This window comes from Eulemur rufifrons, chromosome 7 (genome assembly GCF_041146395.1).
Source record: "Eulemur rufifrons isolate Redbay chromosome 7, OSU_ERuf_1, whole genome shotgun sequence".
Classification (NCBI taxonomy): Eukaryota; Metazoa; Chordata; class Mammalia; order Primates; family Lemuridae; genus Eulemur; species Eulemur rufifrons.
Genome location: NC_090989.1, coordinates 174,116,306 through 174,404,663, shown reverse-complemented (window position 1 = coordinate 174,404,663; position 288,358 = coordinate 174,116,306). Strand labels below are relative to the sequence as shown.

General features: G+C 39.0%; 1 protein-coding gene across 11 annotated transcripts; it reads right to left on the bottom strand.

Moving 5' to 3' along the window:
* Positions 1–46,743: 46,743 nt before the first annotated feature.
* Positions 46,744–256,593, bottom strand: MITF (melanocyte inducing transcription factor). 11 transcript variants are annotated; one of them, XM_069473794.1, is made up of 10 exons: positions 256,490–256,593; positions 128,785–129,034; positions 73,619–73,846; positions 72,456–72,539; positions 70,264–70,359; positions 62,645–62,762; positions 60,547–60,621; positions 55,226–55,301; positions 51,756–51,903; positions 46,744–47,300 (listed from the first exon to the last, which is right to left on the bottom strand). In XM_069473794.1, exons 1-10 carry the CDS (start codon positions 256,591–256,593, stop codon positions 46,899–46,901), a joined length of 1,581 nt encoding a protein of 526 aa, XP_069329895.1. In that variant the 3' UTR covers positions 46,744–46,898. The 11 variants fall into 11 exon arrangements, with proteins under 11 accessions (XP_069329895.1, XP_069329897.1, XP_069329896.1 ...); XM_069473796.1 differs by having other exon boundaries at positions 60,547–60,603; XM_069473795.1 differs by having other exon boundaries at positions 128,785–129,031.
* Positions 256,594–288,358: the final 31,765 nt, after the last annotated feature.

The following is a 288,358-nucleotide window of genomic DNA, read 5'->3' as shown; positions in this document are numbered from 1 at the left end:
TCTCTCAACAGAGTGTAGAGAACTTTGAAGGGACATTAGACCAAGAAGATTACACATTGGTCTCATCCATTGTTCAAAGACTAAAAGTAATAGCATTAAAAAAAATTCTCAAATTATTATTATTATCTGAGAAAAGGTTCTCTCTGTCACCCAGTCTGGAGTGCAGTGGTATGATCATAGCTCACTGCAGCCTCGAACTCCTGGGCTCCGGTGGTCCTCATGTGGCAGCCTCCTGAGTAGTTAGGACTGCAGGCACCCACCACCATGCCCAGTTAATTTTTCTTATTTTTTGTAGATATGGGGTCTCACTATGTCAGCCAGTCTGGTCTCAAACTCCTGGCCTCAAGCAATCCTCCTGCCTCAGGCTCCCAAAATGCTGGGATTATAATCGTGAGCCACCATGCCTAGAGAAATTCTCAAAATTTGATATGGCATCTAACTAAAGAGGAAAGAATTTACTCTTACTGTGTTATGCATTTGGCTGGAAAGAATAGACTAAAGGTAATATCACCTGGTAAAAGCCAATGCATTGGGCAATGAAATTATTCATTTTCAAATCCAGTCTGTGACTTGATTCTCACTATCTCATGTTGTGTTGCAGAAGGAGACAGGATTCATTTTAAAATTGTAAAGGAGCTTGCAATATAGTATAATGGTTTGGCTCATGACCATAGAAGTCAGGTGGTCCAGATACCAGATCTACTAGTCACCTGGAGCAAGTGGCTTATCCTTTCTAAGAGCAAATCTCTCACCTGTCACATTGGCTTAAAAATGGTACCTGTTTCATTGCAGTGGTCAACTCGTGGAAGCACTCAGAAGCATGGCTGGCAATGCCCTATATATTTTAGGTCTTACTACCAGCATTATTGCCAATGAGGAAACTCCATTATGTGGATGATATTTGAACTTACATTTTTTACTTCTGGAAAAACATTAGACACATCTTATTTTGAATATGCCTAAAGAATGGGAATGAAACTATCTGGAGAGGCTTCATCCTCCAGTATTAAAAAATAACTCTGTCACAGTTTTGCTGTCTTTAGCACAAAGAGTATATACCACACAACCCAAATGAATGACTCCCACCAAAATATCCCATTAAATGTTTCATCTTGCCTCTCAATTTCTCAAATTTAGGGTTGTTTCTTTTTCAGCTAACGTGTAACCAGGCATTTCCTGGGCATGGATGTGACGTAACTCTGTGGCACAGACAGGAATTTGCCATCTACCCACAAACGTTTTGCCAGGACAAGAGTCTCTCAGCCACAAATCCTCCCAGTTAGTTCATCACTCTGGCTGCACATGTGTGAACAAAGGTCTTGGGAACGTATCTCCGGCTCAAAGTAAAGAACTTAAAGCAAACATTGCATTTTCAAAGATGCCCAAGGCACATTATTCCCACAGAAAGAGCAAAGCCTCAACTGCTGATTCCTCTTTCTGTCAAACAATAACTTTGGGTGTTTTTTAGATGTTTTAAACTAAAACTAAAAAAAAAAAAAATCAAACTCCAATGAGTAAACCATTAAATGGTTTGTAACTGAAAATGCAAAGCCATTCACATTTGCCCTCATACTTACTGCCTATGTAGATGTTGCAAAGGCCTTTTAAATCCTGTCTCTTTCAACACTACCCCTAAATGAAAATGGCTCTGAGATGTCTTCTGTATCCTTTGCTGGGGCCTGAAAAGAAATCACTGCATTACCTTGCATTTGCTCTTGGAGTCATTAGCCTTAGACAGCACCATCATTTAAGAAATTTATCATCAGTGCTGTCCTTTGCACAATGTATTAGTGCAATACATTATAGGAGCACCTCACTCTGATGATGTATGGCTCCAAAGATGGCAACATCTGGGGATGAATGGGTCTAAGAATAGATTTGGTGCAAGAGAATAAATGTATAGATCCACCTTGGTAGCAGTATTCTGAAATAAACCAATATTTGTTGCTCTCAACCTACTCCTCCAACACTCATAACAATCTTTACAACTTCTCTGATTTAAGAAAACAATTCTTCCTGACATTAAATTGATTTTTGATGACAAAGAGGGAAGGTTTCTAAAATTAGTGGGTTGGTACATTGAGAGATAACCTTGCACAAGCTTGATGATAAATTTCAGTCACGGCTTTCAAGAAAACTCTAATTTAGTCCACCTCTGGCTCACTTAAATTTTTCAGTACATTCTCCAAAGGAGAGAAAAGAGATTAACGTCCGATGTCTCCAAGGGTATTAGAACAAAAATTGAGTCACAATTAATTAGTCCATACCAAATTTTAGCTTTCTACATGGCTGATGATACATTTTTTCTGAAGCTCGATTCTCCCATTTCCATTTTTCAAAGTCCAGAATCCTGCCCTCTCCATTACTTTGTCTAAATAGGACGCAAATATTTTAGCTAACTACTGAGATAAATCATTACCAACATTCAACCTCAAAGAAAATTATAGCAAATGAAAATGCCTCAATGGCCTGATTCATGGGTAGCAGAGTCATCCGCAGGGTCACAGACGATTTTGTTAAAATCGGTTTAGAGCACCCGTTTTACAAACTTCCAGGACAGTTTGCGAACTTGCCCTACTCTTTCGTTTTAAACACTGTGCCTCCAGGAGTCAATGTTAAAGTGATGCCTCAATCCAGCCTGCTGCCCTGGCCCACCATCCAAGGATGCTTCTTTAACTGGAGTTTACCAATATTGTTTCAGAGAAAAAGAAAAGACTGACAGGATAAAATGCCATTCATGCACAACCCCACGACTATGTCCAATTAGTACATTTCCTCTAAGTGTGACATTGTCAATCTGTTGGGAATCTCAGGGTGGCGAACTCAGAGGGTATCAGTTCCTTTAACTTCCTGCTCACCAACATGAATCTCTAAAGAGATTTGGAGCTTCCCTCAGCGACTCTCAGGCCACCATAAAATCATCATATTATATGATTTTAACAAATAAACTATTATCCTCCCACAGGATGTTGTGGACAGAGAAAAAATTCTAGTCTAGACCACTTGTCTCTGTGGTGATGAGGGACTTGATATGTCTTCAATATTCCTGCAATATGTCATCTTTTAGACCCTGGCAAAGCCATACTCTCTGTTATTTGTGAGAGCTTTACTAACCGCCAGGAAATCTCGATTTCAGTGGGAAAGAAACATATAGACAGAAAGAAAGACACACAGACAAGTCAGAAAGATTGGTGAAAGATATAAATTGCTGAGCTTCAGATTGTTTTGTGTTCAATTAGCTAACAACTACCTTAAATCAGAAACGCTGGTCCTTGAAATCAGAAATCCTATTCTCAGAAGTTAAAACAACATATTCAGTGCTTGGAGAGCAGCAGTAAATACCATCTTCCAATGACATTATTTCCTTTCGTGAAATAAAACATAGCACCTTAGCAAAATAAAATACTTAAGTAAGGAATATTGTGTCACGGAAAAAAATTTTAAATTACTTCCTCCTTTTATACTTTTATAATTACTGAACTTTCACTGATGGTCCTTTCCACTACAGTCGGTCCTTGAACAACATGTATGGGTTGACCCATGCAGGTCCACTGACATGTGGATTTCCTTCCGTCTCTGACACCCGTGAGACAGCAAGACTGGTCCTTCCTCTTCCTCCTTCTACTCAGCCTACCCAATGTGAAGATGAAGACTTTTACGATGATCTACTTCCATGTAATGAATGGTAAATATATTTTCTCTTCCTTTTGATTTTCTTAGTAACATTTTCTATTCTCTGGCTTACTTTACTGTAAGAATATAGTATATAATACATATACAAAATATGTGTTAATGAATTGTTTATGTTATCAGTAAGGCTTCCAGTTAACAACAGGCTATTAGTAGTTAAGTTTGGGGAGAGTCAAAGGTTATATGTGAATTTTCAACTGCCTGGGGCTCGGCGCCCTAACCCCCATGTTGTTTGAGAGTTAACTGCGTATTAGTGTCTTCTCTTTTCTGTTTCCTATTTCCTCTTCTAACTTCTTTCTGGGAATAGGATCTCTGATTTAAGGTGGTTGTTAGCTAATTAAATATAAAACAACTAGAGGCTCAGTGTTAACATAAAACTACTGTATTTATTCCAAGATAGCTTTTCCTCTAGATTTTTTTAAAGCAAAAATATGCCCCAAAACTTTACTCTGTCCACCAACCTTCAAATATTCTGGAGTTTAGCTGAGTTCATTGTAAAATAACACATCTTTTGTGCCTAAATAGATCTTAGCCCATGGAGGTGTCTATGGGAAGCTCGAGGCCTCTTCCAGTTCCGTCTTCCCCACTTTTCACCAAGAATGGGACAAGCTCATGACCTCAACAGTCTTCAGGTCATCTTTCTCTCACCTATTCCCACAGTTGACTAAATAGACACAGGAGTCAAATATTCTTGAATGTTCTACCTCTCTCCCTTCTTTTCCTCTGTATCTTTCCTTGTCATTAATGTTAAGATCTAAGATATGCATGAAGTGGGGGAAACAGATTTTTGGTGCAGGCTGTCATCACTGGAAAACAAAACAAAAGCCTTCCCCTGGAACCAGCCTACATGACAGAGTTCTACATCGAGTAGTCAAAGCCCCAGTGAACAAAAGAAAAGTCTGATGCTTTCCTTTGCTTCCTCCATGTATGTATCTTTCAGAGACCTTGTGAAGAAGAACTGAGATTAGGGTAAAGCAAAATCAACTGGGAGGGCAGCCCAGCCCCAGCGTGGTGGCTAGGAGGGGTCTCCTGGCATCAGAGGCTTTGCTGCTCACTAGTTCTGTGCCTTTGGGCAAACAGCTTACTCCCCACAATTCTCCATTTCTTTTGGTAGTATATTATATTAATGACTTGATAAGTATGAGCTAATTTTACTATTATTCTTGAGATGCTAGCCTAATACCATGTACTAGCTTCTATTCCAATCAGAAAGTATATGTCTGTCTAATTTTTAATTTAAGGCAACTGGAAGATATCAATTTTTGAAAAAACAAACAAACAAAACTCCTCCAAAACCCAAAGAGGATAAATCACAAAAAATAACAACAAACTGCAGTGCTTTTAGCATGGTGTGTCAGTAAAAACCAGGAAAACCATGCATTGTTTCCATTAATCAGATACTCGTTTAATAGTAAGCACCTTACTATGTCTAGACTTGTGCCAGTCACTGTAGGAATACAAAAGAGATGTGAGACACTGTTCTTTGGGTCAAAGGACTGCTAATCTGGCTGAGGAGATGAAACAGACATAGAATCATCAGAGCACAATCCCAGATAGAATTGTGTAGCCCTGTTAGTGGTTGAGGCTGATCTGAACCTAGCGACAGACCAGCGTGGGTGATAAGGTTGGAAGAACATAGGAAGGAGTTGCTGTACCAAGCCTGGATGGGAAGGTCAGATGGAGACAGGCAGAAGGAAAAAGCGTGGACAATCTGGGAGAAAGGCTCAACATGAACAGAGGGACAGAGGCAAAAATGGGCATGTGAAGAGCTGAAAATAGAGATAAGACCTTTTTTCCAAAAACAAGCAGATGCAACTAAATTTGTGATAGTGGACAAATGGTAGCCACTGGTAGTTACTGAGTCAAGGAGAAGCATGAGGGGAAGGTACAACAGAGTTGGGATTCAAATTTTTATGCACTATGAACACTACCTGCCAGATGTTAATTTTTAACAGTGGCTATGAGTAATAGCTACACAATAAAAAATTTGTGGCTACAGGAATTAAAGAACTAAATAGAGAAAATTATTATAAGATGCCTAGCCTTAGAGACTGAAAATGATAGTTTTCACTAAAATGAAAGTTTAAGGAGTCAACTACAAGGCAGAGATGATGAGTTGAGATTTAGCAATTCTGAAGTCATAGCAAGATGTTTTAAAATCTACTGGAAGGCCAACTTAAGAGGGAGTTTGGATCCAATTCTTCTAACGGTGTTCTTAATTTAAGGCAATCCCATTAAATACCAACACAACCTTTTCTTCGCAAGAAATTCATTCAATCTTTCCTTTATCCCCACAATAAAAAATAATGATTATTTCTATGTTTAAATGACAGAAGCTATTCCATTTGAAAATGGTGACAGCTATCATTTTGTTTCAAGATGAGAAAGTCAACCAAATCAAACTTGAGTTTTATAAGCCCTTTAGTTGTGTATCAAACTTGGTGAGAATCAGTGAATTCTTTAAGGACATTCTTCAGAAACAACCCAAGAAGACAAAGTGAAATGATATGATGCTAAGTTCAAAGGGACCTTACTTCATCTAGTCAATTAGAATTGCCTTTGGAATTTACAATGCAAGTCAGAGTGCTGCATAGATTTTGCAATAAGAAATGAAATTAGTCCCATAAATGTTCCCAACTGAAACCATGAGGACTATTATAAATAGTTGGTTGTCTCTCATCTGTACTGGCAGTATCACAACACAATTTCTTAATGAAATCAAATTATGCACATGTGGGGGTCCGGATGGGGGACATGATGTTGTCATTTGAATCCTCCGAGTTACTGTGGAGAGTTAATTTGTAGAAATTTCTGTATACTCGAGCCCCAATTCAAGGACAACAGATTATTGGGGGAACAAAATCTTTGCGTTGGTAAAAGCAAAAGGCCCTTCTTGTTAATACGTAGCCTTCCAGCAAGCACTACCACCTCTCAGCAGGTGACGTAAGACTCCATCACCTATCCGCCTCTGCTTCTGGTGCCTAAACAGGTTTAGCTCTCAAAGTCTCTCTTCCCCTTGATAGGGACTACTTCTTTGCAAATGTTGATGAAGATTTCATAGGTTTCTTTGAAAATAATTATTAAAAAAGAAATGGCTGCGGGCTTTCTTCATGCATAGCAATAAGTCTCAGCTGCAAGCAAGTTTTTTTAAGTCAAGATTTTTGCTCCCAAAAAACAGATTAGTAAAAATGTATTTAAAAACCTTATTAACTGGAGAAGGCTACAGTCCAATTCCTCCAGTGGCTTGAAAACAATCCCAAAATAATCAAATACATAATAACAGTGGTTGGTTTTCCCCTGTTAATATCACCACAATCTGAGAAATCTTTTGAGCCTCGCACCAAAAACTATCTGGATCCTTAATGACAATTAATTACAGAAGACCAAAGAGACGTTTTGAAAGCCAAAAAAAAAAAAAAAATAATAATAATAATACATAATCAGGCCTAGTAGACATACATTTGGCATTGTTTAAACAAGTTATGTTTCTTTTGACTGCTCTTTTAGCATTTTGCCACTCCTTTATTTTGCCACAGATGTTTTATTTTATAAGTGGATGAACTTCATTATTTTCATTGACTAAAATTTTTAAAAACAGAGTAAACAGTTATAAAAACAGCTAAAGGTTAACAAGGCTGAAAGACAGGCCATATGCTGGCTTCTTTCTAGCAAAGTAAACATATCAAACAGAAATAAAAGAAAATCTAATATGAAAAAAATGTAGATTTTTAACTGAAAATGAAAACTCACTATACTAATTATAACAGGAAATGTGTTCTGGTAGCTTCTTAAGGAATATGTTTTTCTCATGTCTCATGTCCTACCTTCCCTTCCCTCCTCCTGAACCCCAAACACACAGACACACACACACACACACACACACACACACACGGAATTCTTTCCATGATCAGCCCATGTGGTAGAAGAGGAAGACTTCTAAAGTCATTTCCCATGGAGAATAAAATTCCAACTTATAGCTCCCTCCTTGAAGATATGGCATTACCATCTCCAGGGTGCCCATGCTAAATACTGATAACTAGGCAAGTAAAACACTTCATGCACATTACCAACACTTTCAAAACTCACTTGCATCATTTTCTCACTCTCCGGCACTGAGAAACTTGCTTAAACGTTCTGAATCTCAGTTCCTTCACTGGTAGGAAATCACAACGTATGTTCGTATAAGGATGCATATTGCCTATGGTTGTCGGGAAGAAGAGATGAAATGATGTTCGTAAAGAGCTTACTCTGCATCATGCCTGGCGAAGTGCAGAAGGTGCTCGATCCACAGGAGCTGCTCCTGCTATCATCATTGTTATTATTATTACTATTCTTATTAGCTAGTGGGCAAGGAATGAGATCCAAGTCGGCTCACTCAGATGATTAGAAGGTGAAGCGACACGTGCAGATGGAAGCAGTGGAGGATGGGCAGTTTGAAGGCTCCGGGTCCCACGCTGCACAGAGAGGCGGAGAGTCTACAATAAACACCACCCTCCTTGACAAGTTTGCCTGCGGCCAGGCCTGGCGGTGTTGACTCATCTGCCACTACCACAGACGCCACAATCTCCAGACTGGCGGGCAGGCTAGTAGAAAATCTGTGCAAATACAGGACATTTGGATAATTTCAGCTCCTTTGGCCATTTCCCGTGAGATGTTAAAATTGTATTCTTTCATCTAGGGTGCCCGAACACTGACCGCTGTTTCCGTTGAATTTTTGCTTTCATTTTTAATCCTTTAGCTCTTGATTATGAAAAAAGAAAGAGTTAAGCAGAAAGAGAGGACTAAAGGAAAAGATAAAAAGGAATAAAGATGACTTTTAGACCCAAATTTGTTGTGCTTACTGTTCACTTCTGAAAGATTCACCTGGGGATTTGGCTAATCGATTGTGATTTGCTCACAATCGATGCTTAGCCCAGTTCCCTCTTATGCTGCAGAAATGCCAGCATTTATCTGGCTATGATGCACATGATGCATTTTTGAACTCTGTTCTTAAGGTCTTTGGATACTCTCTGGCTATAACAAGAGTAGCCAAGCAAGAATTGCCTGAGCTTCTGGTTTCTGGACTCGAGGAAACATTTCTTTACAGAGAGTCTTCATAGAGCCTTTGGATCTAGCTATGCCTCTGAAATGTATCCCTCCAAAAGTTTCAGCTTACAGGAGCTGGAGTGTCTTCTCTGCTTCGGCTAGTTTGAGTTGTGCTTCTAAAGCTGCCATAAGAAAGTGGCTGAATAATCCACTCCTATTCTTAAAAATTCATGTAAAATTTGCATTCTCCTTCATAATACATCTGTGTTTGTTTTAAAAGAAAAATATGTTAAATTATTTACCTTTGAGTAAAGTTGACTTTCCAGGAAGATGTGCCACGCTTATACAGTGTCTTCTCATGCCCCCAGCTCATTGATGGGGACCCCAGTTTCGAATTGCATGGCTGTGGAATAAGAATGCAATAGCGCCTTTCTGAGTCCTTTCAATCTTACTATCCTCAAAGGAAGAGAAGGAAAAGCTAAGCAAAAGAAGATGAATAGAAACTTCTCGAAAGAAGATATAAGAATGGCTAACAAACATATGAAAAAATGCTCAATATCCCTAATCATCAGAGAAATGCAAATCAAAACCACAATGAGATATCACTTAACCCCAGTGAGAATGGCCTTTATCATAAAAACCCAAAACAACACATGTTGGCGTGGATGTGGAGAGACAGGAACACTCATACACTGCTGGTGGGACTGCAAACTAGTGCAACCCCTGTGGAAAGCATTATGGAGGTATCTTAAACAGATTCAAGTAGACCTGTCATTCGATCCAGCAATCCCATTATTGGGCATATACCCAAAGGAAAAAAGGTCATTCTGTAACAAAGACACATGTACCCGAATGTTTATAGCAGCACAATTCACAATAGCAAAGATGTGGAAACAACCCAAATGCCCATCAATACATGATTGGATTAGTAAGCTGTGGTATATGTATACCATGGAATATTACTCAGCTATAAGAAATAATGAAGATACGACATCTCTGTGGTTCTCCTGGATAGAGCTGGAACCCATTATATTAAGTGAAGTATCCCAAGAATGGAAAAACAAGCATCACATGTACTCACCAGAAAATTGGTTTCCCTGATCATCACCTAAATACACATCTGGGAAAGACACCAATCGGGTATCAGACTGGGGTGGGGGTGGGGGAGGGGATGGGTGTATGCCTACCAGTGAGTGCATTGCGCACCCTTTGGGGAATGGTAACGCTTGAAGGTGCTGACTCGGGAAGGGGGGGTGGGGAAGGGAGGGATATATACCTACATGATGGGTGCAACGCACACTACCTGGGGAACAGACACGCCTGGAGCTCTGACTTGGGGAGAAAGGCGGTACATGGGCAACGTATGTAACCTGCAATTCTGTATCCCCCATAACAATAAGATGAAATAAAAAAAAATAAAAAATAAAAAAAAAAAGATGAATTTCCCCCCCCCCCAAAAAAAAAAAAAAAAAAAAAAGAAGATGAAGAACTAAGTAGAAGAAGCCTCTACATCCTAGAGAGGCTCAAGCATCAACTACTGGCCTCCTCTGCCTGGAGCCCCAGTGACTACAATTCATAATAGCAACATGGCTGCATTTTACTGAGCACCAACTATGTGCCCTGTGTTTTATATGTATGATTTTAGTTCTCATAACAACCTTTGAGGCGGCTATTATTATCTCTAGTTTATAAAGTTTTTTAAGAAAAGAAACTCAACTCAGTCTTTTAAAAATGGTGCAAGATTACAGACCCAAACACAAGAGAGCCAGGGTCAAAACCTAGACAACTTAGGAACTTATCATCATCATCATCATCATCATCGCATTTACTATATGCCAAGCCTGTTCAAGTGTTTTACATAAATAACTTATCAGGTAGGTATTATTATCTTTTTCTCATAAATGGGAAAACCAAAGTTAACTGATTTGCCTAAAATCACACAGCAAGTATGTTTCAAAACCAGATGGTCTTGCTCCAGAGTCTTCATGCTTGACCACCACTTGGTCTTTTACGGTAGATGAAAAGGAACAACAGTGCTTCCTCCCAAGGTAGAAGAAGCCCCAGGATCCTTATACCATCCCATCCATGTAAGAAACCAGAACTTCTGAGAAACCATAACTTCCCGTTGAAAACCAAAGGTAACAAGCAGAAGAGTCAGCCACACAAAAGCCCCACCACTCCCTAGATCACATTCAAAGTCACAGCTTCTACATTTTGGCCCAGTTCCTGTCCGCTGATTTCACTGGGGCATGTCAAGACCCTTCTTGGTAGTAGAGTAAAAGGGGACAAGTGGGTGTATTAGTTTCCTGTGGTTGCTGTAACAAATTACCACCAATGCAGAGGCTTAAAACAACACAATTTATTATCTTATCCATCTAGAGGTCAGACTTCCACAGTGGGTCTGCAGGGCTGTGTTCCTTCTGGAAGTTCTAGGGGAGAATCTCTTCCCTTGCCTTCTCCAGCTTCTAGACACTGCCTGCATTCTTTGTCTTTGGCCCCTTTCTCCATCTTCAAAGTCAGCAATGTAGTATCTTCAAATTTCTCTTTGACTCTGACCCTCTTGCCTTATAAAAACCCTTGTGGTTAAGTTGGGCCCATCTGGATAATCCAGAAAACTCTTCCCATCTCAAGATCCTTAACTTAATCACATCTGCAAAATCCCTTTTGCCATGCAAAGGTAACGTATTCAGAGGTTCCAAGGATTAGGACATGGACATCTTTGAGGAGCCATTATTCTGCCTACCATAGTAGGCCAAGGAGGTTTTAGCTTCCCCAGAGCCAACAGATGCTGCTTCTTGAAAATAATTTCAAACACCATAGTTTCAGTTTTGAGTCGTATCTCTCTCCTGCAGTTGAGGCTCATGGGCTGGAACCAGCAGGCTCTCGGTCTCTGTCTGGTAGGGAGCGCAGACGAAGGGTGGAGACAGTTCACACGATCATCCCTGTCTCTTCAGGACCAAAGGTCATATTGCCTTTAACCCAGAGCACTGTCATTTCTGGTTGCCAAGATGCACTCATCGGTGGGAATTGATTTCATCTGATACTTTCAGGGTAAGTTTCCACAGGTCACTCTTTACTATTTGTGTTTTTAAAACACAATATGAATAGTGATTATTTCCCTCTTTAGTTCTGAGATCACTGTGCTTTCCATGCTTCATGATAGCACGTGATTTATTTGTTTTATAGCCTGTGTTCTTGGATTCCCTCCCAGGCTATTTTCGAATGGACATTATCAGATTTTCCCCATGTTTGTTTTCTTTGCTACAGTATTAGAGAAATGGAACTGAAATACCCATAGTTTTCTTTGTAGACACTTCTTAACCAATTGACTTCACTTCCATAATAAAAAGTTTTTTAAATCTGTATTCGTTTCAGTCTCACATGCAATTCTGGGATCTCGTCACTACCTTAAATTTTGGATTAAACAAAAGCAGTCACGGGTCAAAGTTAGCGTTGTTAAGGTTAGAAATTATGCACATTCTGAAGGGCTAGTACAAAAACTAAACTCTCCCCACCCACATATTAGGGCTGGGCAGAGGAGCCCTAAATTTAAGAATGTCATTGGTCAAACCCTAACAATAGGTATTTTCAAAGCTTTAACCAAATCTTTGGAGTTCAAAGGACACCTGAAATGGAATTTTGAGGAACAGCTGAGGAGGACTGCATTTCTCTGCATGAAAAAAATGGGAGACTTTTTGTTTTTGTTTTTTATTTCCTGAAAAAACAGCCATAGACACTATATAAATAAATGAAAGTAATGGTTTTCCAATAAACTTTACAAAAATAGGTGATGGGCCAGATTTGTCCTGTGGGCCATAGTTTTCTGACCCCTGGTCTAGTTCTTTAAGCCAATAAACTCACCCTACCCCCCATTCTCTTGTCTTTTTTTGCTTGAACTAATTTAAGTTGGAGTCCATAAAATTAAATAGTATTTCAGTAAATTTGGTTTCTTTTGTATTTTATTTTATGCATTTACAAGCATTAATCTGAGGAGTCTATAGTCTTCACCATAATGCCAAAAGGATCCGAAACATACAAAAGGTAAAGAACCCCTGAATAACACCCCAAAGTGTAAAAACCGGTGCTCCACATGGTCTATCCACCTCTCAGGAGCCCATTATTTCTGAGAGATTGCACCTGAGGAAATTAAGAGTAGGTTATTAAGAGGAACTTGGGGAGGTTTCACAGAAACCCTAAGACACGAGAAGGACATCGATGAGAATAGCGTCCACCCTCTCCTTGGAGCAATTGCAAGACTTTGACAATAAAACAGGACAGGCCCCAGGGCTGACCTGAGCGTGTTTCTCCTGATAAGTGTGATTTTATTCCCTTTGAGAGGCAGCATGGGAGTGGTGGAAATCCCATGGACCTGGGTAAGCACGGGGTTCTGGGTTTGAATCCCACTTCTGCCTCTCATTAGCTGCGGGTCCTTGGGAGACTGGCTTCATCTCTGTGAATGTCAGTGTCCGTATCTGTCAAACTTCGCAGGCTCGTGAGAATCGCAGTGAAGGAAGGACAGGCCCTCAATCCATGTTTACATGCTCCTCTGTATGCTGTGGTTATTGGCTTGCCTCGGATGGCTGTTTAAAACAAGAGGCTGAAGCACGCCGCAAATGCGAGAGAGCGCAGCTGCTCATTTAGCAGTTCAGGTTTTTATTAAGCAACCTGATAAGACGTATATTCTGTAATTGGTGCATGTTCTTTTTTTGCCTAATGACACTAATCTGTTTTTATCTTAGTCATTTAACTGAGTTTCGTGATTAGCACAGGCAAGGTTTTAGGGATTTAAATCATCTGTTTGATGTTTTTGCTCTTAGGCATGTTTGATTATTTATTAAAATCGATAAAATCAGCTGTGTCAACTAGCTATTAAAACTATAATTCTTTTGTTGGCTAATACCAGGAGAGCTGAAGCAAATGAAAAACTAAAACATTACATGAATTCTTGATTATGAAGCAAGTTTCTATAGGGGTGGCCTACATACTTTGCATTAACTGAAGCCTGTTTAGAACAAGTCTGTTCTATCTTTAGTCAATAAGGAAAGGACCAAGTGGGTAAGCATATGTGCAACTCATGTTCTAATTTATGCTTTAAAATAAAAACAAGTTTGAAAGAAGCAATGTGTTCTGGTCTTCAGAAAAGAAATACCAAATACTTGCTAAGGGAAAGTAGTGAACAGTATCCAAAGATGGTTTTCCTCAATTCCTTCCCACCCTGTATAAGAATGTCACTCCAGCCATCAAAAGGTAAATTCTCTTTCCCTTCCCCTGAATCCAGGCCAGCCTGTGGCCTGCTTTGACCAGTGGAAAATGGTGAAGGTGACACTCCGCCAGCTCTGGTCAAGGTCTTCAAGAGCCCTTTTAGGGCCTCCACTTTCAATGTGGCCAGCCAGATGCCAAGCTGGAAGAAGCTTAGGCCAGAATACTAAATGATGAGACACTACGTGAAGACAGAGGGACACATGGAGAAGTGCAGAGGAGTGATGCCAGACAGGTAAGTAGTGCCTTCCTGTAGCTTCCAGCCCAGCCCACCCCATACGGAACAGAAGAATTGCCCAGATAAGCTCTACCAGTATTCCTGCTGCAAGTACTGTGGATAATGATAAATATTAAGCTATTAAGTTGTGGGGTGCTCTGTTACTCGACAATAGATAAGAATAGATAACAGAAGGGCGAGGGATAAGAGAATGAACAGGTTTTGAGATAAGTCCTCAAACTAAAATATTTGGTTGAAGGAATGAGCTTCTATTGGCCTAGGATCATCTCTTCCCTTCAATGAAATTTCAAAACAAAAAGCTCCTCTTCTGAAACATTGCAGGGAAGACAGAGTATACACAGCGTCACACAGTTGAAAAGACACTGATCTAAGGGTCAGAGTTCTGGCTCCAGCCCTGGCTCTGCCACTCAATGAAAAAAATGTTGGGTAAATCAGTTCGTTTTCTGGGCTTTTCCATTTTGTCATCAGTAAAATAAGAAAGGACGTTCACAGAGCCAACGCACTTTGAAACGGCAGCTGATGGGTCACTTGGCCTGGGGTTTACAGCCACAAACAGCATGAGACATAGATGCTTAAACATGAGCTCTATAATATTATATATAATCAGAGAAAGATACTCAAGGATGGAAAATAGACAATGTTCTCCGTACAACTTTAAATTTGTGTCTTATTATCTGGACTCACTGCCTGTAATGTGGTGTTAGTATTTGTTTTTAAAAACTATAACTTGCGACCAATACAGTAATGTTGCATGGTGTTTTGTATGCTCACTAAGAATTTTAATTTGAAAAATTCAAACTTTAAAAAAATTGTAGTTTTTGTAAGCCAGTTTGGGTATTTCTTTATTGTTAATATATTGAGAATCTTAGAAGATGGCACTTACCCATACCTTTTTCCAAGCTCTAAGAAATCCTGTGTGTTTAGCTATATTGTCTCCAGCATCCCTTTTAGTGCTAAAAGTTAAATGTCACCCACGTTTTCTTTCATTACTGCATCTGCAGAATAATAAAGTAGGTATTAAATATAATTTGTAATTTTTCTGACATCTTTTGATACCAAGACATCTTTTTGAGAGGCCAAGACACCTTTCTGAACTAATCAGCCTCATCAAGGAATAAAAGTTTGTCCTGTGAAATCAAAGTAACTGTCCAGAATGGTTTAGAACCCTTGGTGGCATTAACAACACGCTTCTCCACATGAAGAACTAATTTATTAGCCATAGGCAGCTCTTAGACAGGTGTTTTGTGTCTTTGTGTGTGCATGGATATATAAGCACAATAAACAAATGTTACCAAAAACATATTTAGTACTTTACCTCAGTTATATGAATAATTTAGCCTCTCCTCCTCTCTTGCAAAAAAAAAAAAGAGAAAAAGAAAAGAAAAAGATGCTTTTAACATTTTGGAAATTAAGTACCCAAGAGAAGAAAGAAAAAAAGGTAGTAAATATATGAAATATATGCAAATTAAAGCAGTATAATACCATTATCGCCTGTCAAACTGGCAAATTAAAAAAATTAATTCCCAATGAAGGCAAAATAAAGACATTTCATTCTAAAAGACTAAAAGAATTTGTCACCAACAGATACTCACTAAAGAATATATTAAAGAGTGCTCTTTAAGCAGAAGGAAGATTATCCCAGATGAAAGAACAGAGATGCAAAAAAAGAGTAAAGAGCAACAAAAATGGTAAATATGTGCATGTGTCAAATGGATATTAAATGTACAAAACAATAATATCTTTCTGGCTTTTGAAATATGCAAAATTAAAATACACAGCACATTAATCAGTAGGAAATAAATAGCATTAAAATGACTAGCATTAAAGTTCACAGAGAGGTTAAAAGTACTAATATTAGACTTTGTAAGTCAAAGACAGATGTAATAACCATGTTAAATACCAAAAGAATATAAGTAAAACTTCAAACTACATTTCTAGAGAAAAATATGAGATAATAAATCTAAAATAATACAAAAAACATAAAAAAGAAAAGAAAAAGAAAAAAGAACAGGCTAGACAGATAAGATAGAAGACACTCTCTAATATATCAATAATTACATTAACTATAAATGTACTAAATGCTCCACTTAAATGACAAAGACTGGATTTAAAAGCAAAGCCAAAAAAAAAAAAATTCCACTATACACTGTTTTAAAGGGATAAATATAATGATTGAAGGAAAAAGGTTTTAAAAAGAGGAAAAATGTATGTCATATAAACTAACAAAATGGAAACTAAAATAACACAAAATATATTTTAAGTCAAAATATATTTTAAGTGTTTTTGACACTACTAGAGTTGAAGAGAGGCAATGAAATAATAAATATTTCACTCACCAGTAAAATATAACAATTCTAAATTTTATGTACCTAACAACCTAGGCTCAAAATATAGGAAGTAAAAATTGACAGAATTATAACAAGAAATAGATAAATCTGTAATCATAGTAGAAAATTTTAACTTATCTTTCTGTTATTAACAGATCAAGGAACAAAGTCAGTAAGTAAGGATATAAAAGATTTGAACAACACAACCAGCAAACCCAATTTAAAGCAAGTGCATAGAATACTGCCCAAACTAGAGAAAACACACTCTTCACAGGCATGCTTAAAACATAACCACAACTGACTCTGTTCCATGAAGAACATCCCAGTAAATTTCAAAAGGTGGGAACCATAGAGAGTTCTCTGACCACTAGCAAATAAATTAGAAATCAAAAACAGAAAATGACGTAGAAAATCCATATGCAGTATTTTAAGAAATATATTTAGTGGCCTCTAATTCCAGCTGATGGAGTTGCTAGTTGATAACAATTCTCTTCAAAAACAACTACAAAAGCTGAATTTAAAGAAATGATGATGAGTAAATGTACTTCTACCACTGTAGGTGAGAATTATGAGTGATCTAGTGGTTGGCTTTTCTTTGTGTTTTTATGCATTTTCCCCATTTAAAATGTAGTATCAGTTACTTTTTCTAAATTCAATAACAATTACCTTTTCACTCAGTGACCATAAAGAGTTATTACAAATAAACTGTCACTAAATTTTTTTTCATTATTTATGCTCTCCATCAGTAATTACTATTCTCACATGAAGGCCTTTGACATTGTTTGATGTTATAAAAAATGTACAAATTCTTTGACCCAGTGGTTTCATTTCTAGAAATTTATCCCCACAAAATACATTCACACATCTGTCCAAAAGTACATATGCAAGAATATATATTTGTATAGATGCATATTATGAAATATTTGTTGACAGAACCCTGGACTTAAATGTCCACTTAGACTGATTAAATAAACTGTGATACATCCATGTGAAGGAAGTCATCCAGGCATTAATGAAAAATGAAGTAGGTCTATATATGCTGATGTCCTATATGTCTTTGGTTAAATGTCTTGGGTTACAAGCAACAAAAATTATTTCTGGCTCATGCAACCAAAACCAAAATGAACTGAAACAATATGAGTTGGTCCACAGAATGGACAGGAGCCTAGCGAGCAGGACAGAAACTGGCAACTCCTGACCACTCAGCATCAGGTGCCACTCCATTATCCTGTGCAGATAGTGGTAATGCCTTTCAAATGTTGTTTCTGTCCTTGAGTCACTCTGGTTGAGATTGACACTAAGGAATTGCATATCTAACCCTCCACTACCAGAGGACAGGGGACTTGATTTACAATCCCACAAGGAATATGCAACAATGGGAAAGAGGTGATTCCCCAAAATAAAACCAAAGTGTTATTTGGAAGGGACTAAGAATGCTATACAGTAAAAAGTACACCCTCTACATACTGTCAACAAGAATAACACAAAAGCATATGTACAGTAAATCACTATTTGTGTTTTTTTTTAAAATGAGAAGGGGAATACATATTATACGTGTACCTAATAGAACACATTCTTTACAAAAGAACAACACTAGAAACAACCTAACATCTGTATCTCCCACTGGGCCCTCAGTTGCACAAGCGCAAGACGTGTGCCTGTCCCATTTATTTCTGAATTTCCAGTGGCTAATGTCTTACCCACAGGAAACACAGAGTAAATAGTGGCAGCGTGAATGAAAGAATGTAATTCTATAAGCAAGAGCAAGGGAACTACAGAGAGAAAGAGAGAGACTTACTTTTCATACTTCAATTTTTTTTAAGTGCCTGTAGTTTTTTGCAATTAGAAAAAAGGTAATGAAAAGTAACAATAAAAACAAAATTTATTTCTGGCTCAAAAATTACTCTCTCTAAGAATTTGGGGGGATCATCTGCCTCATCGCCCCCTTTCCTAAGCCATCTCATTGTGTAGGTGCCTGTGGAAAGAGCCAAGCAGAAAATGCCTCATTGTCCCACGAAACAAACCAGCTTGGGCTGGAGAAGTTCCCTTCCCGGCAGTGCACACACTGTAGCTCAGCTTCTCCAGGGCCTCGGGAAACAATGACTTGTGGGAAGATAAACAGTCCAGGGTTATTTGGACATCACACTGGAGAGCCAGCTTTTTAGAAGTGTGCTCTGATAGCAAAAACACTGAGTGTCTAAATAATTTGAATGATATTAGTAGAGAGGCTCTGGAAAGAGGAAAACAACAATGACTTGATGACAGCAAGCTGACAATGGAACAGAATTTTGTGGGCTGAGATGATTGTAAAAGCAAACAATGGGGATATTGTCCTTCTGGTGTTATTGTGCAATGCTGTAATTTATGGATGAAGTCGAATTTCAGACAAAATAAACAGGCTTGAATTTGTTAACTAATACAGTAAGCATAGAACATTCTGTTATGTGAGAAGAGAAATGGGAATGTTTTATACACTCCTGCTATTTGCTAAACAGAAATATGTTTATATTTGGCATAAAGCCGTGCTTTTGTTTTTGCTAGCTTCTTGAGAATATCCTTTTTCATTTAATCTTGAACACAGATGTAAAATGTTGTTGAAAGAGGAATATTGTCAATATATATAACCATACAATTATGTTATAGTTCTGTAAGTTAAAAAAAAAAAAAAAAAAGTATATTTCACCAGGCAGAGAAAACTCTTCTGTAAAGGTATCAATTAATGTACTTTTCTCTTTGAAAACCTGATGCTTCTCTGATTACAAATCCTACAGTGATGCGATTACAACCACCACAACAATAATAACTGCATTTCTGTCACAAGCAGTCTATGACATCATGTCCAACTATCTGGTTTCAGTTACACTTAGAAAAGAGGAGCCACTTCTCTCTAAGCTGTAAAAAGGAGGCTTATATCTCAGTACGTATCGTTAATGATCAATTACCCCTATTTATGGAAATCTTGGATTCACCGAGAGGTGAATCACAGCGGGCAAATTAGGTATCTTACATCTCGATGTTGGGAATTGTGCCTGGCCCATAGCAGGTAATCCGCAAATAGTTGTTGCATGAATGAATACTCAATTCTTCTACAGGCAAGGTATTGTTCGAAGTTGTGGCTACATCTGTCAAAGGGAAAACTAAGTCTGAGACAAAATGAACAAACGCTGTTTGTTCATAAATTTGTGGCAAGGGAACCCATCTGCTATCACTGTCGTTTGGGCAGGGTTCACGGGTGCTAGAAAGGAGAGTGCATTTTATAAAATATAAAAGGCATGCCTGAGTCAGCCTCTGACTGGCAACGGTTTTGTGAAGGTGGGATTTCTGGAAGGCAGGATGCATTTCCAATTGGTCTTCGGGTACATTTGACTGTCCTTGGTGGGCTGCATGGGGGCAAGCAGTTTGCGACGTTCTTGAAAGGAATGCTGGCGCGGAAGGTTTTCCGTGGCCAGCCATTTCCTGGAACGCATAGTGTTCGATGGGGTGCACTTTTTATAATCAAATTGTCATGATGGTCCTTATGAGAAGCTGACTGTCATGATAACCAGTTTCTAACATCGAAGTTTTCTCCCACATCTGTATTCTCTCTTTCTCTCCCCCATCTCTCCCTCCTTCTCTCTCTTTCTTCCCCCCAACCCCTTTCTCTCTCTCTTTCTCAAATATATCTCCCTCTTAGTTGGCAAAAAACCTCCTAGAAAACTTAAAATAAATAAAATAAAATTTATAATTAATATTTCACTACCACCCAAAAATCCTAAATGCAATACCAATAGGAGTGATACAGCCCCACGTATTCATGAGAATTCATCTGATGCAAGAAAACCTGCAATTTCATATTCAAGCCTTATTTAATCATAGCTGTGGTTTCAGGACAAAGGTAAGTTCAATATTTTACTGGAGTTTGGGTGATATTAGTGAAACATTGTCCTGAAGATTCAGGAACACACTTCTTTACAGGAGTGATCATATTTACCGTGCAAAATAGCCAACTAAAAAAAAAAAAAAAGCCTTCTAAGGATTCACAGGCTTTCTACTGGTTTTGTCTTTATTTATTAATTCATGAAACCACCATCTGGGGGGACAGTATCAGTGACCATGGGAAATTTTAAGTAGAAATTAAATAGACCTTTGGCTTCATGCCCAGAAAAAAAATGTCAGTCCTGTGCAGAAAACCAGGCAAAAGATAAAAAAGATTCCATTATATCTATAATACAATCTTCTTATGGCTTTAGTACAAGTTTCTTTTCTGCTAACAGAAGTCCCTGCAGAAGGTTTAAACAATCTCAACAATTTCATTATGTGAGCGTAGCTAAATCCAATAATGTAAAAGGGCCTAGAGAGCCTTCCCATCTGCTCACTTCCATACCCTTTCCTTCTCGGGGAAGTCAAAGAACTTGGCTCTCTGGAAACGGATTCTACTCCAATTTGCCCGGAGCACAGATCTTGCTTTGTTGACATCAACGCAAGCTCTCCTGAGGACACACAAAGAAGAGAAGGAGCCATTAGAATTTCTCGTGACCCTATTCTGAGCCAAATCCAGCTTCCCTTAAATGAATGAAAATGCTTGTTACATGGCCCAAGAAGCTACTTTGTCCATTTGAAAATTAATTAGACCGTAGCTAGATGAACAACCCTAAGATGCTTTCACAATGTTCTTAGATGGATGACCCTGGCTGAGTTCCCGATTTTAACAAGTTTACCCTAAAGCAAAAACATGGCCTTTTGGCTAAGCTACTGCTACAATTATAATGCTTTCCTGAGTGGTAGCAGCTAAGGCACAACCTCGCCAGAAAAGAAAGTTACAAAGAGAGTAGTTAAAACTTTTACGTGCAATGGTAACAGAAGATGTTTTTAAAGGAAATGTTTTTTTGTCTCCAGGAGCCAATTTAGTTATTCATTTCACAGCTGGACTTGGAGAAAATGTTGAAATCTTGTGTATGTCATGATCCACTCTAGATTAAAACTCCTCGAGGGCACGGATTATGTTTTTCCTTGCCGTACTTTACATATATATAGTGGGGCCAAAGGGTTGGGAGGTTGACTAGAGGCATAAAACACAGATCCAGATGTAAATCTGTTTTTCAAAGTGTCAGCCTGAGGGTGTGCTCAGGGCTCGCTACTGGTAAGAAAGAACCTTTGGGTGGGTGAGAGTCCCAGCCACTCCACTCACAAAGAGACTCACAGCTACTTTAAAAACTCATCTGTACATTGCTACATTTAGGGAGGTCCTTCATAAATATTAGAGATGACAATATAACCGATGCTTGCCTGTCGGTAATGTGGAGGCGAGGGCAGAGGAAATAGGAGTGGGATACACTATGTGAAAAATAAAACTCCAGAAACTACTCAAATATAGAGAAAGTTTAGAAAGGATGCCCAAATTACAATTTGTTTATTGATTAAAAAAGAAAAAGTCTCGCAAGGTAACCCTATCCCCATCAGAGCTGATGGGGTGAGAATAGACATCTGATTCCCAAGGAGCTGATTCAGTGCCTCATGGCCGACCAGTTGCATACCTTCTCTGTCTCTCTGGGCTCTGTCTCAATCTCTCCGGGCATGCTCTTTCTGGGCAGCCGATTGAGGGTCTTTATGCATATAGACGAATAAACACGGATGCCAGGCAGCCTTTGTAGAGAAGCAGAATAATAATGCAGGGGTTAAGTGAAGGACAGAGACAAGAGGCCATGTCAGCTTGTGTTTCTTAATACAGAGGAAGATTGTAAAATTCTGAGGAAGCACAGTGGAGCAACCCGTCTTGTACTCGTAAGAATTCTCTCCTCTTGTCTTCCTCCCTCCTCACAAGGAACTTATATGGTTTAAACACAGAGATATCTGCATATAAATGTACTTTGGGGGTTTTCCTAATGAAGCTAATTGTTTTAGGACAGCTTTGCCTGCCCTCCCTAATTCCAGATCATACAAGATCTATATACCTGTATGATCTTAATAGGGATCAATCATCGTCCCTCCATACATCCCCCTAAAGAAAGTTACCTGGGTCTGGGCTTTCAAAAATCTCACATGGTCAGAAATCTTCGGGTGGTGCCGTACCATGGATGCCAGAGAGTGGGTAACTCTGAAAAAAGGGGACATTAGATACGTCCCCTTATGCTGTACATTGATGAGGACTTGCGTTGATCTGTATAAATCTGGGTCAAAACAGAATCCCTTGAATCAAGCTAGAGAAGTCACATTGTTTCCTTTTGTGGGGTCACAGGACTTCTCCAGGGTGAAGTCTTTCCCCAGGTCACATGACACGATTGGCCACTTCTAGGTGGTCTGAAACCCACAGGACGTCACCCCTGCTGGCCAGGAGAGAGGGTTGTGGGCCCATAACTTGGTTTCCTAAAGGCACGCTTGCGCTTGGCTGTTCCAGATTGGCTGAGATGCCCCTCCGTCATTTCAGTGAACTCCCATTTACTTAGGCTCACTGATTCCCAATTCTATCCCCGGACTTTTTGAGTGATTATGGCCCCTGCCCAAACAACAAAAACTTTCACAGAACATCCAACAAGTTTCCAAAACTGTAGATGGCTTCAAGTTCCTATCTTCTGTACTTCCTCTTCCCCTGACAGAGGGATCATCTTCAAAGAGTGCACTGAGCAGCACATGAGCAGCAAAGGAACAAGGAAGCACCGTAGAGGACCCCAGGCAGGCCAGCAGGTCCTGCCATAGCATGACAGAGCAAACAGAAGCCCGAATATGACAAATAAGCAAACATGACTCATCACAGGCAAATGAAAGTGGTAAATATAAAAACACAAGTCAATAACAATGATAGCAACTTATGATTTCCATACGTTTGCAGTTTTCAAAGCACTTTTAAATACCTTATCCGGTTGAATCTCACAACAGACTGGGTGGGATGCAGCCTGGTGTTATCGTGCCCAGACTGCAGATGAAGAAACTGATTCTCCGACAGGCGAGAGACTTCGCCAGCAGAGAGCCAAGCAGGATGGTGGTTCAGGGAGCACACTGCAGAGCCAGGCCTGGGGTGGAATTTTGGTTCCCACTTATTTTTTAGCTGAAAGGACTACAACAAGTTGTTTCATTTGTCTATGCTTCAGTTTATGTACCTGTAAAACTGGACCAGGTGCCAACCACTCCTGTAAAAGCTACAAATACATTCAATTATTATACTCCGAACCACCCTATGAGGTAGGACCCCCATTTTGCAGATAAAGAAACTGAGGCAAGTAAAGATTAAGGAACTTGCTTAAGACTCCTCATCTAGTAAGTGGCAGAGGTGGATTGAAGGCCAGGCAATGTGTCTCATGTCTACGCTGTACGTCCTCTGTACCGCTTTCGTCGGTTGATGTGAAGAGTAAATAGCATCGGGAGACGATGCTAAGTCCAGCCTGGTGAGAGTTCAGTACATAGTTACCATTCATTCGTATTTTTTAAGAGCCCCTCTTATTTATTGGCTGTCTTTCACGGTAGAATGGAAGCGCCACAAGGGCAGAGATGCTAGACTGGTTCACCATTATAGCTCTAGAACCTTGAACAGTGCCTGGTACAGAAGAGGGGCTCTATTCATAGAGGGAATGAATGAATGAATGAATGAGCTTCATGCTGAGAAGTCTTTTTAAGAGTTCTAGGAGGAGGGGGCCAGAACAGAAGCATGAGTTATCCCCCTTGAGTCTATTCTCCAAAACTGGTGCATTTTCAACAATTTTAAAGAAATATGATGAATGTGAAATTTAAGGCTCTGATGCAAAGGCATCTTTGGAAGCAGAGCGAAATATAAAATTGAAAGCTCAGAGGTCAGACCTTGAGACAGGAGAAAGGTGGTAGGGGTCTGTTTTATGCGCGAGTGTACTTGCTCACCCACCAGTGGTGCAAACCCTGCCTCCCTCTTCCTCCACCCGCCTCCAGCTTCACTCACAGCCCACCACAGACTCTGTTCCCCAGAGTTTAGAATCTGGCTGAATCCCTGGACGCACCCGACCAGTTCCAGGGCTGAATGGAGCCTAAACCTCCTGACCCCTATCTGAGTTTTCTATCACCCCCCTATGACCTTAAATGCCCCCCGAAGAATTCCATAAATAGACTAAGATCCACATGAAAGAACCAGATTGAACTTAGGCAGAAAAGTGAGAGTGTCCTTTAAATGCCAATAGGCACTGCCTTTGGCATAACAAAGGAGTTAAAACATAATTAAGATCTGAAGGCTGATTACAGGAATGTGTATGATTATTTTTATTATTTTTCCTCTTTCTATCTTTGTGATACGATGTGATCAACCTCTGCCATGCTCCGTTGCTTAGTAGCAGACAGTCAGAGTTTTAATTATATACTAAAATAAGCTAAAGAACAGAAAACTGCTTTATGTCTAATACGTATATATCAAGAAAGGCATGTGACAGCGTCTAAATTGCTTTAGTGCCTGATAAAGAGCGCCTCCGGTAGGCTTGTCATCAAAAGATCACGAATGGAGTAGGAAAGGATTATTAATAAGCTGCTGCTCTATTTATATGTCCTCCATTGTTTGTGATTCCTTGTTAGAAGCTAGAAATGAATTTTTATCTACCACTAATTTCATCAGGGTTTTTTTTTTTTTTTTTTGAGTCTGGGGAAAAAAAAAAAAAAAAACTTTTGTCAATTCCACTGCCAACCCTAGTTCTCCAAATAGAATTCTTTTCACTCCTCCAGATCTGCAATTCCCAAAATATTATATCTAGCAATAAAAAATTAAAGAAATAGTTCATTCATTCTTTTTAACATTCAACAGAGCAGTGTTCCAGCAGCAAACCCCAGTGGAGTTCTCTGCCCTCATACAGATTAGATTTTAAGAGGAAGGAAAGATAATAAACAAGTAAAACGATGAAAAGATAATCACAGACTACAACAAGAGTTATAAAAGAAATAGTGTGTACTACGTAGGATTAGGTTTAGCTGCAAGTGACAGAAAATTCAAAATCATTTGGCTTTAACCAAGCCTGAGATTTAGCCAATATGTATCGAGGTAGCTAAACAGTTTCTTGGTTTTTTTTTTGTTTTTTTTTTTTTTTTTTAACACTGGCATCTATTCTGATTGATCAGCACCCTATTTTGTTTGGTTAGATCAGGTTCATGTGCTGGACTAGTTGCTATATATGTTGAATATTCATTGTGGCTTAAAAAGTTTATTTCTCTCTTTCTCTCACATTAAAGAAGGTCAGAGATATACTAAAATAAGCTAAAGAATCAGTAAGGCAGCTTCACAAATTTATCAAGGGTCTAGATCATCATTCTCAACATATGGCTTCCACCTCATGGACCAATATGACTGCTTGGGCTCCAGCCATTACATCTGCATGAAGGACAAAGGTGGAAAGAGGGCCATCCTTCCTTCCCTTAAGGATAATTTCATGTTTGTCCCAGTAGTCAGAATGTAGTCCCTGACTGCAAGGAAACTTGGAACAGGGAGCCTTCATTCTGGGTGGTCACATACCCAGCTAGAAATTAGGCAGTAAAACTAAGGAAAAAGGTAGAGCAGGTAGGTAGTTAACATCGCCACACAGGGTGACGTGATAGGCAATAACTGGTACAGAGGGGGCTGTTTTAAATAGGGTGGTCAGAGGGCTTCTCAGGAGGTGACAACTGAGCTGAGTCCTAAAGAACACTAGTGAGCTTGTGATATGAACTGGGAGACGAGGGCTCTAGGCAGAAAGAATGTCTCATTTCAGAATAGATTGGACTGCTGCTCACAGAATAATTTTGGCCTCACTTTATAATAACATTATGCACCTATTAACTTTTCCTTGGCTAGGGTGATAACCTGTTTTCTTCCTAATTTTCAGTTCTCCAAACAGAACTGAACAGAGCGTGTTACACTGTGGGCATTTTTGAGTTATGGAAAAAAATCAACTACTGTCAGCCTCTAATTTTGAACCCGGTAGGAAGATGGTTGAGAACATATTTAGTAGTAAAATACTATTTGATGTATTACTGAGGGGTGTTTCTATGGGGGTGTTGGGGGAGATAGAGGGAGCCAAGCCAAATAAAGTGTGCATGTAGTATGTCTTTGAAACCACCATGAGTGGTGTAAATAACATGCCAGCTTCAGACACAACTACTTACAAATTAGGATATGAAATCACAACGCACATTACAATAACGTGATTTGGTTTGGTGTTCACTGGAATAGAGCCGATCGTATGGAACTAATGTGATGTTTTGTGTGAATGTCACATTAGTTATGCATTTGTTACGTGATTTTCATGGGTGCCAGAACGTAATTCATTGGAATAAACAGAAGAGCCTAGTGGCATTAAAGTCGAAAGCTCTAAAGGGGAATTTGCCTTCATTAAAACTTCCCATACTGTAATTAAGGTGACATTATATCCAGTGCATTTTCTAAATGAATACCTTGCACTGACACCAAACAAAAGAAGAAATGGGTAATACTATTTATTTCTGAAGATTTTGTGTGAACAAAGATCAGTATAAAGTAAGTACTTTTTGTCTAAACATATCATACAATGGCAACACGCCCTACTAACAGAATACAGAGACTGTGCATGGATACATACGCATGTGTTTCAAAGCTTTCTCTTTAGTTTGACCAACCCATAGGAGGAAGTAATTGCCACAGAAATTATTGTGTGTTTGGAGGAAGAAGCTCCAAGAGTATACTTTTTCTAAACTGCCCAGATTTCTCACACATTGGCATATGTCTACTTATGAAACTAGGACCTAGTTACGGGACAAAGAAATTATGTCTGTTCTAAAGCTGTTTGAACGTGAACTTCATTTTCAAGGGCAAAGACTGTGTCCTTTTCACTTCTGTAACTCCAATACCTAACACAGTGTTTGAAATATAGTAGGTGCTCAGTGAGGTTTGAATGCATGAATGGCAACTCCCACTTTGAATGATTTCCATTTCCCTAACAGCTCTCTAAGACCCTTTCAATGTGTTTGACAAAAATCCAATATACGATAACATTTCAAGACAACAGAAATCAGAATCGGTTATAAAGAAACCAATGCTGTATTGTATTCTATTGTATGCACACACTTCTCTCTGGAAACCTCTATTGATATGAAACAATAAATATACGCAGTGAACGAATTGCAGTACGTGCATTTAGGTGTGCAAAACAATTTTACTTGCCTAATTTTTCTAAAACGAGATGATTTCTAATTTAAGGCTACTACCTCTTATTGAGGAGGTTGAAGGTGAATCTTTGTAACTTCCCTTTCCTGTTGCTTTCTATGTTTCAAGGGAGTCTGGAAAAGAGCCATTGCAGACGGCCAGGTGCCTGGTCCACAAAGACATTTTCTCTGGTCCTGGTGATGGACCCATGTGGGTTACTGATGAGTCTTCCTAACCCCCTCTGCAAGGTTCTTCCATGATTGGCTGTTTCCTTCTTTAATTCCAGGTCTTTCTAAGTGGGTGGTTAGGCTGTTTAACGATTCATGATACCTAAATACAATTTTTTTTTTAAAGGTATTCTTGTCTCTCCAGGGACTTTCCTAGAAACAGCCTTAGGTCCTCTCTGCTCTCCGATCCCATCAAATGATGTGGGATTTTGCCATCTCTCTAAGCTTTGACTGAAGTAATGGTGCACAAAGCCCATCTCTCTGGTACCTACCAATATCTCTCTTCTCATTACTCTCTTTCTCTCTCTCTCTCTGGCCTTCTCTTCTCCCTTAACTGGGGATTCTTCGTGGAGTTTGCTAAGGGAATCTTTGTGCCCAAATATCTGTGCTATGCTGTGAGGTTTTTTCTATTTTCCTAGGAAGAGCTGCCTCTGTTTTCCACTTTCTGAAGACACATCCCTGCTCTGAGTCCATATGCATAGAAGAATTGAGCTTCATGCAGTTGTGGATAGACCCAGGAGGAAGTTATAACACTGAGGGAAGGTTGGGTTAGCATTACGACAGATGTCATTCTACCCAGTGGCTTTTCTGTACTCAGCTGGAGCTCGTGCAAACAAAGCGGGTGTGAGGCAGGGTTTGTGGAGTGGCTGGCAACAGGGAATGGTTGTGTGGGCCGTGGGAAGAGCAGCAGAGGTTAACAGAAGGTTGCTTAGAGTTCAGACCTTAGGGATTAGGGTATGTCAAAGTGACAGAGCAATTGAGGAACAAAAGGAACCAGTACCCAGAAGAACTTGGGTAAGAAGTGCTATAGATAAAACAGAGACGGCTATATTGGAGGAAAGTTTTTGGTTTTGGGGTGTTTTGTTTTGTTTCTTTGAGACAGAGTCTCATTCTTTTGCCCTGGCTAGAGTGCCGTGCCATCAGCCTAGCTCACAGCAATCTCAAACTCCTGGGCTTAAGCGATCCTACTGCCTCAGCCTCCCGAGTAGCTGGGACTACAGGCATGCGCCACCATGGCCGGCTAATTTTATTTTTATATATATATATATATATATATATATTTATATTTAGCTGTCCAAATCATTTCTTTCTATTTTTAGTAGAGACGGGGGTCTCGCTCTTGCTCAGGCTGGTCTCGAACTCCTAACCTTGAGCGATCTCCCGCCTCGGCCTCCCAGAGTGCTAGGATTACAGGCGTGAGCCACCGCACCCAGCCAAGGAAAGTTTTTAAAAAGAAAGAAAAAAGACCTGAAATCTTTGACACTTCTCCCAGCTAGAGTAGAGTTTACCACCCCTCACCTTGAATCAGAAGAGGGCTTGTGACTGCCTGGGTCAGTAGAATATGGTGGAACGCTCCCCGATGTCACAAAAGACCGTGCAGCTTCAGTCTGGGTTTTGGAACACTCGCTCTGGGCTTGCTCCCCTTAGAAACCAGCCACCATGCTGAGAGAAACCCAAGCCACATGGAAAGGACACGTGTAGGCACTTGGCTCACCAGTCCCGGCACAGCCAAGTCCTTGAGTCATGCCAGCCCAGGCGCCAGACTGGTGAGTGAAGGAGCCTCCAGATGATTCCAGCCCTCAGCTATGGAGTCACCACCCCCTGTTGGAGTCTTCCCAGCTGAGGCCCCAGACATCATGGAATCACAGAATAGGGACAAGATAAGCCACACCCCCACCCCTGTGCCCTGTTCGCCTCTTGACTCACAGAAGCTGTGGGCGTAATAAAATGTCTTTTGTCTTATGCCACAGTTTTGGGTTGCTTTGTTATACAGCAATAGATAAGTGGAACAGTTGGGAAACAGAAAGAAAAACACTGGAAAACTAGTGGGCTGGAGCTACCCATTGCTAGATTAGAAGGCCAGTCCAAGAAAAAAAAAAAAAATCAGCTTCTGCGGCACAGTAAGAGCTAATATTAGTGGAATGTTATTCTGTGACAGGCAGAGGTCCTTTGACACGTATTAATTCATTTATCTCGCAACTGTCTGAGGTAAGGGGTATTATGTAGCTCCATTTTACAGATGAGGAAAAGAGAGGTTAGATACCTGCTCAGGGTTATAAGGTAGTGAGTGGAGGGCATAAGTCTACCTCCAGCATCTTCACCACAACATTATAGAGCCTGGTGTGGTCCAGAACTTGTGTGGGTCCTGCAGAAAAATCTGCAGGCTTAGAGAATGTTCTATTAGCATATTTGATGGGAAAAAAAACAACTATTGGTATTTTCCTTGACGAAATTCTATTTGAAAGCTTTATCTTTTTATCATAGAAAAACAAAACAAAGTTTGACATCTTATACTTTTATCTATTTTTTTTTTTTTTTTTTGAGACAGAGTCTCACTCTGTTGCCCGGGCTAGAGTGAGTGCCGTGGCGTCAGTCTAGCTCACAGCAACCTCAAACTCCTGGGCTTGAGAGATCCTACTGCCTCAGCCTCCCGAGTAGCTGGGACTACAGGCATGCGCCACCATGCCCGGCTAATTTTTTTTGTATATATATATTTTAGTTGTCCATATAATTTCTTTCTATTTTTAGTAGAGACGGGGTCTCACTCTTGCTCAGGCTGGTCTTGAACTCCTGACCTCGAGCGATCCACCCGCCTCGGCCTCCCAGAGTGCTAGGATTACAGGCGTGAGCCACCGCGCCCGGCCACATCTTATACTTTTTAAACGCTACAACCAAATGCTGTTTGGGCTTTACAGCCTCTAACCAAGATATGCTGGCCAATAAGACAGTTACTTTTCACAAAGAAAAGACAACTATTGTTTGAAAGAAAACATCATGGCACAAACACAGCTGAAGAGAAAATAACAACAGTCATCAAGTGTTGCCAAGTGTGGAAATAAATGTTTTCTATATTTTCTCTCATTAATCTTCACATAAAGCCTCTGAGACAGGTATTTTTCTTCCATTTTCTAGATGAGGAAACTAAAACTCAGAAAGCTTAAATTATTTGTCTAAAGTTACGTGGTAAGGGACAGATCCTTCTAACTCAAAACCCTGTGTTCTACCTATACTGGGTGTTTTAAACAATAAAGGCAAGCAAACAATGAATATTTAAGATCCAAAGTTCTTCTCACAAGGGTTTTCTTCCCTGTCAGAAAACCCCTGGGCCCTATCTAGAATTGCAAAGGAATTACATTTACCAGGTTGAGGATTCCATAAGCCAATAAGCTTTCAACAAAATCTGGAGAAACAACATTGGGATCCCATTTTTTAAATTTATAAAATAAAGGTTAATTTTAACAACAAAAATGGTAAAGTATATTATTTCAGAATAAAGCCTAGACCCTTAAACTAAATAGTTTTAGATTTATGGAAAGCTCAAACAATTGTCCTGATTTTTCTCACTTTGCCATAAACACCTGTATGTGAATGTCCTGTTTTAGACAAGCCTTATTTTGTGGAATGATATTGAGAACCAATTGTTTAGTCGACTTCAATAAATTCTTTTTGTGTTGTTTTGGCACGTGCGTCCATGAGTGCTCGTGCAAGGGCGGGGCACGCACATGTGTTGCCAGAATAGGGAAAAAAAATCCATATTTCAGGCTCATTTATATTTCAACTGGTGGCTCATGACACACCATTACTGACCACAACCCAACTAAATAACTAAACTAGTTTAGCCTAGCATTTTCAGTTAAATGCAAAGGCCTAAATATTAAATGAAGCCAACATCATTATTGATGAAATTTTTGTATGATCTCATGGCAGAAAACAAACCAACGAACACAAACACAACCAGTGTTTATGAAATAGAATATCACCATGGTATCATGACAATATTTCATCTTCAAAGTTTACTTGGTTTTTGACAAGTGAAGAAATAGTCTGTATTAGCCAAGAGTTTGTTCATGAGGAAGCATGAACGAAAACACTATTTATCCCTGATTCGGATGACATTACAATTATGACAGAGATGAAAGTTTTCCTTCCCTTCAGCTTCCTAACATAAACTTTGCTTCATCCCCAGTGTCCGAACAAACTTAACCCCTTAGCCCCGACCCAAATCCCACTTTCCCACCCACCCTCTTCCTCTCCTGCACTTGATTTCCACCCAGCTTCCTGCTTTGCCTGCGCTTGGTAGGATCCTTTTCCCACTAGAAGGTGTGAAGCAATATTCTCTCTACCTTAAAAAATCTGTTCCCCAGCCTAAAACAACTCTCGTTTCCCTCTCTTTTATCCCCCAACTTTAAAAATTAAGATAAAACTCACAAAACATAAAATTCACCATCTTGAAGTGTACCATTCAACAGATTTGGATATGTTTGCAATGTTGCGTGACCATCGCCACTCTCTCATTCCAGAACATTCTCATCATCCCCAAAGAACCCTGTACCCATTAAGCAGTGACTCCCTATCCATCCTCCCCCCACCCTTCTGCCTGCCTTCTTGTCTTGACTGATAGCTTGTCTTCTCTAACCCATGAATCCCAGTGTATTCACCGTATTTCCAGCTTCTGTAAACATGCGCTTTAACACCTGTCCTACAGGTAAAAGCTGGACGTGCCTTGTCCTGGACAACTTGATAATATGCCTGAGCCACCTTGCCTTGGCCCCCTGCCTCCCTCCTTTTTGGGAAGAGTCCTCCTCCCAGGAGTGCACTTTTCAAACACAAACCAGCCAAGCCAGACTCCACATCTCCAACTACCGCTCTTAGTGAGCTCTCACGCCCCTGGCTACTATCCCCCTGCCCCAACCACCCCAAGACCAGCACTAGACAACTAGGGACAGCTCCTCTACCCAGACCCACTGAAAGTATTCAGACCGGCTGATTCTAAATCTGCATTCCCTGCCTTGCCCGACCCTTCCCATGGAAAGCACAATAAAGGCTCTTGCCCATCATTCCTCGCTCTCATTCTGTCTTGTTACTGACCGCAGGGCTTCCTTGTGCAGCCCCCCATGGCATGGAATTCCCCCCACCTTGACACTGTACCAAACTATCTTTTCAGTTGCCATCATCTTCTGAACTGTTGGTCTTACCATACCTCAAGGTCTCTAATACACTCTATTTTATTTTTTTATTTTATTTTTTTTTTTTTGAGACAGAGTCTCACTCTGTTGCCCGGGCTAGAGTGAGTGCCGTGGCATGAGCCTAGCTCACAGCAACCTCAAACTCCTGAGCTCAAGCGATCCTCCTGTCTCAGCCTCCCAAGTAGCTGGGACTACAGGCATGCACCACCATGCCCGGCTAATTTTTTCGATATATATTTTTAGCTGTCCATATAATTTCTTTCTATTTTTAGTAGAGATGGGGTCTCGCTCTTGCTCAGGCTGGTCTCGAACTCCTGAGCTCAAACGATCCGCCCACCTCGGCCTCCCAGAGTGCTAGGATTACAGGCGTGAGCCACCGCGCCCGGCCTACACTCTATTTTAAAATCTTCTGTTGCCATCTTTCATGCTGACCTCACTAACGCAAAGCCAAGAGACAAGGTACTAGTCCAAGAAGAAGCTGTGTGACCTCAGGGATGCCAATTAACCTCTCTGGATCCATTTCTTTATCTGTAAAGCAATGAGCATTTCTTTATAACACATATCCCCTTTTGGGAACAGAAGACTTATACCTTGCTTCTTTTCTTATGCATATGTCTTCACACTCAAGATTTGGCCCCTATACATTTTCCCAAGAATAAGATCTTTCCTTTCTACATTATTAAACACTTATTTTTGTTTCAGTAATAAAAATTTCTGTACTACTTACTACAGTTTAAAATAACTATGCTTCATAAATCACTGGACTAGGTGCTTCTCATCTCTTTCCAAATTTTGAAATTCTACTAAGAACATAACAGATATTCAACAAATTTTACCAAAATAATCATACATCATCATTCATTTACTCATTCATTCAAATATTTATTGAGAACCTATTATGTGTCAGGTTCTTGGTTAAATACTAGGGACACAAACATGAAAGGCATATGAACAACTGGTATTGAAATGTCTCAGATCTAGAGTGAGACGTAACTATGTTCTCCTATATTTGTAGGTTTAATGTAGGAATGCTACCTATGACAAGCGAAGGTGTAAAAAAATGTGGAACACATTTTTTTTTTTTTTTTGGGCGGCAGGAGGGTGTTGGGAGAAGAAGTTGTTCACCTGTGATCCTGACACTGGGCCAGGTGACAAAGCTTAGTAGCATCTTATTTGGTAAGACAATTTGTGAACCAGATACATTTTCCTAAATACATACCTTTTTCACCAAGTAGATTAGAGCTGGAAAATAGGTTTCGCTTTCAGAAACAACTGTGATCAATCAGCTATGGCTGCCAAGAACATTGTTTTTGTGAATTGTGAAGCCACTTCCAGACTGAGTAATACCAGCCATGGAAGTGGCTTCAGGAAGTAGTGATGTGGGAACCATGTTTTTGCCACCCTTGAGCTAGATTTTCCATAGCAGAGAAAGATTGCTCATGCTACTTCATACTCAGAAACACTTAGAAAGTGGGGATAAGAGAGAAAAAAGTGGAAAGCCACGGTGATGTTAGACATTACAAGAGTGTGATCCTTCTTACATATGAAATTTCTGGGGAGACATCAAACTTGAGGGGAGAGGGGGGATCTGATCTTAGTAAGTTATCACATATCCCATAGCCAAAAAAAAAAAATGTTAAAAATACCATTATGGCCATCTTTTCCTGCAGTGAACCATAGACAACAGCATTTGTGCTACTTTCATTGCTTCTGATATATTTTTCAATTTTGTACAATGTGCATGTAAAACTCTACCGTCAGCAGTTCCTCATCTCAAACTAGATACGATTAAAGAGAAAGTTCACGTGACAACAAAAGAAATAAATATTAAATACTATTATCCAGTCTTTTACAATAATCTCAATAAACAGATAAAAATCTGCCTGCAGGTTTCACAAGCCAAAGTAAGATACACTTCCCATGTTTTTTGCTTCCCACTATTACAAAAGAACAACTACAGCTCATTAGCTTTGTTTAGGAAACATACAAAATCCTTAGATAGCTTTTAAATTCAAACTCGACTATTCTTATCCAGGCTACAAAGGGGACTTTAATTTGTTTTTGCTTAAGCAGAGAAAACCTCATTAATTTAAATTATCTGAGTTGTAAGGCCAGTAGGAAATAGTGAAAATTTGGAATTAATACCGTTGAAGAAAAGGCCAAAAAGAGGACCAGGAAAAGGAGGAAACCGAAGGAAAGGGGAAAAAATTCTTACTTGTAAGTGTAAAGGATATAATGTATTTGTCATCGCAGCTAAGCTGGTATAACAAAAGATCCAAAACACAGGCCTTAAGTAAGATGACTGTTCCTCTGTTTTTCACGCAGTCCAGAGACGCAAGGTGGAACATTCAACACAGGGCAGGTGTCTCTGCATCCAAGGAGGTTGTTTCAGCTCCCACACCTTCTTGGATAGTAAGAAGTCAGAAATGGAGGGTGCTCACAACCCATTATGTGGAATTTAATGGTATGGTCACACCTAGTTGCAAGGGAGGCTGGGAAATATGAAACCCAGCAGCCTGGCTACGTGCTGAGCTTAGAGGGCATTGTGTAGCTAAAGGGAAGAAGAGAAAACATATCCGGGGACAATCACTGGTCTCTGCAACAGTGTAGGGTTAGGAAACCACGGCTTACAGGCCAAATCTAGCCTGCCAATTGCGCTTGAACAGCCTGTGAGTTAAGAGTGGCTTTTACACATTAACATTTACAATCAATTTGAGGCTTGGGAATGCTCACTTTGAACCCCAAGTAAGTAAAATGCTATTGCCCCTGCCAAAGAATTCCATTCTTCTCTTTAGTAGATCTGTGCTACAAAAATTATATTAATGATACTTTGAATTTGTTATTATACTTTGAATTTCATTATTAAAAATATTTGAAAATTTATTTTCTTTTATTATATAAGTACCAACATGATAATATCCTTGATTTTTGCCTTTCGGCTTGCAAAGCCTAAGTAATTACTTTCTGGCTTTTTATAGAAAAGTTTGGCAACACATGTCCTAGTCTGAGTTGGACTAAGCTAGTAGAATTCCCGCAAAGTATAGAAAGCATGGCTTCCAAGTGGCTTCACAAAACAGAATTCCATGACCCTTTAGGAGTCTGACCTGTGTTTCTAATTATAGCAAAACTTCTTGAACTAGGTCACACATTCAGCAACTGCTATTAGCCAAAGTCCAGAGGAAAACAGGAAATGAAGGGAGAGAGAAGTTTCTGTGTAGCCCAGATCAAAGCACTGAAAGCTTATGCACTGCACGTCCAAGAAATGCCCGGACATTTACACCAACACGGTTTCCTCATCCAAGACACAATTCTGTTGACTGCCAATGACTGAACTGGATTAGCAGTTCTCCCAAGCCCACAGCAGAGCTGCCGCAGTCAATCTGAAGGGGTTGGGAGGATGGGAGACAGAGGGAAGACAGAGGGAAAGTGCTGCTCTCTGGGGCCTCTTAATACAGGGACCAGAACCTTCACTACACCTCTGAAGCCACGCAGGTCACAATGATTTTAAAGATGACCCTATGCCACCAAGCACAGGAAGAATTATGTTCATTATTTTCTGTTTCGAGTGGCAGAGTATTTGAAAGAGCCCATTATCAAAAATAGTGAAGATTGGCCGGGCGCGGTGGCTCACGCCTGTAATCCTAGCACTCTGGGAGGCCAAGCCGGGTGGATCGCTCGAGGTCAGGAGTTCGAGACCAGCTTGAGCAAGAGCGAGACCCCGTCTCTACTAAAAATAGAAAGAAATTATATGGACAACTAAAAATCTATATAGAAAAAATTAGCCGGGCATGGTGGCGCATGCCTGTAGTCCCAGCTACTCGGGAGGCTGAAGCGGTAGGATCGCTTAAGCCAAGGAGTCTGAGGTTGCTGTGAGCTAAGCTGACGCCACGGCACTCACTCTAGCCTGGGCAACAAAGTGAGACTCTGTCTCCACAAAAAAAAAAAAAAAAAAAATAGTGAAGATAAAATTTTGGCCATTTAAAGAGATAAGTTCAGCTACCTGTAACTTAATTCGTATGGAAGTCTATTCTCATGTAAATGAGATGTGATGACATGCTGCTTGTATACAAATATTTCCACAGTCCTAGCAAACAGATTCTCTGTCTTGTATTTTTTTTTTTTAGACAGAGTCTCTCTCTGTTGCCCCAGTGCAGTGGCATCATAGCTCACAGCAACCTCAAACTCCTGGGCTCAAGCGATCCTCCTGCCTCGGACTCCGGAGTAGCTGGGACTACAGGTGCATGGCACTACTCCTGGCTAATTATTCTATTTTTAGTAGAGACGGGGTCTCGCTCTTGCTCAGGCTGGTGTCAAACTCCTGGCCTCAAGCAATCCTCCCACCTTGGCCTCCCAAAGTATTAGGACTACAGGTGTGAGCCACCGTGTCTGGCTGCAAACCTAGGACTTTCATCTATGGTTTTTTAAATAAAATTACATTTTATTGACAATATTGTGGCAAAACTCGCCAGCCCTTGTCTACTGATCATGAATATGAATATTTTATAAGCAAGGGACAGGGAACCAGCTCAAATTGGTTTAAGGAAAAAAAGGTCAGGCACAATGCCTCACGCTTATCCCAGCACTTTGGGAGGCCAAGGTGGGAGGATTGCTTCAGGCTAGGATCCTGTTCGAGTCCGGCCTGGGTAAAAGAGCAACATTTCATCTCTACAAAATATAGGAAGAATAACAAAAAAAAAAAAAAAAAAAAAAGAATTACCTGAGCATGGTGGTATGTGCCTATTGTCCTAGCTACTCAAGAGCATTTCTTGAGGCCAGGAGTTTGAGGCTTCAAGAGCTATGATTGCATCACTGTACTCCAGCCTGGGCAAGAGAGTGAGACCCCACTGGCCAGTTTGGGCCAATGAGACTCTGGGAGGAGAGAAACACTCTCTTTCCAAGCTGGTTGATAAACTGCAAGGGTGTGTTTAGGGCCATCAGCCATTGTGCCACCTCATAGGAGAGTCTGCCTAAGAATGAGGCCAACACGGAGGAGAGGAGGTGTAAGTAGGAGAGAGAGCAGCCAATTCATGTCATTGTCATTTGACTACCTGAAGTCACCATTCTGAGTTTTAGCCCTGGAGTTTTTGTTATATAAACCAACACATTCCCCCTTTTTGATGTAAGCCAAATGGAGTTTGGTTTCTGCCATGGGCAGCTGAAAACATCCTGACAACCCCGTGGGCTTTGGAAATGACAGAAGGAAGAGTCCATTTGTATTTAGAGGAACACGTGCTCGGTGAACCTTCTGAATACAGTCATGCATCCCTTAACGACGACGGGAATACATTGAGAAATGTGTCACTGGGCAATTTTGTTGCCGTGTGAACATCACAGAGCATATTTACACAAACCCAGAGGGTACGGCCTAGGACACACCTAGGTTATAGGGTAGAGCTTATTGCTTCCAAGCTATGAGCCTGTACAGCGTGTGACTGTACTGAATATTGTAGGCCACGGTAACCCAATGGCAAGTATTTGTGTATCTAAACATCTGAACATAGAAAAGGTACGGTAATCAGAAGGTATAAAAAAACTAAAAAAATGGCACAGGTGCATAGGGCCCTTCCCATGAACGGAGTCTGCAGCACGGGAAGCTGCTCTGGGTGAGGCAGCGAGTGAGTGGCGAGTGAATGTGGAGGCCCAGGACATCGCTGTGTGCAGACTTTATAAACATTGGACACTTAGGCTACACTAAATTTATAAAAAATATTTTCTTTCTTTGGTAATAAGCTTGACTTATTATAACTTTTTTACTTTATAAACTTTTTGATATTTTTATACTTTTTGACTTTTGTAATAACAATTAGCGTAAAACAAACACATCATACTACTGTACAAAATATTTTCTTTCTTTATATCCTTATTCTGTAAGTTTTTTTCTATTTGTAAAATTTTTTATTTTTTACTATGTAAACTTTTTTTTTTACAAACTAGGACACCAACACACACATTAGCCTAGGCCCACACGGGGTCAGGATCATCAACATCACTGTCTGCCACCTCCACATCTTGTCCCACTGGAAGGTCTTCAGGGGGCAATAACATGCATGGAGCTGTCATCTCCTGTGATAACAACACCTTCTTCTGCAACACCTCCTGAGGGACCTGCCTGAGGCTGTTTTGCAGTTAACTTTTTTCTACGAGTAGAAGTACATGCTAAAATAATGATAAATAGAATAGTAAATGCATAAATCTATAATATTGCTGTTTACTACCATTATCAAGTATTATGTACTGTAGATAATTGTATGTGCTAGACTTTTATAGAACTGGCAGCACGGCAGGTTTGTTTGCACCAGCCTCACGAAAAACAAGTGAGTAATACATTGCCCTATGACATTACAATCACTGCAATGTCACTGGGTGATGATAGGAATTTTTCAGCTCCATTATAATCTTATGGGATCACCATCATATATGTGCCTGTTGTTATGTGGCTCATGATTGTATTTTACTGCAAAGCTTGGGTCTTTGGATCTCCATCTGATAGAGGATTGAGTAGGAGTAAAAGGTGGAGAGTTGTTTATGAAAAACTAGCTGGGATTTAATGCCTCCCTTCCCTGCCTTTCCATCACCCCGGGCCTAAGGGTAGAGGAGAGGAAGGACAAATCGCAAACTGATGTATCTGGGAGGGACAAAAGACCGGCAAAGTAGAGTTTGTCCAGTGCTTTTGCCATTTAAACAATGCATGTCTGTTGTCCTGCCTGCCCAGAATCTTCTTCACCCCTTTTTGGGAGAAGTGCTCCCCTTTGGAGTCTGGGTGCTCCTTTTCTCTTGGTCCACAAGATGCAGGTGCTGCTGAGTGAATCTAGCAGAGTAGACATGTGACCCAGCCCTGGCCAGTTGCCGTGTTCCATCTCTGGGCCATGGTGACCACACCCAAATAGGCCTGATCAGAACTAACACAGGGACTTTGCCATCGCAACTGGAAAAGAGGTGCTGGCTTTCCACTGGACTTGGAAATTGCCAGAGGAAACCTGTGGGGAAGACCTGCCTGCCAAGAGGAGGCCAGAGCCAAGGAAATTAAGAGACAAGCAGATCAAATGCCTTGTTTGAGCCCTTGAACCCAGGCATGCATGGAGTTACGTTTACCACTCGGACCTTATGTTACTATGAGCCAGTGAATTCCTCCATTCCACTGGAGTGAAATTCCTCTGTTCACCATTTATTCTCGGGCAACGAGCAGAGGCTGAAAAAATATATTTTGAAAAAGACATTGAATGAAAAATATCTCCGATCTCATCTGTAAGAAGTGGAAAAGATGGCTAATGTGTTTTCCCTAGCACTTCATAATACAGGGTGTTTAAATTCTAGAATGGTCTTAGTAAGTACTATAATATACTGCAGGCATATAATGATTAATGTAGCTTTTGTGGGCTGCCTACAACCAATTAACCACCGAACTTTTGAGATATAACCTGGTCCATCTGTTAGGACTTGCCTGTGTTAAAAAAGAAGTCCTTGACAACACTATGTCAATTGTGAATACTATACAATTCTTTCTAACGTCCTTCCACCAAAAACCAATAAGTAGGACCTAAAATTATAAACCAATTATGCTGTAGCTGAGATCTCCACTCTACTTCCTAAACACTAGGTTGTCCATGTTGAAAGGGGTAGGAGACATTCAATATAAAAGACATTTTATTTTACCATTCATAGAAAAGGTACACTGAATGTGTGTATAACTAGAATTTATATTTTCATTGAAAATAAAAACATGTTATTTTTTTAAATTCAGGGATAATAATTCTTTAATGGCAAAGGTTTCCTTCATCAGAATTTTACATTGTCATTGAAGATGAAAACCTAAGCTAATTTGTTTTATCAGGAATAATAATTTTTTCATGACAATGACTTTTTTACCTGCAGAGTCATAAACAAATGTAAGCATACTTACCTTAGAAAAACAAAAGAAATTATCTTCATCAACTTTACATAATTTCTGTAAAATCTCCAGAATTTCCTAAACTATGTTCTTTGGAACCATTAACAGGTGTCTTACACACATACACACATACACACACACACACACACACACACACAATCCTGTAGCCAAATAAGACTGGGAAACATTACATATTTAATACCATTCCCCTGAAAACTCTCAAGGCACATTAGCATACTTCAGAATGTGAGAAGTCTTGCAGTAGAGATAACTGTTCAAATTTCTTTAGCCCAGCATTTCCCAAAGTTAACTTTCTCAAAATTAATGACAGTAAACCTTTTCCCATTCCAGCCCCACCTCCAAACCCTCATTCCTCAAAGCAACTTTTGGAACAATTTGCGGAGCTAGTTCCATAAAGCGAAAGTTTGGGAAACACTAGATTCGTGGTTTCTATCTACACAGATTTTGCTGTCTGAATAATATGTAAGGAATTTTGAGTGACAATTGCACCCATTTGGATATATCTTCAACTGACTCCATAATTAGAAATTTAAAATGCAAATTTTTCAAAAGCAAACTGTCTTTACCATTTTGACGTGTTGCTAAGATTTATTTGGTTTTGTCTATAGTATACTCATGTTACTTTCTAGTATATCTGGTATAGGTAATAGGCTCAAAAGACCTACGAATATGGAACACAAATGCAATTAACTATGTCTAAATTTTATGTATATACAGGGCCTTGACAATTTTAATATGACAGATATACTCTTTCCTTTTTTGGGGGTGTGGGTGGGGGTAACACCTCTTGGGAAAACTAGGATAATGGAAGCTTCTTCATTTACACTCTGTCCAAGATGTACATTATGGATTCATGTTATTATGGGTGAAGACATAAAGCCATTGCTATTGAGCCTCAGATGTGGCAGCAAAGAATTAAGAGATCATCATCACTTCTCTCGAAATATAATGAAAATCTAACTTTACAGCACTCTTCTTAAACGACTTTCCTCATTGCTACTTGGCTATGCATTAAATCTTGGCATACACAAAAAAATAAAAACAGGGTAATTCTAACAGTTCATTTATGTTGGCTGGATTATGAAGATTAACTTCTCAGATGGTGTTCCAAAGAAGTCATCAAATGTAAGTACAATTGAAACTAAAACCCTGAAAAACATTTCAATATTGATAGGAAACTGAAGACAGGATATAGTTAAGACACCACTGTTAGCTGCATAACATCAGTGTATATCACAAAGGATTAAAAAGTTTAATTCTCTGGGGAACATAATAGAGATGTCAGGTTCAGCAAGGCATATTTTCTGGAAATAGTATAATTATTCTCATGGCAGAAGCACAGATGCAGAATATACAGGTTTAATACAATTTCAATTTTAGGTCATTTGTGCTGAAGATATTTTTAAATGTGATAGATTGGGTTTATTATTAATTCTCTAAAGCATTCTAACCCCAGGTCTTATATAGAGCAAGTTTCCTTTCTCCAAAGTAGCCTGTGTGGTTCCTGTCCCCTTATTAGTTCATACAAATCTTAGACCTATGTTATAATGCAGCATTTTGCCAAATGTGGTGTGCATGTCACTGCTGATACATATGATGATTTTAGATGGTCCAGGAAGTATCTTCTGTTTTAAAAATGAAGATGATTATGACAATAATATAAAAACAGCTACCATTTACTGAGCACTTACTATGTGCCACCAAGTAAAAACTCTAGTGTATTAACTTGAATGGTCTTCACGAGACCACTGTGTGGTAGCTGCTCCTGAAGCACATGGAGGCTAAGTAACTTGTTCAAAATCACCCACCTGGAAACGGGCAGAGATAAGATGCTAACCCAGGAAGTTTGGCAGACAGGCCATACTTTGTCATACATTGTGGATATAATTTTGTTAAAAGTGAATTGGCTTAAAAAATTGTTTGAAATGTAAGTCTGTGGCTATAAAGTCATACAAGTTAGGTGAATGTCTGATCTTCAGGTAACACTGCTGTAACGCGTAATTGTGTGTGGGGGAGGGGGGAGAATCTAGACATTCAGCATCCTCAAGGGCTGAGAAATGAGTGTCACCAGGCAAACAACAGGACAGAAACTTGGGTGATGGAGGTGCTGCAGATCTGCAGACCCCCGGAGATGAAGAGTTCCAGTTTCCAACTTACCTGGTTTTGATTTCACCCAGAAAATTCTCTTGTTTCAGTTAGAAAATCTTCCTACTTTTACATGTTTCTAAGACATCACACAGTCATATTTCTAGGGGAAATATAAATAATTCAAATAACTCTGAAAAAGAAAGGCCTAGATTATTGTATATTACAATTCGAGAAAAAAATTAAACTTAAGAAAAAGCTGACAGCCAGATCAGAGGCATTACAGGAAGTTTCTTGCTCATTTTCTCCAGAGGTTAAACTAGAATATTTTTTTTGTAAAAGGGCAGAAGTTTAAGGTCTAGCTAGGGAATAAAGACATGTTTTGTCTGACACTTTCCAATTCAAATCCAACATTTATCAAATGATTCTTAAGTACTGTATTAAAAAAAAAAAAAAAAAAAAAAAAAACAGCCAGGAGCTGGCAGCCTGGGTATATTAAGCTTTCATTATTGTAAATTTGTATTTTAAAAACCCAATATCTTTTCTGTAAATATGCAAGGGTTTCTCTGACAATTTCTCTTTTTGTAAAGCCACCTCTCACTGAAACATTTTAAATAAAACTCCTATATCTAAAATGAAGTCTTGGCATTTGGGAGTTTAAAATCTCCCCAAATTCGGGGGGGGGGGGGTGAAGCTGCATAATTATAGTTCATCTGAGTGCAAGTCATAAAGTAATAAAAAATGTTTAAAACTAAAAAGTAACATTTTAGAGTGGCATTTAAAACAAAAAAAAAGTACTTACTGGCATTTTAAAAATTTTCATGCAATTTGTTATTCATTAAATCAGAAGAAAATGTGCACTACCATTTTTTTTGATAAGGCAAATAACATTCAAAATTGGCATTAACTAAACACAATTGGCCACCACTATGTGAAAAACCAAATGCTTTAATGAGGCTATCAAGAACAACAGTTCAATTACTCCATTGGATACATTAATATCGATCCATAATATACAGTGCTATGGACCACACAGAAATTATTGCTGCATCCAACAGCAGGTGACTATTATTAACATTACAGTACCAAGCGTCCACAAGAGACAGTCATTTGTCATTTTTATCAAGAAGTAGGGTTTTTTATACTGTTATTGACATCAACTTTTTCCCAGTGCATTTTTAAAAAATATTAATAAGTGCATTCCTTTGTGCTTTATTTTATATCTTTTAACTTCCTATGTATTTTATTTGTTCTTATTGCTTTATTGTTTAAAAACAACCAGAAAGAACTTTGTCATCCTATGCATGACCAGGTTGGTTGTATGGTTTTTGGCAAAGTCAGAAGGTTTGGTATTTCCATTGCCCTACCCAGAGGCAGGTGGACAATTCTGGCATTTTGGTCACTCCAGACGGAGGCCCAACCCCGAGTCACAGTTCTGCACCCAGGGATGGGGGGAGTGGTGCGGATCACTCTCTTGTTACAAACGACAAGCCCAAACCACTGCCTCTTGGCTTAACTAGTCCCTAAAATGATTCCACACTCTATTTGGCAACAAAGAAATAAATAAAACCACCCCCAAGGTTGCAGCATTCTCCTGGGCTTGCTTACCTGCCACTTTCAGAAATTGTCTCTTAAGAAGAAGGGGACGGGGAGGCAGGCATTGGCAAAGTCAGGGGTTGCAAGAGTCAGGGCAGCAGTACAAGATGCCATACTTTCTCTCAACAAAGCTTTCCATGAGGTTGCTTAACTGTGGCCATATTCCCTTGGCCATGGGTCAGTCAACCTTGCTTTATTATTAAAACCCCTCAAAATCAGCTAAGGAAAACTAGCATCATAGCATCACGATCTTTGACTTCCGTATCCAGCTCCCTCCCCCCCATATAAATATGAAGAGAAAAATAGACAATGCTATGATTGTATCGATGAACACTATGGTACAATTAGCTGTTCATGCAGATTTGCATCACTATTCTAGGAAAAGAGCTGTACAATTAAGGGGGTTGAAAGAATGGGAATTAATTTTCCCTACCCCCTTAAGGAATAAAGCTATAAAACTGATAGCATCATCAGTGTTTCCAAGGATTCTCATTGCCCACTGTGCATGGGAACTATGCAGTTGATTATTTTCACCTAAACCATCCATTCACACATCTGATAAGCACTCCTTCTCTCTGAACCCTCCATCACCCATCACCAATTCATGTTTGACATTTAAACACTTTAAAAAAAAAAAACCCTCCTGAATAAGGTTTCCTGATGAAAGAAGTTGGCACTCTGTCACTAAAATATATTTAATATTAAAAAATATCTGAAGGAAAATTGGAAGCTCTTATATTGTCTACATAGGCACCATGCTACATGTTCCTCTTTGACTACAGATACCATCTTGAAACTTTCTCCTACATTACAGTTCAGTCAGTGCTAGTCCGAAAAAGACTACTGCTATATGTAAGGCACTTCATTCTGAATGGATATGCTTTATGCCACTTGCTATTTAACTGTAGGCTGCTACTGAGAAATTCCATTCAACAGCCTGGCTCCTAACACTATACGGCATCTGTATAAAACATCTAGGCTTGATACATGTAACACTACTGTTATTGCATAGGACTACACAAGTAGATAATGCACTGAAACTAACTTTACAACGTTGCTGATCAGTTAAAACATTGTTATCAAGTAACAGTAATTTGCCAATACAGTATTTCTCTCTTAAAAAAAAAAAATTCAGCAAGTTTGCTGAAATAAACCCCAATTGAAATGACCATAATGGACACATTAATGCTATGGTTATCAGTCTCCAAGAATATTGCTATTGGTATATCCTAAAAATAAATATGTAAGTTTATTCTTTCTAGAAAGCCTGGTTTTAACCTATTAATACTATACCTTAAATGTGTCAAAAAACAGTTCTGGAGTGAGACTGCAATATATAAAATATTCGCAAAGCTCTCTTTAAACACAAGACCTTGCATAAAAGTTTTCTTTCGTGGGTGTACAAAGAATGCGGAAAACCACCAGTGAGCTGTAAAAATATCGAAAACTTGCCATTTTAAGATGCATCTTCTTACAAATTAATATAAACATACTGAAAAGAACGATGATATTAAAGAATCTGTACAAATCAAATGAACAGTAAAACATAATTTAAAAATAAAAATAGTAAAGCCAATTAGAAATATGCCCAGTTCAGCTTTCTTATCAAAAGCAAAAATGAAAAATGAAAAAAAAAAAAAAAAAGTAAAACAAACTTTTCAGTGCTCCTCAATATTTTACTCTGAGAGGACATTCATTTCCATTTCAAAATAAAATATATCTTATGAAAAACTGAATCACACTCATGGATGAAGAAAACTGGAACAGCACAGAGTGAAGATTAGACTCTGTATTTCAGAGCCTTGGTCTAACTAACTCCCTTTAATTTCAGTTGGTATCAGTTACATTTTCTAACCAGACAATCCTCAGGAAAAGGCTGCAGTTTTGTTTTCTTTCTCTCTCTCTCTCTTTTTTTTTTTTTTTGGTCTTTTACAGAATATAGTATTTCTTTAAATAGTTTGCAGTATAAAGACTAAACAATGCTAGAAAGGTACTGTATCTTTAAGGCAGTACCAATGAATTAATTCATTTATAAAATGGAAAAGGGTTAGTATGGATTTCTTTTCCTCCTTCTTTTTTTTTTTTTTTCTTTTTTTTTTTTTGGTTGCTTTACATTCTTTCAATTAAATGTTACATTTAATTCCCAAGGAAGTCACAGGCATAAAAATCTCAAATCACGTTTCCCCTGAATAGAAATGGACAGACATTTCTCTGATGCAAAATCCTCTTGCTCAGAAAGCTAAAGTCTGTGGCGAATTCAGTTCACAGATCCTGCACACTTGCTGTACAATACTTTGGAGGCATTTGTAGTTGTAAAATAGAATATACAAGTCTGTTTCACAAAATTCTAAAAATAAAATATATCCTGGGCTATTGATAAAGCATGAAAAAAAAATTTCATATTAAAGGAAAATTATCAAGAAAACCCCTTCAGGTGAATTATTAAATCTACTAATCAAGAAAGGAAGCAGTCTGGGAGAGTGCAGAGCAGGGCGGATCCGCTAACAAGCATGCTCCGTCTCTTCCATGCTCATACTGCTCCTCCGGCTGCTGGTTTTGGAAGCTCCCGGGGACACTGACGAAAGGAGTGGGTCAGTTACGCCAACAGGAGAAAGAGTATCGTCCATCAGGATGTCTTCCAGTTTGGATCCCATTTTGGTGGGGACGCCGTAGGCTTGGCTGCCGTCGGTCCCAGTTCCGAGGCTGTTGTTGAAGGTGATGGTGCCATCCGTGAGATCAAGAGTTGTTGTACAAGTCAGGTCTGCGTGATGCTGGAGGAGGTCTTGGTTGCAGTTCTCAAGAACCGGTTCTTGCTTGATGATCCGGTTCACCAAATCTGGGGAGCAGAGACCCGTGGATGGAATAAGGGAAAGTCCATGAGCTCGAGCCTGCATTTCGAGTTCCTATAATAAAAGTAAAAATCAAACACTGAAATAGGCAGAACACAGAGGATTTTTAGGTCCAACTACTCAGTATGATACTATGAGGGTGGGTGGGTGTCATTTTACTTTTGTCCAGACCCATAAAATGTATAACACCAAGAGTGAATGTAAACTATGGGTTTTGGAGGATAACAAAATGTCAATGTAAGTTCATCGATTCTAATCAATGCACCACTCTGGAGGGGGATGTTGATAATGGGAGCGGCTGTGCATGTGTAGGGGCAGGAGGTATATGGGAGATATCTGTAGCTTCCTCTCAATTTTACCATGAACATAACACTGCTCTAAAAAATAGTGTCTTTAAAAAATCGGGCACTAAGAGGCAAAACAATAAATTCTCAAAATGAAAGTGTTTTGCTCTTTTAAATGAATAAACTATATTTCCTTAAGGCCAGGAGAGGTGCCACTGGTAGGGAAATGAATTTCTAGGTGTTTTATGGATTATATTATGTATTGAAAATAGAGACAGTCTCTCAGATATTAATGTCCACAATGAGGATAAGTTTGAAAATATAAAAATCAAATTTTTAAGTGTGAGCTTATAAAAGGAAAATATTAAGTAAATAGTAATATAGTGTCATGGTCCCTAAACTGTGAACTGAAGTACCCAGGGGTGCTGCAATGAACTCACAGGGCACTAGGAATATTTTAAAATTTCAAGGGAAGTAGTGATACTACCTCAAGAACTACTAAAGTCAGTTGCAGCATTAGATTGTGCTACATACTTTTCAATCACATCATCACATCCTATCGTTGCAAAGCTGGGCTTTTGTCAGTTGCTGTGATATAAAAAAAAAAACAAGTACTGCATGAACATCAGTGAGGAATGGGAAGTAAGTGTGGTGGTATCTAATCTGATTTCAAGGCTTTAGAAGTTGTGCAGTGCCCAACAGGCACACATGTCCTATTAGTAAGTAATACAGTTATTTAAAAATAAAATTAAAATGCTATTTTTCTGTCAACTTACATATTTTATTTTTTCAAATGGCTACTAAGTCATTAGAACCCAAATACTTAATAAGCTGTTTGAACCTAACAAAAATGGTAGGTATTTCTTTTGGTCTGGGGGGCAGTGAAAAGGTTGCTAAGACACTAAGGGCAGCATGAATTTAAAAGGTTTGTATAGTGATGGCAAAAGTTGTGAAGGTCCTATGCAAGTGGCTAAAGTTTTAGAAGCACCATTTAGCCATCTCACCAGAGCAAAGGGAAATTATTATTTTTTTAATTCAACAAGTTCTCATTTATAAGATAAATAATTTCTTCCTTTACTTTTTTCACACACCTTCTTATTATGGGCTGAATTGTGTTCCTGCAAAAGTTTACACACTGAAGTCTTAACCCCCAGTACCTTAGAATGTGACTGTATTTGGAGATAGGGCCTTTAAAGAGGTAATTAAGGTAAAATAAGGTCATACGGTGGGCCCTAACTCGATAGGACTGGTGTCCTTATAAGAGGAGGAGACTGGGACACAGACACACAGAAAGGGAAGGCCATGGAAGACATAGGGAGAAGATGGCCATCTACAAGCCAAGGAGAGAGGCCTCAGTAGGTACCTGCTGACATCTTGATCTGGGTCTACTGGGTTCCAGAATGGTGAGGAAATATAATAACATTCTGTTGTTTAAACCACCCAGTTGGTGGTACTTTGCTTTAGCAGCACTAGCTAATATATTTCCTAAATGTCAGTGACTTCCCCAGTACCTCATTGCAAAATGCCTTCCAAGCAAGCTCTTTCCCTTTTTCCTTTCTGAGTGTCCCTGGACATGCCTAAAATGAACCATGGAGACCCCAGCTTGTCTCGGACAAACATTCTGCTTCTACATTCCAATGCCATCCTTCCTATGTTTATGATACGATAATACATAAATAGGGAATAAATTTGAAACAAGTCACTTTGGCTCATCAGAGAGGGAAAGTACTCTCCACATGACATGGCCTCTCAACCTTTGCCCAAAAGCCTAGAAAGTCTGTGCCTGAAAAGTCATTTCAGTCTACACTCAAGGCTGTTGGATCTGCAAGAGCCTTCTCTGCATGCAATTCAAGTAAGAGCTGGGAGCTTCAGATGCCACACAAGTATCTGCAAGTTCCTTTACGCAATCTCCAGATACACAAGTCTCTTCAGGCATCATTTTAAAGCCCTGGGCTGTTTAATAAAATGGCAGTTCCACTGATATTACGGCTTCATGCTCTTTCTTCTGTGAACGTTTTTGCATGCATCACTTAGAGTGAAAATGAAAGGAAGCCCTTAGGCCCAAGCTGAAAACATGGACTCTTGTAAATCTACACCAACATGCTAATAAGAACAGTACCTCCACACATGCAGTTTGTCTTTAAAAGATAATAATAATAATAAATTTGGATGAAGAGAGGCAAACATCTTACTCTAATCCTTTGTTGTTTAATCAAAAATGTTTATCAGCTGATTAGAGCGTTACTTAGATTTCTAAATAAGGTGATAAATCTCATCTGGAGAACTCCGGCTTCACTGCATCACAGAGCTTTCCTAATTAATAATGTTTTCTATGATATGCAAAAGTTCTAAAGGCTGCCTCACACCATCACTGGAAGAAAACCAAGATATTGTCACCATGGAATTTCCAATGCATATATTTCACAATATTCGGATTTCACATGAATATACATGTTTGGAACCTTAAAATAAAACAAAACCTAGCTTCTTTTTCAAAATAGTTATTACATTTTAATACTTGTATGAGTAAATGACACATTAGTACAAGCTGCTTTTATAAATGGGCATACTAAGTTCAAGAGATTAAATACCTATGGCTACTTATTGAAGAGACAGAATGTAAAACAAACAACAAAAGCCAAAGAAGGTGAGGGGAAGAGGAAAGGAGGATTTTCAAATTACATATAACCTCTACTTCACCACCCAGATTCTAAAATGCAGCCCTGGAGAAGAGCTGCCTTCTGCCTCCCCGCCCCACGGCTGAAGATCGCCGCAGTGAACGAGCGAGGTAACATCTCGAAATCTGTAAGTGCTGCGGAGCATTCAGAAGAATGGAGACCATTATCGTAAATGAATTGCTCTGCTCAGTAAGTTCAACGTCCAGGATGGACACCACTAGGTGAAACACGATGGTCTCTAAGGTGTCATCCTTTGCATTATCCTTCCATAAAACTTAACTCCATAAATATTAATGGTTGCGCCGGAAATCTGAAAAACCACCCTTGCTCTAAGGCAAAACCTAGTAAAAGGTGGGTCCCTCTACTCAAGAAGAAGATAACAGTGTCACTGACTCTTACAGATAGGTTGCATTCAAAGTCAGCAAGTAAGTTAAAATTACCCTTGCAAACCTCTTCTGTCAATAACAGAGTCAGTTTTGGAGGACAGGTTCAGAGGAAGTTAGTGTCCTTGCACTCAGCATGAGAGGCTGAGTTCCTGAGAGAGGTACCAGGAGCTGATGCTGAAAAGGGACCCCCATTTCCTGCTCACGCTGGTGCATATACTCACTGAATGAGATGACAGACAATTGCACATATTGATAAAATTAATATGTCTCCTTATGAAGGTGTATAGTTTAAGTTAGAGATACATATAGTATAATTCCACTATCTATAACTATTTCTGAGAATTATATCCTTATATAACATCCTCCAGGTATCCCCAAGTTCCCCATCAACATGGGTTTTGATCATCGACTGCTTCCCCACCGTGCAAATACTAAGGCATTTTTTAAATTTAACGTGTACAGTCAATGCTCATGATGTTATGTTCTATAAAGTCACCGTGAACAGTGAATTAGTGAGTACTGAAGCACTGTTCCTAGGGGAAATACAAGGTTAGGTTCCTGAGAGCCTCTGGTCATGACACTTAACCTTGTTTCTGCTTAAAGTCATCTTATTTAATATATATTATTGATTAACATTGAACTCACAGCCAGGAGCACTGTAACTCATACCTGAGTGAAGCTTATCTAACACCTGTGTTTTCTCCATAAGGCACTTCACAGTCTTCTCGCCCTTAGGAACACTAGCCAGCACTTCAGCCCTAGGCTTGGGGCTCATTTTAAATAGAGAAATCAGCAACAGACGACACAACATTGTAGAAAACATGAGACTTAACAGACCATGAAAGAAACACTTGTTTATAGTACAAAAGCTGAGACAAGAAAGTAGAGCATTCACATCAGGCAGAGCTGTTTGACCTCACCTGGAAACCAGCTCAATGGGCAGCTCGAATTTGTGCACATCCAAGAACAACCGTGAACAGGGCACAGACATTGATTCTGAGGTTACAAGCAGGCAAATTCACACATACAGAATTCATGAATAATAAGGATCCACTATATTAGGATCATGTAAGTCAACTCCCTTATGGCTCATTATGTGTCTCCTTCTCCATCTTGAAGTTAGTAGCAGGTCGGGAACTTTACACGACACAGGCCACGTACCTGTATTCTGAGCAGCAAATGTCGGTTGGCATGCTCCAGTTTTTTCTGCCGGTTTTCAAGTTCTTTCGCGCGTTGCTGTTCTCTTTGCAACTTTCGGATGTAGTCCACGGATGCTTTTAAAATGGTTCCCTTGTTCCAGCGCATGTCTCTGTGATTAAAAAAAGGAGGAAAATAGACTGTTTTAAGGATTTAAGGCTGAATAAAAATTTAGTCTTCAAAGCATTCAATTTCTAAAGACGTGGTAAGAATTGTACATTAATAATGGCTATCGTTCATTGAGTGCTTGTCACGCATAGAACACTGTCCACCCATTCTGTATACACTACCTTACTTAACCCAGACAAGCAGTTTGTAAGGTAGGAACATTGTGTCTGTGTTGAAACAGAGACAATTCAACTTCTAGGTCACAGAGCTACTATATAGTGGAGTCAGGACTTTGATTACTACATTAAATATTTATAGGTTTCTAGAACTATAAAAGTTTACTCACTCACACAGAATAAGCTATGGTAAAAAAAAATTCTGTGAGATCTCACTACTTGATGGTTCGTGACATAAAAGTGGCATCCTTAGATTTTTTTTTTTTGCCATGAATTATCTATCACGGGCAGATTATCTCTCTGTATCAATTTCCTGAACTCAAAATGATGCTATTACACTTGTATAAGCAGCCTCATAGGTATGATACTGGAATCAAAGGAGGCACTTTATACAAATGTGCTGTGAAAAGTTTAAAACACAATTCAAATAATGGAGCAGGCACTGTGTTAATAATAATCATAACAGCGATCTTTCAATAGCATTTGCTATGTTCCAGGTACTTTTTAAAGTGTTTTACAATTCATTTAATCATAACAATCTCAATGGTTAGGTACTAATATGACCCCCATTTTGCTGATCGGAAACTAAGGCACAGAGAGGTTAATCAATTTGCCCAAGGTCACAGAGTTAGGAAATGGCAGAGTCAAGAAGCCTAGAGAACCTGGCTCTAGACCCCCTGTTCTAAACCTTTACATTATACTTCCTCTTGTGTAATTGAATCCTCAAAACAATTAGACTAGGTAGGATAATTCTGACGTCTTCTTTTTTAACAGATGTGAAAAATGAAGCACGAGAATGCAAACATCTTCCCCAAGGTCAGACATCTAGCAAGGAACTGTTTTGGAATTCCAACCCAGGCAGCCTGAGCTTGGTGCCTCTCGGCTCTTAATCAGTTTAGCTCTCATGTACTCATATATGAGAAATTAAGAACACCATTAAAATGTGGGTGAAAGCACTTTAAAAAATTTAGAGCACTCCAGAAAAACAATAAAGAATGAACTATCATTACAACATTAAGAGGAATGTAAATTTTGTATGGCTTTGAATTAATCTGAACCTTTTTATAGACAATATTCATCATAGTGATGGCAACTATGTTGATGAAAACGAAAACAATTTGCTGTACAGAGAACCATCTACCCCATAATCTACAGCTGCTAAAAGCAGATCGGAAGTATCAGGTGGAACCTGTGAATGGAGGGCCATTAAAACAAGCCACCAAGTAATTGATCCTCACATGGGTTAGGTGAAGAACAAAACAGAAGTTCTCCCATGGGAGGGACAGTTCCAGCCCCTAGAGAATTCCCTGTGGTTGATCCCTGGGGTCTGAGCACCAAAGATGGCAACCCAGGGAAGTGTCCTGAGATATCCAGAGTGAGCACAGAGACTTAAGGTTCAGAGCTAAAACCACACTAACAGTAACTTTAGCAGCCAGAGAGAAATGTAATTATAATGAATGATGCCTTACCTAGGCCAGCAAGGTGAGAAACCAGTAATGGAACATACAAGCAGTCACTCTGTTTTTAAGAAGTGATTATTTCAAGCATTTATCCTGGGTTTTGCTTCCTTGTGAGACCCAATCAATCAATTATATTTGTGGGCTTAAAGGAAGGGATTTCAAATTTTTTTTTTACAATGAGAGGGGCTCTTTTTACATACAGAAATGTATATAGATCTCCAATATATAAAATCAACAAAAGCAGACTTGCTCTGGGGGAAGAAAGGGTATGGGGCTGAGACCCTGATCAGTAAGAATGTCTCTACAGCAGGAACATTCTAGAAACCTGGTATGGGAAAACCACCATATAGATTATAGTCTGTTTTATCTTAAAACAATGCCTACAATTAAAGATCATTATCTGTTCAGATTATAAACACGTAAGTATTCTAATACAATGGAGAAAGGAGATATGCAAATAGAGGCTTTCACTGCAGTCCCATAATTTCATAATATGTTACTAAAGAGATTCACATGCTACAGTTTAAAAGAATATGCTAAAAAGTGAAAGCTGATAAAGAACAGGAAAATGGGAATTCAATTTCAACTATCATGCAAGACTGACTATAGGAAATGAAGGTCACAGCCCTTTAGTAGGATAAATTTGTGCTGCAGAACTGAGAATTTGAATGTTTCGAGTTTGAAAATGCCTTTCCTTGAAACCAGGGAAAGCAAAATGTTGCAGATGAAATTGTGCTTGCACATTCCTCAAAATCACCTCACAATAGGTAATGGTTGTACTTTATTTTGTTACAGATTCTCTAACAATAATGTGAATAGCAAATTTAATAAGCTTTGCATGAATAATGCTTGATTTCATCTTTACATTTTATTAGGTAGTAGCTAAAAGGTCATGTTCAAAGGCTAATTTTATAGAATGCCTGCAGGGCCATTAAAATGTATACATTCTCTAGCCCTTTACTTTTAATGGGCCGATTTCTAATAGATAACGATTTTGTATTTGTTGTCCTATTTGCTGATGTTGTAGGCAACTGTAAGACTCCTAGGAAAGACTTGAGAAAATTATCTTTACAGCTGTTACCTCTGAAAGGGAAGGTAGAGGGAGACCAAAAGCTGAAATCCAAATTAGCTGACCTGTGCTTAATAAGAGGATTAAACATTATTGTTTTCCCCTTAGATTGGTAAAACACACAAAGAGTACGCAAGTTTTCATAAAAACAATTGACCTTTTTTGTCTGTTGAATATCATTAAACTTGAAGTCTCCCGTATCTGTTCATCAGTGCCTATTTAGAGATATTATACAAGTCGAAGAGCAAATAGTCAACAGATTTTGCTTTAACAGCTATTGAAATCTCCGTACTGCACGAACTGCTAAAAGAAATTGTTTTTAGTAGCTCAGTATTTGCCAAGAATTCTCAGATTTCAGAAAGCCACCTCCTCAAACCCAAAGCTAACCATCTCATATCCAACAATCCTTTTATGCAATTCAGTGTATTTCTCTTGAAATTTTAGTTTGATGAGACTAACCAAAAGAAAGGTTTAAGAACCATTTAGGAATGGAACCAAAGGGAGAGGGAGACGTGTTTACTCTAGTTTTTATAACTGCATTTTTTTTTTTTTTTGCAACATATGAAAAAACATTAAGGTATGAAAAATATATGATGCAGATTAACATGCAATTGTACTCACGGATCATTTGACTTGGGAATCAAAGTACCTAGTTCTTTAATGCGGTCATTTATGTTAAATCTTCTTCTTCGTTCAACTTCAAGAAAAGAGCACAGGAAAGGGCTATTAGTAACAGTGACACAATGCATTTAGCATATCTCATTAAAGGCATGTGCATATTAACTTCACCAGGTCAGGAAAATGGAAACCTGAACCTATTTTTTTCCCTGTTTTTACCATCTTTTTTGGTATTGAGGTTAAAGCACTAAAATAATGAGCTACCTTTGTACAGAACTTTATCATTTACAAAACCCTTAAACCTACAATTTCTCATTTGGTGTTATAACAACACTGAAATCAGAGTCACTATCCTCAGTTAAGAATGACAAAACTGCCTTGGAGATACAGGTATCAGGGACTTGGCAAGGACACCCAGCAAAAAGTGGTAAATAGCACAAACTTAAAGCTAACCCTGTAGAGCAGGAGTCAACAAACTTTCCAAAGAGCCAGACAGTGAGTACTTCTGTACTCGCAGGCCAAGTAGCAAAACTGAAGATATCATGTAGGTACTTAACATAAGCAGAGAGACATCAAATTTACACAAATTTTTTATTGACAAAATTAAAAAAATAACAACTGAATACAATTTTTTTCCAAGAAAAGTCTGCAAATGAAAGCATTAGAATTTACTCGTGATATTGAAATTTGCATTTTATATAATTTTCACTTGTCACAAAATATTAATCTTCTAATTTTTCTTAACCATTTAAAAATATAAAAAACATTCTTCACTCATGGGCCACACAAAAATCCTTGCTCTAGCTCAGTGCTGCCCAGTGAAAACATAATACAAGTTACATAATAAGTTTAAATTTTCTAGTGGCCATTTTAAAAAGTAAAAAGGGGTGAAATTAACTTTAACATTTTGTTAAACTCATTCTATCCAAAATATTATAATTTCAACAGGAAATCAATATAAAAATTTGTAAGATTAGATATTTAACATTTTTTCCTTCATAGTAAGTTTTTGGAGCCCAGGGTGTATTTTATACTTACAGCACATCACAATTTGGACCAACCATAGTTCAAGGGCTCAGTAGGCACAGGTGGTGAGTGGCTACCGTACTGGATAGACAGCCCTGGAACTTAAGTCTAGCCTTTTTAACTATACTATGCATCTTCACAGCACTTCCCATTTTATAAATCCAGTTGTAAGTTCAACTAAATTATCATCTTTTTAGGGAAGGATGACATAGTAAGGCATATGAGATAATAAATGTTTCTATAATAATTTATGTAGTCTAGCAAATAAATTCCAAACAACTTAAGATCTAAAAAATTGCATTAAAGTTGTTAATATTTCCCTTTTTTTGTTTTTTTCCCCCAGAGACAAGAGTCTCTCTCTGTTGCCCTGGCTAGAGTGCAGCAGTATGATCATGGCTCACTGTAGCCTTGAATTCCTGGGCTCAAGCAATCCTCCATTCTCAGCCTCTTGAGTAGTTAGGACTGCAGGTGTGTGCCACCATGCCCAGCTAAGTTTTTTATTTTTTATAGAGATAGGGGTCTTGCTATGTTGCCCAGGCTGGTCTCAAACTCCTGGCTTCAAGTGATCCTCCCTCCTCAGCCTCCCAAAGTGCTGGGATTACAGGCATGAGCCATCATGCCTGGCCAATATTTTACTTTAAATACCCTAATATATATTTATATTTGACCCATAATATTCTGTACACTTAGACAAATAATGTTGTTCACTGCTTTGCCAATATATATTGCAGTTTGTCTTGGCTGTGTAATTATTCCAATGATTAAATCAATTATATACAGTATTAAGTCTTATCATTAAACTTTTATAAAATGGAAACCCTATGTGATGGCTGACAGTTTTGCAGAAGAAATTTTGGGATCCCTGATCCACTAACTAACCTCTTCCAAAACTCTGAAGCAGGGCATTTTCTTGCTATTTTTTCCAAGCATAGAATAATCATAAAAATTCAAATAATATTGAAATATATGAAGTGAAATAAAATTACCCTATGATCCATTGCTAAGTTTCTTATATATCCCTTATGATGATTTTTATGCTTTGAAAATAACCACACACGCGATGACATAGCTGTACAGCCACATACTGACGAATCCCATACTTCTATTTCCAGCCCAGACATCTCCCTGCAACTCCAGACTCACGTCTGACTGATGACTAGCTGTCTTCCTATACAGGTCTAATGGACAGACCAAATTGTCCCAATGTAAGCTCCTGATCTTTTCCACTCAAATCTACTCTACCTACAGGCTTAAGGGTAACTTGCTTTACTTAAAGGTAACTATTAATACATCCTTCCAGTTGTTGAGGCCAGAACTGTGGAATCAGTACTGAGCCTCTCTCCCTCACAACCCACATCAGATCCATTATCAAATCTGTTGGCTCTACCTTCAAAATATTTCCAGAATGTGTCCACTTCCAACTTCCATGGCTACCCAAGATGCCACCGTCATCTCTTCCTTGGATTATTTAATCCTTCTAACTGGTATCTCCACCTCACTCATGTCCCCGGCTTCCTGCTCCCTTTGGTCTATCTAGAACACAGCATCTAGAGAGATCCTCTTAAAACATAAGTCAGAGCACGTCAACCCTTTGCTCAAAACCCTCCAAACACTTTGCACCCGAGGCATCCTCCAAGGGTCTGGGGGGCTCCTACCCTGACCTGGTTTTCTACTCTCCCACTCTGACCACAGCTCCTATACTGATACACTGTGTTCTTCTCCTTTAGCCCCACCGGCTCCTTGCTATTCCTCAGCCATGCCAGATGCACCCCCATCTGTGGACACATGGCTGCTCTGGGACTCTCTTCCTCCAGATGCCTGAATGGCCCTGCCCTCACCTCCCTCAGGTAGTGACTCAAATTTACCTAAGAGACTTCCCTGGTCACTCTCTTTGAAAAGGATCCATCATCTCCCGTGCCCACACTGACACTATAGCCCCTTGGCTACCCTTTTTCTCATCATAGAACTTTCTACCATCTAATACTTCACATACTTCATTCATTCATTCATTCATTGTGTTTATTCACTGTTGCGCTCCAAACAACTGTGTGCCTAGCACATAGTAGGCCCTCAACAAATGTGTTGCATGAAGAATGATACATTTAAAGTGGAGTTACTCTAAAAATATTCTGCCTCTCTCTCTTTTCACTCAGCAGCATATTGTTGACATCTCTCACCGTCAATATTTAGATGTACCACATTTTATTTTTGGTTCAGTGACTTCCCTCCCCAATTATCTATTACAAAGGTGATATAAGCTGGTAAAATTTCTCAAAAAATACAAAAGCGTATAATGGAAAAAGGAAAAGCCAACTCTTTACAACACCCAACATCTCTATGCCTGGGGAAACTGTCACTGATGAGGGGTGACGTCCAGACCTTTTCCCGTGCACATACACATCCATATAAACACACACACACACACACACACACACACGAGCATAGCCCTGTATAGGATGTTCTTTTCACGCAATGGGATATTATACATATTATTCTGCCACTTGCTTTTCTCACTCAGTAATATACAGTAGGCGACCCACGATTCACAGGTAAGCTCCTAAGGGTGGGAAACCCATTTGTCTGACTCCCATTTCGAAAAAAAGTGCCTCATTCAAAATGGGGGCTCAACAAATAGAAATGGCCAAATGAATGAGTGGATAAACGAACAACGTATTCATTTGCACATTTTGGCAAATGTTCTTACAAAATAAATTCGTAGAAAAGGAAGAGCCAGGTCAAGGGGCAATCTAACGTTGGATATTATTTTCTAATGGTTAGATAAGACTTTCAGATTGCTTTATAGCCCTCAGAGTTTGAACTAATCATGTTTGCACTTTACTGACAACCCTGAACTTGAGAGTTCAGGTGCCTCATTAAAGGTGTCTATTGTTTTTGACAAGATCCAACTTAGTTTTCCACATCTCAGTTAAGTTTTAGATAATACCTAATTATCTTATTTCTAAGGTGTTTTACAAGAAGAAATACCTTAGAGTAAAATTACTTGGAAGCTGGAGGAGGCCTTAGAGATACTTAGTCCATATTTTTTGGTTAGAAGATGGGGAAAAGATGTCAGCTGTCATACCTGACATGAAACTGGTTTTAAAAATAAAAACCAACACCCTCCAAGCCTCAGCAATTCCATTTCTCAGTAACACTAACCTAGAGAAACACACTCTCCTATACACAAACAGGCAGGTATAAAAATGTTCACTGTGGCACTGTTTACAATAGAAAAAAACCAGAAACAGTGTGAACACAGAGCAGTAGGGGAATTACTATATATCATACAATCACACTGTGGAATACTATGCAGTCATTTTTTAAAAGTGGATAGATCTAGATTTCTAACAGTAGAAGATCTTCAGGACATAATGTTCAGTAAAAAAGCGAGGAACAACGGAATATGGACAATATGATACTGTTCGTGTTAAAATATACACAAAACCATGTTATTTATTTTCTGTGTGTATATTCTTAAATACATAGAAAAAGGTGAGGAAGAGCAACACCAAATTAAAACAAATCTGCATATTGCTGGGAATTAAGAGAGAACTTTGGCCTTATTCTATCACTTTCATAAGGAGAAAGTGTTTATATATGACTCATATTCTTAAAAATCAATTTAGGAAAAAGAGGATGAGGTTATAAGAAATTCACACACAATTTCCAAACTTAATTCTTTTATTATTATTATTATTGCTGTGTAGTTTCTCTGTCTTGTTTATATTACAAAAAAATTAAGTTTCCATAGGAAAAAGTTTAAAGGTTTGATCAAGAGTAAATTAAACACATGAAAAATATTTTAAATGTTACAGGATTTTTTCTTAACTCTCCAGTAAAGGCAGAAATTTAGGAGGCTACCTCATCCATTTACTCCCCTTCAGATGTGTTTCATTTTTGTTTTCTTTCAAATCTCACTGGAGAAGGTGATCCCATAATCCTCTTTTGTTAATAAGTTCCAGTGTGAGTGATATTTATAATTGGGTAATTGGGGAGTCTCCCTCTCACTTAAAAAAAAAAAAAAAGCAAAACACCCCAACTCACTACTGTAAACAAGAAAAATAAAAATTCTTCAGAAACTGAACACAAGTATATACATAAAATTCAATTTGATTTGAGATAAAAGTGGGGAAAAATATATACCGTGGTGTCTCTGAAATACAATTTCTCCCATAAAAAGTCCCTTTAATAACTAGAGGAATCAATTTTCCTCCAAAATTTCTGGAATCCTTTTTTGATGTAAGGGAGAATATTAAATCCAATATCAAATGTCATGAACATGAATAAAATCAACTTACTCAAGTTGTGATTGTCCTTTTTTTGCCTCTCTTTAGCCAATGCTCTTGCTTCAGACTCTGTGGGAAAAATACACGCTGTGCACATGAATGAAGCCATTAGAAACTGGAAATGTTCGGGGTACAACCACGTCAACTGCAAAACATCTCATTTCCGAAACACAGGGAAGCCGATCTGACTTGACTCAAAGTAAAAATATCGTTTTTTAAATGACGCCTTGTTAAAAGCTTGCACTTTTCAAAAGTAATATATGTCAAATACACAGTCTGCAAAAACTCGGCTTCCACGAAATGGTAAAAGACCAGTAACAATGATCCACAGCACACCATAAACATATACAGCTACTAACAAGAATAAAATAAATAACTAGAAAACTATGGAAATTTGCTGTTGATAGCTTATTATCAGGAGTCAATTTTTCTTTTTAGGCCATAGAACTGTTCAGTCTTTTCTTGATGCCTTTGTAACATGCTGACATGAAAACCTCCCAAGTCGAAAAGCTCCCAAACTGATCTCTGTATCCTCTCACTGGTTCATAGGAATGAATTCATTTTTTCAGAAACTGGTACCAGATTCTGTCAGAACCTGCCACGATTTAATGACTCTTAGGAGCAACTATTCCCTAGTTTGAGTTCTATAAAAACAAAAAGAGGAATAGCGCACAGAGGCATTTGGTGACAACTCCATCTGGAAAATTCTGTTAATATTTGCATAGCAATTCCTGTGGGCTCTTTGTGATAAGAGATTACTTTTTGCCTTACAGAGAGCAAAACAAAACAAAATTAAAAAAATAAACATGTTCTTCGATCAATCCTGGGATTCAGAAAGCTCTGTTATTTTCTTTTCCGAAGTGATATCCTTAAGCATTACACTATCATAACTTAGAGTTTTACCTCAAAATAGAAATCTCTTTAGCATAACTTATAGCCACTGAAGCATATATCTACACATATATATTTATTATATGAGTGTTATATATGCATATATATGCATATATGTATGTATATATGCATATATATGCATATATGTGTATAATATATATATAATTCACAAGCTGAATTCTCTCAATTGTGATGGTCAATCCAAATCCTTTTCTATTTTCTTTCTAACACAGAAGCATGACAGGCAGCTTTGACTTAACACATCTTCCACTTCAATGATTCTTAAGTTTTTTGTTGTTATAGTATTTTTCCTTTCTCGTAGGGTAAACTACTAGTTTTTTTGGTTGTGAATGGTTTTTACTTATTAATTAATTACCTTTTTTAACCTAAATCAATGACTTTTTTTTAAATGTCTTTTTCCTGGTACAACTTCTGAAATAATTTTTTTAAAAGGCTTCCTTGAATAGGACAGGAATTTCCTATCCCAAATCCATACTCCATATTCTCAGTCTGTTCACCCAACCCTGCGGGATGTGAGGACCAAATAATAAAATGGGGGTGAGGTGAGGGCCATAAACTTCACCATGGTAGATTGCCAATTCTAATACCGTTTCTGTCATGTTTTAATGACCACATGCCTTCCCTAAAGCATTAAACAAAGTGGCGAAATAGGTAATTTCACACTTGTCTCAAGAACAAACAAAATCCATGCCTCCATTTTATAATTTATTTTTTTCTTTTGTGTAATAAATCTTTTACACAAGATATAGCAGAAATAACAGGAGGCATCTGAAGATGTAAGAAATAATATTCTTACATCCCAACTGTGGGCTTGAATGTGTGTCAAAGGAAAATTCAGACCAGGTTTCTCAAACCCAAATGCCTCTTAGGGCTTGGCAAGAAACATAAACACCAGGTTGGGTGGAGACATTTACAGCCGAAAGTGTTGCCTGCTGCCCCCAACCCAAAGGGACCAGCAGCCATAGACACAATGATTGGTGACATGCAGTAATGGTGGCTCCAATTCCTGGTATCTCAGGAGATACTGGAAACCAGGAGTTGCATCTTAAAATACTGCACAATGTTTTCACCACTGCAGAGACCTAAAAAAGTATGTCCATGAGTTCAATACACTCTGGACATCCCTATATTAACGACTACGTCTAATCTGGAAGTGGACATAAATCTACAGTAGGAGGCACATTTGCTAGGTATTTACCTGTGAGCTCCCTTTTTATGTTGGGAAGGTTGGCTGGACAGGAGTTGCTAATGGCGAGGCCCGGGGGTGGCAGGCCTTGGTTTCCATAAAGATCAATCAAGTTTCCCGAGACAGGTAACTAGAGAGAGAGAAACAATAACAGAAATGAATTGATGAACAATTCCTAAGTTTTTCAGGTAAAACCCACACCCCATTCTAGGCTTTATTTAAGAAAAATGATTTGATACAAAAAGTTTTTTAAAAAAAATAGGAAAACACGAGATATTTACTTTTTCATTCACTCACAGATATTAGAGTTACATGGTCTCCTTAGTTAGTTCCCTTTGAGAGAGAAAAGGACAGAGTCTCACACCCATAATGTGGTTACACTACCTAGCTGATGGGTTTATTTTGAGCACGGAAACAACAGATAATATGGCAAATGCATTGTCTAGTACAACTAGTAGAATACAGTGGATGTTCAGTAAATGTTGGCTATTATCATAAAGTAGGATTCTATGTGAGATGATCTTTTTCACTAAATTGTTTTTTTTCATCAAAGTCAATGTTCTTCCTTCCCTTTCTTCCTCACTCCCTGCTTCTCTCTCTTTCTTTTGTAAGGAAAAGCAATAAAAAATGTTTTCTTATTGGAAAAGAAATTATTTCTTTCCAAAAGAGAAAAGGCAAGTTTCCTTGTAATTGAAATTTTTCACAAAGCCACAAGAGGGAGCCCAAAGACTTTAAAAAAAAAACAACAAAAATTTACACTTCAAAAAATAAAAATAAAAAAGAAGAAGAAAAATATTTAGGTTTCTCAAGCTAGCTTAAGACTTTTTTCTCTAGTTCTGAATTGGATGTTTTAAGGTAGTGAACTCATTTTTTTTCCCCAACATTTGGGGACTTCCTTTTGTTGTATATGTATTTTCTTGTAACTAACTGGTTGCAGTAGTTTTATATGCCCGTTTTTGTAGAAGAGGTCCAAGCTGATTTCTCTTCCCATGTCATGAAATGAAGTTCAAAATATTAACTATGGAGAAAATAGTTAAGTGACCTTTACTTCTGCTTACAAACACTTAACCATTTCCAGATTCAAACAATTCCTATAACCATGATTACAGGCAAGACTTTATGTCATTTAGCCCTTCTCTTTCTTGATTTCACACTCTGAATTTTACTCTACATCTGAGAAAAGTAAATTCAGAAAGCATTTGAGTAAAGTTTTCAGTGACCAAGAGGTATGTATCCAGTACAGACTGTACTCAATAGAGTACCTTTCATTCTCTCAAATGACCATTAACATATAGATGAAAATACACCATGAAATAAAAATAGAATCAAATGTGCTTCCCCTCATTGGTAGCCATTTTCAGCTATTCCTATGACGGCTACTAAATGTATACTCTATGAACTTAAGCCCTAGCTAAAGAGATGGGTGGGGGGTGTATGTGGAATAAGGTATTTCCCCAAAGGTGAACCCGACACTGGCTCTAATGGGACTGGGAGTGAGGCAAGGAGGACAGACGCACTAGCACTGCTCAGCTCTCTCTTTTGCTCATTTTTGAAGGCAGCATTTACAGGATGTGCATAAAATGTAACACACACAGCCCCTACATACATGCAAAAAAAAAAAAATTGACATTACAGTCATTTAAAATGTCCTTGAACCACATTTCAAGGCTTTCTAAGGAACTGATAAAAAGGGTCTTTGATTATTAGCTGTCATTTCACTAAGTGGTTTTATTTGAAATAGGTTACCTTCTCAGGGTCAGCCTTACTCTGTGTGTATTGTTTTATTCTTGTCCAATTTAACACAGAACAAAAGGAGTTCACATGTTTCAACACAGCACTCACTATAAAGGGCCAGAGAGACAAAACTTATAAAGCTGTTACGACATCTGGTAACTCTTCTGGATTCTAAGGCTTTATTCCTGTATCTTCCTTGAGTTTCAGATTTGGGGAGAACTTCTGGGTTTGAATAAACCAAGAACGTGACTTGAAAACTCAAAGCAATAAGCTAAAAAAAAAAAAAAAATTATTCCCATAGTTCTAGAAATGCAAATAATGTTTTCATATGCAAAATATGCAATTGTGTTATAATTATTTGTTAGGGATAAATAATAGCAAGTGATACATATCTGTAAGTCATCAATGGATCTACATTGAACAGACATCTACTTCTAAGCTGCTCTAGAACAAGAACATAGAATGTTCTAATGATTCTAAAAAATAGTGCACAGACCGGGTGGGAAAGAGAGCAGACTGGGGTTGGAGGGACACAGAAACAGACATGGACTGGGAGGGGAGAAAACCCACAGAGAGGACTGCTGTGATTAGCATGGACTGACAGCAGTGCCACCAATAAGGGAGATGAATTAAAATCTCTATAACAAGATGCTTCATCAGGCACTCCATGGAGGTCAGACACAGTTACTTCCAGTCAAAAAAGCAGCTTTTATCTCTCTCTCTACTTCTCTAAAAATTTCCTGCATTGGCTGCTTTTCCAATACTTGCTGATTAGGAGTGGGCTGCTTAGAGCATTCCAGAATATTTTGCTGGGGATCATCTAATTTTGTGGGTGCCTGCTTTGGGCCAGGCGCAGAACTAGAATGGTATTTTGTACATGTTATCTTACTGATTTCTACAGAAGGAAAAGCCAAGGTTGCATGGAGGACTTTGGTAGGAGGCCCATGTTCCATGTCCCATGTTAATAGCAATAATGAGGGGCAATGCCAACATGCTGATATCAACCAGTTAGACACTACAATTTTCAATTTATCTCCAACTGGGCCTGAGGCAATAAATACCCAGTTGCTCACTGGCCAAATATGGATACTCCAATCTACAAATTAATAGTGCAGAGATGAACAGCCTGTGCTTAGAAGTCAAAGACCCAGGCAAAAATCCTGCTTCTGTTACTGACTTGCTATGTGATCGTAGGTAAGTTTTCTAACCTCTCTGAGGCTTAGTGTCCCCATTAGAAAAGTGACAATCATTCATGTCACAGGGGGTTGTAAGATTTAATAGCGATAAAGCAGGTAAAACAGTGTCACTATGTGATCAATACAGTAGCTGCCATAATAATACAGTATTATAATTTTCTAGAAAGTACTGGATTCACGCTTTACACAGTTTGGACAGTTGAGCTATTTTCACTTTGATCAACAAAACCATCTGCCATGTTAATTACTAAGTATACAGTCAATCATTGGACCAATTTTACCACACTGCAATGCAAATCAAAGTACAGGAATCAGGGAATCTGCAGGGCGAAGGTGACCACTCATTATCCCAAATCAGGGCGTCTCCACTGGGTGTGATTTTTGTCCTCCAGGGTCAATGTCTGGAGACGTTTTTTGTCACACCTGGGGGCGAGTGCTGCTGGCATCTAGTGAATAGAAGCCAGGGATGCTGCTAAATGTCCCAAAATGCACAGGCAGTCCCCCTACAACAAACACTTATCCATCCCAAATGTCAACGGTGCCACAGTTCAGAAACTTATGTCCTGATGGTGGCACATGTCCTTTGTATTAATGGCTATTATTTGTTGAAGCTACTAAAAGGAAGGTTGATTAAAATAGTATAGTTCTCTTATTAAAAACCAGTCTCCTAGTTATGCATTACAATGAAAGGATTCTGTGGTTCTTCTTCTGGGTTGGAGAAATTCACCCATAAATACGGTTAGCATCATAATTAGGTCAAAATAACACCTTTGGAGCTAAGAAAGGGGAAAAGATATCTTCTGTTAACATGGATGTCTTGCATCTTTGCTGGGTTTTTATCCAGCACATTAACCTGATGGACAAGATTTTACTTCCAGAGCACGAGCTGCACAGTGGACAGATGAAAGCCACACAGTCTAATCGGGACAAAGAGAAGGTAAGCGTGCCTGGGTCTGTGCCCCAGTCGTGGTCTGAACTGACTTCTTCAATGTGGTGCTCCACCAAAATGAATATTTTTCCAAGTAAACGATAATTGTAAAATGTTATTGTTTTTTTCTCTCTGGATGGTCCCCTTCTCTGAATATCAATTGAGCACTGTTAACACGAGCAAACTGGGACTTTTATCCTTTGTTTGTGATGGTACAAGAGGGCCCTTGTGCTCTCAGAATAGTTATTTCTAGACTTCAATTCCCTTAGGATAGTTTCCTCTCTAAGTGTTCCTTCCACTTTATTTTTTTAAGTAGTGAACTTGAAATAAAGCATTTCAAAGAATCAAATAAAAGAAAAAAAATGCCTAACATGAAGAACATTAAACTTAAACTTTACTGTGGGAAAACAGTTAAAATAGGTTGTAGTAGCTTTTTATTTAATTTTGACAACTGAAGCCCAAGTTTAGCAAGAGCCAGCAACCAACCTTTAGTGAGAGTTCATCAGGGCTACACTGTTTTAAATGGTTTTTGTGGATTATCTCTTATAATTTTCACATTAATTCTGTTGCAGTAGATGCTGTGGTCATCCCCATGTTGCAGACAAGGAAACTGAGGCAGCGAGGTGAAATAACTCACTCAGGAGAATGCGTTCAGATATCTGGCTCAGAGTGTGGGCTCCTAACCTTGAACTTATATTGTCTTTCCCCAAATAAGAAAATATTCCCATAATTTTGCTGTAAGAGGACTCCAATGGGGCCATATTTAGCCTTTTACAGCATGGCAACATAGAACAGAAATGGATGCTGGCATAAAGTCAGTGACTTCTTAGGGTGGCTTCTGGGTACTCCTCTCCTGTCTGGGAATGTTTTTTGTTTTTTGTTTTTTTTCCTTAAAGCAGGCTCTGTCTCTGTCATCTCTGCCTGGAGTGCAGTGGCCTCATCATAGCTCACTGCAAACTTGGAACTCCTGGGCTCAAGCAATCCTCCCACCTCAGACTTCCGAGTAGCTGAGACTACAGGTATGTACCACCATACCCGGGTAATTTTTCTATTTTTTGTAGAGATGGGGTCTTGCTCTTGCTCTGGCTGGTCTCGAACTCCTGGCCTTAAGCGATCCTCCTGCCTCAGCCTCCCAAAGTGCTAGGATTACAGGTGTGAGCCACGGTGGTGCCTGGCCTTGGCTGGGAATTAATTCAACTCTGCCCAGAGGATCTTTCCTATTTGGAAATTCCCTAGAGATGACCTCTCTGTTCCTGAATTATCCTTCTCCACTGGAGGGCGAAAGGAGTCTCCACCTTCTAGACTGGTAAGCCCCAGGAGAACAGGGAGCATACCTTACTCACCTTCGCATCCACAGCATCTACCCAGCGCTTGCCATTTATAGTAATAAATGCTAAATCAATCTTTAAAGTAGTTCAGGAGTAGCTAGATAATGAAGGAACAAGACCTCAATGCTAATACGGACTGACTGAAGAGACGTGGGTGCTCATTCTGAAGGAGAGAAACACACAGGGTCATGACGACTATGTTCATAAGATTTGTCATGTGGAAAAGTTCTCCAAGAAGCAAACTAGGATGCATGCTGGAATTTACAGGGAGACTCATTGTGAGGGATATCTTGATTATTAAGAATGATGTTATTCTAACATAAAGCTTGACACGTTATAGTGCATGATGAATATCAACTGCATAAACAAATGCTATTAAATTATTTGAAATGATAATTAATAAATTACATTTAATAATCTAGATGTCATTGAGTACCACTTATGTTTCCAATGCTAAATGCTACACATACTTTATCAAGTGAAATAACCATGTGACATTATTTAACAGCCCCATTTTACAGATGGGGAAATAAGGAACTTCAAGAAGCTAAGCTAACATGCAAGGTCACAGAGCAAATGACAGACTTAGGATTTGAACCCAGGTCTGGTTACAAATTTCTAAATCCTAACCATTGTGTTTCACTGCTTCTCTAGGGAGGCAGGGCAGATCCTTCATTGGAGGTTTCCAAGAAACTGGATGCCTGATTTTTTGGTGGTGAGTATGATGGATATGCAAGAGGAGGTTAATGCATTGGGTACTAGACTGGACCAGATGACTTCAAAGGTCCTCATAAATGCACATACACACACAAAGCCAATCAATGATTTTACAAAACCATGTCAATTTTACAGTCTGATCACCCTCACAGAAAAGTTCTTTTGAGATGACTGGGCCATTGCTAATTAATGCTGCTAGAATAGGGAAAACATTGTAAATATACCCATGTCTTTGGTTGTATTTATAGATTCCCTGGTGTAAGCTCCCCCAAGTGTTTTGCTCATGTTCACCCTAGGCTTCTGACTGCTGACAAGTGTAGTCTGTCTCCTGGGATGCACCAAGTTGGAAGCAGAAGGGGTCTGTGGAAGTCAACCAGGGATCCAAGAAGGTGAAAAGAGTCTTGCATAGAAACATTTATCAGAATGGCAGAACATTTGGATCTTCAAAAATCAGCAGATGAGTTTAAATGGGTAGGAAGTAGGCAAACTCTAAATATTGTAGAAGAAGCTTAGAGGTTTCAAGGGGAGTCCTCACCCTGCAAAAGTTCAAGTAAGTGAACTTAAGGAACTAAATCAAGATGGAAAAGAAAAGAAAATGCCAACTATAAGACTCGATTTGCTAAAGATTTTGGTGTAAATAAGTAAGGGCTATCTCGTTCCTTGGCCAAGGGAATTTACTATTGGAAGTTAGTCTTCCTTTTAAAAAAATGTTTTATTACAGTAAAAAATAACCACATAACATAAAATTTGGCATCTTAATTATTTTTAAGTGTACAGTTCAGTTATGTTACATATATTCACATTGCTATGAAACAGATCTTCAGAATTTTTCATCTTGCAAATGTGAAACTCCATACCCATCAAACAACAATTCCTCTTCTCCCCGTTCCCCTCAATAGATGTTAGTCTTTAAAACACTATTTATTAAGTATTGGTAGTATTACTGCTCTCAGAGAAAACAGAAAATGATTGGCGTGAGCATTCAAAGACCTAGCAAGCAGGCCTGGCTTTGACACATTCAAGCTATGTAATCTTGTGTAAGACTGTCTAACCTAGTTACAAACTAAAACTGAGGGCAATGATGCCACCCCAACTTGACTCACTGAATTATTGCAAGGACTAAATAAGATCTACAGTAGGACTTTGGTAAAATAACATAAGAAAAAAATGTAACGAGTGAAGGAAAATAGATAATATAGGCAAGACTCCAAATTATAGAAAAAAGTAACATACAAGAGTACATACGACCACTGACTTATGAACTATAATTAGAATAAATTTTGCTGTTGAAGAAAAGTAACCCCAATGGGCCTCTATCACCTATGAATAGGAAAAAAAAAAAAAACACCTTATCTAAAAACTGCATTAACTTTTTTCAGGCTAACTAGAATACCACTGTGAATAGTACAATCCACAGTGGTTCCCTTGGCTGCAGTGTACTAGGTCGGGTGTGAGATGGAAGGGGGAACTGGAAGCCTAACGTCCTATTAAAAGTGTTCTTGGACTCCCGGGAATGTTAGGGCTTTATCACGGGGTTACTGATAAACTCATCAAAAATTCTTAATTTCCAATGTTAAAGTCACTTATGTGTGATTCTGAGATAACTCTCCATTCTATCATTAGTAAATTTCTTAATGAATATGTTGCAAAGGTAAAGTAAAAGTCTAGGAAAAGAGGACAGAATACTAGAAATATCTCAAGATTTTCTTTAAGAAAAAAGATCAATACCGTATTTGCCATTTGCAAGGCAGGATCCATCAAGCCCAGGATTTCTTCATTATAACTTGATTCTAGGCTAATGATGTCATCAATTACATCATCCATCTGTAGGAAAAAGGGCAATGGAAGAGAGACAGAGATAAACAAAAACCATGCAATGCAACCCAAAAAGAGATCCATGGTCCTTGCTTACCCAAAACAATAATACTCTTTATTTAGATTCTAAGAACTAACTGTCCTCTTCCCACTAAAGCAAAAATATTACTTAAGACCATTAACACTACTGGGTGATAAGAATGATACTTGCAGCCAGCATTAAATGAATGATTACTAGGTACCAAGCACTGGGCTCAGGGATTTTCACAGGCTAAGTTATTTCCCCGGACAACAAACCTAGCAGGGCTGGTACTATTGTTATAGTGATTTTCCAGCTGAAATAAATGAGTAGGAGCTTGACCAAAGTCACACACATCAAAGGATGGTTGGAGCAAGGATTTAACCCACGCTCTCAACGACTATGCTAAACTACCCGCCCTAAACAGGAAACATGAACCGGGAAACTTCATCTTGAATGACAGTTGCCACTTCCTTTTTTCCCCAAAGACTATGCCTCGTACCCTTCCCTCACCCTTCTTGGAGAAGGAAAACACAGATGGTAATTCAGTCCTTTGGTTTCATAGGCACATGTGGAGAATGTGGCTCCCAGGCCACTGGCTAGCCCTGCACTGATCTTACAGTGACTTGTAAAGTAAGTTTCTCTTTGTACAGCTGCCAGTATGCTTGCTACTCCCCAAGGAGTACACGAGGATGAGGTTATCATTACAGTCGTGGAGCTGACATTCCCACTAGATCAATTTTATTCCTGAAGTACCAAAACATCAGTTATGATAATAAACAACAGTGATTACATGTGCATTGCAGCAGTTGCAAAGACAAGTCTGTGAAAACATTTCTTCGTAAACACCTTACGTATTTGAGCTAGTTGGTGTGTCTGTGCTTGGGTCTGAATAGTGCTTCTTAGGTATATGGTGAAATCTCAGGACTCACAGGGATGCTCCTCTGTGTCTTTTTGCCACTTCCATTAAAGAGGAGGAGCTCCAACAGCACAGGGCTGGGGTTGGAATCCCGGTTCTCCCACTTTCTAGCTTAAGGGCAAAGCCTCTAATGGTTAAGAGCCTCAGTTTGTCAATCTATAAAATGGGGCTTAATAATATTTATTGCCTTATTGGATTCTTGTGAGATTTCAGCACAAACCATATAAAGTGTTCACAGTGCCAGGAGTATAGTAAACACATAAAAAATGAGTCTAATTAAGTGACCCCTGAGAAGAATAATTGGCGACCAGTTAGAAATAACTGCTAGCACACTGTTTGTTAGGTTCCATTTCCAAGTACACTTTGATTTGTTTTGTCTGTCTTTAAGAGATGAGTTTCTAATTGAGTTGGTCAAGAAGCAAATAGACCAAGGGACTTAAGAACAAAACCTTTCTTTGTGATTTTTAATTTTATTTTGAGGGAAATAAAATTAGTGGGCTTGATGTGTTAGCATTTTTAGAATAATTTTTTTCTCCTATGAAAAAGTAATGCAATAGGAAATACAGAAAAGGAAAAAAATGTTTTCTGTTGCTTATTATTCTCTCATATGTCTATACACACAAATATATAAATGGATACAGCATAATTTTATGTATCCACTAAATAGGATGTTATAGAAGAAACTTTACTTGGGAAAATATCCATTAAATATTATTAAATTAATGAACAAAGTTTCAAAATATATGTTCCATGATATTCCATTTATAAAGCAACATATAGATCACACCCATACTTCTTAGTTTTACTAATATTCTACAAAAATTGTTAGCCTACAAATTTGCATAACATACATCGATGATGGTATATAAACGAAACATGGTATTTTATGTCTTATTTATTAAAATTTATGTATTTGAAGCACTTTTTGGTGATTTAAAGCAACTTAGGGGAAAAACAAATTTTAAGTTTAATTTCCTTAGTCACTATTTAATCATGAGATACTATAAAGAAAATGGCCCTGTCCTTAGTTTTCCCTATTTCAAAAAATTAAAAAATCAAGGGGGGCTGGGGAAAAAACCCTTAAGTCATCAGGAAGGTGTGATTAGCCACAAATAGAGATTCTCATCACCAAGTGTTACATCCCTGGGCTGCAGAGTCATTCAGTACCTGCATACACGACGCTCGTGAATGCGTGTTCATGCCTGGGCACTCGCTCTCCGCCCTGTTTTGCTCTTCAAACTTATAAAATCCCTGCAGAAACACAAGCAGAAACAGCCCATGACTTGGATTTGCAAATGGCTTTTCAATGACATGTTCTCACGAGCCTGATGACACAGCAACAAGATGAACTAAGCTTTCAAACAAAGTGGAATCGGACCAAGAGATGAAAGAATGAAGCAAGAACTTGTGTCAAATCATCTTGCTAGATGACAAACACGGACAGAGGAAACTAAGGCGGCTGGTTTGGGAATAGGGGAAAAGACTTAGTCCCTCTAGAAATTAAAATCAATCCAGTGTTAGAAAAGTCACCTCTGAACTTGCATGAACAGTTCAGAGTACAGTAAAATTCCACTAAAATGAAGCTCATCATCTCATAATTTGGAAATAACAGGCATTAAATCACAACTCTCCTCTCAAGTATTTTAATGCTCCAAATTTTGATGCAACAATTAGCTTGAAGGTATGTTTGAGTCTTGTCTCCAATCCAGCCTTTCCAAAAGCAGATTTAATGGGCAGTGGCAATTTTATCATGAAACGGAATGTATCCAGCAATTAAACTTTGGCTTTTCTGCTATGTCCTCATGTGCTATGTTATTCAAATCCATCCACGTACATTCTACGCTTTTTTTTTTTTTTCCAACTCAGGGAGAAATAAAAATAATATTCCAGACATTCACAACAAGCGGAACTTCTAAACCGCCTGTCCCACACCTTTTCTATTTTTGCCTTTCCTTTTTCACCTCCCCTTCTCCTCTCTGCATTTTCACTGCTCCGTAAGCTGAAAGGCATGGAATAGAAGACAGCACTCAGCTAACGAAGAAGGAAGCAAGCGGCAGGAGAAAGTGTCCTTGCCTTCACGTGCCACTTAGAGCAAGCCAGGTCTCCCGTCATACGCCCTAAACCCAATAACCCAGAGACGGGGACAAGAGGCTGGAATGCCGCAACCAGTTGGCGCATCGGGGACAAAGGCTGTTGAATGAGGCCACGTGGACAGACTCCAGTCCATAATTAAGTGCGGGAATAATATCCAACAGACAAGTTATTCAGTGTAAGAAAACAGGAGAGGAGAGGAGAGGAGAGGAGAGGAGAGGAGAGGAGACATGAATTACCTCTTTTTCACAGTTGGAGTTAAGCGTAAGCATAGCCATGGGGCTGTTGGGTGCGCTGCTCCCCGGCACCGGTGGCATGACATGATCGCCAGGCTGGTTTGGACATGGTAAGCTCAGGACTTGGTTGGCATGTTTATTTGCTAAAGTGGTAGAAAGGTACTGCTTTACCTGCTGCCTTTGGGCTTGCTGTATGTGGTACTTGGTGGGGTTTTCGAGGTGGGTCTGCACCTGAACATAGCCAATGGGGGGAAAAGAAGACAGTGTTGTTATTTTTGAGATTCAGACAGTTCCTCTTTCAGGCACAAATATGAAACTGACCAGTCTACCAACAGAATAAATTATTAAGCCCCTGTGATGTACCAGGCACTGTGCTAACGGATTTTGATATTATTGCAGTTGAAAGTCTAACTCCTAGGATTTGGGGTAATACTTTGCCCTATTTTATTTCTCTGCTAATTAATTATACATCTCTTTCAAACCTTGTGCCCTTCTTTTCCTATCTAATAATTAAAAGTTTGAAACTATCTGCAGGGCAAAAATTTCCCCAACACACTTGAAAGGGTTTATTAAGATCAAAACAACAATCTAGAAGAAGGCGTTATAACTCAGTTTATTTCACTTTCCTTGGCAAACAGAACAGCTTTCTGTTAAAAAAAAAAAAAAAAACACAACTCCTTAAGAACCAACTGTAAAATGGTTGTAGAAAATAAATAGAAACATTCTGATGATTAAATCAACTAGCTGTGGGTTAATTCCTCCCACTTTCATTTGGACATGATTATTCAACATTTTAATTAAGAAAGAATTCAAGGTAAAAAGCAATTCCACATTAAGCAGTTTCTTTCAAATGCATAACACTTATATGTATGTGTTTTTAAAGGCATAATTATCAGTAAGCCACCAGGATACTTTGTCTCCTTTCCTATAAACATTAATACAGAATTAGAAATGCTTTTATTTCCAAAACCATGATACTCAATTTAAAGTCACTTTTTCCTTGATAAACACAAATTAATTTTATGAGCTATGAATAGGAGCCGATGAAGAGAGTATAGCCACACACTGGGGAAAAAACATATTCTTCTAATATTAACATTGTTCAAAACTACATTGAATTACTTCTTATGTCATCCAACAATAAACAGCATTAGAAGAGTAGATTTGTGCTTATCGAAAACAGTGTGCCTATTACAATGACATAAAAAAGGTGGATTAGTCAGTTTATTACATTATATTTCAGAGACTGAATATGAATAAGAATAAAGCTCACCTGATAGTGATTATATTCTAGCATTTCCAGCATAACAATGTTGTAGGTGGCCCCAATCCAATGAGAAACGGGCAGAATATTCTTCCCTCTACTTTCTGTAATTCCAATTCGAAGACTAACTGGCATAGAGAAGGCACTATAAACAAGGTATCCCGAGACACCACCGGAAACTTTATCACAGCAGCCCTTCTTATAATAACCTAAGCTAATTAGTTATGCATGTAAAAAAAAAAAAAGAAAAGAAAAAAACCTCGTTCACACAAGGGGCTTTTTTTTTTGGAAGTCCTACGAGTTTGGTCTTAAATATTGATATCAATTCTTCCCCCTGGCTTGACGTCACGCTTTTTTTCATAAATACAAAAGAACCTTTTTAAGTGATGAGCTATCAAAGTCAAACTCACTGTCAGATCAAGGCCAATTCACTATTCATCTTTAGTTCCAGTAGTATTAATAGACAATTGGTATTTCTCTTTCTGTAATAGGTTCCAATAGCTGGATGCCCCCTTTGCAGGAGACATAGCCTAAAAGCTACCATTACCCTAGATTTTTCTAACGGCCGAATAACTCTGCCACTTCCAACTGCAGGATGGCCAGCTTTTAGTATGGGAGAGAATCTGTGCTGAACTTTTAAGTCAAAGGCTTCTTCTTGCATCCTGGTCTCAACGTGCACCTTACTCTTAGCTGGGTGGATGTGTAACTTGCCTACTGACCTCACATCATGAAGAAGGGGAACTATCCTAAATAGAATGCAACACACACACGCAAACACACACACACACAAACTGGATGCATATTTATTTGGAAAAAAGAAATAAATGTCTCTCCAACTTAACTCTTAAACAAGGAAGCATGAAAATTTTTACTGAAAATTTTATAATTCTCAGGTCTAGAGAAGAATGAGTTATCATATAGGACAACTGATGCATTTATGTTTATTCATTTCATTTATTTACTGTTATTGTGTGCTAAACACAATACAAAGCATAGACTATATATTGTGAACACACAGAAAGCAGATATAATTTCCAGCTTTAGGTAACTTAGAGTCTGGAGTGAGGCAAAAGCAGAAAAGAGCCAAACTGTTAATAATATACATCTAAAAATTATAATAAATGCTTAATACTCACTGCTCAAATGGAGAGATGATATTTTAAGCACAAAAGTCTGAAATTCGATAATTTTTGTCTACATGCCCAGGATAATGAAGTCCTTTAGGTTCACAATCTCAAATTATTTCAAATGACTGATTTAACATGTACACAGACGTTCACAGAGACATTTTAAGTTTCATAAAAGGGTCCAGACACGATAATGATGAGGACAATAGACATTACTAAAATAAACATAAAATGAGGGCAATGAGTGTAATGTGCTTATTTCACTATTACACTTAAAAAAGAAAGAGCTGCACATTTAAAAATAAATGCTAATTCACTGGCAGATCCTTATTTTTTAATGAATCAGAACAAAATGCTTCAGTAAGAAAAAAAGCAACTTGCTCCCTATTTGGCGCTGTCAGTGAGGTCTTTACTACAACCAGGACTGGGTAAGCAGAGTGGGATGTATTTTGTTCTCTTATTGCCAGTGTCTTTTTAGTTTTCAGGGAAGTTAGAAGCAGATGGCCTGTTAACACTATGCAGCAGACAGAACATCTCCAGCTGTTTCTAACCCAAACTCCTCAAACAAGTAACATAAATGAGGGATATGAGCTGTGAGGTAATAAGGAGTAGTGAGGTCTGTGGCAAACCAGAGGACACATGTCTCATCTAAGAGGAACAGTGGATCTAAGCTGCAGACACTTATGGCCATGTGGGAATACTGGTTTAGTCTAGCTAGATCTCCCAATTTTTCAAGGGTAGCTGGCAATCTGAACTTCTTTTGTAAGTGAAATCCCCTTAAGTTGAGAAAATGGACACCCCATTGTTACGTTTTTCATACAGTACAAGACTCAGCCCACAAACCACTAGTACATGGTCTCTGTTTTACATCATCTATGAGGATATTCTTCACATTAACATTCCCAGGGCGATGGCCCAGATTTTGAGAAGTTCCTCTTCTGAGAAGTTAATGTCCAAATCCAGGCGTTTCTTGGCACTTCTTTGAGAAACAACATGCCTGACAACAGTCAGCAGAGTAGTTAAGAACTGGAAACCTGAGTTCGAATTTTGGCTGTGCAACTTACTATTCATGTGACCTTCTGCAAGTCATTAACTTCTCTAGGCCTTCCTCTCCTCATGCGTTCAATGGGAACAATAATTGCACCTTTTTCATCGGGGTGTTTTCAGCATTAAATGAGATCACGTCTCTAACAGGCTTAGCAAATATCTAAACAGCTGTTCTCAAACTTTTCTGTCTTAGGACCCTTTTATACTCCTCAAATTTATTGTGTTCCTATGGATTACATCTATCAATAGTTATCATATTAGGAATTAAAAGTGAGAAATTTTGAAAACACAAGACTACATACACTAGCACATAACTCACTGGATGTCAGAATGATGACATCTTAGCACATCATATACCCTTTGAAAAACTCACTGTATATTTGTGAGATGAGAGTGAAAAAGAAAAATAACATCTTGGTATTATTGTGAAATAGTTTTCACCTGGCAGAACCTCTGCAAGGGTCTTGGAGACCAGCAGGGCTCTCTGATCACACTTTGAGAACCACTGACCTAGAATACAGTTAGCACCATCACTGCCCCAGTGGACAGGTGGCATGTGACATAGCTTCTGCTGGTCCCACCTCCCTCACCCAGAAGATGCTATAGAAAGATATTAAGCCTGTCCAAACTCCCTCAAAGCATTATTATGAGGCTGTACAGCCCTTTGACCATTTTAAAAGCCATATAAATATGACTTTCTATCTTCTACCATCCTAATTCATAGCTTTTTAGTCAATAACTTTGCTCTCATTAATTTTAAAACAGCCAATCAAACAAGCATGCAAATGAGAATATATATGTAGCATTAAAGAGGACGGAAACATCTTCATGATTTCCTGATAATTTCTGCATGTTTTTGACCTTCAAATCAACTACCCACATTCAGGAATTCAGGTAGCAAAGGTTGGGTGTTGCTGACCAGTTGAAGCACAGAACACAAAATAAAGCTAGGCTACTTCATACTCTAATCATAATACAGCATTGATGGATGTAATTTTTATTTCATATAAATTATGTTAGCTATCTGAATCAAAGTGCAAAAATACAAAGGCTCTGAAACTTTTCTTCTTTGTTACTGCTTCTATCTTTTTTGCCTCTTTTCCCTTTTTTCACTCAGATGTTGCAGGAGAATTGGAACGGATCGCCTCCTAACTGTCACACGTTAGCTTCGCCACTTCCTGAACAGCACTGACAGGTTATTTTCCGTCCGCCTCATTCTACAGAGATCCTGGTGCACATCAGATGCCAGTGGAAGATGGTGGCTGTAGATATCACCGTCTTGACTGACAAAAGAATTCACTGGGGGGAAAAAAAAAAATCCCCATCTGAAAGTCCACTGGTCTTCCATGTCCTCTCCTATTTGTAAACAAGAATCTGAATAAAATTGAGCGAAGATTTCCACAATCCTTTTAGTTTATAATTAGTTTTTTTTAACAAGCCAATGAAGTATTCAGATTTCTTACTTATGTTTAAAGGAGAGAATTTGTTCTTTTGTTCAGTACGTTTAAAGAAAATGAAAGGGATTATCATTTAGTCAACTGCTATCCACCAGCACCACCACACCAGTACTCTTTTCATACTGTTTCTTAAATGGCAATTTACAGAGAAGGTCAATTATACAATCATAATCTCTGAACAAATGGTAAAATAGAAAACGCCAGGCCAGGTGCAGTGGCTCATGCCTGTAATCCTAGCACTTTGTGAGGCCTACGTGGGAGGATTGCTTGAGGTCAGGAGTTTGAGACCAGCCTAAGCAAGAGTGAGACCCCATCTCTACTAAAAATAGAAAAATTAGCTGGACATGGTGGCGTGTACCTGTAGTCCCAGCTACTCAGGAGGCTGAGGCAGGAGGATCACTTGAGCCCAGGAGTTTGAGGTTGCTGTGAGCTATGATGACACCACTGCACTCTGGCCCAGGTGATAAGAGCAAGACTCTGTCTCTAAATAAATCAATAAATAAATAAGGGAGGGAGGGAGGGAGAAAGGAAGGAAGGAAGGAAAAAAAAAAAAAAGCCAGCTTTCTTAAATGACTCAAGCAAAGCTTTGTATAGGGTCCTATCTGATAAATGTCAAGGTTCTTTTCAGTCCCACAATCATAACGTAATGCAATGTGTGTATACATATGTTCTCAAGAGACATAATCTTGTTTTCTATACAATCTGTACAAAGGTATCCTTAACAAAAAAAAGGGGGGGGGGGGGAGAACAACAACGATATGAATCCTGACCTAAGAGAGAAGAATCAAAATCAGATGCAAAGAAAAAGCAAAACCTGAAGAGTACCTGAATAAAGGAAGGTTGGAAACGACTAGGATGGATGAGCCCAAGGCCTTTTCTCTGTAACAGTGGTCTGTTCATTAGCCCAGCCCGGTATGCTGCCTGTTTTTGCATGGCCCATAAACTAAGAATGGATTTTACATTTTTAAATGGTTGGAAAAAAATCAAAAGAAGAATGGTATTTCATGACACATGAAAATTATATGATACTCAAATTTCAATGTCGATAAGTAAAGTTTGATCAGAACATGGCCACACCACTAGTTTACACATCATCCACAGCTGCTCTCTTGCCACCAACTGCTGCATTGAGTAGTGGTGACAGAGTCCACGTGGTCCCCAAAGCCTAAAACATCTACTCATAGGCTTTCTATAGAAAACCCCTCCACTCTAGGAAAGCTTTACTGAACTAGAATGGAACTTTCCTATGAAATAAAAGTTTCAGCAAGGTTTGGAGGAAAGAATGAGGTGGTTTTCATACCAAAAATTTGTAGATGTATATATAATTTTATAGTTGTTTTTCCAAATATTGTCTTAACTGGACAAGCATACATGTAAGAACACAGGAAGTGCTTAATTATCCCTATTTTAAAGATAAAGAAACAGAAACTCTGAGAAGAAAGTTAAGAGACTTGCCAGGATTGGAAACCACAGCCAGGCCTCAGTTAATCTGCCCATCATGATGAATGACAGAAAACTTTAAAATATTCTTTCATCTTTCCCTTGCGGTACTTTTTCTATGGCGCCTTCACTGTTGATCAAGTCTCATCTACGGCTTTAACTGAGTAAAGAGGGAAAGATTAAACTATAAAGCCAGAGGTGTACTTACGTACCCCATAGGTGCACAAATAAACAGCTATGAATTTACATTGCATATTTATGGGTCTGTATACTTGTACACCACTCCCTGTCTTGTTATTTTGTAGGCTTCTGAATTCAGAGAAATTCAGAGAAATGAGTTGTAAATAGGTACAAAAGAAAACAATAAATGTACTTTTCGGAAATTTTGATGTTCTAATAGAATAAACTAGACCAGCCCCACCAAAAATTCCTAGCATGGCTTTTATCCTTAGCTAATGGCCTATGAAACAGTGTGCATACAAACTGCAAGATGGGTCTGCTTTGGTTTTAGGACAAATGACATTTAGTACTCTCAGAAAAAAAGGCATCATCATAAAAAAAATCCCAATATATACATTATTTTTTTCCTCTCTCAGACACAAATAAGCCAAAGATCATGGGAATAAAAAGAACAGTAAGTTTTTATCTCAGCCAAATAGAAGTAGGAGGGATTTAGGAGTTGTAGCTGTCTGCCTATAGAGTATTTATAATCTGAAAATGAAAACACTACTTTCAGAATCAAATTTTTATGGGAAAAAAAGCAGTAAGACCCAAACAACTTAACCCATCACTCACTCTAAGAGAAAACCATTTCTCTAAAGATCTTGTAAGTCATTAATGCATGGATATACATATTAAACAGCAAGATTTTTTAAAATATAAAAAAAAACAGAATTAGCTTCATTCTCTCAAATTTGTCTCTATGTACCAGACGCTATACATTTTATATTCTCTCCTAACTTAGGTCAATTCAAAATAAAACTAAGAAAGAAGTAATATGAATAACTACATAAAATATTTTTTCAAGTCTCTGCCCACAGTTGTGTTGTGTGTTTAAATTATATGATGACAACTTCTGACTGAATACAGAAACAACTATTGAAGAGATTTGGTTTTGATGGTTTTAACTTCTTCGTTTGAGTTGTTGCCACACTCTTGCCATAGATAGAAAATTAAATACAGGACTGGGTGCAAATCTTAATGTGTATACAAATCACTTGGGGATCTTGCTAAATGCAGAGTGTGATTCCATAGGTCGGGGCTGGAGCCCAAGATCCTACACTTCTAACAAGTTCCCAGCGGTGCTGACCCAGCTGGTCTAGAGAACACGCCATACTCTGAGTGGCAAGGCTTTAATATGTTCTCACCTGGACTTCTGCTTTCATCAAGAGTTACACGTTCACCATTCATTCAATAAATATTACCTGAACATCAGCTGGATGCCAGGCAACTCTGCTAATCTTACACTGATTGTTCAGGGACTGGCGTCACAGAAAATGTGACATTTAAGCACAGACCTGAAATTAGTGAGATGAGCCAGGCAGACTGGCAGGAACAACATTCCAGCCCAGTGCGAAAGCCCTCAGGTGTGAACAAGCCTTGCATGTTCGAGGAACCGCAAGGAGGCTCTTCATACACATTCTTTACTTGGCTTCCAATTCAACACACTTGCCTGGTTTTCCTCTCACCTCCTTCATTTCTTCTCACTCTCCGAGAGCTAGTTTTCTCCTCTTCTCTGCCTCTTAAATGTCAGAGTGCCTCAAGGCTCAGAACTTGATTTTTATGCTCACAGCTCTGGTGATCTAACCCAGTCTCATAGATTTAAACACCCCAGCTCAGACTTCTTCGAACTCCAAACCCAGCTCTGCCTCTTTATGCAAAAACACCATTTGCAGGCATCTCAAACTTAGCTTGCTCATCATCCCCTCCAAATCACTTCCTCCCATGGTCTTCTCCATCTTATTAGTTTCCAACTCCATTTTTTCTATTAAGATGGAACATATGAAATTGCCATTTTTTTGCAGGTCTTCATATAGTTCATCCTAGTTACTCATTCCAAAAACTTTGGTCATCTTTGACTCCATTCTTTCCTTCATACCCTATATCCAATCCAGGAGTACTGGTTCCGTTTTCAGAATACATCCAGAATTTGACTAATTTTTACCCACTACTGTTACTACTCAATCCAAGCCATCATCTTTTCTCACTTAGATGACTGAAATTCTGACTCTTCTACCTTTTCCATACAATGACTAGAGAGATCCTTGTAATCCTGTCAGATCATGTCACTCCTCTGCAAAAAAAAAAAAAAAACAGAACAAAAAAACCCCAACACCTCTAATAGTGGTTCCTTACTTATCTTTGAGAAAAAACAAAGTACTTACAAGTCCCTATACCAATGCTATTCACAGTGCTTGTTAGAAATGCACATTCTGGGGCCCCACTCCAGAGCTAATGAGTCAGATTCTTTAGGTGTGGTGCCCAGAAATCTCCACTAGCTGATTAGGTCTCAGGGTGGATTTTTATATGCACCAAGGTTTGAGAACCCCTGCCCAGTATGTCCACTTCCCTACCCCGGCCCACCCCAGGATCATTACCTCTTTGACCTTGTCTCCCACAACTATCCTAAGGACTTACTTAAATTCCCAACCCACACCCTGCCAGCGCTCCTGGTCCAATGTGGCTGGCATGCATGGAAAGGGGGGAGAAAAGAAACTATGAATAAGGGGCCAGATTATGTAGGCCCTTGTAGGATTTCTAGGCTAGAAGGAAATGGAGATTTGACAGTCCCTCACTCCTTCTGACTAAGTCAGACAGCTCTGAAGAAGCTAAGTCTGTAGTCCAGGTGGCTGATTCATAGCCTGCCAACCCTATTCCACGAGACAAAGCTTCTTGTTCTATCAGGGTCTGCCCCCAAAGACTGCCGATTCTTACAGCTGGCATCTAGGAGTGCTAGAGGCCAGTAAGGCCTTGAGAGTCTCCAAAACATGGCCAGGAGCCTGGAGATCTCTAGCTGCAGACCACTTGATATGTCACAGTTTAAAGCAAAGGAACCCAACCTGGTAGCCCACAGACACAGTCCACGGGTATGGCTTACTGGCTACACAATGTTTAGTGGTCTAGAATTTGTCACCAACAATTAAAAACTGGGAGTTTTCACACCAAAATGTGGATTTCTGGTTTCTCAAACCTGCGTTTGGGTTTCTCTTTTTTGGTTGATAAATCAGAAACTCTAGCAACACCGAAGTGCAACTCTAGTGGGCCAGCAACTGCACAGAGTTCTGCAAAAGCAGCAGCTCTTCACATGAAGAACATGAGCACATACTCTTCATTTTGCCACATCCCCACCACTCTTTATTCTGACATTGACAACTGGCCTGCTTCACTCATTAACCTGTCTGATTCCTGAAGACACTGAAATCTGCAAGCCCTGCCTGACCCTCTCACACTCCACATCCCTGGAGGCGGCTTCAGATCTGATGGAATGGGAGTGGCATGAGGGGATTCAGAAAGCCACATTAAATGAATAATCTCATATGAGAAAATAAATTGGTAGAACTGTGACATATAAAATAAAAGCCTATAAACTTGCAAAAGGTATACAGTTGTCCATCCAGCAATGGTACTTTTTAAGAACTTTTCTAAGGAGATCATCAGATATAGGGCAAAGATTTAGCTACCAGGATGTCATCAGAGCATTATCTCTAACAGGAGTGGGCAGACTACTGCTCCAGGGCATGCTGCCTATTTTTGTCAATAAAGTTTTGTTGGAACACAGCCACTCCCATTTATTTATGTATAATTGATGACTGCTCTGAAGCTATAACAGCATGAGAACCTAATTCAGGAACAGACCTGGTGGCCCAAAAAGCCTAAAATATTTACTATCTGGTCCTTGGGTGAAGTGGGTGCAAAAAATTTATCCCCCATTAATTTCTAATAACAAAAACATCAGAAACAAATATCCAATAACAGGCCATGGAGTAAATTAATTATGAGGCAGCCATATAGTTCAGGCTTTTCAACCTCAGGACTATTGACACTGGAGCCAGATACTCCTTTTTTTTGGTCTATGCTGTGGGGGATGATCTGTGTACTGTACAATGTCCAGCAGCCCCTCAGGCCTCTACCCATTGGATGCCAGTAGCCCCACCCTAGTTGAAACAACCAAAAACATCTCCAGACATTGCTAAATGCCTCCTTGGGGTCAAAATTGCCCCCAGTTGAAAGCCACTACATACAGATGGATAGATACTACGCAGTCATTAAAATTCTTATTTATTTAGCAATATTTAATGAGAGGGTAAGTTCATAATGTAAATGAGCATACACAGCAGGTTAAAAACACTATATACACTGCTATGCCAAACTGATTTCAAAGTGTTATTTCTACATATGCATAGGCCAAAAAAAGACTAATGACAAATCATTCAGCAAAGTCCTAACAGTGACTATCCCAGAATGGTAAAATTACCAGTGATTGCTATTGTATTTGTTCTTTTTCTATATTTTCTATAATGTATATGGCACTAACTTTGTAATTTAAAAAAACCTATATATTCCACAGAAATGGAAGCCCATACATCTAGATAAATAAAATGATATTCAGACAGAATTCCTCTATTAAAAATTGTGCAAACAACAAATACACCCATAAAGTGGTTATACAATGGCAAAATTCCCCTTGTTTCAATTTTTTTCTTGAAATATTTCATCAGATTAAAAGGATCCTGTTATTTATGAAATTTTTAGTCTAACATTCAAGCCCGGACGGTTTGCGTTTGCACAATATTTGACACATTTTTTATGGTTTTGGAAAGGGCCACGATTACGTGGTTCAACGGCGCCCTTATAATAGCCCATTGTGAGGACCGCAGTTTCCCTCCTCATGGGAGTTGCAAGTGCAGCATTCCACACGCTAGAACTTTTCCACGTGCCCCAGTTTAGCACTGCTTCAGCATCGCAGACGCCTTTTTGTTGCAGCATTTCCCCCCTCAAATGCCCCCATTGTTTGCAGTTTATCGGGTATTAGAGATGATTACAGCCCAGGCAGAACAACTTCTTCTCATAAGGACCGCCACTCTTAAGAAACTGGCAGTGGTCAAGTTTGTCAGAGATGAAAACATTGCCTTGGGCTTAAGCAAAAGGTCAGTCAGAAAGCCTCCAGGCAGAGATGAGAGCTGAATGCTGCTTGAAGGTCAAGTCCACACGAGCCGAAAATTGGCAAAAAGCAGCTGCCTCATCATAACAGACTTCAGGATCTATATCATGAGACCGAGGGGTCCCCCTGGTTTTTGAGGCACTGCATTGTCTTGGACGATTCTGAAGGCCTGCTTTATAGATGATGTGATGATACAATTCCAGATTGGAATTAACCCTGCCAGTAACAGCCACAGCTCAGGAGCGCTTTCCAACTGTGTCAGGCGCTGTGCTGAGAGCTTTGCACCCAGGCTTACTGCAACCACCCCCATGTAACAGCCCACTCATTCATTCAACCAGTATTTACTATGTATGCACTTGTCTAGGTGCTGAGTATGGAGCACCAATTAAAGAAAAGCCCCTGATCATATGGAAATCATATTTAAGTCAGGGAAGCAGAGAAAAACACAAAGTAAATAAACCAACAACGAAATAAGAATCTCATACAGTGACGAGTGCAACACAGAAAATAAAACAAAAAAGCCATTGGGAGAGAAGAAAGCTACTCTGTGGAGGCACATTCTGGCTGGAACCTGAGTGATAAGAGAACACTAGCTATGCTGAGTTCCAGAAGGGCTTAGATCCTGAGGTAGGAAGCAGCTCAGCACATTGGGGGAACAAGAAAGAGACTGACAGCCACAAAGCCAGCATGGCCGAAGCAGTGAGCAGGTCAGCGAGTGGCCTGAGAGAGGCAGTCGGGGCCAGATGTTGTGGAGCTTTGTGGGCGTCTGAAAGGGATTTGATTTTTCTTCTCTGCTACTTGAAAGACGCCATTGAGAGGTTTTAACAGAGAAGTGATATGATCTGATGATCATTTTAAAAATGTCATTCTGGGGTCGATGTGGATGGTTAGTAAGAGCAGATACAAGAGGAATAATAGGAATGTTCTACAGCCATATATATGAGAGATCATGGTACCTTAGACGAAAATGTTAAGACAGTTGGATTTGAGATAGATGGTGTCAGATCTTGTCTCTGGCTTCTTCTTGGCTTGCATCAAATCTAATTTAAAAATAATCCATATACTAAAGGACTTTCTTAATGCCCTCAAATGCCTCATACCATCATGAACAGGTTATTACAAATGAAGCACACAGCTGTAAAATACCCCGCATCTACCTGCTTGGGAAACATACCACTAAGAACATGGCCCACTGTGAGAGTGAAATGGAGAGAGGCAGTGTAGACTTGTTAAACATCTGGCTGGAATTGTAGACAGATCTAATTCCAATCCTGGGCAAGCTGCTTTAGTGCTTTGAAACCTCAGTTTTCTATTTGCAAAATGGGCTCATGGATCCTAAATACTTAATAGTTGCCGGAGATGAGGATAAGTTTTTAAGTGACAAAATGCATGAAAAGTTCTTGGCACGTAGTAAATGCTCAATAAATAAATAATATTCGCTATTATTGTTAGTCTTGGAATTTTTGCTCTCACATCGAAGTAGATCAGTGTTAAATCATATAGCTCATCAATCTCAGAAAAATATACAGTCACCTTGAAGGAGAGGAGAGAGGAAAAGGAGAAGGGACATATTCGGCCTCTTTCAGGCATCCCTTTATCTTTTTCTCTTTAGCTAACTCAAATATCACAGCTAGATGGTGAGGGTAAGAGCAAAGGGGGAGAAACAAGAATCTTAGAGCATGGGACACCTGCATGCAGGAGTCACATACAGAAGGCTCTTATGAAATCTTTCTTCTTTCCCACTTCCAAATGAGCTGGCTCAGTCACTGCTTCTTAAACTGGGCTTTAGAGAAACTGTATACCCCTGAAATTTGTATGCAAACATCTGACTATGCATTCTTCTGGGGAGAGGTTTAACATAATGTAAGACTTGAAGATGAAATTATGTCTAGGATTTACAAGTTAGGGGGAGGTATACGTGAAACACAATGAACCTTGGGTCAACAATTGTTGAAGCTGGGTGTTGAGTACAGGAAGGCTCATCATATTATTCTCTCTGTTTTTGTACACATTTGAGACAACCTATATACATTAACACAGGGCATATACATTTATGCATTCAATATTTTATTCATTTTCTATCTTCTTTTTCCATAAAAGAAAAGTTCCATCATAGCATATTTACTAAGCAAGCACATAATCTACTAACCTCCCACAAGCATAAAATGTCTGCTTGCTATTCTGGACCTGTGCCTGCAATTTTCTTCTAAAAGAGCTGACTTTATGTAGCATGAATTGATCATGGATTCAATATGATCCCTGTGGTATTATGAGCATGAGTATTGTGGGCATGAGAACTTCTCAGGGAAACATCTTGTTAACATGCAAAATAAGCTGGATCTGCCCACGGATTGGATTTGCTCTCACTGATCAGATCTCACTGATCAAATCAGGAGTGCACATTTTAGCCACAAATGAAACTTAAAAAAAAAAAAAAAACTTGTGCATAGGATACAGAACTGAATTCATATTGACCTTTTCAGATCAAACCAGAGGTCAAAAATCAGGACTACTACTTTCAAACAAAATGACCAATACATGTATGTCATATAAAAATGTAATCAACCAAAATCTAAGATTATATAGGTATTTAGATAGAGTTTTGTTTTTCTTCACTACAAAAAAAAAATTATTAATCACACTCTACAAAGCAAATTCTTGGAGGAATTTAAAATTTTTTGCGAATCTATAAAAATCTATATAGGTAGGACACATTTACACAAGATCAATACATGTGGTGTGGATAGTCCCATTTGGATTTGTGTAATAAAAATAAAAGATAAAGGGTATAAAGAGGAATAGGGCAGAGTATGTTATTGGAGAACAAAGGTGGGAATTTTGAAAGAGATAGGAAAATGGGAATATATTAAGACTTCTCATAATTAAGAGAAAGAATTAAAAAGTAAAAACGAAGCAATTATTGAGTGCTTATTGTAACTGTGCTTACTGTAACTACGTTACAGGTAGTTTTTCTAAAAGTTTCAGTGGATTCACTCATTTAATCTTCACTACAATTCCATGAGGGAGGGGATGTTATTATGCCCATTTTCAGGATGAGAAAACTGAGGTTTACTCCTAATCATTTTACCAAACACTGCCATGTTATGAGTTACTACAGAATTCATATTTTCAATATAATATTTCTGGTTCTGAAACTATACACAGATGTACAGTTTCAAATGTACTAATTCAAATGTAATAACTATATCTCCTGAGTATTTCTTTTTGTATTTCTTTATAAATAAGCCTTCTCCTTAAAACACGGTCCTTACATGAGTGAACCCTGGTGTTAAACCAAAGCTCTACCCTGTTTCTAAGTGGAGGCAAGCAGCCCCTCAAGCCAGCAGTGAGTCAACAAAGATAGGACTGAACAACAGAGAAAGTCAAAGTGAACATTTGTTCTGGGAAAACTGCCTTAGGAGTTGCGGTAATTTAAGGATTTTTTTTCTTTCTTTCTTTTCTTATAGGGGAGGGGGGGTGTCAGTCGGCAGGCAAACAGAATCTTCCAGACTCAATAGGAATTTTTGTTAACCAAAAGCATCTCAGTATCATGGGATTTGTAAAGGAAAGGTTAAAATACTCTATGATTATAGTAATGTCTTTTACAAGAAAGAAAATAGGCTACTGTATCACTGAAATGCCAGTTGCCATATATTCAATTGTAAACCAGTATCACAAAATTAGGGAAGAAGAGAAATGTTCGGCTTGCTTTTTTGTTAAAAACTCACTATATTATGTAAGTTTTGGATAAAACAAAACCAAAAGCAATGGTCTACTCAATCCCCCAAAGTGTACATATTGTGTAGTAGACAGAAAGAAGGACATCAACATGAAAGAAAACACCTCATTTCTGTCTTCAAGGAGCTTACAATTAGAAAGTCAGGGTAGGGGACGACAGGGAGGGTGACACACATGGAAATTTGCATAAGGTGCTCCTACCCTTTAAGACAATGGCTGAACTCTACAGGCAATTTTTCCCCTTAAGGAACATTTTAGGCAACGTCTGGAGACATTTCTGGTTGTCATAACTGGGCGAGGGGTAGGGGTAGAAGCCAGCTGTGATGCTAAACATCCTGCAATGCACAGGACAGCCCCTCACAACAAAGAACTCTCTGGTTCCAATGTCAATAATGCCACAGTATAGAAATCCTACCCTAAGAGAGGCTGTGCTAGTTCCCCACTCCTCTCCCCTTGCTGGAAGATTTCAAGAAAAGGCACAGAAACTAGTCAAGCCACAGGAATAGCATAGAAACCTCATGAACTACTGATGTGTTTCCTTCTTATATGTGACGTTCACAGTTATTTCATGTCTAGTCTTGACATGCAGAGGGGACCTTTTTTGTTATAGAGGGAGGAGGAAATGTCATCTTCACTGTTAAATAGCCTAATTCAAAACTCAAGACTTCATTTAAACTTGAGTTCTAAACAGTCACATGGACAGGAAAAGCTATGCTATAAATTGAGAATTATCAATTTAACACAGTAATAAACTTTGCCCTAAAATTATACACAATAAAAAGTAAACAATTCTAATGATTCAAAAAGCATACTGGGAACCTGCTTTTGGTGTTTCTGAGTCATTCTGAACATCGGCTATGAGTGCATGGTTCATATCTGAGAAGTGTCACTTAAAAGTCCCTTCTGGCTGATAAAATAGTAAATAAAGGAACATTACTACACTTGCAAACAAAACCTGACATTTGCTAATTCTTAGTTTACAATGCTCACAGTTAGCTTACAACGCTTCACATACATCCTCCTTACTCTCCCAAATGACCCATAATAAAACAATAAATTGTTTTTCATCTATTCATTTTATCACTTTCAAAAAGGAGTCATTTCTTTAATATATTAATATTTTGAGAACTTTCCAAAGTCATTTTTTCCATAATTTTATATAAGACATAAAGACTTTTCCAACTGCATTTAAAAGTATAAACAGAAGTGCGGCACATGCTGATAGTTGTTAAAGCTGAGAGATGGGGGAGGAGGCACACTGTGCTATTCTTTTGTACTTATTCGAAGTCTTCCATAATAAAAAGTTAGAAAAACAGAAAAAAGAATAAATAGTTCTTAGACCTACATACACACAAATGTTGCCTTGGTTGTTTACATAATTTAATCCTAACAGCTTCAATGCCAAATTCTTTGGGGTTTTAAAAATTCTAGATCTGGTTTCATTTTGCTATTTGCCTCCGCATGTTAAAAAAAAAAAAAAAAAGACGTACAAACCACTCAGAAAAACAAACCAAAAAAAGTGCTAAAGTGGTAGAAATAGCATTAAATTAAACAACATTCTTCCCAGAAAGTTTTGTCTCAAATGATGCTCATGACAGATGAGTATAGACCCAATGACCTTAAGTGCACCCCTACTTTTATCAAAATGACAAGTGGTTTCAGCTGCCAAACTGAAGCTTTCTTACCTTATGTGTATTATCTAATTAGCACTCTAGAAAATGCTTGCATTGTGTTCGCTGAAGTTGAGTGTTCTCTTCTCCCCCTTTTGGTATTGAAATATGGAACGATGCCGTTATACTTTTACTACTTAATATGCTTAGAAAGTTAACCTTTGCTATAAAAGAGAGAGAGGGAGAAAGAGAGAGATCCTTAATCATTTCCTTAATAATAGAAATGATTAAGGAAAAGCATGTAATAAAAGCCTAAATAATGCAATATTTTTAGTTCATTTTTCCTTATATATAGAACGTATTTAATTAACAAGCCTTATAATTTTCCATATTCAGAATGGTTACTGGAGAGTATGAGAATGAGTTGTAACAATTCTCGCCCTCTCTGTTCAGGGAAAAGAAAATTAGAGGGGAAAATTAATTTCAGTTGAGCATCTTTATACACAAGGCATGATGCTCAGGCCTTTGCATACATTAATCCTACTTTATGCTCACCATAAACGTAAGTGCTACAACTAATCTCATTTCACAGAGGAGAAAACCGAGGGCAGAGGGTGAAATGACTAGTCTTGATGTCACTTGCCTGCTCTCGTATGACCAGACATCTGAACTCTGGTTTGTTGGACTCCAAACCAACCACAATATACAGGATGCATCACAGCCTCACTTCTCAGGAGTGACCAAGGCCGTGCCACAAGTAAGTAATATGGCAAATATGCTTATTTAAAAAGCCCCCAAATTGTTGCCATGTAAAGGAACAAACCACAGAAAACCTACAGAGGAAAGGGTACTGAACTCATTGCCCTCAAGCCCAGGGACAAACATTTTATTACTTTTCTTATTAAGTGTAATGTATATGGTTGGAGAAAAATCAAAGAAAAAAGATGAGTAAATGGAAGAAAAAATATAACAAATAATCCCATACGGAGAGACAAATCCTGACATTATGCTATTTACCTTGCTATTGATCAAAGTGTAATTTTAATGTGGTCCTCAGGCAATGTTAGCAGGACTGGAGCAAATGTCCTATTCAAAAAAAACAAGGCTCCATCTTTTCTAAAAGGGGGATTTATACATATCCCTAAATATAAAACATACCCACCATCCTGCCCACTAAGATCCTTCAAGATTATATCTGATTTATCCCTTGAGAGTACAGTTCAGATTTCAATTATTAATTTAAATGGCATTTTATTACTCTTGACCCTTTAATGATACATCGTAGGATTCCATTCCAGGGGACACTTGGAACTACACATAGCCCTTTGCTAGATATCAAGGGAGTAGAAGTAGAATTGGCAATGGCAAGGAGAATATAAAGAATGCTATATAAGAAGAGGCTTAATGCTGAAAAATCCTATGCTTTTCCCCAACTCTTCTAGTTTTGTTACACTAATGCCTCTTCTGCATGAGGCCACGAATGCAACCACCCTCATGTAAGAGCAGAATTACAACCCAGACTGACGTAAACGGCTAACAGCAAAGGAAAAAAAAAAATTGCAGAAACTGTATCAAACCATATTTCAAAGTCAGTAATGGTAAACAATACCTAAGAATTTTCCAGACCTCAGTCCTCATCATGCACACTAACCTAAATGCCAATAACTTAAAGATGCACAAATGAGACTTCAGTCATTCCCAGAAACAGTTTATTGTGGCTTTTCAAATGCATCCATACACATCCATATCCTGACTATAATACCACCTACTTGACGTAAGCCCCTCGAAGGAAGGCCAGATGTCCTTCTTGTTCTTGTACCATTACTTAGTACAATGTGTGACATGCACTAGACATGCTGAATGAATAAGTGACAATACCAGAATCTTACAGGAGACAGCAAGTCTTCTAAAGATTAGAAATGGTAGATTGATAGATTTATCAAGGGGCTGGCTAATAAACTATGGTATGTTCATGTTATGATAATATCATTTAATTCTAAAAGAATCCACTTGGTAAATTGATTCAGAACATCCACAAAGATGACTATCGTTCTGAAATATGTGATTCTGATGACATTTTTTACTTTAAAAAATATTGAGGCTAGTGTTAACAGCCACAGAATAGTTATAAGCTTATTATACTGCACATCAAATTACTTAGTCTAGCTAAAGGATATTTATGAGGTCATGTATTTCTTTTCCTAATATTAAATTAAAAAACAGTGCTATTTAGTAAATATTTGGTTAACAAACATAGCTTGCCTACATAAAATGCTTTAAAAAATTTTATATAGCCCGAAATTTAACTCACCCACCTCTGAACCTCTAAAATTTCACATCAAAGAGAAGATTATGTCTATGTTTAAGTCAATTAATGAAAGGTATAAATTAAACATACTGACTTTTTTACTAAAGAACTGGGGGCTAAAAAGATTTCCTTCTAGGTTCTTAACCCTCAAATCCAACATTCAGAGGCCAAAAGCTTTAGATGTGAACATATTCATTACACTATATTTAATATTATAATAATGAAAATGTATCAGCAATCTCCAACATTAGAAGAATGGTCAAGTATATTCATTTGAATTATTATGCAATTATTAAAAATGGTATCTATGGGGTGTATTATAGCAACATAGAAATAAGTTATTAAAAATAAAATGCAGATGTAAACATACACAAGCTATAATTACAATGACACAAAAACATGAATTGGGAAAAAACTAACATAATTTTATTTTAAAATAGTTTTATATCGGAACAATGGAATATGATGATATTTTCATCTTCTCTACCTTCCAAATTTTCTGATATAATTATTATAATAACAATTTGATGATTTTTTTGGTTGCTGAGCCAGCCTCCTAATATAGAAGTGGGAAAATATAGGTGTTTCTTTGCCAGCCTCCCTTGCAGCTAGGACGTAAACATGTAACTTAGGATCCACTAATCAGATGTACCACACAGACTCAGGTGCTAAAGATAAGGGGCAGGGACCACCAAGGGTGGGCAGGGCTGTGGGAAGACTGAGTTCCCTGTGCATAAAGGCAGAGAATCAGGCTTCTGTGGTTGTTCTCCAGACCAATTCTGCAATATGTTTGGGGTACTGCTCCAGGCTCCAAGCATAGTCCTCCTACCTGCCTAGCAATTCGGCAAGTAACCCAATATCTTCCAATACATTTATTTTCTTTTCAAATTAACCAGAGTTGCTTAGTATTACTAGGTATTAATAAAACCTTAGTCCTGTATCAATTATATAAATTGATATGTATAAATTAATTATGTAAATATATGTAATTATATATTTTGTAAATATATAAATGCATGTAATATCTATTTATTTTATAAATATGTACATATTTCAAAATATATCTGAATATATGCATCTATGTATACAAAAATATTTAAATATAAAGGAAGCACTATCATTCATTCATTAATTTTCATGTATTAACATTTCTTTATACAAACAAGAACTAAGAACTATATGGTAAGATTGTTTTTTTTTTTTTTTTTTTTTTTTGAAGACAAGGTTTCACTATGTGGTCCCGGCTGACCCAGAACTCCTGGGTTCAAGTGATACTTCTGCTTCAGCCTCCCTGAGTAGCTGGAACTACAGGAATGGACCACCACACCCAGCTGCGATTCATGTTCATTATGCCTGATTATGACGTACACTTCTTGTGTTTAATGGGATTCTACCATAGGCTCTGTTTTACAAAAGAATTCTGCAATAGGAAAAGCCTCAAATGAATGGATTCTCTCAGATTTGTTCACATTGGAAGCTACTGAAATGAGATTCTAACATTGTTTTCTGGGTTATACCCTACAATTAAATGTAATATACGGAGACAGGTAGTATCTCTACTCAACTTTGGAGAAAAGTATGGTTAGTTATGTTTGACACCTACTTCTGTATCTATGTATTGCACAGTGACTAACCTACAGAAGAGTTGTTTGTGATATAAAGGAGTGCATTCTCTTCGGGTGTTTACATTTCCTTAGAACCTACTAAACAGGGCACAGGGCTTCATATCTCCCTGCTATACTTCATACATTTCTCATAGCAGATGTTCAATAAATATCTACTCAAATGCTGAATTTATACAAACTGTCCTGAATTGCTCATTATTTTTAATACAGTTTAAGCCCCCCAATTCCTTGGGAATATATCCATACAGTATAATTGGCCTTAACTGCTAAAGAAAAAGGTCAGACAAAAGGAGGTCACTGGTTGCAAAGGAAGAAGTCAGGTTCAGAATTCCTCTTCTTAATCTCCTATTTTAACAACCAGGCAACTATCACAACCCACTCCCCCTGCAGAACTACCCAGCCCTTGGCAATCACCTTTCTGTAGTACTTACTCATCCAGCCCAATGCTGGGGACACCTGGGGGAAGGTAAGTGTCACTACTGCCTCCTCACAAGTGGATTAAGTATTCCTTAGGCAGAGGAAGTACTAATTTGGACAAAGACAGACAATAAATACACAATGAAGCATCAAGTTCATCTCTTGGGGAGTTTTCACTACATGGCTCAATTGAAATATCCTCTTCTGGAACACAAAATTGTTCTTTGAAAACAAAATTGTTCAATACTAATAGCAAGATCTGATGAGTATGAAATGTGTGTGTGTGTGTGTGTGTGTATGTGTGTGTGTGTGTGTGACAGTCTGTCTAGAGTGGTGTGGAACAGGAGGGCAACCACAGCAGAAACAAATGGGGAAGGCCATGAAAACAACTTCTACTGAGAATAAGCATTTTGTTCATTCACATTTCACAAAGGAAGAAAATTCCCTTTCTCATTTAAATTGCCATAATCCACTGTGTCACAGTTAATAAAAAGCACAATATCAAATCTATTGCGTTCCCGAAAGCCTGTTACAGCTTTATGTCGTCTTGGATATGGAAAGGCTGAGCAGGCGCCACCACCAAAACAATTCAAGGGCCTTTGTTTTATCATGCTGTTAACACGTTCGTTAGGACGATGTAAAATCACTGGCTTAGTTTACACACCGATGACAACCAGAGAAATACCCCGCTCTCCCATCCTGTCCAATGAGCTGTGCTATTATTCATATCTGAGGAGCGTCGCCGGCACCATCGTAAACGAGATGCAGTCAATCACTGTGCATGATGATTGAGCACCTCCAGGGCTGAAATCTGAGTCACCTTCATGCAAATTCAACTATGCACCATCGTCACTGCTCCATTACCTCAGCTTTCTTTGGAGTCTTAGAAAAACCTGAGATTACTAACGCAGGGCAAATGAGATCTCTCAAAGAAGAATTCATCTCCTAAAGAAAAACAGCGGTGTAAAACATGAAACACAACACATGACATCCTTCCTTCATATTTTTAGGAGGAAATGTCATTTAAACCTCAGTAATTCTACTGATGTTGTTCATTAAAAATGATAAAAGCAGCTCATCAAAAAAAATAATAAAGACAGTTTTATTTCTACTCTCTACAAGTAATCAATGTTGGAGTTTACATGTTTTCTCTACATTTATTTCTAGCCTAACACAAATATAATAGAATTAAATAAAAATATAATCACAATTACATATATACAATATATGCATTCAAAACAAACAACTGGTTATGCAATACCTATTTTTCTGTAGCTTGCTTTTGTAAAAATAATAATCTAACACTGACAACTTTCCATGTCAACATACCTCTATCTACCTTTCTTTTTAAAAGCAGCATATAGTAGTGTTCCATCCTATTAGTAAAAACTTATAATCATTCCCAGATTCAAGGGCATTGAGATTATTCCCAATTTTCATTGTTATAAGTAATGTAGAACTGAATATTCTTGCATTATGAATGTATTGCACCATTATGTAAACTTTTGGGGGGCAGGGTCTTTGAGGCAGAAAATAGTTGGGCAAACACAGTACCTGTTTTCTATTTTGATAGATGCTACCCAAATCCCCTACAAAAGATTATTCCACTTATATTCCAGCCAACAGAGGATCGAAGTGCTCATTTCCCCACACCTTCCTCCACGCTGACCCCAGCAGGTTTGTGAAGCTTTGTAACGATTTCTGTAAGTGACTTATAGAATGATTATCACATTTTCTTTGGTAAATAGCATGAGGCTCGGCTTCAAAGAAATCATACGTAAAGTTACTGCCCTGCAAGATAGTGACATTGTGAGGGGAAGTGGCAACAGAGGCAAACAGGACACATGCAAGGTAGGCTAACCAAGCAAACACAGAGATGACAAGCTTCTGACGGACACTTTGGTTGAGCTGCACCTCATGACTTTTATTTCCTTTAAAGTGTTCCCTCCCTATTTTGTTAATTTTTTAAGCAACGTGTGCAGAATGATATAACTGCCATCTTCCTGCCCTCTAGAATGAAAAAAAACTAAAATAAAATATTGCCATGTTTGTTTTGGATTAAATACTAAAAATAATAATAAGCTCTGTTAAGTTCACCTCTCTCCCTGCCCAGAGGCAACTGTTACCCAGAATTTGCTGCGTATCTATCCAATCCATGTTTTTATGCACTTATAACACAGTATCTATAAAGTGCCTTTGTTACTCTGTGAGATTTTCTTTAAAAATTACATAATTGTTGACCATATGTATGTCTGAACAAACTTGCTTTTATCACTTAATATTCAGTTTCTGAAATCTAGCCATGATGATACACACCCATCTGACCCACTTCTTTTCTCTATTTTATGATATTCCATGTATGTACTGGTGGACATTCAGGGTGATTGCAGTTTGTTGCAATCACAAACAGTGCTGCCTGCAGTGAACATCCCTGTGCACGTGTCCTTTACAGTTTCTTTCGGGTATAAACCTTGAAGTGGAATCACTAGACGGTAGGTTACACACATTGAAAACTTTATTAAATGTTGTCAAATTGTTCCTCAAGGTGTTTGTACAATCTATGCTCCCACTAGCAATGTATGAGGGTTCGATTTCCCTATTCTCTCAAAACATGGCATCACCAGGCTCTCTAAATTTTGCCCATCTGATTGTGTATAAAATAGTACCTGTGTGTTACTTTAATTTGCAATTCTCTAATTACAAATCAGGCTGAACTTTTGTGAATTCCTTATCTATATTCTTTGCCTCCTCTCTCACCCCACTGTTTTCTTACTGATTTTCAAGTGTTCTTTATATAGTCTAGGTATCAATCCTATGCCTGTTATTTATGTTATCAATATTGTTTTCCTATTTATTGCTTGTCTCTTAACTTTGTCTTTCTAATTAATACCATCTCCCAGAAGTGTGATTAAAAACCTAACAGAATTTAGCAGCTGGTAAAGGAAATCACCATATCCTATAACTATAAGCATCAAAGATATTTTCCAAGACCTTATTTCATATTAAACAAGTTTTATCCCACAAATAAACTCAACTTAAAAGCAAAAGTGGCAGTACAAATGAATTAACTTCAATATAAATCTTGAGAAATTGTATTAGCTCATGTAGGAACAAATACTCTGAGATTGCTGCTTATTCCTTTCTCCTAAGGAAAAAAAATAAATCCCAAGTGGAACTACCAGATAGAAGGATATAAAAACCACTGAAGCTTCTGATGCATTTTGTTAAATTTTCTTCTAGGAAAATTGTACCAATTACATTATTACAAGCAGTGTATGTGTGTTCTTTTTCCCACATCTTCACAGGAGACTGCATTACAGTGTGGTAAAACAAACACCAATACACAAATATCAGTGGGGTAAGGAAACAAACAAACAAAAAATTTTACTATTATATTCATATGATTTTTTAAACACAATGATTTTATGTTTGTTAAAGTGCAACTATTTCTTTTAATTGTCCAATAAAAACAATCTCTACTATCTAGTAATTTTTTTTAAAAAGGTTGGGGGGTGGTGAAAAAGGAAACTATTGGTTTGAAAACTCAGGCCAAATAAAGGAGTGATATATGCTATAACAGAGTTTCTTGGTTTGCCTTTTTTTTTTTTTTTTAAATTTCATCAGGCAGAACAGAAAACGGAAACCATTCTTTACTTTTCTTTTTTTTTTTTTCATTTCATTTCAGAATATGATGGGTGTACAAACACTTCGGTCATATATATTGCCTTTGCACCACCCAAGTCAGAGCTACAAGAGTGCCCATCCCCCAGACAGCACTCACGACACCCATTAGGTGTGAATTTTCCCCCTCACCTCCTCCCCTCTCCCACCTGCCCGACACCCGATGAATGTTACTTCCTATATGTGCACATAAGTGTTGATCAGTTAGTGCCAATTTGATGGTGAGTACATGTGGTGCTTATTTTTCCATTCTTGGAATACTTAGAAAAATGGGCTCCAGTTCCATCCAGGATAATATAAGAGGTATTAGTTCACCATTGTTTTTTGTGGCTGAGTAATACTCCATGGTACACACATATTAGTATGTTTTATTAATCTACTCATGTATTGATGGCACTTGGGTTGTTTCCACATCTTTGTAATTATGAATCATGCTGCTATAAACATTCGAGTGTAGATGTCTTTATTATAGAATGTCTTTTTTTCCTTTGGGTAAATACCCACTAGCGGGATTGCTGGATCAAATGGTAGTTCTACTTTTAGTTCTTTGAAGTATCTCCATATTACCTTCCATAGAGATTGTACCAGTCTTCACTTTTCAACTGCATTAGAGACATACAAAGGCATACCTATGCCCCAGGGAAACACAGCTCCTTCTGAAATGTTTTCTTGCTGTTTAAATGGCACAAAGTTTAGTCACACCTTCAGAGTTAATTGGGTAACACAACCAGCCACTTTGAGAACATTTCTGTTATCTTTCCATCTCATGTATCCGTCCTAGATTATACAAGACCAAAAGGCAAAAGGGTAGGGAAAATACTGCGAGACCTCCTACAAAAAAGTTCTAGAAGAAAAAAGACCTGGATATTTTGGTTTACTTGTCTCACTCTTGAAATAAAACCATTAAAATAACAGATAAGTCATTTCCTTCTTCCTTTCAAAAAATCATTTGTGAAGTTTATGTTTTTAAGCCTCTTCTGAGACAACTTTGAGAAACTCTCTTTGAGCCCAAATGAAATATGTTTTTTCTTGTGTTCATACAGACACTGCTTTTTCCCAAGAGTAATTACTGTGTTTTCCAGGGTTTGCTCTCATACATTTAAAAGGTCTGTGGAAAGATGGGTGGTCTGGGGAAAATCCACTACTGGGAAAAAGAGTCAATGATCTAAGCTTAGGTAAAGCAGATGGTCTGCCCAAGCTTAACACACTCAAAACTACCAGGGACAGACAGGTGAGTCGCCTATCTGAAATGACAAGTTTCGGCACTGTAATACAGGCCATTAGACTGGGATCTGAGGAGGACACGATCTCCTGCTTATGAACTCATTTCATCCACACTATCTCAAAGTTGTCCATCATACGTCTCTCCCCAGTAAAATACAACATTCATGAAAAAAGGACCTCTGTTTTGGTTTGTTTGCTTGTTTTGCTACAGTATCCCCAGCACCCATAACAATGTCTGGCACATAGATATGCAATAGGACTGTGTTGAATTACTCACTGATTAAATGATTCATTTATTTATTCAGTCAGTTTGACCCACAAGGCTCCACCTCTAAATACCACATGACATTTTCATCCAGTGGTTCAGAGGAAATCATATATAGGAAAGTTCTGGACATAGAAAGTAGGAATTCCAGAGACCAATGGACTATTTATGTTGTATTTCTAGATTGAACCCCATTCATTCTTAGTACCAAGGGTATGATAGCATGGTGATTAGGAACATGAGATCAGGGAGGGAGAGGATCAGACTCTAGCTCCATTACCTCTAATTGTGTATCCTTGGGAAAGTTGTTAAACCTCTCTCAACCAAAACAGGTATTTATGGTGTCTATTTCACATTGACAATGTAAGTACCAAATGTGACAATTTGTGTAAAGTATTCAGCACAGTGACCAGACCAGCATATATATATTAAGCAGACAATAAATAAAAGTTGCTGATTTTATTGTATATGCATGGTCAACCAAAGAAGTAGAAAGGGAGGGTGTTAGAACTCCTATTGTAAGTTGTACCCAACAGTCTATAGATTGCCAGACTCTACTCTAGACACTCTCCATTTGGGCATCTTATAAAATAAGCAAACAAAAACCCAGTCATAATCCTTCTGGATAAATTTTACAATCTACTTCAGAATCTCCCAGGGTATTTTAATCAGTCTTGTCACAAGCACTCTGAAGTCACTTGCTAAATGTTAAATAACTACAGCATCACAGACCATGTAAAATAAGACTTAGAAAAAGTTAAAGATTATACAAGTACACTTGAACATAACTCATCCCTTTGCTATTTGGGAAAATTCTAAAATGCCTCAGATTAATTACTTTAAAAGAAAGACAACTAGTGGAATGCCAAATCATGGCATTTATTAACCAGAGCAATAAAGCAAAGTTTCAGTTTCACCTCTCTGAAGATTGACATCATAAAGAAAACCATTACCCATTAAATTTTACTATAAAAACTAATAACAAAAGACAAATTGGAGACAGACTATACCTGACTCCAAAACTTATTAGAATGCTACAATAATCAAGGCACATTGTTATTGGTGTCCAGATAGACAAACAGACCAATAGAACAGTACAAAGAGTCCAGAAATAGACCCACACATTTGATAAACTGATTTTGACAAAGGTACCAAGGCAATGTGAGGGAAAAGGATAGTTTTTTCAACAAATGATGTTAGAACAATTGGACATTGATACGTAAAAAAAAAAACTTGAATCCATATCTTATAATATATATAAAAATTAACTAAAAACGAATCATAAAACCTAAACCTGTAAGACTCCTAGAAGAAAACACAGAGAATCTTTATGACCTCGGGTTAGGCAAAGAATTCTTACATATGACTCCAAAAGTATGATTTAAAAAACCCCAATAAATTTGGCTCCATCAAAATCAAAAACTTCTGCTCTTCAAAAGACACTATTAACAGAACAAAAACACAAACCACAAAGTAGGAGAAAATATTTGCAAAGCATACATTTGATGTATCCAGAACAAATAAGGAACTCTCAAAACACATTAAGACAAACAACCCAATTTAGAAATGGGCAAATGATTCTCACAGACAGACACTTCACCAAAAGAAGATACATGAATGGCAAATAGGCTCATGATAAGACGTTCTACATCATCAGTCATTAGGGAAATGCAAATTAAAATCACAATGAGATAGTATTACACACCCATCAGTACACAAACCTATCAAAAAATTTAAAAGACTGACCATACCAAGTGCTGGAGAGGAGATAAGAAAATGGAACTGTCATACATTGCCAGTGAGAATATAAATGATAAAATCATTGTGGAAAAAATGTGTCACTCTCTTAAAAGGTTAAATATATGCTTAATGTATGATTCAGCTGTTCTACTCTCAGATATTCACCCAAGAGAAATGAAGGAATGCATCCATACAAAGACCTGTACATAAATATTCATAGGAACTTAACTTGTAATATTCCAAGACTGGAAATAACCCCAAATGTTCATCAAGGGGCAAAAACAGAAACAAACTGTGGTATGTCTATACAAAGGAATACTACTCAGCACTGCATGGCAAATTATACTGAGTGAAAGAAGCCAGGCCCCTTCCTACAAAAAATACATATTATATGAATCCATATTTATTAAACTTTGAAAACTACAAACTCATCTCTCGTGAGTGGTTGCCTGAGAGTGAGGGGAGAGGGCTGAGGTGGGAAGGAAGGAGTTATAAAGAGGCACGAGGATATACACGTGCATTATCTTGACTGTGGGAATCAGTTCACAGAGGGATAATGTGTCCAAATCAGATTTTTCATATTTATCAGATTGTACACTTTCAACGTGTGCACTTTTATCATACGCCAGGTTGGCCTCAATAAAGCTGTCTAAAAAAATAATAGTAACTAGTGTTTTCTACACTATACTATGAATGTGCTGTGCTAACCCTTCTATTTTTGTGTATTGTCTCATATAGGCTTACCAGCCTATGAGGCAGGTGTATTTACTCCTAATTTACAGAGAGTCAAGAGAGGAAAATATCATTTGTAGACTGAAATTTCCTTTTCTAGCTCAATAAACTCTGCATCATACTGACCACTTAATATATATGAGGGACTGTCCTAACAGCCAGGGGCATGCAAGATGTGGAAGCCATGTGGTCCTACTCTCACGTTACTTACAGTCTACAAGGGTCAAAATAACTAATGGTAGAAGAAACAATAAATTGATATGGACCACAAAGGAAATAGAACCAAAATTCTATGACGGAAGTGGGTGGAAAGTGGAGGAGAGGAGCTGGGAAGAGGAGGAAAAGCTGAGGAACATTTCACATAAAAAGCAATGTTTGAGCTGGGCCTTACTGGTTGGACAGGATTTGGCCACTAATGGATGGAGACAGAAGGACAGACCAGGAGACACATGGAGTAAATTATCAGCATTCCTGCTGCTATGTTTCATGCTAGTCAGTACCCAGTGTATGCAAACACACAAAATCTAAACATGATAAGAAAGTTCTTCTCTCAGTCTTTAGTACGGTTAAATGGTAGGGCTGTTAAAAGGCAGTGAAGTGTCAATTTTTAAATTACCATTTATTTTTGTCTCTTTTGTTCACTAGCGTATCTCCAGTGCATAGGACCCTGCTTAGCAAATAGTAAGTACTAAATAAATATCTATGAAATGAATGAACACACTAAAATTCCAGAGAGTATAGAGGAGGCAATAATTAATAAACAATTATGGGCGATATTGCTTCAAGCTAAACACAAGTTGTTTCTAGAATTCTTATTCAAAATTTGTAGTAATAATAGCAGCCACTGATATTTACTGAGGGCTTACCTTTTTGCTTGCACTGGCCCATATAGCCCCTCAACAACCTTGTATTATTATGTTGCTTTCTTGCCAACGCGAAAACGGGCTCTCGGAGGTTAAGTCATTTTGCTTCCAAGATCACACACACCTAGTACATGGCAGCAGCAGAACCAGAACCCAGGCAATCTGATCCCCGTGCCTCTTGCCCGCATGCTGCCAAAACACCTCCCACACCAACGCAGAGTTAGAAGCTATGCCTTCTAGCAGCGAGAGCTGGCTTTCTGAATCCCAACTCCAGGGGATACTGGAAAAGATCTGTGAGTCTCAATGAGTCGGCAATTCAACAACATTGTTTTTGATGACCACCAATTTAAAAAAAAATAATAAAGGCCAAATTAAGAAAGAAGCCCCCGATGACAAGGCTGCTGCCTGGCATGGTGCACAAAATCAGCTGCCCTTAGAGGAGATGATCCTAGTTGCCTCATGATCTAAGGTATTTTTTATGGTAGTAAAATTGGATCGAGGCTGAAGGCCTCCCCGGTGCACACTCTCTTACCTACACCCCATCGAGAATATCCATCTCTAGGATGGTGATCAGGCTCAGATGCAAATCTCTGGTCACAGAGCAGCATACAATCAATAGATAAATCATACCCATGACCTTGAACTTACTGATTCCGTGTCCTAAACCAGAATTTGCTCACCATCTGAAACTACCAGGAAGTCTTTTAGAAATACACATTGCAAGACCCTGTCTCTATTTAAAAAAATGAAAATAAAAAGTATATCTATTTCATGGATATATGGTATTTAATTTCCAGGACAATTAATCATTTGTTTAATGTTTTGTGTTTAATTTTTGGTTTTATGACATTGAGTTCAGACGACATGGCCTATTCCCTTTCTACTTGGGGAAGAACTTATTGAGATTTTCTTTTCTCAGTATAATAAATTTCTGAAAATATTTCACAAACATTTAAAAAATAATAATAAATAAAAAAATAAAAATACACATTGCAAGGCCACTACCAGACTACAAGTCCAGACATAGCTATTTTTATGTTTAAAAGCTCGCCAGGGTACTCCAAAGATTAGCTAATTTGAAAATCACTATTCTCAACCAAAAACTATATCCACATCATAGAGAAAAATTGCTCTTACGATATACATTGAATTTTCATCTTTATGGTTTCATAATAATTAAAGTGGAAACTCATAGTATGTGGTCAACTTAAAAGGAAGCTCTAGTTTCTAAACTCTTTGAAGACTCAGAGACTTATAATCTCTACAAAGAAAACTGGAAATAATAAAACATGATAGAAAATGCCATTATTGCATTCTTCTAATTACTCTATACTTTTGTAAAACAAAAATAAGGTAATTTATTTTAAAATTAAAAAGCAAACCCATTTGGCTTTTGTTTTGTTTGCTTTTTATCTTAAAAATAAAGTACACATTAAAATGTTTCAGAGGCCAATCCAACCAAATATTATGAGCTGCCAATTACCAAGTCAAAAACAAAGAATTGAGGCCCGGCTTGGTGGCTCAAATCTGTAATCCCAGCAATTTGGGAGGCTGAGGTCAGAGGATCACTTGAGGCCAGGAGTCCAAGACCAACCTGGGCAACAAAGTGAAACCTTGTCTCTAGAAAAAATTAAAAAATAAACAATAAAAAAAAAATTAACCAGGTACAGTGGCATGCGCCTGTAGTCCTAGCTACTCAGGAGGCTGAGGCAGTAGGATCACTTAAGTCCAGGAGTTCAAGGCTGCAGTGAGCTATAATCTCACCACTGCACTCTAGCTTGGGTGACAGAGTGAGACCCTGTCTCTAAAAAAAACAGATAATTGAATATGTTACAATCTCTGTGTCCCAGAGGTTAAGAGTGTAACTAAAGACTGTACAGTAATTAAAAGTAGTATTTTTGTCTGAAGATCAAACCAGCATGCTATATTTAAAAAAAGAAAGAAAGAAAGAAAGACAAAGAGCCTTGGGCTGGTTTTCAAAGGGTCTATTTTATACCAGAATAACCTATGAGCTATTTAACCCTTCACGTGGAGGAAAACATAAATCATGTAGACAAGCCCACTGGACAGCAAGGACTCTCAGACATCAGAATCAAAGGGGGAGAAGGAGTCATGAATTAAACCGCACTTTCATTTAATAAGTATCTATTGAGTCTGTGGTATATCCCTATATTCTTTTAGGTGCTGGAGACCCAGCTGTAAACCAAATAGACATGTTCTCATGAAGTTCAAACTGATCTTGAAGTACAAATATATTAAGTAGGGCGTTAGCTGTCATGGCCTTAGGCATTTATGTATATGGGGAAAAAATTGGGACGCATAAGAGATGATAAGGATTGCCCATCATTGGACAAACAAAAGAAAAACTGAAGAAAGGAACAACCACAAAACATGAATGTTATTTGTTCCTAGTAGATACTGGGACTTTCATGTGAAAAGTCTCAAGTCCATTGATGGCCACCTCTCCATTTTGGTTTTCACCAAACACAAGGACGCAATCTAGAAGCAGAGTTCCCTCTCCACTGCCAGGGGGATTCTGTCTACAACTAAATTTCCAACGCAAAGCGAACAGCGATAAAGCAAATGTGCTCCCCCTGGTCCCCCACTCTTCCTGACCGGGCCAGGGCTCCAGCTCCTGCTGCTCTTCCCCCTCTGGTTATAACCTATGCAGAAGTGCGGAGCTACTCAGAGGACGACGGGACAGCCATTCCATCTCTAACATGAGGTTAGACCATGGGCCACTGGGACAAAAATAATTAAGCAACAGCAAACTTCTGTTTGCTCCATTCACTCTAAGTGCACTCTGACAAAGATAGTGTTCACTAAAAAAATTAACAAGAGTTATACTTTGGAAAAAAAGGGCGCTTTATGTCTCATGAAGAGCAGCAGCCCATTGGGCGGCCATTCCAACAGGCTGGAAAGCAGAGCCCGGGCCAGAACCCAGGCACATGTGCTGCAAAGACAAAAGGAACAAGATTCTATACTGAGCAAGGTGGTCAAATAATACATATTCAACAAGCTATAGGAGGAGTGATGAATATTTATGAAGAGAAATCATGCCCATGTATAACTGCTAACAACTTGGGTTGTTAAGTTGAAAGGACTGTTCTTTAGCTCACAAAACTTATCTAAATCTTGGCAAAATGGAAATGGTAAAAATGTATTAAAAAGCATAACTTTTTTTCAAAAGAGTCAAAACACTTGCATTATTAATAACACACTATTCATATGTAGCAAAATGGCTCTCAGTGATGCTAAATACTACAAATCTTAACACAGAGGCAAAGTCTGATGAGATATATTGGTTTTTTTAAAAATCACATTAGTATATATTGCTGCTAGCTTGGTTAAAGAGCCATTTTTCCCCCCTATAGTTAGTCTAGGAGTTTGCTACTTGAAATTACAACGAAAACCCAAGACATGGATATATAAAAGGTTATACTGTAGCAACTTTCATCCAAAGAGCTCAATGTACTTCACACATATCTCATTCCACACTCACAGGTTTTCTTGTTTTTTAATTGAAAACAACTTTTCCGGGGAGATGTACAAAGGGTGGTTTCTGGTGCTTAATATATTTCAGACCCATTTTTCCTCTCTAAGGTATTACTTTTCCAGCTAAAGTCTTCTAATTTTAAGAGGTAACAAATTCAGAAATTTCAGAAGGTAATATCTCTAAAACAGATATTGTATAATCCTTTTTTACTCTGTCCATCTACCTTATTTTCCCTGAATGAGCACTGTACTTCATCCTTTATTTGCCTTAATTACATCACTTTTGTTCTTGAACAAATTATCTAGCCAAATATTCCCGAAGTATTCGAAGCAGAACTTCCCCTTAATATATTTACCTACACCGCCGCCTCCTTAATGAAGAAAGGCTGGCTTCAGGCTTCTGTCTACCCTTTTTTGCCCTGTTCTATCAGCTTTTGTCAACTCTAGCTCAAAAAGAAGGTCACTGGTTTGCCAAGTGTCAGCCAGTGTCACCTCATGAGTCAATCAGGATGAGCACATAGAACAAAGATGTGGGAGGTGTTGGGTTAAACAGGGCCAGGAAGGAGGAGAAGAAATGCAGGTACCACACATTTTATGCAAAATGAACTGAAACAAAAGAGAGAAAGAAAAAGAGAGAGAGAATTCAGAAAGAGGAAAATGTAGGCAAGAACAACATTGAAGTATCATAATTTCCCCCCCAAGCCTGGCAGTAATCAGGTCCTCCTACTAGAAAAAGACTTCTTTGCATACGTGCAAGTAAGTTACTCTTAGCAAGGCTTTCTTGATTCATCAAGTCTGAGGGCAGGAGAGTGCAGAAGTAGAAAGGTGTAGAAATGGCTTTTAAAGGGAGAGATCTCTGACACCGCTTGTCTGCCTATCTGCAGACCCCAAGGAGAGACACCAACCAGAGGTAACTCAAGCCTAAAGCCATTCCTCTCAGAGGTCACCTGCATTTTTTTCTTTTTGATTGCAATTGGTTGGTCCACAAATTCACATCTCCTGACATTACAGCTTACACAATCCCCGGAGGACATTATTCTCCCCAGGAGAATTTTCTCCAAGTGGGTTTCCGGAGAAACTTTCATGTTCTTCTGCCAAGGCAGGCTTAGGTTGTATCTGAGCTGATGGTTCTCTGAGGAGCTTAGGTGAATCCACTCTCAGAAGATGAAATGAAATTCCCCTGAGATGAGAATCCTTCTGGAGCCATCTGCTCAGGTTGGTTCAGAAAGTTCTAACAGACTCACACTCTCTCGACAGACAGTAGACTACACTTCTCAAAACTCAAGTCTGGCTCCCTCAGCCTTTACTTCTGCATGGCTGCCATTGCTCTTGGGACAAAGACAAGAATCCTTAAGATGGTCAGTAACATTCTCAGCACTCTGGTTCCTGCCCACCTTTTGCTTTCTACACACCTAAGTCTCACTCTCACTCTCCACAAGCAACTACCTTGGACTTCACCTCTTGTTTCCCGGGGCTGCTAAGCCCTCTGACACCATAGGACCTGGGCACCAGCATTTCTTTACTCCCTGAGATATTCTCTTACCATAGACTTCACCTGGTGAACACCTATGCTCCCTTCAGCTCCCACATCACTTGGTCAGAAAACTCTTCTGTGCCCAAACACTTCCTCCCTCTTTTGCTGTATATTCCCCCAGAACATTCTTTCTTTCCTTTATAGCAGCAGTCCCTGACCTTTTTGGTACCAGGGATTGGTTTCATGGAAGACAATTTTTTCCATGGACAGGGTTGTCGGGGGATGGTTTTGGGATGATTCAAGCGCATCACATTTATTGTGCAGTGAAACCTCTCTGCTAATGATAACCGGTATTTGCAGCTGCTCCCCAGCACTAGCATCACCACCTCAGCTCCACCTCAGATCATCAGGCATGAGATTCTCATAAGCAGCGTGCAACCTAGATCCCTCATGTGCGCAGTTTACAGTAGGGTTCATGCTCCTATGAGAATCTAATGCCACTGCTGATCTGACAGGAGATGGAGCTTATGTGGTGATGAGAGTGATGGGGAGTGGCTGTAAACACAGATGAAGCTTTGCTTGCTCGCCTGCCACTCACCTCCTGCTGTATGGCCCGGTTCCTAACAGGCATGGACCAGTACCAGTGTGCAGCCTAGGGGTTGGGGATCGCAGCTTTATAGCACTTACTATAACCTTTATTGTCCACTCACCTTTTTGGGTGGTGCGGGGGAGATTATTTGACTAAGTACCCATCTCCCTACTTCACAGTAAGGCCCAGGAGAGCAAGGACCTTGTGTGTTTTTGCTCACCATTAGATCCCTAATACATAGATGCTCAATAACTATTTGTTGAATAAATGAACAAATATGTGTTTATTTTCCATTTCCCCTCTGCCCATTCATTCAACAAATTAGCAGCTCCAGCCATCTCCCTCCATTCTCTCAAACCTGCTCTTTCCTTTGGACCATCCAAAGGACCAATCCAATGGACACTTCTCAATCCTTAACTTCCCAGACACATATGCCATAAACTTCTATCTCAAAACTTCCCTGCCACATCAGGTTCTCCAAGCTTTGTTCCTAGTCTTTTGCATCTCTTCATAAGTTCTTCCCCTCTGGCCTACATTCTACTGGCATGTTCCAGAGTTCTCAGGGCCCTCATCTTCTCCCACAACACTCTCTCTGGTGACCTCATACTCTTCCCAGACTACAACACCTACTTTACAACTGAGTCCCAGACTTGCAGCTCATGTTCAGACTTGTCTCCAGAAGCAGACAGATTTCCCTATCCTAATTACAAAATCCCTGCCTATCTCTTCAGCCTCCCCCCTTACCATCATCCCCTTTCTGGACACACCTCCAACAAGGCCATCCTTCTCTTTGATCTTTGCCTACTTTCTCCTGTCACAGGGCCTTTGCACATGCAGTTCCTTCTGCCTGAAATACCCACATCCCTTTAAAGTTAAAGTCTACTCACTCTTCAGATCACAGGACAAATGAATAGAGGAAAGCCTTCTCAGACTCTTGACATCAAATCCTCCCATCACGAGCTCCCATAACACTGTGTCCCTCTCCTGTCTGGTACCTGTTGAAGCTGCAACTGTACATTCATTTCTGTGATTATTTAAATAACATTTGTCTTCCCTATTAGCAGTGAGTTCCATAAGGGCACATAAAAATCTGTTTGGCATTGTATCTGAAAACCAAGAACAATAACTTTTACACTGTTGACACTCAATAAATATTTGTTTTATATACTAACTCCCAATCAACATCCTTCTAAGAATCAGTACAGAATAATAATCAATAGCACAGGTTGTGAATTAAGTAGACTTTATTAGTTTATTCATTCATTCATACTCATGTATTCATTAATTCAATAAATGCTAATTTATGAGGACTTAGACACAAGGTAAAATGGGATACAAGAGGTGAACAAAAGAGCTATGATCCCAACTCTCAAAGATTTGAGTTCCACATTTACTACTTATTAGCCATGCACACAGACTGGTGGTCAGCACACTTTCCCTAAAAAGGTCCAGAGAGTAATTATTTTCAGCTTTGTGGGCCATGAGGTCTCTGTTGTACTACTCACATCTGCAATGGTAGTATAAACGCACCCACAGACCATATAAAAGTGAGTGAGTATGACTGTATTCTAATAAAACTTTACAAAAACAGGCAGTAGGCAGGATGTGGACCATGGACATTGTCTGTCAACTCACGGTATAGACTAATTTCTAACTTTCTACTGGGTTCACTTTTCTTCTATGTGAAATGTATATTATATTATGCCTTCTTCCTTCTCCATTTCATTTAACAATGTTCTATTCCCTTTCGCCCTTAATGTTTTTTAACCATTGCTTTCTTGTCTTCTAGGACTTCTGAAACCAATGCTTTTGTCATTTATTCTCAAAATCTTTTTGATTGGCTCCCTACTTCCAACTGTATTTCTCTAAAACTGATACCCTCACCTCCATCAGCTCCCAGAAAAGTCTACCTTAGCATCCCTCTTCTTCTCTAAAAGGAAAATAAATGAACACACAAAGGGCAACAAAAGCAAACACATACTGCACATGGCTACCCAACACCAAATGCTTCTAATCCAAGCTCCTGGCCTCTGCTCACACATCAGCTTCCGTTCCCAAAACCCTCTCGGTTCCACCTTCTATAACACTACCTTGCATTCACAACAAAATCCAGAATGCGTCTTGTTGCTTCATTCCTCTCCTCATGCCACGCTCTCTCAACCTAGTCTTTCAAGTTTCCACTCAACATTAACCACTTCAGGAATATGCCCCTCACCTTTTGAGCCTGAACCGCAGTTCCTCTGTGTGCCCACGGCACTGCCCCGCAAGGGAGACCAATTGCCTTCATCATTGGAGAAGCAAAGAATTCAGTGTTAGAAGAGTTCAATAGTACTAATACTGATTGAGTGCTTTCCTAATTGTCCTTCAAGATTCAGCTCAAAGACAAGCAGCTCGGGAGCTGTGCTAGGTACTTCACATACATGAACTCATTTAACTGCCCCAACTCTGAAGTTGGTTAAGGTTGTTCCTGCTCTAACTCCCTCTATACAGTCCTGAGAAAACATCACATTCTATAAAAATCACATAGTATGCATAACAGGGCACATAGGAAAAAAGAATATTAGGGCAGACCCCTGAAAACCTACCGACCTTTGTAACCAGAGCACGAATAACAACAATCGGCAAACCCTAATTCAACACCAGCTGGTTAAATATCTACTGGCATCTGCAGCCGGCATTACAGACAGCCTTAAACACTGAGACTCCTGCTTCTTCCTCTCTCAAAAGGTAGATCATGGATGGCAAGTGCTTCTAATGTTGATCACTTTTTAAAAATTAAAATCTGATCCTGGATTCAGCCTTCTTTACAAGTGCACTGTGTGAGCACAGAGAGCAATGTCTTTGCAGGGCTGCCTCTGCACTCTCAACTTCTCCAGAGAGCGGAAGTTGAGAAAAGCCCGTGGAAAGCCAAGTAGTTCTTGAAGCTCAGATCCCACTAAACCTGCAGGAAGGGCAGATGCTTTGCAGACACTAGCTTGTTTTTCTTAAAGCCTTCATCTATGATTAAGGCCATCTTATCATACCTTTATATATGATGAAGCTTGCCTCTGACTGCTTCAAACATTAACATGTTGTGGGAAATGAACCAAAAGGAAGTTCATGTTGTACTCACATGACTTTCTTATTTACCAATAACATTTGAGGTTTTCATATTAAAGAAGCACACTGCAACAGAACAGGGAATGCCCATTTTACAGATGAGGAAACTAAGGTTTAGACTAGGGACTAAGCACCTACCCAAGATTATCTAAGAACAGAGCTAGGATTCAAAGTCAGGCCATGTAATTCCAGATTCGTGCATTTAAGGAAGCAATGGAGGGAGAGAAGGAAATAGGGAGGAGGGATAATACCATCTATAAAGGTGTTCTCCAAGACGGAAAAAGAGGAAAAGCTGAAAGATCACTGAAAAAGGAAAGCCTTTCAGAGAAAAATAGTCAGCACGCGCATACACACACACACACACAGACACACACACACCCCACAGTCTCTTTTAAGTAGAGAATTAAAATTAGTGTTAATATACAAGCTCAAAGAAAGTGCGGATAATATATAGAGAAGTGAATCACATTTTGAATCCCCCTTCTCCTGTCCTCACACTCACTGACCAAACATAAAAAAAGAAAAAAATCCTTAGTCTCTATTTGTTTTCTCCCTAATAAAAGAATAAAGGAAAATAAAAACTACCTAACATCCTGTGACCTCAAATCATGTCAGAGATGAATTTTATTATAACATTAGAGATTAAGTAAACCTGAGAATTAAATATTTAATATGGATTTTAAGACGTTCATATAAATAAACTCATAGCAGATTGGCTGACTTCCCCATCATCTATTCCTAATAAGTCTGTGCTCAATCTCTGCTTAAAAGACCTTCAGAAAAGTCTCAGAAATGCAATAAGTGATAGCTAGGCTTAATGCTATTTTTATAATCAGCAAAATACACTTAGAAAAAATAATAGAATGTCTAAATAACGATAAAAGAGATTTTACTGACTCACTTTTTGCCACCCTTAAGGAGACACTGGTGACTGCAAGTATTATATACGCTGAAGTTCGTTATCATGACAACTGTTCTATGCACCTGATACTTAAAACAAACCTATTGCTTCTTTCAAGGGCTTTTAAAGTCCTTTGTTGCTTTCATCTTAACGCCAAAACTTAACATCAAAACTCCAGTGATCTGTAGGTAAGTGCCTCTCAAGGAAAAAGAAAACAAACAGTTCATTGACTGTCAGGGCTAGGAGGGAAGTCTGAGACTACTCAGATGGAAAGGAAGTGACTTCCCCAAGGTCATACTACAGGTGCACGCAAAGGCACGTTTTGATTTCATGATTGTAGTATCAATTTTAAAGTAGTGAATTTTGCAAGATCGGTTGAAGAGAAAAGATAGTATATATCATAGAAGTAAGATAAATGGTTTAATAGCAAAAATAAAGGTCAGCAAAGTAGTTAGCATTGCCTACAGAACACTCAAGGTAACACGTTTCTAAAAGGTAAAAAATAAAAAGGAAAAAATTAAAAGATTAAGTTTGTACATAAATTATAAGAGATGAGGGGGTTGGAGTAGGATAGCAGGATCTTCGATTAGGAAAAAAAAATGGACATACCATATAAGGAAGAAATCAGGTAATTTCAGAGCAAATGAATCAAAACACTGAGACTAGATAACAATGATTACGTGATTTGATTAGCGATGAAAACTCTCTGAACACAGATCATTTGTTTCCATCAGTTGACTGGTTCTGTAATGTGGGCTTAGGGGTGAGAGACTGTGGTTAAATGTATTTGGAACCTCTCCTTGCCTAAAAATGATAATGCTTTACCAAGTGAACAGTTAAGAAAATCATGTATGGGCACTCACATTTAACCACAGTTCCAGAATCAAAATTGTTGGCTTCTCAGCTTATAAGTAAAGTTTAACAGGAAATATTTTGATAGCCTGATGTCTATGAATTTTTCTTGAAAATATAACCCCAATTTTTACCACTTTTCCCAGAATTTTCAATAAGTAAGGCTTTAACTACTGCCTAATTTGGCGTCAAACATCAAAACAACCTCTAAGACTTTTAAGTAACGAGTGTAATTGTGGGGGAAGTTAAAAACCGTGGCCAAGTATCTCACTATTCCCCTCCCCCAAAAAAATTAGTATAAGAAGAACCTACATAGCCAGGCGGTTTTTAGGAATTAAAATTCCTTCCTGTTGAAATGTAATACAATAGTAATTGGTTAAAAGAATCTTTATACGTCCCATGCATCTCTAGAGAAATTAATTCTAGACCGTAGGTAGAATCAACTTTTCTGACCTTTTGCCGAAGCATTAACCTTTTAGTCATTTCTCAAGAACCCATTATGTGGCTCAATTACTGCGGACTGTATGTCTCCAGTTGAAATGCTCATGACAGTGATCAGCATTAAAAAGTATTGTGCCAGGCACCATGCTAAGTGCTTTGCAAGCATCATGTCACTTATTTCTCACAGCAATACCATGAGCTGGGGACTTTATTATCCCTGTTATGCAGACAAGAGAACTGAGGTTCAGAAAGGATTTGGACACTGTGCATCTAACTCTGGAGCCCAAGCCCTTAAACATATACACTACAACCAAATAGCAGGTGTAGTGCATAATCAAATGCCTTTGGGCAGGAGTTCTTTGAGTGAGTTTTGGTTGAAAAATGGAAACCCTAAGAGAAAAGCAAAGTAGGTCTAGGAAATAAGGTTCATGATCCAGTGCAAAAGTCTTCAGGGGGCATCTTAGGGTGGTTTCTGATTTTCTCCTCTTACTAGTTGACTGTAAGCAGGAAGAGGGAGGTAAGAAGGTAAGAAAGCAATTGGTGTCTTCTGGTGCAAGAAAAGTATACTTCATGGTTCACATAGGAGCCGTGCCTCTTCTAAGGTTGGACTTGGGGTGGCGTGCTGGATGTGCATGTTAAGGACACCAGTATCAGAAAGGGTTGGTCTTTCCCGTGGAGCTTCCTAAAATGACCATTTGTTTTATTCCACCCAGAGGGGCAAGCTGGCCACATGCCCTGGATATACTGCCTTCAGGCATAAAACTAATACAAAAAAAGAAAAGAGAAAGGAAGAAAAACACTTTCTCTTGATGTCAATGCTCCAGTGTAAAAGGCAAAGTCAAGACCCTGGCCACGTCAGTAGAAAGACCTTTGATGTCAGGGACTGACCATCAAGGGCCTGCTGCTTGTGAAATTATAGATGTCAGGGGTCTGCAGACTCTGAAAGGGCCATTTTGTGTCACCATTTAACTAAATCCAATTTTTTTAAGAAAGAGTAGATGATTCCAAAAGTAGAATTTAAATAACCCCTGATAGTTTAAAAAACAAAAGATTTCCTAAAGAGAAGTGGCTCTTCACTTCAGAGGAGCAGGCAGAGCACAGAGGATTTTCAAGGCAGTAAAAATACTGTGTACGACACCATAATGGTGGACTCATGTCATTATACGTTTTTCCAAATCCACTGAATGTACAACACCAAGAGTGATATATAATATAAAGAATGGGCTTTGGGTGATGACGGTGTGTCAATGTAGGTTCACCAATTGCAACAAATGTCCCACTCTGGTAGGGATGTTGACAATGGGGGAGGCTGTGCATGTGTGGGCACAGGGTACATGGGAAATCTCTGCACCTTTCTCTCAATTTTGCTGTAAACCTAAAACTGCTCTAATAATAAAATATTTTTTTTAAAGTAACTTTTAACCAGGTTTAAAAATCAAATATTTCAAGGCTCCATTTGGTTGGGAGTTGTGCTTTTGGTTTTTGTTGATCAAGAAAATGCTTAAAAACAAGAAAAAAAATGGAATGTATGGCTTTGGTATCAATTTGTGCTTTGTTTATCACAGCAGCATCTACATTTATTTGAAAAAGAGATGTGTGGTATATATGTGAAGTATATTTCTCATTTACAAAGGTGTGTAGACAAATGGATTCCTTGACCCCTTAGAGCTCCCCGAAAGGTCCAATGGTTTCAGTAGCTTAAAGCAGGAACCACTAAAACAAGTAAGTTTACTTGTTCTTATAGTTGCTTTATCCTCAAAATACCTCCTCAAGATTTGACAGAATTAATCTATTTTTTATCAACTTTGCATAAATTTATGCATATAATATTATAGACTAAATCCCCATGTACAAAATGCCCTAAATAGCTATTAGATATTTTACAACTTTCATTGATCAATGAAATTTACATTTCTAATGGGGTCCCAAGTGATGCAGGGCCTACAGATTCTAGAGCCACTTTGAGAACCACTGAGCTACAGAATACTTAATATCTTTTTTTTTTTTTAAGACATGGGGCCTTGCTCTGTCGCCCAGGCTGGAGTACAGTGGCGGGATCATAGCTCTCCCCAGACTTGAATTTCTGGACACGAGCAATCCTCCTGCCTTAACCTCCCAAGTAGCTGGGACTAAAGGCACACACAGCACAATGCCTGGCTAATTTTTTTTTTTTTTAATTTCTTGTAGAGAGGAGGTCTTGAGGTCTTGCTATGTTGCCCAGGCTGGTCTCCCATTCCTGGCCTCAAGCAATTCTCTGGTTAAATTCTAAATACCTTAGCTTCATGTCAAACTAATGAATAAAGATTTTATATAAAAATAAAGGTCCTTTCAGAATGCTCAATTTGTCTTCCCTGTCTATGAGATACCAGTAGTCCTCAGTGTCAATAAAAATGGGCACAATTACCCATATTCATAACATTGTTATGAATTCTATCAAGATTATGCTAATTAATGAATTGAAAAATTCTTTAGGTATGTGATTTTATTATAATACAAAACAGGAAAGTTACTAGGAAACCGAAATCAACATTGCAATGGACTGAATGTTTAACATATTATTTGAAGATGATAAGAAAATATTAAAATACACAATGAATACTGAGAAAATACACATGACTCCAAACTAAGAAAATCATGATACCTGACAACGTAATCATTTTTCTTTCTGGAAGTCATAGCATAGTTAGCATTTTTGTTCTCTTGGCTTTCTTGCCTGTTATAATTGCACAAGAATGCGACTTTATAGGCTCTTAGTATTATGTGAAGAACACATTAAATCTCTCCAACACAGTTTACTAATGCCAACATAATCAACTTATTGTTTTCATTAGAAATGACAAGGTGCCTAAAAACATATAAATTATCATTTTAGGAATTATTTCTGGTTTCATAGACGATCAAAAATTACTATCAAAAGAGAAAACTTGGGTGCCTGGTCAATTAGGAAAAGGAGAAAACCTATTTCATTGTAGTATGAGTTATGCTGAAATTTCCTAAAAATGCACTATAAGTTAACTGAGAAAGAAAAATCATATATAAAATTTCACCAAAAAAAAAAACCACCCAATTTTCAATATCCTTCATGTTAATTAAGCTACTGTGGAATGTATCTTAAAGAACAACCTAGGATTAACTAATCTCCTTGTCCCTTGATGTCTGTTTTGCACCAAGAACACAGATGGAATGCTTATATATTTCCAAGGTTTTAGACAACTTTAACACGCTGGACAAGTGCTATGTAAGTGTGATATGTGTAGGTTTGAAAAGAACCTGGATTGAGAGCATGAATAAGACGTGTGACTCACAAGTCAAGAGCTGTTGCTCAAGCCTGACTGGAAGGCTATCGGCAGAGACAAGTCAAAATGCCATGTTACCAAAGACTCTTTGCTGCCGTCTCCTACAAGAGGCTGTTTTGACAGGAAACATCAACCATACATGAGATAGGTCAGCTAATCCAGGCTCCAAATCATGAGAAAGGAAATAATGACTAAAATTTTGTTTGTTTGTTTCCTTTGAGGGGCCAGTAGGAAAACAATAGTATTAGGTAAGCATGACAGTGGCATATGAAGATAGCAATTTGGAGATGATGATAATAATTACTATATTCAGATTATTAATAATTATAGATTATTATGTTATCATCAACAATAATAAAGCAAAATTCTTTTCTGAGCACTGTCCATCCACCCAGCACTGTGCCAAATGCCTTAGATCTGCGCTGCCCAGGGCAAAGGCCACAGGCCATATGTGGCTGCTGAGAACTGAAATTTTTTTTATATATTAATTAATTAATTAATTAATTTGCAAATTAGCTAGTTTATTGAAAAGATATTAGGGAATCTCAAGGAAAGAGTGCTGGCGGTATACCAGGGTTTCAGTGGACCCCAAAGTTATGAGACAGCCATTTGGCCTCTTTGTCTCTGCAGCCACATCCCATCTCTGCTTCTCTCTGCATGGCTACCTTGTTTTTTACCTGTTTTCTTAGAAAAGCTCTTTAATTTTGGCATTTCCATAAATGTGGCTATGACTGGCCCTGGCACCAACTCAAAAGTCCACAACAAACTAACTCAATATCCTAACTCCCAATTCCTGGGAGGGAGGGAGAGCCCAGCTTGAGAGAAGTTTCCACACCAGACTCTTTCTCTAACTGACCAGCACAGGAGAGTTCCTTAGTAGATATCTGCATACCAAGGTTAAATTTTTCAGCAGACATTTAGTGGGAGAGAAATTATCTTAGAGCACTGAGAGAGCACCCTGACAATACAGTGAAAAGACCGAATTGGAACTGGGTGAGTTAGAAATCCATTGTAAATAATCCAGTTAAAAGCTAACAGTAACCTAGCTGAGGATACCATGAATTACCAAAACTGACTCAAAATAGCCACAAAACCTTCATGGACATATAACCAGAAATAAGTGATAAAATTGTCAAAGATGTGTACCGCCAAATTTGTGAAGCTCAAATGGTTTCATTGGAATGTTATTTGAAAATATTTCATGACAATGAAGCTATTTCAAAACTTTTTTAAAATGGAAAAATTCTAGTTGATTTTATGAAGTTAGCATAACTTTGATAACACTATATCTGACAATTACTCCAAATAAATTTAAAAAACCCTAAGCTCTTAAAAACCTATTTATTAATATATTTATAAAATTCCTAATAAGTCATAGCCAAATAAATAAAAACTTATATTAAAAACACATATCATGGCCAAGTGAGATTCATTATTGGAATGGAAGGATAATTTGATACTAGAAAATTTGTTCACATAATTTGTCACTCATAGGTAAAAGAAAGAAAATATGATCATCTCAAGACATAACTATAGGGCTTCTTAATATAATTCTAGATTTGTTACTAATTATAAAAGCTCGTCTTAGTAAGCTAAGCATAAAAGTTTACTTTTCTTCTTCTTTTTTTTTTTTTTATTTCAGCTCATTAGGGGGGTACAAAAGTTAAGGTTATATATATACCCCCCAGCCCCCCGAGTCTGAGCTTCAAGCATGTCCATTCCCTAGACAGTGCACATCGCACTCATCATGTAGGTATGCACCCATCCCCTCCCCTGACCCCCATCTCCCCAGTCAGAACTTCAAGCGTGTCCATTCCCCAGGCAGTGCGCATCGCACTCATCAAGTAGGTATACACCCATCCCTTCCCCCCAGCCCCCACCTCTGTCCGATACCCAATTGGTGTTATTCCCAAATGTTATTCCCAACTTAGGTGATGATCAGGGAAACCAGTTTGCTGGTGAGTACATGTGGTGCTTATTTTTCCATTCTTGGGATACTTCACTTAATAGAATGGGTTCCAACTCTCTCCAGGAGAACCAAAGAGATGCCATATCACTGTTATTTCTTATAGCTGAGTAATATTCCATAATTTAAGAACATAGGCAACTTAGTTATTAGAAATCTTTTAAATATGTTTGAAACAACTTTGGTATATGCATCTACTTTTCCAACTGCAAATTTTATAAAATCTAAACGTAGGTCAAGTATTTCTGATTAAAATTTAGTGTTCAAATTGAGATGTGCTGGAGTTCTAAAATACACACCTAATTTTGAAGATAGTATGAAAGACCTAACATAAAGACTTAGCATGAAAAAAAAGAATGCAAAAAATCTTGGTAATATCAATAATTTTTATGTTGATTACATGTTGAAACAATATTTTAGATATACTGTGTTAAATAAAATATACTAAAAGTAATTTCACTTGTTTCTTTTTACTATTTTTAATGAGAGTACTAAAAAAATCTGAATTTACGCACATGGCTCACATTCTATTTTTATCAGACAGAACTGCTTTAGTGAATTATCTCATTTAACTCTCAGGAAAGGTCCCCAGAGCAGGCACTATTGCCCCCATTTTATAGATGTGAACACTGAGGCCCATAGAGGACAGGAAACATGCCCAAGTTCACACAGCGAAGTACCAAAGTCAGCCTAACTCCTAGATTTTCAACAAGGACACCGATTGCGGTCACATCTCAGAGCATAATGAGGTATGTCACTTAGCATTAATGGGAATTTGGCATCCAAATTATAATTTACTATGGTGCTTGGATACCAGGACTACAAGGCCAAAGTCATAAGGTTCTGTGCTTCTCATAAATTCAATCTTTTAAGATTAACCTGGTTGTCATAAATATCACCAAACATTTAACAATGCAAAAAAAAAAAAAAAAAAAAAAAAATCCCAAAGGCCATTACTACAGCCTGTCTTACCAGACGTAGGGTTCAAATTAAATTCCATCAAACCACACTAAGCCAATATACTTTGACAAGCACCTCACATCCAAACCTCTAAGAGACTGGATTTTTGTTTTGTTTTGTTTTAAATTTTCTCCCCCTTTCTCTTTACCAAGACACAAAAGAATAGCCCAGTAAAATGCTGAATGGGGGTAAAGGAAAATGCAACAAAGTTAATAGGGGATGATAGATGGCCCTTCAGAATTTGTAAAAACACAAAAACAAGAGGGCGCATTTCCATCACTGCACAATATTGCTTTTGTTTGAGAGCCAAGTCCCAGTCTTGAAACGTGTGGGTAATAAATCAGCAGGCATTATTTTAAATCAACCGGTTTTATAAAATAAGCCAAGAGTTGAAAGAGGCAGGACTAATTACCAACATTCCTTGATGAATTACTTAGCGGCGTGTGCTAAATCAATGTACGTCTACGTCTTGATCCCCAATTTTATCCTGTACTTATTTCCCAGGAGGTAAAAAGAACATGTGGCTAATTAAGGCACCGTTCTCCACAGCCAGAAGTACTCAAGGTAAGATTTCTTTCAAAAAAAGAAAAAGAAAAGGTTCTTTGCCTGGTACTTATTAATCTAATTTTTACTACTTCACTAGAAAAACAGAGCTAATCTTGTCACCTTTAGGCAGTCTGAACTACCATGCAGTGTTCAGAAAAAATGTTACATATTTGTAATTTAGCCAATAAGAATTTCTTAAGCCTTTCCTAACCGGCAGGAATGTCTCTGGTTTGTCACTTCTAATTAAGTCTCAACAAAATTTCCAGCCCCTAAATTTTAATCATACAAAACCTAGAGCCAACAGGGGAGATTACAACAAATTTATGGGTGGTAAGGTGGTAGAAATTTGAATTCCGCTTTTCATTGTGGACCTCTTAACTACTTTTAAAATTATTCACAACTGGGTGGGTGGTTCAAATCCTTTGCTTATTTTTAATTTTTAGGATCCCTATACCTTGTTATCTCTCTTCTAGGAAATACCACCAGAGTTACATAATGTGCATAAGTCACCTGACAAAAGAATTGTGCTCCTCAGAAAGTTGTGGGTGACTCTTACATAAAATGCATTAGAGACATCCACTTTAATTACATGAAGAACCCAACCATATGCTCTCCTGGTTAAAAATAAATAAAGCCCTTTGACTATACCAGCACCTCCAATCCTAATACTCATTCCAGAGATAACTAGTGGAAACAATTTGGTATAGATTCATTTAAATTCTTTTCTAGAACATTCTCCATTTCTTAAAAGAGTAATTAAAACCATTTCTTTTCTAGGACCATCCTCTACTTTAACAGATCCCAACTTTATCTGATTCATACGTTTCAATTTTGATCCATTTTTTCACAAAGCTATAAATTCATTACACAAAAACATCTAACTTTATAAACAAGATCTGAAAGACTGACTTATTATTGGGAGCTAAATTTTTCTTAAAGTTCAGGCTGATACTCTGGGAAGTCAATAAAAAGAGACACATTCAGGGCAAAAGCCAATATTCCAGTACGGATTGCAGCTATAACCTTGAGCAAAGCCGCTGCACTGATTTACATAGTTTTTAACACAGATCCTACCCACTTATTTTAGTAGGACAAAGTTAAAATTAGATTTTGCTTACATATGTCGGCAATCTCTGTTCAAAAGCATACCTATAGAAGGGTAGCCAATCAGTGTTCTTTCAAATCTACATCCTTTCTTTAATTATTGGGATTAAGTAGGTAACATTTATGAAGGAGACTCATGACCTTTACATAGAATAATGTAAGATTTATTACCACTGACATTCACTTACAAGCAAATAGAAAAACAGCCAAATGTGTAGGTCCAGTTTAAGTGCTAAAATATGGCAAAAGTTCAGGGGTGTGCAGGAAGAAAAACTAAACATGCAACCAGAGTTTCAGGAGAAAATTTAATTTATATTAAAAGTGGCGTGTGAGTCTATTAAATTGAATCTTTCAAAAATCATTTACAATACAAATATATTATTAAAATACGCAAAACTGTAAAGCATATGAATTGTGATGGCCTGGCCATCAAGATCTTTAGAACATTAAGTGATCTTGAGTTATGATTTTTGGATGTTGTTAGAGAAACTTTCACTAGAGTGCTTCTTAACCTACAATGATGACTATTACTAAACCATAAATCCATGTGGCCAGGCAATCTTTTTACACAGTAAAAACACATCCAGTTCTTTTATCTGGCATATTGTGGAGACTCATGGAGCTACTTTACTCCACAGAGAAGGCCCTTACTAATTCCAAATGCCTAAGATCTTGTATCTTTCCATTAAGCCGGTGAGACTCCCTCTGCGGTTTCTCTCTGCCCCCCCACTTTGCTCTAACACATTCTGTCACGTATTCTGGTGAGTCTTCAGAAATGTCTGGAGTATATCCTTAAGCTCTGCAGAAAACACAGGCAGGTGTGTGGCTGTAAGTAAACATGGTAGGGTGTGGAGTCTAACTATGTTACCAGGGGCCAGCAATAACCTCTCTATGCCTCAGTTTCCCTATCTGGAAGATGAGGCTTATTCTCCCTGTCCCATAGTGTTGCTAAAAGGATAAATGAGCAAGAGGATATGAAAGTGTTCATCCTACCGCCCCAAACACCCCATAAGTAATGTCCACACAATCAAGGAGGCACCATTGCCTTTTCTCTTCCAAGTTGCCTTAGGTGGAACCACATTCACACCAGTAATTCCTACAAAAGTTTTAAGCCACGGCCTGAAGCTCTGTAATAAACATTTGCTATAGGCCCCAGGCTCCCATGTCGTTGGAGAGGTTGAACATTGCTACCTCTCCCAAAAATCTAAGCAAAAATGACTTTCTTCAGCCAGCATTGCATTACTAGTCACTAAAAGTAGTGCAGTCAGAAAAATCAAGTCTAACATTAATCACTAAGCACTCACTGAGATTCTTGTACTACCGAGCCTGTGTTCAATTTGACTTTACCAACGGAAACCAACTCTAGGGAGCACCTTCTTGCACCAGCCCTGAGATAACTAAATCCTTAACCACAGGGGGTGGGGAAGCAGCCTGAGAAGCAAATGGGCTGCCCGTCAGTGCCCTGCAAGCTGGTACACACTTGTCCACCAGAACAATCAAACTGCTTTCAAGACACAGAGCAAGAAGGCCCCACTCTGCCTAGGGAAGAGTGAAGCCTGAAGCAGTAATTCTCAAAAGTAAAGACAACCCAATGGGAGAAAAAATTCTATTTCATTTGTTCCGTTTGCAAATGTGAATAAAGAGAAATAGAGGATTTATGTCTACCTGATCAAAACTGCCTAATATATTTCATCAGACCTCACTCCCACAAAAGGCAGCTGTAAGGTTGGAAAACTGAACATGCCAAGAAGGCTGCACCCTAAACTGTTAACAGCAGCTCCCTGCAGAAAGCGTGATGTAGAGGCGGCAGCCGTAGGCAGGAACAGTTTCCTGTTGGATTAGTCTTCCTCATTGTTCAAATCTGTTAAAAGTTAACAGGTATTGTCTGCAATTAAAAAAATCAATAAAATCGGTTTTAAAGAGAGAGCAAATTACCTTATGTGTGACATTGACTGATTCTGAATCATTCAAAGACTGCAAGGAAATGAGGTCTCTGGTAGGATAAAGAGCTGTTTGTGGAACCTGGAAACTGAGTCCCTTTTTCCCCCTGAATGAAAATGTGGCCTTGCAGACACCAAATCTGATCAAAAACAAAAGCACACCAATGTCTGTAAATGATCCCTGAAATCAAGGCTGGCAGACTGTTTGTGTAAGTCACACTACCGGGGACACAAGTATATGGTGGCCCATGTATGAATGGACTATGTAAGGTATTAGAAGAACTCTCACACATAGCAGGTACTTATCTTATGGGGACAACACCTATAGCAACACATCCCCCAACTAAGGGGACCAAGGCAAGCTGATCTGAGACATGCTGCATCTGCTCTGGTTTCTTGCAGCCACCGTGATGCTATTCAGGATTTGTATTCCTGGCTAAATAAATCAGAAACAAAATCTAAACGTTGGGGTGGGAGAAATCCCTTCCACCAATCTGTAACCCATCAACCTACCTGTAACTCTATACGCTCTTTTTCATGTTTCTGTATTATAACAAAAAAAGTCACACCTTGAAAATTCTACTCCATGTAGATTTCGTAATTTACAGAGAGAGACAAGCAATTCAGCCATCAGCCCTTTCCCTCACTCGTGAAATCTCACTGAATGTCAGCTGGGGAACAGGGTGACAAGGATGCAGAACTTTCATTCCAACCAGCTAGAATCTCTATCCAAACAGGGTGCAACACGGATGAAGTCACCACCAAATAAATGCCCAAGTAAATTCAGTTTACAACATAGAAGGTCCTGGCAAAAAGGGTTTCTGTATTTGGCAAACAGTAAACATCATTTCTGACTGCAGAGCAATTTGCCCAACTCTTGAGATGATTTGGAAAAAAGGGAAAATTTAAAAATAAATTTCTTCAGACTACTTAAAATAAGATATCCAAAAGTAAATTCATATAACCAAAAGTTAAATTCATAGAGCCTTTCTCCTTAGCAGAACAGAAAAATTCAATGTACAATGTCTTCCAGAGAGAGCACCTTGCCTTTAAAATTTCAAATTCTTAGGAGGAAGGAAGGAAGGAATGAAAGAAGGAAAGAAGGAAGGGAGGGAGTGTGAAAGGAAGGAAGAAAGGGAGAGAAAGAGGAGGCAATGGGAAATCCTTGGCAATTCTTTACAAATTTCTGAACAGAGAAGCATTTTCAAACTGCAAACTAATGTTTTCAAACTATAAACTGTCAGAGTCCGTGCTGGGGAAGGGAGTGGGGAAAGAAATCTTGATGAACTTGGCCAGTCCAGGATCCGAGGAACCCAAGTGCTTCATAATCAGTCAAAGTCAGAGAGATGAGACCGTGAAAATAGATGTTTGAGGAATGTGCAAATGATAACTCAGTGGCTGGTACCATAGTGCTGCGTTAGCTCTCAGGCCCGACACATCTGCAAGGTCTGTCCCTGGTTACTCTGCTTTTGTTTGAAAGCTAAATCAAATTTCAAACCTCAGGTTTGTATGACTCACATGTCAATAAAATCCACTTGTAGAAGAAACCACTTCACTTAATAGTTCCTAATGATTTTCTTTTTTAATTCACAGTTCAAAATACAGAGTGTGTTCACTGCTGCGGAAACAGGCATTACGCACTCCAAATGTCGGTTAACTTATGATAAAGAAGCATCCTTAAATTACTATACCCAACTGGATAAAGTTGCTCTTAAGAAACTTAGAGAATAGCTTTAGTATGTAAATGTAAGGCAGTAAGATTAAGCATTCCGTGTCACTCAAGATAAAAATCAATAAGAGGAATAAATCTATAAATTATGAAATCAATATAAGAACCAGAGGCCAATCCTGCAAAGCTTTACAAGCTTACTGACGGATGACCATGTATTGAGGAATGCGTGATGCAAATTTCTGACATCTAATACGAATTCTGACTCGTCCTAAGTTTGCCAGATTTCGACAATTTTTAAACATGCTTTATAAAGCTTCATATTTTAAGTTTAACTCTGCCAAAGAAAGGGATTAACCTGAAAATACTAATTTAGCTTTTCGAAATCCGTCGTTCAACCCACAGAGAGTAGAATACAGGTAACTTAAGTGTGTGTGAGACAGCAAGAGAGAGAGAGAGAGACAGAGAGAGAGAAAACTAAACTATGACCTTACTTCTATCAGGTTCTTGCAAACCAGCTGGCAGATGGAAGGATTTAACCAGATTTTCTAGCACATGCTAGCATGTCTAATTGTACACATCTTCCTCCACTGAGAAGCAGGTATGCTCTCTTTTACCAATTTAAACTTTTAGAAATTAAATAAAAAATTTACTCAGGCTATATTATGAGAAAATATTTATTCAATATAATCTGCATGTTAATGCACTCAATTAGTATACTTGGTTTTACCATTTTTGGAAAATGTGTATTCATGGAAAAATGGTCCAAGATGAAGTAAATTAATTATTTTGCTATTAACTATTTATTTAACAAAACTATGCTTATGATTTTAAAACTATAAAAAAGAAAAGAAAAAATGACCACCTTTCTCTCATTTATCTTTCTATAATAAGTATTCCATAATTTTATACACAAAACTTTTCAAAATATGCAAACCATTTTTATAAAGCAGTAAGTCTTTAAGTATCTGAGGCAATCACTTATACTCTCTTTTAAAATGTTACTTGAATTTCTTAGAGTATCATCTTATATTAAATCATATATTCTTCACTTTAAGGGTACTAAAATTTGTCTAAATACCTTTCAAATATGGCTAAGCCAACAATTCTTTTTTTTTCATTTCTATGACATGCTTCACTAGTTTAAATAATTGAAGTATAAAGAAGCAAAAGTTAAGCAGAGATAAACTATATTCAGCATAAAATATAAATTTACCAATTACTTATTTTAGTTAGGTTATGTATTCCAGCTGTAATAATTTATTTGTGTTTTAACTTTAGACATTTTTCTGACATAGCTAAATTGGGGATTGCAGCTTAGTCCAGTGTTACCAGGCCAGGGTAACATATAAGGAAAAATGGGCATGTTATTCTAAACATTTAATATAGCTTTTAATTTTAATCATTTTCAAAAATAATATATTTAAAGTAATGAAAACATTTAGAAATTCTCCCCGTTTTTAAGATGATACGGAAATGATGTTTCAACACATTTGTATTTGGGTCATTTCCCCACCATCAGATGTAACTGCCTTAACAGGAATGTTGATTTCACTTAATATACTTAAATATAGTTTCAAACATTACCTTCATATTGGACATAAACCCCTACTCACCCGAATCCATGTCAACTCTTTTAAAATTTGCCCTTCAGATTAAAATAGTAAACTATTATGACTAATAAAATACATATTTCTCCACATCTTATTACTAGTAATTCATTCAACTTTAAACAGCCTAAAGTACAGACACAACATTTATGATTCTTACAAACACAGGACAACTTAAATCTTAAATCTTAAATCTATAATAACTTCGTGACTGTCAATTTTCACCCAAGCAGAACAGAAAGATTCAATGTATAATCTATCCCAGGGAGTAAAACCTTGGCTTTACTTGAAAGGGGGGTTAAAAAAAAAAGGAGTCAAAGATCTATTAATTCTGGCAGTATCCAGAATTTCACACAATCACATTAGAGTAAAATTTTATGCTAAACCATATGGAACATTTTTGCCCTAACAGAATTTCAGTTGGTTTCTCTATCAAAAAGTCCCATTAGTCCATCACTACGTTTTAAAAGAGTCTTTACAAAGAAAAGATAATTGACTTTAAATTTGTTTTTAAAGAATCCCTTTCCTACTTCCGGGTAAGGATTACATATTGATTTCTGATTATAAAACATCATCTCTCTATTTGCTTTCGTAGTAAACTTTAAATAGTGGGAGATGTTTTTTTTTCCTGAGCACCCAAATCAATGCAAAGATCAATAAATAATGAATCGCAGGCATGTAAAGTTCACATTGTTTAATGAACAGTAACACTTGGGGCTCTTCAGAAGGAATCCTCTGGGTGAGTAGGTAAAAAAATTAAAAATGAATAAAAAGTAAGGAAGTCTCCCTACTCTAACTTTCCTTGAATCAGTCATATTTAAGAATTGAAATGTTTATCTTTAAACAAGGAGTATCTCCTTCTGTGATGTGGAAGACATGTGTGAGATGGAATTCTATTCTTAGACTTGTTACTATTTTCTCTAGTAATTAGGAAGCTATATGTCCCTGATAGAATGATGCTAACAAGCTCCCGCAGTTTCTACTCTAGCAAGAAATCAAAGAGACCCAGAGCAGACTACTCGCTTCAGTAAAAGGATTATGCAGTCTGGTTATTAAAGCGCAGAGAGCTCTTCTCCAGTTTTACATCTGAAGAGACTTTCTAAAAGACTTTCAGATTCTACAGTCAACATTATCTGCTAAATAAAGAGAAAATTAAAGAGTCATCATGGAATGTATTTAAGAAAAAAATATATACAAGTTATTAGAAGAGGTCTGTTTCAGGTAACTTGTACATTTTGAAACTTTCCCAAAGAAAGATGGAAAGATGTCATTACAACAAACATCTACTCCTTCTTGCAATTCATCATGGAGCACTGACACTTTTCCGCCATTTGTTGAGGGCTACTATTACAGTTACAGGTAGTTTCTTTTAAAATACAAAGCCACATAGGAATCAATGGAGCTGGCGTTTAGAAATATGATTCTGATGGGTCAGTATAACCAAATACATACTCAGATAAACGAAATACCTTGCAAATGGGAAATGGAAGAAGGTTTGGTCCAACCAACAAGAGCAACACTCACATACCTTAAGGACTTCCATTGGCACCTGGGTGGCAGAGGGTAGGGTGGTGGGCACACTGACGTTGATGGCTGGTGTCTGACTCACGGGCACTCTCTGTTGCATGAACTGGGCCGCCTGCAGCTTCTGCTGCTGCTCCCTGCGCTCCTGCTCCTGCATCTGCTCACGCATGAGTTGCTGGCGTAGCAAGATGCGTGATGTCATACTGGAGGAGCTTATCGGAGGCTTGGAGGCCCCAGGATGCTCCGCGGAACTGCTGTGGGAAAACCAAAAGGCACACAACATTTAGTTTCCTAATGAGACCCTTCGCTTGCACTTTGGGGTATCCTAAATTGCACCAAAGTATAAAATGAGCCTGTGCAAATATAATCAAGGCGCAGAGTGGTACTCCACATAATTGAAAATCAAGAGGTGACAGGATTTAAGTCATTAGTAGTTGAATTAAAATAAGTCAGCTTGATTGCACTAGGCATTTTTATCAGGCGGCTTAATTTTTTTTCGACATTTTATCCTGCACACTACTCATCATCACCAAATATAGCGCCGCCATATGTACTGCCAAGAAGCAGTGTGTCTTAATGGCACCCAAATTTCCACATTTAAAAATAAATTGCTTGATTTGCTTTTTTTTTTTTACAACTGAATCTAACCAAATAACTACTCCTACGTGTTATCTAAATTCCTTAAAGATGTCTAAAATGTTTACTAACAAGGAATTATTTAAAGTAAAGGTGAGTTTTGCCAAGAGGAAACTTTTCTAAGATGTGAGAAGTAAAAATCAGTGAAGGAAGCATTTGGACCAGAATGTTAACACTGAACTCGACCCCAGTCTTTGGGCAAGGAGGCAAAAGACAAGCTGGTTTGACAACCCAATTCTTCTCCGGTTTTCTTTGTGCCATCTTTTCTTCTGATTTACCTTGGCATGCCCTCTACTATGCGTTCTCTGCACCTTGCCCATGAGGGCTAACCTCTACCCAAAATTCTTTAAAACACTGAAACATTAGCATTAGAAACATGAGTTAGGAAAAAAAGATTTCCTAATTTTCCTAAATATGGTTTCTGATTGCTTATCTTGCTAGCTCTATGATGTCAAAAATAAAAATAACAATAGTTTTTTACCCACTTACCTGTTTATAAAAATGGGAGGCGTTTTTAAAAATTTCTATCTATTGCATCATTTATATTTTAAGGCCTACTTCTGGGGGATTTTGTGAGGGTTGACTAAACAATGCACATAAATCTTCTAGTACAATGAGTACCATGTAGTACTGCCTCAATAAATGTATGCTGTTGGTCTTATTAGTATCTAGATAATTTCATTGTTTATTTCTCCCAATATAATTTCTTTTTAATCTCTGTTTGGGGCAAACAGTACCAAACCTGAGAATCTGGAAATAGAAAAAGAAACATTTGAATAAATATCTGCTCTTGAGAAAGTCATGCTTCAAGGGAAGTTTAGTAGCTTGAGTTTCCTTTGTTGAGTATAAACCCCAGTATTGTCTTGATCTTCTAATGAAAAGCAAAATAAAATAAAGCCTTTAAATCATAGACCATTTTTATGAACTCCTTAAAGATAGGAACCTTCAAACTCTACAGGTAACAAAACATGCTAGAGTATGAAGAAGTGTTAGTTTCACCCTCACACCTTCCCAGAAAAGCTACATAATAACAACTATACTAGCAATTCACTTATTTTCACAACAGGAAATTGGTCATTGAATTGTGATCAGTACATATCATGTAATGCAATGCAGTCATTAAAAATTGTGTAGAATATATTTATTTAAATCAATAAAACTACACAATATAATAAACTTAGAAAAGCCAGAGAGCATACCATAAAATAGCATTTATGGTACGATCTAAGTTTAAAAAAAAAAACCATTCAAGACAAGAAAAAGTACAATGATAACGTTACTCGGGGCCATTGCTGGTGTATATATTATCACAATCCTTTAAGAAGACAACAATGTTATCAAAAAGCTATAAAGTTGTCATACAATTTGATTCAGAAATTTCATTTTGATAGACAAGTTTCCTAAGTACATCAATGTGGAAAAACTGAGATTACAAAGCTCTTTGCAAATTTCAAAGTATTTGAATCATCTGCATTTGCCCCGTAAGAATGGTTAAGTAAATTATGATGCATGAATTCAATAAAATATTACCTATTTTTTTTAAAAGACTGCACAACTACAGAGCACAGTGGGAAATGCATGCAATAAGAGTAAATTAAAAAGTATGATTCAAAAGTATATTTATATTCTGATTTTAAATAAGTATGGTGTGTGTATGTACACAAACACCCAAAATGATGAGCAGGGAATCTATAAAGATGATCACAGTTGCAAGAATAAGAATGGAATTATAGGTAAATTTATTTTTATTTCCTTTTTCTCTCCTTAACTATAATAAAGCCATAATATTTTTTTTTCCAGTGGAAGAATATATTCCACTAGACACTAACTTAAGAACACGGAGACATGACTTGAATGATCAAAGTCACCATTTAGCTAGAAGAAAGGAGACTATGCCATAATAGACAATATTTTGAAAATAAGATGGGAATGTAATGACTGTATCCAGCATATTGGTTCTCCAGGAAGTCCTCACCAACCCAGAAAACACAAACTCTCTTTCCTTTATTTTTTTCTTCCTACATTTCTGACAGACACACACAAAATTGAACAATGTTAATACAGTGCTTATTATTTTAATATCATGCACTCATCCTCACGATAAGAATACCTAGCCACGCCTCTATTCACTTAAAATCATCTATTCACTTGTTAAGGCTCTACTAAAAGAGCATCAAAAGAAAATGTATTTTCCCACTTTTGAGTATGCGTTCAAAGTTCAAATGTACTTTCCTAAGCCAAGAAAAGAAGGTGGGGGGTGGAGGCGGCTATTTAAAAATAAATAAATAAATAAGCAGCCTTACTATTCAAAGCCTGTCAGGTTAAAACATTCCCAGAGAGACTGATCCTTTTGATAAAAACAGGAGCAAACCTTTGTGCTGTAGCAAATGCAGCTGTGGAATAATCGTACTAATTAGCTGCTCAAGACAAGTCATTGGCTGTGATACTGGGGGAAAAAATCCTTTCAATTAACAGTAAAGCATTCTTGAGACATCTTAAATTAAAATTACTAGTTATCAACCATGCTAAGGCTTCCCTTTAAAGTCGACACCAGTATCATTTAAAGCATTTTCTGAAATATCCTGTCGGGGGGAAAAAATTACATATTTATACAGTATACCAGTATAAATTCAAATCCCACTAAAGAAAATATAGCAAATATATCTTTATATTTATATACAGATAGCAAAGCTCAGCTAATTGACACTGTTTTTAACACATCTTCCCACCAAAAAAAAAAAAAAAAAAAAAAGTGCAGAGAAAGCACCGGAGTCACTTGATCGCACACACTCTCTACAGGACATTTCCATGTTGTTAAAGATCACTCCCAGATTCTCAGTTTTGCTCCACATCTTCTAAACATCCCTTTCTCTTAGAAGTAATTGAATCTGCAATTATCACCTTATAGACAAAAATGAGGATGTCTACACTTCACAGTGTTAGCAGGACAAATGAGCGTAACGTTTTAAACTCAAAATTCACATTTCCATGATAACATTGCAGGTGGCTACAGAGCTTATTTTTAAAAACGAGGACCTGATGCTGAAGCTACTAATGATACAGCAAGCAGAGACGTCCAAAGGTATTTAATTTTAAAAACTAACTGAACTCATCCCAGGCCCATGAAGCTCAATCGTTGCTAGATAATCCTAATGCCATGAGTCTGATTCCTTTTAATCAGATTATGTAAAGGTCATTTATTCAACAAATAGTTATTGCCAGGTGCTGGGAATACCTGGTTTCTAATCTCATAGAGTTTAAAGCCACGGTCACATAATTCTTCTGAGATGCCTTAAAATTAAGTTAATTATCTAGATTATAGGACTCTGATGGAGTTCCACGTGGGAAGGTGTGCATCTCCCCATCAGAAATCACCCTTTGAAAGCCAACTGGCGGAGAGGCAAATGCCTTTACTGGCACTTGCCCGAATCACTGAAGCCAGACAGACACCCAACACCCCTGAGAGCTGGGAATCGCTCAATACTGACTTAAGGGGGATGCCACCAACTGGACTCAAGTTCTAGCTCAGTCACTGCTGAGCACAGTCATTTTTAATGAGCCACTTAACCTCTCTGAGCGTCCCCAAAACCCAGCCTCTAAATGCGCTGCAGGGATCATGTGAGCTAATGTAAGCTCAATTAAAGTGCTCAGCACCATGGCTGGAATGCAGTATATGGACAATAGGTGGTCACTAAATACGACCTGAGTCCCTACTTCTACGGCTGAATTTACATTTTTTGTTTTTATTGACCCCAAAAGATTCTTAAGAATTTCTTTTTGCTGATAAAACAGACTGTTTGGGGGCAGTTTCTACAGATTCAGCCTATAAGTTCCTTTTTATTTATGATACAGTAGTTTTGCTAAAGATCCATTGGCAGTTTGGGGACAGATATTTTTGTTTGGTTTCATAGCCCATTTTGGCAGTAGTGAATACTCCTTCCTGTTCCATCCCATCTAACATGTTGAATCCAGTATAAGAAGGACTCTTCAGAACTGTGGTCAGGCCCATCGGGAGGGAGGAATGGACTATGGAGTTCTTCAGACATGGAAGTAAGTGTTCTGGTCTGAGAGTTAGAGATGGGGGTTTATGTCCCAGTGCTCCTGCTAAACAGGTGGGTGATCTTGGGTGTTTTAGTATTAGCTTCCAAACATGGCCCAGTATCAGAATCAGCTGCACAATTTTTGTAGACATATTGATTCCTGGGCCTTACCTAAACTGAAATCAGAATTTCCAGGAATGAGACTGGGCATCCTTTTTTCTTTTTGTTTTGAGACAGGGTCTCACTCTGTTGCCCAGGCTAGAGTGCCGTGGCGTCAGCCTAGCTCACAGCAACCTCAAACTCCTGGGCTCAAGCGATCCTCCTGCCTACAATAGATCCTCCTCCTACTAAAAATAGAAAGAAATTATCTGGCCAACTAAAAATATATATAGAAAAAATTAGCTGGGCATGGTGGCGCATGCCTGTAGTCCCACCTACTTGGGAGGCTGAGGCAGGAGGATCGCTTAAGCCCAGGAGTTTGAGGTTGCTGTGAGCTAGGCTGACGCCACGGCACTCACTCTAGCCCAGGCAACAAAGTGAGACTCTGTCTCAAAAAAAAAAAAAAAAAACCAAAGCTCAAAGAGACAGTCTAACTTGGCCACGGTCACAGGTTAGTAAACGGCAGAGCCAGACTGTGTCTGAGAAATTAAAGAGAAAGAAATGCAGGGAAAAGTTTAACAGTTCCTCCAGCCTCTCTAGGTTTCAACTGACAACCAGATTCCTGCGTTGGAGGACTGTGATAGTGAGACCAAAGACAGATTCATATGGGCTAGTAAGGGGTGTTGGCTTCAATGTCAGGGGAAGGGTGGCCAGTCAGATGTTGTTTGGATGCCAGGGCATTGGATTTAATGGTATATTTAAGTGGTTGATGAAGGCAGTGGAATAAACTATTTTCATCTAGGAATACGCCAGATAATTCAGAGCCTATGACCAGAATATACTTATACCATCAAAGAGAAGGAGGCGGCTTTGGAGCTTAAAAATGTAAATTCAGGCTGGTTGCGGTGGCTTATGCCTGTAATCTTAGCACTTTAGGAGCTGAGGCTAGACAATTGCTTGAAGCCAAGAGTTTGAGACCAGCCTGAGCAATACAGGGAGACTCCATCTCTACAGAACTTAAAAAAACAAAAACAAAACTAGCCAGGTGTGGTGGCACACACCTTTCCTACTCAGGAAGCTGAAGCAAGAGATCCCTTGAGCCCAGCAGTTAGAGGCTGCAGGGAGCTATGATGGTGCTACTGCACTCCAGCCTGGGCAACAGGGTAAGGCTCGTCTCTAAAAAAAATAATCTTTTGAAAGAGCTTCCAAGTGCACAAATTGGACTTGGTAAATGGATTTTTTTTTTTATGGTAGTCTGGGTATCTAACATTTCAGAGTGATAAGCACTTCTATTATCTCAATCTTTCCATTCCTTCCAAAGTGATTCGGATGACTTTTTCACCATGTACGGTAAGAAGCGAATACCAATAAGGAACTGTATTATCCCTTGTACTTAAAATAGCTGGCAGTATAACCTATATAAATGTGAAAATACCAGATATCACAGTTTAGCTTTAGATATTGAGATCTTCTGGACCCCTGTCATCATCAAACTTGGGTTTTAGTGGTCAAAAAATAATAATTTGCCAAAATCCCATCTTTTTCTGGTAGATAATTAGAAAGAAGCTCAGATAATAGATACTCCAGGTTGCTGGCACAGAGAAAATAAAAAGGCTTGCAGGACATGCATGTCTTTCTCCTCTTCTTTCCTTCTACAAATATTTGAATGCTCTCTAAAGGCCAGGTGCTGCTAGACACTCAGAATATCATGGTGTCCAAACTGCACAGTGTTCCTCTATCCATCGAGCTTTGTACCTTTCATTGTACAAACGGAGACAAACAGTGTAAAAACTAAGAACCACCAATCATATATAAGATAAAATCTAAAATCTTTACTTTCTAACTGATACCCCAATTAGTTGGTAAAAATTAGAAACTCTCCATATCTCTTCAGGACTTTCCATATTCTTTAAGCTGAACCTTCAGCAGGTACCAGGTAAGACTAACCTCAATAACTGATTAGTTTGAAATCAAAGAGAACCTTAATAAGACTGCCAATATATCAGTATTTTCCAAAAGAGGGTACCAAAGATGATACCATACAGGAAGAAAAAAACGAACTTTTTGCATATTTAATTTTATCTCAACAGTTTTATTTTCTTTTTTGTACATATTATATATGTAATATATAGCACAATGGCATATTTATTTATAAATAAAATAAAGTTGTTTTGAAAGGGTTTGCTGGAGAAAAATTAACTAGGAGAGATGATCAAAAATGCTTAGAGACCTCTGGAATATATGAACAATGCTCTTTTAGGCAACCTGGTGAAAAAAAATCACCAGATTTTTTCTTAAGTTGTTTCTTCTTACCACTCCCAAAGTGTCTCCCAATTCTATATACTCCAACTAAGGAAAATTTCATGTTCTTAATAAAAGATATTTTAAACCAAGGATATGAAATTTGCCATTTTCTCATTTTATGACCACGACAGAGCTTCATTTTCCACAGATGCCACTATGGGTTGGCACACTCTTAACACTGAATTCCTTTCAAGGAAATCGCTTCTGAGAGCCAGTTCATCAAAAGGTTATAAGGCAGATAAAGTTGAAGTGCCCCACACTCAAGTTTTCTGTCTTTCATATCAAGTTTCCTTCCACTAGACCACACTCTAGAATTCTTGCTTCGTCTCTCCAGCTATGGAATCTCATTCACATCTAGGTACCATGTTCTAACACATTAACTGCCATGTGAGTTGTATTTAACTCACGCTAGTTTTGAGCCTGGGGCCTCGTGAAACATATGTAACTCATACATCTCTTCATCTTGGGAGCCGCAAAAACTATTTTTAAAGTTGCATATAACTCACTTGCAGAAAACAATAAAAAATAACAAAGTTTTCATTAAATTAGAAAGGATCATTTTGTTTTTGAAGTTTTTATTCTATTTTCATAATAAAACACTGTGGCCCCAAGGAAAAAAAATTTTTTTTCTAGTGTGGCAGTCAATGTGTTAAAAAGCTCTGAAAAATTCATCTCCTATAATAAGGTATAAGTAATTGATATGGCATGGCAAGATGCCCCACACCAAGAGTATTTTAAAAGAAAGAACATTTTTTTAAATCCAGAACTATGACAATCTAAATACATAATTCAGACATGAGTGTGAAAGTAAATGGAAGGAACTTTTCAAAGGCAGAAAGCCCTTCTATCCCTACTCAAATAATTATCCCAATCACAAGCCATGCTTTATCTACTTGTCTAGACAGCACTGTAACAGGTGGTAGAAGAGCAAAAGCCTTAGACGACCATCACTTAACAATCACTGCATGTCTAGGACATATGTGCCAAGAGACAAAGTTTGCAACACTGTGTTGAAATCAAGACAAAAGAAGGGAGTCACATGGCATTTATATCTGCCTAGCAGCCTGTCCCACTTCTTTGGTAAAGTACCCTGATTTAACTTTGAAGAACCAGCCTCCCTCACTTTCAGTTCATGAGGTTATGGTGTTGCTACTACCTCCAGACATGCCAGGACAACCCAGGCTTGGCCAATTAGTATATCCATTCCTCTAGTCACAAGGACTAACTCAGGAATGTCCCCAGGATTGTCCAATAAGAGTCACCGCTATGCCTCTGACTGGAACTACTGAAGTAAAATAACTCTATACTAAGGTTTGAAAAGCTGGTAGGATATAAATCTGAGAAGAAAGCCAAACTAGATGAAACAGTAAAGAAGGGATAGGGAACTGAGGAAGAAGAAGAACAAAGAGGAAGCCAGTGTTTAGATGACTTTGTGCATCTGGATCAAGCCATATCTGAAGCCATGATAGCCCTGGACTGACCCTGAACAGTGATTCAAAAGGACCAATCAATCTCCACTTTGGCTTAAGCCAGTTGGATGTACCCTGGGATACCACAGCTGGGTTTTGTGACATTTTAGAAAGTATCAGTAATTCTGGGGTAGGGAGGGCGGAAATCAAAGTGTTCGCCTATGAACTACAATTCAAACAATCTAGCACCCATTCTCCTATTTTCTCCCCACCCACAACATGTCCCAGCTTTCCAGAAGTAGGTTGGCCACATGCTAAGTTTTGCCAATGAGATTTAAGCAGAAATGTGGTACTTCCAGGAAATCTCCTTCAAAAGATACCTTTCCTTGAATCCTCTGCCATCCACTGGCTAGAGCTCCAGAAGCCACTCTGGACCATAAGGATGAGGTCCAGACTTAAAGAGGAGGCGGGTATGTACCTGGTCCTTCATGACCTGGCAGAACCAGCTCCATGGGGGCAGAGATATTTACATGTTTCCTCACTCATATGTTCCCGAGCACACAGTAAAACAAAATAAATGTTTGTTCAATGGGTAAATTTGGTGATCCTGTCCTAACAAATACTCTACCTCATCGAATCAAATAATACTAGAACATCAGTGTTGGAGGATCTTTATTCAAATCATTTGTTTCAATCATCAGGGATAAAGAACTCTGAGCTCTAGGGATCTACCTTATTTAATTCTAGGAGGAACATTCCCTCCACATTTTAAGATTTCTCAAGTCAGAAAAGATAGTACAATCAATGAATATATTTTAATATAGTTTTCTCCTCCCCCAAACAGTTGCCTTATAATTAACGGTGAATTGGACTCAGGGAAATACATTTCATAGACAAATACCATGGCATCGGGACTAACTGTGGCCCCTCAAAAGCTCAACTGAGTTATGGTTTGGTAATTCAGAAATCTGAGGATGGGAGAAACCCATTCAAAAACAAAAAAAAAAGCAGAGGAAGAAACATAGATTCATTTAGTATCTTAAGTGAAAATCCAGAGAATGCGACAGATAAGAGCATAAGCCCTGGAGCCAGAATGCCTGGGTTGAAATCCTCGCTCTATTATTTCTTAGCGGTTTGAGTTCGGCAGGATTTTTTCACCGGCCCAAACCTCAGTTTTCTCATCTGCAAAACGGGGGGTGGAAAAAAGTACCTTCCTCACAGAGCAGCTGTGAGAATTAAATGTGTTAATACAGGTAAGATGCTTAGAATGATCCACAAACAATGGAGACAATGAGTAAAAGGCAATGAATTCATCTATACTGGGTTTTAATTTCTGAAATGGTATCCTCTGAACATCTTAATATCTAAAAACTAGTGAAAACTGACAAGTTACTTTCTAGGGAGCCAACATTCTAGAATGTTGCCTTCTGCTATCCGATTCCTTTGCTTTCCTAGAGGAAAATACAAAACAAACAATTAATTCACAGTGTGTGCCCTCCTTAAAAAAAACAGGTGCAAAGAAGTTAATGGGCAACAGCCCAGTGAGCAAGTTTTGTCAAAGATGTTTGCTAAGAATTTCATTCTGAGAGTTTATAAGGGAAGCAGGCTCCTATGATAAGTATTTTAATTAACTAAAAAAAGAAATTCAAAATTAAGAATTAATTTGGGTGTAAATTCAGGTTTGACATTACTACTGTCCTTATGCCGTATCAGAATGGCAAGTTTCATCCGTTCATGCCATCCATTAAGTAGCTTAAAATTAATATTTAAAAAACCCAGTAAGTTATGCAGTACATTCTTATAGGGTATGAATCACAAAGAGCAGACATCATCTCCCCAACTTTTATATGATTTATAAGGCAAAATTTATAACATTTCTAGTATAATGACATTTTAAATACAAAATTATTTTTTTGGTCCATAAAATGCTCCATCATTTTATAGAAATGAGTAATTAAACTGTTTTAATGACACACAGAATGAAAAAAAAATTGAAGCATCTATTAAAGCACACTAAATACAGCAAACATAGAAGCATAAGAAATTAGAAATCATTTTTAAAACTACCTTTTATAACACCTTTTAAAGATGTATGTACTGAAAACGATGAACTTTAACCCATACTTAAACTTAGGGGAGCTTTATTTTTTAAGAATCAAATTCTAAAAATAGTTCTGCTACACCTAGTATTTTTCCATTATTCTTGCCGTCTTTAAACACACCTTCACAAGCTGCTGAACATAATGCTTTTCTGCCTTAATCAGAACCTCTCTCATGACCCAGGAACGTTCAGTAAATAATTATTAAGCTCCAGAGGTGGCTTTTGCATAAGTTGATTTGCTTGAATGCCTATTCACTTAGGGACACAGCTTTCAGTATTGTTTTCAAATCTTATCACCTAACAGTGAAAGTAAATGTTAAAGGGAGGGGGGGAACTGTCATCCATTTAGTATTTCTCCATTTCAGTATTTCTTTGAAACTGCCAATTTCAAACTTGTTCTACATATATATGCCAGGCCGATGATTCTGATGTTTGGATGTTTTCTTTTCCCATCAACGGAAAAAAAAAAAATCAATATACAAAAATGCAAATGAGGTGTTTATTAACACAATTGTTACTATTGCCCAGCCAGAAAAAAAGGAGGGGGGCATAGAAACTAAAAATCCAAAGAGTTTACAATGGACCAGTGTTGACAAATGTTACTACTGTACTGAGCACACTATCTTCCTGAAGAAAATTCTTTTGTATTCATAACAAAGCTGTTCTGCAGTCTATCTTGCAATCATAAATCAAGCTCTGTTCTCACTCAGATTTTTCAAGCAGTCAGGGTTTTTGGTCATTATTAACTTAAGACCAACATTCCATTTTAAACGAGAAGGCAAAGATAATGGGCTAGCATTTCCATCCCCCTCCACCCCACAAATTAGTTGTAATCCTTGTCATATCCACCTATCAGAGGTTACAGCTGAAGCTGATTAAAGCCAGTCACAAAGTAACAGCTTCAGTATTTTTAACTCCCAATAAAACGTTCCCTTCCTCTAACCTCCCCCTTAAAAAGAAAAAAACCACTCCTGTTAAGTGGTCCCAGGATTATTACCAGAATAAAACTTCACTTACAGATATAAGCTTTCAAAGGAGCATGGCATGAACATCTGAACTCTAAGAGCCTCCATCTTTTTTCCTTTAAGGTGTTCTGCAAGCCCTTGGCGAAGAGTGAAAGTCAAAGTTAGTTCTGGCACTGGCTGTGTCACTAGGGGTGGCTCCTGATAAGGCCCTGGAAACTCCAATCCAAACACAGCTCTGTGCTAGAACGGTGCCTGGTGTCTGTCTGCAACAGCAGACCTGTTTAATCCAGTACCTACTGTACCTGCAGGACAAAAAATGCTGCCTCACATCACAAAGGGGGCTACTCAAGGACCCAGGCACAGCCAGAATCAAAACCCCACAGCCAGGCGAGAGCCTTGGGATGCTTATTTAGCCTTCCCCAGCTCAGGTACCGGTTGAGGCTTGCAAGGACTGCACGTTATTAGAGAACTTGAAAAGAGAGGTAATTTCACATACCGGTGAATTTTTAACACTTAATGGAGTCACACAACCTAGGAGGGAGGGTTGTGGGATTGTTCGTGTCCCTTTTCAGTTTGGGAGATCTCAGGCATCAACTCATCACACACTTATAGCTGTTTTGCATCCGTGCACAGGCATTTTTGGAGCTTGATAATTGAACATGCCCTCCTGCTGACAGGCTACAGAACCAACACAGCATTTCTTAACCCCAGACCCCAAGAATATTGGGAGGGCTGTCCTTGCCCGGTCCTGGTGCAAGTATTAATAAAACACAAATTGCTTCAAATTGTGGGCACCATCTTCCAGAACACACAAATCTTTAGGCCCCATTTCTGGGTATTCTTAGGCTGTCATCCAACCCAATTCTGAACGCAGTGGTATACAAGAAGAAAAAAAATAAAAATAGCCATACATGTTCTCATAAAACACTTTTAAGATGCAGATATGACAACATCATTATTTTCAAATATTGATGCAGCTCCTACAGACAGCACACCAAAGATGCCCTGCAGAGTTACGAAAACACTGTATGTGTCCCCACACACAATTCAAAGGTCAGAACAAAGCCATCTGACGCTGACTAGCTGTGTACTCTGGGCAAGTTACTTCACCTCTCTGTGCTTATCTCCAAAATAAATGGTTGGAAAATAATGCAACCTTTATAAGCCATAATCAGACTAACTTCCCTCTAAAAATAGGAAATATCCAGCCAGGAGTCTCAGCCAAACTACTTCTGGCTCTGTTTCTTCTTTGCTCATTTATTCATTGATTCTTGTTTTTATTCCATAATATTCATGGAATACCTACTATGTCCCAGGCACTATGGAAACACTTAGAGTTTACAGTCTAGTGGGAAACACATATTAATTAATCACATAAATATATAATGATAAATGTGATAGCTACTACAGAGAAGTAAAAGACTTAAAATTTAAGGGTCAGAAAAGGCTTCCCTTCGGCAGGGACCTCTGAGCTGAGCTCTGGGGGAGGGACAGGGGAGTACGGAAGAAGAGGCTTCCAGGCAGTTGTAACAACACACACAAGAACTCTGAGGTGGGAAGTTAGCAAGAGGACCTGCTGTGGTTGGAGGATGCAGAGTGTGGAAAAATCGTGGTATACCCATGATACCTAAGCAGTGACAAGGGTCAGACTAGGTAGGATCTGGTAGGACAGGGAAAGGTCACTGATTTTGTTCCAAGATGAACAAGAAACCACCGAGAGATTGCAAGCAGGGGAGTGATGAGCTCAGATTGGAGTTTTTAGAAAGGTCTCTGTGGGCTGCTATGTTGACAGCCAACTGGAAGACAGGCAAGATTAACTAAGGCAATGGTTCTGGTAGGAACTGATGATAGCTCATGGAGAATGGGGGAGGGGTAGATCATTGGGGGTGGGGAGAAAAGGTGCAAAGTGGAAAAAAGTGGGAAGATTACTGGTAAACCTAAGGACCAATAAATAGACGGAATAAGAGAGAAAAACATCCAGATGCAATAACTGCATTCATCAACAGCAGCCGTTGAGCACTTTCTACATGCCAGGCACTGCGCTGGGTACTGGGGGATGATGCCACACTATTTCTCTTACTAACCTTCCCCACCTCCCTTCTTCTGTCTCTAGCAAAATTAGGCATGAAAATTAAGAACCCAGATTATGGTGTTGATTTATCCAGATTCAAATCCCACTGCTTGCTAATTCTGTGACCTTGTGCAAATTTGCTGAACTCTCTGTACCCTGGTTTCTTCATCTAAGAAAGGAGAAATGATAAGTGACTATCCCATGGGCTACTGTTAGAACTGAGTGAGACAACATGCGTTCGGCATGGTCTCTGACACATAGTAGATGCTCAATTTTATAAAGACTCTTAGGGATTGTGGTTAGTGATAGCTATGCTGGATTAATATTGACCGATTGAGAGAACAAAGGAAAATGGTACAGAGTGAAAAAACAACAAAAAAAATTGAAAAAGTGAAAGATCAAGGAAGAAAGAGAGGATAGGCAATTACCATATCAAGACCTTTAAGAGATTATTTTTTAAAGAAGCAAGCCAGGCACGGTGGAGTGCACCTGTAGTCCTAGCTACTCCGGGAGTTGAGGTAGGAGGATTGTGTGAGCCCAGGAGTTTGAGTTCAGCCTGGGCAACATAGCAAGACCCATCTTTAAAAAAATGAATTTTTTTTTTTTTAAATAAAGTAAATAAAAGATCAAGCCAGACACTCTCCCACCTTGGGTACTATCTTAAGCTGAATTAAGCTACAAGGTACTGGGTAAGTTTTAGAACTGAAACCCTGATTTATTACATGCTCACACGAAGGGAAAATCTGCACCCTCCATGGGTTCTCAAATGTTGACCATGAAACCAATGGTATCAATTCCAGCCATTCCCGAAGGGGACACAATGTGGTGCCAAATGTTCCCCTGCTATGTTCAGCCAATAACATGACCTGACTTATCCTGGACAATCCACCACTCCAAGAAACATTTCTATTGACCATTTACGTAAGTGTTTAAATAAAATTACCTTTAAGGGACATATATTCAATTTGCTAATGGTACTTTAGAAAGATCTAGCTTACACTAGAGTTCTGAGGGAAACTTCTTGGACACAGCAATGAAATGTCCACCAGCAAATGGACTAAAGCTTGACTTAAATGTGATCACATGCCACCATCTACAAAATTCATGAAATCTTACATGCATTTCTCCAGTACAAAAATACTACCCTCAAGTCATCACCCAAGACATTCAACAAATGTCTTCTGGGTGTCAAGAACCACATCTGTTTGGTTTGCCATTATATCCCAGAACCCAGTAGAATAGACAGTCTGTGCTTTGATATTCAATAAATATCTTTAAAATGAATCAATTTATAATGGATAAGCAACTCTCTCATGTACAACCGTACTATCCAGATGTGTATCCTAAGTCTGCATACGTATGTATTATATGCATATACACACACAAACACAAAGAAACGGAAAATGCTTGAGGTGATGGATACCCCAATTATCCTGGATTTGATCATTACACATTTTCTGCTTGTATCAAAATATCACGTGCACCCTATAAATATCTACAATTATTATAATCCATAGTAATTAAAAATAATTTTTTAAAAATCCTAAATTTAAACACAAATTAAGAATTGGCAGTGCAGAGGGGAATAATATGAAAAAAAAATAAAGCACAGAACACAGAATAAAAACATTATAAAAACATTACCTGTCCTCCATTGCTTTACAAATTGCAATTACTACTCCTTGCCCTAAATTGCACCAAATCGACTATAGTCATCAGAATTCTTAATGACCCTTTAAAAGCTGAACCTTAACTAAACTGGAATTTAAAACAATCAACCATCCAAGTGACAGCCAACTTTTTCTTTGGAAGCTAAATTGGCCTTTGGAATCTGTTTGGAAGGAAAAATTCAATCACTATTTTGAACAGGTTAGAGAAGAGATAAGGGATTTTACTTGTTATCCTAACCAAAACTTAGCTGAAGGAAAGTAAAGCTACTGTTTTGTCACAGCTCAGAATTCTTATTTTATTTGGGCATTGAGTGTTTTATCGCTCCCCCGAAGTATACCATTTTCTTACATTTTTGCTTTTGACAATCATTGTTCTTTTCAGTAAACTCTTCTACTCACCAGCCTCACAATAGTTAACATTTGAGAGCTTACTATATGCCAGGCACTATACTCACCCATCAAGCACATACAATTTAGGAAGTATCTACCTAGTCTTGAAATGTTTCATTATGATCCCAGCCAATGGTTCCCAAACCTGTATTCCTATCAGAAGCACCCGGGGCACCTTCTCCCTAGTCTACCCCCTTAAAATAAATACAGAAGATTTTAAAAGCATAAATGTTAAGGATCTTTCCCCAAACAGATGACTGAATGAGACTCTGTAGGGGTATGGTTCCGAATTCTGTTGCCTTTAAAAAAGATTCTCTTAAGATTCTAAAATGAAGTCAGGTCTGGAAACCACTAATACATAGCATAACGTATTATAACATATACATAATTATATATAATATTGTCTATGTAAATTCTCTCTTTAGGATTGGCAAGAAAATACTCAAGAAGGAAAGCTGCTTTTATTTGTTGAATAAAAAAGTTACTCGCACGTTTTAATTCTTTAAAATATAGTACCTACTTGGAATTACTCTAAACATGCTTTGAATGTTCCGTGAAAGGCTTATGGTGGGGTAATTAAAGAGTTTCATGAAAGTAGAAATGAAACTCAAAAAGTACGCTCAAGAGTAACACACATCTCTTCTCCCCACATGCCATCATGCTCATGTTCTGGGAAAAGTGAGATGCCACCAAAAAGTCCTTCAACCCAAACATTTATTAAGCTGCCCAGCATGTGTGTGCAAGGAAGTGTTCTCAGTGCTGTGGAGAAGACAAAAGGTGAGAATGCAAGAGGCTCTGCTCCCCAGGGGCTCACACCAGAGAAACCCAAGAGGCACCCACCCCTATGCTAAGAGTGTGCCAGGAGGTCACAATGCCCTCTTTCCCTGGGCTGGCTCCCTCTCCTCTGGCAGAGGAAGTCTTGCAGGTCTTCCCAGACCATCCTCCCTAAAGTAGAAACACCCACATTTGTTTTCTGCTCTTTCAGCAAGTGTCTGTTTCTTTCTTTTGTAGCACTTAATCCAACTTGTAATCATTTTATTTGTTTATCTAATTGTCCTTTCTTCTTGAAGGACAGGTCTGTGGTACTTATTTTATTCTCAGCGGCATACAGTAAGCACTCAAATATTTGCTGAATGGGGGGTGAACAGAGGGAAAGAAGAATGGATCAATGAGTGACAAAATGAAAAAAGAGCAGGTACAGAAGGATCTATGAAGTATAATCTGAGGATGGAATGGAATAAATTAGACATACAACTGTATACTCTATTTATAAGCTTTTAGTGGCTGAACACAACTCCCTTTTATGGATAGAGTAGTGGGGTACAAAGTTACAAGGAACTGGTCTTGTAGTTCTAATTTGAGACAATCACAGCATGACTGAAGAAAATTTTTAATGACTACCTATCTGCAGAAATAACTATTCAGTACCATTCAATCACGTTTCTCTCTTTCATCCTGTTTCTATTTTTTCCTCCTACCAAAAACAGATCTCCCTGTAGCAGTGATATTACAGCATCCTCTCAAAGACGGTTCATTGTACCTTCAAAATACATCCAGAGAAGGCCTTCAAGGGTAAAAGGAAAATGCAGAAGCATCCAAACTTGATTTGGATGTACCTCAACATTATTAAAGAAATTCAGAGAGAAAAATGGTTTTTTTTAAATGGTTTAGAAAAATCTATCCTGAGAATAAAAATGTCATCCACAAAGAAGCATCTCAAAGTCCATTTCAAGTGAATATTTAAGTAATCAATGAAGGAAAAATATATAAAATATTAGCGGGGCTCTTTCACTTAATAATCAATGCAACATATTAATCTCTTACCTTAACTTCTCTGGTATTCTCAGTCTTAGGGTTCGTTTCAAAAGAAATACTTGTTCCTGCATTAAAGGTGATTCAAAGGCCTTTCTATGTTATCTATAAATGGCAACCAGTATTTGTTGTAATAAACAGGCTACAATCTACAATATAAGGCAAGTAGGGGAGACAACACCTAGTTGGAGAGAGAAACACTGATGAAATTATGCTGATTCCATAATCTCTTCAAGTGAGAAATGTAATAAAAATGTAATTTTCTTTCTTATCAAGGTAAATAAACAGAGAAAGATAAGGCTGTCATCAGAATTGGGCGGGGGGCAAAGTTATTCATAATAGGACTTTACAGTAAATAATATCTTCCACTTTGGGACTTGAAAATCATGGTGTTTAGTGGTTAACTTTTAACGCATTTAAAAAGAAAAATATGGACATCTCTTTCACTGTTAGTGTTAGGTAGATAGGATCTCTGGCTCTTCTCCGGACAAGGGTTCCATGTTTTGGTGCAGTAGCTCCACCTGGGAAGAAGGATAAGGGCGGGCACTCCATTTTGGTGTTGTTCCACCCTAATCCTATCCCAAGAAACTGCTACACCTGGGGAAGGAGGGCATGCTTTACCAACCTAGGAATTCCCCAGCCCAGGCATAATAAGATTTAGAAAGTGACCTAGAGTAACCTAAGAGTAATTAATATGCCATTAGCTTGAATCTGCATTGCAGTTCACCATCCCGCAAAATGAGCTTTCTTAGAGGGGGCTCTTATAGGTAGATGGAATTTTGAGGATACCTGTCTATCATTTGATAACATCCTACACCTCCCAAGATCCCTTCTCCAGACTGGGCTAATAAAAGGAAACAATCTGAGAAGTAAGGAAGTGAGTGGGTCAGTCAATTAGTGAGTTGGTCTGTCTTTCTCCACTCGTGGAGAAAGACCCATTTTATTCTACAATAAAGAGCTGCTCTTATGAAATTGCTCCCTGCCTAAGGTTACTCCATCGTATTGGGCTTGCTGGTGATTTTTTCAAGAAAGGAGTCAGAGGATCGGCATAATAGTCTGGACTTAACACTTTAATGTGTCTGGTCATTCTTCGGCCAAGAGCACACCAAGAACCAAGGGCAGACTCCCACCCTGACATCTTTGGTGCCGAAACTCAGGATTCCGACATTAGTAACTTTTTTTTAATAATGAAAGATTTAAGAGCAAATAAGAATATGGGTGTCTCTGCCTGTTTTTTAAGGGTGTTGCCAACTGAAACAGAAGAGTATATAACCATCATCTTCATCTACATCAATTTCTTTCTTCTTCCAAGCAGGAGTTAAGATATTACAATATTTTAAAGCAACATAAAATACAGCTTTTAGAAGTGACCTCCATAGAACACCTTGGCTAAGGTGTAGCTGCTGTGGAAGATGGATCCAACCTTCCCTTGCTACCATCTCAGAATGAGAAACCAGGACATGAGCAGTTCAAAGAACCACCTAAATCCTTTATGGCCCAAGGAGGAGCTAGAAAAAAGGACTGAGATGAAGAAAGGGATACTTTGTCAGCTAGATTTTCTAGTCCATTCATATAAATTAAATATTTGTACTCCCCCAAAGAGTGAACTGAAGGTAGAGAGAGACTATTTCTTATAGATAACGATGCCATTGTAGAAGGTGGTATGGAAGTCACTGAAGTACAAAAAATCCAGTTTGTACAAGGTACGGTAAGGATCCAGGACAACGGTTTCACCCTGTGGTCAACAAACCTCTAAGAGGTCCACTATTTTATAAATGCACGAATAACTGATACATCACTCCTACAGATATAAACTTAGCACCATTTTTCCAACTGGAGACAGCATACGGTGGTGATCGAATATAGATGCACTACACACACACACACACACACACACACACACTAACATACCCCACTCTGTTCATATCCTAGCTTTACCCTGGCTAAGTCATTTAACTTCTGAGTATCAAGATCTGCATCTATAAAATGGGGGTATTAATATCACCTATTTCATAGATTAATGTGATGATTAAATGAGGTGAGGTATGAAAAGTACTTAGCATGGTGTGTGAAAAATAGCACTCAATCAATGTTATGCAAGGAACAACCAGTTCTATTTCAGAATACTGTTAGGTAATGAAAACTCAGCCCTTAGAGCCTCAAAGAACTTCAAGTTCTAGGGCAAATAAAAGTTATTAATTGGAGACAATGGTTAAGATATTTTTAAAACTTGGTATCTGAAGAGAGTATACAGATTCAAAATACATGTAAGTTCGGGAAAGGTCCACATAAATTTGTGAATAATATATTCATAATGAATAACTAAATACTAAATGTTGATGGTTATCTGTAACTTCTGATAGTAGATAACTAATTATGACTTTTCAATGGTTGTCTTAGCTACAAATCAAATTCAAGCCCAGGGAACCTTCTTCTCTGATTCAGGGTGTTAATTACAACACTAATTTATATTTTTACTATGTAAACATAACCAGGATTCAAGCAGGAAATCATGTATTTAAATGAGCAAAACTATAAGAAATCCAACCTCTTTGTGCCCAATAGATTACTTTATGTTAAATTTCTGTTAATTGTCAAATTTCCCAAACTTTCAAAGCATCTCAAATACTCACTCTCACACTAATGACATCCTGTTTCAGTTATGCTGAGCAAACAAGATTTAAAATGAGAAAAATAATATTTGCACAAAAATCCTTCCTGTCTGTTGATTAATCATAATAAACCCCAATCAATCATAATAAACTCAATACACATTAGCTTTCTGTATCTAATTCACACTCTAGGGAGTCTTTCCTATAATAAAAGTGTATATTTATGTTGATATTAAAATGTTAAGATAACCAGTACTTTAAATTAATAGTCTGTATAATTTCAAGTAATATTGCCATAAAGAAAACTTAAATTTTCACTTAAAAATATAAAGTCAATGTCCTCAAAAAAAAAATAAATAAATAAATAATGCCTAACAAAGCTACTTAATTCTCCCTTAAACATTTACTAAGTATTAATTACCTGCCAGATATTATAGGCAAGGCTGATAATATAGAGAATAGTAAGCCTCGAGTTCAAGCTTATCTGGCTCCTAATATCAAACAATATTTGTTCATTTTTAAAGGATGTGAACCAAATCATAAAAAAGATAGAAGAATCAAAATATTCTTATTAAAACTCACTCATTCAGTCAATAAATATTCATTGAACCACTACTGTGTCCCAGGCACTGTTCAATAGGCTTGAAACACATCCAGAGATATACCACAATTCTTAAGAAAGAAATGTTTTGGGCTAACTCTCAATGTTCAAATCATTTATTACTTTACACAGACAACTTAAAAATCCCATGGATTTGCAATCTTTCATGGTTATCCCCAATGATATTCCCATTAACAAGGATGTTTGGTTTCTAACAGTGAATGAAAGATCAATGCATTTTCATTCCCTAGCGTGCAGGGCAGGAAATTTGGAAATTTGAAAATTTGAGAAAACAAATGAGATCGTGTCTCTGCCTCGTTTAAAGAAAGAGGAAGGAGGAGAGAAGAGACATGGAGAATTCTTCATCACATTGTCACACTGACAACTGTACCTCTTACTTGCATATCACACCTCATGGGTATTATCAAATAAATCTTTTCATTTCAATAAGGAAATTGAGGGACAGGCAGCGAGGTGAGTAACCTGCCAAGGTTGAGACGTTAATGAGCACAGATCTGGGGTTTGAAACTCCAGGGCCCACGCTCTCCTCGCTATGGCTGTCTGCTCTGAGTTTACGTAAGCTACCCAATGATCACCAAAGCAAACTGTTAATGATTCTAAAATTAGAACCTTGCACTGGAGTTGCCTCTTCACTTGTCTGTGCCCCGTACCCCACGCTAGATTCTGAATTCCATAGAGGCATGAACCATGTCTGTTGAGTTCACTACCTCCCTCCATCACCATGTACAATTTCAGATGCAGAGAAGGCACTCAGTAACTACTCATCAATGGGTTAAATCATTAACTGATCCATCATGGTGCTTTTTCTGGCCACTTCTGACCATGATCTGACTTAAAAAAACAAACAGAGGGGGAAGCAGCCTTCCCTGAATATTTAGACCAAGCATGAGTTAAAGTAAGGGCATTTACTAGAAACACAAAAATGAAACAATGTTTGTCCTCAAAGAACTTAATCTGGTTAGAAAAGAGATTAAAGAAAATGTGAAATTACAAAGAAGGAAAAAAAAAAGTAACCCAACATACCAGCACAATTTATACTTGTTAATGGGAGAAGAAGTAAGGATGTTCCCCAAAAAGAAAAGAATTATTCAAAAAGGCTTTCTAGGAGCAACAAGGTCTTTGGAAATTTAGGGGTGAATGATAGACATCCTTTGGCAAACATGGTAAATCTTGAGCAAAGTTTCCCAAAATGTGGGATGCAAGATGATCTCAAATCAAGACATCTAGACTCCACATTAAATAACCATGGAATCACACAGTGAGAAAGGCCCTTTCAAATTTCTTTCATCTCAGAGAAAAGTCTCTGTTTGATGCTAATATGTCTTCAATCTCTCAACACTTGCCCTTTGTTAATAATAAAGCTCAGACCTCAGACTAGGGCCAATCCAAAAAGACCTTGCAAGATTCTTAACAATTTTCTTCCAGTTTCATTATATTCATTTGACATGTACTTCCACTTGTGGCTTCCACGTATTATAACATTTTCTTTAAAATACATGTTTAAAATTTTAGCCACTGACGTCTCTGCTTGATTAAAAAAAAAAAAGAAAAAAATAATAAAATAAAATTTTAAGCCCCATCTAGGATCTGGGGGCAAAAGTAGCGAAGTTAGAATGAGAATAGCTAAAATTTAGGAAACACTGATCGACAGAAATAAAGAATGTGCCAGAATCCTTCGGCGGAAACAAGATTAAACAAAGCCCAGAAATAGTGGCCTACGCTATTATTGTAGTGAGAAGCTAACAGCTCTGAAGAATTTCAGTCTGATAAAGAAAACCACATACAGTTCTGAAATCATAGTGAGTGAACCTAGCCCTAATCTCTCACTAACTGTGGAAAATGAGCATGACTCTCAGATACGATTCCATACAGGAAAAGTGGGGAGCCAGCCAAGTAGGACCAAGAATATCACAATGGAAGTGACACGCCACATTTGTTGATACCACCTGTAAACAAGCCCTCTGTCCAGAAAAAAACGGCAAGGCTGTTAGAACAAAATGTCAGGCATGCTTGAGTTGACGTTTCAATATACAATGACCTCTCCTCTGATGCTGGGAAGGGCGCTGCAGCTGTTATCTCCTAGAGCACAAACTTAGCTTACACGTCCACTTTTGTTTGGGTTTGGTTTTTTCCTAATTCCATAACAAAGTACCGAAAGAGATTCCAAGTACGGATTTTTTTTTTCCCCTTAGCTATATAATACTTTCATACACTAGATGGAGCCAACTTTATAGTGCTTGGGATTCATGCACCGGTTTTATGTTGTACTTGAAAAAAAAATCCATACACAAAGTTATGGGATAGCTGTGTATTATTAACTCAATATATTTTAATTTAAATGTTTTAGATTTTCATTTTAGAGCTCAAAAGGTCCCATCATTTTAGCATTCTGCATATTTTCTATAACTCTTAAGCCTGAATTAATATCGAAGTATCAATAGTATATATTTCAAATATGTAATATCTTACAACTTATTCGTATTTAACTCATTTATTAACATGTATTTCTTATTATATAGCTTTTAATGCTGACAAGGTCAAAAAAATGTGGTTTTCCTTTTTTTTTTTTTCCTGCTTGGGGGAAATGGAAGCAATTTATAAATGCAGTGAGCATGATTTTCTCATCAGACCTATAAAATAAAGACTACTTCCAGGCGAGGGCAAAGAGAGCCACAAGCAGGCAGAATGTAGACCTGCAGTCCATGAGAACAGAGAAATGGGCCCCAACACAGGGTAAAACTGCCAACGCGCTTGCAACAGGAGAGGGCTGCTACCAAAAGACAAAAGAAAATACCACCGTTCACAGTCGCCAACCCGGGGCTAGGATAGGGCAGCAGGCAAATACTAAGAGGAAGGTGAGAGCCATGATTCTCTCCAGCCAGTTTTGGTAATGCAATGCCTTCCCACTGAATCCCAATACTTTAAAGTAGTGATGCTCAACAAGGGTCAGTTTTGCCCCAGGGGACATTTGACAATGTCTGGAGACACTTTTGATTTTTACAAATGGGGAACTAGGTGCTATTGGCATCTAGTAGGTAGAAAACAGGGATGCTGCTAAACATCCTACAGTGTATGGTAGAGCCCCCACAGGAAAGAATATCTGGCCCCAAATGTCAACAGTGCCCAGGGTGAGCAACTCTACTAAAATGTGAGCACGTCTCCCATACAGAAGGCAAAGTACAGTCAGCCCTGCACATCCACGGGTTCCACATCCATGGATCTTGCCAACCACGGACTGAAAATATAGTATAACAACTATTTACTTAGCATTTCCATTGAATTAGATATTATAACTAATCTGGAGATGATTTAAGGAATACAGGAGGATGTGCATAGTTTATATACAAATACTATGCCATTTTATAGCAGGGACTTGAGCATCTGAGATTTTAGTATCCAAGAGGGTCCTAGAACCAACCCCCCAACGATACCTAGGGACGACTGTCGTTCCAACTCACTGTAAGCATTAAAGTATTAACCAAACCTTTCAATGTGCTTATAAAAACAGCTTTTAAGTCTGTGGGACACAATACATGGATGTATTTGAGTCTATCACATATGCTATAGTATCTGGGTCAATGTGCCAAGGGATTAAAGATTAACAGGGAACAGATCAATAAATGGAGGAATAATATTGACACAATGGACCTCCACACACCAGGGAACATTAGTGAACTACAACTGTATGCCTCTACACAGATAAAATCAAAACAAATGTTGAGTGAAAAAAGACACATCAGATAGAATACTGCCATATGATCCCATTTATTTAAAGTTCAAAGTATAGTTTAGAGATGTATTCACAGGTGCTAAAACTATAATGAAAAGCAAAGAAGTGATTAGAACAAAGTTCAGGATGGTAGTTAACTCGGTGGGGAGTAAAGAGGAGGATGCGATCAAAGATAAGGCTTCCAGAGGGTTCTGTCTTTAAGATGGATGGTGGTTATTCATTTTATTGTTCTTTACTAAACTGATGGGTTCTAGTAATCATGAAAAAATATTAAAAATAAGGAGCATAAAGGAAGTAAAGAAATGGAGACAGCACGTGTAAGTTGCTCATTCAAGACATTAAGAAAGTTAACAGTGAATTTTCACATAACTGGCTAAGGTTCCACCAGGGTCAGAACACCTCTTACTTTTCCTTCCCCTCAACTCTCCACTGAACGGTCACTAATCACATCTTAGCTATCAACCACCAAACTGCATCTCCTCTGTCCTCACACATATTCTGACATGGTTCAGCTCTGGCCTGGACTGCTAAATTGTTCTGCCAACTTCCCCCAGCGCATCCTATATTTACTACTAGATTACCCTTCCTAAAGCATGGTTTTACTGTTTTCATGCAATTACCTTAAGAAAATCAATGGTCCATCAATATACAATGAATGGATTTTTTTTAATGTTTTATTTTGACTAGCAATCAAGGGTCCACTTACCTTTCTAGTATTACTTATTGTAACAATTCCAACCAATATGAACAAATTCCTCCTTCTTTAACTCTAGCTGTATACACTTGCTTGGATTGTTCTCTTGCCTGGAGTACCCTTCATGCACTGACCATTCCTTTCTCTCTCTCTCTCTCTCTCTCTATATATATATATATATATAAACAACCTACACAGTCTTCAATAAAATGAAACAGAGATGTATTACCAAATGTTGATGAGGAAGAGAGCAACTGGAATACTCAGCAGCTGCTGCTGACGGTGTGAATTCATAAAAAGACTTTTGGAAAATGGTTTGCAGTATCTACCAAAGCTGAACATGTACATGCTTTATAACCCAGTAATTCCACTTCTTACTACATATTGAATGGAAATGTATATACATGTCCACCAAAAAGCATTTACAATAATGTTCATAGCAACACTGCTCAGAATAGTGCAAACTGTAGGCAAAACAAATGCCCATCAATGGTAGAATAAATAGCGATAATAATTACACAATAGAATAGTCTATGCGAATAAACTATTTCCACATACTAACAAGGGATGAATCTCACATACATTAAAGGATACAGATGTGAGAATATATGCTATATTATTCCATTTCTATAAAGTTAAATAAAACCCAGACAGTGATAATCTATGGTGTTAGAAGTCAGGACAGTGATTATACTTAGAGGCGGGGTTGACTAAGAGGAGGCACAAGGGTGCTAGTGATGCCCAAGTTTATAGACTGGGTGCTGGGTGAAAAGTCATCAGGCAGTGCACGTATGATTTGCATACTTCTCTATAGGAATGTTATACTTCAATTAAAGTTTACTAAGGCTGGGTGCATGGCTCACACCTGTAATCCTAGCACTTTGGGAGGCTGAGGCAGGAGGATCACTTGAGGCCAGGAGTTCAACACCAGCCTGGGTCAACATAGCAAGATCCTGTCTCTACAAAAAATTAAAAAATTAGCCAGGCATGGTAACACATGCCTGTAGTTCCAGCTACTTGGGAGGCTGAGGCAGGAGGATAGCTTGAGCCCAGGAGTTTGAGGTTGCAGTGAGCTATGATCACTCCACTCCACTCCAGCCTGGGTGACAGAGCAAGATTATGTCTTAAAAAAAAAAGTTTACTAAAAAATATATAAAAATATACCCACTCTTCAAGATTATTCCTTGACAAACCTTCCTTCACTTTCTTAACAAAAAATCTTCCCGGATCCCAACTAATGCCTCTTCCTCATCTAATCTCCCATGATATAATTATTAATAGAACCTTAAAATTACCTTAAAGTAGTTTGTGCACATTTACCAAAGGAGACTGTCACATCACTGCGTGCACGGGTCAGTATTTCCTTTATGATTTCCCATAGAGCAGTCCATTATAGCAGCTACTCAATAAATGTTTTTGGGATTTAAATTACATGTATTGCCCTTTTCAAAGCAACATTTCTCTGTGAGCATGTTGGATAGATGTTAGCATCATCCCTTTTTTTATTCTCTTATTTATATACATTAAAACTCATCTTTCTTGGTGTACAGTTCTATAAGTTTTGAAATGCACAGTCATGCAACCACCACCATATTCAACAAACAGAACAGTTCTGTCACCCTAACCTTTGTAGTCAAAACCACCCTCAACCCCAACCCCGAGAAACCACGTATCAGTTTTCTGCTCTTACAGTTCTGCCTTTTCCAGAATGGCATATGAAAAAAAATAATAGAGTATATAGATTTGTGAGTCTAGTTTCTTTCCCTTAGCAAGCGTATTTGAGATTCATCCATGTTACTGCAGGTGTCAGTAACTTGTTCCTTTTTAATCACCTATTAGTATTCCATTATACGATGAACCACAGCTTGTTTATCCTTTCACTAGTGCAAGGATATTCAGGCTGTTTCCAGTTTCTGATGATTATGAATAAAGGTGCTATCCATTTTTAAGACTCACCAAAAAAAAAGGATATTTGCAAGTGACTCCATCAAGGTCACACAGTTACCAGTGATAAAAAGAAATGGTGTACACTTAAAAGAAACCTATAGGAAAAGTATAAGTGGACAATTTTCCCGCTTATGCCAATGAAATCCAGCTCACAATATATTTTCTGTAAAGAGACTTTGAATTACCTTTTCTATATTTAGTGCACATTAATGGGCCAGAGTTCAGAAGTATCTAACCAAAGCACCTTTCTAAAGGCTCCTTCTTGCCAATGTGACCCTGGTGACCAGATTATTATAAATAACTTGTATGTCTTGATCTATGTAAAACTATTCATCACTGCTGTGTAAATAAGTGATGATGCCCGGCCGGCCTCTGCCTTTCATCTGACCTACTGTACTCATTTGCGATGCACAGAAAGGATGACAAGTGACGGACCCAGCACTCGGGGACCCCCGAGAACATTCGAGGAAAAGGGCTACTTCAACGATTATGCAGAGGGGTGGCTACAGTTGCACTTTTTTTCTGTTGATTTAAACACAAAAAACATATGTCCATATCCTCGGGGGCAGAGTGCCCCATCACAAAGTTTCCATTAGCTGGCATTCTGGGTGTCTGTCTTTGGAGCCTGGGCCACTGTGCTTCCAGGGTCAAGGCCGCAGGGAAAGGAAATGCCCAAGAAAAACATTCCAGGGAGGTACTGCCCTGCACCTGCCACCAGGGCTAAAGACAGCACGTTGGCTCTGAGTCTTCAAGACTCGAGAGCGGCATGAAAACTTTTTGTTTTGAAGGTTTTAGTTTCTCTGTAATAGTCATTAGGAAAATCAAGAGAACTCATCCTTTGTCCCCTTTCAAAGGTTCCTAAATAATAATAGTAGCAGCTAATTATGGAAAGTATGCTATGTGTTCCCATGCTAAGCATTTCACATATATTATCTTATTTTAATCTTTAATAACAACCTTCTATCCTTAATGCTACTATGATGTTCCTTTTGCCAATGAGGAGAATGAGGCTTTGAGAGATTATATCACTTGCTGAAGGGTTTGGAAAGAAGGAATTCAACCCAAGGCACAATCCGAATCTGAATCCTATATTCTTAACCCACAAGCTATACCACCCAATAGTCCTACTAATAAATACATTTATTTATTCAGACAATCGAAAACTATCACAATATCCATACAGAGAAATAAACATGAGTAAGAGATGCTCCTTTCCTCCATGTACTCATTACTTGTGAGAGGACGGGGAATCCTATAGACAATAATATCTTAACCTTTTTGATCAAATACTTTGCTAAGACTTGCATGAAAACTACAGACCTTCCAGAGAAAATTCACACAGGCATAGACACACAAAACTCAACTGAATGCGTGGACCATAGGTTCGGAATCCCAGGAATGTTTAAGTAGCTGACTATAAGCTGCCCAGGGTTTTGATTAAAATAGGAACAGAGACTTATGAGAATTCAAAGGGGAAAACCCAGGGTAGGGCAATTCTGAAGGTATAAGCCAATTGAGAAGTATAAGCCAGGCAAAGCAGCAAGGAAGGTGGGCCCTCAACGGAGAAGTACATGATATGGGAAGCTGGTGTCAGGGAAAAGATCTAAAGAGAAAAGAGCAAGAAAGCAGGGCAACAGGCACTGAAATAGTCCAGGCAAGAGTTTCCTACTTCTAGAAAGGATGTGGTGAGAATGAGGTGCCAGAGCCCAGGCTCTGGGGCATCAGAAAGAACTCGGCTCCAAGCCAAGCTCCTTTCCTTTTGCATTAGCTCTGCACCTGTGGGGAAATTATTCAACCCCTCTAAGCTTCAGTTTCCTCATCCGCAAAACTGAGATGAGAACAGTCCCAACATCACTGGCTATCGTGAGATAACTCATGGAATAATGCCTGGCATGCACTTGGCACCGAACCTAAAGCCCAAGCACTGAATACACTGTAGCCACTGTTATTAACAACATTATCATCACTACTGTCATCACCAACACCACCGCCGTGTTCACCATGACCTGATGCTAACATGGCCTCACAAAAGGAACTCCTGCAACACAGCACCATAACTGAACTCCTTGATTTACATCTGCGCCATCCTGCTGCATTCACAGACACACAAGATATTACAGAAGGACCTTTACCAGAGTAAAACCCCCATGCAAAAAGCCAACTCTCAACCCACCTTCCTTGTAAACTCATACCGTATTATTTATTCTCATTAATCACACAAAAATGTGAGAAGCATATTCTAGAGAAGGGGAAAAACAGAAATTATGACAATCTTGGGATGTCTGTGGTGGGTTTGTTTTCAAATATCACCAGTGTCTGCTCTTTATGTGAGAACAGAGATCTCACGAGCTAAATGGATGTCACATATGATTGTCACTGCCATCGTGTCCACAACAAGCATCTGACAACATAAACTTTTGCAAAGCCCTTTCGCACTCAGCTCATCTTTGTCACCCCTCTGAGAACACACAGCATTACTAGGCAGAAAGGAGAAAATGACATAAAATATTCTACTCAATTCTTCTTAATCATTGTGTTTTCAGTAACGCTTTATTTTCAATTCTTCGCGTGGTCTAGGAGCTGACATAAAAGTAATATACTGGAATCCTTCCATGAGTGCTCGAGGAAATGTGTGGAGAATATTTTGTTTTGATTCCTCAGCCATGGTAATAGACAGAACATTCACAAAACCCTTGCTCTTTAAAATGTTCCACGGCCAGCCAATATTTGCCAGAGTGATATTACCATAGAGTCAGCTCTGGAAAAATAAAGTCATGAGAAACACAACCATTTTCATCTTCCCCAAAAAGCTGGCCAGAATGTCTGCTTATCTCTGCCATCTACGCTGACACCATCTACAAAAATCACGACATTCCCTTCACTTTAGAGCACACACACGAAAGGAAAACGTAGGGATTCCAACGATCCTCTCTGAACCCAACAGACTGTTCCAAATTCGCCAAGCCGCCTTCCAGTTTTAAATGTGTTCTCCTGAAAAAGCACAGTAGTACATGAGTTCATTCTCTCCGTGGTGAAAATAAGCAGTAGAAAAGCCAGTTGTTTTAGAACAAGAAGTAGAATTTGTCTGTAGAGACAGAGACGGAAGGGAGGAGGTGAGGCTGATGAGCCAGCACGTCGTTAAACGTGAACCTGACGGAGTGCTCTTGGTCTGTGAAGCATGTGGGAACGGGAATAGGGCAGTTAGAAAATTCCCATGTCTTATCTGAATCAAAACGAAGGTTCGTGTTAGGCAGGGATTCCCCAACGGCTTTCATACAACCTGATATAACATCTCAATAAACTGCACTACTAACAGAGTCCATTTAGCCTAAGTGAATTCATGCTTCTGTTTCTGTACCTGCTAGTTATCCTCTGTAAGTAACATACTCTTAGAGTTACGAACACTTACTAGCTCTGATCTCGATTTCCCCATCTGTAAACGAAGATAACTAAATAAGTGAAAGCAAATAAGACATTACCACTAGGCGTAGCCTTAACATCATTTTAGTCTTTTTAATCTCCTCTAGCTCTAGTGTGCTCTTCGTGTGAAGGAAACAGGCAAAATGTGTGGTATCTTTCCAGTGTGACTCCAACACTGTCTTCTGAAAGGGTCTGAAAATGTGTGCTTCCTTTGATTTCATTCACTCTTTACCAAATATTTATTAAGCTCCTACTATAAGCTCACAGGCACTATGCTAGAAGCTGGGATATACCAATGAACAACAGATACAACTAAGGCACAATCCCTGTTCTCAGTCTGGTTCCCACTGTCACTCTGAGGGTGACCAATATTTAGTCAAATTTAAAGGACTCCCCTCCCAATCAGTCATGCTAATGCCATTAAGGGGAAATAGTCAAAAAAAATCCCAGGTCCCTTTCCTGGGCCATAATAGTCCCCAATTTGATTTGTAGATGTATCTTGCTAAGTATAGCAAACATGAAATTGTCATTAAAGAGAAATTGCTTGTACACATTCTTCAGAACTAGCCATTTTCCTTGTCATTAATCTCTGGGATTGTGATACATACTTAGCTAAGACCCTGCTTTTGTTGTCGTTGTTGTTATTGTTGTTTTGTTTTTTAGAGAGAGGGTGCTGCTGTGTCACACAGGCTGGAGTGTAATGGTACGATCACAGCTCACTGCAACCTCAACCTCCTAGGGTCAATCAATCCTCCTGCCTCAGCCTCCAGAGTAGCTAGGACTCCAGGCACCTGTCACCATGCCCAGCTAATTTTTTTTTTTATTATTATTCTTTGTAGAGACAGCGGTCTTGTTTATGTTGTCCAGGCTGTTCTGGAATTTGTGGGCTCAAGCGATCCACTCGCCTCGGCCTCCCAAAGTGCTCTGATTACAGGTATGAGCCACCACTGGGCCCAGCCAGATCCTACTTTTGAGATGCATTATATTCTTTTTAAACCCCTACTGTGTCCATCTGTTAACGACACACATATTTACCAAACGCTTATCAAGAGCCAAGGACTTGGCAATGGGCAGAAACTAGTAAGAAAGGCATTGTCACTCTCCCCTGCAGAATCTTAGCATTTTAGAGATGAGTTCCCAGACACGGGCCAGAGAGCATTAGCAACTGGTTCCGGTTCACACCATCAGGAGAGGCAGCACTTGAAATAAAAGCTTTGTCTAATGCCAAATCCCATACGTTCTTTCCTCAGCAATTTTATTCTTTTGCCACTCCTTGGCCTGCCATGCTGTTCCCCAGACAGCTGCATGGCTCATTCCTCTACGAATTCAGATGTCTGTTCAAAAGGAACCTCGGCATCAAAGTCTAACCTATCAGCCTCCAATTAGAGAGGAAGCCCTCCAGGTTTTATTTTGCTTCATAGTACTTAAACCACTCCCCGCCAAAATGCAAACTCCAGTAGGGTACATTACCTTTGCCTATTTTATTTACCGCTGTTATCTCCAGCACTGGAATAGTTCTTGGCACAGCGTAGGTGCCAACAAATATCTGTTGATTGAATGGACCCAGTGTTCTCTGTACCTGCACACATACTTATGACACTCCTGCTGAGGAAGCATACAACCCTGAGAAGAGGGACATTAAAGAAAATCCAATCCGGTGACTGCCAAAGACATGCTTCACAGCAAGATCAGCTGGGATGGTAGACCAATATGGCATTAAATAACAATGGGCGACATACCAAGGAAATAGAGGAGCACGGGACAAGTGGCACTCAGCTGCAGTCTCATGGGGACAATGGGGAGGGAGGGAGGGATATAGTAAACTATCCATAAACCCTTCCAAGGATGAATGTTGGCTCCTTGGAATTCTCCAGGGAATATGGAAATCCTGAACCGTAAGTGAAAAATAATGGTTTCACATATTGATCAACTCAGAGTTGTTCTCAACACTGCTCAGGCTACAGTAAATACACCTAACAGCAAGATTCAGAATAGCAAGTCTCCAGGCCAGCAGCAGCGACTGTCTTCCCTGACACTTTTCCCAGGAGCCACAGCAGTGCCCATACGTACAGCACTGAAGGACGACTTCTCAGAGTCTTTGCAGTCAGTAGATGCCCTTCAAGAAGGTTCGCAGTATCCTAATCCTTCCTCTTAGAGCTAAATGAACAATTCTTCTGACTTAGCTCTTCAGTTCTGAAGGCAAGATCATGGAAAGTCAACCAACCTTAGGTAAAAAAAAATAACTGTGTATGCGGAATGCCTCATGTTTTCTCAGAGTCTGTGAGAGGAAAGAAAGGAAGGAAGGGAGCAAGGAAGAAAGGAAAGGAAAAAAAGGAAAGAAAGAATGGCAGAGCCCTGAATGGTACTAGAATAAAGTAGATTACTAAAATAGGTCAGAGGAAAAAGCTGAAATCATTTTAAACTTACCAGGCAAAATTAAAAATAAAATGATGGGGGGTGAGGGGAGTCATTCTCCTATTTTTATTTATTTATTTGTATCTTGTTTCTTCTCAAAGGACTTAAGGAAGCTTATGAAAAAGCACACATCCCAAGATGAAACAACAGAAAATTAATGTAAGTGGATGAGGGAAAGAGAATTCAAGAAAAAAATAAATAAAATAAAATGACCTCAGGAATAAGATTAGTACACAAATGCAAATAAAGTCTGCACATTTTCTAGAGGTGGGTCACAAATTGCTTTCTAAGCCAGAGGGCTTAGAGTTAAACATCTACAAGGTCCAGGCAGGTAAAATAAAAAACTAAAACAAACTGAAGAGTGCCTGTTCTATTTTAAGGAAAATGGTAGTACTTCTTCATTGGATCCCATGGTTGCCATAGAGACATCAGAGCCCAACGTTGCCAGATCTGATTTTTCAATAGATACTGGTAATTCAAACACACTTGTGTGAATATTCTCATTCCAATGTTGGCAAATAGTTTTTCTTTTGGTTAAAAAAAGTGTGGGTCAAAGAAAACATGTCTGTGGCCATAAAGAGGAAGAAAACATGATCAGTTACATGACTAACTATATCCATAAAATGAAAACCCAAAGTTGTGTAGAAGTACAGTCATTTGTGGTATTGAAACCAGAGAGACATTTCTCCCAAGAGGCTTCATAAAGGGGACATTGTAACACCCACAGGATGGGCACCCCACACAATCAAGATTTATAAGGCTCTATCTTACAATGATCTTCAGTGGGGGCTGAGGCATAAACTAAGTATAATTTAGCTAAACTAAACTTCTGGAGGCTTAGGGAGAGGACACAAATTCTCAGATATATCAAAAATCTCAGAATAGAGATTTCTGCTGGTCTGGATTATTTCAGGTATATCTTTTACAGTAGATTTCCTTTAACTACTTTATAACCAATGATCCCTTTTAGTAAATGTAAAATTCTCACACCTTCCTTAAACACTGACACCTCGGAAAATGACTTTTCAAATGACATACCCTTCCTCCCTCATTGTTTTAGAGTATCCAGAGAAACGAATGAACTTCTGTCCTTCACGCTGTAATCCATAAATATTGCTTTTTCGAAGCAGCATTTGATAAGTATTGAGTAGCACTGTGTTCAAGGTTAGACTCCCTGGCAAGGACCCGGAGTGAGGTATTCTATGGGGTTTTAAGTTCAAGGCCATTTGCTTTACTGGACAGCCCATCTGGCAGTGGAACTGAAGTTATGAACTCCAAAGCACTTGGCATGCCTCCAGTCACCAGCCAGGGAGGAATACACAGGTAGGACTGAATGTCTTCACAAGAAAAACATCATTCTGTATCCATTCCAGGTCACACACCAAAGGACAATCAAGCTCACACCATACAGTGATGCTCCATGGAACCCCTCGGGTGGTGATGGGGAGTTTGTGTTTCACCCCAGGTTTTTGACATACCTACCACTAGTGCAGCTTTATTACATCCGTCTCATACACACTCAGTTCTGCCATAATGCTTGTTTTGAACATGCAAACTTGTTCCGACTTGACTGATACTTTAGGAAACAATTTGAGCATAACTTCAATAAATTTTGGTTTGTTTATACATGATTTTGCCCACAAGAAACACTAGGTGATCACAGAAAATGACACCCAGCTGTATCAAGCACACACTTCAGGGTACCGTGTATGTTATGCATCACACCCATCCACAACTGGTGCTACAACTTTTGGTCCGATTTGGATAAACTTCCTTCCACCACTTCATAATAACTCACAAGCAGCTACTGTTCTGAGGCCACTTCCACAAGCAAACTCCAGGTCTTATTCAAGGAAAAATAGCAAGTTTATTGTTATATTGATGTACCGCTTAATCATTTAACAAGTGTTAAACTGTCTGCCATGTTTATTAGCTGCCTATCTTATCTTTGTTAAGATGTCACCAATGAAGTTTTTGAATGCTCCTAATCCCATTTTTCCTATCCACTCTGTGGCATCCACTGCATGATTTTGCAATAGCCTGATGATATTTTAGAAACACGTATATTTTGTTTTAGCAGAACTGACTATACTGGGATTTTATACAGTCATAATATATTATTTGAAAAATTGATTTCGCTAGAATGTAAGTTCCACTCAAACCGACTATGCTGCCCAACCCCAGGAGATACCACTCACATTGTATTTGACATATATCATATCTATTATGAATTTATCAACTGAAGATTCAACAAAGAGTTATGTAAAACTTCGTATGTGTCCTGGAAACACTATGCTCCAAAGAAAGTACTTGTTCACCGTGGAAAATTAAAGGCAAACAAAAATGTATAAAAAACAAAAATCACTCACCATCTTAGTATGTAAACATTTTGATATTTTTCTGTTCAGTCTTTTTTCTTTGTACCTATAACAATATTATCCCTGCTATGTGCACTACTTCACTTGACCTACTTATCTTAACTTGGCTTTAAAATTGACCTGCCACTTCTAAATTAAATATGCTTATTTTTCTGATTCAAAAAGAAGTATCACCAAATTGACTCAATCATTTAACATTAATTAATTAACATGAACTTAAGATAGCACATGCTGTCTGCTCAGCACTTTGCTCTGTGACATACAAATTAGAATATTCAATAGAATGTGCTTAACCACCAAGAGGACATCTGAAAGTTTCCAAATTTGCCATAGCTGCAACATTTCTTATCCTTAAGATTAATTACTATTTTCATTCTAGTTCTAAGATTTGTTAAAAATATAAATTATATAAATAGCACATTCAGAAGAGACAATGGACTTGTATAATTAGTCTCCTGCAAACTACAGCTTTGAGAATTGCACCCTGTCTTTTTATCTATCACCTTTTCAAATATTGTGCCACCAAAATTGACTACATAAAACAAAGCTGTGTTTGAGTTTTTTAAGTAGTAAATATACGCATTGTCACGACGATTGCCTACTATTTTTCCCTTTTTTCTCCCAGAAATGTTATTTTAAGATTTGATTTTTTTGTATGTGTTAATATGGATTTAAGAGCTTTGGAAATTACAGGGAAGATAACATATGTTTAAGCCCAGTCTCAAGTTTTTGCTCTCCTACAAAAGGTAAAGTACGTCTGTCATTCTGTCTGCCTAATTAAATTTCCTAACTGGCAACACATAACTAGGCGTAAAAAGCAGTTTGGGGTTTCATCCCCTCCTACCTTTCAATGAGCTGCCAAGAGACACTGGGAAATGAAGAAACAGGATGAAATCAAGAGGCAGGATAATCCATACATATCATAATCTGCTCTGAAATCACCGATAATTAATTTCCCTTCTTTAAAAAAAAAGCTGCTTCGTAAGTCAAGATGGAGGCTCAACAAAGGGTGAGGAGGGGACACTGGAAAAGGTTGCCGGGTAACATCTCTAAGTGCCATTCTCCACCACATGTCTCTCTTCCCTTTCTCACATTGAAAGAAACAACTGCCTTATTCTAACAATTTCCTGGCAGTAGCGAAGCCTTCCATGGAGATTCCTTTCCCTTTCAAAGCACCTCTACGTATGCATGACATGATGGATTACCTGTTCCAGCTCACCCTGGGCAATAAGTTTTCTCAAACTGCACGGTGGCTCACCTGGTTGTAGCCACAGAAGCATTGCTGGAATGGCTGTGTTTGAGAAGGGGTGAACATGAACTCCATTCCTTTTCAACCAAAGCACATCTCACAGCAGAAAACAGAGGACCACCCGGGCAAGGAGGACCCGAAGCAAGGTCTAGGAGCCCAGTCTGCGCTCAACCTCAGCCAGGGAGACATCTCTTCACAGCTTCATATTTCATCTCACATTCCACTTCCTAATATACCCTTGCTTACATCAGCATGAAAAAGTTCCTAAGTTACTGATCAGTGGAATTAGGACACTTTTGCACTGCTATCCCATATATTCAAAAACTACTTGCGTCCCAGAAAGACAGGCCACATTAACCTCCAACTTCACACACCCCTGGACTTCAGACTGGGGCGGGGGGGGGGGGGGGTGTGCAAGTATTTCTATGTGAGATCCACAGCACTAAGAATAATAGATTCTTTTATTCTACAAAGTCCTAATGTGAATGTTTTCATTTAAAAAAAAAAAATCAACTGAAATTCCTTCATTCTTTTTCATATACCAGTCTTTCTTGAAGTAGGACTGCATTTAGAGCAGATCAATGTTCTCTTCCGTGGGTATTGAACATTAATGAATGAAAATCTTGAGGCAGGTTCCCTTCTGAGTCCCCACATGGATGTCCCTGCCACTCAAAGAAGCAGTCGACCACAGACGTGCCCCAGCCCCTCACAGTGACCTCCATGGGCCGGAGAGAATAGGGGAGCAGCACATCCAGCCCATGGCTGACAGGACACAACCAGGCTCTCCCCTTGAGAGCGCTACTCAGAACCCCATTACTCATCAGAGCATGCTACAAGATACAAGAAGATAAAGTCCTCCACTGTGCTAGACACCGGAAGAAAAAAAGTAGCCACAAAATGAAAACTGCCTTTAAAAAGTGATTATGGTTAAACTTAAAAAAAAAAAAAAAATCACATGATTTTGTTCCTCGTACTATAGCTAATGAAAAGGGGCATTTAACATCCAGTGGGAAAAGCAGTGTTTTTATCATTTCATCAGCGATGACTACAAAGCTCATTTGTAAGAGCTTGGCGAATCTTTACTTTTGTCCTGACCTCAAGAACCAACATTCTGGAGTCAGAATCCAGGGACTTATTCTAAAGTCAAATGTTTTCCCAAGTCCCTTTAAAAGAAAAAAAAAAAAAATGAACTTCACATTGACTGATGCATGACATTGTTTCAGTACAAAAAAAAAGTGCAGGTTGAAACCATTATTATATGTCATAAAGCATCAGCAATGGCCACTCAGCAAAACCTGAACCATTTTTAAGGTCATAAACAAGCACATAAAGTGTGCTACACTAATTTATTGGAAACCTCCTCTTTAAAAGAAAGGGTCATGAAGGCCACAGCTCGATCATATTGCTCTCCACACTCCAGCCACAGAACTTACATACGACCTTTGCAATTCCCCTTGCCAATCCTTTCAGCACTTGGGCATTTGACTTTAAAAATTCGGAGGAGGTGAGGCAAAGCTATAAAAATCAGTAGCAGCAACACCAGGATATGCTGGAATATGATAAATGTCTTTTTCATAGAAGAAATACAGGCACTGCTGATTTACAGAATCCAATGCAAAAGGCAGCTAGTCGGTTCTCCCTTACCACTATATTTTAAACCCAGAAAAGCAAAATCAGACTTACCCTGGAAAGCCATCCTATAGGCTGACTCAGAAAAGTAGCCTGTTGACAAGCCAAAAAAACAGCTACAAACCAATGCTCCAAAAACTCACTGGGTCTAATCCTCCCATCCACCTACTAAACCCTGCTACTACGTATGCATCTGGCTTTTGTTAAAGAACTTCTGCAAACGTACAGTGGATGAGTAATCGTTCAGACTTCGTAAAACATGCCAAACCCATCACTAATAACAGTAGTTTCATTTACTCATCACATTTCTGTGTGTCTTTTTTTTTTTTTTTTTAAGCAAATTTGGTGCTTTTGCTGATGCAAATTCTCTGCCACTAGAGCGTGCACACATTGTCCAAAAGGCGGGGAGGCTGCCTGTGGTGTGTGTAACTTTTTTTGGGCCTTTGTCAGCAGTCAGTATGTTGAACCAATATGTAAAGGCACAACCTACTTAACTAACCATCTTTTAAAATTAATATTACCATTATTTTGCTAAACACATTAAAAGTTTCCATTCAATTCTCTTTCATTAAAAAGGTAATTATTTTATTATAATAATTATTAGAAATGCTGAAGAATATAAAGCACAAATTTATTTCTCACTGTTTCCCCATTGAATCTTTTCCCTTAGAGATAATCACTATGGACAGTTTTCTATGTATATGTTATGCAAGTGTGTATATACACACACATACCCACTTCAAAAAAATCCTTGGGGACTGATGAATCATGATCATCAGAATTTTTCCAGATTTTATAAAGATAACAGAGGTCGTATACAGTATAATATCCCCAGTGAGATCAGGGAAACAGCTTGTAATCAAATGCATTAATATTTCTGCCAGGAAACATATGAATATTCAATTGGATAATAAAGACTATAAATAGCCTCATGTCATTTCAGGTCAGGTAAATCTGCCAAATGAGGTATCAGGGGGAAAAAAATCCTTCAACATTCAGAGACTTTTGAATTTTAGGACTGTAGATAAGGGATTTCAGATCTATAGCTTTTCTCCCAGTTACTTAGTAAGTTTTGGTAATTTTAACTATTTTTAAATGTTCATGATTGGACATTTTTTAAATATACATGATAGAATTGGAGTCACCTGTAAAATCCCACCACACAGAGAACTGAGCTTTTATTCACTCATGTATTGAGTGCCTCCTGGGGGTGCAGGCTCAGTACTGTGCAGGTGCATTAAAAAATTAACGCAAACACAATCCTGGTTTTCAAACGAGGTAGAAGTAATACATGTTTTAAAAGGTTAGAAGCCACTATCATACCAAAGTTCAAAAGAGGTTCTTTGTGCACACATATTATTTTTTAGCCTACCCAACACCTTTTAAGACTTCCTGTGTTTGAAGAATTCCCTTAATAGTTTGGAGGGAGTTAAAGACGGTTTCTACTGTAGAAACCAAAGGTTCACTTTCCCACACTCCCTTGCAACTAGGATGAAGACATGTGCTTTCAGCTCTCCCAAGCAGACAGTATGAAACTGTGCCCTGGCCAGGAAAGAGGCAGCTCTATCTGGAAGGCCTCAGGGCCAGGGGCTTGGCTGTGTCATCTAGTGGTCCTCACCAGTGATATCAACGGTACAGGCTTCAGTATCTGTGCCCAGCAATGGCAATGTCAATATCCCTGTTGGTGCATCAGTTCTACAATGTGCTGGGGGCAGAGATCCTGGCTACTCAGCCTCTGGTTTGTTTTTCTGTCCTCCCAGGGATCCTGAGCTCCCAAAAATCCTTTAATAAACTCTCTTTCTGCTTAAACTCAGGAGAGTTCAGTTGCCTGTTGATCAACTACAAAATCTGACTGCTACAGGAGGAAATGTCTTTTCACAAGGAGAGGCAGCATGATGTAGTGAAAAGAACAGAAAGGTAACTAAAGCCAAAAAGAGCAGTTTCAAAATTTGACTCTTATCCCCACCCCGTACTAACTGGCTCTGGGCTCATGGGCAAGCTTATTAGATTATTTGAACATCATATCTGTAAACTAATAACATCCATCTTGCAAAACAGTTCATGTGAGAGAAATGAGCTCTTTCATTTTTCACTCCTTTCATTCATTCAAACATTTATTGAGCTTCTACGATGTGCTGCACACTCTACTAAGTAGCAGGGACTAGGGTCACCAGATTTAGCAAATCAAACTACCAGATATCTGGTTAAATCTGAGTTTCAGAAAAACTATGAATAATTTTTAGGTGTAAGTATGTCCATATTTGGGATATACTTATACTAAAATATTATTTGTTCAGTAAAATTATAGACTATAAAATCAACATACAAAAAATCAGTAGCATTTCTATGCCCTAATAGTGAACTATCTGAAAAGAAAATCAAGAAAATAATTCCATTTAGGGTAGCTACCAAATAAAAAGATATCTAGGAATAAACTTAACCAAGTCGGGAGGGGAAAGATCACTACACTGAAAACTGTAAAACAATGATGAAAGAAATTGAAGCAGACACAAATAAATGAAAATATATTCCATGTTCATGAATTGGAAGAATAAATATTGTTAAAATAGCCATAGCACTCAAACTTATCTACAGATTTAATGTGATCCCTATCAAAGTACCAATGACAATCTTTATAGAAATAGAAAACACAACACTAAAATTCATATGAAACCACAAAAGACCTGGAAGAGTCAAAGCAATCCTGAGCAAAAAGAACATAACACACTATCTGACTTCAAAATATACTACAAAGTTATAGTAATCAAAACATCATGGTATTGGCATAAAAACAAATATATAGACCAATGAAACAAAATAAACTGCCCAGAAAAAAATTCACACACCTACAGCCAAATGATTTTTGACAAAGGTGCCAAGAACACACATTGGGAAAAGGACAATCTCTTCAATAAATGGTGCTGGGAAAATTTTATATCCACATGCAGAAGAATGAGACTAAAACCCTATATCTCACCATATAAAATCAACTCAAAATGGATTAAAAACTTAAATGTAAAGCTAAAAACTATGAAACTACTAGAAGAAAACATAGAGGAAATGCTTTATGACATTGGGCTTGGCAAGGATTTTTTAAATAAGACCTCAAAAGCACAGGTAACAAAAGCAAAAATAGACAAATTGGACTACAGCAAACTAAAAAGCTTTTGCACAGCAAAGCACAATTAAAAGAGTGAAGAGACAACCTACAGAATGAGAGAAAATATTTACAAAGTATACACCTGACAAGTGGTTAACATCCAGAATATATAAGCAACTTAACAGCAAAAAAATAAATAATCCAATTTTTAAAATGGCCAAAAGACCTTAATAGACCTTTCTCAGTAGAAGACATACAAATGGCCAACAGATAACGAAAAAATGTTCAACATCACTAATCATTAGGGAAATGCAAATCAAAATCACAATGAGATACCACCTTACTTCAGTTAGAATGGCTATTATCAAAAAGACAAAAGAAAACAAGTATTGGTCAGGATGTAGAGAAAAGGGAACACCTACACACTGTTGGTGGGATTGTAAATCAGTACAGCCATTATGGGAAAATAGTATGGAGGTTCCTCATAAAATTAAAAATAGAACTACCACAGGATCCAGCAATCCCACTACTGGGATTGAAAGGAAATGAAATCAGTATATCAAAGTGATACCTGCACTCCCATGTTTACTGAAGCACTATTTACACTAGACAAGATATGGAATCAATCTAAGTGTCTAACAACAGATGAACAGATAAAGAAAATGTGAGATATATATACACACACACACACACACACACACACACATTGGAATATTATTCAGCCATAAAAAAGAATGGAATACTGTCATTTGTGACAACATAGATGAACCTGGGCATCATAATAAGTGAAATAAGGTAAACACAGAGAGACAAATGTCACATAATGTCACTCATCTATGTAATCTTAAAAAAAAAAGTTGATGTCATAGAAGTAGAGAATAGAAAAGTAGTTATCAGAGACTGGGAGGACCAAGGGGTAGAGAGGATTGGGAGAGGTTGGTCAAGGGGTACTAAGTTATAATTAGGAGGAATAAATTCTGGTGTTCTATTATATGGTAGGGCAACTATGGTTAACAGTAAGGTGTTGCATTAATACATTATACAATTGCTAGAAAAGAAGTTTCTAAATGTTCTCACCACAAAGAAATGATAAATACATGAGGTGATGGATACACTAATTACATTGATTTCATCATTATACAACATACACATGTATCAAAACATCAAACTGTACTCCATAAATACATACAATTACAATGTGTCCATTAAAATATAAAATAATAAAAGAAAGGTGTTATTTGTTTTGATCCACAATTCAAATTTCTCTGGGTATCCAAATTTCATCTGGCAACTCCACTGGGTGCACAGTCGTGCACAAAAGAGCCATGGCTGTTGCTGTCATAGACCTTCGTGGGGAGAGCCTGGGGGAAGGCAGGCGGACAGGCAATCAGTAGGCAAACAGCTCCATACAGGATAAATAGGCAAGAAATTCCATACAGTGTAAATAGGGAAACAGAGCCATGAAGGTGATCAATGGACCATAAGATGAAAATAAAGAGGCAAGCATAAAGATAGGGTGGATAACGAAAGGCGTTGTCTAGGAAGCTAACCATGAAAAACAAGATCATGTTAAAGGGGATAAAATACCTCCTATAACCACAGAGCATCCGGCCCAAGGCCTACCACATAGTAGATGCTCAATAAAATAAATGCTCATTTCATTCCTCAGCAGGGCCAGACCCTGAGAAAAAGTATCACCTTCATTCCGAGGTCTCTTTTGCCTCGCCTACCCTAGCCTCGGCCCTTGAGATGGAGAAAGACGATAAGCAGGTGAATAAATTGACCACCAACAGCTTCCTCCTCCTGAAGATCTGTGAGCCACCCTCTGTCTACAACCTCATGAGAGACCCTAAGCCAGAAGTGCTCATCCCAGCCCTCTAGAATGCCTGACCCAGAGACAGCACGAGAGAGAATAAAATGATAGGTATTGTATTCACTCACTAAGTTCGGGCATGATTTGTTATGCAGCAAGAGTGACCAAGTGTTGGCAGAACAGGGAGCAGCCAGAACACTTGGACACCGCCAATGGAAGCGTAAATTAGGCACCCGCTCTGGGACACTGGCTGGCTGCACCTAGGGAAGCTGGGCATGCACACACCCTGTGTACCACCCTCGCTCCCACGCCCACGGGCACCGTTCCACTTCTGGTTCTTGCTGATTCCCACGACATACCCTCCCTCCCTTCTCTGCTGGCTTTGTAACACCCTCTCTGCCAATCATGCACACAGCTCCCAGATTAATCTTTCTAAAGCTCACCTTTCACCATGTCATTTTGCTCTTCAAATAGTCCTCCATGTATATACTTAATAAGCATTTGCTGATTGATTAATTGTAAGATTCAAATCTGGGGAGTTTCACTAACCTGGCACTGAGGGGTAAAAGAAAGCAAGGAAATAACCCAGGCATTCAGCAATTTACAAGGCAGCTCCTTGAAATGCCCTCCACAAAAAACGAAACCCCTTGCCAGAAATCAAGATTGTTGTGACACACATATGCAGAAATATGTTGAGGACCCAGACAAGTTACCTATTGCTATTTATTCAAACAGAAATTCACAAAAAAGATTGAAGAGTATGATGATGGTGACAACCAACATTACAGCACACAGCAAAGAACAGATTTTAAATCTGAAAGGTCTTCCTTTGCATAGTAAGGAGAGAAAAAGTTTATCCTCATTCATGGAAAAGGAAGATAAAGAAAAGGGAAAGACAGTCAACTCTTAATCTTCTCTAGATATTTTTGCTAGTGCTCTACTCTCTGGTGATTGTCTGGGACCATATCATTAATGATGATAATAATGGGATAAAACAATAATTGTTAACAGCTGCCATTTACTCTGTGCCTACCACGTGCCAGGCATCATGCTGAGCTATTATATACTTACATCTTCATTAGCAATGACTGCAACCAATATTTATGTCAGGCAATGTGCTAACCACTTGACACGCATCACCTCATTTCACCCTCCTTGCAGCCCTGCAAGTTGTATATCTATTTCCATTTTACAGATGAGGAAACTGAGGGGTGGAGAAGTCAACTAACTGGCCTAAGGTCTCATCCATGAACTCTTTGAGGGTACAGGACAATGTAAGACTAAGCAGACAGAGAAAATCAATAAGAAAAAGATGAAAATGCCTCAAGAGACTATTTGAAACCTGGAAAGAAAAATAAAGAGATACATTAGAAGTCAATTTATGGCACCATAAGACATGTGATTCATAAAACCATAACCAATGGGATGGAATATGTATGGAATAACATGAGGAATCTCAGCTAAAATTTAAAATTCATGCTGTGCAATCTGAAAAGGACTGCCAGAGCTCATATTCGTTCATTCATTCATTGACCAAATATTTACTGAGCACCCACTGTGTGCCAGACACTGTTCGAGGTGTTGGGGATACAGCAGTGAGCAAAGAGACAAAACATCCCACCTTGCTGGAGCATCAGGATGAGACAAGGAATTTGAATCATAAACCTGGTAAGTACCTAAGCTATATAAAATGTTCAAGGCAGCACGTGCTGGGGGTAAAAATGAAGCAGAGCAAGAAGCATCCCAAAGGCCAAGATGGGACAGGAGAGGGATGTAATTTTAAATATGGTAGTCGGGGTAGGCCCAGAGGGTGATATCTGAGCACAGGCTTCAAGGAGGCGAGGAGATGAGCTCCACGGATAGTGGGAGGTCAGCGTTCCAGGCAGAGCACATCCAGGTGGGCTCGTGAGAGGCACAGCACGACAGGGCAACAGTGAGGAGGCCAGTCTAGCTGCAGCAGGGAAGCTCAGGGGGAAAACAGGAGGTAAAACCAGATTGAGTCACAGGGGCCAAACCGCAGAAGGCTTGAGGCCACTGCACACCAACGATTCTTCAGCTCTCGAGGTCAGGAACCACTTGTAGACTCTGATGAAATTAAGGGACCCTCACCCCAGACAAGTGCACATGCACAAAATGCTGCCCTAATTTCAGAGGTTTAACACCTCCCCGACATTCCATCCTACAGTCACAGACTGGAACACTGTCCTGCAGAAGGTCACAGTCCCCTCACTGAACATACTGGATCTAACTCTCTCTTTTGAGATGTCCCAAAGGGGAAACAGCGATTCAAGGCAGTGAATGCCAAGGTTCCTCCACTGCCTGAGGCTCCTTTTGTTCCACTGTCATTACCAAACCGGGGAGGCTGTCCTCAAGCATCAATGGCCCTAAGGAAGGCCACCTACCTTCATTACCTAGCACTTACTTTGTTAGCCCAAAATCACATCAATAGTGATCTTAATATCAATAGGGTAGAACAATGCATGCATTAGTAGTCCAAGTGGAATCGAATGACACTTGGAGCTAATCTACCACCTCACAGTTCCTGTGTATGTACGTGTACATTTGTGTGTGTGTTTTATTTATATTTTCTTTTTTTTTTTTTTTTTTTTTTTTTCTTTTTTGAGACAGAGTCTCACTCTGTTGCCCAGGCTAGAGTGAGTGCCGTGGCGTCAGCCTAGCTCACAGCAACCTCAAACTCCTGGGCTCAAGCGATCCTACTGCCTCAGCCTCCCGAGTAGCTGGGACTACAGGCATGCGCCACCATGCCCGGCTAATTTTTTCTATATATATATTTTAGTTGGCCAGATAATTTCTTTCTATTTTTAGTAGAAACGGGGTCTCGCTCTTGCTCAGGCTGCTCTCGAACTCCTGACCTCGAGCGATCCACCCGCCTCGGCCTCCCAGAGTGCTAGGATTACAGGCGTGAGCCACCGCGCCCGGCCTATATTTTCATATTAGCTAAATATTTTCATGTTAGCTAAAAGGGAGCAAGGACTGTTTATTTGTTTTGTTACTGCTGAATTCTTAGTGCTTGGGGTAGTACTGGGCACAGAGTAGCTGCTCAATAAATGATGGCTAAATGAATGAATAAATCCAAAGAATTACTTCTTTGCACATCAGTCTAGGAAATGTGTGGATCGAAATGTCACAATTAAATAGAATAGTTATATTGGAAATGTTCGGGGACATGGCTTAAAGTTAGGGAACATGGGTCGGGCACAGTGGCTCATGTCTGTAATGCTAGCACTTTGGGAGGTTGAGGCAGGAGGATTTCTTAAGGTAAGGAGTTCAAGACCATCCTGAGAAAGAGCAAGACCCCATCTCTACAAAAAATATAAAAATCAGCTGGGTGTGGTAGCGCACGCCTGTAGTTCTAGCTACTAAGGAGGCTGAGGCAGGAGGATCACTTGAGCCTAAGAGGTTGAGGTTGCAGTGAGCTATGATAATGCTACTGTACTCTAGCCCAGGTGACAGACTGAGACCCTGTCTCAAAAAAAAAAAAAGTTAGGGGACAAGGATTTAAAAAGCTCAATGTAACATGAGCCACAGTACTTCATGTCATGAATCATGCTTATAGAATAGTAGAAATTACACCACATTTCTGTCACCGTGATGCAGGTTCCTCACCAACGCTTTTCAAACCATCTGTGGCACCAGTTTGTTTGTCTTTTTAATTGCAAATCCATTATAGACTGATACTTTTATAGACTATAATAAAAATAAATTCTTAACAAATGAAATGAAAAACAGACAGACACACAAATATGCAAGCCCCAATTTGTATTATCAGATTCAACAGACCTAAAATTACTCGTTCTGATTGCTATAAAAGTTTCTGAACACTCTCAATTTTTGTTCTTATATATTGCAATGCACAGTTCATGAAACAGTCCAATGTATGGATCACATTTTGACTAGCATAACTCTTTGCCACACACACGCACAGCAGACTCTGGTATTCAGCTCAGATGCCAATGTTTTTGCTCTCTAGCTGATAATGAGAAAATTAAAGTTCTGCTTCCTATTAAATTTCTGTCACATACTTATGTAAACCATCAAGGAATAAAATTAGCAAGTTCATGATGTTCATAATATCAGACGCCAAGAATATGTTAATATACGATTATGCCTTACTTCAAATCATCCCAAGAGTTAAACATAGAAATGAGGGTCAGATTGTTCATTTTATAACAAGTTGTACACTTAGTAGAATAATTATAATCAGATTCATTTTATTTATCTAAATACCATGGTGATTTTATATTAACTATTTATAGATTATAATCTTTATATATTTATCTTCTATATTTATATATCTATAGTTTTATAGAAACATTTATTGTGTAGTCTAGTATAGTGAAGTGTTTTTTAAAGCCACTAAAATGACTAAAATGATGTATACTTATGCCACAAGTGGCTTCCTTTATCTATTCTAGGTAAGTTAACATTACCTACTTGAAAATTATCCTCCACAACCTACAGAAAACTTGATTAGATATAACCTATAAACAAAACTTACATATTACTTCTCTAAGATGAAACAAGTCATCCTTTTTTATTATTATTAAAATAGCTCCAGATTAATGAAGGATGCTAGCTAATCTTCTTAAATTATTCTTCATCTTAAAATACAACCTTTGAAACTACATACACATAATCCTGAAATCTCCAGTCAAAGCTCCTTAAGTCAGGGCGAGTTAATGATTTTCCTCAAAGTCCATCCAAACATGCATTCCAGAGGAAAGCATGATTAAGGCTAAACATGGTGTCAACACTGACTGATTCACTTATTAGCAGCACCTACACCAGTAACTGTACTATGAGCCAATTGTATAGAAAGGTGAAGATACACCTGATCATATTTATAACAAAAGAATTTTCTAGAGGCAGAACTCAAGACCGTCACCTTGAAGCTTCACAAAGCCTCCATCACATCAACTGTCAGAAGGAATGACTATTTATTGAATTAAGAAATGGAACTGTTGATTCTTCATTTCTTTCAGGCTGCCGAGGTCACTGATGCCCAGGCATACTTTTGTGAAACACAGGAAGTCATCACGGTGGCTGGGCCACTAACGTGTGGCCTTGCTCTTCTGTATGTCTTGTACATTGCCTGTCTGCTGGTTCGACAGTACACTGATGTGAAGGTCAAAAAAGTAAGAAAAAAAGAGAATGAAGCCATTGAATAAAACTGACAAGGGAAAACAATTTGGGAATTATATCCCAAAGGTCACATCCACTGATTCAATGGAAGTGTGTCAAACATGACCGTGCTGGCCTCCGTGCCAAGTCCCTGCCTACCGATTGCTCCCTCTGGGAGGTTCATATTTCCCTCCCCATTGATATCAGGCTTGACGTGTGGTGGCCAAACAAATGTGAGTACAAGTGACATGTGCCACTTCCCAGCAGAAGTTCTAAGAGTCACTCTGTGTTCCGCCATTTCCCTTGTCCTCCTATTCAAGGCAAATATGTCCCAAATAGATGCTGCTCATTAAGACTTAGTTTCAGAAGGAAGAGGACAAAGAGCAGAGCCACTGTCAATCTGTGATTTTTGTAAAGCACTAAAATTTTGGATTCTTTTGATAACGCAAGGCCAGGCGTGGTGGCTCACGCCTGTAATCCTAGCACTCTGGGAGGCCGAGGCGGGAGGATCGCTCGAGGTCAGGAGTTCCAGACCAACCTGAGCAAGAGCCAGACCCCGTCTCTACTAAAAATAGAAAGAAATTATCTGGCCAACTAAAAATATATATAGAAAAAATTAGCCGGGCATGGTGGCACATGCCTGTAGTCCCAGCTACTCGGGAGGCTGAGGCAGGAGGATCGCTTGAGCCCAGGAGTTTGAGGTTGCTGTGAGCTAGGCTGACGCCACCGCACTCACTCTAGCCTGGGCAGCAGAGCGAGACTCTGTCTCAAAAAAAAAAAAAAAAAAAGATAACGCAGCAGAACTTAGTCTCAGCTGATTGATACAAAGGCTTTGTCTCACTGTGTATCCACATGTGCAAGAGAAAAGCCCTGTACCACAGTATTTGTTGAAGACTCCCTAGTAAAGTTGAATTGTCTTATGTTCTCACTATAGCAATGAATTGGCAGCAGTGGTACTGGAGAAAAGCTAAGTAAACAGTAAAAACTGATAAGAAAACTCAGGAATGAATTGTGTCTGGTAAAAACTCTCTTAATCAATTCCTGTCCCCTATACCTGGAGTGTAACAGGCAGGTAATAATTGTGGCAGAGGAGAAGGGAGAAGGACAATAAAGAAGATTCAAACATTATTCCATAGATAAAGCAGGTGCAAGTTCTGAGAAAATGAAAAACCACTGTACAAGCAAAAGGATGCAAATAGTAAACTATGTAAGTCCTTTGCTACAATTTATAATAATTTAAAAAGTAATAGCAACTCCCCTTCTCTGAGTACTTATTATGTGCCAAGCACTGTGTGGAGTATCCATCATTTCATTCCATTTTTTCTAAAACCCCCCAAGACTGGTATCAGTAGGCTCATTACAAAGGAGGCTCAAGGTCATAAAGAACTAGACCAAGATCACACACAGTTAAAATCATTATGACAAATGTTCATAGTCTCATTATTTGTAATGCCTCAAACTAGAAAAGTCCCCAAATACCCATCAACAATAGAACGGATCAATAAATCCTAGTAGCATCACATAATGAAATACTACACGGTAATGAAAATGAATGAACTGTAACTACCCATAGCAATGTAGACGAATCTCTCAAACATAATCATGATCAAAAGATGCCAGGCCCAAGTGAGTACCTACTATGACTGAATGAATGGCTGATTCTATTTCTATAAAGCACAAAACAGGCAAAATTAATCTATGCTGCTAGGAGTCAAGGTGATGGTTACCTTTGGGAGGGGTAGCAAATAAAAGGCACAGGCAGGAGGCATCTAGCATGCAGGTAATGTTCAATTAATTGATCTGAGGGCTGGTCAATAGGAGTCCAGTTTGTAAAAAATTCATCACACTGTACGCTTATGTACATTTTTCTCTACATATATTACACGTCAACAAAATATTTTTAAAATTAAAAAAATGCACCTATGCAAGACATTTTCCAATCTATCCTTTTAATGTATTTAGATTCTAATATTCTTTAATAAAGCATAGACTATACTTTCCCAAGATTTGTAAATCTTAAGTATCAATATAAGAAAATAAATCATTAGAGATTAAAAAGTAAATAGATTAGAGTTAGGGGAAAACATCAACTAGGAGTGAAGATCCGTTTTGCTGTACTTTTGTGTTCTCTAACTGGGTGCATCCTCGTGAGAGGAAGGCACTTGACCTCACCTGAGGTCAGTTTCCCCATCTCAAAAATGAAGGGATCAGACCAAATTATCCTCAAGGCACCTCATTCTGGTCTTTTCTTTTTTTCTGAGTCTTACACTTGCCCGTATCACACTGCTGCAGGATTCAGACAAAAAAAGGGGAACAAAAGAACAACTGCTTACAGCCCTATCGCAAGATACAAGGCCAGAAGGAAACATTTGACATGCACATTTAATCAACTTATGATTATCAACACAGATATTACAGCTCTGCAGACAATCCCCAGAAACTGAATTAGCACTCATTAACTGGGTCCCTCAGCAGCCTTGTTGGCAGATCTTGAAGCTCATACCCAAAGTGGAATGGTCAATTTGTCAGACGAAATCTTTGGTGGATTTTTTACTCTACTAATATCAGAACCATTGTCCTCCTCCTACACTACAGATATCTGCAAAATTCCAGATTTTCCTAAAATTTACTCAATCAGAAGAATGCAGGGAAATATGTAATAGCACATACATTCTTATTTCATGCTCCTTTGCACAAATCCATTAGACTCTCTTTTACCCACTTCCTTCTTGCAATGCAAGCACAGAACCTAAATCTAGTGATGGGATCCTCTATTAGAGTCCAATCAGGAGAGACAAAGCACACGGTAGTTTGAAAATAGAAAGTTTAGTACAAGAAATTATTAACTACAATAGTACCTAGCTATCAAGAAGTTACAAGAACCTTAAAGAATCTTCAAGAATATAGAAATGGCAGACACAAGGAGCAGCCACTACCCCTAGGACAGGAATACAGGGCCTAAGGGAGAGCCTTCTTTCCCAGAGCTGAGTTCTAGATCTTATGGGCTTCCTACAGACAGGGAAGTCACCTGCGTAGCTTACTGGAATTCAACTTTTAGAGTGCCAGGGAAAGCTGTTCAGAGGGAAGTGTCCCACCAGAGGTACCCTGCCACAAAACAGCCTGAGAAGGGATGCCGGGGGAGGCTGCCGGCTACCAGGTACAGCTCTGGCCACCATGCATCACAGGAGCCAGGCACTGGAGGAACCTGGTGCTGGAGAAGCCACAAGTACTATAGGAAACAAGCACTGGAGATCTCTCCCATGCTGTAGCAGCCAAGTCCTGGAGAAGTCAAGAATGCTGCAAAAGCCAGGTGACCATGCACACCACCATGAAGAAGGAAAATGCCTTTCTCCAGGGGCAGCCTTCCAGCACCCTTTCCTGAGAAACCTTAACATCACGCCATTTCAAGAGTCCAGATCCATTTTCACAGCACAGGCAATCAAGGGTGAATTTGGACCCGAGAGGCAATAAACTGGTAACCATCACAGAACCTACAGCAAGAAACTACAATTAAGTTCTAAGAGCCCAACACCTTACATGCATGCCACAGATATTAACATGTTCTTGTGACTACTACCCTGGTTACAGATGACAAAACTGATGTAGAGGGAGGAAAATCTCTTGTCAAGATGCAAACAACTCTGGTAGCAGCAAGAATAATAGAACTACTTCTGAGTCAAGTGCAGGGCTCTTGTTTCTTGGGATACATCCAAATTTTCTTCTGTATTCTGTATTCTGAGTTCATACCAAATCACTTTTTAGATGGTCCTAATCTGGCACAGCCACTGACAATACCAGTCTTCTGACAAATGCTGACAGACTTCAAATATCAAATCTCTCACTGAGCCACAAATAATGTTGCTCATATTTTGACCTTCGCTTAGCCATTTACATGAATGTGGCAACTGTTTGGTAACAGTGTAACTTCAGGCCTGCATATATTTGGGAATGTGTCAGTCGTGGCCTTTTGTCCAAGCTCTGGTCATTCTGCTAACCAAAACACAGGCTAGAGGGCATATTTTGAACCACAAAAGAAATCATAGTCAACTATTCAGTATGCTTAGGAGAGCAGGATTAATGACCTGTAGTGTCACAAAAGATTCTAACAGGAAAGATCCAAAATAAAGGAAAACAGCAAACAAACATTCATCTGTAACTGACTTTGGTGCAAATCACAAAACATTGGCTTTTTAGAGAACATCAGATCTGGGGAAACCCTGATGCTAAAAGAAATAAAATAACCATAATCCATGTTTACAAAAGAAAGGGAAAAAAGCCCAAGAGATTATTATGTGCTAAATGTTTGTATCCTCCCAAAATTCAATGTTAAAGCCCTAATCCCAATGTGATGGAATTAAGGTGGGGGTAGGGAGGTGACTGGGTTTAGATGAGGTCATGAGGGTGGGGCCCTCAGGATGGGATTGGAGCCCTTAAGATAAGAGACATCAGAGAGCTTCTTCTAGCACTGACACAGCCAGAAGTGAGGCCATCTTCAAGCCAGGAAGAGAGCCCTTACCAAGAATCAAATCTGCCAGCACCTTGATCTTGAACTTCCTGACCTTCAGAACTGTGAGAAATAAATGTGCTGTTTCAGCCACCCTGTAGGGTACTGTGGGATAGCAGCCTGAGCTAAGACAAAGACTAAGGTTCAAAATGCAACTGAAGAACAATCCTTCAGTATAAAGACACAGAAAGGCTGATTGAACAATGGATGAAATAAATATACCTTGCAAACACCAACCTAAGGCACTCACTAGAACTGGGTTGAATAATGAATTTCTGCTGGGGCTAAAAGAGACTTTGGGGAAAAAAATAAAAAATGAGGAAACGATTTGGAAAGCAAGCAAGTGTTTTGTGTCTGTGTATGGGTGGGTGAATTCAAAGTCTGGGAAATAACTTAGTCACCATTCCATAGCACAGCACAAGGAGGGAAGCAAGAGGGTGGGTGAGACACACACAACTCCCTCTGCTATTCTCTTGTACTCAGCTGGCTTGTCTTCCCGCTACCTCATTTTGCAGTTTCTTGTTTCTGTTTGGTTGGGTTAGGTTTGGCCTTTTTTCTCCACAGGAATGTAAGCTCTGTGATGGTAAAGATGTGTCACTTTTTAAACTTTATTTCCCCAGGACCTATGACGGTGCCAGGAATGGAGCTAATATTCGAGAAATATTTGTTGGGTGAATTAACAAAATCCAAGAAAGGAACACTTTTTTATCCAACTATATATCCAACAGCACGTGTTGCACAACAAGTACATTCTAAACCAGGGGTCAGCAAGCTTTTTACGTAAAGGGCCAGATACTAAATATTTTAGGCTTGGTGGGCCAGGAATGTTCACTACTGCATATTCTTTGTTTGTTTGTTTTTTCAATTTTAAATGGTTGGAAAACTATAGTAAATGTAATAGCTAAGTAATTTTCCAGATTTTGCATTCACCCACCCACATACAAACATAAAACACTTAGTTTTAGGGCCATCCATGAACAGGTACAGGCCAGATGTGGGTTATAGTTTGCTGGCCCCTATCATAAAATATCACATATAAACTCAGAATATAAGAGCAAAATATTTTTGAGAGAGAGACTATCAAGAAAATCCAGCTTGTACTTTTGCTCTCATAGACAGATTTTTTTCCCTCTCCTATTCTAAATGGAGAATTCAGGATCCTAATATTAGCTTTGATAGTTACCCATTTATGTTTTGTTTTTTTTCAATCTAGGTCTAATTTGATCCTATTGAAGGAAAAAAAATAAATTCAAGGACCTGGAACAATAAAATGCAAAGTGAGCAAGTTGCCCGGCTGCAATAGAAGCATCTTGAATCGAAGCGTATGGTTTCTGCCATCTCTCATTGTTTCCCATACATCCTACCAATTAGATTTTAAGTTTCAGCAACCTCATTAGTTTTTCAGGCTTTATGACTCAAGCTTAGGGGGTGGGGAGGGGAAGGGCAGCGACCCACAAAACAAAGACTTCAATGTCTCTGGAAGCTGAGAAAATTCCAGCATTGTCAGGGCGGATACTATTTATAAACCATTTAATGTGTATGCTCCCGAATGCATTTTCTACGCAGAGCATCCGACCTACACTTCTGAATTCCTGGCTTTAGCAACGGTGAAGAAGACAAGCGGCTAAAACTCTGACGATTCAAGGGAAGGAAATGAACTCCTTGCAAGTAAAGTAATCTGCATCATGTGACAAATAGAACTAAAGGGTTCCTGTTTTTTGACTCACCTTTGACCATAAAGTGCCTCACTGCTATGAGTTTTGAGCTTAAATTACCGGAAAATGTGGGGTCGGAAAATATCCTACAACTAGGCTGATAGAAAAAGAAGTTGTGGAAAACCTCATTTAACTTTTTTCCAGAACACACACATGCATGTGCAAGCGCACACACACATAAGAATAAATGCCAAGTAATTTTATTGCATATATCTATATGTGGCCTGTAATTGCAGATGTTCTAATTCTTTTTTTATGCTTTTCTCTTACTGCACAGGAGTGTGATACCAGGAAGGTAACTTGACGTGTCACTGCCCAAAGTGAGGGGTGTTGGGCAACCCAGCATCGTAGCAAAACCTCTACCATGATTGATTACAACAGACTCTGCAAGCCATGCACATTACCTCCCTTCCATTCATGGATCCCAACCAAATTAATTTTCTCCTGTGCCAATTCTATCAAATCCCCTGGGTCTACAAAGAAGTTTTACCAGGCCATCAGGACCTAAAAGGGACTGAACATTTTTGTCCTGGCAGAAACTTAAAATAGAATTTAAAAATAAAACAATGAGAATGAATTTTAAGCTCTGCAAAGCTCTTAGTTTCTAGAAATTTCTTTCATAATGGAAAAAAAAATCCTACTCCTATTTTCATTGCTACCTTTAAACTGTAAGCTACTAAGAAATAAGCTTAAAAATTGCAAGGTTTTGATTCCATATCTGAGCTGATATATATAAGAACAAAGCATAATTTGGACCAAGTCCATGTGCATTCCTGGTAAAGATTCCCCCTAAGGCAGCCACCATCCAGTAGAAATATAAAATGAGCCACGCATGTATATTTAAATTGTCTCATATTCATATTAAAAGGAAAAACAAAATGAAGCAGGTGGAATAAATTTTATTATATTATTTAACTCAATGTGCCCAAAACATTATTTCAACATTACTCTATATTAAAAATTATTAAGGCCAGGCACGGTGGCTCACGCCAGTAATCCTAGCACTCTGGGAGGCCGAGGCAGGAGGATCACTTGAGCTCGGGAGTTCAAGACCAGCCTGAGCAAGAGCGAGACCCCATCTCTACTAAAAATAGAAAGAAATTAGCTGGACAACAAAAAATACATAGAAAAAATTAGCCAGGCATGGTGGCACATGCATGTAGTCCCAGCTACTTGGGAGGCTAAGGCAGAAGGATTGTTTGAGCCCAGGAGTTTGAGGTTGCTGTGAGCTAGGCTGACGCCACTACAGTCTAGCCCGGGCAACAGAGTGAGACTCTGTCTCAAAAATAATAGATAAATAAAAATAAAAATTATTAACAAGATATTTTACTTTCTTTTTCTTATACTAAAGCCATAAAATTCTGGTGTGCATTTTACACACACCACACATTTCTATCTGGGCTAGCCACATTCCAAGTGATCAATAGTCACACGTGGCTAGTGCTACCATCTTGGACAATACAGCTCTAAGACTTCTTTTATGTTTCTTTGAGTTCATTCTTCCAACCCAGAAAGTTTTAGCTGCAGTGACGTAGCTGTTATCGGGAGAAGATATTCTGAGAAGTGTTTCAACTTCCTGGACAAGTTCACACTCAGGCTTCACTCTCTGACATAGCCATGCTTCGGACCATCTGTTATGGAACGATCCCTGGATGAAGAAGTTACCAGCTTCCAGAACCAGATATGCAACCACAGCAAGAAGATTCTCCTAGCTTAAGCAGTTCCAAATCCTGAACTTCTGAACTTCATTTTTCCCAGGTGCTGCATCTGGACATTTAGCAGGGCTTAAATTAGTACCATTTTTGAGATACTGTCTTTGGAAAGAGAGGCGAAGAAAGCAAAGCTGAATCTTTTTTAGGATGGGCCTTTGAGGAAGAAGGTTATAGGAAAAACAAGCTAATATTGGAAGAGTAACTGTGCCCTTTAGATGGCATTTCTTAAAAACAAATCATGACTTTAAAAAGTCCCTTTTGTGTGAACCTTTATTCTCATCCTACCTTAAACTCAATAACCGTAGTTGCTTTTCATAAATCAATATAGTATTCTGATATACATACGTACATTTTGCTTCTTGAAGATGAATCTTACTGAAATATTAACCAATTAATTAGTTAATAGTGAGACATACGATTACTGCTTTTCATTTCAAACACTTCAGTCCTCTTTGATTTTTTCCATATACATGTACAGCTTGTAACAAAAATTTTAATTTATTTAAAGAAGAAAATTAACCTATTAATGCCTATGGAATCTTACCTTGCTTCCCTTGTGAGTAAATACTTCTTTGATTTAAAAATATACCTTTGACCCCAAATCCTCTGAATATTATGAAAATATTCATGAAAATATTCATAAAAGTTTTACTTAAATCCAATATTTTCCATTAAAAATGTTAAATATCTAGTGACTATAGGTACGTCAAAAGCCCAAACTGTACTTCACTCATGTATTCATTCAAAAAAATATGTACACAGTGCCTATGCTGTGAGTGCTACATAGGGCACTAGGGAAATGGAAATAAACATGGTTTCTCTCTAACAGAGCTTAAAATGTAGACTGGAAAGATGGGTAAGTCAGTGACTATAGTAAGGATATGAGCATTAATACTGGGGAAGCACAGAAAGCAAATGATAATGGAATCCGTATGGCTCCACTGGGATGTGGAAACTAGGATTTGATGGATGTATTATGTAAGGGTCAACCAGAAGAACTGAGGGAAGGTGGAGGCAGTTACAGGTGAAGGGGAAATCAATGCCTGGAATGAAACCAAGGGAATGAACAGGATGCCTAAGAGAAACAGAAGAAGAAAACCAGTCAAATAAGGTTGCATGACAAAAAGAAAGAGGAAAGGGTGGTGGGAGGAGCAACGGGGAGAAAAGAGGGAGGGCTTCCTAGGTCCCCTGAAGCTACGTGGACTTTGTCTTAGTAATGAGGAGCCATCTGGGGCTTGAAGATTTGATCTGCTCAAAAGGGATCAGATCAGACTGAGAGCATAGGAAAAAAGTCCCTGCATTCAGATTTTCAAAATTCATACTTAGGTAGACCACCAGCCAAGTTTCATCCTAACAATAACTACTGCAAATATATGTATAAAGAAGGAGAGGTGTTCTTGACCCTTAAGCACAACTTTATATCATAAGGTTGTCCCAGAGTAAGACACGATGTAGGATATTATAATCACTTCTCTGAAAATAATGCCAAAAGCCTTGATATTGATATTAATAAAATATGAACTGAGCCCCTAAAGCCAACAGTTTTAATTCCATCTCCAACGTGAACATTATTGCTATTATACTTGTTTTTAAGATATATATTAAACATATACAAAAACATAGAGAAGAGTACAACAAATTTCTATATATGCACCATCCAGATTTTAAAATGCTACTTGGAATATGTAATTCGTTTTGGAAATAAAATATCATGGATTCAATTTAAGACTGTTTTGTATCATTATCTGCTCTCCCTCCCATCTCTCTCCTCAGAAAAGAATTGCTTTCCTAAAGTTCATGTTTATTTCCAAACCAAGGCTTTCATGCACACATACACACACACACACACACACACACACATCCCTCGAGAGTATATGATAATGTTCTACATATTTAAAACTTTACCTCAGTGGGACCTATGGTTATATCATACTGCAACTTGCATGTTTAATTCAATATTTTAAAATATATATACATTAGGAAAATTTGAGGGAGTAAGATAGGTTTTTAAAATTATGAAACATTTCAGGTATATCAAAATACCAAAAAGAATTAAGAAAAATATAATAAACCCATGTATGTATCACACAGCTTAAAAAGTAAGACATTAAGGATATAATCAGGTTCACTGTTAAAGGCATTTTCAATACAGTCTTTAGCAGCTTTGTATTCCTAAAGGTCATATGAGTAGTTTTAGAACAAGAACAACTCTTCTGGCCACCACACCCAGAAGTCATCAATGAATTTTTCTCTAACTTCTCTGACAGTTCTGCAAGCGGTGAAAAGGAAAAGTGTCTATGGTCTCCTTGATCCTATCGCACTGGTGACAATTAACTGCCACCAGATTTGCAGCACTCTGACTTTCTAACATGAGAAAAGCATTTTTTTCCTATGTAACATCCTCACTTATAGTGAAAATACAGACAGCCAAATACCACCACCACCACCACCATCATCATCATCATCATCAAGGAATGAGTTTTAACATTTGTCAGGAGCTACACCAAGCATTTTATTACTTGCACTATCACAAATAATGTGCATAAAACCCTATGAATTAGAAATTATTATGCTTATTTGACAGATGAAGCCACTAAATCAAAGAGATGGTAACTGCCAAAGACCAAAAGATAGCAAATGCTGGAGACCAAATTTGAACCCCATGTGTCTGATTTTCAAACCCCTGGTCTTAACTATTACATAAAAATTATGTTAGAATAAATTTCACTTCTAATCATTCAGAGTAACTGGTACCAGATTATCTCTCCCACTATAATTAACTACAAAACTAGACAAAAATATATGAGACAGCAGTTTTCAGTTATTAAACAACAGGCATTTCAGGACTGTGGATTACCGAAGAAAGAGAAACAAATGAGATGAGCAGTTTGATCACTTAAGCTTTCCACCCAGAAACACCTGCCAGATAGTGAGACAGAGAGAGAGAACCTCAGCAGAGCATAGAAACCTCAATGAGTTTGAGAAGAAAAAGTTTAGAATTTGGACAGACTGAGATGGTTGGAATACATAGGCCAGAGTACAAGACAGGAAGGAGCTACACAAAGGAAGATATTTAGAAATCATCATAGGGGTCTCCTTGAGTCTTTGGCTAAATAGCAACATGCATATGCAAAGGGTGAGACTTCATGACACTGGGCAATGGACAACTACTAGAGAAAGAATGACTACCAGGGCCCGGTGGCTCACACCTGTAATCCTAGCACTCTGGGAGGCCGAGGTGGAGGGATCTTTTGAGCTCAGGGGTTCGAGACCAGCCTGAGCAAGAGCAAGACCCCGTCTCTACTAAAAATAGAAATAATTAGCCAGGCATCTAAAAATAGAAACAGAAAATTAACTGGACGTGGTGGCGAGCACCTGTAGTTCCAGCTACTTGGGAAGCTGAGGCAGGAGGATTGCTTGAGCCCAGGAGTTTAGCTAGGCTGATGCCATGGCACTCACTCACTCACTCTAGCCCAGGCAACAAAGTGAGACTCTGTCTCAAAGAAAAAAAAAGAAAGAAAGAAAGAAGGAAGGAAAAAAGAATGACTACCAGGAAAAAAACATCTTATAGCGAAGCAAAGCTATAAGCTGAACAACTTCCAGAGCCAACAAAGGGCTGGGAGACTATAAGCTTCGACCCACCAAAGTGGAGAGATTTCATTAAACATCTGGAGCATTCAGCAGAGACCCCGGAAAGGCCACACTTTGGGAATAGGGCTAAATTAAACCTACAGTAAGGCTACTCTAGATCCACTATCAGAAAGTTTAAAACAAACCTCCAAAGAATCAAGCTGATCCCCAAGTAAAAGTAAATACCTACCAGGACAAAATTCAACACTCCTTGAAGGAAGACAACAAAGTCCAGAGACACACAGCATAATATTCACAATGACTAGCATCCAATAAAGTACCGCTGACCCTTGAACAATGTCAGAGTTACGGGTCCCTCTTTCACAACCGCAGAGTCAAAAATCCACATATAACTTTTTTTTTAAAACAGAGTCTCACTGTGTCACCCAGGCTAGAGTGCAGCTGACCGGTAGCCTTACTGATAATATAAACAGTGGATTAATGCATATTTTGCATGTGTTTTATATATATGTGTGTATACATACACACATATATATACACCATATTCCTATAATAAAGTAAACTAGAGGAAAGAAAATGTTATTAAGAAAACCGTAAAGAAAATATATTTACTCTTCATTAAATGGCAGTGGATCATAAAAGTCTTCATCCTCATTACCTTCATGCTGAGTAGGCGGCCGAGGCGGCGGAGGAGGGGTTGGTCTTGCTGTCTCGCAGGTGGCAGAGGCAGAAGAAGAGCCATGTACGAGTGAACCTGCACAGTTCAAACCCGGGTTGTTCAAGGAGCAACTACATGACTGCACAGGTAAGTAGAAAAGCGTTAACTCAGGAGGCCTGAGTAGTTAAAACCCCGCACATTCCAAAGAAAGGCCTGCCTTCAGGACCGGCCCTTATTGGCTCCTAGGAGATAACCTCTGAGCCCTTGGAATATTCTGCTTGATAAAGAGTGTTTTTGTATGTCTGAGGTCTGGGCCATGCTGTGTTTATGGTAAATGCCTGTTTTTGTATGCCTGAGGCCTTGGGCCATGCTATACCAGTTTACTAAAAAAGTTTATCCTCACTATGTGATTTAGGGAAAATGCTTGTTTTTGCTCAGGGGAAGGAAGGAACGGAAGTGTAAGTAGCTGAGATCAGTCACACAGACACGGTGCGACCTCCAATAAAAACCCTGAACACCAAAGTTCTAGTGAGCTTTCCTGGTTAGCAACACTTTTGATATGTTACCACATATTGTTTCTGGGAGAATTAAGTGAATTCCCATGTGACTCCGCTGGAAGATGATACCTGGAAACTTGTACCTTGTTTCTACAGGCAACAACAGATTAACAACTGGCACATCTCTGTAAGTACACAAAGATACTAAACTTTCAGACTACACAAAAAAATGGCAGCCAAGTCGACAGGTTAAAAATATAAAATGAGAAAAGACTTATTATAATAAATAAATAAGTAAATGACTCAATACTTAACTTGCACCTTATAAAATACACCATAAGGCTAGGTCACCAGACACTGTGGACTCATCACATTTGGGAAGATGATCGAGAGGCTATATGGAGAATTGATTCTTTAAGAAGGAAACTAGCCAGGCATAGTGACCCACACCTATAATCCCATCACTTTGAGAGGCTGAGGCAGTAGAATCACTTGAGGCCAGCAGTTTAACACCAGCCCGGGCAACATAGCAAGACCCCATCTCTACAAAAAATTAAAAAATTAGCTGGGCATGGTGGCATGCATGTAGTCCCAGCTACCCAGGAGGCTGACGGAGGAGGATCACTTGAGACCAGGAGTTCAAGGTTACAACAAGCTATGATCTTGCCACTGTATACCCGCCTGGGTGACACAGGGTGAGATACTGTCTCAAAAAAAAAAAAAAAAAAAAAAGGAGGAGGAGAAGGAAACCAACAAGCTGCCCTACCACACAGTGACCTGAACAATGATATGTAATGCTTTTCCCAGTTTCCATGAGAACCATACCACATTTATCCTACAGACTGAAGGTAACATGAAACAGTGATGAATCATATTGTTCATAAGCATCTATGATATCTATATCATAAGCATCTATAATACCTTCCAGGGACACTTAAATACCTAGTGACCCTCCATTAAGTTTCTGTAGTGCTTAATGGGTCCCTAGAAAATAACAGATTAGCAATCCTCTTTCAGCACCTAGTTAAGCCTATTTCAGAATTTCACCTAAGATCCTTAAGTAGTCTCACTTTTTGTTCATAACACAAATCAAAAAAAGGCACCCTTTAAAAATTACTGATTTTCCACTGAACTTAATTCTATAAATGCTAATCAACCTGTCAGTAAGTTGTTAAAAAGAACAGTGTTGCATGCTCCATTCATACTTCACTGAAAATGATGAACTTTACACCTTTTAAAGACATCTCAAATATTAGAAGCTGGGTAACTCCAAAAAGCTGCTAATGATTGAAGAGACTTGTGATCTAATGTTAGATCTATGAGCTGCATTAGATGATTTTCCTTTCCCACTAAAGCAATGCAAAACAATCTGGGATGCAAGGAAAACTGGCTTAGCTCTTTCCAGCAAAGGAAGCTACCAAAAATCCTTACACTTTTGACTGTCACATAAACTGAATTTGTAAGTGGCTGCGAGAAAGGGAATGATATTAATGCCTAAATGTAGTGGGAAGTATCACAGCACACACTGGGAGAATTATTCCACTTGGTGTAAATGCATAAAGGAGGGAAAAGATAGGAAAGCTTTTGTACACGTTCTACCTAATAACAGATCCAATCTGCTTTGATTTTTACCTTATCTTTCCTTAGCTACCTGCCTAGCTCAATGTGAAGTTATCTTCAAGAGTGACATGGAAGAATGAGAAAACCTTGTCTGCGTCAGGTTTAAGGGTGTCCAAATGCTAAGCACGTTCACTGCAAGGCCAATTTTCCTCAGTCTCGAACCCCGACACCCTCACTGTTCCAATCACAAGCCTTTCCCATTGTCTGCTCAATCTACTGAGAGACCACAAAATGATTTTAGGATGTGCCAGCTGAGGACACGAAGGCCGACCAACCAAATCGTTTACATTCATGCTCCAATTCTGGCTCTTCACTGAGCACAAAGAAAGAAAAACAATCACTTTATCACTAATTCATAACACACAGAACTCTGTCACCCATGGTTTCAGCAAAACCTCATGAAAAAATGAACTATATCTAAATATATATATATGAAAAACTCTGAGACCATTTAGGCAGCAAATAATTAGAGATTCTGAGAATGAAATATTAATCAGCAGTGGGAGAAAAAGCAAGCTGTGAAAATTAAAAGTTGACCGAAGGAAAGAAGTATTCAGTTTAGAATTAAAGGAACACTTAAAAACTTGGCCTCTCGGGCATATTTTATAACTAAGCTTCTCTTCTCTACCGTCTCTGTCTCTGAGAGCAAACATCTCCAAACTCCCATTCTCCGAATATCTGTCAACAGGGTGATGCCCTCACTGACATGCCCGTTTACCTTTTCAAAGCACTTCTACAACTATAATCTATTTTTTTTTTTTTTTCATTAAACCATCCCTATGAGATTGCACCATTCCCATTTCAGACAAACCTGGTAGTGTCAAGCACCTTGGATAAGGTCCCTGAGCTATTTTGGGACAGAGCTAAGACTGTAACTTGCTATCTTCATTCTTTCTACAATGTCGCAATATTTTGCTTATTTCTCCTTACCCTATTTCTATTTTTAGTGCTGCCTCATTGGTTACTGGAAAGTTTCTACCAACCTAATGTTGTAACAACTCAAGGCATTTGAAGTTGGAAAAGGACAGACACCCACTGAGGGAAGTACAAGGAAGGAGAAATGATAAGGAAACGGGAGGAAATCTCACAGTGGCCCAAGGACAGGAATTAATTCAGCTGGGGCCCTGGGGACTGGAACTGGAACCAGACCCGAGACAAAGGTCTCCTGGCCATCTCTATCTCATGGGCCATCTGGGTGCATCCCTGTGTAATCTGCACCTCACCTTGCACACCTATTCCATGAGTCTCTCTTTGCACCCAGTCTTTCCCAGCTCACCCACGGTCCCAGGCAATCATCACCCTCTCCATCCCTTCCTTGTGGTTCTATGCTTCCCAGATGATGACTTTTGTGTCATTATTCAAACTCTCTCAAGAGTGAGTTAGCTATGTGTTGGCCAGGTGATGATCTGGCTGGCTTTGGCTGAGTGTCCACCACTGGCTTGATTAGCCCTAGGAAAGGAGGGGAATAAGGCAGCAGGCTAGGAAATCTTCTGGTAACAGGTACATAATTCAGATACTGGGGCATTAAATCAATACACCGTGGAATAGCGGGTAGGCACCCTCATTGCATTTACCCAAACCTTTTATTTTACAGATGAGAACACTGAGGTTTACATGGTAAAGTGACACAGCTAAGGTGACACAGATACACTGTGGTTGACTAAAGACACACATTTTTCTCTGAAACCTATCATTAAACTTGGCCAATCCATAGCTAATGGCATAGCTCTTCTCTCACATCAAGCTATGTACCTTGATATATGAATAGTAAATCTATCATTAACCACAACACGTAAATACTTATAAAGCTATTCCAGTGAGTCTCAACCCTAGCTGCCCAACAGAATCGCCTTAGGAGCTTTTCGAAAAATACCCATCCTCCACCTTAGACAAAACATCAGAATCTCTGAAGGTGGCTTCCCCCCAATTGGTACTGTAGGTCATCCCAATGTGCAGAGTTGAGAGCCAATGCTTTGGAACCTTAAGTTAATGTCAGAATATATCTACAGAATCTCTTCAACATCCCTATTTTAATTCCAAGTCATAATGAGGAAAGTTGTAAAATCATTCAGCAACATATATTAGATTGCCAGTTTTAGACAAATTTTAGGTAATTGCAATTAAAGCTACCATGTACTGATCATCTACAATGTGCTTTACAAATATGAAGTAGAATATAAGCTCCATGAAGGCAAGGACTTGGTTCTGTTCTCTGTCATATTCCCAGTGCCTAGTACGGTGCCTTGTACATTGCAGATACTTAATAATTATCTGTTGAATAAACAAATGAATGAATGATCTCATTTATCCTCATAGTGGCCCTTAGAGGTAGGAATTATTATTTCCTTGTTACCAATAGGGATTTCTAGGCTAAGAAAAACTAATAGACAAAGAGACATATGTGTCCTATCTATCATATAGATAATGTTGAGATTACATGTCTTTTCACAGAGTTAATCAAAACTGATCTTTTGATCAACGATCAAAACCAGTAAGCTAAAAAAGTTAATCTGAATACTAGCTCTATTATTTCATGTCAAAAGCTGAGCACACTGCCATCAAATAAATCTTTGGACTCTCCAAGATCGTAGCAGACAACAATCCAAGAACACAGCTTACAGCAAACACGGTTTGAACTACAGCCACATGTCCAATCTACTGTGAAAGGTTTTACAAACTGAATGGAAAAAATTAACCACATTTAATATAAAACGTGACTCAATGCTTAGAAAAGGAATGAACTGACAAGCAGTAATCAAAACCACCAGAACCATCGCTGAACACCGGCCTTGGTCATTCTCAGTACCGAATCCCACAATAAGATATCAAAAACTGTACTAAACTTCTGAAAAATACATCCAGTTCTTCTGGCCAGTCAATGACAGGCTCAGGACAAAAGACCAAAGATAGATGAGCCTGCTTAAAATGAATACTCAGCGTAGAACACATAAAAGAAAACCGAAAACGAAAGAGACTGCAGGTGAAAATGAAATTTCTAAAAACATCCTTCCTCACTTCCATTCAGGCCAAAAAGACTGCTAATGGAAACTGCATACCTCCATATAAATTGGAGTAGAAATTTCCAGATTTGTCAAGATTAGAGGGCTAAACAAAAGAAGTGAAGAAAAACCCATGAAAGAGTCTCTGCTCCTTATTTAATTGAAACAATATTTTTGGAAGAATGTTCAAGATACCATCTCAAGAATTTTAGAAAGCCATGAAATTGATAGTTAATTTTGAAAGAGTAAACAGAATTTTGCTTGTTAATATAAATTCTGATGTTGTTAGGAGAATATCCAAGCTAAGATTGCAAGATGACTCAAGAGATAGGCCTATTCAACTGTTGCTAAAAAGCCACATATGCAGTAAAAGGTGGGATGAACAAAACAAGAACCTTGAGTCTGTGAAAGAAGCACACTATGAAGTTCCGTCACTTGGCAAACATTTACACTTAAATACCATTGTCAGCCTGATGCTGTGCCTTGTGGGAAAGCAAAGGTCTTCTACCCACATTTGTAAAACACTATGTTTTACAAAGAAAGATACACTTAGTTCACTGGTACCTGCACACACTCATGTGACCCTGTGGGTTTCTATTTTTAATTCATACGCTCCATTACATCACACTTTCATAGGAGCAACAGCCTTACAAAAAGAATCATGTGATAAACCAGTTGGGCCCAATGTCTAAGATGCTCCCTGATCATAGATAAAGCGTCTGGAAACCCTTACCTTAACCCCTTCAATGCACTAGGGTATTATTAGGAAATTATTGTTCTGGCATCCTAATTGATACCTTCGTCATGCTGCCCAACGGGGTAATTGAGGAGCGACCAGGGTAAGAAAACAATGACACAGCAATACTGGTTGAGATCAGGCTACAGTTTAACTCTTGCGTAAGAGTTCAAAAAGCTGTCCTCTGCCCCACGCTCACCGCACTCCTTAAGCCATTCTTCCACCACACACTACGTGGTACTCTGGTGGTACCAAATAATTAAGATATTTTCTGAGTTTCCGACTTCTCAGAAACTATCGCAGTCACTGAGGGACTATCTCAGAAGTCAGTGAAGCTAGCTCGGCCTCTTCTGTGGTTTCTGCTCAGCACTCCCATTTTTATTTACAAAACAGACTGACCAGACACAACAGAACTGTCTATCATTATAGGAAGGCACAAAAGAATTTTAAACACCTTTCATTCCCCATAACAGTCTGTTTCTAAGTCCTGTTGATTTTTGCTCCTGAATACCTCTATCCATTTTCTCCAACTCCACTGTTACTAACCTCAGTCACCATGGTCTCTCAGTTGGATTAATGCAAGAGCCACTGAACCACTCTCCTCTAGTTTACTTTTGTCCCTGGCCTCACACCACCACATGCATCCCTGCTCAATCTCTTCTCCACACTGAAGCCCAAATGATCTTTTCAGAAAGCACATCTGATCACATGACCCACCCACCTACATATCCCTGTGCCCTTCAAATTCTATAATGGCTTCCCACTACAGTTAGTGTAGATCTAAATCTTACCAAGGTGGTGAAGGTCCTGCATGGTGTTGACCCTCCCCAGCTTCCTAACCTTGTCCCATACCTGATGTCCGAGCTCAAGTTGCTCTGGTCTTCCGGCAGTCCCTTGGTCACACCATACTCCCTTATCTACTACTCCACTCCTACTCTTCTTCCCGATCTCAGCACAAATTTTACTTCCCTAGGGAGCCTTCCCTAACCCATCAACAGGTCAACTCCCCTTACTATATGCTCTTTTATCGTTGTTTTTACAGCTGTAAATTGGCATGTATTATGTGATTGTTGGCTTCATCTGTGTGTCCTCCATTGCCTGCAAGCTCTATGACAGAGACCATGTCGGTTTGAACTAGGATGACCATTCACCCCAGCTTGCCTGAGACAGTTCCAGTTTACACCTGCTGTCCCAGAGTAAGTAAGAGTGCCTCCTTTGACTCTCAAAGTATCCAAGTGAACTAAAATTTATGTGGCTATTCTAGTTTTAGTTCATCACTGAATCCCCAGTAACTACTACTACTACTACAGCAACCATATAATCAGTAAATACTGATTGAATTATTAATAAGTACAAATTTTGAGATGGTATACTTTAATTTTATATATGCATATTTTTATATATATTTTATGTTATATATAAACATATATGTCTATATATTATTTATATATATCATTTATCTATCTATATATATATGTACATTCAAGGAAAAAACCAAGAGATCAACCAACCAAGTAGCTTTCCAATCTACCAGACTGCTAAACAGAGAGAACCATCAAGTATACAGCCAGCTCTTGACAGTCTCTGGCATTAAGAATCACCAAGCTTAGTTACCAAATATGCAACACTTTAGATAAACTCTAGAGAAGTACCATTGTGTCCGTATTACTCCAAAATGGGTCACTGAAAAATTAACTGCTTCAATGAGGTCAGTGCTTCAAAGGCTGTAAGAAGAACATTTTGACCCAAATAATGGTATTAAAGTGGTTTATCCACCACAGAAGTTCAGTAAAAAGTGCTATGCCTTAATAACTGCACTTAGTAAATGAAGGTGGTATCTGTATATATATTGTTATAGACAAGCAAGACTCACCAAATTCAACCATCGGTGTAGAGAAATGAAATTACATTTTCATTTATTAATCGGTTTCAATCAACATAAAGGGTCTTTGTTCAACAATTGCCTTTGAGAAGGGAAATGTAAAATTAAGCACAGTTCATGAATCTACTTTGAGCATTAGCCAATATTTGATCATTAATTCCATCAAAGCAATAATAGCTCAGGAATACTATTTTCTAACTATAGTTCTGAATTTCCCATTAATCAGATTAAAGAAGTAAGAAATCCTTAGGTTGTCAAAGACCAGAAAATAACATCCAAGTGTTCCCTGGGTCAGGGTGTACTATGTCATCCCTAACATGGCTCCAGAGAGCTATAATATACCACAGGAATTTTAAATAAAAGAAAAGTCAAGTAATAAAACCACCAACCAACATGACAGGTGAAATCATGTAACTTAAGAGAATCTGGCCAAGCCAGAAATGCCTTCTTGGGAAGCTTCCCCAAGAAAAGGCAGACCACTTTAGTTGTTTTCCTTTGGGTTGAAAAGTCTAAACAATCTATGCAGCCAAGATAAGAATCTTCAACAGAGAACTAGACAGGAATTAATGTGTAAAACCATCTTCAAAAGGAAGCTGTGTCAGAATTTCCTTGCATTACTCATTTTACTGGCTTGTATTTTTTCCTGACTTTAATTACACATGGAAACAAACTAATTGTGGTTTTGATTACAAATGCATAGGCTCACAGGGTTTTAAGTAAAAGAGCCCCATCTTTAAATCAGAATCCTGTTATTTATAGAAACGTCTCATAGAGAATGGAGGCAAGAATTAAATTCCTCAATAGATAGCATTCGCCTCGCTTTGCATCTGACACATTTGTCTTACATGTTCTGCAAGAATTATCAACCTCATATATCACTGCAAATCCAATCTAAAAATTAAGTGGGCCCATTGCATATAGGTTCTTAGCATATGGGTTCAAGGACCTACCTATAAAGTTCCATAAATCTTATGATTATATGCACAACTTTGTAATGGGCTAAATAAATTTTTCTGGAAAAAGGATGCTTATCTTCAAATTACAAATGGTTCTTGATTCCCAAAGTTTAAAACTTTTCTTATTATCAAATGAATTCCTCATTAAAAAAAAAAGCTCTCAGTTAAAAGAATGGTAAAACGAATCAATAAGTTTAAAAAATTAAGTTTAGTTCTGCTATCAGATACCTTGCACCCAAAATTTGCTTTGCAAAGTTGGTTTTCACCTAACTAGTCTACATTTATTGGACTAAATTATAATGCTCCTATATCCATTCTCCTAAAAATGCATTTTTTCACTTACCAAATAGTTATTGCGTGTCTATTATATACCATGCACATTTTAAGTATTGGAGTATTGTGAACAAAATTGACATTATTCCTGTCCTTCCAGCACGTAGTGGAAAAGATGACCAATAAGTAAATACATAGATGATTAAAATACATGATCAGAATTGTTCTTAATCACTATGGAAGAAACCAAGAAACCTGCAGATAGCTGTCATTTAGTATAACACTCGATGGTCAGGAAGACCTCATTCTTTTTCACTCTAGCTAAGAAAAAGAGAACAAATCTTTTAAAAAATCAGTTGGAGAGGACTGTATAAAATCCCTTTAAAATATCAAGTTACCATTAAAAATTCAGTTGAAATTGTAAATGGTCATCAAAATATTAGTTACTTTAAAATTCTAGTTTCCTTCTAACCAAGAACAAAAAAATTATAAATGGGGAAGAAAGGGAGAGGAGGTTAAGAAACACGAAAGCAATTATTTTTCAAATTTAAATTGGTTAGCTAAAAGGAAATTAAAAAGTCATAAAAAAATTACAAGACAAAATTATGTCATTTTATAGACTTGCTCCCTTGTTAGTGTAAATAGAAAAAGCATGAAGAGTCATCAAATAATCCCTATAACATCTGTCTCCACAATATACCCAGAAAATGACAAGCTTTATTTGAAAACTAGATTCAGAACCAAGAGCAAGACACCTGGGCTGCAGAGGTGTATCTTATCTATACCCTAATGTGGGTTCATGGCAGAACAGTTATCACATAGCTTTTCAAATCAAAAGGACAGGATTCGGCATGATGAAGTCTAAACCTGCATCCTGCTGACCTTCCGCACGATAGCCAACTCCTATCTCTTCCTTCACTTACAGCTCCCTCACTGAGGATGGTCTCTCCCCTCCAGGCCACTCTGAGACCCTGCAGAGGCTCTTAAAAAGTAGAACAACAATGACAACAACAAAAAAGTTGAAAGTATACATGTTAGGGTCAAATAAAAAATCTTGCTCTCATAAATCACAAAAGCAAATCACATCTTGAAACCATCAACTCTTAATTGTACTTTCGTATATACACTTTCCAAAATTCAAGAAAAAAGAATAAACATAAGTATAATATCAAGTGTTAGTGGATATTTTTAAAGAGATTTAATCATAAAAATGTATTAAATGTTGGGCATGGAAGAATCATAGAAATAAAAGGTAAGTGCTAAAGAATATGGAAAAAGATGGAGAAAGCAGAATAAAAGAGGCCTCAACCCCAAAAGGCTGCAAAGGATTTAAAGAGAGAGGAGAGAGAAGATGACAAACCAAACTATCAAAAATTTATCAAGAAACAAAATATTACATTATCTGTCATAACAAATGCTTATGCATTTTTGGAACTTCAGAAAGATCATAGATGGCTGTCCCATGAGCGAAAGAATTAAACTGTTCAGACAGTACATGTTCATTTAAACTGTTTAAATGGTTCAGACTACAAGAGTGAACAATGAAACTGTGCTTTGTGGTGTTGAGCATACGATCTTCCATGAGGATAGCACAGGGTACATCTGTCTCATGGATTCTCTCTTTTAATTTATTAAGACAACAGAAATGAAAAAGAAAAAAAAATACCAGCCTAGCTTATCCATGATGACTCTACGCTTCTAAGAAAGGGACTTCCCAACATCAAGGAAACTGTTGACTTCTTCCTCACTGTGGGAAGATTTGTGGTTAATTAAAAAAAAAAAAAAAAAAAAAAACACCATGGGTTATTGGATCAATGTAGTTCATAAAAATAATAGCAACAGCAATTCTTATTCTTTCATAGGATAGAAGTGTAAACTATTGGGAATCAAGGCTTTAGATTTATATTTTTGGCTGTGTGCGTATATGTGCTTGTTTTCTGTTATTAAAGAAATTTCTACCATAATAGACACATTTTTTAAAAGTTAGAGTTACTTTATTGAATTCAATCATTTTTATAAGTCAAGCATTTATTTTTCTTTGGGGAAATTAGATACTTTATGACATGTCCCACAAAACCCAGCAAACTATTTCACACCAAAATAATGATTAAAAGTAAACCACGGGGCTCAGTAACTATCCAGGGAGGATTCTTCCTTTTCCAACCATCAACCTCAATTCCCAAAGTCTTTAGAGACACAGACAGATACAGCCCCTTTTTTTGAAAGGATTTTTACTGGTAATGAAATGAGAAAATTGCAAACAAACATAGGGTTTATGGAAAGAACAAAAAGACAACGGAGTTCCTTGAGCATACAGTGTCAGACCTCACACCGCTCCCAGCAAGAAGACGCCAGTGCATAAATGTCTTTGAATAGTGAATAAATGAGCAAAGATCAATCTGAGGTCTCCAAACACATAACTCCTTAAACTGGATTTTTGTATATTGAGCAGTTTTTTCATTTCCTATGTTACATTTCAGAAATGTTATCTTTCACGTCTGAGTAAAGTTTGCTGGCAAAATAGAAGCTGCATGGGAATATGGACCATGGCCTAGCAAAGAGCAGGTGCTCGCTAAGTGTTTAGAGAATTAATGATCAGTAACGACTCAACACATGAATGAATGGTGAAAAATGAATGGATGGAGTTCCCTTGCACATCACCTCAATTTCCCTGGACTTGGGTTGCCAGGGTTTCTCAACTAAGGGGTGGCTGACATTTTGAGCTGGCTTTGCTGAAGAGGGTGTCCTGTGCATTCCAGAATGTTCAGCAGCATTCCTGGCCTATACCCAGTAAGTGCCAATAACACCCTGTACTTCCAATTGTGAACACCAAAAACATCTCTTCACACATTGCCAAATGCCTCCTGGGAGCTAAAATCATCCCCAGGCAAAAACTACTGCTCCAGGCAAATCTCTGGATTACTTAAGCCTCATTTTCTCATAGGAAAAAGTGTGTGACACCACTGTCCTTAAGTAATGGCTGTAATAATTAAATTATAAAAACAGCAATAACAGACAATACTAACAATAATAAGGCCCATATTTATTGAGTGTCCATTACATTCCAGGCATGGAACAGAGGACTTAAATAACTTGATTCTCTCCAATCCTCACAACAATCATATGGAATTTGGCACTCAATTCTCACCATAAGCACACAAATAGCAGTCGTCACTGCCAAGAGGCAAATTGAAGCCATCTGATTCCAAAGCCCCAAACCTCTAAACCACCATACTCCACAGTCAACCTCCCAATGCAGTTTGTCACCCTATAGGCCCTCAACAAATATTTGTCTCCCTCCAACATTTTTCACAAGTTTCTGTTCCCAGAATAATCAGAGTTTGGTATGTCTTCCTACTGCATGAAATCTGGAATGGTCTCTTAAAATCCCCATGTAAACTATATCACAGTGGCCTCTTCCAACCTTACAATTAATGACTTCTTCCTGCCTTGGTATTTGCTGTAAATGCTTGACATCCCATAAATATCTATTGGCATCAACTGGCTTTCTGTATTCAACTGTAAGTTCCCTGAGATCAGAGACCATAAATGAAGTACTCATGACATGTTTCTGGGTGATGGTGGTGAGCGTGGATAGTAAGAAAAATATATTGTTATTGATTTGATATTGTCACGGTTTATAATGAAAAGCCCACATTCAGAATTTTAGAAAGGTTTAAAATAACTGAACTTCAACTGAAGTTGAATAATTTTATTTTTTTTCAATACTAAATTACATCTAATGAATGGGAGGAAAAGGAATCTATAATTATTAAAGATTCTTAATGCTGGGACTTTAGCTGTGATGTTTTATCCACTTGAAACAATGGAATACAAAACGGGGTTGACTAATGTTAATAGAGCTTTTTCTACAGGGTTTCAAGGATCTTATAAGATTAGTCTACAAAAAAAACTTCATGGTAACAGTATATGAGGAATAGCATTTAAAGGTTAAAAAAAAATCAAGTTACACAGGAAAAAGACCAAACCATAGAGAGAAATTGTTATTACCCAAATTTCCTTTTTTAACTCTTTTTTTTCTATAATGATAGGTTTCTGTAATTCATACATGTGAATATTTACTTGAGGTCTCCTTTGGTAGAATAAATCCTAACTTGTAGGCCATAACTGCCTTTTTCTGGTTTAGTTACTTTCTCTAGGCATGTTGTTTCCCAATAATAAAGAAGTATTTCAAATACTCTTTGAGATCCCCTCAGTCCTAGAGAAGGTCCATTTCAAAATCTAGTTCTAATAAAAATGACAAGAATAATATCCATTTTTTTTAAAATGAAAGGGGGGAAGGAACTAATCAAGGCCACCAAGAGCCACCATAAAAAAAATACAGATACAATGACCACTTCACACACACTAGGATGGCTATAATCAAAAACTGAGGGTAACAAGTGTTAGCAAGGATGTGGAGAAATGGGAAGTGACACCCTAGCACACTGCTAGTGGGAATGTAAAATAGTTCAGCTGCTGCAGCAAATAGTGTGACAGTTCCTCAAAAGGTTAAACATACCTACGCTGCCACCCAGCAACTCCACTCTTTGGCATATACCCGAGAGAACTGAAAACGCATGTTCATACAAAAACTTGCACAAGAATGTTCACAGCAGTGTTATTCATAATAGCCAAAAAGTAGAAGCAACTCAAATATCCATCAACTGGGGAATGAATAAACAAAATGTAGTATATCCACACACAGGACTATTACTTGGCTATAAAAAGGAATTCAGGATTGTTATATGCTACAACAAGGATGAGCCTTGAAAATATTATGCTAAGCAAAAGAAGCCAGACACAAAGACCACATAATGTACAATCTCATTTATATGAAATGTCCAGTAGGTAAACCCCTAAAGACAGAAAGTAGATTAATGGTTGCCAGGGAGTTAATAGGAGCAGGAGCTGGGACTAACTGCTAATAGGTTTGGAGCTGCTTCTTGGGGTACTGGAAATGTTTTGGAATTAGATAGTGGTGATGGCTACACAACATAGTGAATATAATAAAAACCACTGAAGAGTACACTTTAAAAGGATGAATTCCATGTAGGTGAATTATATCTCATTTTAAGCTAATGCTAATAGAAAAGGTTAGAGACTGAAAAAGAAAAACACTAAACTTACAGAGGTCCAATTAGTTCCTCACCCCCTGCAACCACACAGCACCTGACAGTGGTCTCAGCGAGGTTTCTTCTCTGAAAAATCTCCCCCCTCACTTAAGTGACACAAACAAGGAAAATGAGAAGCCAGTGCTGGAAAACGTAAATAATTAGGAACAGTTTACCCTGGGAGCATGCTAAGATCACATCAGAGAGATATATACCTACATGATGGGTGCAACTCGCTCTGTCTGGGGAACAGACACGCCTGGAGCTCTGACTTGGGGAGAAAGGCGGTACATGGGCAACATATGTAACCTGCAATTCTGTATCCCCCATAACAATAAGATGAAATAAAAAAAAAAAGAACTATTAATACAAGAAAACAATAGTGGATTTTTGAGCAAAGAAATAATAAGACAGTGAAAGAAAACTGATAAAAAGGAGGGAGTGTTTGACCTAGGGAAGGAAGACAAGACAAAGGCTAAATTGCTATCGCTGCTTTGCTCATTTTTGGTATTTAAGTTTGTCTGCGTAAAAAAAAAATGGACACGGCATCCTAGGGGCAAAGAGAATATCGTAAATTAGACTAAAAACAAAAAAGAGCAAGGTGACAAGTGCATAAATCAGAAAAATAAGAACTGGAGCAAAGGAAATAAATGCACCAATTTTCTATCAAGTCACTTCCCAGTTATTTCCTCTTTCCAACACTCCACAACTATTTCCTGCTGAGCTTCTTCCTTCCTCCCTGCATTTCTTCCTTTATACTGTTCTTCCTCCTGCATCCACACATCCTTCTTCCTCCCTAGAATACCAAACCATTAGCAACTCTGCCTTCTCTCTATGCATACTCCTAGGGACGAACCTTGCACCCCACAACCTCCTCGATTTCAACAAATGTTCCCCAGATATTTTCTATTACCATCTTAATCATTCATTCATTTATTCACTTACTCCCTCAATAAGTGAGTGTGGCAAGGAACTAAATGAACATACAACGGTAATCCAAATCTAACATTACCTCTGCTGGATCAGAACCTACAGTCTAGGGTGAGACATAGAATTCACCGAATGATCACACAGATAAATGTAAAATAACAAGTAACTTAAATAATTAAGTACCAGGCAAAATTAAGATGAGGTACCAGGACCTATGAGAGTATTAACAAGTGGATGAGTAGGAGAATGAAAGGGTGGAAGGGGAGGTGGAAAGAGGTCAGACAGCTCCAAGAAGAAAAAACAGCACATGCAAATGCCCTGTGCAGGGAAAGAGCATAATGCATTTGAAGGAATAAATGAAGTCCATTGTCAGTGCATCACAGAAGGCACGTGGAGAGGCAATGTGGGACCCCAGAGAGGTTGGCAAAGGCCAGACCATGTGGGGCCCTTACAGAAGTGCAGGGAGAAATGTTGGAGGGCTGTTGCAATAATCCAGAGATGATAGCAGCTGGGCAATAAAAATAGCAGCCAACACATTGAGATGTGGCTATACAGTCAAATAATAATAAAAATGATAATAACCACCACCATAATAATAGCAGAGCTATCATTTGCTGAATGCTTTTTAGATGCCAAGAACCATGCTATGTATTTTAAATGTATTCTTGTTTTTCCTCACAACAACTCTGAATGATAAACAGTATGACCCCATTTTGCATGTGAAGAAACCAAGACTCAGAGGTGGTTAAGCTACTTAAGTTACCTAGCTGAGACCATGCAGCTGGCATGTGTACACAACAGGAATTGAATAAAGTCTACCTGCCTGGCGTCCAACACAGTTTCCTTAGCATAAAAATAAGAACATCGGCTACTCTGCAGCCAGGAATTGTGTTAGGCACATTTCTATTAACCAGGCATTTAATCCTCCCACAACTATGTGATGTGGGTGGCATTATTCCCACTTTACAGATAGGGAGACTGAGGCAGAGCCAGGTCAGTTTGAGGGCCTAATCTGGGTACACAGATATTCCCAGCCCAGAAAGTCACAGAGAACTGGGATTCAGACCCACTGAAGCCAACAAAGTTCTGGATGGTTTTTTCCACTTCAATTTGGACGCTGATTAATTAGGAACTAAAACGATGAGTTGCCACTTTATCTGTGATCAGTTCAAAGCCCTCTGTAAAAATCTAAAATGTATGTTGCTTCTGCAATCAACATTGCTATTTATTGTAATCTCTGACTCACAGCATTGGGGGCCCAGATTTGTATCACTATGTGTTACCATGCCAATGACAGTTCATAAAGATAATATCAGTTTCTGAAGAAAAATATCAACTATTTCCACCAAAATGAGCAGAAGAAATGACTCTGATAATCAAGTCATTTATGGAGAATCATATTATTTTTCACAAAATGTATAGTGAAAGTATCAGCATTCTAAAAATCAAGACTGACAAATGTTGCTTTCAACCAAACTGGACAATATTAGACTATGAGAATTCAAGAAAACAGAAAAAAGTGAAATAGGATCCCTGAATTCTTAACTATGCCACCATCGTACCTAACTTCCTTCAAAAATCTAATGCAGCAGGAAGATTTTATTATTTTATTTTTCCCATTGAGTCCACTAAAATAGAAAACCTTTTCTGTTTGGCCAAAAGAATCCTTTCTTTTTTCTGTAATCTAGTCATTCTTTCCCCCAACTTACTTAATGATGATCTTTAGTAAGATATTATACTAAATCTTCATTTATATGATTTGTAGATATTTCCATCCAGGCAAAAAATACCTCTCTGAATACATACAATCCAAGAATATAGATTTAAAAAAACCAAAACTACTTGGGCATAAAGGTTGGTATTTTAGGTTTCCTGTATCACCCCAACCTTTAGCAACTGGGACAGGTGTAATATAATTTTCTGTTTATATGTGGCATTACATTGGTTTGAAGAAAGCCAAATAATTAGAGGTGTACCCTTTGGACTAAAATACAGTGCAAATACCTACATAATGCTATTCAAAATAATTTGTAAACTTAGAAAGATTTTCTCTTTGCTAATGCATTTAGCTTACATTAGAGTCAGAAAACCTACAATAAAAATCTCCTATAAAATAAGTATGGTTTCTGCAACCTTTGTCATATAAACGTAGTCTTGGTGGTTCTGTTTTAACTACTTAACCCCTATACATCACTTGTTTGTGGCATTTGCCCAACTATTTTGAAATGTTTAGTTTGTTGTCAAGGCAACAGAAGTGGCCTAAGTAACAAGTCAGCCTGTCCCAGGTTTTGTTTCATGGCTATCCTAAAAAGATCGAATTCGTAAGCTTCGCAAACTGCAGTGCATCCAAGGGGCATTAAAGGCTTTTACTACCTGCAAAACTATTTCAAGAGATTCCTCATAGGCACTAAAAGAAGAAAAATCCTTTCAGATTAGATTCCCTTTTCCCACCAAAAAAAACCCATAAATTTACTCCTCAAATGAATAGAAACTAAATCCAATCTTTAAAAATAACAGAATATTAAAATTGTGCTTCCTAACAATGGATTTTATTTGATCTATGATATAAGGGACCCCTGTTTTATACAAACTGGTGTAGTATACACATAAACAAAACTAAAGAGAAATCAGAGATAATCTAAAAACATATATTGTATACTTAAAATTTTTATAAGATTGATTTAAAATATATTAGCTATGCATGAGAAAAACTGCGAAGACACATTTAAATTTTGCGAATAGCTTTATTTTTATATGATGTAAGAAAATTCATTATTTTTTAAAAATCAGATGTGATCTTTCTGTAATATCCAGAGCAATCACGTAATTTTCTGTATGTTTTGTAAAAAGTGGAAGTGTTCTATATCAGGCTTTCTTAAAAAGAGTCAAATATTAATTTTAATGCATGCTACGTGATAGCTACCAAAATATACTAAACTTTGCAAATGAAAATATAATACATTACTTGGGAAAAAAGAAAAATGTTTATAGAAAATCTATTTACAGCAGCATCAAAAAATTCAAATAACTAGGAATAAATCTAACAAAACATGAGCTAACCATTCCACTGTAAAGAGTAAGAAGACATGTACAAAGATGTTCAGGGCAGCTGTGTTCCTCAGGGCTCTAAATGGGAAAGTACCCAAATGCCCACCACAAAGAGTCAAAAGGTTAAATAAATTGTGATATATTTATATATAGCCTACCATACACAAGCATCAAAAATCCCAGACTACTGCTACGAGCTGCAACACGAATGCATCTCATAGACATAATGTTTAATGAAAGAAGCCAGCCACGAAAGAAGAACTACTGTTTGATTCTATTTCCATGGAGTTTAAGAACAGGCAAAACTAACAGTGACTGAGGTCAGACTAGTAGCTTCTTTTGGGAGGTGCTTAGTGGCTGAGAGGGGCACAGGCAAACCTTCTAAAGTGCTGGAAATGTTCTAATTCTTGATCTGGGCAGTAGCTACATAGGTGTGTGTGTATATGTAAATAAACTAATAAATCACAAATGCAAAGCAGCCTGGATGAAATCGCTATTTTTTAAATGCCTGTGAATTTGAATGTTTCTGCATTACCTTGATAACCAAGCTACCACAACTAAAATGCCAACCAAAGACATTAAGACTTGATTCCCAATCAGCTTAGCTTGCCATTAAGGCACAAGAAGGGAGATACACAAAGTTTACAGCCCAGTCCATAGAATTATCAGGTCATCTTTACAGACACCTTATTTGGAAAAGGCACTAAGTCAAACAACACAAGGCCATCTGACATTTTGTAAAAACAAAAAACAATGCTTTAATAAGGGGTCACATTTGTGATAAAGGGCCTGATGCCTGGCTTTGTTTGGGTACAATAACACCACACCCTATTTAATTAAGAAAATCAACCACAAATAGCCACTTGTAAAATGTGAAGAAATGCAAACAATTATACAGTGCATCTTTTTGCAGAAAAAATTATAGAATATGTGGAAAGGGCAGTTCCCTCAGGGGTCCTCCAAAGTGGGGCTATGTTGCTCAAGGCCAGAAGTTGCAGAGACTCTATAGAAAAGAAACAAGGAGGGGCAAGAGGTGACTGGGCCACTGCCTCCTACACACTTCATATATCCAGGGTGGCATGGGTGGGACAATGTGCACCTTGTGAATTGCCCGAATCCCAGTCGAACAAAATGATGCAAGACTCAAATGGCATTCCCATCTCATTTGAGTAGGTGTCGCCCTAACCACAGCCAGAAAATATACAAACTGTCTGATTAAGATAGCACAGTTTGAACAAGGACACAGTGTCTATGCACCAGTATGGACACCAAAATGACATAAACTAAAGAGCATTTTATACATGAGCTAACTGAAGTTCATTATTTGGAACCTAGTATTGAGATTCAGTTCTAATGTTATGTGACATTAGGCTCGTGTTGTCAAGTGTACAGGAAAAATGGTGTTCTGTCACATACCTGGGTTTTTAAATATATACTTTATATGCATTATTCATTATACCAGTGGTTCTCAACAGGGGCAATTTTGTCACTCAAGGAACATCTAGCAGTGTCTGAAGACATTCATTACAATTTGAGGAGAGGGATACATGCTGCTTGCCCCTAAAGGGTAGAAACCAAGGATGCTCAGTACCTACAATGCACAGGACAGCCCCCCACAACAAAGGACTATCTGACCCAAAATGACAACAAAGCCAAAGTTAAGAAATCTTACATTATCACATAGTTAGCCATAATGCAAAGATTCCAAGAGAAACATCAACAAATTAGAAAAGCTGGCCGGGCGCGGTGGCTCACGCCTGTAATCCTAGCATTCTGGGAGGCCAAGGTGGGAGGATCGCTCAAGGTCAGGAGTTCGAGACCAGCCTGAGCAAGAGCGAGACCCTGTCTCTACTAAAAATAGAAAGAAATTATATGGACAGCTAAAAATCTATAGATATAGAAAAATTAGCCGGGCATGGTGGCACATGCCTGTAGTCCCAGCTACTCGGGAGGCTGAGGCAGGAGGATCACTTGAGCCCAGGAGTTTGAGGTTGCTGTGAGTTAGGCTGACGCCACGGCACTCTAGCTCAGGGAACAAAGTGAGACTCTGTCTCAAAAAAAAAAAAAAAAAGGAAAAGCAAAAGACTTTAGCTCATAAACAAGACAAAATTATAAAGTAATAAATAAAAGCAAAACAAAACACAAGGAACTCTTTAACTTTCCTCTTCAACTATCACACAGGGTGGTAAAGACTTTTAAAAAAATGTAGTTAAAATATGCAGCACTATTTGCTTTAATGGGGAGGAGGAAAACTATAAATAACCTAAATCAACCAATAAGGGATTTTGTGAATAAACTGTGATAAAACTATGCTATAAAATATGTTGTGGCCATTCAAAACAATGATTTTGAGCTAAATGTACTGATTTGGAGAGATGCCCATAAAACAATGCCAGGGAAATACAGAAAGTTACAAGATAGTGTGTGTAGCATGAGTCCACTTCTATAAAAATTTTCACAAATAAATTTCTCGGGATACATATATTGTTTGCATAGGTAGGGGAAAGGATCATCAATAGAAACCAAACTGGCCATATCGATTTCTTTGGAAGGGGAGGATTGGGGATGATCAGGAGGAAAAGTAACTTTTTATTTATATAGTATTATTCTTTCAGATTGAAATATCATATAAAGTCAGTCTGAGCTTAAGAAGAGACGGAGGGTAAAAGAAAACAGGCAGGAGATAAGGGGAAAGAGAAGAGAGTATCACTGTAACAGCAGCTAGGAAAGCTTGAGTCTGTCGTTCCTGTTTTTACCAGCGAGTGTTGCTGTTGACCAATTTAATGGATAAAAGCAGTGAAATAAAATTGGAGAAAGCAACTCCAAACATCTGGCACTTTATTCACTGTCAGGCCCCTTCAGCTAGCAACGCACAGTTTGGTTCAACTGGTTTGTTTTGTTTCTCTGATCTACTACTCATCTTCGAAAATCCTGCATCAGATAGTGACCGAATCAATACAGTCATATCTCTTTTCAAAAACAGAAACACCAACTGCACTGGATGACAGCCTCACTTCTGGCAAGTGTAGATAAGGGTTCAGCACATCCATCCCTCCTTCCAGGAGCAACTCTCAGGGCACAGCAACTTCATTACCCAAGTCTCATTACCAGAAAATTCCTCTGCTCCACCAGTCCTGCAAAGGAAGGCCTCCCTCTACTGTTGTTCACTATTATTCAAAGCATGAAACTGCGTTTTCCAAGTTTATTGCACAAATGAAACAGACCCAGCACAAAACATACAGGCATCTCTAATGCCTCATGCGTACACACTTCCACGCATGCACATCAATGTCATGCAGCGTGTAGCTTTGAAAAACATACAACTGCTGCATTCCAGTATTTTGCTCCCACTTGCATTGGACACCACTAGCCCTCTCTTGAAACACAACAGAATAAGATTTAAAAAATAACAGATAAAAAGTTAAGCTAGTTTTAACTTTCAAATACCCAAGATTTTTATATTTTACGTAATTAACTCCATTTTGGAGACCAAAGAAGTAGCCCCGTGAGTCTCCAGACTCCTTTCTATAGACAGGCATTTTCTTACAGCTTACACATAAAGAATTACAACACATGATTTGTTTTTGCTTGAAAAATAATGATTTATTACCATACTATTAATCCAGTACTAGCAAAATGAACTAAGCAACATGTATTTATCTTTTCTAAGTTATGACACTCAAAGAACCACCACCGCCACCACCCTGTTAAGAAGAAAACAACTTGGAGAGTTCTTCAGTGGTTGCAGAGTTTTCTTTCATCCCAGAGTTGAATCACAGTTGCACAGGCCGATTTCACAATCCCCCCAGGGACTACAAGGACTGGCGCCAATCATAGCATTTCCCCTGATTAGCAAACTGGCTTTAGACTCATCAAAAACTTTCGCATTTGAAATTTAACACATCTATATTTAGAACATGACTTGTAGGACAACATTTGCTGCAATGCAAAACAGCAAAAGAAAAAAGGGCACTGAGGCTATATTTATTCTTACAGAAAGACAGAGATCCTAACTCTAGGATCTCAAACAGAACAGAAAACCCAGAGATTAGGGACTCTAATAATTAGTTAGCGTAGAGGCCCACAGAGCATCCCCCATCCACGGCGTATTGTTGCAAGGAGACATTTGGAATTTGAAGTTTAATATTTTAAACCTATAAATACTGTGGCCAGAAAGTTAGTATATATGCATGAGGACTGGGGCCTGGTATAAGAAATTAGGGGGTGAAAGAAATGTAGTCTCAATTCCATGCCCGGTCTGAAGAAGAGGTGGCTACTCCTCAGCTCCAGCCATTCATTGACTGGACAGAATAGGAGCCCAGTTTCCAGATTTTCCAGTTTTCCAAGAGAAGCTAGAAATAAGGACTGTTTGTGTATGAAAGATCCCAATTTTTTTAAAAAGTTGACCACTATTTCATATTTTGTCAAAACAAAAGAAGAAACTGTCGGTTCATCTGAATGTGTCTATGGACCACACTCAGCCTGTCAGCTTGGGGTTTGCAAGTTCAAGTAAGACATTCAAATAGTCAATGAAGTAGTAAATTAGTATCAGGTAACAAACACTAAAAAATTTTTTAATTGTGCTAAAAAAAACCATATCACATAAAACTTACCATCTTAACTATTTGTAACTATACAGTTCAGTGATGTTAAGTACATTCTCATTGCTGTACAACAGATCTCCAGAACTTTTTCATCTTGCAACACTGAAACTATACCCATTAAATACCACTCCCCTTTCTCCCTACCCCAAGCCTGGGCAACCACCATTCTACTTTCTATCTCTGTGAGTTTGACTACCCTACATACCTCATATAAGTGGAATCATACAGTATTTTTCTTTTTGTCACTGGCTTATTTAACATAATGTCCTCAAGCAAGGTTCATCCATGTTGTAGCATGTGACAGGATTTCCTCCCTTTTTATGGCTGAATAATGCTGCATTGTATGTACATAACATATTTTGCTTATCCATTCATCCACTGATGGACATTTGCTTTGCTTCCATCTCTTGGTTGTTATGAATAGCACTGCTGAGGACAAACATGGGCGTGCATATATCTCTATGAGACCCTGCCTTTAATTCTTTTGGACATATACCCAGAAGTGGGATTGCTGGATCATATGGTTCTATTTTTAGTTTTTGAGGAAACTCCATATTGTTTTCCATAGCTATTGCACCATTTTATAATCCCAGAAACAGTGCACAAGGGTTCCAACTTCTCCACAACCTCACAAACACTTGTTACATTTTTTAGTAGCCAGCCTAAAGGGTATGAGGTGATACTTCACTGTGGTTTTGGTTTGCACTTCTCTGATGATTAGTGATGATGAGCATTTTTTCACGCATTTGTTGACCACTCGTATATCACCTTTGGAGAAATGTTATTCATATTTTTACCCATTTTTTAAATCAGATTATTTGATTTTTTATTGTTGAGTTATAGTAGCTCTTTATATATTGTGGATATTAACCCCTTGTCAGTTATATGATTTGCAATTATTTTCTACCATTCCATAAGTAGCCTTGGCACTCTGATGATTGTGTCATTTGATGCACAGAAGTTTTTAAGTTTGTGTATTTGTCTATTTTTTCTTTTGTCACCTGAGCTTTTGGTGTCATACCCAAGATATCATTGCCAAGTCTAATATCATGAAGTTTTTCCCCTATGTTTTCTTCTGGGAGTTTTATAGTTTTGGGTCTTACATTTAGGTCTTTAATTTATTTTGAGTTAATTTTTATATATGGTGTAAGATAAGGTCCAACTTCATTCCTTTGCATGTGGATATCCTATTTTCCCATTTGTTGAAGAGACTGTCCTTCCCCACTGAATCTTCCTGGCACCTTTGTCAAAGATCTCTTGACTGTATACGTTACGGTTCATTTCTAGGCTCTCTATTTATTCCAGTGTTCTATTTGTGTGTCTTTATGTCAGTACCACACTGTTTTGATTACTATAGCTTTGTAATATGCTTTGAAATCAGAAAGTATGAGTCCTCCAAATCTGTTCCTTTTTTTTTTTTTTTTTAGCTATTTGGGTAAATGCAAATTTTTGGTGAAAAACCTCTGGGTCAGGTTTTTCCAAGATCCAAGGTGGTAAATGCTCTCTTTTCAATTCTCTACCATTACTAATATTGTAGAGGCACTAACTTCAGAAGTGCCTACAGACATAATGCAACTTCCAAGAAATTTCAAACTTAACATTAGGTAAAACAGACTCGAAGTATCCAGGCTTTGCTAGTGGAGGGAACAGTGGTTAAAAGCACAGGTTCCAAAGTGAAAGACATCTGGGCTCCAGTTTTGGCTCTACCACTTCCCTTCTACATATTTAACCTCAATTTTCTCATCTTTGAAATGGAGGCAATGGCAGCACCTCCTTCACAGGGCTGTTGTGATGAATAAACAGAAAAACACAAATAATGTACTTGGCACAACGCTCACCCAACACACAGTCAGCACTCAGTAACTGCTGGCTACTACTATCATCTATGTTATTTATGTTTTCCAATATTAACTATTTTATCAGTGGTATAATTTTTGTCGATTAAAATGTTATATCAAATACTTAGGAGAGCCATGTGGAAACAGATATCTGTTATTTATGAAAGCATGAAACTCAAGGTCAGAAGCAAGGAGCAGTCATACTGAGATCAGTAAGAAGAAAAAAGAAATAAAGAGTAATTTATACTATCTTAATGAAATCTCAGATTTGGTCATCCAAAAGGCATTTGGAATAGAAAACCACTGACCAGATACAGACTCAATTTAATGCTTTACACATTCAAAACCAAAACACCAACCAAGATTTTTCAACAAGCTAAAAGAAAAAGAACCTCTCCATTTGGTCTAGTCTAGCCTATACTACTAAGGAATGGAGAGGCGCTTGAAAATAAATCTTTTAGAAGTTAAATCTTGATCTAATCTTTTATTCGTTAAAAGGCCAGTTGCACATATAACTGCTAACATGTGTGTATAAAAGAAAACTATCAGGTAAATTGTGTCACGAGTCTTAACTATTTATATCGTGTCCATTCTCACTGACTTTGGAAACTACCCTGATTTTCCTCGAGGATCTACACCTTCCTTGGCAAAGCTCACTCCACCATAGACTCTAGGAGTAGAACATGGTGCCCATGACTATACTAATCAGTCTAAACCCATTACTTCATGTCCTTGCTATTCTGAAAGAGCTTTCAGAAATATATTTCTGTCTCTGTCTCTTCCTCCCTCTCTCTCTCTCTCTCTCTCCCTCTCTCTCTTGTTCTTGCTCTCATTCTCTGTCTCTCAATGTGGAGGAAGGAATAAGTAGCCCCTAGGAGTATTTGGCAGACATTCTTACATCATCAGTCTAAAGGTGACATGAAGACAGAGTAGATTAGATCAGAAACCAAGTAAAAACCAACCTTTGAAGTTCAAACCAAGTACAAAAGGACCTAGACTCTTCACCTAAATGAATCTTTGTTGGTTCAGTTGGACTTTCTTTCATGTACAACTGAATGGATTTTTACCTGATACACTAATCGAACTCTGATTCTAAAACAAAACTTTTAAAATAACACATATTTCCAAGGATGTATGTCCCAGACATATATATTTGGGGCTCTGGCCCCAAACATTTGGCCTTCAAAAGGATAAGACCATACAAGCAAACATACATATAAGGCTTCCACAGTGTTAGATGAAACTCAGTATTAATGTTACCCAAGCATTGTCACCAATCATCTCAATGCCACCCATAAGAACTTGAAAATTGGACTCCTGGGAGCAGTAAACATTTTCCAGATATATTTCCTTTCCTCCCTCAAGTAAGCTAAAGCTATTGAATCTGTCCTAAAAGGGTATACATTCATTTTTCAAAGCTAACTAAAATGATGGAACTCTTGATATTTGACATAACATTAGGAAGACCTTAGACTTCAAAAGCTTCTTTCTTCTAAGGAACCCAGGAACTTTATACTCATTTATTGACAACATTCTCATAAAGTATATAGAAGCAAGTATTCATGCTCCTAAAGGTGGCAAGAGAAAGCCACTGACAAAGGTCACCAGGCACTGGGCAGTTGCAGAATGAAGCCAGACGCTCAGAGAGTCCTTGTCCTCACCTGCGTTTGAGGTGGAGCAAAGACAGAATAAAATGATCCTCTTTCTGGGTATTTTCCCAAGTGCACACAGGCAGAAACATTCTCCCTTCAACTCTTCTCCCCCTCCAAAAAAGGCAGGAGAACTCTGCAGTCAAAAAAAAATCTGAAAACCACTGGACAAATATACAAGTTTGTTGACTGATGGACAGTTTAGAAACATCAATATGCTGATGCACATTACAATTGCTGAGGAAGGTAAATGAGTAAAGACAAATAGGTGTAAAGAACTCAGAACAAGGTCTGGTGCATAAACAGGTGATCCGTCTACGTCACTGAGGCAATAGCAGATAGGACCCCCGTGTCTGGAACCATACTGCTTGGTTGGGGTCCCAGCTCTGCCACACAGTAGCAGTACGACCTTGCTTTACCTGTGAACTGAGGTTGAAAACAACCCCTACCTTTTAGGGCTGATACATGTAAAGTACTTCAAGTGCACACAGGAAGCAGCCAATAAGTGTTACGTGCTGTAGTGCTTTTGTTGTTGCTCCAAATGGATGTTATAATGTCCAGTTTCCTACATTTATTTGATCTCAGAACCTTTTTGTTTTTCATAAAGCCTCCTATGGCATTAATTATTACCCAGATGACCTCTGAACTCTAGTTCTTAAATTATTAATATATGTATTTCATATCTCTCCTCTTCCCTTATCCAGGGTACAAATCACCCTGGATGTGTCCACCTGTCTATCTCTTTTTCTCTAACCCAATCCTCCCACCTTTCACCTCTCAGGATTCCTTGACCATTCAGTAGCTGGGCACGGTCTCAGGAAGAAGGTCATGCTGGGTTTCCCAAGGATTAACTTTCCCATGTCGTATTTCTCTCTCGCTCAAAACTTCAACTCATGAAAAATAAGGAAAGACAGGCTTCAGGTTACTAGAGCCTAAATTACTAAGAAAAAAAAACTGGTTATGAAGTGATTTAGCAAAAAAACAAGAGCCAGTAATAAGGTGGACTTCAGTCAGAGTAGAGCTGTTGTTATACGCATGAATTTAGGCATCCAAGAGATCAGAGTTCAGGCCCCACTTCTACTGCTAGCTAGTCATGTGACCTTGAGATAATCATCTGTAAACCTGGCATGAAAGATGGAACATAGCTCATGGGGTTGCTCTGATTTAAATGAAATAATGCTTGGAAGGCATTTAGCAGAGTGCCCGGCATATTGGAAGCATCAATAAATGCTAGTTACTGCTATTAAATTGCTGCTGCTGCTGCTGCTGCTGCTGTTATTTCAGGATGCAACTGCCCGAGCACGCCATGACTCACTGCTCCACTCAGCCTGCCCTGCCTCAGCCCCCGGGAGGAATGTGCAAGTCCCTCACAGGAGAACCTGAATTATGCTCAGTGCCACACAGATCAGCTCAGCTCCGCAGCCAAAAGCTCTCCACCGGTAAAAGCTTTCGTGGAAGAGACGGCAGAAAGATAATCAGTTCTTGCTACTAAAAAAAAATATATATCCAACCACAGCACTTTGACAAAGATGACCAGCTCTCATGTACATTAACCAGCCCAAACAAACTAAATCCAGTTAGGTGCTGAAGCCCATCACCCACGCCAGTCTTCCCAGACTGGGACATGGGATCCTTGAGATCCACCTGGGGGTCTCCAAAGAAACACAAACCCTGGACTTACGTGACACCTAAGAAGAAATCACCATAATAGTTTCTTAACTTTATAACACTTAACCATCATTTTCGTATGTTAAGAAGTCCTTTATAAAGAAGAATCTGCCTCTAAAATCGTCGTGTGGATAAATGTATCTTTAGGGAGTAGCCATCCAAGTCACCGGAAAAATTCCTAATCTCAAATAATCCAACTAGTTATTTGCCATGGATTAAAGGGGAGACTAGTTTGCTAGCTCAGCTTCCTCAACAAAGGAACTTCTCTAATATGGGGAGTAGGGAGAGAATTTATCTTTCAGGAATACTTTCAGATAAAAACTTTGCATTTTTAAAAATCCATGAAATCCTCTAGCTTCATAACTGTTTTCTATACTTAAAGATCTCAAAATCTTTGACACTGAACAACAAGGGGGTCATTACTAGCTGTTTTGAGATCACAGAGAATCCTCAAAATGATTTCTCAAAGAATTCTGATGACTCCCTTCTCTTACCCCAAAAAGTAGCCTCTATAAACTTCAGAAATGTTTTCACTAAATTCTGGGATTTATAACAAGAAGTAATAAATTTCTGAAAAGCATTGATACAGTATCCACTAGCAAAGAAAGCTATGGTTCATCCTGAGAAAAGAACAAACGGCATGTTGTTCCTTCCTGGAGATTGGCTGTGGAGAATAGTGGGGGCATTTAAAACAAAACAAAACAAAACTCTTCCCCAACGGCATTTTTTATACAGACCACAAAGGAAAAGATGGAATTGTGATATTGATAAAATTGACAAAAGCTTTTCATTAACAATAAAAAAACATAAGCCATTAGATTAGAATAACCCTTAAAATAGTTTTCTTTAATGTATCTGAAGGAGAGGGAGGATGAAGAGAGACAGGCAAGAGGAAAGTGAACAACAACCAAAAAAGACAAAATTAAATTGAATCTTTATCCCCATGTTGATATATTTCAGACCATGATTCTCAAAAGCTGATGTGACAAACAATCACAGAGAAGCTGAACAAATGTGTATTCCTGAAGCCTCAAATCAGTAGAGCTGGAGCCCAAAGACTCAATAACTCATATTTTTAGTGCACTCCCAGGAGATTTTGAAACAGGTGACTCTCTACACTTTATGAAACATCGCTTTTAGATATATACACACACACACACGCACACACAAAAAAAACATATCCTGGATAATTTAAAACATCCTCTTATCAGAACTTTGCAAATAAGGATAATACAGTATCCCATAGTTTTTGAGCAAATACTTCAATTAGAGTAAATAGGTCCTCAGTCACTATTTGTGGTACTGAAAGCAACATCACCCAACTTGGCATTTAATAAAGGCTATATATATATATATATATATATACTTTGAATGTGTGTATATATCCTTTGAATACACACACACACACACACACACACATATACAAACATTGACTAAGTATACTGTACGCAAATAAAGCACCTTATCTTTCTTTTCTATTTGTCCAACATAAACTGTCAGTCAAGAATAAACCAGGATTATAATAGACAGATGATTCTATCAAATTGTTTGAAATGTAATACTGTACAGATGGGCAAGAGAGACAAGAAGCATCCAAGCAAAATGTAATTTCTGGGATGTAACTTTCCCCACAATCTGTCAGAGGATACCCAGGTCTCTGCTTTCAAACCAGTACTGTTCTCACACCTGGAAAAGAACCGATCTATTCACATGCGTGAATGTAATGGGACTATCACTCTGATAGAGAAAGAGAATTCTAGTTACCACCTGGGAAAGAGGGAACAAAGCTAAAATCCAGGGAACTTGGTCTCTTCCCTCTCACGCTATAGCACATTATACTGAAAGCAGCATAAATTAGATGACAGCGATTTTCCTTATCATTAGTAGGAAATTCTCTGGTGATGTTTAGGTCTCTATTCTCATCTGTGTCAAGGAAATGAGTTAATTTTTATGTTCTCTTAAAACACGCAGCTAGAACATAATCCCCCTCGGCATTTACCATTTGTAATTTCAATTAATACTGATTAAATATTCCTAGATTTACGGAAACAGATAGCAATAAAGGATATCCAAAACTTATCAAAGGGCTGGTGGTTATTTTGAAAGGGTTAAGAAACCTGTAAAATAAGCATAGGTGGAGAATATTTAATCAGGGAATGATCTAGAAGCAAGAAAAGGCCTACAATTGAACAGTCTCTGATTAGTGAATACTGTCACATGCAAACATTCCCCTAAAAATATATTGCACTTTGAAATGCCTCTTGGGTTTGGAAATCAGACAGAAATGGGTTTGAGCCACAGCCTGTCACTTAATTAGCTATGTGACTTTGGGTAAGTCACGCAACCACACTTCATCTCAGAGTTCTCAGCTGTTAAATGGAAGAATAACAGTAACTAATAGAGTTGTTGTGAAGATTAAAATTAGATAATGCATGCAGTGTTCTTAGCACATAATAAGCATTCAATAAATATTAGCTACCATTATTCTATTATAAGGGTCAGGTGTGTGGGTAGAAGGGTAATTTGGCCTTGGCATCCACTGATTGATAAAGATGATAAGAAAAAAAATTTAAGAGCTATGATGCTACAGGTCAGAGGCCAACATAAGTATTAATAATTCAAAGTGGCTCATGCATTACTTTAAAAATCAGCTCCACAAATACTTAAGTTATTATAGCAGACTGAGAATCTTAAAAGGCAGGGCCTCTGTGTATGGCCACTCAGGCTGCGCACCGCACAATCCCAGGGGCTGCCACTCCTAGACCATGATCTGAACACCCTCTGCAGTTGTACAATGTGGCAAACCTGTCTGGAGCCCACCAACTACCTTCTAGAGATGTAGACCCCCAAATCCCTAGCATAATGAACTGTGCTAGTAGCGTGTTCCAAATGAACATAGGAGCCCATCAATTAGACAGGCAGTCTATTATATTCCAGACACTCCAGGAATGGAGCTCAGTATAAGGGAGAAAGTACATTTAGGAGAAGGCATGTCGAACCCTCAACAACATATGCTGTCCCTAAAGGTGTTGGCATCACTAGAATTCAGAAAGGCTGAACGGCAGGAAGTTCGGATGAATGCCTGCCAAGATCTGTTGCTGTGGGTAGAAGGTACACCAACTACTTAAGAACAGAGATCTTTTAATACACAGAGCTTTCACCTTTTCTGATTTCTCTAAGCAGTAGTTCTAAAACTTTTTTTTTTTTAGGTGTCAAAATCTAATGAGAATTTGATTAGCACTAATGGCCCTCTCCTGGAAAAATACACTATACCCCAACATTTCGCACACATTTCAAGGGCCTAAGCAGGGCCGACTTCATGGGCGAGAGATCTATGCAATCGCATAGGGCCCTGGACTTAGTTTAATGTTCTGCTTGGTCATCTTGAAATTCTTAACTATTTTGGAACAAGGGGCCCTACACAGTCTTTCATACTGGACCCCGCAAATTATGTGGCCAGTTCTGAGTCCAAGAAGCATAAAAAGTTCCATGATAAAGGGCATGTTAATTGCATTTATTCAGGCAAACAAAGACTTGGAAGTGTTATTTAACAGGCTTTATTTGAGGGCCTCTTTTCTAAAGAGATACATGATTATGGACCCAACATTAACAATCTGGTCACATATTTGAAAAGCACATACTCACCAAAACCAGAACACATCTGTCTCATCAATTAATAGTATTATTTTTTTTAAGGAATGGAAACCAAATAACTACAAATGAATGATGATTCCAAAGGAAGTCATTATATTAAAAACCAAGTTTCTCCAGAGTCACAGTTACTATAAAAACTTAGGATTATGCAGTTCTCCAAAAATTTCAGAGTAACATGGGCTGTATTTTCTGTCTTCCTCACTCACCTTTGATAAACAGTGTCACCAATACCCATCCACCTTGACCTCAGCTGTAGATAGTCTCCAAAGACAGCTGTCAATGAACCAGGTCTCCCAGCCTTTTGTAGTTCCCTCCCACAATGAATCTGGGTGGGGGCAACTTGAATTAACTACAGGAAGCTCCCAGGAGTGATGTGATGGCAATTCTGGACCCAGCCTTAAACTGGCAGCGTCTACGTATTCTCTCCTGGAACACTGACCACAGGGACCTTTGAGCCACCATGTAATTGGTCTGGTTACCCTGAGAAAGAGGCGACATGAACACAGAGACACCACAAGAGGTCCTGAAACTATATGGAGGAAGAGAAAGTTCCAGTCATCTCAAGGCCCAATGCAGGCCTCCAGATGTCTCCAGCCCCAGCTGTCATCTAACTGCAGTTCCATGAGAGACCCCCCAAGCAAGACCAGCAGAAGAACTGCCCAGTTGAGCCCAGTCAACCCTCAGAACTGTGAGAGATAAAACAGTTATTGCTTTAACCCACTAAGTTTACCCAGGGTGGTTTGTTACACAGCAATAAATAACTGAAATAAGCTCTAAACATTCCATCAAGAAAACAGAGGGTAGGAACCCATGAAGTGAATGTAGCCCACAGATGAGTGCTCACGGGTATGCATCTTAAAAAAAAAATTGTATTAGGTAACATTTAAAAATTGGGAAAATTCAACAACAACGGAAAAAGCTTTCCAGCTTCCGTGAAATCAAAATACCAGCCACAAGGGACTCCAGTCTCACATGGTAATAACCTGCAGCAGAATAATAATTACCCGCTCTAGACAGGGGTCCTGTCCAGTCTAACACAGTTTCCACCTGGCCACCTTTCTTCAGTTACATCACCCAGTTGCTATTAGATCATCTTTTAACCCCTACAGTACTTAGCAGACTACACGGCACACAACTGATTCTCAATACCTCCTTGCTGAGCAACTGCACAAAACATCAACTTCTCTTATCACCCCTCATGATTGCCAGATATTCCCACCTTTCCAATCCTATCACCATTATCTTCATGGCCCCTCTCTCGGGTTATTGCCAGAGCCTCCCAAGGGTGGCCTAGCTTCCATGTTGTTCTTCCAATCCACTATGGTCCACAGCTACTAAACACAGATTTCAGCATATCGTGGATTCCCCTCAAAAGTCTTCACCTGATTTCCTGGTTGTGATATTACTCTAGATGTTACCACTGGGAGAAACTAGATACAGGGCATGGATGTCTGCATATTTCTTACAACTGCGTGTGAACCCACAATTATCTCAAAATGAGAAGTTTAATTTTTAAAAATCTATGGAAATGTTAACTGTATATATTCCTCAATCCATAAATTCTACTTCTATCAAAATTAAATTTATGTGAATTTTCTTAAAGTTTTCAGTTGCTCCCCATCACCTACAGAACAAAGTCCAAACTCACTGAGCCAGACTTTCAAGGCTCTCCTCATTTTGTCCCTTATCAAAAACAATAAATCCCTGAAATCTTCAAACACGCTCTGCACACTGTTTGCCTCTGTTCATCCTGAGGCCATCCTCCATTATCCTGTAAATCTTCCGAATTGTCCAACATGGAATTCAAACCTCCTCTCCCACAATATCTGCCAGCAGAAATTAATTGTTCTCTGTTCTACACCCACCTTATTTTACTTGTCCCAGCTACCCTTGTTTCAGAGGTGTTTTGTATATGTATGTGGTAGGGACTTTAAAATTATCTCCTGTTCTCATCCCAATTTCATACAACAAACAAGTTCAGAGAGGGTAAAGAATATTCCCAAAATCACACAGTATAAGTGATAGGCTTGAGATGCCTCTTTCCAAAATCTCTGCTCCTTCTGCTGTACCTCAGGGACTGCACATTATTTATTTTCAGAACCACTGTGAGCAAAAACAGTCACTAACAGAATTCTGCATACATTAGGTGCTGAGACTGTCTTGAATGAAACTGCAGTAGGGGGCAAATATTTGCATTTTATGATACCCTGAATAATGTTACCTTTAAAAAGAGTGAACAAACATTCCCCTTCTCTGGTTTTAAACACAGAATAATTATATCCTTCACAGATACAAAAGTCACAGTAAAGCATATGACATTTTCCATCATACATTCCCTGCTTTTACTTGCACATTAGTTGGCAAACACCAAATGGAATTTTCCACATTTGTTCCAAACCCAAAGAAGTCCTCTGAGAATTCAGGAATAAGGAAGATTTGGAATAAATTTGATAAAAAATGTCTTTTACAGGTGAAGAATTTTGATCAGATAGGGGGGAAAATGTGTTTAATATATTTTAAAGATAATTCAGAGTTATATGTGTTGAAGGTATCTAAGAAAAATATAGTTCAACTTTAAACACATTCCACAATGTATATGTTAATGAGAAATTATAACTTCTTCCCTCTTTTTTCTTTCCCCTTTTCTTAAAGCAGATGTGATACCAGGAGAAGAAGCAGCCATCTTGTAACCATGAGGTGACAGACATTAGGAAGAGACCAAGACAAATTTCTTAGATGCTGGTTCCTACACCATGGCGCCACTAAAATAATGATTATGGTCACAGAAACCTGGGCTTCTTGTATGGGAATAAATAAATATCTATTTTTTTTAGAAAAACTATTAATTGGCTATTGAGTTTCATGCCTGAAAATGCAAACTTGATTGATACACAGATTCTACCCCAAGAACAGGATGTGTCCTAAAGCTTTATCAAAGGACACCTGTTTCATCTCCCATACACCATGTACAAAAAACTAATATTCACACCAACCTGTTTATCTCCCAAGAGCCCCATTACTATAAACAGTACCATTGTTCTACTCACTTGCCCATGTAAGAAATCTAAAAGCTATCCTTCCCACCTCGCTCTCTCTCACCACTTAAGTTCAACCAATCATCCAGCCTATGATTCTCTGCCCCCAGTATCTCTCAGTTCCATCCAATCTCAGTTCCAACACAAATAGGATCCCTTCCCTCCTAATTAAAACCTTTCCATGTCTCTCTATTGGCCTTCAAATAAAGCCCACCCTTCTCACTTTGGTTTCAAAGGCCCTCCATTCTATGGCTCCAATGAAAATGAACTTGAACTTTTCATCTTTCTCACCAGGTTCCAGCCTTCAAACTGTGCTATACTCTTAGCAGATATTTGCACATGCCTAGAGGAAATTCTCCCGCATATTTTTGATTGAATAACTTTGTTTTTCCAGAACATATAATCTAGGAATTTCATCAGCATTTACATATTTTGACTTGAGAATATCTGACACCCAGGTCTTGATCCAGCCATTCACACTTCTCTGCGCACCCGGCTGCATAGTGCAAGCTCCCACCCTTCATTAAAACACAGGGGACTTCAGGACCAAATGCTAGTCAAAGCCCCGCTTCTGTCAAATGCTATTTATAGCTCTGTATTATAATCACATTTTGCTTCCCTACCCTCTTAAAAAAAAAAAAAAAAAGGAAGTTGAACTTAAAGATATATTGCAAAACAACACAAAGGTTTAAATATGGATACTGTAGCAACAGTGACCCAAATGACTAAAGTGGAAAATGTTACCAACACTGGAATCAGGGCTTGTCCTTTTCCTGTGATGCCACCAATGAGATTTAACATCAGAAATTTAGGCCATGTCAAAACTTTACTCTATGAACACAATCCCACTTAAGACAGGAAATAGATACGGACTTGATTTAAACATAATTTATGTGATAACTTTTTCTTTTTTCATTTGGGAAATTTTAGTTCCTCTTGTTTCCTATGAGTCATTTTCCATGAACATAAAACTGTCCACCTAACACCGACCCTGACTTTGATCTTTTGTGACCTATAAAATCGTAAATGCATGATTATAAGACTTCTGGATATTTTTCAATTTGCTAAAACAGCTCCATTTACACAAATACACCAATAGTAACTGTAGACCTCAACATTATTTTCTACATATTAATCATATTCATTTCCATACAGTGTTTGTAGAATCCATCTTAGAATATAAGGTCTATATAAGCCAGAGACATATAAATAGTAGAACCAAAAATAATGGAAACAATGACAGTAATGGCAGTAGCAATACTAAGAAAAGTCTTTGCTGTATCTGCGACTATTGAGTAGTTTCTGTGTTCTAAGCCCTATGCTAAACACTTTACATATGCATTATCTCATTGATATCTCAGAAAACTTGGCACTACAACTAAAATCATCATCCCTGTATTACAAAAAGAGAAAACTAAGGTTCAAAGGTAAACAACTTCATCACAATTATATACCTGGTGTATGATGAAGTCTGGCTTATGAATCCAGACCATCTGTCTGCAGGACCCAAGCTTCTTAATCACACGACAAATATTTATATAGCACTTACTATGCACCTGGAGTTGTTATCAGCACTTGACAAATACTAACTCAGTTAATCTTCATAATAACCCTACGTAGCAGGTATTACTACTGTCTCCATTTTGAGTATGAGGAAACTCAAACATAGGTCTAGTAACTATCCCAAGATGGCCCTGCCAACAAGCTGCAGATCCAGAATTCAAACCCAGGCCAGGGCCTCCAGAGTCTACGCCCTTAACCACCACCCTATCCACTATACTATTCCCTAAGCAATAATAATAATATCTACAAAGCATTTATACTGTACGGGACATTGTGATACTTTCCATACATTGTCTTGTGAAATCCTCACAACAACTCTGAAGGCAGATGGTATTTTTATCTCCACTTTACAAATGTGAGTTGTGGGGTTCAGAGAGGTTATTAATAATTCAGTCACCCAGGGTCACACAGCTAACAAAGGCAACATTGGAGAATACAAAGTAGCAACTTCTGGGTTTCACTCTCCCACCTCCCCAGTTATTTTCCTGAGGCATGAGTGGCTGGGAAACGGCATGAATCAGATTTTCCACCTCTTTAAAACTGTTCAGTTAATGTAATTTAGGGTGTGACTATTCACAGATACCTTTGAGCTCATCTTCTGGGAGCCAGTGTAACCACAATGTACACTGCAAAACAATGCAAGCTTTCTCTGTAAATTAAAAATTCCAACCCAGCTTGGGAAGAGCCCATCTTTTTGCTATGAATACTTAGGGCAGTTTAGTTTTAGAAATAAAGAACGTTCACTGTTGCTGTTTTTCTTTTTTACACACAGTAGGAAACTCTGCTCTTTCTTCTAGCAAAGGTCCCACTCAGTTTTCTATTCTTACCCTCTTAAAAGTTCCATTATGCAAGCCAAAACGATCCCTCCAAAAAAGCATTATGAATGCTATTAAGGAAAAGCAGTATTTTATCTACTCATTTTAATAAAAAAAAAAGAATGGGGGGATCCAAATGGCATTAAAACTAATTTCTGGAAACAGAACTAAGGAATAAAAATGCAACTACAGCAAAATAAATTGATCAATCATAGTCCCACACATCAAGTCCATGCCAATTAAAGAATGTTGATTTGCATGTGTCATGGAGTTTTGGGTTTTGCAGAGACAACACTTCATAAAATTCCATAAGGCCACAGACTTAGTTATGTTAGAAATAAAAATCACATCTTCTGCATCCTCAACAATATACAACATCATAGCAGTTGTTTTACAACCATTATTTATCCATAATAACTAAAAGGGTTTTAAAAAAAAATTAACAAAAATAAATAAAGTCGTTACCCTTAGCTGGGATAGGCACAGACATTTAATATAAATAGGTAACAGAAAAACCAAAGCCTGCCTTTTAATCATTTATCTTTTCATTTATAGTCTCACTTAACCAACAAATATTTACACACTACCTACCTATCTCAGAGCCTGGCCTAACCTCTGCAAATCAATGATGAACAAAACAACTGTGCTCCTTGGCCTCATGGAGGAGGGAAAGAGGCATTGAAAATACAGACGAATATGGGATAATCATGTCAGTTGTATGAAGGAAAAGATCAGGAAACCATAAAAGAAAAGCACAGCAACCTAATTCAGAGGAGGGGCAAGGAGATGGGGCTAGAAGCAACCTTTAAATTGAGTCTGAAAGACGAGCAAACAGAGGAATGGGAGGAAAGTGTTTGATATGGTGGGAAGAATGTGTGTAAAGGCCTGAGGTGTAAAAAAATTGAAAGGAGGCAGTGCAATGTGGGAGCCAAGGGCTCTTGGTTCTTGTTTCCAGCTCAACCACTCCCCTGGCAAGTTCCTTCACCTTTCTGGGCCTCAGTTTCCCCTCCAGCTCTAACAGTGTTCTTTGGCATAGTCATCTGCCCCCCAAGCATGCCCACAGGACAGTTCAGGTGTTAAAGGGCTGGCTTCATCCTGAGAGTCATGGCGCTCGTAACCATGGTAACTCCCCCCCTCCTCCCACCTAGGACCCCACTCCCCAACATACACACAGAGACTCCACCGTAGAGCCAGTCTGGGCAAGTAGCAGCCCTCCTACTGCTTGGGAAGTTGCTTCCAGAATCCTTGCCCTGGAAACTTAACAACACTTCTAGGCTGCCCAAGAAGAGGCCAGTTAACAGAACATGAGGAGGTGATTATGTCAGTGGGTAAAATGACTGGGGCTCCACCTGACTTATGACAGAGTTCACACGGGAGACCCGAACACAAAGCAAAGCTAAAGCACTACCGTTCCATGGGGATGTAAAGAAACTGACTAGCCATACTACCTAGGGTGCCAGACTACACAGGGCACTAAAACATCACAGGAAGTGGAAGAAATATTCTAATGGAAGCAAAAGGACTGAGATGCCAAAAGGACATTCTTGAGTAATAAAAGACGGTCCCTGAACTACCTTCTAAAAAGGGTTAATTACAGGACCTTGACATGCTTAACATCATGATGCAAGTTTGTGGCTGAGCCAAATTGCTCAGGGCTGTGAAAGAGAGGCTGCCAGGCCTCTGGCAACGCCTACCCTGCGTGGCACTAGGTCTAACTGGGTGTTGGAAACATACGTAAAGAATATTGGTGTGAACAGGCACCCAAATATTAGTGTGGTTGGGACTCCCTTGGCCCTCTTCTCTGCCATGAACACTGCTCTGTGGGGTAATACCTTAACTAGGACTCCCTCCTCCGATTCAACTCCTTGAGGGAAGAAGCCATGTCTCGTTTATCACTGTATCCTAACTGATAACTTAGTATAACACTCAATAAATTAATTCTATTTTTTTGTAATAAAAAAATAGTATTCAGGCTATGTGATAAAGTTTGCCTGTGTTTACTCACATCATTTAGTCTTTAAGCAACCTTTAACATTAATATATAAAATTTCTTCACAATTTGCAAGGTTTTCAATATGAGATGTTTCTGGATAACTTTTTAAAAACTAAATAAAGTACAGTAAGATGATTTACACATCTTCAGTCCAGCTCTGCATACTCAAAGAGAAATGGAATCAGCCACTTACATGAAATAGTCAAAGGAAAGCAACTAATCCAGAGCAGTAGTGTCAAAACCTAGAAAGTCATTAAAAATTATCCAACCCACAAGCATCGTTTCATAAGAAATAAAAATTGAAGCTAAGAATGCTGAATGTATTTGTCATTTGTCCCCACCTAGTGACAAAGCCATGACTTACATGACCTCGAAATTCTCACACCACGGTTTTCCCCCACCACACTGGGCTGCTACCCGAATGAATCAGATCATGCTACTCCTCTAGCTGGAAGTCTGCAATGGCTCCCAGTTTTCAGTGAGTAAGAGGCAAAGTCTATACAAACCCCCTTCAGGGTCTGCCTCTGCCCGGATCCCATTCCTTTGTTGACCCCAGGCTCCTACCTGCCAGAGCCACGGTGTCCATCACACTGTTCCTGAATCAGACACAGTCCTGTCCAGGGACTACGTACTTATCCTTGCTTCTGTCTGTTGTGCTTTTCCTCAATCCTCTCTCATATTCTTCTGGTCTCTCCTCAAATGTCATTTCCCCACTGAGACCTTCCCTGTCCACACAATTTTAAATTACAAGTCACCCTAAGCTCATCCACACTTTTTCTTTCTCTGTAGCATTTATCACCATTTAGCATGTTACGCATTTTACTTATTTGCATATTTATTATATTTCTATACCCCCTCTCCCCATGTAAACTCCATGAGTACAAGGACTTTCCACAGTTTGGTCCCCTGCTGTATTCCTCATACCGAGATGAGTGCCTGGCACATAGCAAAACTTCAGTAAATATTAGTTCAATAACTGGTTGTATGGATTGATGGATAGAGTTCAAGAGTGGCCCACATCCAGAGAATTCAAGAGCTGTGAAATGTCTGATAGTGTCTGGCAGCCCACGGGAAGCAGCTGGTGGCATGGGTGTCGTCTACCATCACTATGTGCCCACTCCTGAACTGGCACTCACTGATACCCTGCATGGAAGCCAGTAAACTAAGGAATGAAGTGACAGAAAGACTTGTCAAAACAATCCCTTCAGCAGCTGCATGACGCTGGGCTGAAGAGTGAACTAGCAAGCCAATATTTTTTTATCAGAACCAAGTTGCTCTTAACATGTACAGAAGCAGAAATCACTTCTGAATTGCTTCCCTGGGCCCCTCAGCTTAAGAGGGGAAGGGATGGCTTGCTTAGATTGGACATCCTAAAAAAGAGACCAGATTTCAAAAATGTTCTGGCATGAACCAACATTTGCCATTAAGCCTGAATGGCTGGCACAGCTGAACCTCCATGCATAATTCTAAATATAAAACACAAAGCTTCAATTATAACTTAATGACAGATATATAAAGGAAGATATTAAAAGTGGCCAAAAACAAGGCGGTAGGAACCAAGGGTAGATGTTAAAACTACATAATATTTGGCCTGGCTATCAAGGAAAAAAAAATTAGTCACATTCAGCCAGACCCAAACTAACATAAACAGTTTATGCTTTCATGTTAAAGAATCCAATAAAGCTTTTCATCCAGGCTATATCTCACCCCATCAGTGTCTGAAATAGCAAAAACATTCACAAAGAACAACCTGTCCAAACGTGAAAGACACATCAATCCCAATTGATGAAAATGAAATACCAAGGATCACTTTTAAATGCACCACTAATCTCCAGTCTAACCTAGAGCTCTATAGCCCAACACACATATAAATTAAAAAACAGAAGTTTTTCATTCCCAATTTTAGCAGTCCCTCTCATGCACTGAGCAGGCTACCAAATCCAATTCTCTACACCCCATCTCTTAACCAACATGAACACCGTATGTCTCATTTTAATTCATCTTTCAATTGTTTAGAAAGAAAAAAGGAGAAGTACTAGAAAAGAACTGGTGGAAAACATTTTCACATTTACTGCAATGGTAACTCTTGCTTTCCAGGATTCTAAGTTTCCATAGCTAAATCTAAGATGAGTAGAGCTCTTCTCTTAAATCTACCATTGGCTGAAGCTGCTATGAGTGTGCTATATCCCATCTTTAGAATCCTCTCCGGGTACTAAAGGCACACTGCTGGAGAAACATTTGGAGCCATCCAAAACCATTAAGGCTATTAACTCTGAGTTGGGCCAAATCTAACAAACAAGTGTCATCCAACAGGAAATGAGTTAAGCTGGCTTTTAAATTCATTTAAGAAAATACTCAGAGTGCCTCACAAGATGCTTCTCATGGAATTCTTCTGCTGTTGATCTTGCCCAGTATAAATCAGTGATCACTGGAAATGTTCATTTCAGGGGGAAAAAAACACATTCAAATGGAGTGACTTTCACTTGGTTTAAGTGATCACCTAAAAGAGTCTCTAAACGTTGCCCAAGTATCTCTAGCTATCTCGTACATAGCAACAGCAGGTGCACGATAAATATTTAGGAAACCAACATGGAATGAATCCAGCTCCACCTACATAAAGTCAAGTTTCTGATCTGGAAATCCTACACCACAGAGAGTCACACGTGCGAGAAGAGGTTGCAGTCAGTTGTGGTTGTGCTGTATATATTTTTGTCATGTCTAAGTCACATGTTCATTTCAAAATGTGGCCACCTCCGGGTATTTGTTAATGCTAAGCCTACACCTAGAATATTTCATTTCCCAAATACAGTCATTCTCGTCTTTGAATAGTTCCCTCAAATATTACCCTCAAAGAAGCCCTTCCTAATATAAGCCATTCCTACTCTACTTGGCCTCCAGATTTAATCACTTCCTATGTTCAACCATCTGGGACCTGGCTTGACTAGCCTTCAACCCTGACCTTATTTATCCTACCTTTTGTTATAATTGTTTCTTGCCTTAGTGCTCCATTAAACATCAAGGTTTTGGGGGGCAGGAACTATACTTTGAATTCCTTTCTCTCCATATGCAATTGCTTTATGCACAGGAGATACTCAGTAAATACTAATTGAACTGAAAGGATCTCCGTCTTGGGTGTAACTCTCTCAAAGTCTCCAACTAGTCTAGTAGCTTAAAGACCAACCCTACTTAAAAATTAACTTAAACAGTAAGTACAATGAAATCACTCCAAGTTATTAACCTAAGCACTTGACATGTTTATTTTCCTACTTGGAAAACCAGGCCAACCACAGAACGACCTTCCCCGGATAGGTGACTCTAACAGTAATGAGGTAATTTCCTTCAAAGATGATGATGCTCTCAGGATTCTCTGGAATGCATACCTACCCATTACTATGTCATTATTAATTGTTCTCGTTGGGTAGAAACAACACTAGAACATTCCAAAATTTTCAAGCAACATCACACTATATACTCAAGTGTCAACATGATCTCAATTTGATGGTCCCATGGCTTACACAGATATAATGAATTAGGAGACAGATTTACCGGAGATACCAGAAAGTACTGCTTCAAATTTGTGTAACTATTTCTATACTCATGTCCAAGGATCTTAATCGCTATATTTATACAGGCATCCATATACATCTGAGTGAAGAAAATGAATGAGAGAGTAAAGAGGTATGTTTCCCAAACTAGGGTTGCCAGATTTAGCAAATAAAAATGTATAGAATGCCCGGTTGAATTTCAGATGAACAAAGAATAATTTTTTAGGATAAGTATCCCATGAAATATTTGGAACATAGAGTAAAAAAAAAAAATATTCTTTATCAGAAATTCAAATTTCACTGGACATCCTGTGTTTTTTCTGGCAACCCTACCCCAAACCCAGAAACTGTATTATAGAGTCTTCAATTAAAAAAAGAAAAAGAAAAGCACATAGCAATTAATACGTTTTGTAAAGCCTCAACTTTCAGAAAGAACAAAATACATAATCAAATAACATTACAGAACATTTTAGAAAGCTCAAGATAATGATGGCAGGAAAAAGAGCTGAGTAAGGCATACTGAGCGCTAACTCTGTGCCAGCTACCATGCCAAACCCTTTGTGTGCATGATCTTATTTAATTCTTACCACATCCTTATGAGGTAGGCACTATTATTATTATCATTATTATTACTACTACTACTATACAGGTAAGGAAACCAAGATACAAAGAGAACAAGTTGCCCAATGTCACAGTACAGCAGAGACTCAAACTTAGGCAGGTTTAACAAAGGGCTTACACACTTAGCCACTATCTCATTCTACAGGTGAAGAAAGAGAATCTTAGCAATTTGCCCAAACTCATACAGTTACTAATCAGTGCAGCTGAGATTCAAACCTAGGACGATCTGACTCCAGAGGTTTAGCCCTAACAGGCTGTTGTCTTTTCACATCACGCCAAATGGGAAATGTACACCTCCCACCAAACTTTCCCACCGAAACCAGCTGCAGTTACCATCCCAATAAATTAGAATGTTTCACCTTCAAAGTACTGTGCCTGAACCTAGACTGGCTTCCTAGGAATTTTTATCAGACCCAATCAGCTAGATTTTTATTTTATACAACTATAGGGGATTCGGGGTTGAATGGGGAACAAGGGGAAGATTTCTATTTGAGGAAGGAATTTGTTGTTACTGCCTTTTGTGTACCAAAACATCGCTTCGAAATAAACATCGTATCTGATGTCTACCAGTCTTGCTGCCTTGAGGCACATTCTTGCTCCTGCGCACAAATCCCAAACACTAGCAATAACCTGGAACACAGACACGAAGGCTAATCTGAAGTAGCCACCAAAGCCAGCTTCAAGATCCAATTATGTGTGGAAGAACCACAAGAACCAAGACTCTTCTTGGATACAGGATTATTCCACGTATAACATCAAAGCTCAGAAAATATGGGAAAATATCCAGAACTTGCCCTGAAGCACATTTACTTACAGGAATCCTTATATGCCTTATATATTGATTTCCAGAGGTACTTGTCTACCTCTGGAATGTAGAGGTCTTCAACTGGGGTGCGTGCGCACGTGTGTATGTGTGTGTGTGTGCGTGCATGTATGTGTGTGTGCATGTGCAAGTGTGCACCATAGAAAGTATGGACCTTGAGGCTTACCTGGTTATCTAACTTTATTCTCCAAAACTTCCCAGAGGGATCAGAGAGCATGTTGTCAGACTATAAATTAGCTGCAGGAAAGGGGATGGGGTCTGTGCATAGGATAGACAGAATTTTGCTCATGAGCCTTATAAAGAATATACAGTAATCTATAACTGTCTGTTTGCTTGATCGGGTCTCCCTAAGGGCAGAGACCATGCCTGTTTTATTCAACATTGTGTTTTCCAAGTGCTTGATACAGAACAGGCACCCAACTAAGTAACGAATGACTGAATGAGCGATCACTTTATTGTTACCAGTAAGCAGTGCGCACACAGACTTACTTTTGTCCTCGTTGCCCTTGAAATCCGTGACAGAGGTTTTTTGCCCTCTTGCAATCACAACCTGTCTTCAGGGCTCCACAGTGCATGCGTATCATCGTTCCTCACAAAGACAGTTCAGCTGGAACCATCCTAACTGGCCTCTGTGACAACAGCTCTGGCCACCCTCCAGCCCATTCTTCATTTGGCAGCCTGAGCATGCGTAAAGCCAGCCACGCTCCCTGATGCTCCAGCTATGCTTGACGCTCACACTGTCCCAAAGGTGCCACACTATGCTGTGCCTCTGTGCCTGGGGCCACCTGGAACACTTTCCTGTCATTTGCTTGGCAGTTATCTTTCAATAATGAACTCAAGAACCAATCCCTCCATCTCTTGTCCTTAAAGGAACAATTACAGATCCAGCATCATATTTATGTCACCGTGAGTTACAAGAAGGCAGAGCCCATGTCTTAAGGGCCAGCCATTTTATGACTAGCACAGCATCTGGCACACAGTAGGTACTCAGTCATCATAAGCTGGATAGATGAATGGGCTTTGGAGAGTAAACATGAAAAACTGTTAATCTCATCATTTCTTGGTATCTTACTCCATTAGAGGACTACCATCTAGACCCATCCATTAAGTTCTATCTATACATGCTAAATCTACCAGAAAAATTATTGCATGGTGGGACAATGGTGCATGCTATGTCATCACTACCGTTTAAGTGAATACCTGCTGACCAACAAACTTCAGAGAATATTGTCTACTTCTATGGCTCATGATTAACTGGGCTTGAGTTATCAAAAACAAAAGGAGAAGGTACCACTATGAAGTAGCAAGGAAGTTTCACCTCTCATATCCATGGTGAGGCACAGAGCCTTGTACACTGAATTCAGAAGGACCCAAGGCTCCTCCTGGGTTCATAAGAAAGGGCAAGGTGATGGCTGGCAATCTTCACCATGGTGCAGCAGAGGGAAGGAGCGGCACGGTTCCACATGGTCATCCCTGATCCAGTCTTTACCTTTTATTGTACACAGGAGGAGACAGATTCCCCATAAATGGCCAGCCAGGGTCCCACAGTTAGTATGTAGCACAGCTGGGCCTGCAACCAGGTCTCCCAATACATACATCCATTCATTCAATATTTATTGAGGAATTACTAGGTCCAGCATGGTGGTATTTGCTGGGATAAAATCATGAACAAAAGCATTCATGGTCACCACCCTCATGAAATTTATAGTTTATTTAATGCCTAATCCACAGTTCCTCTTACAACCTCATGATACATTTCCAATTCCTACTTCCCTTCAGCTATTAAATTCCTATTTTATTTAGTGACATTTCCTAGATAAATATAAAAACTTTTTTAAAAAAAATACTTCATCCCAAGCATTTCAACCAATTCATAACTATTCTTTCTTTCTGTCTCTCTTTTCTATTTATCAAACTTCTAAAACTCACATTTAACCAAAAATTCCACAGTGGTATTTGAAATATTCTCCAGATAGCTATACCATCCCAAAATCTCAATTCAAAGAACTTATCATCACAATGTTAGAAGGAAATGTTGGCTAACTGTATACATATCTTACAACGAAAATTTTCCAGAGGTTAAACAATCATAACTTATCTTCAGGAACTCAAATCAGTGCTTAAAACACTGACTGCCACAATTAAAAAAAAAAAAATTTTTTTTCCTTGGGGCCATGGTGTTTTATTATGAAAATGGAATAAAAACTTCAAAAACAAAATGATCCTTTCTGATTTAATGAAAAATTTGTTATTTGTTACTGTTGTCCGTGTGTGAGTTATATGCAACTTGAAAAATAGTTCTCACGTTCCCAAGGTGAAGAGACATGTAAGTCACAAAGGCTTCACGAGGCCCAGGGCTCAAAACTAGTGTGAGTTAAATACAACTCACATGGCAGTTAATGTGTTAATGGTTCTTACAGTAAGGAAATTCTATTTTTAATTCCCATACAAACCTCACTATTAACACTAACAGTTAAACTAAATCCACTATCATGAAAGACAACAGAAGAGAACCAGTCACCACCTTACAGCAAATATTCTACATGTGATTTTGGTCTATAATTCTTCTGTTTAATCTTGTTTGTCTCTTTTAAAATGAGACAAATTAATTTGTGGAAAAAGAGATTGCTCTGAAATTTTAAATAATTCAGTCAAAAAAATTTTTTCAAAGAAAGTAAATGACCCAAGATGGAAATATCTATATAAATTTTCACTAAAGTGTTTCTATTTTGACTCTGGAATAAACATATGACTTTTCAAATTCATGTTGGTTTGCAAAATTCCAAGGCACCAAGTAGCAGTCATTTCCATAAAGTAAAAAGACACATTCTGGTCTTATTCTAATCAGGCCACCAGAAAACAAAACTAATACTGTGAACAAACAAATCTTAGCTAAAACTCATTGAAATAATCCAAATGGTTTCCATTCCAGGGAAAATAGTAAGTCAGCAGTTTGCATATGGCTACCTTTTCTAAATACACAAAATAAGCAAAAACGCCACCAGAGGAAAGCGCAAATGCTGAACCCTTTCTATTTCTGTTTCCACGGGACTGCAATTCAATCAATACGGCCCAGCGGCACTCAGCCATCCTGTGTGCACACTTCCAGGTGGCTTCAGCGTCCCGCCCAGAAGCCCAGAGAACTACCAGGACAAGGTTCATGGAGCCATCACTCAAACCACAAAGCAAGTGACAAAGAAAGCCTGGGGCCCAGATTCCCAGTGTCAGAACACGGAGAAGGAAGCCAGAAAAATTAATTGTTAGAGGGTGTGGAGCAATCAAAACTGTCACAAATAACACTGAGATTCTAAACAAGAAAACAATGGGGACACAGCTAAGCATTCCTTTAAAGAACAAAAGGCTCTGAACAAATGAATAAATGAATCACAACCCTTCACCTAATACCAGTAACAGTCTGGAGTTAGAGAAAAACTGTTGAGTAAAAATATTCTATATAAGGAAACTTACTTAAGGGAAGTATTCAAAACCCTTCACCCACGGTAGAAGACAGGACAAAGTGCAAAATCAGGAGTGAGAAAAGTCTGTCTGGGGTTAATAAAGGGCACATAAGAGTAGCATCCTAAGCACTACATTATTTTTGAAGAGCAACAGAAAAATGAAGATGAAAATTGCTGCTTAAACTTCCAGACAAAGAATTTATTTCCAAATCCCCCTGCTCCTACAGGACTTGAAAGGACAATAATCAGTCAAGAAAACAGCAAAATGAGGAAGTGGTATTCTCTTACAATTTCTGTTAATCCCCACCAGCTGTAATTTAAGAAATTCAGTGACATCAGCATTTATGTTTCAGCCAGCAAGAACGACAGAAGGACAACTGCAGAATCATCTGAAAGGGGGAAAAGAAATTTGGGGGTGACTGGAAAAGGCATTTGGAAACGTGGAAAATTAATTCACTTTGCAGTGAATCACTTCTACAGCTTCAAACACCAACACTGCCAAAAATAACATAAAAAGTGGAAAAGGAAGCATAAGCTCTCCAAACCCAACCAAATGATCCAGTGGAACTTCTGAAAAAATATTCACTGAAACAAGTGAAGTGAACATTTCTGAAAACAAACAAAGTGATCTAGCCATATATGAACGCCGAGAACCAATGATCCCATATGATACAAAGATTGACAATCCTTAAAAAAAAAAAAACAAACAAACATGCTGCAGAAGAACCTGTAAACTGAGGTACTTTGATTATCATTTGTATTACTTTCTGGAAAACAGGCACAGAGTCAATTCCATGGTCTTCTTTTTGTAGATAGAGAAAATACCTCGTGGGAAAACCACTGAACTATTTTTGGGACATCCCATTCGACTTCAGAGACAGAGCGGGAATAGGTATGAATTCCCAACATAAACACCAACCATTAGCTTTACTTGGGTCAGAAGCAAAGGAAGAAGGAAATCACACCGAACTTGACTGACCAAACAACTGAGAGAAGAGAATTAGAACCACTCACCAGGGCCACCTCGGCCCCCTGGCTGAACATTGGATCCACTGGACCGTCTCAAAAAGGAGATTATTATGAAGATACGATTGCAGCCACTCTGCCATACGCTTACACGCACCTTCTCTCAACACTAGGAAGGCTAAATTAGAGATAGAGTGATAATTAACAGGATCCTTGGCAGCAGGAGCCGGCTTCTCTAGCAAACCAGTAATTGCTGCCTACTTAAAATGACAGGGAATTCAGCCAGGAAGGAGGGAGGTGCTTGATGGTAATCATAAAAGGTAAAATAGACTTTACATCAACAGGTTACTTGGCTCCCATTCAAAACAGCCTCCTTATCTATATATTCTGTTAATAATAGTAGTAAATAAATTCAACACCGTACATAGCAGGACTAAAGATCAATACTCTTTGCAAGAAAATCTGATGAAAACAGATCTCCTCTCCACAAATCCTCCAGTCCCCAAAATGTCATAATTGCTAATTAGATCATGAAAATAATTATTAAAATGATTCCCATAAGTGATATATTTTGACTTGGATTTCCTTTGAAAATAGCCAGATGAGAAATTTTTAAAAGCATCCATAGACACAGTTTATATCCCCTACTCTGACATGAAAGCTATTTCCTTGTTTGTAACCTTTCTAGGAAAGAAAAGGTATTTAGCTCAGAAGTTGTTTACCAGGATGACTAAGGATTGCTGAGTAAAGAAGAGAGTTAGCCCACAGTGTCTCTAGGTTAAACCTCCAGCCCCAGAAAAGAAGACAGCCCATCAACCTATTAAACTGATTACCAAACACTCATCTAGACAATATTCCCAGAAGACCAATACTTACTACATACGCCCCAGCAAGAAGCAAACCAATGTACCTCCAACATCTTTAGATGCCCAGAGACACAGAGAGATGAGGATTCAATCTTCTGCCATGGGGAGATGTCTATAGAATAAACAGGGCACCAGGCACATAGTTTCATAATGACTAATGCTGACCAAACTCTTCATAAAATCAACTCTGTAGGTAAAGACCTACTTTGTTAGCTCAGGAAAGCCCTGGCTCTCTGATAGTGTTGCACAGAATTCCCTGATGGTCCTCCAAGAAGAGATCATTACAAGGTTAAGGGTTTTTGATCAGGCTTAAGACGCAGCCCAGGAGTCCCTATTGATAATACCTCATGGAAATCATTAATATTTCATGTTGGTAAAGATACATGAGAAGTAATGAATCAGGAGTAGAATCACTGGAAATGTGGATGGTTTACACTTTTCTGGGTATGTATGAAAATTAAGTCCTTTTTCTGAATTGTTGGTCTTTCCCTTCTCCCACTAATTAAGAGTAAGAATGCTTTTACATTCATTCTGTGAATCTCTAACTCATCACTGATAGAACCCATGAAGTATATGGCTCACCATTAAAGCCATTAACTAGGATCTTTATAACTTCTTCTTCTCTGTTAGATCATTATATCCTTTTATTGAAAATATTTAAGTCAATACTTTGCAATGACTAATGCTCTTAACACCCACATGTCAAGGCAGAAGTTATGCTCATTACACAACATTATGATGTTTCAAGACCTCTGGCATGTCAAAGATAAATAGTCCAGAATAAAACAGACTGGCTACAACTTTATGAAGACAACACAAAAACAGCAATTAACATGTCAGGTTAGGAGAAAGAGAGAAATGAGCAAAAAACATCAAGCTGTTAGCAGCTACGTCATGTTCAGTAGTAGAACACAAGGATGGGTGTATAGACAAGACTGCTTGATGTCATCAAATAGCAGCATTCGAAGAAGATCTTTAATAAGGAATGAGGAAAATCTACACGCACCACACCCTTGTGAATGATTAAGTATCCACCATCCCATCTTTTGCTACCTTTCTTGGATCCTTCACCACCTATCCCTTTTCCTTTTTCAGAAACAGCTTTGAAAACAAAGAACTATGCAGACAGGCATGCTGTGAGCACCTGTAATAGACATATCTATTTATTTTGGATTCAAATGTTCAACCACACCCTGAGCCTTTTGTCTTTGCTTCATCAGAAACCTAGTCCTCTTTCCACTCCAAAATCAACATGAGTTGTCACCCTTAATCACTTCCTATCCTGCCTTTCCCCCAAACCCCAGTATACATGGTAACCACTGCAGCAATGGTGGATAAGAGGGTGACCTTTGCAGTCAGACAGTCCTCGGTTTGAATTTTCGTTCCACCCTTATTTGAGTGACTTAAGATAGACAAGAGGAAAAAGATAGATGAGTGACAGAAGATAGACAAACATCAGTTTCTTCATTTATAAACTGGGGTCCTACCTACCTCACATTAGAATTACACTATATAAAGCCTTTAAAATGTTTAATACCACACCTGGTAGATAATAAGTATCATAACATGTTTATAATTCACCTAGATCTGATTTCTTTTTTTTGACACAGGGTCTTGCTCTATTGTCCAGGCTAGAGTGCAGTGGTGTCATCATAGCTCACTGCAACCTCAAACTCCTGGGCTTGAATGATCCTCCTGCCTCAGCCTCCCAAGTAGCTGGGACTACAGGCAAGTGCCACCGTGCCTAGCTAATTTTTTTTCTATTTTTTGTAGAGACGGGGTCTCACTCCTGCTCAGGCTGGTCTCAAACTCTTGGCCTCAAGTGAGCCTCCTGCCTCGGCCTCCCAAAGAGCTAGGATTACAAAGCCAACATGCCCATTATTAATTCTGGCTGTTTCAGCTTCTTGACTTTTTTAACATGGAAAAAATGTGAAAAAAAATTACATAGGTACCTTCCTTATACTAGTATAATACACAAGGATACTGTATGAAAATACAAAAGGTAGGCTGAAGCACAGCCTATAATGAGGGCTTTAAACAATGCTCCAAGCTGCTGCTATTATTTGTCTTTGTGTTTTCTTCATTGTTATTAGTTGTGTGATCTATCTGCTATGCAACTTGAAACTACCAAAGCGACTGAAAACAATTCTATTCTCTCTTTTTCTAAAAGAATTCCAAGCACTCCCAGCAAGTACTCAGTTAATGTTTACGATAATGACCACACTGATAACTATAATGTGCTAATTTCCAATGCATGCAGAAGTCAAAATCATCACCTTTATCCTCTAGGCCCTCAGTAGGCTGGGCCTGGTTATCTTCAAAAACTGCCTACACCAGAAATTCTAAGCTATCCTACTGCTTTCTGCTGGATTCTTCACCCATGGCCCATAATTTTTCTGTGCTCTTTTCCTAGGTGCCCACCCTCACACTCTACCTTCCTCAAGAGCAACAGAAACTATATAAAAATAGAAAGTACCATATCTGAAAAGTGAAGCCCCAGCCGGCTTTTAAGATCTGAAAGAGATGGGTCATTTTTACTGAAAAACAAACTAGCAAAAATGAAAGATCAGGTTCCCGGAAAAGCTTTAAAGAAAACAATCTTTAATGCAGTCGACCCTCATCATTCATGGATGCTCCATTTGCGAATTCACCTACTCACTAAAATTTATTTGCAACCCCAAAATCAGAATTTGCAGCATGTTTTCGCAGCCACGGGCATGCGCAGAACAGCAAGAAATTTGAGTAGCCCAACGAGCACAGTCCTAACTGAGGTCAAACAAGGTGATGGTCTGCCTTCTTGTTTAAGCTCTCATATCATACTATGAACAAGTGTCCTTTTCACGGTCTAGTTAGTGCCAGTTTTTTTGCATTTTTGTGCTTTTTGTTGGTGACTCCACTATTTCAAACGGCCCCCAAGCATAGCTCTCTACTGTTCCTATGGGCAAGAAAGCCATGATGTGCCTCACAAGAAATACGGGATTTAGATAAGTTTCATTCAGGCATGAGTTACAGTACTGTTGGCTGTGAGTTCAATATTAGTGAACCAATAAAAAATACTAAATAACATGTCTTTAAACAGAAACACACATAAAATAAGGTTATGTATTGATCAGTTGACAAAAACATTGCAAACAGAGGCTCTTTGGAACTTACTCTATATTTCCCTAGTGACAATGGTTCAGCATTTGCTAATTCAATGTCTGTAGTGACTTTATAGAACAGAGATAACAAGAATTGATTATATTTTTAGTATATCTTTAGGATCAATATTCATAACAACAGTCACCCCTATTAACTTAATGTACTAAGGAGTTACATGTGCCAGGCATTTTACACATTATCTTCTAGAATCCTCAGTTATCCCAAGAAGGAAATACTATTATTAGCCTCATTTTATAGGTAAGGATACTGAGGCTCAGAAAAACTTAACAAGGGCCTATAGCTATTAAGAGGTAGGTTGAGATAAACCTCTTATACATTTTCCTAAAAGAGTTTAACAGAGTTCCCAAAAGTTACGGATCCCTCCTGGTACTCCAGAAACACTTCATCTTTCTTGGTCATTCCTTATACAACAAATATTTATGGGACAGTCAGTATCCTGGATCCCTGAGAGGTTCAGTTAAGTAACAAATTCCCTGTTGCTGTGGAAACTGAAAGACAATAAAATAAGTATTACTGATTAGCCTATTTATAAACAAGAAGATATTAATACTTGATTTCCTAAAATACACATTATTTCTTAAATAAGACCTTCAAACGAAGTGACAGCTAAAGGCCATTTTCAGTGAATAGCAGTTAAAATATATTTCTTTCCCAGGGTAACTACTGTGACCACCAAGAGGGCTTATTTTCTCTCCCAAAAAGACCTCCCCCGGGGCCTTGATGCTCTGATCTGGGATCCACTTCATCACTCGGCAGCCACCCATTTGTCAAAGGCGACAGTGGTTCCAGTTTGACCCTTCTTACCATTATCTCCTGGCTCCACAGTAGGCTCAGCAAATATTTATTAAATATTATTTTATCTCACAAGAAAATCTGCCTGAAGATCCTACAAATAATTCTCAAGCCATGACTGTGGGAGTCAGATCTCTTCATGTGCACCTATTTAGATGCCCTGAGAAGTAAGTAACTCTACTCTGAAAATGTCCAGAACTACCTTTTCCATCTCCAAGAGCTGGCTCTTCCCCGAGTTCTGAGTGTCCTAACTCTCAACTCCAGCCCACACAGCAGATTCATCCCGTTCTCTCACTAACACGCAGAGCTCAGAAGCCCATCAGACCAACTCATTTCTGACCAATCCTTCTCAGGCTTTCTTCCCTCCTTCTCGGAACACATTAGCACTCACCCTAAAGCACCTAGTTCTACATGTCTTTTGCTTCTTTTATTCACACAGAAAGAGGGGAACTTCATTTTCCCCTCTTTCCTTATAAAACTCGGAATAGGAACCCTGCCTTGAGAATTCCATATGTTTGTATCAATGTATGGTTGGATTCTGGTAGAAGATATATCCATTAATTAGTAATCAAATTCATTCCCATTCCTGTGCACACTACATCTGACAGTTAGGGAAAGTAGCCTGGAAGATTCCTGGGCTACAGCCGAATGCCACCATAGGTTTAAAAACTTCCTGCGTATATCCCAAGCATTTGAGAACTGACTAATGATTGGAGTTTTTTTAAGCTATGGAGAATCAGATTGTTACTCATTTACTTAACAGTGACAAAGCAAGGGAAGAATCAACACCACCACACAGAGAAATGTTTCTATGATTAACTACTTCTTCCATTCTTAGGCCAACCCCCAAGTTCTAATGGCAATGGCACCCATAGAAGCACAAACCTGCAAAAACTGGTGGAGCCTGGCAATAACTGTACCATAGTAGTAGGAGTAGCAGTAATCCTGACACCAGCAGCAGCAGCTGGTGTCTACCGCATCCTTACTTGGTATTATCTCATTACTTCACTGAATCTTCACACTGATCCTACGAAGCACGCACGTTGTTATCCAGTTACTAAACTGTAACTGATTAAGGCATCCACATACATGTGCAATACAACATGTATTTTTCCCCTAAGAAAGATGGGCACTACTTGGACTAATCCTCCTTTCTGCTTTCTAGTGACTAGTCTGGCCTTAAGTGCTAGGAGGGAAAGCAGTGATGATCAAGAAAAGCAAACTATCATACTAGTGTAGAGAAAAAGAAACAATTAAAACTTAGATTTTGGTCTCTAAATTAGCTATATATTGCTTTTATAAAAAAAAAAACAAAACAAATTCTAGAAGAGTGAAAGATACAAAGCTTTTGAGGCTCAAGAATACAGGGCATTATGGCTTATACTGGATAAAGATAACTACAGAAAGAGGCTGTGAAAAGATAAAGCAGGAAGTCCCCACAGGCCAGCCTGAAACATGACAGTTAGGAATGAGAGATGTCCAGGTTGAGACAGAAGCAGAGCTGAGCTGCTATCCTGCCACAGTATCACTGTGCAACCCCAATTAGTGCACCTTATAATTTATTCCTCCACCTAGCTATAGTCTATAATTATGATGAAAGGAAACATGTTGATAAAGATAAAAAATTGTCTGGCAACAAAAATAATGCCTTGCATGTAAATAGCACGTGCCGTCCTTAAATACCTTAGGCATTCCCCATTCACCACTATTTGACCCGCATCAACTCCCAAAGATCCTGATGCTGATTATCCAACTTGGGGATTATGTAGGGCCCCCCCCCAATCTCTTCTCTGGATTCTGTTCTTTTCCCAACGATTGCCTTTACGTTGTTTTCTCTTTATTAAGGTGCCTAAAACTAAAAATCCATTTCAAGTCAAAAAACTTGTTGATGCTGTGGATACAGAGGTAACCAGAAGAAGGGAACCAAGAGCCAGGCCTTGGGCTGAGCACTGTACCCACACATTTCTTTTAATCCACATCATCACCCTATAACTTAGATCATATCATTATCCATTGCCCCTTATTTAGTCCTCTTTTGAAACAGAAGCCACAAGAACAATTTGCCCAAAGACATACAGCAAGGAGGTTGACAAATTAGAATTTAAGCTCAAATCTGTCTTACTCTGAAGTTGAGACTTAGTAGACTGGTTAAAACTCTTAACTGGTTTACAATAAGAACATCAGAATTCTCTCTCTGGAGAAGGTAAGCATGCATCAAAAGAAAAAACAATCACTATGCTTGGGTCTAAGTGGATTAAACACAGGAGCAGGTTGAATTTCCTAGTAAATAAAAATCCGGAAATTTTCCATCAGCTTTGTATGTCTGACACGACATTGGCCTGGCCCTTCCCCTCTTGAAGTCTATACCTCACCCTTGGGGGAAGTGAACGGCTGGGGGAGATTCAGAACAAAGAACAACTTCATTATGTCAGGACACCCTTGTGTGTGACGAAACAGACGCTGGCCGGTTGCATCCCATTCCGCCCCTCTGTTTTGGAAGCTCCCACACTCTACAAACTGTCTGGAATTCATTAAGACAGGAAAACAGGCTGACAGTCGTATTTCTGCAGAAGTTTTGTGAAAAACAATTTGGTCATGTGGACATGCCCCAAACCACCATCACCCTGTTTCTTAAACAAATCATTCAGTCAAGTGACTGCAGTATGCTTCAAGTTCCACACCACAGTTCTAGAGTCTAGATTAAACTACAAACCCCTTTTGAAAAGCTCTGGGTAAGGGCTTCTTGTGGTAGTGAAGCTAAGTTAACTTCTAGCCACTCAGAGATCATATTTACACAACCAAGAATCCTACTGTCGGAAGGCCTAGTGATCCCTATTGTTGCATTTTTCTGTTATTTAACTGTAAACTTTTCTGATTAAAAGAAAACCCCATGGTTAATTTAGGTTTTCTGTCACCAGACAGCAAACTACCCAACCTTCTACATTGTTTGCATCCCAACTCTACATACTGCTTTCTATGCCAAGGTCATTGGTCAAAATCACACCACCACCACCTTATTGCAATGGTTTTAAAAGTGTGACCCCCAAGCCAACAATCTGAGCATCACTTAGAAACTTGCTACAAATGCGAATTCTCAGACCCTACCCAGACCTACGAATCAGAAGCTGGAGCGTATGTCTCAGCAGCCTGTTATTTTAATAAGCCTTCCAGGGGATGCTGACGCACATTCAGGTTTGAGAACCACTGCCCTAATGCTTTTACCATAAATCTGATGTCTCCGTATTGAATTATTCTTATATTGCTGTTTTGGAATGAAAAATTCCCTGGAACAGAATCCATTTAGTTAAACAAAATGGGATGGGGAGAGACGCTGCTTGTATTGTCAGGCCAGAGATAATCATTCATAATAATTTCTCACTGATTAAGTAAAAAGAAAAAGGAAAGTTCTCTCTAGAAAGTTAGTTATCAGATCTACATTAGTGAAGTGGCAGCACCCAAGCTAACCCTGGGATTCTCTTTGGCTAGACAACCTGCACCTCCCTGGAACCAATCCCTGTGATAAGGACATGTGGCCAGGCCTGTATCAAATTTTCCATTTCTGGATCCATGAAATTAAACTACACAGGTTGAGCACATGGGAAGGGTTGTTATAAGAATTTGGAAAAGAGATTATTAGCAGGCAAAATAAAAGCATCCACTAGAAGAAATATGTAAGGAAAGGGAAGTTGGCTGCCAGTGAAAACTGTTTAGTAAGATGTCAGGTATGTGAACCCAAAAGTAAGAAAGAGGGGTACACTAGGAAGATTCCCTAAGGCCAGCAGAGTGACAATGTAGTATTGCTGACCCGCAAAAAGAAAACCCAGTTAATTGTCCTTGCAATTCAGCTCTCTGCCATTAAATCAAGCATTTCAGTGACTTTGATACTACGACCAAGCAAGCACCATCAAACCCTCTCATTCATTTCTAAATCAACAAGGATTTAAAGCTTCCATATGTAATGAGTATCTAATTGCACTCTAAGATCCCTCATTTAGCATTTACTCATCTAGCATTTACCTATGTAAAAATATTATTAGTGGTTCCAAAAAGTCTACACACTGATTGTCCAATACATCATAAGCCAGCAGCCAACCTCTTACGAGTTACCCTCCAAGCATACTTCCTTGCAGAAAACAGGCAAGCTTTTATTTGGAATGTCACCAGGAATCCTGCCAGCTGCTTATACTTTTAGGGATTGCTTCACATAAGCTACTGTAAACTCTTCCTTTAAAAATAAATAAAGAGAATTTTCAAGAACGCATAGTTGGGGTCATCCTCTTCCCTTGAAAGTAAATGACCTTAATGGGCCAATACTATTTTAATGTTTATTCATAATCATTCTCTGCCAAAAGCATTATGAATTAGTTGCAAAGGGTTCTATTGGCCAAGGTGCCAACATCCTAAATTTAGATGGTACAACCAGCAGGCTCCATAATACAACAGAACAAAGCTAACACTGAAATCATACCTTTCCATCTTTTGCTGAAAAATTTCAAAAGCTAAAAAAATTAAAACAAAAATATACCCAATCTTTTTGATGGAGGGGATTATTACAATTTGACCACTGACTATCTGTGTGTCAATTCATGGACTCAATTGTAGATCACTATCCCCACCAGTTTGGGATAGATCCCAGGCAAGAGGAACAATGTGGCCACATCTTACTGAGGTCCTCTAGTACTACAGTCCCCAACCCCCAGGCCACAGACCAGTACCAGTCCATGGCCTGTCAGGAACTGGGCCACACAGCAGGAAGTGAGCGGTGGGCAAGCACATCACCATATAAGCTCCGCCTCCTGTCAGATCAGCAGGGGCATTAGATTCTCATAAGAGCACAATCCCTAAAGTGCACATGTAAGAGATCTAGGTTGCGTGCTCCTTACCAGAATCTCATGCCTAATGATATGAGGTAGGGCTGAGGCTGTGATGCTAGCACCGGGGAGCAGCTGCAAATACAGATTATCATTAGCAGAGAGGTTTGACTATACAAGAAATGTACTGCACTTGAATCATCAATAAATCATCCCCTACCCCCACCCCATGGGAAAATGGTCTTCCATGAAACCAAAGAAACCTTTTGGTCCCAGGTGCCAAAAAGGCTGGGGACTTCTGCTCTTACAGACTTCACCAGGATTGCACTAGGTCTCGAGATAAACTAGAAAGTCATCTTTAGGATTTCCATGAGCATTTCCTTTCAACAAATTCCAAATCTCCAGTTATAAACTTAACATGTATGTTTTGAAAACCGTGCTTCCTAGAACCAGTTAGTATTTAGGAACATTTTATGGTAAAGGTACCAAAGTAAACATAGTATTCCTGTATGTCATTTCATAATTTTATATATAACCACAGCCCTCAGGCTAAATGAATCTTCTCTGCCTCAAATTTTCTTCCCATTAAGGCAAGTGAAGCTTCCCAGAAAGAAAACCTATTCTACAAATACAACCCATGCATTCTCCCAACAGTGGGGACAACCACTTTTCCGATGCTGCTCTTGATCACATGGGAAAACAGATGAACGTGTGTCAATGATTCAGCAAGTTATCCCACTTTGGAGAAGAGGCAGGGCTGGGGAGGGTGAAGACCACAGATGCCTTCCTGAAATTGCTCAATGAGCCACAACTTCTTATAGGACAGGATTCTACCAGTGTCCTCTATAGACCTATAACTCACTGCAGTGCATTTGGATTTAAAATATCTGCTCTCACACCATCCAGGATTTTTTCTTTTGAAGTAACCACTCCATGTATACTTGAAGCAAAGAAACAGCCACTGAAATCCAAATGCTTTGAAGATTTTTTTAAGTTGTCGAATTAAAACCACGCCATTGCCTGTGGATGTCAAAGTTACTGAACACTTGAGGTGGTGTGTGGGAGGACAGCTTCTTCTTCTTCATTGCTGTGTCAACACTGACATTTTCACATCAGAGTGGACAGGAAGCGTGATCTCAGGACTGAAACACAGGACTAGGAGTCAGGAGTTCTGTGCTGGCTCTCTGTTCCTGGTGGAAGTGTGTATTTCGTTAAATCAATCTTAGGCTTTCCTTTTTAATCCTTGGTTAGGTGGACTTATCCTTTACACCGAAAAAGTAAATCCAGCCAAAAAAAAAAAACAACATTCCTAAGCTAAGGATGGTCAGACATGAATGATCTCAGGCAACACCAGCAAGCAGAGCAAGGGACAGTATCAAGTAGGATGATTCTAGAACAAAGAAAGGATAACAAAAATAACAAGACCCACAAGACCCGCCTCCTCTCTTAATCCAGGGTTAGGTTTATAAAGACAAACATGAATCTCTAATTCACTCACTCAACATTAGGAAAATGCTTAAGACCAAGTAATAAACACTCCTAATGAAGATTAATGTCTGTATTTCTTTTTCCACTATTCATATATTACCTTAAACCAGTCCTATGGGTATTCCTGAACACCTACTAAGCATCGAGCCTGATGTTAGCAGCTTTGTATACATTACCTTTTACCTTTGCAGCAGACTTGCAAGGTAGCTATTACCCCATTTCACAGAAGAGGCAATTCAAGTTGAGAGATGTTGAGTAACTTGTCCAAAGACACAGAGCTAGTGAGTGGTAGTACCAACATTTGTACCTATGTCAGACATTCAGGTCTTGCCTCAAAATAACTTCCTCCAAGAGGTCATTCCTGATCATCCAACCTAATAAAGCCCCCTTCTTTCACAATCACACTCTACCAATAACATCCTGTTCAGTTTTCATAGCAGTTAGCCAAAATTATCTTGTTCCTTTATTTGGTTCATTATTAACTGTGCCCCACCTCCAAGAAGCTAGCAGCATCTAGCAGGAACCTTGCCTGTCTAGTTCTCCATGTGATCCCCTGTGGCCACAGCAGAGCCTCCCACACTGTGCCCAGCACTTGCAAAGCCCCCAGAAAGGCTGACCCTTGAAGATAAGGGCCTCATCACTGTGACTCTCAGGACAGATGTCTTACACAGACACTTCGAATGTGTGCTTCTTTATTCTTCAAAGCATGCATGAAAGGCCACAGGGGGGAAAGACAAAACAAAGAAATAAGGAAGCCATGTCTCAAAAACAGGCTAGAGAAATGGGTTTACCATTGAGAAACCAAAGTTGGGCCTCCTCTCAAAATCCTTGGCAACAGAAACAGGCAATAGAGAAATTCCCACAGAGATCACAGACCTCCTTGCAGGTCTTCTTGACCTGGTTTGTTTCAATAAAGATGCAGACTTATGTCTTGGTGTGATTCCTTTCCTCAGAGGACACAATGTTCACTAGACTCACAAAAACCTTCTTATAAACTGCAAACTTGTCTTTACAATATCAAAAGCTTGTGATGACTGCATTTAATATCTTTGACCTGCCTCCTTGATTATTTTCTCCCAATAATGCATACTTGGAGTACAGTCAAACACATTTTTATAATTTATTCTGATTAGACAAACCCTCAGCAAAGTACAATTTCTATTTCACACACACACAACAAATAAAACTCTTGCCTATTGTCCTTGAAAGATAACAAAAAAAAATTAACCAGAGACTTTTTTTCCATTTATTTATCCCGATACTGCCAGTTCTGAAACAAAGCAGTTGGAGGGAGAAATTTAGTAACTTTGATTTGTCCCAAGATACATTTTTTTACACTGAGGTCCTATTCCTGACAGTAAGCACATGTGATCTGTTCTAAAAAAAGGATATTTTCCACTTCTTGCACAACTGGAGCAGATATAAACATCAGGCTGTGCAAACTGCACTGCAGAACTCAAAAGGAATTAAACATACATTCACTTAAATAAAATCTATAATTAGTAGTAATTGGGAAAAGGAAATCTCCAATAACACACAAAAGCAATATGTAGAATTCCACTTTAATCAAGTGTTCCATCTAATCATACCACAAAACAAATCTGCATAATAAGATTTGAACATCTGCCAGGTGAAGGCACCTCAATCTTGTCTATTTTGCTTCAGATACATGATTCTATTCATGTTTTAGTTATTATTATGAGGAGCAAAAAAAAAAAAATTGCATTGTGGTAAAATTCTACTAGAAAAAAGGAATTAATTGCATTTATTAACAGTGCTAGGTTCAGTGCTTAGCATGTTTACACATTTTTGCCTCAGTTTTAAAACTTCTACCAACCCTAAGGAGATGGGTTCTATTGACCTCATTTTATAGGTAAAGAAATTGAGACTCCAAGAAGTTAAGAATCTTGATCCCAGACACAGTAGTTAAGTGGGAAAGCCCTGACCATAGTGTTTAAACCAGGCTCCCTCTAAACCTGTCCATGTGTATCCAGTCTCTCTCCACCATGAGATGCCACCAAGCGCCTGGAGACCATGAGGAAGAGCAGGGAGTCTGATTAGAAGCTTAAAAGGCAAATGAAAACCCTAAACCCTAGGATTATGCCCTCCAAGGCGTCTAGCATTTTATTTAATATTGTAAAGAAACGTGTTTAAGTATTGTTCACTTTGAAGACCACTCCCCACCCCTACTTATCCAAAAAACTGCCCCACCAACTTGCCTTCCTTTATTAAATTCCCACTGCTGCTGTCCCCCACCCCAACAGGGACCACATTCCGTCTTATATGATTAACCGTATCCACGTGTTCTCTTTCCCTCACCCCAACAGGAGTTTTGGAGAAAGAACAGCAGATGCATCTTTGGATTTTGCACAATCGTGCACAGTACAGACTAGAGGACAAGAGCACAAGGCTGGAACGAGACCACCTTAGTTTAAATCCAGGTCCCATCTACTTGGCATGCCTCAGTTTTCTTCTGAAAATAAAAAAATACAGACACCCAAGGTTGAAATGAGAATTACCTGAGTTAATGTAAGTAAAATATTCAGAGTAGTGCTTGGCACATAGTAATAAGCACAAGGTAAGTTTTAAGTGTTTTTTAAATGATAATTAATATCATTATTTTTTTATTATTATGATCACCTCATGAGGGCTTTGCAAAGATTAAGTACATTTTATATATGTGAAAACTCTAAGAATGGGCTGATATGCAGTACATACCCAATAAATGTTAGCCATCATTATTAGTATTAATTGCACATACTAGGACTCAATAAATACGTGTTGAATCTGAATTTTTATGTGTGCGCTAATGTCACAACTGCTAGGGGTTTTTTTAGCCAGCATAAAAGAATTGTTATGGATTGGATCAAAAATATAAAATGCAAAAAATTTATCTGGACACCTCATTAGGAGGAAAGCAAAAAAGGAATTTACCGATATCAAAGGAATTTTATTGCATAACGACACTTGCCTTAGAGAAGATAACCACAATCGACCAAATGCAAACACCTTCCAGGATGCCAGAGCCCAGAGCTAAGTAATACAGAAAATAACAACAAGAACAACATCTGCTAACATTTACAGAGCACTTACTATGTACCAGGGCCCCTGCTAACACTCTCCCACACTCAATGTCATAGTTAATATTCTTAAGACCCCTAGGAGGCAGGGCCCCATTTGCCAGATGAGGAAACTGAAATTAGAGGTCACCCAGGCTGCCCAAGGTCACCCGGCTAGTTAGGGACAGACAGCGATGCCAGAACAAGGCTCTTCATCTCTACGCAAGTGGTTCCCTGCAGGTTGGACAGACCAGAAAAATCAAGAAAACTTTCAGAAACCAAAAAAAAAAAAAAAAAAAAAATTAAGACAGTTTTGTTTTTTCAATCCATTGATTATCATTTCATAAAAGAAAGGGCATTTCTTAATATGATGACAAGAAGGACAATCTCAGCATAAATCCAAGAAATGGAAGTGGCCTTATACCTAAATATGCATGCATGCGTGATTATGCGTGTGACACAACGGTCTTTGTCTTTCTCACGTCACCCCAAACCTGGGAAAACTTCACACACCTCTCTATGAATCAGCATTTGGGGATCACTGCTCTATCTTGTCCTGCCGTGATAAACCTAACACTCACTTTCATTCCCATTTCTAATTTGCAGGAAGTTTAATAATAGCTGTCTGAACGGTACTAAAAAGTTAAGAAGAAACGGGAATTAAATTAAGCCAGTTCTGAAGCCTGTCTAGGAAAAGGGCATTAGCAACTACAAAGCCACAGACTTTAGCACTGAGCACACCAAACCAAAGCATCTTGAGCCTTAAAGATGCTACCATGTTTTAAAACGTTGTTTCCGGGTCTGAAAGGCCTAGAGAGAAACCCCTCACGCCGATGAGCTCACGCAATTTGTCTTCCTGCCATGCCTATGCCTGTGTGAGCTCTGGGCTCAGGCCAGATCTTCCTTCAGCACTCTTCCTCTGCCACCCAAAGTTCAGAACTCATTCCCAGAAGAACACACAAAGGTTTTAAAAACCTTGTTGGGAGGATCAAAGTGCAAATAATTCTTCATTAGAACCTTTTCCCATAGCATGTGTCTTCCTAGGACACAGCCTTATGCATCAATATGACCAAAATGGGGTTTGCATAATCTAAATCCAGCAACTTCAGGTTCCTGAAGGCAAAAAGGACTGGGTTAAGAATGAAACTTGTCTCTCCTCATCAAACACTTGAATATCTGACTTAGCCCCAATGAAGGATACATAAATTCCTCTTTGGAGAGAGCCTGGTGGATACCTATTTTGAAAGGATTGCAAAAACAAAAATCAAACACCTTACCCTGAGTGAGATACAGTACTAAGGGACAAAGCCACACATATTCAAACAAATATTTATTGTGCCAGGCATTGTTCTAGGTCAGTGGTTCTAAAATGGGGGGTGATCCTGCCTACCATGGGACCTCTGACAATGTCTGGAGACATTTTCGATCGTCACAGGTGGAGGTGGCAGTACTGGCCTCTAGCAGGAAGAGGCCAGGGATGCTGCTAAACATCCTGCAATGCGCAGGACAGCTCTAGAGCAAAGAACTATCTAGATGGCCCAAAATGTCAATAGCAGTGAGGATGAGAAACTCTGTTCTAGGCTCTGGGGATACAACAGTGAACAAGGAACAGATAGAAATTCCTGCTCCCTTGGAGCTTGTAGTCTAGTGTGAAGAAACACATAATAAACATATTGGAAAATTATATGGTAGGTTATAACATAAGTACTATGGAAAAAATACAGCTGGGCAAGGAAGACTGAGATTTTAGAGGGATAGCAATTGTAAATTGGTGGTCAAGGAAGGCCACACTATCAGGGTGATGGGAATGATATTTAAACAAGACTCAAAGTTGGTGGCGGAGTAACGCTGTGGCTGTCTGGGCAAAGAATGTTCCAGGCCAAGGGAACAGCAAGTGCAATATACAAAAGCCCAGAGGTGGAAGGGCCTGGAGTCTTCCGGGAACAATGAGGAGACCAGCCTGGCTGGAGCAGAGGGAGCCAGGAAGGGGACAGCAAGAGATAAGGTCAGAGTTGACAGGCAGCCTGACCACATCAGCTGCCTTGTGCCATCTTCAGGAATTTGAGTTTTATTGAGAAAAACCAGAAGCCATTGGAGAGTCCTGAGCAGAGAATGACACGCTCTGACTTAAGGTTTAACACGGGGTTTCTTAATCTCAGTGCTATTAACAATTGGGGGTCCAGATAATTCTTTGTTGTGGGGGCTGTCCTGTGCTCTGTAGAATGTTTAGCAGCATTTCTGGCCTCTATCTACTAGAAGTCAGTAACGATCCCCTTCCATTGTGACAATCATAAATCTTTCCAGATACTGCCAAATGACCCCAGGGCAGGAGGCAAAATCGTCCCCTGGTTGAGAACCAGTTTTAAGAGGCACACTGTGGCTGCTTTCTTGAAAATCCACTAAAAGCAGATATGGGTAGAAAGCAGGAGACCAGGTAAGGGACTACTGCAATGACCCAGGCAAAGGGTGATGGTGACTTGGCCCTAAGGGGTAGCAGAGGAATTGGTGGGAAGTGGGCAGATTCTGGACATATTTTCAACTTTAACAGATCATCTGGAGGAATCCAAGTGACAGACAAAATAGCCACAGCATTCTTAACCTTTTAATTTCAACTTTTTCCATCCAAGACATACAAGAGGTGAAGTGCCCCACTCAACAAAGACTTAAGACAACAGCCCTTTAAAAGTCACACAACAGATGTCGATGACAATACCATTAGACAACTGTGGAAAACAGTATAGGGAAAGGTTGCCAACTCCATATATTTATTCACAGATTTTATTTAACTGGTTTATTTCAAAGTGCATGTGTCTGCTTCACATACAAGTTTTACAACAACTTTTTTAATTTAGCCTTCCTCTCCATGCTGGTTCAGGCCCGCACCTGTTTCTAGCATCAACGTGTGAAGCCATTTCTTCCCACGTACCCACATTTTCCCCTGACACGTGCTTGCTAGCTAGCTACCGAGGATGTTCACCCTTGCAAGAAATTTTTGCTGACTTTTATAAAGAACAGGCCCCCATCCTTCAACATGAGTTTTGTGGCACTCATTTGGGTTTTTCCAGATGGTATTTTCCTCACTCTCTCAAACTCATTTAATGTTATGTATCAGTTACCATCAAAAATGTTCCAAACAGTCCAGTTAATTCATTTCTTTCAGGATTTCACACACACTCACTCCCTCATTCTGGCCATGTAAGCATTTGCTTATAGAAGCAAAAGCAGAGACTGCTCAGTAAAACACTGGTCCCTTCAGCCGAATGCAGATAATGCCCCAATGAGCATAACCAACAATACCCTTTACACACTATTACTCAAAACCCCCAGCCCCCAACACACACAATCTATGCTCACACACAAAACAGCCATTATGAAGAAAAACCACCAACTAAAGGCTGGTTTTATGCGTCTAACTGCTTAGGAGGTTTCCTTCCAATCTGTGTTAAGCATCTACAAAGAGGCTGCTTCAGCAACTGCAGTCAGTAGGTCTGCTGTGCCCAGATTTTCTTCCCCAACTTGGATTCAGATGCCTGCCACAGTCCTGAAGGAAAGAACCCTGGCTCCACTGTCCACTAGAGCAAGAACCAGCAGGGTGCTCTCCAGAAGCAAAGACTACACCACCTCACTTCCTGATTCAGTTGCCCTTTTTCATTCACCCTGATTTCTGGACCCGCTTCTCCTCCACCAGCCAGGCCCATTCACCCAGGCCCTGCCCACAGTGAAGGGCAGGGCAGGGCGGGTTAGACGTGGGCAGAGCAGGGCTGTATGCGTCCTTATCTCATCTCACAACCGAGACGGGGGAAATAAACCCTTCCCTGCTATCACAGCCTCAACTGACCATCACCCTTTTAGTAAACACTGGAAATGAGAAGTGCGAGGTATCCCGAGTGGACACAGGAAGATAATGAGAAAGGAAGACACTCGTTCCACTCCAACAGACAAGTAGGAATGCAGGCAGCAAAAGAGGGTAGCGCAAAGAAAGGAGGCATTCGAGGTTGTAGGGCGCCAGACCAGCAGGTATCTTCACTCCTCTTCTACAAAGTTTTTGAAGTCCCCAACGAATTAAACACGTGTCGCTGCCAAGCAGGGGACGCTCCCAATAACCCCCAGGCCCAAGGTTCCCCCCACCACCCCCGCTCAGAGAAGGCCTGGATGCGAATGGGACTGTATTTCCAGGGAGCTTAACCTGGACTAGGAGACACGCCCACCCGCTGCCCCGCTGCCCCGGCCCCTCCTGCGCCCGCGAGCAGCGGTCTGGAAGGTGAGAGGCGGGGCCCAAGGAAACCTCACCTGGAAGCGGCTGGGGGCTGGTTTTCCCAGAGGGGCCGGACTCCTAAGGGGCGACTACAAGCGAGCTAATTGCTTCCCTCCAACGTCGCATCTCAATCCACAGAGAGCTTTCCCTCTCCTAGCCCTCCTCAGCCCGCTGGGATCTTAAGAAAAGGGGTCCACTAGAAACTCTATTTCCCTCATCCCACCGGGACAGCGTCCCAGCGCGGCGCTCCTCCTCCCCCTTCTCCCGCCAGGTCGCTCCCCAGCCCCCACCCAGTCTCAGCAGCTGGCATCCCCGGCCGAGGGTCCCCGCGCCTGGATGCGCCATCCCCGGCGGCCCGTGGCGCCCCGAAGTGCGCTCAATAGGCGCCTCCTAGAAGCGCACTAGCCGGGCGGGCGCGGGGGGCAGCTCGCCCTCTGCCCCGGGGCAAGGGCACGGGGTCCTTGTCCCAGAGCTCTGACGACCGGCTCTCCTCGCCCCAGAGTGGGAGACGCAGTGCCCCCCAGCCGTCCGCCGCGCCTCCTTCCAGCTGTCACCACTCACCTGCTCTTCAGGGGTTGACTTTTGAGTTCGTAATAGGTTTTGGGCTCTTCATGAAACTCCTCCCCGACTTCGAAATCCGGCACTATCCCGGATTCCGACTGCATGGCTCTCGCTTCCCGTCCTCCCACTGCTCGAAAGTAAGAACAGAGCCCGGGGGCGGAGGGAGGGTGGAGGGGCCTGGGTCCCCCGAGCCTTGCGCCCCCGCGCAGTGCCCAGCTCAGCCCGCTCGCCCGCGCGCCGCCGCCAGCCCCAGCGCGGTGAGTTTACACTCGCAGCCGGGCGGGAGGGGCCGGCGGCCGGGCGCTGCCTGGGAGCTGTAGTTCGGCCCGGGCCGGGCATCCCGGCTCGCCGCGGGAGCCGCTCCCGCGAAAACTACAGCTCCCAGAAGGCCAGGCGCCGGGAGGCAGCGTGCTGGACACCGCTAGAGCAACTCCTGTTTGGATTCATTGTCAATGTCAGCAGCTCCTCTCCCTCCTCTCTCCCCACTTGCTTCAAGGGTACAGACTTGGCTATTTAATATTAATAAGAACGGGCTCGGCCTGCTCTCCTACCGTCACCACCCCCCTCCCAGCTCAGACGTTTGCGAGGGCACGCCAAGTGCTTACTTTAAAAATAAAATAGTGAAGGGTTTGGGCGCTGAAAAGTTTTAGCGTTCAAGTCTGTCTTAAAATATAAATAAAAGGATTTCTATCAACCCGCATGCTTCCCTAGGCTGCTGCGACACATCAACTTGTCCTCGGATTGGAACAGCGTGGAGGAACTTTCCTGCACTTTGTAGTGAAAACGTTGTTGGAGATATTGGTTCCTTTCGTACAACTAACTCATTCGGGGCTTTTACAGGACTGTTCAGCCGCTGAATGGCTTTCTTTCCCCTTTATCCAATTAACTACTTCTAATGTAAAGCAGCACTTGAAAGATTCGGTTAATTTTAAAAGGCACAAAGTTACAAAACAGTGTCGTCGCTCTCTGCTTTTAATTTCTCAGTTGGCTGGGAGTTCAAATGAGATTGTCATAATATTTCAGGAGTGAAGTTATAGGGCACATAAACCGCACAAGTGTCAAACTTCGTAAACTTCCCAGCATCACTTAAGGAACAGAATTTTTTAAAACTCTCCTTTATGGCTCGTTTGTACTACCAGTCCTTCCCTCTGATTAGTTCCAGCAGCATGTGTACCTTCTTTTAAAAGTGTCTTGAGGCGTCAGACAGGCGGGATAGAGTTGCAGAGTGGCATTTGAAAGTATAAGATTCAGAGTTGAAATCTCAAGTCCTTCTAAGAAGCGCTGTGCAATCTTGAGCATGTCCCTTGATTCCTAAAAGCCACAATTTCTTCATCTGTAAAAGGAGATTGGCAAATCAGTTTTAGAAGGTGTTGCAAGGTCAAATGTAAGAGAAAGTTATTTGTACTCTATAAAATAGCTGCTCGGCCAGTGGTCGTTCTTTTCCTTATTAGATCTTGAAGATATTGCTTTCACGCTAACATCTCATCTTTGTGTTTGTGCTTTCAGAAGTAATAAACCAAATGATCATCCTATGAGAAAACTCTTAGGAGGCTACACTAATGAGTGGGCATCTCCTAGGAGTTGCTTGCACTTCTTTCCTTACAATGAAACATTTTAATTTCACATCAGAAAAGACCGCTGGTGGCATGGGTTGATTTTAGAGCTGGGAATCTCAAGGAGACTTAGAAAAACTACAGGAGGCACACTGTGTTGCAGTAGCAATTACCAAAATCCCATAATTAAATTTAGCCCCTAAATAGTGCTTTTAGGTCCTCTGCTATAACTATTAAAATATGACAGAATACCTGAGAACAACCCCTGAAGAGGCCAGGCCTAGTGGCCCACGCTTGTAATCGCAGCACTCTGGGAGGCAAGGCAGGAGGATGGCTTGAGCCCAGGAGCTGCTGTAAGCTAGGCTGATGCCACAGCACTCTAGCCTGGGCAACAGAGCAAGACTCTGTCAAAAGGAAAGGGGAAGGGGGAAGGCAGAAGGGAGAAAGGGGGAGGAGGAAGGGGGAAGGGGAAAGGGAGAGAGGGAAGGGATGAGGGGGGAGGAGGGAGGGGGAAGGGAAGAGGGGGAGGGGGAGGGGAGGAGGAGGGAAGGGAGAAAGGAAGAAAGAAAGAAGGAAGGAAGGAAGGAAGGAAGAAAGAAAGAAAATCACAATTAAAATAAAAAGAAAGTGAGCATTTTATACTCATGAATGTGGGATCCCAGATTCCTTGATAGACAGACTACTGGAAATCAGATGTCAAAAGTAAAGAAGGGTTAACTCTCTACCAGAGAAAGAACATGCAGTCTAGTTTCTAATCTGATCTGAGTTCTCAACTACCAGCACTCAGAGTATGGGAGGCAGGGTTGATTGTTTTAACAACTTGGGGATGTTACAGGCACTTACGGAGGATAGGCCAGAGACACTAAACATCTTGCACAATAATAAATTTGCTTGTCCAAATGTCAGTGGTATCCCTATTAAGAAACACTGGAGGCTTCTTAACCTTTTGGCTCACCAGAAGATTTTTAATCCAAGGAAATTTATGGATGCTCTCCTTAGAAAATACAGATGTAAACAAAACTCTGTGCATAATGTTGGTCTGCTGATCCCCTGAAGGGTATCACAGACTTCACGTGAGAACAGCGGCTTGCAACCTCTTTAGAAGTGTCGTGAAACAGTCCATTACATCATTTGTTCTATCAAACAGTGACCTACCAGACCTAAGGGACCAGCCTCAAAGTGGGGGCGGGGGGAAATTATCAGGAAAGCCAAGACCCTTGAACTAACCTTCAACTAAGTATATCTTCCAGAGAGATCTCTGGGGTGCAGAGGTCTGACTGAGGTTGCCCTGAGGTACACACAGATAGCTGCTATTTTCCCTTCTACACCTTTTTGTCTGGTCTCATCCTACTCTTTGTTCAGGAAAACTTCTTTTCCATTCCAAGTGGCAGGGTTATCCATCACAGTGCCATCTGCCACCCAACGGGAGTGGATATGTGACCCAATCCTGACCAATATGAGAGGGCTCCATTTCCTTGGCCACAGTGATTCCTCTAGGAATGGACAGGGACCCCTAACATGACTAGAAGTCCTCCTTGGGACTTTTCTGCTAGGGCAACTGAAGAAGGATATCTGATTTTTGGAAGCATGATGCTGGAAGGAAGAGAACCTGGAGCTACTTACTCTTGGCCACTTGGGGAAGCTGATTGAAGATGGGAGAGAATGAGATGAGATTAACAAAGAGAAACAGAAAAAAAGCAAAGATAAGAAGTAGAGAGAAAAATACAATAACATCGTTTCACTTCCTTGTTCCAACCATACCTGAAGTCAAATATCCTTGGACTTCCCAGATATATGAACCCTCCTGCCTTAAAAAATAGTCCCTTTTGCTGCAACTCTTTTGGTTTAAGTTTTTGTCACTTGCAACCACAAGAGCTCTGAGTAATCACCATAAAAACTTTCACTCCTTTAAATGGATAATTTTATGCAGACTGCCACACCATTAATCCAAATAACAAAAAGTTGGCCACCTGATAGATATCCCTTGTAATCTCTCTTCATTGAACCCTAGAGACAGGTACCACTTTCTAAAAATAGGTGATAAAAATCAAAAGTTCCATACATTTAAACTGAGGACGGTGTCTATTAAATGTACAAAAGCAATGACTAGAGATTATAATTATTGCCATTAATATTACTTGTATTTATGTAATACTTTACTTTTTATGTACACCTGTCATATGCACCTCTTATTTGAGCTCACAAAAATCCTGCAAAAATGGATAGGCCAGGGTCCCCATTTTACTATGCATTGAATATGTGGTAGGTGTGTACATGGCATTGTGTTAAGTACTCAGACTGCAAAAATATATTTGACCTCCTCCCTGCCCTCATGGGGCTCCCAGTCCAGGAATAGAGTCAAGGCTTGTATTAATAATACAATGAGAAACCACACACAAAGGAGCAATGCCAAGCAGCACATAACTGGTGTGTGATCAGTACTCTCATATCCTCTTAGCTCAACACCTATTTATGGAGCATCTACTCTGTGCCAGGCACATTGTGCCCTAGGTCTGGGGGAAATGGCAATGATGACACATATGTGGTTCCTGTACTCAGGACATGATCCCTGCCTTTTTAGGAATAAGAATGGACATGATTTAATGGATAGATAGATAAGTAAATGATACAAGTGTCTAAGAAAAGACCAACCACTGAGGGCAGGGATAGTAATGAAGAATTCTTGGAGGAGATATGACTAAGCTAGATCTTAAAAAGAAAAGACAACAAAAATCTAGGTATATGAAAACCAAATGTAATCAAGCCTCTAGATCTTGAGAGAGGAACATGTCAATGACACCACAAGGATACAATCAGACAACCCAGAGATTTAGAAATTCTGTGAGTCATTGAAAACATTATTCTAAAAGTAAATTGCATGAAATGAAGGGGAAGGAAGAACTGTTACAGGTTTTAAAAGATTTAAGAGACATATGAGGGATGTGAATTATATCTCAATAAAAGATAAATTGGAGGCAGGGTGCGGTGGCTCATGCCTATAATCCTAGCACTCTGGGAGGCCAAGGTGGTAGGTAGGATCGCTCAAGGTCAGGAGTTCAAGACCAGCCTGAGTAAGAGTGAGACCCCCGTCTCTACTAAAAATAGAAAGAAAATAGCAGGACAACTGAAAATATATAGAAAAAATTAGTTAGACATGGTGGCACATGCCTGTAGTCCCAGCTACTCAGTAGGCAGAAGGATCGCTTGAGCCCAGGAGTTTGAGGTTGCTGTGAGCTAGGCCAATGCCACAGCAGTGTAGCCTGGGCAACAGACTGAGACTGTGTCTCAAAAAAAAAAAAAAAAAGATAAATTGGAAAAAAAGAGTCATATCACTCAAATACATTGTGCAGACTTTATTTAGACTCTGATTCGAGCAAACCAAGTATAAAAATTCATTTTGAGGAAAACTGGAAGAGTTTGAACATGAACTAGAATTGAATGATATTAAAGAATTATTGTTAATTTTAATTGTGTGATAGTATTTTACTTATCTTATTTTTTAAGTTCTTGTCTATCAGAGATACATATAAAGTATTAATGGGTGAGACGATATGATATCTTGGAGCTGGCATAAAATACTCCATCTCCTGTCCATCTTTTCCCAAAAAGGCACGGGAAAGGAAAGGTGAAACGTGAATGGTAGAATGTTGAAGCTGAGTGACAGGTTGCTAGAATTCAATATACTGTTCTTTCTTAACTTTTATGTAAGTTTGAAAATTTCCATAATCAAATTTTTTTTTTACAAAGTGAAAAATAAGAGAGAGGAATCTATCATAATGACTTTTAAAAAATGTTTCCGATGAAATTAGATAAAAAGACACGTCATTCAAAAAAAGAAAACGGACATAAGGAAAATATGGAAACAGAGTTGTGCATAGTATGTTTGGAGAAAAGAGCTAACAGAAACTGACTATGGTTGATTTCAACAGAAAGGAATTTACTAAAAGGATACTAAGCAGCTCACAGACCCTTGGGAAGAGCAGCAGACCCTGGCATATAAACTGTGCAACTGGGAACAACTCTGGAATCTACGCCACAGAACTGGGCTAGTGAAGGCACCCCTGCATCACCCTGGTGTCACTAAACGTCACAGCTTGCACCTCTGGCACTGCACACAGGACACTGTCAAAATGCTGCCCCTGGGTACTGGATATAGCCACCACCTACCGCCAGAATGGATTCAGCAACGTCCTGACTACTTCACCTGTTTATCTCCCAGTCCAAGGTCAAGGCTTGATTTGACTGGTGGATCTAGGTTTTGTGCCCAAGTCCTAACTGCAAGAGATGCTAGCTACCCAAACCATTCAGCACCCTCTTTCTCTCACTACTTTAAAGACTGTAAAATTTAAAAAAAAAAAAAAAGAAAGAAAGAAAGAAAGAAAGAAACTATTTTGCAGCCTCCCTGGCAGCAATAGTCCATCGTGTGTTCAAAAACCAACAAATCTTCCTATTCTCCCCTCCCCCCACTTTTAAATATGAGATAATTCAATTTTTGTTTCTGTTATTTGCTATATATTCTAATGAGCACAAGAATGAACAGTAAAGTGGATATTCAGTTATCTAAAAGGGAGTGAGATAGGTCCAGATGAAGAACCATGTAAATAACAAAAAAGTACCAAGGAAACAGGATGATGGGGTGGGATGAGGAGATAGATGGTCAACAGGTGAGTTTTCTGCTCGATTCTCCCAGCATATGTTCTACGTGTTCTTTCCACTGCCAAGGCAGTGCAATATATGCCAAGATATGGGCTGGGCCCCAAGAAAACAATCTAAACTACACAAAATTTAGACATGAAGCATGTCAAATGGGAAGGTAATTCATTTTCGAGGCATAAATCTACTTAAGGGCTTTTTAGTATCCCTTTAACTTTTTGGATAATAGATTTCTTTGAGAATATGATGAAAGCTGTAGACCTTCTTACCAGGAAAAAAGTGCCCATTCACAATGTCATTTGCAAGTTCAGAGGTGCCAAGGACCACCCTGCGGTTACCTGTTGCTCCTCCTGGAGTCTGTGGATCCTGATCTACTAGCTTCTAAATATATTGTTTTTGTGGGTGCTGGAGCAACTAGAGAGGGCAGGAGAGCGGAGTGCTGTGTTGTGTAGACCAGGAAAGGAAAGTGTTATCTCGAAGTGTTGTCCACAAGCCATGTCTATCAAAATTACTTGTGAGAACCCATTAAAATGCAGATTTCCAAGCCCAGAATCAGAACTACTAAATCAGACTCTCCAAAGGGTGGGGATTGAGAATCTGCATGTTTAGCAAGCTCCCCAGCTAGTTCTTATGCACATGGAAATTTTAGAACCACCACTTTAAGGGATGACACCAAGCCAGGCTGAAAGAAATCACAGCAAAAAGGAAGGCACCAACATGAAGCTAGAAGGTAAAAAGAAGATGATTAAAAAATAATCCAAGGTGAAGTTGAAGCTTAGGTGTGAATATAAAAGGCAACATAAAAAGATTGGGAAAGGATTGGCTGAGATGTGGAGGGTGACTTAAATGATGTAGGAATGACATTGTAGTAGGTCTCAAGCGTAGCTGATTGCAGTGGAGCAATTACGAAGAGTCGATAAGGTTAAGAGCTGAGCAGTGAGTGTGGGGATGGTTTTACCTTGCTTAAAACACTTAAGTGCCTTTGCAGCTCATGAACCCAAAAGCCAAACAGATGGCAACAGGTAATTGTCACCCCAGAGCTACCAAGGCGGGGGAAAGAGTAGCTGGACCCTAGTGTGAGACCCGGGTGACTCCAAACCCAATGCTGAGCAGAAACTGAGGGTTGTGCTTTTAATTCTTGTCCCAAAGTGTCTGAGCTCACAAGGTTGGTGCAAGAAGGCAAACACAAAACATTTCATGAGATAATATTGCAAAAGAAGGAATATAAATTCCAAAGCGGGCATTTCTGCTTCTCTGTCTTCCTTTAAATAGCTGCTAAAGTGAAGTTACTTGCTTTTATGTAAAATATTTTAAATAGACATTTTTATATTAGAAAAGTAATAATATTTCAAAAATTAGAAAATGCAGATAAGTAAAAAGAAAAAAAATTAACATCCATAATTCCACTATTCAGAGATATTCATACCTTGGCATATGCCCTTTCAATATGTTCATATGTTCACATATATAATGTATGTCTAAAGAACTATTCAAAACGAGATCACGCTGAATATACTGCTTTGTCACTGACTTTTCCCCTTCATGTATTTATTGTGAGTGGTTTCCCGATCTGTAATACTTTTCATTATATAAATGTACTAAAATTTATTTTTCTAATCTCCACGTTGTTGGACTTTTAGATTGTTTCCAAGATTTCACTATTATAGGTAAAGATAATTTCACTATTTTCCTAATAGCTAAATCTTTGCTCCCATCCACTATAATTTTCTAAAAATTGAATAGCTAGGCCAAAAAGCACACCTACTTTTGAAACTTGCACCAAGAGGGATCTTTCCTGAACACAAATCTCACCTTGCCTTTTCCCTGTTTGAAACCCTTTCGGGATTCCCACTGCTACGGAATAAAGGCCAAGTTCTTTAACCCTGGACATCCAGCTCTCTCTCCATGTCCTGGTTCCACCCACCCTTCTCTTATCCTCTTAGGTCACTCCTTGATTTTCATATTAAGCAACTGCAATAACCCCAAATGCTTGAAGTTCCCAGAATTTGACAGACTGTTTCTCTCTGTCTGGAATTTTTTTTTTCTCTTCCCCTTTGGCCTGACACAATTATTTAGACTTTAAAACTCAACTCAAGTTTTATCTTCCTCAGGAAGCTTTGTCCAACCCTACCAAACTTCAGCAGATGCCCAGAAGGGTTTAAGGGCCCCATTCCTAAATCCCTCAGATACATCATCTGCAGTTCATTGTATTATAATTATCTGTTTATCTTTCCATACACATCCACCATCACCACCAGGAAACACGCATACCCCATCACCCCTACCCTTCCCCAAACTGTGAGCTTCTACAGGGCTGGGACCGTGACCATGATAGATATTCAAATCTGTCCCATTAAATGAAGGAATGGATTCGCCATAAGTAAAAGAAAATATGTTTTCTTTCCACAGGGGTTGCACTAGTTTACAGTCCCACCAGCAGTGTATGAGTGTTCCTGTCTCTCTGCATCCACGCCAACATGTTGTTTGGGGACTTTTTGATAAAGGCCATTCTCACTGGAGTTAAGTGATATCTCATTGTGGTTTTGATTTGCATTTCCCTGACGATTAGAGATGTTGAACATTTTTTCATATGTTTGTTAGCCATTTTTATATCTTCTTTTGAAAAATTTCTATTCATGTCCTTTGCCCACTTTTTGATAGGGTTGTTTGATTTTTTCTTACTGATTTTCCTGAGTTCTAAATAGATTCTTGTTATCAGTCCTTTATCTGATGTGTAGTATGCGAAAACCTTAAACAGATTCAAGTAGACCTACCATTCGATCCAGCAATCCCATTATTGGGCATCTACCCAGAAGAACAAAAGTCATTCTATAAAAAAGACACCTGCACCCGAATGTTTATAGCAGCACAATTCACAATTGTAAAGATGTGGAAACAACCCAAATACCCATCAATTCATGAATGGATTAGCAAAATGTGGTATATGTATACCATGGAATATTACTCAGCTATTAGAAATAATGGCGATATGGCATCTCTTTGGTTCTCCTGGAGATAGTTGGAACCCATTCTATTAAGTGAAGTATCCCAAGACTGGAAAAATAAGCACCACATGTACTCACCAGCAAACTGGTTTCCCTGAGTGCACATTTGGGAATAACACCAATTGGGTATCGGACAGAGGTGGGGGCTGGGGGGAAGGGATGGGTGCATAACTACATGATGAGTACGATGTGCACTGTCTAGGGAATGGACACGCTTGAAGCTCAGACTCGGGGGGATGGGGAGCATGGGCAATATATATAACCTGAACTTTTGTACTCCCATAATGAGCTGAAATAAAAATAAAAAAGAAAATAAGTTTTCTAACAAAGTCATATTGGCTCCTTTTTATTAATATAATGATAACAAGGATAACGCAAATGAAAATGGGATTTTCACTCAGTTTTCCACAGTGTTCATGTGTACATTAGGCAAATATTGATTGAACAAAATAACTAACTTCTCTTCCATCACGAGGGCTCTGTCCTGGTCTGAACCGATTTCTCAGGGTAGAAGTTAGCCTATCCCAGTGGTATTGCTGATAAGGAGGCTGAGATCTCTTCATTAAAACAAAAGCAGACACGTTAGCACTTGCTACTGGGTGATTTGGAGAAATATCATGCTGGAAAATAACTGAATGAAGCATATTTAGCACTTATTAAGGTACTAAAATCGGAAACAGAAATAAGCCAAGATGCGTGCACAGGTCCTGTTGTGAAGGTTACAGGAAGAAACCTCAAGGGATTTGATGTTCCCATCCATGTTAACACAAAAAGTTGTTGGAAAGTTTTAAGAGACAAGTACTCCTTTCTTGGGTTACAGATAAAAATATATTCATCTATGTTTCCCCCTAGAACCCAGCATGGAGTAGGTGCTCAAAGAACTGCTGTTGAACTGATTTGCCAAAGTTGTATGCTAAAATATGAAGATCCAGGGGTCAAAGGCAAAGAAGTTAGAAAACCAGAGAACTTCCTGCCTAGGGGCAAGTGAAGAAAGAAAGTTACCCAGGAGTTTACCTCTTAGAGATGGATTAGAGTGACTACCAGATGGTCAGAGGACTATAAATGAATTAATACTTGTAATGCACATAGAACAGTGCTTGACACATGACAGCATCATACAAGGTTTTTGTAAAATAAATAAATATTTTTTAATCATTTAACAAATATCCATTTACCTGGTGGTGCTATCTGTAAGTAAACAAATATCCATTTATTTACGTGGTGCTAGTCACATACTGAGAAAGACTAGTTAACGGATCCAGCTAAGTGTTTCAAAAGTTTGTTCAATTTAGGCAAAACTAAAGAGAGTTTTAAAAGGTATACCAATAGTCTGGCCTCCTTTTCTGCATGAGAAGTGCACACTGGCTGGGTTTAAACCTTGGCTTCACCCCTTTCTGGCTGATGGATAGCTAAGATACATAATTCACCCTAATTCTCAATTTATTTATTTGTAAAAAGGGGATGATACAACCACACTGGTTGTTGTGAGGATAAAGAAATCAATATAATTGTCCAGAACTAGTAAGGACTATTGGCTAATTTCATATTATTATCATTAGAGAAAAGAATACTTTCTATTTCTTATGTCATTTCTCTTTTGGCTTAATTTCTTTTTTTTTTTTTTTATTTCAGCTTATCATCATGGGGGTACAAAAGTTCAGGCCACATACACTGCCCATGTCCTGCCCATCCCCCTGAGTCAGAACTTCAAGAGCGTCCATTCCCCAGACAGTGCGCATTGCGCTCATCATGTAGTTATACCCCATCCCCTCCCCCCACTCCCCCACCTCAGTCCGATACCCAATTGGTGTTATTCCCAAATGTGCACTTAGGTGATCATCGGGAAAACCAATTTGCTGGTGAGTACATGTGGTGCTTGTTTTTCCATTCTTGGGGTATTTCACTTAATAGAATGGGTTCCAACTCTATCCAGGAGAACCAAAGGGACTCCATATCACTGTTATTTCTTATAGCTGAGTAGTACTCCATGGTATACATATACCACAATTTACTAATCCACTCATGAATTGATGAGCATTTGGGTTGTTTCCACATCTTTGCAATTGTGAATTGTGCTGCTATAAACATTCGGGTACAGGTGTCTTTGTCATAGAATGACTTTTGTTCCTTTCTTGAAAGAACCTTTTCTTATCATTATGAAACATATCACACGTATGGAAAGTGCATAAAACATAAATGTATTCTTTTACAAATGATGACACGTGCCCACTCACAACTTCCTCTCTCCAAGAGGTAAACACTTCTGTGGTAATTATTTCCTTCTTTTCTTTTATAGTTTTAACACCTTAATATGCTTCCCCAAGCAATGCAGTTTATTTTTTGCTATTTTTGGATTTATTATAAGTGAAATTGTGGTCACCAGCTCCCAATGATCCTGGCCTCCTAGGAGTATTTTTCCACATTGAATCGGGGCTGATCTGTGTGACCAACTCCCAAGGCTAGGTCGTAACAGGTTATGGAGGTTTCTGCCTGGTCTTTTCCAACTGGTCACTCTGGGAAGAGCCAGAAGGAAGCTCAAGCAGTTGTGTGAAGAGGCCCACGTGGATAGGAACTGAGGCTTCCCACCAGTACCCAGGGCCAACTCACCAGCCTTGTTATTGAGCAACCTTTGAAGTGGATCCTCTAGCCCTGGTCAAGCTTTCAGATGACAGCAGCCCAGAAGACATTTGGCTGCAGCTTCATGAGCAACCCTGAGCCAGAACTGCTCTAAGCCACTCTTGAATACCTGACCCACAGAAACCATAAACAACAAAAGATTTTTGTTGCATTATGCCAAGAAACTTTAGAGTAATTTGCTATGCAGCAGTAGATAACTAACTAGGAGTTATACTGAAAAAAATCTTTTGTATCTTGATTCTTTTACTCAACTTTTTTAAAAAGATTCATCTATGATACTGTGTGCAGCTTAGTTTATTTACTTTCATTACTCTATAGCACTCCATTGCATGGATCTGTTTTGGTTTAATTTTCATAAACATTTCCATATGTGGAGGAAATTCTTAACCTGTACAGCTAGAAAAGGGATACTTTTTGATTTGGGGGCAGGAAAGGATAAATAGCATTTGATCACCTTTAAGGCCAAATTTATCAAATTTATCATCAGTGTTTTAATAATCCAAATATCTTGAATCACTAAAACAAGAACTTTTTTTGAATGATCCTTACCTTTTTTCATACCAACATAGTTGGCATCCTGAGTGACAACCTCACTAGTCCTTCTATATTATGTCAAGTAGTCCCTGAACTTCTCTTTCTCTGAAATAGAGATCAGAAAGGGATAGGGTAGAGACAGGCACTGTCTTCTGGAATATATTTTCCTCTGACTGATTAAACCAAAGCAAACATGTTAGCTGCTGCAGACTAAGAAAGGCATGTTTTCTTAACGTTTAAGTTGTTCAGTCAAGCAAGAGTCCTGAGCAACGTCAATCCACAGCCGCCTGAACAACTCTGCAGCTGTTTCAGTAGGACACACAGATTAACAAAGCAACTGGGACTGCAAGCCAGTTACCTGGTGAAAAATTAATTAAGAATAAGAATTCCATTACCAGGAATCTATACTACAGAAATATTCTCACAAAGGTACAAAGATGTACACACAAGAATTTCCATTGCAATATTTTTCATAATATTGAGAAACCGGATCTGTGGCATAGGGAATATAGATAAAGTATGATGCATCCTTACAATTGAATGCTATGCAAGTGTTAAAATAAATAAATAAATAAATAAGATTGAGCTCTATGAGCTGATGTAGAAAGACATCCAAAGCAAATTCTACATGAAATAAAAAAGCATGTTGCAAAACAATATATGTCAATTCTATTTGCATTTACTAAACAAACTGTGTGTGCATATGTGGGTCTGGGTGTGTATAATGCTTAGGTAGATTATTAAACTATTGACAGCTACTATTGGGGCTGAAAAGGAATATAAAGAAATTTCATTTTCAAAGTCACACTTTTTTAATGTTTTATTTTGTTACAATGTATACCTATGGCTTTTAAAAGCAGGGGCAATGAAGGAATGGTAATATTTAAATATGCCATTTAAATCAGTGATAAGAATGCTATGATTCTGGTGAGAAAAAGCGATAAACTATAGACTTAACCCTTAGGATTCTCTTTAGTGCTTGAAGAAGGTCTTCTTTTATCTAATCTTCCAAATTATTTCTACCATTAGTCAAAGAGCCATGAAAACCAGACAGCATAAAAAGGCTGAGCAACAAGTGTATACTTATCTCCAAACTTATCAAGTTGTATACATTAAATATGTATAGCCTTTTTGTGTGTTAGTCATAACTCAATAAAGCATTTCTTTAAAAAAAAAAAAAAAGGCTGAGCAATAAGTCAGTAGAGCATATGTTGCCTGTATTACTCTTTATTACCATTTGTGATTTATTTATTTATTTGTTATTTTTTGAAACAGAGTCTCACTCTGTTGCCTGGACTAGAGTGTCATGTGGCGTCAGCCTAGCTCACAGCAACTTGAAACTCCTGGGTTCAAGCAATCCTCCTGCCTCAGTCTCCCAAGTAGCTGGGACTACAGGCACACAACACCATGCTCGGCTAATTTTTTCTATTTTTAGTAGAGATGGGATCTCGCTCTTGCTCTTGCTTGGTCTCGAACTCCTGACCTCAAGCGATCCTCCCACCTCGGCCTCGCAGAGTGCTAGGATTACAGGCGTGAGCCACTGCACTTGGTCTAACCATTTGGGTTTAAATTTCACAAATAATACATGTTAATTTTAGAAGAATTGGAAAATACTACAATGAACAAAAAAAATATTTGTAATTAACCCACCAGAGAGATATGCTTTTATCATTTTTAGACATTTGTCCAAACTTATTCCTACTGTTTCTCTCTCTCTCTCTCTCTCTCTCTCTATATATATATATATACACACACACACATACACACACACACAAACTGTTCTTTTCAAAGTAAGGGACAATACTGTATGCACTGCTTTGTGACTTGTTTTTCTTCGTATATTTTAAATAGCTTTTGATATTAAAAATATACTCATATGAGGATTATGCCTATTCCATTACATCAAGAACAAATAAAATGATTATGAATCCCGCTTGGATTTATAGGTAAACTCTTACGGGTTTTCAAATGCCTAAAACATTTGCGAGAAATTTTATGCAAAATGTATGAGCATTTTTCTAGAGGGAGAGCCTGTAGCTGTCCTCAGATTCTCTAGGGTTCTATAATTAAAGAAAAAAAAAAAGAGTTGACTCATTGGATGATGGGGCCGTGGAAGACGCAGGGGGATTTATCTAACCAATCCCTTCTTGATCATCTTGCTTGTTTCCAATTTTCACCACCATAAACAGTGCTACAAATAAATTGAGGAGTTTTCAATTTTGCTGTTCTGTAAAACATGAGAGGCACAAAGTACTGCGATATCACTGAGTCTCCACAAGTTTAAAAATAGGCGAATGTGCTGCAGTTCCCCCATCTATACAGAAGGCATTCTTTTGGAGGCATCAGAGAAGAGATTAGACACCCTCAGGCACTGAAACCCCACCAGCACAATTAAACAAAGCCTGTCGTATGCTGTCAAACCCAAGACATTGATAAGCAGAAGAAATGCAGAAAGTTGAGAAAATTCATAGTAGAAAGTGAGAGAGAGAGAAAGATGGAAACAGGGAGAGAAGAGGGAGTAAATTAGTGCAGCGAACACCCTTTTTAACATTTTTTTTTAATTTCAAAGTATTACGGGGGTACAAAAGTTTTTGGTTACATGGATCGCTTTTGTAATGCTTGAGTCAGGGTTAAAACTGTGCCCGTCACCCAGATAGTGCTCATTGTACCCGTTAGGTGGATTTTTGCCCATCCTCTCCTCCCCCTTCCCCCCCTACTTGATTTCCGTTGAGATTTACTTCACTCTACCCACATGTGTGCTCATCAGTTAGTTCTAATTTAATAGTGAGTATATGTGGGAACACTCATTTTTGATTGTTCCATTTCTATTTCTTCTTTCCTTCTCTCCCAAGAGTGCCTCTGTTTGCCTCTGGGGGGCTGCCCAGCCCCCATCCCAGGCGGTAGTAGTAGGGCTGCCAATCTACATACAGTACCCAGCTCTGTCTGGTCAGAAGAGTGAGTTGCTGATCCAAGCCAGACCAATAAACCTTTCCATCCCAGAAAGCCAAATCTTCTACTGAGAAACCCTGGAAGGAAAGGCTGTTGGAGCCGTCACCCAATAGCACCACCCTACAGAATCAACCCACGAGTTCTTGTGGCAGAGATCTGTCAAGGACCCCTGGTTTCTGCCGGACCCCAGACACAATTGTTCAACTATTCCTTCTGGATTCTGAGCTACACAATATTCTGTCAACTAATTCCATTTTCTTACGTTAGCAAGAGTCAGCATCTATAGTTTGAACAAGAAAAATCCTAGTACAATTAGAATTGGACTCACAGGGTTACTCCTTGATTTTTTGTTGTTGTTGAAAATAAAAATACAAACATATACTCAGGCCTAATAAGGCCAAAACATTTGGCTAAGGTCTCACAACTATTTGCCATAGAAGTGGAACCAGACACAGATCTCTCTTCAATAAAATGGAAAATTCTTTTTTTTTTTTTTTTTTTTGAGACAGAGTCTCGCTTTGTTGCCCAGGCTAGAGTGAGTGTGGTGGCGTCAGCCTAGCTCACAGCAACCTCAAACTCCTGGACTTAAGCGATCCTACTGCCTCAGCCTCCCGAGTAGCTGGGACTACAGGCATGCGCCACCATGCCCGGCTAATTTTTTCTATATATATTTTAGTTGGCCAGATAATTTCTTTCTATTTTTAGTAGAGACAGGGTCTTGCTCTTGCTCAGGCTGGGAAATGGAAAATTCTTGAGGTCTTGAGCAGTGAATACTCCATCGCTAAAGCAGAGATAGACACACAATAGGTATTCAATAACTGGTTTTTGTTAATGTTTTGTAGTTGTTGTTACTGTTTCCTGACTTAAAAACAAAGAGAGATATCCAAGACATACTGGTAAATAAAAAAGCAAATTGCAAAATACTATGTATTGCATGATGCTATTTTTGTAATTTAAAAATACAGTGTCATATTTATATTTGCATTGTATAAAAAATGATCTAAAATTATGTTCCACACCTCACCTGTTAAGAGTAGTTAACTCTGGCAGGGGAGGTGAAATGGGCAAAATTTTTTTAATATTTCAGTGTTATTTGAATTTTTTGCAATTTAAATATATCAGTTTTGCAATCAGAAAATAGTTTTTTAAATTAAGGAAAAAGAAGGAGGGAAAAGAGAGAAAAAAGAATGAAAAAGATATAAAGATGAAAGAGAAAGAAGTAAAAAGAAAGAAAAAGAAAGGGACGAGGAGGCAAAGGGCAATGACACGCCCTGGTGGTACTCTGTCCTAGATACTTACTATGGTGACCATCAGGCCTGTTCACCAATATCCCTTTTTCCTCCTTCCAGGAACATGGCGAGATTGAACTTCCCACAGTCTTGAAGCTAGGCCTGGCCGTGTGTCTTGCTTGGGCCAAGGAAATGTGAATGGAATGTGAAAATGTGAATCTGTGTGTTGTATCCAGGCAGACGCTTTGAAGTGCCGACGTGTGATTCATCCCATTCTCCTCCCTTGTCCACCAAAATCACTGATGGTAGCGACTCTTTACGGTCCCAGAGCAAGGATGACATGGAACAGAGGCCCCCACAAACTCATGGTGGACATGGAGCACATGTTAGAAATTAACCTTTATTCTAAGCCACTGAGATTTAGGGGTGTGTATTTTGTTGGCCTCAGGATAGCAAGTCTAGCCTGGGGTAGATGTACCCTAAAGCAGGAGGATATAGCATTGCCTTATAAGATCTCTGTTATGGACTGAATGTTTGTATTTCCCCCCGCCCCCTGCCAAATTCATATGTTGAAGTCCTAACCCTAATGTGATAGTATTTAGATATGGGGCCTTTGGGAGGTAATTAGGTTTAGATGAGGTCATGAGGGTGGGGTCTTCAGGATGGGATTAGTGCCCTTATAGGAAGAGACAGCAGGGAGACTCTTTTAGCTCACTCTCGCCTCTCCATGTGAAGACACAGCAAGAAGGCAGCTGTCTGTAAACCAGGAAGAGAGCCCTCACCAGAACTAGACCAGGCTGACACCCTGACCTTGGACTTCCTAGCTTCCAGAACTGTGAGACTAAATTTCCATTGCTTAAGCTACCCAGACTGTGTTATCTTGTTATGGAAGCCCTAACAGATCTAATCTGATACGTCTCCTGTAGAGAGTCGATGCTGTATCAATGCTAACCGAACAGCCCGGGACTATTTGTCTAGCATCATTTGTGCTATTCTCCCTTACACTCTGCCTCATTTTGTTGAGCCTGTACAATTCTATTAGAGAAGTATTTAATATTTCATGATGGTTTAGCTGTATTTTTCATTCTCTCATGTAGGCTGCCAGTCCTCATCTCTGAGAAGCCTTGGACTAACCCATCTGCTCACATGCAACTCTAAGCTAGATCTCCCTGTTAAGAAGTCTGGTCCCCCCTAGGGCTCATCACCCTCTCATCACTTTACATATAATTTCTGGTTCTGTTTGCTTACTTGGTTTTCTTATTTTTTTTACTTAAAATTCTTTTTTACTTTGGAATGATATAGATTTACACCAAACTTTTAAAGATACTACAGAGAGTTTCCATGTTCCTTTCACCCAGCTTCCCTGAATATCAACATACCCAGGGTACATTTGTCAAAACTAAGAAATTAACATTGGTATAAGACTATTACTAATAATTGAACTGTAGACTTTATTCAGATTTCACCAGTTTTCCCGTTAATGTCCTTTTTTTTTTTTTTTTGTTCCAGGATCTAATCCAATTACCACATTGCATTTATTTATTATCAAGTATCTTTAATCACCTAAGAGCTATGAAAATTTCTAAGTTTTTCTTTCTTTCTTTTTACATAACCTTAAAATTTTTGAAGACTACTGGTCAGGTATTTTATAGAAAGTCTCTCAATTTGGGTTCATCTGCTGTTTTCTTGGAATTAGTCTAGGATTATGGATTTAGGGAAAACTACCACAAGGCAAGATTCCCCACTCATCATTACATATCAGGGCACATAGTATCAACATGCCTTACCACCCGCTGGTGATGTTAACCCTGATCACTTGCTGTGGAAAGGCCTGCCCAATTTCTCCATTAAACGGTTACTATTTTTCCCCTTTCCACAGTCTATTCTTTGGAAGAGAGTCACTAAGGCCAGCTCATACTCAAAAGAAGAAGAATTAAGCTCTAGCACTCTGTGGATGTAGGAAAATCCCAGCCAACGTGCTTCTTCCATTCTTTCACTCACCAGCAATCAACACAGAAGACTTCTGTGACCTCTGGTCACCAAGAAGTATATGGGGGTTTCTCCCCACCAACAACCAACAAATCAGTTCTGTAGTGGACACCCACTCTGTGTCCTCTAATTCAATTCAATTCTGACATTATCCACCCAGAGGTAGCCTCAGATCCCACAGATTGAAGGCTCAAGACTGCCACCCCTCAACTTCAGATGCCAATCTCGCGTCCTAGCTTGTTTTACCTGTGCTTCTGACCAACTGGTTATAAATTGGGGATCCCAAGACCCCTTCCTTGGGTTCGATTAATTTGCTAGAGTGGCTCACAGAACTCAGAAAAACATGTTTACTGGTTTATTATAAAGGGTACTTTAAAGAACACAAATGAAGAGATGCATAGGGCGAGGGAGAAGGGATGGGAAACTTCTGAGCCCTCCCCAGGGGCACCACTCTCCAGGAACTTCCTTGTGTTCAACTATCCAGAAACTCTCTAAACCCAGTCCTTGTGTTTTTATGGAGACTTTATTACAAAGTCATGGTTGATTAAATCATGGGCCCCTGGCGATTGACTTAACCTTCAGCCCCCTCCCTGGGGTTGGGGCTGAAAGTCCCAATCCTCTAATCCTGCCTTGATCTTTCTGGTGACCAGCCCCCATCCTGGAGCTATCTAGGGGCTACCAGCTATCAGTTAACTCCTTGGCATATAAAAAGACATCACGTGGAGATTCTAAGGATTTTAGGAGTTGCACACCTCCTTAAACCTATACACCTTCTAAACCTATGGAAACAGGAATGAAGACCAAATATACATTTCAGAAAGTTACCACCACCATTTTGGGTCCTCTATCTCTCTCTCATCTCTGGGGAAGCCAGCTGTTGTGTCCGGTCAGAAGCCCTATGGCGAGGATCCTGTGGCAAGGCACTGAAGTCTCCTGCCAACAGCCACATGAGTTTGGAAGTGCATTCTCTAGCCCTGGCTCACATCTGGACTGCAGACTCATGAGAGACCCTGGGCCAAAAATACCCAGCTAAGCCAGTCCCAGATTCCTGACCCTCAGAAACTGTGTGAGGTAATGCATGTTTGTTGTATAAAGCTGCTAAATTATGCCAGGAATGGTGGCTCACGCCTGTAATCCCAGCACTTTGGGAGGCTGAGGTGGGAAGATCGCTTGAGGACAGGAGTTTGAGGTTACCTTGGGCAACATAGCAAGACCCCATTTCTAAAAAAATTTTTTTTAAATTATCCCAGAAGTTCGAGGTTACAGTGATTGCACCAGAGCAAGACTCTATCTCTTAAAAAAAAAAAAAAAAAAAAAAAAAAAAAAAAAAAGATGCTAAGTTTTAGATAATTTGTTGTATAACAGGTTTGCTCTTTCCTCTGTTTACATGTAATTGCTCTTGAACTTCATGTCCTTGGCAAAAATAGCTACTTATATCCTCCCTAAGTAACATCTCCTCCAAGGCACCAGATCACCCTGAATAGTGGTCCCCCAGTTCCAAATTCAACTGATTGGTGCTCCATGGCTCATGTGACTGACTGCTCCAGTCCAATCGGTATAGGGTGAAGTCAAGTTGTATAAACATGGCTGCCTAGGGGCCCACCCTGTGTGTGTGTGTGGAGAGGGGCAATTCTCAGAGGAAGAGGGCGAGCATGAATCTGGCAGATGCCCCACCAGTATCGAGCTCTACCTGCCCGAGACACTTAAAGGAGTGAACGATGAGACACGAGCCCCATTTTCAGGAACTGGAAGTGAGATAGGAAATGTGGAACTTGCTCACTGCCTTCTAAAACAGGCCAGACCTACATCCTTGTGGCTGGATTGATTCCACCTAGAAACGGCAGGAAAGATAATATTTTTATGAACAAGGGGTGACCTCAGGAGACAAATGTGTGAAATGCAGCAAGTTATGTTACAAACAATGCGGTTCACATCTATGCAACCCCAGGCTTCACAGACATCCAGGGATATTTTCAGCCCCACGTCCAGTAAGTCTTTCATTTGTTTGTGGGTAAGGTGATAGCTGTTGCAAAGATTGTTTAAAAATAAATACACTGTGGCTGAACTCCTTGAGGCAAAGTAGGAACAAATGCAATAAGCATCAGGATGAGTTAATACCAAGTTTGGAAGGAGTTCCTTTAGGGTTTCCAGATGGTGAAGATGTCTAGCTCACTTTACTAGTTGGTATCCAGCCATAGCAGGACGTTAATAGCCTGTCTTATTGAAAGCCACCTCTCTGATTTCTCTGCTATGAAGCAATGGAAACGGCAAAGCCCGTGTCACCCAGTGTCACTCTACAAGTGGATACAATTTCTGAAACTGCAAAGGTGAGCTAAAATTAGTTTTTACAATGTAAGAGCTGCCTCTGATTTTTCAATTGCTTTGATATTTTAATTGAGATGCAGTTACACACACACACACACACACACACACACAGACACACGCCCCAGAATGACTGGGAAGGTAGTGAAGCAATTACATAAAATAGTACACAAAATTCAGAATCTATCACCAACATGGGCTGTGTGCAAACATTTATTTGAATGCCATTTTAAATATCCTTCAGATTAAGAATGCAAAATGAATCCCTTTCAAGTGCAAAGTTATCTAGATCAGTTCACAGCTAGCCTCCTGCTAATCATTCCCTCCAGATCCAAGAGAGAAGGCTGATCACATTGATAATCAAGATTTGCTGAGACGAAAATTTTAAAAAAACCTTCTGAGTCATCAGGCTGTAGCTGGAAAACATTAGACATGAGCTGCAGAGTTCTCTGAGTTGAAAAATGTCCTTTTTACTTTTAAGTCTGTTCTCTTGAATTTGACTATGGTGTTTCAGTGTTCCTCCTCTAACAGCTCTTATCTTTAGAGAGAGAATCATACTCCAAACAGAGGCAATAATACACATCTTTCATAAGAATAATTCTTTCACCATCCATGGGGAGAAAACACCCAGTAAATGACATAGTACTTACCCTTGAGCAGTTGTATGGTTGGGCCTTGATCGTTGGTCCTTTTTGTTCTCTGCTTCATTCCTTAGGGAACGACATTCCTCAGGCTCTGTTGCCCTCTGGCTTTCAGGTGGTTTGGCCAATGTGAGGCACTGGTGCAAGACTGAGGGACAAGAGGAGGACAAAAGTCAGAGGACTTTTCCTCCACTTTCTGCTTCAAGTGGCAGTAGCCATTTCTCGTCTGTAGCACCATTTCTGCAGAACAGCCCCTCTCTTCCTGATCCCGCTTCCTGCCTGGCAGCCTATTATGATTCCAGCTTCCAGGAGATGGCCCCAAATTCTGGACGTTGGTAATGTATATCCCCTCTTCTCTCTCCAGTCCTAGGGTTGGTACTAGCTTGCCGTTACTACTAACCCCATCCCCTGTTTCATTTTTCAGCTCACTCTTTGTCTGTGTGACCAATTTCCTATGTTAAATTCCCTCCGTTTGAGATACCTGGAGTCATTGCAGTTGTCTCATCCGATCCTGGAATGATACAGGAACACAAAAAATAACATGCACACATTCAAAATTCAAAAGTAACAAATGTATACGATTAAATGAGTAAATTGGATAGTCCAACAAGTGTTCCCAGAAGGCAGGGGTCAGAGAGGCCTAAAAATTGAGCTTCCCTGGGGCTCATCACAGTCTCCCAGTGTGATCTCTCTTCTATTTCTTCACCTTTCAGCTTCAGTTTCTATAAGTAATAGCCTTTTCCTCTTAGTATTTTCCCAGTCACATTTCTGAGAGAGCTTATTAAGTTATGCCATTCCCGGCACAGGATGCTGGTTAATCTATTTGCTGGCTTCCCTCACCCATAGTACGGTCCGTCTTGGTCCCTCACTCAAGGAAGGACTGAGCACAACAGTGGGAGCCGAGATTAATTAAGCATTAACTGTCGTAAGGGTCCTTTAATCCATTACCTCATTTAATTCACAAGACAACCTCATAAGTGATGTCCTATTATCATCTCCATCTTAAAGCACTTGAGGCTTAGAAATTAGAAATTCTGTCTCCAGACATGGTTGCCTACTGCTTCATCTTCTCTGTGGACTGCACTTTTGGTGACCCTGCCCATCCTAGAGAAGGTGGGGGCAGGTGGCCCATGTATCAGCTCTAGTAGATACTAAGGACCCTGGTGGATACATGGGTCAGAGCCAAGCTATGGAAGGTCTTGTGAACCTGAGCCAGGAGGTACATTTAAACATTCATTAGATTCTCCATTAAGGGAATGATGTTAATATAAGCCATAACTTTTTAGTTAGTGGAATTGATTCAGTTTGATTTTTTTAATAGGGAAGGCTTTGGCTTGCTTCTAGAAGGATCCAAAGACCTTCTTTTGTTTGAAATGTACACAGTCTCAATACTGTGTTCACAATCCCCACATGAGCACCATTATTTGAACACTGTTTTTTAATAATTCCTATCATTAAAAAAAGCAGAGTTGCTAGATGTAGAAACTGAATAATCACATCTACCCAAAGTAAACATCATTATCATTTACCTCCATCTCCACATAAAATGTGTAGAAAAACAATATTGTTTATTTTATTGGATTCCCTAACCACAGTCCAATGCACTGTGGTGATCTTGCCTGCATATTATGTCAAAAAGAGTAAATATTCAATTCTCAGAAGATTAGTAAGATTGTCTTCCTATACAAACACCTGCTAAAGTTTTTTTGGTTTTTTTTTTTGTTGTTGTTCTTGTTGCTGTTGTTGTTATAATTGCACCTGTTCAAAGTTAGGACCTCTGGGGTTTTGAATGAGTCAGCAAAAAGCAAAACTGATCCCACGCTCTACAACCCCCCACACAGATACAAATACGCACGAACTCACACGTTTCCACAGGTACATGCTTCAGCTTGCCTCCCTTGTTGGAAGGCAGAACACGCAAACCTGCACCTCTACCCAGGGGTGAGGATCTGTTTTAAAGAATGAAGAATAAAATGAAGAACATGGAAAGACCTGCCCAATGGAACAGCAGCCTCTTATCAGCCCCAGCTGTGCAGGCCGACAGGCGGACAAGTGAAGCAGATTAATCAGGAGGAAGCCTTGTGGCCACAGGCATTAAGTCGGAGCAAGGCATTGCTGCGGAAGGATGGAGCCCTAGGTTGGAAAACAGAAAAATGTACTTTCATACTTTATGGATATCAAAAAACACAAGATAAAAATGTCTTTTCTTCCCCCTGGAAACCAGCAGTCTTGCCAAAGTGTCAGGGGTCAATTGAGAGTGCTTGGTTTAAAATTGGAATGCAATGTGTCATTTCATTTCATATCATGAGAAGGAATTCTGAGAAAAGGTAGAAAGTGATTTTGAATCCGGTTTAGTTTAAAATTTTAAATTCACTTCCTTAATTTGCAACACTCATGCTGTTGTGAACAGAGCAATACTGGAAAGCCTAGACTTACCTCCAACTCTGTCTCCTTGGGCGCATTATTTGATATCAACTTATAAAACGGGTATAATAATCCTGGCCTGACAGACAGGAGACATTTTCAGCATCTGCTGGTGTGCACCTGTGTGCCCCCTTCCCACTGCCCCAGCAGCTCTGTCTCATTTTTCAGAAACCCCTGGACCTGGACATCTCCAGCAGCTGAGGAACTCAAACCTGACCCCGCAGGAGGCTGCCAGGACCTTGCTCCACTGCCAAGGCCAATGTGCATTCTGATTGTCCGTGGTGCTCACACCAATACTGGCTGTTAAATATTTTGAACATCACCTGTACAGGGTGGTTGTAGAGATGCAATGGCATCATGTAGCAGGACACACCACACATTACACGCTCTATACATGTTAGGTACTGTCTCAGAGAAAGCTGCTTGTGCAATCTCACACTCAAAAGTCTTTGTTAAATTGGAAGAATAATTCGGATTTTTAACTTCTAGCCCAGTGACATCTATGAATAAGGCATTTTCCATTCTGCAAAGTCAAATAAGACACTGTCCCTGCCTTCAGGAAGCTGGATCTAGTCCATAGACTAGTTTGCAGAGAGGAGACAGGAGCCAACCTGAAACAGTTCCCAATGGCCTAAGCGGAACAATTTATTTTAGGCTTTTTAAAACAGCAAATTCTTTTTTGGAGATAATTCTGAACAAATAAAAAATACAAACACATACACCCCTAGAGGTATCTTCTCTTATGTTGCCTTTTTACAGAACACTGTGTATTGAAGATCTACTCATTGTTAAGCATAAATAGTTGCAGATCATTCTTTTTAGTCTTTCATAACAATCGGTTGTATGGCTGGACCGTAGGTTGGTCGTTGCCTTAATTAATGGTATCTAGGCTACTCCCAATTTGTTTGTCTTTTAAAAATTTGCTGTGCTGAACACATGCACGTTACCTCCTGAGGTGCCTCCAGGGTTTTTCCCTAGGTCTGTGCTGCGCCGTGAACTTGCAGTTCATAGAAATGCCCAATTTAAGTTTTTTAAAATATTATCAAAATGCTCCACACTGTAAAACTACAATTCATATCGCCCATATCCTTGCCTTCATTTAATATTAATGAACATTTGTTTTGACCAGCTTATTGGGTAAAAAAATATATCTATTTCATTTTGAGGAGGTAACTTCGTTATTGTAAATATATACAAAATAATATGCATATGTAGAGACATACAATTTGAATATTACTAATAAAATAAATACCCAGGTACCTACCACTCAACTTAACTTTTTTTTTTTTTTTTTTTTTTTTTGAGGCAGTCTCCTGCTCTGTCACCCTGGCTAGAGTGCCGTGGCATCAGCCTAGCTCACAGCAACCTCCAACTCCTGGGCTCAAGCAATCCTCCTGCCTCAGCCTCCTGAGTAGCTGGGACTACAGGCATGCACCACCATGCCCAGCTAATTTTTTCTATACATTTTTAGTTGTCCAGCTAATTTCTTTCTATTTTTTCAGTAGAGACGGGGTCTCGCTCTTGCTCAGGCTGGTCTCGAACTCCTGAGCTCAAACGATCCGCCCGCCTCGGCCTCCCAAGTGCTAGGATCAACTGAATATTAATTAATATTACCTCAGGAGCATCTTGTGTGACCATTCCCAATTGTGTAGCAATAACTCATTCATTTTCTGCTTCTGTGTGTGAATAGAAAGTAGAATAATTTGAGCAACAAAATAACCATACTGTTGGGTTATAACCCAAAGAATAAAATAAATATTTATGTGTCCATACTGCATAAATAAATGATGGAATAAATCAATACATGGGAGAGAAGGGGAACAGCTTCCCATATGAAGAATTCTAAATAATGTATATAGAAACTCCTCCCCGCCTCAATTAACACCTCTCAACTGGATTTTCCACTTTTGAGACTCTTTTACTGTAGGATGTGTGGGTATGTGTGGGTGTGTGTGGGTGAGGGAATGTGTATGGATGTGTGAGGGTTCATGTGTGTGAGATGTGTGTGGGAATGCACATGTGATGGGTGCGTGTACATGATGGTGCGTGTTATGGCGTGACAGGGGAGGGTGCATGCATGTGCATGTGCATGTTTGCACACCCTGGAAATTACCAATGGATTTTTTTAAAGTAAAATTGAAATGTAGGCCGGGCGCGGTGGCTCACGCCTGTAATCCTAGCACTCTGGGAGGCCGAGGTGGGCGGATCGTTTGAGCTCAGGAGTTCGAGACCAGCCTGAGCAAGAGCGAGACCCCATCTCTACTAAAAATAGAAAGAAATTATATGGACAGCTAAAAATATATATAGAAAAAATTAGCCGGGCATGGTGGTGCATGCCTGTAGTCCCAACTGCTCGGGAGGCTGAGACAGGAGGATCCCTTGAGCTCAGGAGTTTGAGGTTGCTGTGAGCTAGGCTGACGCCACGGCACTCACTCTAGCCTGGGCAACAAAGTGAGACTCTGTCTCAAAAAAAAAAAATAAAATAAAATTGAAATGTATCATTTTTTTCCCTCATGATGGTCTCTACAGTAAAATGTTATTTGATTTCTTGATTTCTTCATGAAAATTGCACTCTTCAGATGAATATTTTAAATTTTTTATATTTTTTTCTTAAATCTAAACATGAACCATAGAACAACTGTTTGGGTGAAGTAAGACTGTAGTATGATTTTCCTACTGATTTTGTAGCTGCGGTAAAATTGATACAGTTAAGACTAGTGGAGGAAATTACAGGAATTACATATTTGACAAAAATAATAATTAAGAAGCATATATTGAACTTTCTCATATGTAGTAGTTAGAATGATACAATATTTTTAGGAGCTGGGTTTCTGCCAAATTTTCCTTCTTATTTTTAATATTTAAACAGAAAAAAAAAAATCCCAAAGCATCACCGCTTTTCAGACAAATCCTGAATCATCCTCCCAAATGCAACATGCTATTAACTCAATTGTCTTTTATTACAATAGAGTTAGGAATACACTCCAAACAAAACATGATGAAATGACTCCCAGGGAAGGGAAATACTTTGAATTTCCAATGTGGTGCATGTCCTTAACTTGGTGTATATGATGGGAATGTGGCCAAGCAGGTCTCGGAGATGTTCATTAGTGCTAATGGGAGGGACGTGGCCAATGTACATAATAAATGTGTAGCCCTTGAAGTGTTAGATTACGTGGAAGGCCAATTAGCATCTCAGGGATCAACACCTTTAGTATTTGTCATTTGAAGGGCTCTAATTTTTCAGAGAGTGTCTTCCCATCACTTTTAGTTGGTCTTCATGCCACCTTTTGAAAGCAGAATTCTTCTCTACAAACGGATAAAATGGTAGATTAACTATTTTACTACGGTTACCCAGCTAGGGTTAAAGCTCTTTATTTATTTCTTTTATATTCAAAAGGTGGGTTTGAAAAAAGACATGTGTTGTCACTTAATAACCAATGGCAGAGTTGTTTGGACTTTGCTTTAGAAATTTGATGACAAAGATGACTCCTCTGCCAAGTGCTCTGATTGATCGCCAGAGTGTATTTGGTGAAGACCTCTGCTGGCAATGCGAGTTGGACTAGTTGAAACATATGATCTGACAAAAAAGCACAGATTAAGCCAAGTGTTCATGTTCTGATATGGCCTCATGACTCATCATGCGACCTCAAATAACTTCTCTAACACAGCTTCCTTATCTGTTCAATGGGTAACAAATTCATACTTCAGATTATTGAAGCCTAATTAGTGTACATAAGCCAAACTTGGAATGGTCCTTGTACTATTTATTATTCAGATATTCAAATGTGGAAACAGGGAAAGGCACAACTCACCACATACTGAGTTAGATGAGAGACAGTCTTGAGGAGTATTTTGTAAGTACCTCCAGCCGGGTTTGCTGTTTACAGTGGTCCATGTTTGGACAATTGCATCAATAGCCCTAGCCTCTAATGGAAATCAACTACAAAGACATATCTAAATGACCAACGTTTACCCCGACTGGCACAAATGATGCTTTTCTTTAAGTGATTAGGCCTGTGTGGTCCTGTAGATATGAGGCCATGAATAAAAGGTAGAGAAGCTCTTCAAACTAGAGTCCAAAAATATGTTTTCTAACATTGGAAGCAAATCTCTCTTTCTTTGAAGGAATACCAGATAGGGTAACTGACTTTTCCTGGCTCTTTTGTGCAAATGTCTCTCTTTGGAGAGAATGGGATTGTTCTGTGTGTGTGTGTGTGTGTGTGTGTGTGTTTGCACACACACTGGTTGAATTTGCTAATGCTACAACTCCACCAAAAACACCTGAGGTCAAGAGTTATATTTTTAATACTTACTACATACAAAAAAATACTTGTGGGTGTCTACTAATGGTTTTTGTTGTTAGTGCAGTAATTAATTGTAGCTTCTGATGTAATTACTGATTAAAATAGATTCATCTGGCCATTGAAGAGAACAGAAATATGTTGGGTTCGTGCCCTAGAGTTCTTGACAATGCATAGGAGGATTCCTAAGGGTCTTCCTAGTTCTTGATTCTGATTCCTCCCTTTATCTCATTATCCAAATTCAGGCTAATGAAGTTCCTATCCTACCCTTCCTGTCTAGATCTGGCCATTGGCCATCATGTTGGGAGGAAGATGCCAACAACGCCAGTCTGTCTGCTACTGCCCAAGCTCTGGCCCTGCCCCACACTCCAGTTCCTCAGTCTTCTCTCGTGACTGTAGGGTCACAATGGCAGAGCTCCAACTTCTGGGGCCCCAGCTTCCATATGCTCTGAAGTGCATCGCTGTGCTTGAGCCAAGGCCATGTTTCCCATCACTGGTGATTGAGCATGGCGGGGATACCAAGGCCCATTCCTGGCAGGCACAGGACCCTTCTGATGGGTGACAAGGGCTTGAGGTATCCCCAGTGGCCTTGCTAAATTTTCCTTAGAACTGGACTTAAAATTTCCCTCTCTCCTTTCATTGGCGGTCCAATGGCTGTCCCGGCCTCTCCATTTTCTGTCACAGCAATTTCCCCTAATAAACGTATGCACAATTAATCCTGCCCTAGCATCTGTTTCTCAAAGGACCCAAACTAACCTAGGGAAGGTGGGCTTTTATACTAGGGATGGTGAATTGTATATATGGATGCCAATCCTATGAGGGGTTTTGGAATTGGAAGAGTCCCCCAGAGCTGTTCCACTGCCCCAATGGTATGGCTCATAGAGCCCTAAGTTGAGAAGGATTCTGAGGCTACAAAGGTTTTGGCAAATGTGAAGCCACTCCTCTTTCCTGTGCCCATGATGGACATTGCTAATTGATCATACTTATGTATGAAACAGATCCATGCTGAGTTAGCCATATCTGCCATGGGTACAAGAGGTTATGGTAGGACAGGTGGCAGGCACCTGCCACTATGGCTCAAACCTGTCAGCAGAACCTAAGTGAGAAAGTAGCATATCACGATGGTTTGATTCTAGGAAGTTCATTCCTTTACCAGGATTCCTTTGTCAAGTTTTTCTAGCAACTTCCAGGAAAAGCTAGTATGTTCTAAGAATCTGTGCTGGTTCATCCACCTCTGCATCTCGGCACTCCCCACTTGCCACTATCACAACATAGCAGGCCATTTTTTACCACCTCTAACTTTTTAATCAAATAAGCTTTTAAAGTTTTTATTGAAGAAATGTGTGCACATGACTTTAGAAGTCTAACATAGGCAGTACTTGAAGTTTTATTATGAAAAACAGTCATTCTTTGCACTGTACTTCATTTCTGCTCTTCAGAAACAATCTCCCCTTAATTCTTCTAGTTATCTCCCCTAGTATTTACTTTCATATTTCTAAAATTTTACATATACTGCCATTTCCTGGTTAGTCAACTTAAGAAGGTATCCTGGACTTCACTACCTGCTACATAAAAATCTAGCTCAGGGTTGGGCACGGTGGCTCATGCCTGTAATCTTAGCACTCTGGGAGGCCAAGGTGGGTGGATCGCTCGAGGTCAGGAGTTCGAGACCAGCCTGAGCAAGAGCGAGATCCCGTCTCTACTAAAAAAAAAAAATAGAAAGAAATTATCTGGACAACTAAAAATATATAGAAAAAATTAGCCGGGCATGGTGGCACATGCCTGTAGTCCCAGCTACTCGGGAGGCTGAGGCAGGAGGATTGCTTGAGCCCAGGAGTTTGAGGTTGCTGTGAGCTAGGCTGACGCCACAGCACTCTAGCCTGGGCAACAGAGTGAGGCTCTGTCTCAAAAAAAAAAAAAATCTAGCTCACCACGATGTCTGACCATTTTCCTCTTTCTTAGTACTTCAACATAGTCAATGGTTTTACTAAACCAGCAGTCAAAGCTTACATTAGTAAATTATTATGCAAATATTACTTGGCTCACTAGAATTGTGCCTCTTTTTGTGTACAAAGATATATTTCTGCTAGAGTTAATGGTTACTTTATTATTAATTTTCTTGCTTCCTAAAGCCCTCCCTGCTGGAACCCTCTGTCCTGATCTGATCTGGGCTGATGTTTCTCTTAGCTTGCTGCCTGGCTGCGTTCCTGGGGCTGTCTCTTTGCCAACCTTTGGGGTAACATCGTCTATTTTCCTACATCTCATGTCTCCCTCCTTCTTGGTTTATTCTTTCATTTTGGTATACTGTCTGTCAGCTGTTGTTCTTCCTTGTATCACTTTACTCCAGCAGCTTCCAAAAAAAGATTAAGAAAGATGTGGACTTATTGAGTACTTGCCTGTATTAAAATGTCTTTATGCCATCTTTGCACTTATTTAAACAGTTATATACTTCTAGGATGAAATCTAGAGTTTAGGATTAAATCTAAATCTGGGATAAAAATATGTTCACCAATTAATAAAGGCACTTTTCTAGATTTCAGTGTTGCTGTAGAGAAATCTAATGTCATTCTTTTTCTAGTTCCTTTGTAATTGATCTATGGTTTTTCCTTTCTGGAAGCTTTTAGGATCTTCTTGTTACCCCTTGAGCACTACAATTTCATCACACTATGCCTTGGTATCATCTTAGTTTGGGTTCAGAGACAGAGATTATTGTGCAGGAAGTTTATTGAGGACTGCTCTTGAAAACACTTGTAAATTGAACACAATGCAATGGCAACAGCGACTTCAGCCAATCCTGTGGTTAGTTCTGGAACTGTAGCAGCTTTTCAGAGTTTTCACACCATAGGCAGGTGGGCTGGGCCTTGATGCCTCTTCCCCCATTGACCAGCCATAGATTTGGGCTATCCATAAAAAGAGCCTAACCTTGGGTGAGGCAGCACCCTTAGGTCAAGGGCAATTGCCCAAGAGACCATCAGCCATCTAAGGACTATCAGGCACACACATGTCCCCAGTATGGGGGAATGAGTGCCTTGGTCATCCTGTAGGGAAATCTGGGTGGCGCACAGCAGTATTCATGCTTATATCGGTCTTATTTTAAGCATCATGCAGAGCTCTTGCTAGACTGTTTCAATCTGAACAGTTGGGTCCTTCCATTTTGAGAAATTTTCTCATATTTGTTCTTTGATAATTTCCTTTCTTCTTTCTTCTTTTTTTCTATGAGTCATATTTTGTTCTTTCAGGATTGACTTTCTAATCTTTTCTTTCTTCTTCCATTGACCATCTCTCAATCATTTCAATTTGTATCCCGAGACGTTTCTTCAACTCTATTTTTCAATGTGCTTGGTGTGGTCATCTACAGACATGGTGAGTCCTAAGAGATGTGAGTGGGTCACCAACCACATCTACTATGTGTATTAATAACTTACTTATCATTTGTTGTTATTTTCTGGAATTTGGGAGAAAAACTATATAAACAGATCCAGTCTCTCTGGCATTTTGAACCAGGAATCATCAGTTGCAGACTGTCTTTATTCAGTCTGCCACTGTTCAGATAAGCAAGACCTTATCAAAGAGCTGAGTAATGGAAATGCATTCCCATAACAGAGAAATTTAAAATGAGATGTTAAATT

Bases quoted from the DNA above. Each gene is read 5' to 3' on its own strand.
- MITF (XM_069473794.1), bottom strand. From the start codon at position 256,593: ATGCAGTCGGAATCCGGGATAGTGCCGGATTTCGAAGTCGGGGAGGAG. The intron at 73,847-128,784 runs GTATGTGAGTGT...GGCTATGTTCAG, and splicing joins TGCCAATGGAAGTCCTTAAG to GTGCAGACCCACCTCGAAAA. The intron at 55,302-60,546 runs GTAAGTTGATTT...CTTTTCTTGAAG, and splicing joins AAAGGACAATCACAACTTGA to TTGAACGAAGAAGAAGATTT.